This window comes from Saccopteryx bilineata, chromosome 2, assembly GCF_036850765.1.
Source record: "Saccopteryx bilineata isolate mSacBil1 chromosome 2, mSacBil1_pri_phased_curated, whole genome shotgun sequence".
In the NCBI taxonomy this organism is placed as follows: Eukaryota; Metazoa; Chordata; class Mammalia; order Chiroptera; family Emballonuridae; genus Saccopteryx; species Saccopteryx bilineata.
The window spans coordinates 151,163,780-151,452,137 of record NC_089491.1 but is presented as its reverse complement, the minus strand read 5'-3'; the positions used below and the strand labels follow the sequence as shown (position 1 = coordinate 151,452,137).

At 41.0% G+C, this 288,358-nt stretch overlaps 2 protein-coding genes, 1 non-coding gene and 1 pseudogene across 11 annotated transcripts; 2 read left to right on the top strand and 2 right to left on the bottom strand.

Moving 5' to 3' along the window:
* Positions 1 to 78,738: 78,738 nt before the first annotated feature.
* PCED1B (PC-esterase domain containing 1B) lies at positions 78,739 to 238,446 on the bottom strand. Of its 9 annotated transcripts, none has more exons than XM_066258187.1 (5): positions 238,322 to 238,446; positions 216,281 to 216,353; positions 214,415 to 214,490; positions 87,261 to 87,334; positions 78,739 to 80,383 (listed from the first exon to the last, which is right to left on the bottom strand). In XM_066258187.1, exon 5 carries the CDS (start codon positions 80,324 to 80,326, stop codon positions 78,959 to 78,961), a length of 1,368 nt encoding a protein of 455 aa, XP_066114284.1. In that variant the 5' UTR covers positions 80,327 to 80,383; positions 87,261 to 87,334; positions 214,415 to 214,490; positions 216,281 to 216,353; positions 238,322 to 238,446; the 3' UTR covers positions 78,739 to 78,958. The 9 variants fall into 9 exon arrangements, 7 of the variants coding, with proteins under 7 accessions (XP_066114284.1, XP_066114286.1, XP_066114285.1 ...); XM_066258189.1 differs by lacking the exon at positions 238,322 to 238,446 and adding an exon at positions 219,867 to 219,983; XM_066258188.1 differs by lacking the exon at positions 87,261 to 87,334.
* Positions 113,551 to 113,657, bottom strand: LOC136327839 (U6 spliceosomal RNA). Its single transcript, XR_010729900.1, has one exon. It is a non-coding gene; the product is annotated as a U6 spliceosomal RNA (small nuclear RNA).
* LOC136323000 (dynein light chain Tctex-type 1 pseudogene) lies at positions 141,574 to 142,269 on the top strand (annotated as a pseudogene).
* Positions 237,639 to 241,559, top strand: AMIGO2 (adhesion molecule with Ig like domain 2). Its single transcript, XM_066258186.1, has 2 exons — positions 237,639 to 238,545; positions 238,926 to 241,559. Exon 2 carries the CDS (start codon positions 238,988 to 238,990, stop codon positions 240,551 to 240,553), a length of 1,566 nt encoding a protein of 521 aa, XP_066114283.1. The 5' UTR covers positions 237,639 to 238,545; positions 238,926 to 238,987; the 3' UTR covers positions 240,554 to 241,559.
* Positions 241,560 to 288,358: the final 46,799 nt, after the last annotated feature.

Sequence of the window (288,358 nt, the reverse complement as noted above, 5' to 3'; positions counted from 1 at the left end):
TTTAATCATAAAATTTCCGTAAAACTTATTTAAATTCTATTCAGGCAAAAATTTGCATTTGTAGCTCTTGCATTTGTGTACTTGTTGAGGACAATCTCATTTGATGCTCCAGCAGTAGTCTGCTTATCACTAACAGCTCCAAGATTTTGGGGAAACTTATCAAGGTGACTGTTCAGGAAATGAATCTTAACGCTCATGTTACATCCAATGTTGCAAAAAGCCAACAGCATCCTTTGAACCAGAAGTTCATAGTTTTCTGCTTTTTTGTTGCCAAGGAAGTTCTTTGTAACTGACACAAAAGACTGCCATGATGCTTTCTCCTCCTTATTCATCTTCCGGGCAAATTCTTCATCACGTATGAAGGTTCAAATTTGAGGTCCATCGAATACACCTGCTTTTATCTTCTCGAAAGACAAGGCAGAAAAAGCAGAAATAATATGTTGAAAGCATTCACTTTCTCTATTCAAAGCCTGAACAAACTGCTTCATTAAGCCAAGTTTGATGGGAAGTGGGGGGAAATGATCCTGTCTCTAACTACAGGTTCATTCACAATATTTTGTATCCCTAGTCCCAGAGCTTCACATTTCGGCCACTCCTTCTGTGTCCAGTGCTTCTCCCGAGCTCGACTGTCCTACAAACATAGAAAGCAAGGATACTTCGTGAAACCTCTCTGTTGTCCTAGCAGGAAATTTACCATTTTAAGATCCACACAAATGATCCAGTTATGCTCCTCATACTTCAGAAAGTCGAGGACAATTTTTATGCCATTCTTACTAAGTCATTCAATTTGGGTTGGCTAAACTGCTGAGGGGTTAATGACTGCTTGGCATCAGAAGAAGACCCTTCAGATTCTACAACCATTTCCTCATGCATCTTATCAAAATACACCTGATCACCACGTTCACTTTCTTCATCCTTAGAAGAAATAAAACCATTGAAAACTGGAACCAGCAGTGTCTTCAGAGTGTGGGAAAAGTCGTATTGTTGAAGGAATATTAGGATATGTGATCATATGCCGTTTTTTCTTGCCGATGCCCTTTGTATGAATCAGAGAGAAATAACAGTCACTGCTGTGGTCCTTAGGTTTATGACAAACCATGGGAATACCAAAAGGCATTCATTTGCATTTTTCTTTTGTCTAGTCACAAAGCATTTCCTCACAATAATGACACACAACATGAGGAGCCCAATTCTTGTCTTGATCACCTGTTTTCAAGGGGAACTTGAAAATAGGCAATATATGCATGTGTCACAGATGATGAAATATTGCGCCTTTGATGTTGAAGTGTGTAACAGCCACATATATAACAGAAGGTGTCAGGACTATTCTTACATTTACACCTACTTGAAGAAGCCATGATTCAATCTTAAAACAAAATAAGAGGGTGTTTTTATCAGATAATAATTTTTTACATTTAAAAACAACTACAGCCTCACCAGGCAGTGGTGCAGTGGATAGTGTTGGACTGGAATGCGGAGGACCCAAGTTCAAGACCCTGAGGTTGCCAGTTTGAGCGCAGGCTCATCTGGTTTGAGCAAAGCTCACCAGCTTGGACCCAAGGTCACTGGCTTGAGCAAGGGGTTACTTGGTTCACTGTAGCCCCACGGTCAAGGCACATATGAGAAAGCAATTAACAAACAACTAAGGTGTCACAACGAAAAACTAATGATTGATGCTTCTCATCTCTCCGTTCCTGTCTGTCCGTCCCTGTCTATCCCTCTCTCTGACTCTCTCTCTGTCTCTGTAAAAACAAAACAAAACAAAAAACTACAATTATGTAAAAGTGATGTTTGTAAAACATTAATTGCCTTGTGGTTATGTTCAATCCAAGAGTCGTTGCCCTTTAACTCTAATTTAAGAACCAATGCATGCCATTAACTGTAACAAAAAGAAATTAAAATTGCATAAAAACTAGAACATGCATCAAAAAACTGATTTCAGATTTGGAATCAGCAATGCAGATAAATATAGAAACTGTTCTAAAACCTTATGCAACATAAAATGAAAAAAAAATTGTTCCCCAGTGTAATATGAAAAATACAATACATCATTTCTTGGAGTCTCAGCTAACAATTTCCTTATCCTGTCATGGCAGTTTAGATGTTGGTCTCACCTTTAGGTAAAGAGAAGAGATAGCATTAAAAATTTTTAAATGATTTTGAACTCAGTCATTTTAGCCTGACCTGTGGTGGCACAGTAGATAAAGCATCACCCTGGAATGCTGAGGTCACAGGTTCAAAACCCTGGGCTTGCCTGGTCAAGGCTCATATGAGTGTTGATGCTTCCGGCTCCTCCCCCTCTTCTCTCTCTCTCTCTCTCTCCTCTTTAAAATTAATTTAAAAGATGTTAAAAAATTGGTCATTTTTGTGTGTGTGTGTGATAACAGTAGTACTGTGTAGTAAATGCCACTACATAGCAGTTAACTTTAACCAAGCTGTACCTCAGACAAGATATCATGCTAAGCACTAACTACATATACATTATCTCATTTAATCCCTCAAATAGCCTAATGATGAAAGTATAATTTTAAAGATGAGGAAACCGAAGCCAAAAGAGGTTATATAACTTACCCAAAGTTAAAAGACTGAAACCCAGGTTAGTCTGATAGCAAGGTGACTGACTTGAAGTTCTCCGACTTACAAACAAGACAGGTTCTGTAGGTTTGAAATGTTTAAGTATATGTATGCACAGAAAGATAAAAATAAATGTTATGTTAAGACAATCTGAGATGCATTTAATAGTTAAATACATACACTGCTCTAACTTACATACAAATTCAACTCAGGTGAGAGTGGGCACGATGTGGTGCATAGAGGCTGTTATACTGAGTGGGACACTTGAAACCATGTCAACACAATATATCAAAATTAAAAATTAAGAAATAGAAACAAACAAAAAAACAAATTCAACTTAAGAACAAACCAGAATCTATCTCATTCGTAACCTGAGGACTGCCTGTATATGCAGCGGTTCTCAAAGTGTGGTCCCTGGACAAAAAGCCCCAGCACAACCTGGGAACATGTTAGAAATGCAAATTCCCAATCCTCATCTCTGACCTGCTGAATCAAACACTTAGGGTGGGATCCAGTAATCTGTGTTTAACATGTCCTCTCCTGGTGATTCCAATGTCATTGGCATTTGAGAACCACTGCACTATGCTCAACTTCATTTAAAAGAAATGCTGAACATTGACTAGACATTGGTTGCTCAATTAACTAAATGCAGTAACAGGAGAGAGCTACCTAATCCAGCGTGGGGCTCACAATAAACATTAGTTATAATTGTTCGTTTCTACTGTATTAACATCAGCCATTTATTTATTTTTGAGTTTAAATGATTAGAAACTGTGCGTGAACTGCCATCAGAGTTGGAAATTCTCTTTTCTAAATGGGAGAAGCCCTGAAACAGTCTATTTAGAGAAGAAAACAAAGGCAAATAGGAATAAATGCTACTTACTGGCCAACCAAAGCCTTGAGAGATTGTTTTACGCTGAAAACTAATTCCATAATCTTTATTTGTCAAAATACCGATTACTTAATCTAATTTCAGGGTAGCCAGAAATTTACTTATTTGACAACATTCCTCTGAGCGAGACTAAGAGATAATTCTAGTGGTGGTGTGGTCTGAGCAGTGAATGTGATGGTGACAGAGAGTAACTGGTCACCAAAGAGACTTAACAAGTTTCTGTTCTTACTTTCTATTTTTAAATCAAATTTATTGGAGTGACATTGGTTAATAAAATTATATATATTTATAAACATATAAAATAAGTATCATTTTCATAAAAATTCTGTAATCCATCATCTGTATATTGAATTGTGTGCAATATACCTTTTAAATAATAAAATAATGGATCCTATCATCTTTTTGTTTTGTTTTGTTTTGTTTACAGAGACAGAGAGTCAGAGAGAGGAATAGACAGGGACAGACAGACAGGAACGGAGAGATGAGAAGCATCAATCATTAGTTTTTCATTGTGTGTTGCAACACCTTAGCTGTTCATTGATTGCTTTCTCATATATGCCTTGACCACGGGCCTTCAGCAGACCGAGTAACCCCTTGCTCGAGCCAGTGACCTTGGGCTCAAGCCAGTGAACTTTTGCTCCAACCAGATGAGCCTGTGCTCAAGTTGGAGACCTCAGGGTCTCGAACCTGGGTCTTTCGCATCCCAGTCCGACGTTTTATCCACTGCGCCACCGCCTGGTCAGGCTCCTATCATCTTTTTAATGAGATATTTTAATGGATGCTACCAATGACAATTGAGTAAGATATTTTAGTGATATTTTTATAATGCGTGAAATGTCTCTCTTGCTGCATCTTCTAGCCTCTTCTCTATCTTAGTTCTTACAAAACTGCACATTTACGTGGCTCACTATGCCAGGTGTAATGGAAAGGTGCCACACAAAAAAGAAAAAAATCTTCACTGTCAATGAAAACTTATTGACACGAAAAACAAAACAGAAACTTTTTTTTTTTTGGTAAGCTGTGCTAGGAATCAGTTCATAATAATTGTTCCCTCTAAAGAATTAAACAAAGTGAAATCTAAAATTTATTTAAGAGGATGTGCTCAATGCTGTGAACCCATCAAAAGAAAAATATAGCACCAGTACTTTGTGCAAAAATACGTCCAGAGCACAAATTCCTGAAAATGCCCAACGCCCCGCCTGGTAGCCTGGAATTTACAAGGAGCAAGAAAGGCTCTGTTGTGGGAAGAGCCTTAGACCTGGGAGCAGGCTGCTGCCCTGAGCCCACTCAGAAGCACAGTGCTTTCCTCCATGTGTTTGAAGTCCCTGGGGTGCCTAACAGTGCCACCTGAGCGGGACACCCCAAACCTGGATGGGTCCCTGTGAGATTGATTCCAATTTCCATCCCTCAGGACACTCTTTGACCTTGACCCTGTGTGGGAGTCACCACTTGCCCCATGGAGCTCTGGGACTCATGTCCAGGGGTCATGGTTCCTGCTTATGACCTGGCCTGCTTCCAGGTGGGGTTGTGAGCTGATCATTTCTGCTGGCCCCCAAGGTGCAGTGTTTTTTTCATCATATTGTGCCTCCCAACAGGTGCTGACACTCTGATTTGAGGTGATTTGTCACATCGGACACAGGAGGTGTTCAGGACTCTGAGATACCAGGACAGACCCTATCCTGCTTCAGACTTGAGCTCATGCAGCATCAGCTCTTGTCTGTCCCTATTCCAACCACGGCCTCCCTGGTTCACAACCCCCAAGGGCAGCAGGGTGACTCTCCACTGCTGGCACCCAGGGTTACCCCCACCCTTCCACAGGTTCCTCACCCCTCCCTAAGTCAGAAGTCCTCTGAGGTGGACAAGCCTATCCCCTCCAGGGGCTTTCCAGACCATTGCTTTCTTGGAACTAGACTCTTTCAGAAGAGCGTTTAACTGCCCTGGGGTGTGAGTGGTGAGCTATTAGAGAAACCTCTCTCTACCCTGTGAACAGGAGACATTGACAGAATGTCTTCTAGGGCAGAATTCTCGCATAAAGAATAATCTGGGTGATTTCATCAATACCAATTACTTGACATAGACTTAGCCCACCAACCACACTCTTGCTTATCCCTCTTTCCATACTGTTTCTCTCCCCCCACTACTCTGTTCAGCTGTGATTTACAGAAATCACAGATTTCTGCCTGCCATGTTCTCTAAACATGAATACTGGTCTTCACCTTGCAGTCCTAACCAAGCCAAAGCTCAATGCTTATGTGATGGCATAAGCCCAGGACTTGATGTCAGAAGTCCAATGGCTATAGCTGGCCCTGCCAGTTACCAGTTCTGTGACTTTGGGCAAATCACTGTGTAAAGCCAGAAGCCAAGGCCACTATCACAGCAGCCCAGCCCATGCAGGTTTGCATTGCATAAGAACAGTCGGTAAAGAAACAACGGAGCCAAAAACTGGTGGGCCACCATCTTTAATTCTAGCTTGCACCCGGCGGGCAAGTAAAAAATACACACTGGGCTCCAAAGCCCACTCACATTCAGTGCTCACAAAGCTACTGACTTATCTGAGTTTTTTAGAATCAAAGGTTTCTAGCTCACCAGACTTATTCACCTCTGTTCCCCATCTCCTTCCTTCTCCAGCGTCAAACTGCACAAACTGGCCTCTCAATCAACACTCCGCCATCTTGGCTGCTTCCCTTCGCCTCTTCCACGTGGCCTTTCTCTGCTCTCTGCTCTCTAATGCTAATCTCAGGAACCAAGAGCGCAAGCTCCTGTTCTGCCCCCACTTTATAGTGTAGCTTCACAACCTTTAATCCAATATACAAAATAGGGAAGTCTCTAATACAAAGTCACTTATCTGAGGCATAATTGGACTGTACCACCCCACATCAAAAAGGGTGGGAAAGGCTTAATCCCAAAACCAAGCCCCAGGATACAAGGATTCTCAACACACATTAATATCACTTGGGCGACTGCCTCACGTGGGCAGCACCATCTTTAACAAAGTGAGATAATACATTTTATCTGCCCAACACACTGCATGCCTCAGAATGTCTATTTGTTTATAAATGGAGGTAATGATGCTTTATTACTTAATTCATGGGTGTTTTGAGGGAAAAAATGAAGTACTTTCTAAGTGCTTTATGTATGTTCTCATGATAGTCTTCTGAAAAAACAACAACAAACTATTACTCTTGCCACTTACAGTGGAGAAGTTTGGGCATAGAGAGATTAAATAATTTACCAAAGATTAACACATTTATTTAGTGTGACAGCTGGAATTTAAACCCTGGAAGTCTGTTTCCAGAATCTGTTCCCTTAACAATCACATTATACTGTTTATCTAATAACAAAAAGCTCTAACTCTTGTATAAGGCTCACTACGTGCCAGATATTGTTCTAAAGATCCAATCAACTCATTTAATCCTCAGGATAGCCCTTTGAAATGTCTATAAGGCAGGTACTGCTATTATCAGTAATAAAGTGATATGCAAAGACTTTCACATAAGGCAAGGTGGGATAGATGTACCTTTCCCTCGTCCTCCCACTAAGACAACTGAAAACCCTGCGCAGTGTTTATAAAACAAACACAGGTGGAGAGAAGGCAGACATACATTGAGCTAAAGAAACTGGTGAGCCAAAAAAGCTCCAAAACAGCTTGCTGTTTCTAGCGAAAGGAGCAGCCCAGAAAGACAGAAACCTCTTAGACAATAACTGCTCTACTCCAGCCAAACACTAGAGAAAATCTGTGACTCCTCGCCCACCCAGTAAGGCTGAATGGGAAGCATAAATTTTCATCCTTGAGGCTTTAACAAGGAGTCCAAACCTCTCTGCCAGAGTGGTTTCAGAAGAGACTTCCTAGGGAGCCAGGACTTTGATCGCATGCAGATAATGAGGCCTCCTCCTGCAGTGCCGGAGGTGACCAGCGGGAGCTGGGACTTCTGTCTATACCTGGCAATAATAAGGCTCCCTCCCTACCCCCACTGGGATGATAGCAGAGGCCTAATGGAGAATCAGAACTTTCACTGCTGTCCAGCAGCAGTGAGGTGCCCCCACATCCCTACCATGATGTCAGTGGAGGCCATCTGAGGAGCAGTAGTGAGGTGCCCTGCGCTTCCCAGCCAGGGAGTGTCCGTGGCCGCCCAGTGGGGAGCCCAGCTCTCCCCCACAGCCAGCAGTAAAGAGGAGCCCATGCTCTGGGTATCAATAAAAGCCAAGTGGGAAACCTGAACTTCTAGCCTCACCTGGCAGTAGGAGGTGGTCTTTTTCCCCTGGTGAAGTGGTGTCAGAAGAAGCCTGGGGAAAAAATGAAGGTTTAAATAAAATTCAGAGTCCTGTAACATAATACCCCAAATGTCCAGGATTCAAAAAAAAAAAAAATTCTCTCATTGTAACAAGGACATGGAAGATCTCAAACTAAATGAAAAGACAGTCAATAGACACGAACACCAAGATGACAGATGTTGGCATTATCTGACAAAGAATTTTAAAACTGTCACCATAAACATGTTTCTGTTGCTTATTTCACTCATCATGATGCCCTCCAGGGAGGCCCTTCTTTGGAAGGAGACTAAAAAGGAAATTAGGTCCATGTGAGCTCACTTTTGTCTTATTTTTTCTTCTAATATACAGGTATTGAAGAAATGTACTTACATTGACAACTTTCTGAAATATGGCGTCTAAAGTGTTTCTTGAATGTAATGATCACAATTTCTCTAAATCCATTAACTAACTCTCATAATAACTTCCAGTGTTATAGAGGCAGTGATTTAAAAACACTTCAATGTTAGTCATCTCCTTTTTCTTTCTTATCAACAATTCACTTCACACAATTTTACATTCCTATTTTCCCCAAGACTCTTTCCCTGATTTTAGCTACATTGTTGTACCCCTGAGATGTGCAATCCTCTCATCATATTGTTTATCCTCCCCCACTCTTTTTTGTTTTTTACCACTACTCAAATAGATGAATTAGAAAGAACTCTGTATTTTAAGAACCCCAGCTATCATAAACGTCTCCTGTTTTCCGTTCTGGCTTTATGTCAGTGTTCCACATCTTTTCCCAACTGTAATCTTGCTCTGTCTTCTGTTTTCTGCTTTATTTCCACCGTGGGGTTTTGCCGATACCTTTTTTCTGTCACCACACTAGAAATCTATTATTATTTATTAGTATTTTTATATCTTGCCCTTGAGAAAAAGAAAAGATAAATAGATTTCAACATCATAGTGCACTTTTTTCTTTCTTCTAAATCGCCTTAGAACTAGATGTTCCCTGTCAAGTGCCTTATAGGCAGTGGTAAGATTCAAATAATTCAACTGGTTCTCTGCCCTGATGACCGGTTTAAGTATAAAAAAATGATATACCAAAAGGTAGCTTATTATTCCATGCATTTAATAATTAAATAAGAACAATAAGAGGTACACAAAACTAGCTTATGTTATAAAAAAGTTTTAAAATATTAATAAAAAATATTACGTAATACCTGACAAAAAACAATAAAACTGTTATTTAAGATATTTCCATATTGCTTCTTGATTGGCATCCGCACTTGCAATTTTTTTCACCTATGGACGGAATGAACATTATTACTATGGATGCTTAGTAGACGCTGTTGTGCAGATGAACTTTAAAAATGAGTAAGAAATGGGCCTGACCTGTGGTGGCCTTGACCTAGAACACTGAGGTCTCTGGTTCAAAACCGTGGGCTTGCCCGGTCAAGGCACTTATGGGAGTTGATGCTTCCTGCTCCTCCTCCCTTATATCTCCCTTCTCTCTCTCTCTCTCCTCTCTCAAATGAAAAAAAAGGAGTAAGGAATGTAAATTTGTGATTTTTATTTTTTGTATTTTTCTGAAGCTGGAAACAGGAGAGACAGTCAGACAGAATCCCGCATGCACCTGACCGGGATCCACCCGGCACGCCCATCAGGGGGTGACGCTCTGCCCACCAGGGGGCGATGCTCTGCCCCTCTGGGGCATGGCTCTGTTGCGACCAGAGCCACACTAGCGCCTGGGGCAGAGGCCAAGGAGCCATCCCCAGCACCCAGGCCATCTTTGCTCCAATGGAGCCTTGGCTGCGGGAGGGGAAGAGAGAGACAGAGAGGAAGGAGAGGGGGAGGGGTGGAGAAGCAGATGGGTGCTTCTCCAGTGTGCCCTGGCTGGGAATCGAACCCAGGACTTCTGCACGCCAGGCTGACACTCTACCACTGAGCCAACCGGCCAGGGCTAAATTTGTGATTTTTATATTGGGCTGCTGCCCAGGCACCCACCTTAGAGAGAACTCTGATTACAAGTGCCATTTTAACAACTGTTCACCAAACTCAACAAAAAAATTAGTTATCGGTTCTGCCGAACCAGCGCCAACTGGCTGAATCTTACCATTGCTTATAGAACAGAAATCTCAAAATAAAAAAATAATTTTTTTTAATGAAATGAAGGATGCTGGCATAATTATATACAACCTTATTCTCAAGTACTCAGGGAGAGGCTTCCGGACAGGAATAAAATGTAAAAATAGCTGGGATTAACATGAGGTTGTGTATTGTGCAGTGGCTGTGTCTTAAGACTCTTGCATGTGATCCCGCCACCCAGCTGGTGATCCCCCCCACCCCAGCCAGTGCCCATCACCAGCGCGGGGCGTGTGGCCCATGTGGCTGCAGGGTGAGTGTTCCCATCCTTCCTGTTCCCCACGAGGCAGCCCTGGCACAAGCAGTCTTGGGTAACCATCCTACTTCAGGCTTCGAGGGCTTTGAGTTATTTATTCATGAGATCTGAATTTATTTTCCCACAGCTGGCTGCAGAAGCTGGCAGCAAATCCCACTCAAATCAGCCTAAATATAAAGAACTCATTTTAAGACCCAGAGAGTTTCTGGAATACTAGGGAAGTGGGACCTCCTGTGATAGGAATTGGGAAGGAGAAAGGTGGACTTTAAGGCGCTCTTTCTGGGTCCTGTCTCTCCTCTTTCTCTGTCTCCCCCTCCCCCACTCTAGCCATGTGGCCCCTCCTGTGCCTGTGTGTGGTTGCTCTTGCCCCCCACCCCACCCCATCTCATTCTCATTCTCTTTCTCTATGGGCTTGTGGCTCTGAATGTCCAACACCCCCAACATTTCATCGCCTTTCTGCCCATCTTCCTCCTCCCACTGACTCTTTCTACCCTAATTTCAAAATTCCAGAGGAAAAATATTTGGTTCTGATGCTGTCTCCTAGAGCCATGCCATAGATGGCTGGAAAGGGAGAACTCTTCCCTGCATTGAATCAGTGACTTTTGTGGTTTGACTTCTCAGTAACCCAGGCGGGGGGCACTGGGCAAGATAAGATTGTCTGAAAAAAGTCAGTTAAAAGAAATTACAACCCTGGGTGGTTAGCTCAGTGGTAGAGCATCAGCTGGGTATGTGAATGTCCTGGGTTTGATTCTGGTCATGGCACACAAGAGAAGTGCCCATCTGCTTCTCCACCCTTCCCCCTTTCCCTTCTCTCTCTCTTCCTCTCCTGCAGTCATGGCTCAATTGGAAGTAGTTGGTCCAGGCATGAGGATGGCTCCATGGCCTCAGCCTCAGGCACTAAGAAGACCTCGGTTGCTGAACAATGGAGCAAGCCCCAGATGGGCAGAGCATCGCCCCCTACTGGGCTTTCCCGGGTTGATCCCAGTCAGGGTGCATGCGAGAGTCTGTCTCTCTGCCTTCCCTCCTCTCACTGAATAATAAAAAACAAACAAAAATATTAGCGCTCTCTCTAAGGAAATTTTTCTTTTATCCTGGCAACACTTTTCAAAAAATCACTTCTGTACAATTCAGCCTGAGCTAGATAAGAACCATTTCCCCCCTTGGCATTAGAGTCTGTGGGAACTGTTATGTAATAGCAAGAATTATGCTATTTGGTAGGTTGGGATGCTAGAAACAGCAATGGATTGATGGTTGAGAATCCAACAGTTACTCCTGGATCTCAACATGATCACAACTCACACTGTGACTTTGAACAAATAAAACCATTTTCTTGGCCTTTTTTTTTAATTTGTAAAATGAAGGAGCTGATGTGACTCAGTAGTTCTAATATTTTTAGAGTATGAAAACTTATTAAAATTTTACAAAGTTATGGATGCCACAGAATAATGGTGTCAGTTGTGTGGCCCACTGGGAAAAAAATAAAATAAATTAAAAAAGAAACTTCTAAGCATATATGGGTCTCAGGATTTGCAGTAACTCCAGGATCTCTGTAAGTCCAAATGCCAAGGCTGGAACACTGTTCTAGATGAGTTTGCTATCCTTTCTGGCTCTGATATTCTGGGATTCAAACCAGGGAAATTTGTGGTCCTTAGGAAACATGAATTTATTTGTGAGGAAAGCTATCATGAACTATTACCAGGTCCAAGAGCAGCACTAGAAGTTTTTAATAGAGATGAATTAAGTTGGATTTCAGGGTCCAAGAATCTGAACTAGAAAGAAGAAGGGAGGGCAGGGCAGTTGGGTGACACGATGGGCAGCAGGGTTATATAATGTGGCTTGTATCAGAAAGAGGGTCTGAGGCCATGATCATAACAGGAGGAAGCAGAGAAGTCAATCTCAATTCCCAGGAAAGTTGGATCAACTCTTTTGGTCTTAAATAAATATATTAAATATATTGTACCATAATATTTTAAATATAAAATAATATAATAATATGTCATATTGAATAATACTTGCATATAAAAGCCAGAATAGTGCACGACACACGTAGTAAGTTAATTATCCCCTCTCGTCTTCAATCATAATAACAGCTGAAGTGTTACTTAAAGCCTTCTAGTTAAACTTCTCTAAAGAGCAGTACCAAATGAGTTGACATCAAGAAGTTACTGGCTATGTCTTAGGGTAATTTCTATGATATGTGTGCAAGAGCTATGCTCACAGAAAAATACATTCTTAGAGCTGGTCCCAATACTGTCTCTCTTATTTTTTCAATACTTTGCATGCTTAATATAAAAAATAAGACTGATTCTCAAAGACATTCTGCCTTACAGCACTCTTGTTTAAGTTTTAAGGAGATCTGAACTTGACAGTTTACATTTCCCAAGGTTAAAAACATATTTGGGTATTAGGCTGAGGAAATTAGGTCAAATTCTACCCAAAGATTCATCTAACTGCCGTGAGAAGCAAGACAGGCAAACAGGGGAAATTATTAAGAGTTTTTAAGGTTATTACTATTTTAATTCCCATATTCTAACAAATATTCCTTTAGAAAACTAGAAGCTCCCTCTATTCTTCCAGTAAACAACTGTTAGAAGCTCTAGGAAAAACATAAAACTTATTAGGAATTGCTGGTCTGAACACAATCACACTAAGTGTTTTGAGAAGCTCAGAGAGTGTAAGAAAAATCGACCTTTCACATTCTCGTTGAGGTTGTCCTTGTGTACTGATGGAGAATTTATATTTCTTTATTTTATAAATCAAATTACATCACTTGGTTCTTCCATGAAAAATGTTCATATATTCACTCATGTATTGTGAATGATGTAGCCTGTTTTCAGTTTTCATAACCCATCTATAGACAAGCATGTTTGAATCTAAACCTTAACAATTTTTTTTTATTTTTTTTTTATTTTATTTATTCATTTTAGAGAGGAGAGAGAGACAGAGAGAGAGAAGGGGGAGGAGCTGGAAGCATCAACTCCCATATGTGCCTTGACCAGGCAAGCCCAGGGTTTTGAACCAGTGACCTCAGCATTTCCAGGTCGACACTTTATCCACTGTGCCACCACAGGTCAGGCTAAACCTTAACAATTTTGAATTGATGACATAGCCGATGGAATTTGAAAGCAGAGTCAGGAGGAAGAAGTAGGGGCAATGTAGGGGTGCTAATTTCCTCCTCTAGCACAAGTAAGGGTCAAGACCAAGACTATTTTAAGCAGATTTATAGAGGCTAAAGAGTTCTGATTTGAAAGATATTTCTATACTTTTATCTTGTAAATAATCACCCAAAGTAACAAAAAGAATAAGAAACAGACTCCAACTTTGCTGACACTTGGTAAGAAACATTTACAATAAACCATAGTATAGAAAGATGGATAGCAGTGTTTGAGTTATTTTACTTAACACCATATTCTCATAACTTTTATTATAGTATATATATATATATATTTTTTAATTTTAGTATATTGTTATAATGTTCTATTTTATTAGAAATTGTTGCTAATTTCTTTCTTTCTTTCTTTTCTTTTTTTGTATTTTTCTGATGAGAGAAGCAGGGAGGTACACTCCCACATACAGCCAACCAGGATCCATCCGGCATGCCCACCAGGGGGTGATGCTCTATTGCAACTGGAGCCATTCTAGCGCCTGAGATGGAGGCCATGGAGCTATCTTCAGTGCCCAGGCCAACTTTGTTCCAGTAGAGACTTGGCTGTGGGAAAGGAAGAGAGAGATAGAGAGAAAGTAGAGGGGGGAGGGGGGAGAAGCAGATGGGTGCTTCTTTTGTGTGCCCTGGCTGAGAATCAAACCTGGGACTTCTACACTCTGGGCTGACATTTTATTGCTGAGCCAACTGGCCAGGGCTTGTTGCTGATTTCTTACTGTGCCTAATTTATAAATTATACTTTATTATATGTATGTATAGGATAAAACAGTATATATAGGGTTCTGTATTATCCATGGTTTCAGGCATCCACTAGGGGTCTTGAAATGTATCTCCCATGGGAAAGGGGGTCTGCTGTATTGTTATAAGATTCTATCAAAACAGTCTCTTCATCCCTTAGCCCATTTCCAGCTTAGATACTATGACAGACTTAGTGTATATTGGCCTGGGTCTGCCTCCCTTTGCTGGGAGAGTTCTTTCTTCAGATGTCCTCTGTACTGGGAAGTGGTGAGTGTGGATTTCCTCACCCCAGGCCAGCTGACCTCAGTCACCAGCATCTCTGCAGAGACGGGCTCCAACTTGCTCTTGCCAAGTCAACCTATAAACACTATCACACTGTCAGAAGAATTCTCTCTGCCAATCTCAAACCATTGACCCATTCACACAGCATTACTATCAAGTAGTGGTGAGGCAACAAGAATCTGCTTGCATGATGGAAAACACATGAGTGGGTAGGCACTGCGCCTGGGAACTAATTAAGGATACAGGCTTTAATTTACAACACAAATCAAATCCCCTTCCTTACTTAATTCTGTCTCTGCTCTCCTTAATTTCCCTTGCATTTTCCATGTGATGGTCTTACAGTACTTCCTACCCCACGGCCCTATCATGCTCCTATTTCTACTTCCTTCCATGATCTCTTCATTATTCCATGTTTTTTTAGGTGTTTCTGTGTCTTATAGCCTAGAAAAACCAATAACTGTTCAAATGGTCACTTCTTATAGCATTTAGCTTTTGCTGTATAATGAATTACCCCAAAACTTAGTGGCGTAAAATAACAACCATTTTTAGCTCCTGATTTTATAGCTCAGCAATTTGGAATGGGTTCATTCTGGCCAAGTTGGCTAAGATCAACTGGCTGGAGGGTCTCAGCTGAGATGGCTCATCCTTACATCACGTGGTTCTCATTTTCCAAAAGGCTCTCCTAGGCATGCTCACGAGGTGACTGCATGGTCCCAAGAGCACAATGTAAGAAGCTATAGCACCTCCTGAGGCCCAGATTTGGAACTCACACATGGCCACCACCGTCATATTGTTTTAATTAAAGTAAGTCTCAAGACCATCCCAGATTCAGGGGCCCTATCTCTAAGCAGAAGTACCTGTATAGTATTATGGTCATTTTTACAGTGTCCCATATTTCAATGGAAAAAATACTGGAAGTAGGAGAAGAGAGAATAGAAAACTTTTACTTTTCATTTATACCATTGTTTTGTTTGAATTTTTAAAATTACACATACATCCAACTTACTTTTGTCATAACAATAATGATAATAATATTAAAATATGACTCCAAATAGTTCTTGCATTACTTTAGTTACAGACCAGGATAAGAACCCATTGACATTTCAAAGGACCCATGATTTTATGTCAAAACACCTACTTCAGCACATGTCTTTAGACCTCCACAAATCAGAAGGCCAGGTAATAGCGGTTGCATAAAATCCCCAGCCCAGCCTGACCAGGCGGTGGTGCAGTGGATAGAGCGTCGGACTGGGATGTGGAAGACCCAGGTTTGAGACCCCAGGGCCGCCAGCTTGGGCGCAGGCTTATCTGGTTTGAGCAAAAAGCTCACCAGCTTGGACCCAAGGTCGCTGGCTCGAGCAAGGGATTACTCGGTCTGCTGTAGCCCCCCGGTCAAGGCACATATAAGAAAGCAATCAATGAACAACTAAGGTGTCACAACAAAAAACTAATGATTGATGCTTCTCATCTCTCTCCATTCCTGTCTGTCTGTCCCTATCTGTCCCTCTCTCTGACTCTCTCTGTCTCTGTATAAATAAATAAATAAATAAAGCGGAAACCTATATAATTAAAAAAAAAATCCCCAGCCCAGAGCTTAGCACTTAATAAATCCTTAATAAATGTTTGTTGAATCTGAATCTGAATGAGAAAATAGATGTATAAATTGGGGGAAATAACCCTGGAATCTGTCCTGCAATCTGTTTATAATCCGCTTTCATCATGACAAGTTGGACTTTAATGGGCAAGAAAAGAGATTTGATTTAACTTGCAGTAGCATGTCTGTGCTGTAAGCCACAGCAGCTGGGAGTTACAGCCTGAGACAGAATCATGAGGGTCCTTAACCTCTAGTCCTTAACCTCAAGTCATCAGTCTAATTAAGAAATTTGTATCTTTACAAATGCCAAGTTGTAAAGATACAAAAGAAAAGCTATTTTTAAATAATTTCCCTACTTTAGCATTTGCCACACAAATTAGCAAAATGTAGAAAGTGACCTCTGCATTTTGTTTAATAGATCCCCATATTCACTTTAGTCTGGTGCTCTTATCAGTCTTCCTGTTTCTCTAGATTAAAAATTGATAAGTAGGACCTGGCTAGTTGGCTCAGTGGAAGAGCGTTGGCCTGGCGTGCAGGAGTCCCAGGTTCGATTCCCGGCCAGGGTACAAAGGAGAAGCACCCATCTGCTTCTCCACCCCTCCCCCTCTCCTTCCTCTCTGTCTCTCTCTTCCCCTCCCGCAGGCGAGGCTCCACTGGAGCACAAGTTGGCCCGGGTACTGAGGATGGCTCTGTGGCCTCTGCCTCAGGCGCTAGAATGGCTCTGGTTGCAGCAGAGCGGCGCCCCAGATGGGCAGAGCATCGCCCCCTGGTGAGCATGCTGGGTGGATCCCGGTCGGGCAGTCTTTCTGACTGCCTCCCTGTTTCCAGCTTCAGAAAAATACAAAAAAAAAAAAATTGATAAATAGCCAGACTAGGCAGTGGCGCAGTAGATAGAACATTGGCCTGGGTGCTGAGGACTCAGGTTTGAAACCCAAGGTCACCAGCTTGAGCAAGGGATCATCTGGCTTGAGCATGGGATCATAGACATGACCCTGTGGTTGCCAGCTTGAGCCCAAAGGTCTCTGGCTTAAAGCCCAAGGTCACTAGCTTGAACAAAGGGTCACTGGCTCAGCTGAAACCCCTCAGTCAAAGCACATATTAGAAAAGCAATCAATGAACAACTAAGGTGCTACAACTATGAGCTGATACTTCTCATCTATCCCTTACTATCTGTCCCTCTTTCTCACTTAAAAGAAGAAATATTGAGCTTGACCAGGCGGTGGCGCAGTGGATAGAGCATTGGACTGGGATGTAGAGGACCCAGGTTCAAGACCCCGAGGTTGCCAGCTTGAGCGCGGGCTCATCTGGTGTGAGCAAAGCTCACCAGCTTGGACCCAAGGTCGCTGGCTTGAGCAAGAGGTTACTCCATCTGCTGAAGGCCCGCGGTCAAAGCACATATGAGAAAGCAATCAATGAATAACTAAAGTATCACAATGAAAAACTGATAATTGATGCTTCTCATTCTCTCAGTTCCTGCCTGTCCCTACTTATCCCTCTCTCTGACTCTCGCTCTGTCTCTGTAAATATATATATATAGATAAACAAAAACAATAAGAACAAATTAGAGAAATTCTTGCTGATGTTTTTCTTGACTGATTTTTATTCTAAAATATATTTCCCTAAGTTCTACTTATTAAACAATTGCAAGAATAGGCTGGCTATTTATTTAATGACCATCATGACCCTTCCCAGGAAGGTCAAAGAGTAGCCTGTTATTTGGATGACTAATTCAACTGGATAAAGGAAATTGCTTTCATCATTTTTACTTTGCTCTTCCTAATTGGATTGAATGTCAACTTTCCACACAATGTTTTCCTACACATACTCATGTTCCTAGCTGCAACCAGATTAGATCAATCTGCATTTGTCTCCATTGTTCTCTGGGACTACATAAACTTCAGATACATATTTATTCTGTGGCTTTTATTTCCATGTTAATTAAAATGCAAGTTCCTGGAATTTCCGTTCTAAGAATGATAATCCTCTTTCATTCAGCATGATGGAAACAGCTGCTTGTTGTTTACTTTATGAAAGACAGCCTATTGAAGAAAAGACTAGCAGTCGAACATTCATTTCTGAGCTAGGAGGTCTATGAAAGAGGTGCTATCATTATGGCATGGAAAGGATAAAGGAAGTCAAACAGCATGGTGTTTCTGAGATACTCAGTGTCTGGGATAATTTTCTTTGAGATTAGAGAGTGAGTGCAGCCCAATAGATAACTCGTTTGTTATCTGAAGACTTAATATCATCCAAAAGTACCAGATGCTTTTGAATCTGTATCAGTTTGGGGATAAGTTTGGCTGTATATAACAGAAAACCCAGATAACAGTGGCTTTTAAAATGTGCCTCTGATTTGCTTTTCACCTGTCTGAGGTCACAGAGCATGACTCTTCCGGGTCTCATAAAATTCAAGTCCTTCTCTCTTGCCATAATCAGATCCCTAACTCTTTGCTGCCAACCAGAGTTTTATGGGATTTGCTTTTATATATTTATTTATTTTATCTGGAATTATGGTCAAGGCAGCATCCTTCTCCAAGGACCATAGTCCTTTCTTTGCTTTAAACTCTTCCTGCATAGTTTGCTGTCTTTGAATCTGATTCATGCGCACACTTAAATTATCACTCCCAGTCAGCCTTTGAGCTTGTTCTTTAATGCACTTCTTACCCATAAAGGTTTCAGAAAGTCAGTTTCACCTCCTCCTCCTGAGAGGTGTGGAATTCTTGCCACAAACTACGAAGTTCCAAAAGTGGCACAGCTAGAAGATAGACCTGTTTCAATGAGCTACCATTGGTATTACTGAGACAAAAAATCTTGGGCCGTTGACCAAAATCTTACTTTTTATTCAGCCATTTTAGCATCATATTGATGAGGTACAGGGTTAGAAATACAAACAAATTATTTAGAAATGAGGAGGTAAACTTATTGGGCAAGAAATTAAAGGCTTGAGGGTAGTTGTTTCTGGCAACAGAAGGGGCATAGGCAGGACCTCTCTTTTCCATCAAAGCCTTGTACTGGCATTTTTATCTTAAACCACAGTGATAAAAATTAATTGAAATATCTATGAGATTGAAGAACACCCAAAGAGGTTTACTATTTTTCTAAATTAACACTTCTGAAGATTACATATATTTTTCTATCAACTATTTCATAAGTTCCTACTAAGTACCAGCCAGTTCTTTAAGGTGTTGAATACAGTGAGCACAACAGAAAAAGTTCTGCTCTCAAGAAAGTTATAAAGGGGAGCCTGGCCAGTGGTGGCGCAGTGGATAGAGTATCAACCTGGGACACTAAGGTTCCAGGTTCAAAATCCCAAGGTTGTTGGCTTTTGCATGTACTCAACCAGCTTGAACACAGGCTCATCAGCTTGAGTGCAGGGTTGCTGGCTTAAGCTCAAAGGTCATTGGCTTGAGCAAAGGGTACCTGGCTCCGCTGGAGCCTTTTGGTCAAGGCAAGTATGAGAAGCAACCAATGAAAAACTAAAAAGTGACGCAACAACAAGTTGATGCTTCTCATCTCTCTCCCTTTCTGTCTGTCTGTCTCTCTTGCTAAAAAATAAGAAGAAGAAGGTTATAAAGGGAGATGACAATGAACAAATATATAACATATGAAATACAGTATGTCCGTGAAGTCATGGAGCACTTTTGACCGATCACAGGAAAGCAACAAAAGACGATAAAAATGTGAAATCTGCACCAAATAAAAAGAAAACCCTCCCAGTTTCTGTAGGATGATGTGGCAGCATGTGCGCATGTGCAGATGATGACGTAACACCATGTATAAGAGGAGCAGCCCACGGCATGCCAGCCGAGATGTGGTCGGTACAGAGGAAAGTTCAGTGTGTTCTGTGGCTTTCTAAATTCGAATCCGTGACCAAAGTGCAACGTGAATATCGGCGCGCTTATAACGAAGCGCCACCACATAGGAATAACATTACTCGATGGGATAAGCAGTTGAAGGAAACCGGCAGTTTGGTGGAGAAACCCCATTTTGGTAGGCCATCAGTCAATGACGAGTCTGTAGAGGCTATACGGGATAGCTACCTAAGGAGCCCTAAAAAATCTGTGCGTGAGCCTACATCGAACTGCACTGAATAGGTATGAAACTGGGAGAGTTTTCCTTTTATTTGGTGCAGATTTCACATTTCTATTGTCTTTTGATGCTTTCCTATGACCGGTCAAAAGTGCACCATGACTTTACGGACACACTGTATATAAGTGTAAAATAATATATTAAATATATGGTTATATATTAATAAAATAGAGAAATAATACTGCTTGTTATATAAAACAGAAAAAATATACAATAAATCAGGTAAGTACTATGAAGCAAATCAAGTAAGGTCATGGGCACTGGTATACCTAGTGTGTTTGACACCCAGAGAAGATAATATTTTATGTGGCAAAATTATTATATGAAAACTTATATTTAATAATTGAAATGAAACATGTAGCAGATAGATTCTAAGGGGAACCCCTTCTAGTGTTCATGCCTTGTATAATCTCTTCCCTTTGAAAGTGGGCGGGCCTATGGCTTGCTTCTCACCAACAGACTAAGGCAAGGTAATGGAATGTGATAATGTTGTATAAGATTGTGACCCATCTTGCTTGGAGACTCTCTCGTTGGCTTTAAGGAAGCAAGGGCCATGTTGGGAAGGCCCAATGATAAGGAGCTGAGGGCAGCCCCTGGTCAACATCCAACAAGAGACAGAGGCCCTCTTTCCAACCTCCCATGAGGAGCTGAGTCCCACCAACGACAACCAGGTGAGCAGGGCCTTCTCCCAGACTAACCTCCGCTGAGTTCTTGATGTGGCCTCAGGAGGCCCTGAAGCAGAGAGCCATGCCCAGCCATGCCCTCAGTCCTGACTTACAGACCCTGTAAGATAATAAACGTGTGTTCTTTTAGGCCACTAAGTTTGTGATACTGTTGTTATGCAGCATAGATAATTAATATAAAACACATGTTAATAATGTCCAGAAAAGCAAAGTAGACAGTGAAGTTTTTGTTTCATTGAACTTCACATTTATAATCATGCCAATAAATAAATTAGTTAAAAATAATGAACAATAAATAAGTAAAAGATAAAAAATAAATTAAAAACAAATATATTGATGTATTTTTTAAAATTTTTATTTATTTATTCATTTTTAGAGAGGAGAGAGAGACAGAGAGAGAGAAGGGGGGAGGAGCTGGAAGCATCAACTCCCATATGTACCTTGACCAGGCAAGCCCAGGGTTTCGAACCGGTGACCTCAGCATTTCCAGGTCGACGCTTTATCCACTGCGCCACCACAGGTCAGGCTATTGATGTATTTTTTAGAAATAAAGGAAATATTGGTCTGTCACATAGACGAATAAAATATAGTTTTTGTTTTTAAGCCTAACTTTTGTAAATTTGTTAATGACTTTGTCAAAGTAGATATTTCTTGCATATTCATGTTCAATAGAATATACAGTAGCTTCCCCTTATTCATTGGGGGTATATTCCAAGGCCCCCAGATAATGCCTGAACCTGAGAATTGTACTGAACCCTATATAGACTATGTTCTTTTCCTATACATACATATTTAGTTTATAAATTAGGCACAGAAAGAGATTAACAACAACTAACAATAAAATAGAACAATTATTACAATAAACTATAATAAAAGTTATGGGAATGCTGTGTCATTAAGTAAAATAAGGGTTACCTGAACACAAACACTGGGGCACCACGACAGTGGATCTGATAATGGAGAAGGTTACTAAGCGGCTAGGGCTAGTGGGCGGGGAGCGACTACAGTGTGGATATGCTGGAGAAAGGGAAGATTCACACCCAGAGTGGGATGGAGAGGGATGGCATGAATCTTGATCAGATTACTCAGAATAGCATGTGATTTAAAACTTATACATTGTTTATTTCTGGTATTTTCCATTTAATTTTTTGGACCACGGTTGACCATGGGTAACTGGAATCTCAGCCTATGAAACCATAGGAAGCAAACCTGTGGATAAAGGGAAGCTGCTGTAGCTGCATTTGTTGATTTAGTGCTGGCCACAGTTGATCCTCACATAGGAATATGTCTATATCATGGGGGTTGGGATTCCAGTTACACCCAAAGCAAGCTCGAATGACTCGGAACCATTACAAATTTACTTACAAGCAAACGGATAGCCCTGTCTACTCATGTCAGGTGCTGGCTGTATAGCTTAGAGTTCTCTAAGTTAACTTCCAAATAGAACATCACATTTCTATTAAGAGGTGAGTAATAAAATGTGCTAATTTAAAGTGTACATAAAGATTTTTATAACTCACAAATAATCTCAGAAATCATTTAGAACTTGGACTAACCAAACTTTGTTTTTTTTCCCCCCTCAGGAAGGTATTCCATCACCAATGGTGTTTAGAATTCCTGGTACATAGTGATACTAAAATGTAGATTGAGTTTTAGTCTGTTTTTTTATTGTTGGCCTATGCCCAGTGTACCATCCTCGGTGCACTGTGGTCAAGGTGTTAGGGAGTAATGAGGACCACTGTTACACGGGGATGCCAGGGACTTTGGTCTCTGGAGGTAACATTTGAGCAGACACCAGAAGGAAGAGAGAATGAGCTGTGCCACTCTGGGGAGAAGGGTTCCAGGTTCTGAGCCCTGAATGTGGCTGGTATACTCAAGCAATAACAAGAAACCGAGTGACTAAAGCAGAGAGAGGTTTGTAAGAGCTGAGATTCGAGCATTCTGGGGTGGAGGAAGGAACACGGGAATGTCTGAGGCATGTAATACACAATCCGTCACACTGGATGAAATTTCACTGGATTTCCAGTTGGAAAACCTCATTTGAATCAAATATTTCCCACTTATTATAACTCAGTTTCTCAGCATAGAAAATTAAGATAATAAAACTTATCTCACAGGACTACTGAGCTTATTATGCTAAGTAAGATAATATTTGTGAAAGTATTCTGTAATAAACTGTAATTTTTCTATAATCCATAAAGCACTGTAATTAGGACCACCCTTGTTGCTAGTAAGGGAAGGTGATGTAAGTACTCAAGAACCAGGAACATGGTGACATTGTAGGCTGAGTGCAGTGGCTCCTGCCACCCTCTTCCCTAACTGCTCCACTCCATTGGTTTCCAGGGACTTCTGCAGTCTCTTCTTCAGCAGGGGGCCTGGTTGGGTGAACACAGTCAGGCAAGCAGCTTCTCATCAGCATGACAGGAGGTGTATAACCACCCACCGTGATAGCATTTAACCAAGCTAAACAGTGTAAGATAACTTTCATTTGCAAGTCTGATGAGCAAAATTACAAGGTTCAGTTCTAATAGAGGGGGGAACTGAAGCTCAAGATCATTATTTCCACATCCAAGATTAGCAGCTGGAAAATATAGTACATCTGTAAAATGAAAGTGTCAAAGACACCCCTGTTTTGGATGACACCAGCATCCGCACAAAAGAGGAATCACTTCAGAGAGTAGAAACAAAGAGTAGAAATCCTGCTCCTCGAGAATGTCAGGTCAAATGGACACATCTGAGTGTTTGCCACATATACCAGACCAGGCTACCATGATATCATTTGTTGAAACTACTGATAAAAGTCAGTGGGACCTGACCAGGTGGTGGCGCAGTGGATAGGGCGTCGGACTGGGATGCTGAGGACCCAGGTTCGAGACCCCGAGGTCGCCAGCTTGAGTGTGGGCTCATCTGAGCAAAAGCCCACCAGCTTGGACCTAAGGTCTCTGGCTCGAGCAAGGGGTTACTCCGTCTGCTGAAAGCCCGCAGTCAACGCACATATGAGAAAGCAACCAATGCACAACTAATGTGTTGCAATGCGCAACGAAAAACTAATGATTGATGCTTCTCATCTCTCTGTTCCTGTCTGTCTGTCCCTGTCTATCCCTCTCTCTGACTCTCTCTCTGTCTCTGTAAAAAAAAAAAAAAAAAGTCAGGCTCTGGCCGGTTGGTTCAGTGATAGAGCGTCGGCCTGGCGTGCAGAAGTCTTGGGTTTGATTCCCGGCCAGGGCACACAGGAAAAGCGCCCATCTATTTCACCCCTCCCCCTCTCCTTCCTCTCTGTCTCTCTCTTCCCCTCCCGCAGCCGAGGCTCCACTGGAGCAAAGATGGTCCGGGCGCTGGGGATGGCTCCTCGGCCTCTACCCCAGGCGCTAAAGTGGCTCTGGTCGCAACAGAGCGATGCCCCGGAGGGGCAGAGCATCGCCCCCTGGTGGGCAGAGTGTCGCCCCTGGTGGGCGTGCCGGGTGGATCCCGGTCGGACGCATGCAGGAGTCTGTCTGACTGTCTCTCCCCGTTTCCGGCTTCAGAAAAATACAGAAAAAAAAAAAAAAAGTCAGTGGGAAATATCTACCGACCCAAAGAAAAACATGAGCTGTCTTTCCATTCTTTTTCTCTTGCATGGGTCAGAAGAAAGTGTTCTTTGCCTGAAAAATACTTCCATATAGAAATCAAGTAGGGGAGATGGATGAGGATGGAAGGACTACATGTAAGAAGTTGTTTCAGGAAAAATTGAAAAACATCCCTAAATTTCCATAGGCGATTTATTTCTGCATCATAGTCATTTATTTATTTGGGGTCTTGGCTTCCAGCAGACCTGGGTGTCAAACCTTGTGAGACCTAGCAAGCCACTGAACATTTTTAAGTTTCTACTTTCTCATTTAGGAAGAAGAAATAACAAGAGAGTCTAATAGGTAGGACTGTGGTGAAAATTAAATGGGAAAATGTATGCAATGCATGTATGTACTTGGTAGTGTTCAATAAATGTGGCCATTTGCATTATTACTGCGGGGAAATCATTAAAGTAGGTTTATCAGAGGGGAAGAAGCATAGGAATAAAACAGTCAACTTTAAGAATTATATCTAACATATATCTGCTTTAATGCTTAGCTTATGTGAACTGTTTAAAAAGACCAAAAAGGATGATTTTCAATATAGAACATTTCAAACTATGCTTGGTTTAAGATGTCTTAATATATTAAGATGCAGGATAATGTGAATCACTGTTTAAGAAAAACATGCATCATAAAGTTTAAATGATAGCATCAATATTTTTAAGCAAATACTTCTTTTTACATCACCAAAGTTATTCTCAATATGGTAGAGTTTTATTTTTTTTGGGGGGGGAACAATAAGTAAATTAAGAGTTTATACTACATAAGTAAAAATTTTAAATTACTCAATAAATTAAAATTATAAAAAAGAACTGTAAAAAAATTTCTAAATTCCTAAAACAAAACCTTTAAACATCAAAGCTTTGAAAATATATTTTTAAATCTATTTTATTATTATATTTATCATTTATTATAATGTATACAAACATATATATACATGAAAATATATAACATTTTAGATTGCTATATTGTACAATTGGCCTTATTCTTGGTAGTATTTTGTTGACTGCATCATTGATCCGAACATCAATTACTGCGCGATGCTGAAATGGGAATTACTCTCAGGAGCCAATAGAGCTCATAACATAGAAACTCACCTATCCAAACGGCCTTACACTAAAGAATTTTTCAAAAAGTCTAATTAGAATTACTTTTTAATATTTTAGAGGAGGAAACAGTTTTCTGTGACCTTGTTCAGTCCTTGGCTAGGCCTGAAAAATTAAAGTGACAAAGCCAGATTAACAGGAGGAAAACACGCATTTGTTTAATCTGAGTTTTACGTGACATGGGAGCCTTTGTGAGTACGTGAAGACTCAAAGAAAAGGTTCAGCCTGAGTGTTTTAAACTATGTTTAATGAAGAGTAGAACGTCATGGAAAATAAGTGTGGGACAGAAGGGTCGGCGCCCAGAGTAGTAAGCTGGGGACAGTTGGCAAGACCTGTTCACTCAGATTCCCTCCATCTTCAGGGATGAGAATGCTGCTCCCCCCCCCCCAAGCACAGGAAGGGCACCTCTCACCAGAGGACCTTACAACCTGCTTCAGGGGCTAAAGGGGTGGTCAGAGAGCCCTTCTGGAACCTGTCGTTTCTCAAATTCCTTCAGCTTAAAATAGCAATATGCCAAGGACCTATATTTTGGGGTAGTATGTCCTGGACCCCATCTACATCCTTATCTTCTGGCCACAAGGGGAGAAATGGAGATTTGGACGGCCCCTCTGTGTTCCTCAAGGTCAGTCATACTTCCACGCCAGTTTCTATGACCCAGAACCACAAGATGGTGTGTGACTTCCTGAGCACCCCAATCCTCAAAGCTGAGCTTCCTCCCGCCCAGTTATCCAGAGTGGCCTTTTCCTACACAAAGGATTCATTAACAGGGAGCAGCTGGGGCTGGGGGAGTATTCTAACTCTCTTTCTAAGTCTTTGCTTGTTAGAATCTAGCTGAGGTAGTAGAACTCTGAACTCTTAATCATGGGCTAGTACATCATGGTTTCCATGACCATTAACAACCACTACCATTAGCAAAGATAGAAAGTCACCAGTCCAGCCTGACCTGTGGTGGCATAGTGGATAGAGTGTCGACCTGGAATGCTGCAGTTGCCAGTTCGAAACCCTGGGCTTGCCTGGTCAAGGCACATATAGGAGTTGATGCTTCCTGCTCCTCCCCCCTTCTCTCTCTTTCTTTCTCTACTCCTCTTTCCTCTCTAAAATAAATAAAGTCTTTAAAAATTTAAAAAAAAAAAAGAAAAAGAAAGTCACCAGTCCAAGTGGCCTATGGCTTTTTAATGACAGCAACATAACAGACATTCAATGTGTCTTAGTTGAATTTAAGGGTGATCTTTTTTTTCTTTTTTTTTTTAAGAAAAAGAGAATACAGGGCTCTGGCTGGTTGGTTCAGTGATACAGCGTTGACCGGCGTGTGGAAGTACTGGATTCGATTCCCGGCCAGGGCACACAAGAGAAGCACTCATCTGCTTCTTCCCCCTTCCCCCTCTCCTTTCTCTCTGCCTCTCTCTTCCCCTCCCACAGCCAAGGCTCCATTGGAGCAAAAGTTGGCCCAGGTGCTGAATATGGATGGCTCCATGGCCTCCACCTCAGGCACTAGAATGGCTCCAATTGCAGTGGAGCAACACCCCAGAAGGGCCGAGCATTGCCCCTTGGTGGGCATGCCAGGTGGATCCCGATCAGGCGCATGCAGGAGTCTGTCTGTCTGCCTCCTCCTACTTCTCACTTCAGAAAAATACAAAGAAAAAAAAAGAAGAAGAGAATATGCACAATAGCATGCAAATTTATGTAGCACTTATTTAAACCTATTTTTTTTTCTTTTCTTTTTTTACAGAGACAGAGAGAGTCAGAGAGAGGGATAGACAGACAGGAATGGAGAGATGAAAAGCATCAATCATTAGTTTTTCGTTGCGCATTGCAACACCTTAGCTGTTCATTGATTGCTTTCTCATATGTGCCTTTGTCGGGAGCCAATCAACGACTGCTGGCTGACAAGGTCACAGCAGAGAAGACCCACAACTGCTGGCTGACAAGGTCACAGCAGAAGAAGATCAAAACTGCTGGTTGACAAAGTCACAGCAGAGAAGACCAATGGCTGCAGGTAACAAAGTCACCGCAGTGAAGACCAATGGCTGTGGGTTGACAAAGTCACCGCAAAGGAAAGGCACAACGATACTTCCCCCTTTGACCTTTTTGAATTAATCTGGCCTTATATCCTCCCTTTTTCTGGGTGTGTGCTATTATTTATGGCACAGGGATAATAGTACCGTGCTTTCCCTGTAGATTCGTAGTAATTTCTTTGGAAATGAGACAGAGGGTGTGAGTTCCACAGAAAAGCCTGTAAGCCCCTTGAACTGGGCTCATAAACATAAGAGGTTGGCTATGATATCCCTCGTAAAGGGTTAAGTTTGTAGGAGAATTTCTTCTTATTAATCATGTTAGAAAGAATAGATTGTGACTTATGAATAGGTAGGAAACAGTAACTATACACAGAGCACCTTTCAGCCTTCACTTAATTCATCACTTTCCCTCCCTAGCCTTTTCACGTGGTAGAATAGAAAAACTTTCCTTTCTTCTTGCATACCTGACCTACAGGTGGTGGAACACTCTGAGAAGAATAAAGTTAGAACTTAACTAGTGTATAAATATAGTAAATAAATAAAATTTGACTAGACAATAGAATCTTAGGTAAGGTGTAGTGGAGTGGCCCGTTGCATGGCCTTGGATGGGAGCACAGCCGTCAAGTAAAGAATGTTTTGTTAAGAGACTTGTTTTGTAACTGAAGGCAGTTGCTGGGCTTTTCTCAGTAAAACATTCTCATGAGATTTTTGTATTTTCCAAGAATAAGGAGAGGAATGTGGTGGGATCCATAGCAGCAATAGCAATTAATGCCTTCTGATATTATGTTGCTACTAAGCTATCTTGCAGGTGCACTCTATGTATCTTTAAGCAAAAGTTACTCTTGATGTTATGCCAATTTCTCAGTAAAACAAGCTTTTTGTAGTCTTGTGAAAAAATTAGGACACTGCATGAACTCAAGGCCATTTGCCTGAGCAAGCGGTGGTCCTTTGCTAGTCCTTGATGATTTCGTCTGATAATCTCTCTCTCTGCGCCCTTGACTCACAACAACAGTAAAGTAGAGTTATTAATTAGTACTAATCTTTTAGAAGTTTGTACCAATATTGTTATTGCTATTGTATAACTGTACTTTGAATAACTTACCACCTGATTTATAGCTTATAGATATGAATTAACTGTTATCTGGAAACATGTAACCATAGTGAAACAAAATACCATGTGATTGTAACTTAGTGTGTGTGCATAAAAAGAAAGCTAGACCAGCATTTGGCAGAGATGCCTGGCAGTAAATGCTAACGAGAGAATAGAGAGAAAGAAAAGAATTCGGCTCTCTCACTCGATTCATGCCGACGCCGTCTCTTCCTGTGGGACCCCTGGATTCCCCCCCCGGGGCTGGACCCCAGCATGCCTTGACCGCAGGCCTTCAGCAGACCGAGTAACCCCTTGCTTGAGCCAGCGACCGTGGGCTCAAGCTGGTGAGCTTTTTGCTCAAACCAGATGAGCCCGCGCTCAAGCTGGCGACCTCAGGGTCTCGAACCTGGGTCCTCCGCATCCCAGTCTGATGCTCTATCCACTGCACCACCGCCTGGTCAGGCTATGTAGCACTTATTATGTGTTGAGCAGTTTTCTGAGTGCTTTACAGATGTTAACTAACTTAGCCCTCACAACCTGTGAGGTCTGCATGCATTGTCATTCCCATTTTACAGATGTTTAGTTATGATTATTTTATAAGGAGAAATTTGTAGTTTGCTCTAGATCACCCAAGTTATGAGATAAAATTCAAACTAGGCAGGATGTATGCTTTTATCACTAAGCTATACCAAGTCCATTTTTATGTGTTAAAACTAATATATATACACAGGAAATATATGGAAGGTTGCATATGCCTAATGCACACAATAGTTCTATTAGGATAGTGTATTTCCAACATTCTCTCTTATCTATTTTTTTATTAAATACATTTTCTAATTTTGTACTTTTTAATTGAAATGTTTTATTCTGGTCTGAATAAGATGAAATAAGAATAAACCAATCTCATGTATCCACTAAATGCAGGTATACAATCTGGACAGAATGCACGATGCGGCTAGTTGAGGACTGAAAAGCAAACAGTGACAAGAGGATTAGGAAAGAGGACCAGGATTCAAAGTCCCAACAAACAGGCAGTCAGGTTGCTATTGTAAGTCTGGTTTCTCCTTGAACTCAAGCAAGCCTGAACCTGGAAGGGCAAACATAGAGAGAACTCTAGAAGCCATCTCGCTCTGCTTTGGAGAGCAAGCAAAAAGATTTCTTTTTTCTTTTTACTTTTTAAGTGAGGAGAGGAGATAGTGAGACAGATTCCCACATGAGTCCCAACTGGGATCCACCTGGCAACTCCCATCTGTGGTCAATGCTTGGACCAACCAAGCTATCCTCAGCACCTGAGGCTGATGCTTGGACCAACTGAGCCACGACTGCAAGAGGAGAAGAGAGAGAGAAGGAGGAGAGGGGAAAAGAAGCAGATGGTTACTTCTCATGTGCGCCTTGACCAGGGATCAAATCGGGGACATCCACACACAGGGCCAACACTCTATCCATTGAGCCAACCAGCCAGGGCGGCATGGGGATTTCTGATTCTCAGAGAGACTAAAGAAAGTCTTTGGGTTATTTTCTTTTTTCTTCATTTTTTGTTCTCCAATGCCCCATCAATCCTGCAGCAGCAATGGAGACAGGGACCTATAACTCTGAGGAGGAGGAAACTTTTTCTTCAATTAAAGAAGCTGAGATCTCAAGAAGGGGAGAACAAACCCCTGTTGTTGCTTTCTCTCCTTTAACTCCCCTTCCATCTGCACCAATGCAGATGCCCTCATTGGAAGTGCACGGAAGAACAGAGTAACAAAAGCCCCAGTTTTCTGGCTAAGGACTGAAAGGGGGAGCCCAGGGCACTTAAAGGTACCAAGGAGAAAGTGTGAAGAGAGAAGTTTGGGAATACAACCCAATACAATTTCTTTATGAATGGCTAGGCTTACCTCTGAACATGGATTTAATCCTTAACACTGTACCTAAGGGATAGGCCTCCAACCAGATCCCAGACTGGCCACCACATGGGGCAGCCACAGGACATATTGAATAGCACAGCAAAGGCTTTGAAAGGAGCCTTGATGGTGTAACCACAACCAACAGAACTTGCAGCCTTAATCATTTGGGTCCATTATCTGCCAAAACAAAAATATCAACATTACCCATAGGATTTAGAAAAGACCTAGAGTCTCATAGCATAACATTCAAAACATTCAGTATGCAATCCAAACTTACTCAGCATGGGAAGAGTCAGGAAAACTTCAACTCACATGAAAATGTTCAGTATGCAATCCAGACTTACTCAGCATGGGAAGAGTCAGGAAATTTCATCTCACATGGGGAAAAAAAAAATCATAAATAGACGCCAAAACTGAGATGGCCCAGATGTTAAAATTATCTGACAAATGGAACGTGCTTAATCCTATCTTTTCAATAATTACATTTTAAATTTTCTTCCTTTGACTTCTTTCAGGACAAACTGAACATCATTTGACCTCTTTTAATGACTCAGGCACATTAATACAGGGATTATTAAAGCAAATAAGTTATATTGGGATTATTTTGTCCTTAATTGAGATTATTGCTACTGCTATTACTTTCTTGGGTATCACATTTGTTTATTAGCTTCTAACTACTCTACTTCACCTCTTCTCTAGCTTCTAATCTGATAAATAATAAACTATTAAGTCAGAAGGCTTAATTTTAGACTAATTTCCAATCTGCGGTTTGAGGATTCCATTGGAAAAGTGGTGTTCCTGGCAGCAGCTTCTTGTTGAGACACTCTCCTGCTTGCTCTAAACAGTTGAGGTTATCAAAAGCATGCCCTCAGGATAAGGGATGCTCTTGCATGACTCCATTTTATTAAAAAGTCACCAGTATGGCCTGACCAGGCAATGACACAGTGGATAGAGCATCAACCTGGGACATGAGGACCCAGGTTCAAAACCCCGAGGTCGCTGGTTTGAGCATGGGGTCACTGTCTTGAGTGTGGAATCATAGACATGACTCTATGGTTGTTAGCTTGAGTCCAAGGTTGCTGGCTTGACCAAGGGGTCATTGGCTCAGTTGGAGTCCCCTGGTCAAGGCACATATGAGAAAGCAATCAGTGAACAACTAAAGTGCCACAGCTACTAGTAAATGCTTCTCATATCTCTCTTTTCTTGTCTGTCTCTGTTTCTTTCTTTCTTTCTTTTTTTTTTTTTCTGAAGCTGGAAACAGGGAGAGACAGTCAGACAGACTCCCGCATGCGCCCGACCGGGATCCACCCGGCACGCCCACCATGGGGCGATGCTCTGCCCATCCTGGGCGTCGCCATGTTGCGACCAGAGCCACTCTAGCGCCTGAGGCAGAGGCCACAGAGCCATCCCCAGCGCCCGGGCCATCTTTGCTCCAATGGAGCCTCGGCTGCGGGAGGGGAAGAGAGAGACAGAGAGGAAAGTGCGGCGGAGGGGTGGAGAAGCAAATGGGCGCTTCTCCTGTGTGCCCTGGCCGGGAATCGAACCCGGGTCCTCCGCACGCTAGGCCGACGCTCTACCGCTGAGCCAACCGGCCAGGGCTCTGTTTCTTTCTTGCTTGCTAAAAAAAAAAAAAAGTCACCAGTATGAAAGTTAGGAGACATGGATCCCCAGTTCTATTCACTTGCAATACCTGTCACTTCTTCCCTTTGGGTCTCATCTATAAAAGGCTAGGAGTAAGACAACATTAATATTGTCCATTTCAATACATACATCACAGGTTTCTAAGTTTTTTCACATGCATTATTTTATTTGTTCCTTCTAATAACTTTTAAAAGTGATCAGGACAAGGACTATAATTCTCGTTTTACAGATAGGAAAACTGAAGCCCAGGAGACTTGGACTGTACAGAATAACAGAGGTTTCTAGAGGTTGAGCATGAGCTAGAACCTTGGTCTAGTATTTTCCAGTTCACTAATCTTTCTTCTACTTCACACTTTCTTTATGTGCAGGTGCCTTAACCTCCCCTTACTATATCTAGTTCATAGACCTCCCATAGGTAGATTTTGTCAGGCCTGCAGGGGGATATAGAGAACACTGCCCCCGACCTCCCACCAGCTCCATAAATTGGGGTACTCAGATTCTCAGTATAGAACCTCTCCTAAGAGAAAACTAGTTCCTTATTCCCAGGGCCTAGGTTTTTGAGGGTGCATGTAAGGAATTTAGGGCCAATTGCAAAGTTAGAGGACACTGTCCCCAAGATTGTCCTCACTTCTGACACTAACTGCAAGTTCAAGGTGGTCCTAAAGCCACCCTCTGGGTTGGCATTACCTAGAAAGACTCAGAACTCACTGAAAGCTGGAATATTCATAATTATAATTTATTATAGGGAAATGATACAGATTAAGATCAGTGTTGGGCAGATAAAATATATTATGCTCACTTTGTTAAAGATGGTGCTGCCCACATGGAATCCCGTCGCCCAGGTGATATTAATGTGTGTTGGGGGCAGGCTGTGGGCAGGCAGGATTCTTGTAGCCTGGGGCTTGGTTTTAGGACTAAGCCTTTCCCACCCTTTTTGATGTGGGGTGGTGCAATCCCATCATGCCCCAGATAAGTGACTTTGTATTAGAGACTTCCCTATTTTGTAATTTGGATTAAAGGTTTTGATTTCTACACTATAAAATGGAGGCAGAATGGGAGCTTGCTCTCTCGGTTCCTGAGATTAACATTAGAGAGCAGAGCAGAGAAAGGCCACATGGAGGAGGCCAGGAGAAGCAGCCAAGATGGCGGAGTGCTGAGGGAGAAGCCAATTTGTGCAGAGTTTGTGCAGAGAGAAGGAAGGAGATGAGGAACAGAGGTGAGTAAGTCTGGTGAGCTAGAAACCTTTGATTCTAAGAAACTCGGATAAGTCAGTACCTTTTGTGAGTGCTGAATGAGTGGGTTTTGGAGCCCAGTGTGTGTTTTTACTTGCCCGCCGGGTGCAAGCTAGGATTAAAGATGATGGCCCATCAGCTTTTGGCTCCATTGTTTCTTTAATGACTGTCCGAATCCAATGCGAACCTGCATGGGCCAAGTGGCTGTGATGGTGGCCTTGGCTACTGGCTTTACAGTAGGACAAAGTTCAGGAGTGTTCCAAATGCACAGCTTCTGTTGTCTTCTTTCTGGGGAGTCAGGACATCACTGTGTGACAATATGCACAAAGCATTGCCAACCAGGGAAGCCCACCCAAGCCTGGGTGTTTAGTTTGTACTGAGGCTCCACTACATACACATGATTGATTGTTCAGTTGCCCACGTGGTTGATTTAGTCTCCAGACCACCAAAGCCCTGGCCCTGAGTCACATCGCAGGTCTTTTTTGTGTGGCCAGGCCCCAGCTTAAATCACATTGTTAAAAGAAAGGTACTAGGAGGGATTACCTCCCAGAAGTTGAGGACAAAGGTCAGAGCAGTTTGACAGAGATTAAATAATCACTGTACTGTGCAGCTGACATTTCTTTGTTTCTGGTGTCCTTAGGAAGAGAACTCAAGAGCTTCAGCTCAGGAGATCGAACTATTTGAAGCGAATTCGCTTTGGCTCTGCCTGAGACTCCGCTCTTTGCTCTTCAGTTCTCCAAGGGAAAATGAATTCACCCCATGGTGGGGAACAGCCCTTCACCAACACAAACAGAAGACTCCAGGAGGCCTCAGCTCACTAATCAGCAACCTGAATCACACTGAGGAAATTGCCCTTAATGTGTCTTTCAAATTTTATATAGACCCAAATGTTTCATTTAAATGTAAAACAAAGATAACAGAGTATATCCTAGTGAAATGCACCTCTCTTCCAATCACACTGCTCCTCCCCTGGCACTCAGAACTCAAACCCTGCTGAGAAACTACCCTTCAGCACCTTTCCATCCGGTAAAACTCTCATCAGAGAAAGTCAACTGTGTGTGAAATGTTTCTTCAGTGCATTTCAGACACAAGGTTACTCAGTCAATGACCAAGCACCTATGTCACCACAAGCTGTAGCTCACCCTGAGAACACAGAGGTGAGTCAGCAGTGCCTCCCGCCCCCTGGGATCTGAGAGTCCAGAAAGACAAGGAAACACACACACAAATAACCCGAGGGTGGAGAAAGACATGGCACCACACAGAAAACGAGGAGCTTCTGCCTCAGAGCCTGGGACAGATGTCTGTCCTTCCCGAGGCTGAGCAGCCATTCTCTGTGACCTTGCCCAGAACATCTGGAATCGGGCCTTTGTTTGGGAAATCCTCGCTGAAAAGCCCAATAAGGACCGCTTCTAGTCATTGGAGTGCATTTCCACTAGGAGCCAGGTTTTCTTGCCATCTGTTTCCTCTGGGCCTCTGGGTGTCTCAATGCCTGTGGCAGAGAACTTGGCAGAAATGCCCACAGGACTAGGGATCGAAGGAAGCCGGGGAACTTTTGCACCTGTATTGCAGCTGTAACCTGGGGGAGTCACGAGAGATTGGCAAGAGATGAAGGAGTTTGTGTTTCTGGGAAAACAAGACGACAGGACTGAAGCGTTGAGCAGTAGCAAAGATGCTTCCTTCTCTTCTGGGTTCATGAACGACAGAATTAAGTTCAAGGCTAGAGTGAAGTGTTCTATTTATTAAATTCTTCAGTGGAATTTGCATATTAAATTATTTAAGAAAAATAAACAGCCAAGACTTGGCTTTATTTTTCTAGTAATTTTTTTTCTTTATTTTTCTTTATTTTTATATTTCTATAAAATGTGGTCAGGGTGAGAGTGTGGGATGAGGCTAGGAAGAGCTACAGCTAGTGTTAAAAACAAGAGACCCAGAAACATTGTCTCAGTCCATATGCAAATTGTGGGAAGGCACTGAGCTGTTACCTCAGTTTTCCCATCTGTGAAAAGCAGCCTATAGCCAGGACCCTCACCTACCTCTACCCACACACATTAACCATGCAAACGCCACAGCAACTTTCCAAAGCCATAATTTCCATTTGGGTGCGTCTTTGCTCTTAAATGGCTGACAGTGTGTTTCCTTCCCACGGCCTCAGTCTAGCTTGCAAGGCTTAGCCCACCCACATGCTCAGCCACCAAAATTGGCTTTATCCTATCACCCAACCTCATTTCTCTACAGCCCTCAGTGTTACATCTTCTCATCCAAGCCATTCCTTTAGCAAAGACCAGTAGAAACAGCCCTGCACAGGCCGTGTTGAGCACTCCCAGCAGTAAGAACACACCCCATGGGGAGCTTTGGGTATCCCAGTATCTGGTGCCAGAAGGACTTTCAGGACTTCAGTTTGTGTTTGTCGATTTGGGGGGACATTGAGGAAGCAGGGCTGCTCTGGGACTGGATGCTGCCAGGAGGCCGGGTAATTCTATGGTTGGCATGGTAAAAATTGTTAAGTGTGGCCCTGGCCGGTTGGCTCAGTGGTAGAGCGTCGGCCTGGCGTGCAGAAGTCCCAGGTTCGATTCCCGGCCAGGGCACACAGGAGAAGCGCCCATCTGCTTCTCCACCCCTCCCCCTCTCCTTCCTCTGTCTTTCTCTTCCCCTCCCGCAGCCAAGGCTCCATTGGAGCAAGGATGGCCCGGGCGTTGGGGATGGCTCCTCGGCCTCTGCCCCAGGCGCTAGTGTGGCTCTGGTCGCAACAGAGCGACACCCCGGAGGGGCAAAGCATCGCCCCCTGGTGGGCAGAGCGTCGCACCCTGGTGGGCGTGCCGGGTGGATCCCAGTCAGGGCGCATGTGGGAGTCTGTATGACTGTCTCTCCCCATTTCCGGCTTCAGAAAAATACAAAAAAAAAAAAAAGAAAAAAAATTGTTAAGTATTGGAAGGACAGAGGGAGGGAGACTAAAGCTGTAATTGGTAAAAACAGCTGTCACTCATTTGACCTGGGAGAAATGTTTGTTAGCACATAGCTTGGACAAGGTTCATGCGTTTGTGTTCAGACCATGATCGTGGAATGGTCTGGTTTTTCTCTTGTCTGAGGTTGGTGTTCTATGAAATTGTTTCCCTTCCACAAAGGACACCAAAGCCGAGCTGTCCGTGCCGGGCCAGCTTTTCCATTCTCGATCTGGGGGGTCTCCCTACTCTCTTTTGACCAAGTCAGTTCATGCCCAACATCCAAGCTGGGACTAGGGGGAGGCAAGTGAGGCAAGAGGTGCCTAACATGGAAGGAGGCACTCCCTCTCAGGAGGCAGCCATGCCCTGTGTGACCCTGCAGGGAGGGGTTCCTTAAATTTCCTGCCCAGTTCCCCTAGATTATGTCACCTTTGTCCTGCTCTATCTAATCCTGTGCCCAACTTCTCTCATCCTAAATCCTACCCACACCAGATATAGACACACCGACACCAGTGGCAGGGTTCAGGACATGCTACCCCAAAATGTGGCACCGTGGCATATTAAATATTCTAAGTTGAAGGGGTATGAAAAAAGGGCAGAACCAGGACCTTCCCTCCCTGAACCAGGTCATAAAACCCTCCTGTGGGACCTGGTGAGATGTACTCCCCGCCCCCGAAGAAAGGAGCATCCTTACCTCAGAAGATGGAGTCACCAGAAAGAATCCGAACTAATAGGCCATGCCGAGTGCCTCCCAGTTCACACACTTACCCCACACTCTCTGCAGACCGACCAGTGTCCCTCACCACCGGCCCTCTGCATCAGCCCAGCATAAACATACTCGCGTCTGTTTCTTTGGGTCTTCATTCCCTTATAGAGTTCACATGTCACGTGAAGCTTACACTAAATAAATATGTATGCTTTTCTCCTGTTACTCTGTCTTTGTAAATTTAATTTCCAGACCCAGTCAGGGACTCTAAGAGGACTGAGAAAAACCTTTTCCGCCCCTACATCAGAGTTATCTTTAGCTTTCTCAGGCATCTCTGAGGTTAATGCATTCATGACTGTCTCCCCAGAGTGGAGCACCTAATAGTTTGCTAATTGCTTCCTATGGGTTTGTTTGGTTTCTCCAATTGCACGGTAGATCTTAGCCTGACTGGTTCTTCCTCATCACTCATGTCTCAGCTTAAATATGCCCCTGCGAAAGCACTTCCTGGCCTACCCTAACTGAAATACATCCATGCTCAGTCACTCTCTGTCTCTAGCTTTTCTTCATCATTGGTTACTATCTAAAATGATTTGCATATATTTTTATGTTACTTTCTGTCTTCACCAGCCACCTGAATATTAACTAGTTCTATAAAGGCAGGTGTTGTGCCTGTCCTGTTCATCCCCATATCTCCGGGGCCTTGTCACATATATGTTTTCAACAGTCAACATGCCTTAGTTGCAAACCCGTGCATGAGACATGGTAAGTGCCGTGAATATGGGTTGGAGGACAAGGGAGATGTCAGAATAGAACAACAGAATCCTTGCCTTCGTTTGGTTTACAATCCAAGTTGAGTCCGTGCTTGAACGATTTTGGATTAAGCAAATAGGTGTTACAGACTCAAAGCACGTGTTCTTATATAAATACTGCTAATTGATGCCCTGATTGCCAACCATTTAAAAAGTCTCAAGATCCTATTTCAAGTTACTACTTACTATTAGTAATTGAAGTACACTTTAGAAAAGAGGATTTCTAAATTCAGGATTTTCTTTTCTAAGTTTTCCAAATTCATGAAGTTTTAAGTTGTAAGTTGGTGAGAATTCTATGCAGTTAAATTCCAGATTCAACTCTCTCTTGAAGAGTGTAGATGCTGAGGCTGGAATGGAAATGATAATAACTGTCAGGGGAGGGAAGGCTGTCATAAAATTTTCATTTGTGTGTCGAGGACCTTCCTTTCCTATTTACTGTCTGTGTGACTTTGTATTGTTGTTTGCAGTGAGGAAACTCCCGTTTTCATCAGTGGACCCTGTCCCCTACGCTTGTTCAGTTCAGCTGCTGTTTACTAGGCAAATGTGCACAAAGTCACAGAACCAAATGGGGCAGCAGCTGAGCTGCTGGGATACGGGGCTCTATCCCCTGTGTGCCTTTTTACACTTTGGCCAAATGATTCCTCTGGCCTTTGAATGATCTGCTTACTTGTTTGGCCTTTGTTGGCATTCAGGACCCGAGTGGAAATTGATTGCAGGTATCTCTGCAATGTGAAAAATCTCACCCATCTACTTCAGTTTAAATGGTTCTAGATTGCCAAGTACTGAACATGGCTGTATGGCTGTTCATTTATACAAAACAATAAAATGGAGCTGTCTCTATAGAAACACGTCTGAAAGGTTACCCAGAGTGGCCTCTGGGGAAGAGGCAGGATTTGGAAAACAGAATCAAAGGCAGACTTTGGTTTTATCTGTACTGTTTGAAAGGTTCTCAGTGAGAATGCATTTGGATGTTATTTCTATATTAAAATAATTTTGAAAAGTAAGTTTAATTGAAAGATAAAATATATAATGAATGCCATGTTCTCAGGTTTTATATCAAGGTTGGAAGTAAGAGAAAAGTCTCAGCTCTCAATGAAATTGGACATGCTTTCACAATCAGAAGAAACTGTTTCTGAAGATCTTTAGTGATTCCCTTGTAGGAAGCTGTCTGCCCAGAGCAGATGTTTTATTGATGACTCCTGGTCTACAGCTCATTCCCCCAAGCCCTCTCAATTCCTTTTTGAAAGCCTCTCTGTCTCTTCCTAGTTCTGTCTTCCACCAACTCCATACAGCTACCATCTTGTGCCGCTGCCATTCTGTGACCTTTCCCTACTGCTGTTGACTCGAGATTGATGGGAGATCAATTTTCATTATTGTCAGTCACTGCCAACATATCATCTGCCTGCCAAGTCCCTAGCTGCTCCTAGGATTGAGGTATACTGATAGTCTCCTGGGGTGATTATGTTGTAAAGTACCTGTACCCCAGATATTAAAAAGTACTATACCTCACTTCTGCAGGTTTATGTAGAGACACCAAGTCCAGATGAGTTTTGAAGGGTTTTATTAAAGAGGAGATTTATTAAATATGCTGGCCATATATGGCTAACACAGGGCATTTGCAGACCCAAATCATGTGTGCCAAATACCTCTCAGGGGCTGGTTATATACCCTTGATCACACAGGGGATGGGAGGGAGCATGACATCATGGCACAAGCTTACAAAATTTGTTTAGGGGATACACAGAAACATTAAGACTTTCAAGGGAACATAATCAAAAATATTTACATTCTTTCAGGGTTCATCTTCCCTCCTTTGCCTAGAGGTATGTTACTCTCAGGATTCCAGGAAGGGGGGAGGAACTTCAATCAATGTAGGGTGGTATGTAAATTCTGTCTCCCATTGAAAGAGAAGTTTCTCAGTTAACCTTTATTTTAGTTTTAAAACTAAATGACCCATTGTCCTTGCAAGCCAGAAACTTCTACACTCTTCTCCCTCCCCTCCCCAAAGGCAGGACGGGACAGGAATGTGGGTGAAGCACAAAGTGCATTCCTAGCAGCTGTGGCTGATGCAATGCTGTGAGAATACTCCAGCTTTCGGAATCCTCCTGGGCACACCCAGGAAGGGAGCTTGCCCGCTATACAGAAATGACTCAGTGCTAGCCAGGCAGCCTTCTGATCTTTTTTGGCCATTTGCCCTACACTAACGTCCTATTGGCTGAACCCGTTTATATAAGCTAGCTTACTTACTGAATAAAGTGGATCTGCGTCACTGAACCTGGTCTCCAGAGTCGGGTCTCTGCGTCTCTGTCGTTCTCACCCCTGGTGGGCCTTGTCCACACAGGAAAGCCTGACCTTTCCTCCTAGAATACCAATATTAATTTTGCAGCTTTTTGGTACCTTACTACAACTAGATGTGGTTGGATCCCTAACTCAAGGGCAGTTTAAACCTGGAGGCTGGATCATAGCTCATGAGATACTCTGGCAGGAACAGTGTTGGGCAGATAAAATATATTATGCTCACTTTGTTAAAGATGGTGCTGCCCACATGGAAGCCCATCATCCAGGTGATATTAATGTGTGTTAGGGGCGGGTTGTGGGCAGGCAGATCCTTGTAGCCTGAGGCTTGGTTTTAGGACTAAGCCTTTCCCACCCTTTTTGATGTGGGGTGGTGCAATCTCATCATGCCTCAGATAAGTGACTTTTTATTAGAGACTTCCTTATTTGTATATTGGATTAAGGGTTTTTGGTTTTCTGCACTATAAAGTGGGGCAGGCCAGGACCTTGCACGCTTAGTTTCTGAGATTATCATTAGAGGAGAGAGCAGAGAAAGGCCACGTGGAAGAGGCCTGGAGAAGCAGCCAAGATAGTGGAGTGCTAAGTGAGAAGCCAGTTTGTGCAGGGAGAAGGAAGGAGATGGGGAACAGAGGTGAATAAGTCTGGTGAGCTAGAAACCTTTGATTCTAGGAAACTCGGACAAGTCAGTACCTTTGTGAGCACTGAATGAGTGGATTTTGGAGCCCAGTGTGTGTTTTTACTTGCCCACTGGGTGCAAGCTAGGATTAAAGATGATGGCCCATCAGTTTTTGGCTCTGTTGTTTCTTTACCGACTGTCCGAATCCAATGTGAACCTGCATGGGCCAGGCTGCTGTGATGGTAGTCCTGCCTACTGGCTTTACAAACAGCCTTTCCAAACAAGGATAAGTTAGCCTCAGCCATCTGGTTTCCAGAGTTAGAAGTAAGAAACACTGAGAGACTGAGTCAGTTTGCAGTGAAACTTATTGAAAATAGGTAAAAGAAAGAGGCCTTGAAGTAAGTAGGGCCATGAAGAGCCAGGACCAGGTTGAAGTTGGGAGAAAGTAGAATCAATAAGCATTCAGGTGTAATAGGAAAATATTGTGGGCCCTGGCCGGTTGACTCAGTGGATAGTGTCAGCCCAGTGTATGAACATCCCGGATTTGATTTCCCATCAGGCACACAGGAGAAGCGACTCTCTCCTTCTCTACCCCTCCCTCCCCCTTCTCTCGTTTTTCCACTCCTGCAGCCAGTGGCTCAATTAGTTCCTTCATCACCCGGGACACTGATGATAACTTGGTTGGTCCTAGTTTCAGCCTCAGGTACTAAAAATAGCTCAGTTGATTTGAGTATCAACCCCAGATAGGGTTGCTGGGTGGATCCTGGTTGGGGCTGTTAAATTTGGGGAGGTGTGCTGTGGCTGCCAGAGTGTAACTATTGAAGGAGCAGGAACAGGGAGGTGCTGATAGGGCCCCTGTGAGGCTGAGAACTAAGAAGATCAGCACAAAGGAGGACAAATATCCTGCATTCTATTGGTCAGAAACCCTTATCAGAAGTTTATGTTTGAAATTCGCCACTAAGCTAAACCCTGCCCCTGTTGCTATGCTACGTGCGACCTCCCTAGCAAATAGCTAACTGCCACATCTGCTTCTGTATAATGCTTATTCACTTAGGATATATAAGGACCTAGTTGTAAGCGCCAGGCGCGACTCTCGTTTGCAGCTCCTTGTGGGTACGGTGTCTCCGGACATCTTGGGAGTTCGCCCCTGCGCAGGTTAAACTTGGCCAATAAAGTACGATCTAAGATCCTGAAAGTCTCCAACGTTTGTTCTCGTACCTGGTGGATGCAACAGGGCGCATGTGGGAGTCTGTCTTACTATCTTCCCTCCTCTCACTTAAAAAAATAAAAAAGAAAAGAAAAAGAAAATATTCCAAGTAAAAGGTAGGAAAGCCACTTGAGAATGAAAGAGAATCAGAGCTGCCCAGCAAAGCAAACCTGCAGAAAGGGAATGGTTCATGTTAACGGTGGGTAGTCATCCAAAAAACCAAAAAATGCCACCATCTGAGCTCCCAGAACAGTCTTGGTATTCTGATGACTTTCGCATTTCAGTTTCCTTGAGCCTGGCTTTGATACCATTCTCCCCTTCCTGAAGTCTGATTGTTCTGCTTTTCCTGGGTTTTCTGAGACTTGATATGAGGCTGACATCACTGTTTCTTCATTACTAAAAGAATATATATATAGCACATCTTCATTGCTTGTGGGGACCTGAGTCTTACTCTTCAAGTTGAGAGAGCTGACTCAGACCGTCAGCTCGCCCTGTAGGTGTGCCTTATCACAGAAGACAGGATGGATACAATGGAACAGAGTGAAAACGGCCTTTCTGAGCAGACTGGTGGGGGAGGCTGCAAGCTGACAGGGTCCTTGAAGTTTAGATTTGTGGGGGACAGAGGTGTGGGGGACTGGCAGTAAGCTGACAGGGTCCTTGCCGCCCATCCCCCCACCTCACTTGCTTGATTAAGTTGCTAAAGGCTAAGCTCTTCCCCACAACCTCTGATTGGTTGATTATGTTGCTAGAGGCCATTTACATGCCCTTCCTCTCACCCTTTGTTTGTTCTGCTGTTGATTTTAGTTATGCATGGTTGGGGATTTCTGTTTATGCCGTAAGAGAATTCCTTTTTATGCCTCAGATATGTGACTTTGTATCATAGACTTTCTTATTTGCATACGGCTCTGCACTATATAATAAAGCAAATGGGAGGGGTGCTCTGCTCTGGCTCGCCATCAGCTTGCAGAGGCCTTCTGATCCCATATTTCTTTCTTTTTTGTGTGTGTGTGGCAGAAATAGAGAGCGTCAGAGAGAGGGACAGATAGGGAAAGACACTCAGGAATGGAGAGAGATGAGAAACATCAATTCTTCGTTGCAGCTCCTCAGTTGTTCATTGATTGCTTTCTCATCTGTGCCTTGACTGTGGGGCTACAGCAGACCAAGTGACCCCTTGCTTAAGCCAGCAACCTTGGGCTCAAGCTGGTGAGCCTTGCTCAAACCAGATGAACCTGCGCTCAAGCTGGCGACCTCAGGGTCTCGAACCTGGGTCCTCCACATCCCAGTCCAATGCTCTATCCACTTCGCCACCGCCTGGTCAGGCCCAATCCTATATTTCTTTACTCTGAGTTTATCTCTTCATTCTGCACCATTCTCACTCAGGACCTGGACAATTACTAGCCTTACTGTCCACGGCAGACTGGTCTGAGCTGCGGTCCAGGATCCGCCAAGTGTGAGCGGTGAGACTTTGGGCAAGTTATTTTACTTTTAAGACTTGTCCTTTATACTTTGAAATGCCTCTGGCTTAGATTGCTGTGAGACCCCAGAGTGTTTTATGTGAGCAGCTGAGTGTGCCTGACACAGACAGCACTCAACCCAAGTCCATGCTCTTCCTTCTTCTCTTTGAATACTTCCTGTCTTTCACAACAAAGCCCACCCCACCTGTTGCCCTTCAGTAGCAGTGGCTATGGTTAAAATTGCTCTCTGCCTTCCAGGGTTCTGTTTAACTGTTTTGTGCTCACATACTTAAAGAGTAAAAGTCAATCTAGCCAAAGTTATAAACACAGGTTTTGGGTCAGAGTTTAGGCCCATTTCATTTGATAGCTACTGAGAGTTCATTAGAAAAAAATGGTAAGAAGTTCCCTATAATGCTATCAATTGTGCAGAGCGTGGGGAGTGGAAGTCACTTTTCTTCTACCTAAACCCAACCAGCCTGTCATCGACAAATATTCATCAAGCTTCTATTATATACTGTCAAGATAGGAGGAGTACAACACTACTTGTGATGAAATTGTGGTACAAAGCAATTGAATCACAGTTAAGTGTATTTCGAGTTACACTTATTTAGGATTTGCAAGTGTATGTTGATATTTGAACAACATAATGAACATTGTATTACTTAGTTCTCTGAACTAGAATTTTAACTAAGACTAACTAAGATTTAATCTAAAAGTGTCTCCTGCATAGTGCCATTGTGTCTTGTTTCTAGACAGGGCTTATTAAACATTTATGGACAAGTGATTCAGTAGCTATTCCAGATGCTGCAGGAATTATCATCTGTCAATCTTGCTGAGCTAAACTGGAGTATTACTATGTAGAAAAATATATGGCGGTATTGTAATTGTGATGGTACCAAATTACCATAAAAATAATAAATTCAAGAGGTATCTAAACATATATTCTGAGAAGCTAATCTGCCTGTTTTCCCGGCATGGATCTCTTTTTCCTGTAAGCCTGCAGACTATAATTTTTGAAAAGGGATCTGTATAAGTCTTTCTGGAGCTGTTCACAATAAATTATTTTTCTATAACTCAGAGAAGTGGCTCTCTGGGCCTTGCTAAACTCCTTCTCTCAAAACAAAACAAACAGAGCGAAAACATAGACCAGAAAACTGAGCATCTTCCATAATCTAACCAGGCAATGTGAAATATGGGCATTCACAGGCACTGTCAATTAGTTTTCAGGCATAAAAGACAAGTGCAAGTATAGCTATTCCAACAACCTGAAGATCTACTTTGGAAAAATTCAAACCGCAGCATCAACAATTCTCTAAGGACAATGAAATGGAAAAAAATATTTTATAACAAATCCATGAGAAAACTTGATAATTCACTCTTCCTACTACTCACAAATGTTCCTGAAAAAAAGTATATGTTAAGTAAGTCAGTATAAATTCCAACTTGAGTAAGGAGGCATATATGTTCTGCAGGAAGGTCATTATGACTGTCAGTTAAGTAATGGAAAGTCAGACAAGATAGAGATCACTCTAGAACCTAAAATGATGTTTGCTTTCTCTGAGAGCACTTGTCATCTGCCATGTCGTATAAACGTATGTTCTGTGTCTTTGTCTAGGGAGTTGGGCAAGAACGTGTTTAAATCAGCCAAAATGTTGTTAATTAAAAAAATGAAATGAGGAATGACTTTTCACATTGAAACCCTACATTTGAGAAGTTTCCCAGAAAAGATCAACCCAAAATAGCTTGTCTAGGTGGCACCAAAATGCTAGTACTCAGGGGGAGACAATACCTGATCAAGAAAGGGTCAATTTAAACTAGGGGAGTAAAAGATATGGCATAAAACTACCATCTCCTGACTCGACATTTACTTGCTAGGTAAGTACCAACAGACAAGATAATAGATGGAAAAGAACAACTTAAGGGGTGGGGGGGAGAATAAAAGTTACCAAAATTGTTCAATAAAGAGACTGTCTAGAACAGGAGTTGGGAACCTATGGCTCGCGAGCCATATGTGGCTCTTTTGATGGCTGCATCTGGCTCGCAGACAAATCTTTAATAAAAGAATAATAACGTTAAAAATATAAAACATTCTCATGTATTATAATCCATTCATTTCCTATCGCTCATGTTCATGGTTGGGGGTAGCTGGAGCCAATCACAGCTGTCCTCTGGAACAACATCAAATTTTTATTGGATAATACGAAACGTACACGGGTTGTTGTATGGCTCTCATGGAATTACATTTTAAAATATGTGGGGTTCATGGCTCTCTCAGCCAAAAAGGTTCCTGACCCCTAGTCTAGAATATGGCCTTTCAGATTTGTACCTTGAATTGGTGTCACTATAATGCTATGAAATTCAGTTATTTCTTGGGATTAAGTGACTTGGGATAGAAACAAAGACACTTTTCTTTGATTTCATTTCATTTTAAGATGTATTTTCTTTCTATCATCATTGTTATCAGCATCATCATCATCATCATCACCATTATCAAACATTTAAGAAATAACTATGTGTTTCATCAGAGGATGAGCCAGAATGTCACCTGCTAACATAGTAAGGCTATTACCCTGTTCCCCAATTCTTATTGTTCTTTCTTTTTCTCTAAGGAAAGACCCATCTGTTCCCTTTGGCAGTCTCCCATGTACTGTTTCAGGTGTGAAATGCTCCATGTGACTCTCTCCTGCCTAAAACAATTCAGTCTTACTTACACTCTAGCCCTACTTTTCTCAGCTTTTCTAGGATAGCACTCAACAGACATCCATAGAACTGAAATCCAACACTCAGATTCTTCTCTCATTAGGGACATTTTCCTTCCAGAATCCTCAATCTTCCTTTTCTGTGTCTCAGGCAATGCTAATGCCATTGGTCCAATCAAGAATCTATACAATGTTTATTCTTCCTAACCATAAGCACGATATATGCTTTCACTTGTTTGTATCTTCCCTGATTTCTTTTATCAATGTTTTATAATTTTCTGAGTACAAGTCTTTAATCTCCCTGGTTAAATTTATTCCTAGGTACTTTATTTTTTTGGTTGCAATGGTGGAGGGGATTGCTTCCTTAATTTCTTTTCCTGATAGTTCATTGTTAGTGTATAAATATGCCTCTGATTTCTGTGTATTAATTTTATATCCTGCCACCTTGCTGAATTCATTTATCAGGTCCAGTAGTTTTTTGTGGTTTTTTTTTAACAGAGACAGAGAGTCAGAGAGAGGGATAGACAGGGACAGACAGACAGGAACGGAGAGATGAGAAGCATCAATCATTAGTTTTTCATTGTGTGTTGCAACACCTTAGCTGTTCATTGATTGCTTTCTCATATATGCCTTGACCACGGGCCTTCAGCAGATGGAGTAACCCCTTGCTCGAGCCAGTGACCTTGGGCTCAAGCCAGTGAACTTTTGCTCCAACCAGATGAGCCTGTGCTCAAGTTGGAGACCTCAGGGTCTCGAACCTGGGTCTTCCACATCCCATTCCGAAACTCTATCCACTGCGCCACCGCCTGGTCAGGCCAGTCGTTTTTTGACTGAGACTTTAGGGTTTTCTATATACAACATCATATCATCTGCAAATAATGATAGTTTTACTTCTTCTTTTCCAATTCGGATGCCTTTTATATTTTCTTCTTGTCTGACTGCGGTGGCTAGGACTTCCAGAACTATGTTCAATGAGAGTGGTGAAAGAGGGTACCCCTACCTTGTTCCTGATCTTAAGGGAATTGCTTTTAATTTTTGTCTACTGAGTATGATGTTAGCTGTGGGTCTGTCATAGATGGCCTTAATCATGTTGAGGTATGTTCTCTGTATTCTCACTTTGCTGAGAGTTTTGGTCATGAATGGGTGCTGGATTTTATCAAATGCTTTTTCTGCATCTATTGATATTATCATGTGGTTTTCTCCTTCCTTTTGTTTATGTGATGAATCACATTTATTGATTTGCGAATATTGTACCAGCCTTGCCTCCCAAGAATAAATCCCACTTGATCATGGTGTATGATTTTTTTCATATATTGCTGGATCCGGTTTGCTAATATTTTGTTGAGGATTTTAGCATCTAGATTCATCAGGGATATTGGCCTATAATTTTCTTTCTTTGTGTTGTCTTTGCCTGGTTTTTGAATCAGAATTATGCTCGCCTCATAAAAGGAGCTTGAAAGCCTTCCTCTTGAATTTTTTGAAATAGCTTGAGAAGAATAGGAGTTATCAATAGTTCTTCTTTGAATATTTGGTAGAATTAACTTGTGAAGCCATCAGGCCCAGGACTTTTCTTTTTTGGGAGTTTTTTGATAACTGTTTCCATCTCATTTGCTGTAATCAGTCTGTTTAGGTTTTCTGATTCTTCCAGATTAATTTTTGGAAGATTATATGTTTCAAGGAATTTGTCCATTTCATCTAGGTTGTCTAGTTTTTTGGCATACAGTTATAAAATGTCTATATTACCCAAAGCAATTTATAAATTCAATGCAATACTGATTAAAATACCAATAACATACTTCAAAGATATAGAACACATATTCCAAAAATTTATATGGAACCAAAAGAGAACACAAATAGCCTCAGAAATCTTGAAAAGAAAGAATAAAGTGGGAGGTATCACACTTCCGGATATCAAGTTATACTACAGGGCTATTGTACTCAAAACAGGTTGGAACTGGCATAAGAACAGGCATATAGATCAATGAAACAGAACTGAGAACCCAGAAATAAACCCACACCTTTATGGACAACTGATATTTGACAAAGGAGGTAAGAGAATACAATGGAGTAGAGACAGCCTCTTTAACAAATGGTGTTGGGAAACTTGGACAGCTACCTGCAAAAAAATGAAACTAGACCACCAACTTACACCATTCACAAAAATAACCTCAAAATGGATAAAAGACTTAAATGTAAGCCGTAAAACCATAAGCATCTTAGAAGAAAACATAGGGAATAAACTCTCTGACATCTCTCACAGCAACATATTTGCCGATTTATCTCCACGGGCAAGTGAAATAAAGGACAGGACAAACAAATGCGACTACATCAAACTAAAAAGCTTTTGCACAGCTAAAGACAATAAGAACAGAATAAAAAGACAAACTACATAATGGGAGAATATATTTGACAATACATCTGATAAGGGATTAATAACAAAAATTTATAAAGAACTTGTAAAACTCAATACCAGGAAGACAAACAATCCAATCAAAAAATGGGCAAAGAGATGAATAGACACTTCTCCAAAGAGGACATACAGATGGCCAATAGGCATATGAAAAAATGCTCAACATCACTAATCATTAGAGAAATGCAAATTAAAACCACAATGAGATATCACCTCACACCAATCAGAATGGCATTCATCAACGAAACAACACAGAATAAGTGCTGGCGAGGATGTGGAGAAAAGGTAACCCTCCTGCACTGCTGGTGGGAATGCAGACTGGTGCAGCCACTGTGGAAAACAGTATGGAGATTCCTCAAAAAATTAAAAATCAAACTGCCTTTTGACCCAGCTATCTCACTTTTAGGAATATACCCCAAGAACACCATAGCACTGTTTGAAAAGAAGAAATGCACCCCCATGTTTATGGCAGCATTGTTCACAATAGCAAAGATCTGGAAACAGCCTAAGTGTCCGTCAGTGGACGAGTGGATTAAAAAGCTTTGGTACATATGCACTTATGGAATACTACTCAGCCATAAGAAATGATGACATTGGATCATTTACAACAGGGGTCTCAAACTCAACTCAGCATGTGGGCCGCAGAGCAAGATCACAGCCGTTCGGCGGGCCGCACTAGGTCTACAAAAGGCAACTGTTACGCAACACTTTTCTCACTGCAGTTGGAAACAAAAAAAAATCAATACAACAAGCACAATCGTACACGCAGTTTACTCAGTGTCACAAAACGACCAGAAACTATAGTTCGCATCACAACTGCTGTTAACTAAGCTAATATCTAGCTAGGATGCTAGAGATATGAAAAATACAAGTAGGCCCCTAGGCTTACTTAATTTTATCCAAAATATTTTGAACTTCGTGGATTAGTCTGCGGGCTGCACAAAATTGTTCGGCGGGCCGCGAGTTTGAGACCCCTGATTTACAACAACATGGATGGACCTTGATAACATTATACTGAGTGAAATAGTAAATCAGAAAAAACTAAGAACTATATGATTCCATACATAGGTGGGACATAAAATGAGACCCGGAGACATGGACAAGAATGTGGTGGTTACAGGGTGGGGGAGAGGACAGGGAGGGGGTTGGGGAAGGGGAGGGGCACAAAGAAAAGCAGTTAGAAGGTGACGGAAGACAATTGGACTTTGGGTGATGGGAATGCAGTATAATCAAATGTCAAAATAACCTGGAGATGTTTTCTCTGAACATATGTACCCTGGTTTATCAATGTCACCCCATTAAAATTAAATATATATATATATATATATATATAAAGAATCTATACAACGAAACTTACAGATATTTTCCAGACAGGTCTCCAGAGTTTTCTTTGAAGTCCCCTTGTTTCCTTAGAATTCTTTTGTCTTATGTTCCCTCAAGTAACCTTAAATAACCGAGCAGTGTGTGTGCCTGTTTATTGTGCTGTCTCTATGGCGCTCACCTCTCTTTTCTCCTTGCAGCTTCTTCTGCGCTCAAACGAGTCTCTCCCTGCAGTCATTGTTCTTGGACAGGTACACTGCTGGGCTTGATGAAAAGCTCTGTGAAAGTCATCCCTTATTTTTATTCAATGAGATTAATCTGATTAATTACAATGCTGTCAGTTTTTGAAATAGCACCTCAAGGAGACAGCAGAATGAGATAAATAAATTTACGGGGGTTAAGAGTTGCAAAGCATATTCACAATACTAATTATTATCTCCTGGAAACTGAAGTTCCCAACGTCATTCTTTGCTCCAACTTGCTGGATTTCCCCCACATCAGTACAGAACATGCCCTTTCCTCTATATAGTGTTCTCAGTGATACCTCTGTTTATTTCTCTATGCCTAAGTGGTTATTAATTAACTAATTAGTTCAATGATTTTTTAATGTATTTATTCAAAACTTGCTCCCAAACCCCACTGCTTGTTCTGAAAGGAATTTAAGGTAGATTGTCATCATTCTTGTGAAAAAAACAAAAGATAGTCTTGTTCTTCAACATTTCTTCACAAAGCCCTTTGTCCCCAAGCTGGGTTTCTGCTCCTTATCTCGCTCAGCTGAGATGACAGTCTAGTTTTGGGAGATGGCCCCACCTTCTCTCCTAGGGTCGGTTTGAAGTAACTGCCTAGAACAGGAGGAACAAGCCCTCCTTCCCCTCTAGGGCTTCAGTCTGGAAAGAAATGGTTTATAAGTACAGCCATGTGTTGCTTCATGACGGACATACATTCTTAGAAATTCACCGTGAGGTGATTTGTGGTTGTGCGAACATCACAGTGCAGTTACACAAACTTAGATGGTATACCTACTATGCATCTAGGTTGTATGGTATAGCCTAGTGCTCGCAGGACAAGCCTGTATAGCATGTAACTGTACAAAACATGAGGTTAAATCAAGCACAAGAGAAGATGATGCAATCAAGAAACTTGGTGGAAAAGGTAAGGGATTAAAAAGTGCAAATTGCGTTTGACCTGGCTGGATAACTCAGCTGGTTAGAACGTCATCCAGATATGGAGAGGTTTTGGGTTCAATCCAAACCTCACAGGGCACATACAGCAGGAACAGATTGATGTTTCTCTCTATCTGTCTCTCTCTCTTCCTCTCTCCCTAAAATCAATAAAAAAAATTTTAAAAAACAAGTACAAATAAATAGTTACAAATAGTCACAGAAACAGAAAGAACATACAGACTGTAGTCAATGATATTGTCATAACTATGTGTGGCATGGGGGAGGTACTGGATTTATGGGGAGATCATTTTTTAAGTTATATAAATGTCTAACTGTACATTTAAAACCAATATATATTGTCAACTGTAATTGAAAAACCAAAACCATTTTTTTTTCTGAAGTGAGAAGTGTGGAGGCAGAGACAGACTCTCACATGTGCCCGACCGGGATCCACCTGGCATGCACACAAGGAGGCGATGCTCTGCCCATCTAGGGTGTTGCTCCGTTGCAACTGGAGCCATTATAGCGCCTGAGGCAGAGGCCATGGAGCCATCCTCAGCGTTCGGGTCAACTTTGCTCCTGTGAAGCCTCGGCTGCGGGAGGGGAAGAGAGAAATAGAGAGGAAGGAGAGGGGGAAGGGTGGAGAAGCAGATGGACACTTCTCCTGTGTGCCCTGGCTAGAAATCAAACCCGGGACTTCCACACCAGGCTGATGCTCTACCACTGAGCCAACTGGCCAGGGCTAAAATCATTTTTTAAAAAGCATTCTGGTTGGTTAGCTCTTTCTGTTACAGCGTTGTTCCCAAACACCAAGGTTTTAATTCAATCCCTGGTCAGGGCACAGATGGGAAGCAACCAATGAATGAATACACAACTAGGTAGGAAAACAAATGAATGCTTATCCCTCTCTCTATCTCTTTCTCCCCCTTCCTCTATCTTTCTAAAATTAATCAATAAAAGTTAAAATAAAAAGAGACTTGGTAGGCCCTGGCCGGTTGGCTCAGCGGTAGAGTGTCGGCCTGGAGTGCGGGGGATCTGGGTTCGATTCCCGGCCAGGGCACATAGGAGAAGCGCCCATTTGCTTCTCCACCCCCCCCCACCTTCCTCTCTGTCTCTCTCTTCCCCTCCCGCAGCCAAGGCTCCATTGGAGCAAAGATGGCCCGGGCGCTGGGGATGGCTCCTTGGCCTCTGCCCCAGGCGCTAGAGTGGCTCTGGTCTCGGCAGAGCGACGCCCCAGAGGGGCAGAGCATCGCCCCCTGGTGGGCAGAGCGTTGCCCCCTGGTGGGCGTGCCGGGTGGATCCCGGTCGGGCGCATGCGGGAGTATGTCTGACTGTCTCTCCCTGTTTCCAGCTTCAGAAAAAAAAAAAAAAAAAAAAAAAAAAAGAGACTCGGTAAACGTGAAATGTATAAGGCTGCTGTCAATGTACACGGCATACTGTTTTACAGCAAACATTTTTTATAAGTAGCAAGAGCACACTCTGAAATAACAATAAAAAACAGTGTAGTAACTACATCAATCAATAACAGTCATTTATTATCAAGCTTATGTGCTGTGCATAACTGTATGTGCCACATTTTTATACAACTGGCAGTTCAGTAGGTTTGTTTACACCTGCATCTCCACAAACATGTTAGTAATGCAATACAATGTCACCAGGTGATAAGAATTTTTCAGCTTCATCATAAACTTGAGAACACCATTGTATATGCGGTGCATTTGACTAAAACATCATTATGTGGCACATGACTGTAACTCCTTTAGCTTAAAGGCCACATATACAAATGTGTGATGGTAAGAGTACTGTCCCGAAACACCAAGGTTGCACCTGGTCAGTGCACATATGGGAAGTGACCAATAAATGTGTGATTAAGTGGAAAAACAAAGGAACGCTTCTCTCTCTCTCACTTCTTCTCTCTGTCTCCCTAACATCAAAAAATAAAATAAAAATTTGATAAGGAAAAAGACATTTCAAGCAGCCTCCCAGTGGTCTTCCCTAGGAACAGATTAAGTGTTCACGTAGTCAACACAAATCCAAATCATGACAAGCTGTATCATGGGCTGGGCTCATGAGAGTTTGTTCACAGACACTAAAACTAACAAATGGAAATTTATCCATACATTTTGCACATATGCTTGTTCGTTTCATGTATGATAATTCTAGAATGCCGGCTCTTACAGAAATATGTGGCTTTTAAAATTTCACTCTTTTTAATCGCTATGGTGATTGAATTGCCTGAGATTTAACTGTACCATACAACTTTCACATCCTTGTCTGCTTTAGAAAAAAGCCTCTGGTTTTTCTATAGAAAGAATTCAAAGAAAGAAAAGAGCTCAGCTGATCAACATGGTCATTTTCCACTTCAGCACGGACATACTCTTTGCCGTATGTCAGGAATTATGGAGAGAGTCTTTATACTGTCTCATTACACTCAGCTGTTGTTTACTTTTTATGAATTGAATGTTGACAATTATAGTTTGAAGCGTTTTTTTTTAAACAGCATATGCTGAACAAGATAAAATATTTAGAACAACTTACTTTGGACTTAGTCATTATGCTACATTCTTTCAGCCCATTTATGACTAAATTAGAACATTTAGTAATGTTTGGTGACAACTCCCACACTTTTTAAGCACCAAGAGAAAAAATATATAATTTATTCAATTGGTTTTCATTTGGAAGGGAAATAACCCCATTTCAAGCATCCCCGTGTTAGAAAAGGCACTGTACATTCCGCACAAAAATACGCAGATGCTCACACATTTGGGAAATTAACATAGATCTTCCACAGGGAAGCTTGCGAAGGCTATTTCATTACATTACAACCATTTCTTTCAACAACTTTTTTTCCCAGGATTACTATCAGTCACGTCTTCTTCCCTCTACAGAAGCCCTGAACTTGGGAGAAAGATGAAGTAATTAAATTATTGTTGGTTTCCAGGGCCACCAGAGAGAGACAAAATGGCATCATTCATTTAATAAACACGTAGGGAATGCCCACTCTATGCCAGGCCTGTGCTGGGCACTGAGATTCTGAGATGAACTAAATGTGGTCCCTTCTTCAAAGACCTCCTGCTTAAAGACAAAGACAAAGAACATGCACAATTACAACTCTGTAGGACAGAGGGGCACCGAGGGGGCCCTAATGAGCCAGGATGGGGAGAGGGTGGCAGCTGAGAAATATTCCCAAGAGCAGGCAATGTTTGAGTGCGTAAGAGGGGCAGAAGAGCTTCATGCAGGGATGCCCCCACTGACCCAGGGGGAGGAGAAGGTGCCCCTGATAGCTATTAGTTCACTGGGGAGCTGAGGGAGAGGGGATTTAAACTGAAAAGTTAGGTGCAGAGCAAACAGTGCTGGGCTTTGCACATGAACTTTTAGCCCGAAGGCAGTGGCAAGCACGTGAAGGATTCTGCATATTCTCTGGCATACCACCCAGGAGCTGGACAGAGGGCAGTCTGTGCTGTATGAACCTGAGCCACGACTGTGGCAAACGGGTGCAGAGGACAGGACAGACTTGAGTGAGTTTTCAGCGTGGGTCAGTATGTTTGAGTGTAGAAAAACTTGTTTTTAGAAAGCTTAGGAAGAAAAAGATGGAGGAAAGACAACAATGCTTCATCCCTTTTCCATGCTGCCATGGCTGGGCTCCAGCCCTACAAAGGAGGGACAGACACTCCTTGAACACTAGATGATCACCTTGCACTTCATGTGAGCAGACCTGGTGCTAAGTACTCTCCGTTCGTTAAAGGGGATGAGGACCAGTGGTGGGATTCAGCCGGTTCACACCAGTTCAGCAGAACCAACACCTAATTTTTTGTTGTGTTTGGCGAACCGGTTGTTAAAATGACACTTGTAATCAGGGTTCTCTCTAAGGTGGGCGCCTGAGGCAGCTACCCAATGTGGAAATCACAAATTTACATTGTAGAAGAAAAAGGGGCCACATGCTGAACCTGACAGGCTCAGGGAAAGGCTGCACGGTGTCCTACAGACTCTGGGGCCCAAAGTAAACACACAGGGATGGTCTGAAATGGAAACTTTTCTTATTATTGATTTTAATTTATTATGTTTACATAGATTCAAGTGTCCCATCGAACACATCCCTCCCACCCCTGTGTTCCCCTCAACATCCTCCTTACTCCCTCCCGCAAAGCCCTCCCCCCTTCCGTCCAGGATTTGCTTTCCTGCTCTCTATAACACTGTGTTATGTATATATAATTTCACCAATCTTTTTCCCTTCTCTGATCCCATCCTCTCATCCCCTTTCCCTCTGTCTGCTTTCCCTCTGGTCCCTTTGATTCCGCCTCTGCCTCTATTTCGTTTCTCAGTTCTCATTGTTCCTTGGATTCCTCAAATGAGTGAGGTCATATGATATTTTTCTGTCTCTGCCTGGCTTATTCCACTTAGCATAATAGTTTCCAGGTCCATCCATGTTGTCGCAAAAGGTAAAATTTCCTTCTTTTTCATGGCTGCGTAGTATTCCTTTGTGTATATGTACCACAGCTTTTTAATCCACTCATCCACTGACAGACATTTGGGCTGTTTCCAGATCTTGGCTATTGTAAACAATGCTGCAATAAACATGGAGTTGAATTTCTTTTTTTGAATCAGTGATTTGGTATTCTTAGGATATATACCTAAAAGTGGGATGGCTTGTGCACAGCTAAAGACAATATGAACAGAATAAAAAGACAAACCACACAATGGGAGAACATATTTGACAATATGTCTGATAAGGGGTTAATAACCAAAATTTATAAAGAACTTGTAAAACTCAACACCAGGAAGATAAATAATCTAATCAAAAATGGGCAAGAGAAATGAATAGATACTTCTTGTTGTAGTAATATAATGTTATAGTAATTAAATACAGTGGTACCTTGAGATACGAGTTTAATTCATTCTGTAACCTAGCTCATAAGTCAGTCAACTCGTATATCAAACAAATTTCTCCCATTTAAAATAACTGAAATAGATTTAATCTGCTCCAGCCCTGTGAAACATTCTCAAACCATCCTAAATTATGAAAAAAGACGTTTTTAATTAAGAAACACATATGTATACTTTACCAATGCATAACAAAATATATGAAATAAAAGAAAAAGGTGTTATTTAGTACTGTATTCTTACCTTGGAGACAGACGAGCGCAGCTAATGGAGGTGAATGGCGGAAGAGGAGGGAGGGAGGAAGGGATGCAGGCACTGCAGACACGTAAACTAAAACTGCACTTTCTTAACACTAAATGTAAACTAAAATTGCATTTTCTTTACTTTAAACAAAACTAAAACTGCACTTTCTTTACTTAAAATGAAACCACAAAAACTTAGTTGTAAAAAAAATGCACTTTCTTAACTTTAAACTTAACCTAAGCTTAACATTACGTATTTTTCATTTAATCACCACCTGTTTTTGCCTTTTTTGGCTGCACTTTTTGCACTTTCACTTGCAGGACTTTTGAATAAAAATCTATCCAAAGAGGTTTACTTTTGCCTGCCTTTTAAAATGTTACAGAAATGTGACAAACAAGTGTCATTAAAAAGTGCTGAAGCGCCTGACCAGGCGGTGGCGCAGTGGATAGAGCGTTAGACTGGGATGCAGAGGAACCAGGTTTGAGACCCCGGGGTCACCAGCTTGAGCATGGGCTCATCTGGTTTGAGCAAAAGCCCACCAGCTTGAACCCAATGTCACTGGCTCCAGCAAGAGGTTACTTGGTCTGCTGAAGGCCCGCGGTCAAGGCACATATGAGAAAGCAATCAATGAACAACTAAGGTGTTGCAAAACGCACAATGAAAAACTAATGATTGATGCTTCTCATCTCTCTCCGTTCCTGTCTGTCTGTCCCTGTCTATCCCTCTCTCTGACTCACTCTCTGTCTCTGTAAAACAACAACAACAACAACAATAAAAAGTGCTGAAGCAAGGCCAGTTGAAACGTTTTCTGGGTGTTTTTATTCAATGCAACTTGAAAGCTTCTCCCACATTGCCAGCATGTTTTTAATTTCACTTGTAGAAATCTCTTCCTCCAACTCTACCTCCTCCTCACTACTAATCTCTTGTGGAAGCTCCATATGTTCCATCACCTGTAGCTCCTGCAACTCCTCAGTTGAGAGTTCCTCCTCATGTTCCTCGATGAGCTCGTTTACATCACCCTCATCTACCTCCGCATCCATTGACTTTCCAAAGAACACAATCTCCTCCAACACTTCTACCTCAGTCTCGGTCTCTGGTTCGAATCCTTTGAAGTCCCTGTCTGCAACAATATCAGGCCATAACTTTTTCCATGCCAAGTTCAAGGTTCTTGTAACCTCTTGCCATGCCAAGTCAATAATGTATAAACATATCACAATGTTGTAGTGATCTTTCCAAAACTCTTGAAGGGTTAGATTTGTATTCTCAGTCATCTCAAAGCGGTGGCAGGATAAGTACTTTGTGTAAAGCTTTTGAAAGTTGGAAATGACCTGCTAATCCATAAGTTCCAAGATTGAAGTTGTGTTGGGTGGGAGGTAGAGGACTTTCACAAATTTGAACTCATTGAGAATGTCATCTTCAAGACCAGGTGGATGGGCTGGAGCATTTTCAAGAATTAGTAATGCTTTCATCAGGAGTTTATTTTCTTGAAGATATTTCTTCACTGCAGGACCAAAGACAAAATTTACCCATTCAATAAAAAACTGCTGCATAACCCATGCCCTAGCATTGGTGCGCCACATAATCTGAAGTTTTTCTTTAAGAATATTGTGAGTCTTAAAGGCTCGAGGATTTTCGGAATGATACACTAGCAGTGGGTTTACTTTATAGTCACCGATAGCATTTGCACACAGTGCAAGGGTCAGACGGTCCTTCATGGGTTTATGGCCTGGCAGTTTCTTCTCCTCTGTGGTGATTAAAGTCCTCTGGGGCATTTTTTTTCCAAAACAATCCTGTTTCATCATAGTTGAACACTTGTTGGAGGATGTAGCCTTCCTTTGCGATAAGCGCAGCAAAACGTGTGATGTACTCCACAGCTGCCTTAACATCAGCACTCACAGCTTCACCATGCCTCACCACTGAGTGGATGCCCGATCTCTTCTTGAAATTTTCAAACTAGCCGTGACTTGCCTTAAATGTATCTTCTGCTGCCTCTTTAGAGGTTGATGGTTCTTTCTTCTTCAAGTCACCGTAAATAATACGTGCCTTTTCAAATATTACAGTCTCCATCACTGTATCTCCTGTCAGCTCTTTCTCTTTCACCCACACCAGCAGAAGCTTCTCCATTTCTTCATGGATATTTGTCCTTAATTGGGACAGAATTGTAGTTCCTTTCACTGGATTTGCACTTTTGATGGCAGCCTTTTGTTTAAGGATGGTACAAATTGTAGATGTATTGCAGTCGTACAGCCTTGCCAGTTCAATCACTCGTATACCACACTCATGGTTTTCTTTTTTTTCTTTCTTTTTTATTTAGTCATGGTTGTCTATTATTTTTTGCTTTACTTCTATCGACATCATTCTCTTCTTCTTCTCACCACTGGCCTTTACACTCACTTTCTTCGGCCCCATGATAGCACACAAAAAAAGTTAGTAAAAAATGCGAAAATGATGCAAGAATGAGTACAGGTGCAGAGATTCAACTTGATTCTGTGGGTAACATGTGAGAAAGAACGAGATGCTGGTGCTGTGCTGCCAATACTAGACCCGTGCACCAACGCGCCAACTAGCGAGATATGAATCACAGCTCATATCTCGGAATTTTGTTCGGATCTTAAACAAAAATACGGACCGAGTTGCAACTCATATCTTAAAAATTCATATGTTGGTCTGCTCGTATCTCAAGGTACCACTGTATATAGAAATATAAAAAAAATCAAAGATATATAAAAATTATTAAAATATAATATTAAAAATAATTAAGGAAATTAAATAAAATTATGCCATCTGGAGAGGAATTAATATAGTGTGTGCAGATGTGATAAACAGACTCTGACTTTCAAGCAGGGCCCAGTTAGTGTGTGTGTGAAGTTATACATAGATAAGAAGTAGCTTGGTGTCATAACTTTGTAAGTTAATGTAAATAAGAACATCTTAAAAAGTGGTTTGATGTCAACATTTCAGTAGATTAACATAAAAGGGGTTCCCTTTGAGGAACTCCCAAAAAGGTGATTTGAAGTGATAATCCTGTAAATTGACACCTGTTTGAAGGCATTGGCCAGAAAAGTTACTAACGCTGAGGGGCCCCTGCTGCAGTGGTCGCCCAGACTCCAATGTTCACGTGGACTGTCTCCCCACCGCTCTGACCAAAGATAGCCAAGAGGAGCACACCAACAAGGCCCCCTTAAGCTGTACCCAGGCACGTCAAAAGGATTTGTGAGTAATAAATTGCCTGTGTGATTATTGCAACTAACTCTGTGTTGGTATCCGTGCTTTTCCTCTAGTGTTGGCACTTATCGGTAGCATCCTCATAGCAGCCTCAAGAGTAGTCTCAAAGAGGCTGCCAGCCCTGTGATAATCAGGAGTGACCACTGCACGAGGAAGTTGAATCAGGGATGCCTGATTGACGTAGAGCTTGGGCTCTACTGGGACACTTCTCCAAAAAGGACATACAGATGGCCAATAGGCAGATGAAAAAATATTCAACATTACTAATCATTAGAGAAATGCAAATTAAAACCACAATGAGATACCACCTCACACCAGTCAGAATGGTGCTCATTAACAAAACAATACTGAATAAGTGCAGGCGAGCATGTGGAGAAAAAGGAACCCTCCTGCACTGCTGGTGGGAATGCAGACTGGCGCAGCCACGTAGAAAACAGTATGGAGATTCCTTAAAAAATTAAAAATGGAACTGAAATTGAAACTTCTTAACAAACCGGTTCATGGTGGGTAGTCATGTCCTTGGGAGTTACTCTTTATTTGAATAAGGTCAATGTTTGCTTTGAAGCTTGTCTGTTGCCTTTTGTATCTACAAAAATGTACCTGATAACATGCCTTTGAAATGTAGGGGTAATTTTTTTCCCCTGCCCCTTCAGGCAGGGCAGGCTTGCCACCAGAGAAGGAACCAACAAACACTTTCATTGTTGTTGTTATCATGTTAATTAACCTGTCTACTGCCTCCCTATGTAAGAGAGGTTTGTGTATACATCTTCACTTTTATCCAATTCCAGAGATTTCCCCTTTGCTTTCTCCCCCCTCTCTAATCTATCACCAGTCAGTTTCATGTAACACTCTTATGTCTTTCCCTTTGATTCTAATATATAAAATAAATGGTGAAACTGCTATTTTTCAGAGCATTTTTGCAATCTGTTGAGAATTTGCTTCCTGGCAATTGTCAACAGTTTGGCTCAAATAAACTCATAATAAATTCTTACAGGTTTGGAAGTATTTTTTCCATTGATGACATTCTTTACTCTTTTTTTAATGTTCATCTGTGCAACAATGTATTCTAAGTGCCCATAGTAATGTTCATTCCGTCCATAGGTGAAAAAATTTGACAGAACAATGCTTGTAATATTTATTAATTTCATAAAACTCATTATACCTTTGATGAAATACTACATTTTAATTCCCTCACATTTGTAACTTCAGTGAACAAACATATAACGTAAAGAGAAAAAGTGCCGGCCCTGGCCGGTTGGCTCAGTGATAGAGTGTTGACCTGGCGTGCGGAGGTCCCAGGTTCAATTCCCGGCCAGGGCAAACAGGAGAGGCGCCCATCTGCTTCTCTACCCCTCCCCCTCTCCTTCCTCTCTGTCTCTCTCTTCCCCTCCCGCAGCAGAGGCTCCATTGGAGCAAAGATAGCCCGGGCGCTGGGGATGGCTCCTTGGCCTCTGCCCCAGGCGCTAGAGTGGCTCTGGTTGTAACAGAGCGACGTCCAGGAGGGGCAGAGTGGACGTGCCGGGTGGATCCCGGTCGGGCACATGCAGGAGTCTGTCTGTCTCTCCCGTTTCCAGCTTCGGGAAAATACAAAAAATAAAAATAAAAAATAAAAAAAGTGTATTATAAAAAAAAAAAAGAGAGAGAGAGAAAAAGTGGCAAACAACCAGGGTGACAAACTGTCAGTGGAAATATCTTAAATGCCAGTTTTTATTGCTTTTTGTCAGATATTACTTAATATTTTTTCATTAATATTTTAAAACTCTTAAAACATAATCTAGTTTTCCGGTTCAATACCCTGCACTTGCCTGGTCTAAGGCACATATGGGAGTTGATGCTTCCTGCTCCTCCCCCCTTTCTCTCTCTCTCTCTCTCTCTCTCTCTCTTTCTCACTTTCTCTCTCTCCTCTCAAAATGAATAAATTAAAAAAAAAACATAATCTAGTTTTGTATACCGCTTTTATTGTTCTTATATAAGTACTAAATGCATGAAATAATAAACTACCTTTCAGTAGATTGGGTTTTTTTATACTTAAAATAGTATTAGGGCAGAGAACTGGTTGTTAAATTATTTGAATCCCACCACTGTGAACAGCTATGTAAACTTATACTCCAGTAGCTGATAGAACATTTTAATTTAAATATTTTAAAATTGGCTAAGCACATAAATAAAGGCCATTTGAACAGCTCCAAGCTCAAATCCAGATGGATTTTGTTATCTTATTTGTTCGTCCTGCCATATCAGATCCCCCCCCCCTTCCTGTTGCACAGCTATCCATTATTTGTTTCTGTTATTTACACAGTATAAATTTGGGGCTTTCATTTGAGATGCTAGGTACTTTAAAAAGAAGGTATTTTGTTCTTTCAATATCCTAATTCATCATCTGTAAAGACAACAGACAAAATAGTCTTTAAGAGACAGATGCAAAGGAATGATTTATTGATCAAACCATAAACAAGTTGGAAAATGAAATGCATTTGATAAATCAGTTTTTTTAAATCTTTTCCAGACTTTTTATCCTCCTATACAAGAGACATGTCAGTAGTAGAGAAAAATGGTGTATGCACAGGTAGGACCAACAGAGACCATAGTTTTTAAGGTAGTGGTTCCAAATATTTTCAATACTGAGATCCTCATGGGCCCTGTGTTTTGAAAAACTGAAAACACCAAACTGCATTTATTAATATTTAATTTATTCCTCATTTCTTTTTGTATTTTTCTGAAGCGATAAATGGAGGGCAGCAGAGATACAGAATCCTGCATGCGCCCGACTGGGATCCACCCAGCATGCCCACTAGGGGGTGATGCTCTGCCCATCTGGGGCATTGCTCTGTTGCAACCAGAACCATTTTAGCGCCTGAGGCGGAGGGCATGGAGTCATCCTCAGCGCCCAGGCCCACTTTGCTCCAATAGAGCCTTGACTGTGGGAGGAGAAGAGAGAGACAGAGAGAAAGGAGAAGGGGAGGGGTGGAGAAGCAGATGGGCGCTTCTCCTGCGTGCCCTGGCCGGGAATAGAACCTGGAACTTCCACATGCTGGGCTGATGCTCTACCACTGAGCCAACTGGCCAGGGCCAATTTATTCCCCATTTTAAAAATAAAAGTCATCTATACCTGCTAACCAGAACATCTAATATGAGACATCCAGTCTCATCTGATATGATACAACCTGGGCTACCACACTGTATCGTTAGAATTCCAACAAAAAGCAAGAAAATATCTGAGCTGGCACCATCTTTCATCTGAAAACACATGTGTTTTCTCTCTGGCATAAAGAATGGGAATGACAATCTTGATATTCAGGGCCCTTTATTTTTTGGTTCCACCTACGATAGGCAGAATGTTCCCTAGAACCTATAAATATGCGAGGTTTCATGACAAAGGAGAATTAAGGCTGCAGATGGCATTATGGTAGTTAATCATTTGACTCTGAGGTGGGGAGATTATTCTGGATCATCCAGTTGAGCCCAATATAATCACAGGCCCTTAGATGTGGAAGCAGGAGGCAGAAGAGTCAGTGTCAGAGTGATGTGATGCGATGTGATAATGTGATGTGATGTGATGTGATGTGATGATGTGTGTGCTGTGATGTGACATGACGTGATGTAACGATGTGTGTGATGTGATGACGTGATGTAATGATGTGTGTGATGTGATGAGATGATGTGTGTGATGTGATGATGTGTGTGATGTGACAATGTGTGTGATGTGATGTGATGTGACATGACATGATGTAACGATGTGTGTGATGTGATGACATGATGTAATGATGTGTGTGATGTGATGCTGTAATGTGATGATGTGTGTGATGTGATGATGTGTGATGTGATGATGTGTGTGATGTGACGATGTGTGTGATGTGATGATGTGATGTGATGATGTGATGTAAAAGACTCAACCAGTCATTGCTGGCTTTCAAGCTAGATGGGCCCAGGAGCCAAGGAATGTGGGAATATGAGCAGTTTTTGGCTAGAAAAGACTAGAAAATGGATTCTCTTTTAAAGCCTCCAGAGAAGAACGCAGCCCTTCAGACACCTTGATTTTGACCAGTGAGACCAATGTCAGATTTCTTGCCTCAAGAGTTATAAGATAATATATTTGTTTGTGTTATCTCAAACTACCAGTCTGTGGCAATTTGTTACAGCCACCAAGAAAACTACAACATAATTACTTTCTGCAAATTATTGACCTCTTCACCCCTTATGAGCCCTGTGTCTAGCAACAGTGACTTTCCAGCGTGCCTGGGCATGCTCTTCTACCCACTTCTGGATCCTTGTTTATGCTTCCTCACTGACATCATGCTACCTCACGTCAGCAGAGGCAAAGCCTGTCCATCTGTCCTCTGCTTTCTTTGCCAGAGGCTCCATTACTCCTGCTCTGTCAGATCATGCAATCTGTCTCTCCTTTGAACTCCTGCAGTGCTGAAGCTCCTGGAGCTTGCTGCATTTTCTCCTGGAACAGTATTTTTGTGCACATGTCATATCTTCTCTACTAGATTTTAAGCTCTTTGTGTTTAAAATGCTAGCATTTGATTAATCTCTAAATCTTCTACAATGCCTAGCCCAATATATTTATTTTCAATAAACTTAACATGTAATCATAGTCCTTTATAGATGCATATATGGGGCGGGGTAGGCTTACAGTTATAAGTACACAGAAGTTTATTTTTGTATTATTTATTAATTATTATATTACTTTTTATACAAACAACTGCTTTTGCCCCACCTTTTATATGTATATACAAATGAATCACAGAACCACCAAATGCCCTCTTAAGAATACAAGAACAAAGAAAACTAAGGGTTTTTACCAACTGCCAGAAGATAAACATCTCAGGCACATCTATTTTTTTAGGAACAGCCAGAGCACTTGCCCCTTCACAAAATGGAGACTGAAGAATGAATACCGGGAGTTTATGCCTTGATTGAGGAGACGCATATTAGAAATGGGTAGCTGTACCTGAGACCCCTCTGTGTTCGCACACAGCATCTAAACTTAGAAGGAATGTGAGGTCCATGAGCAAACGGTAGGGAGCTCTTGGGCCAACAGTCTAATTTTTCATTTTATTTGGGATCCAGCCACCAGAAAAAAAAATGCAAAACTTTTTTTTCATGGAGATATTGATTGATATCTTCCTTTCTAGAAAGAAACTAAGAATGAAATTAAATAAACCACAACATCAAATGGCTGGTGGCACACTTGGCTTGTACATGTGCAAGACAAGGCCATTCCTGAAGAAAACAAAAAGAAATGTTTGTCTCCAAAATCAGCAGGTATCTTTGTGGCACAGTATTTTCCAGTTCTATGAAAATGGAAAATTGTTATTGTTTGCCTGTTATAGCAATTATTTTAACTTTGTTTTAGCTTTTGTCTTGCTAAAATAAACATTAGTAACCCTGGCCAGGTAGCTCATTTGATTATAGCATCATCCTGAAACACCAAGTTTGTGAATTCAATCCCCAGTACGGGCATCATATACAAGAATCAACCAGTGAATGCATAAATAAGGGGAACAACAAATTGATGTTTCTCTCTCTCTCTCTCTCTTTCTCTTTCTTCCTCTCTCTCTAAAATCAATCAATCAATAAAAATTTTAAAATAAACATTAGAATCAGGAATACGCATTCCCCCAAAGACTATTCTAATCCTGGTATATTTTCAGTTCTTTTCCTCTGAGTCAAGAAATGATAGATCACAGATACATTTTTAATTGGTTGTATTTTCTTTTTTTGGATATGTACTACTTGCCAGCCATTAAGCTAAATGCTTTAGAGATATTCTGCCATTTAAAACTCATAATCCTACGAGGTAGACATAACTATTTTCATTTCAAAGTTGAGGTAGCTGGGCCATAAAAAGTTTAAGTTCTTACTGTAGGTCTCCACTAGTGTAATAGACTCAATTTACCTGAGGTGTTTGTATCCTAAGCCCATGTTCTTTTTTTTTTTTTTTTTTAAATTTATTCATTTTTAGAGAGAGACAGAGAGGAGAGAGAGAGAAAGAGAGAAGGAGGGAGGAGCTAGAAGCATCAACTCCCATGTGTGCCTTGACCAGGCAAGCCCAGGGTTTTGAACCGGTGACCTCAGCATTTCCAGGTCGACGCTTTATCCACTGCACCACCACAGGTCACTAAGCCCATGTTCTTGACCTCAATGCCATGTGGACTACTTACCAGACAGAGGGGGCAGCTACATTTCTTTTGTACAGAGCACCTTCTAACCTTAGTTATTATGATTATAAGGAAACTCTAGAGAAGGTCTTTCAACTTTTTTTTTATAATAGCCTATAATAAAAAGCATATATATATATATATTTTTGTATTTTTCTGAAGCTGGAAACGGGGAGAGACAGTCAGACAGACTTCCGTATGCGCCCTACCGGGATCCACCCGGCACGCCCACCAGGGGCGACGCTCTGCCCCTCCGGGGCATCGCTCTGCCACGACCAGAGCCACTCTAGCGCCTGGGGCAGAGGCCAAGGAGCCATCCCCAGCGCCCGGGCCGTCTTTTGCTCCAATGGAGCCTCGGCTGCGGGAGGGGAAGATAGAGACAGAGAGGAGGGGGGGGCGGTGGAGAAGCAAATGGGCGCTTCTCCTGTGTGCCCTGGCCGGGAATTGAACTCGAGTCCCCCGCACGCCAGGCCGACACTCTACCGCTGAGCCAACCGGCCAGGGCCAAGCATGTTTAGCATCTAATCACAGAACACACATATCCAACCCATACACACACACACACACCGTGAAATAATATCATTACTTGATGTATATATACCCTGATGTCTCTTATTTTATGTCATTAAAAAATTTTTTTTGTCTGACCTGTGGTGCACAGTGGATAGCGCATCGACTTGGAATCTGAGGTTGCTCATTCGAAACCCTGGCTTACCTGGTTAAGGCACAAACGAGAAGCAATAAATGAACTAAAGTGAAGCAGCAGCTATGGTCTCACTCCCTCTCTCTCTCTCCAAAATCAATAAATAAAGTCTTTAAAGAAATTATTTTTCCATTGATGAAGGGAGAGAGAGAAGAATCAAATGTTGTTCTACTGAGTTGTGCACGCATTGATTGCTTCTCGTACATGCCCTGACTGGGATGCAACCTGCAACCTCAGTGCGCTGGGAGGACACTTTATTCACTGAGCCAAGAATTCTGGTCAGCAAGAGCTAGAATTGTCACAATTCACTAATGGGTCATTACCTTTATTCTGAAAAACACAGCACGAGTGCATAGCTATTCTATCTTACACAAATACCTGTTTGAAGAGAGCTCTGCCAGTAAGTTTAATTTCTGAGTCTTCAGTTTTCTCATCTGTAAAATGAGAAAGTTGGGCCCAATTAGTGATTCTTTTTTTTGTGTGTGTGTGTATTTTTCTGAAGTTGGAAACGGGGAGGCAGTCAGACAGACTCCTGCATGCGCCCCACCGGGATTCACCCAGCACGCCCACCAGGGGGCGATGCTCTGCCCATCTGGGGCATCACTATGTTGCAACCAGAGCCATTCTAGCGCCTGAGGCAGAGGCCATAGAGCCATCCTCAGTGCCTGGGCCAACTTTGCTCCAATGGAGCCTTGGCTGCAGGAAGGGAAGAGAGAGACAGAGAGGAAGGAGAGGGGGAGGGGTGGAGAAGCAGATGGGCGCTTTTCCTGCGTGCCCTGGCCGGAAATCGAACCCGGGACTCCTTCAGGCCAATGCTCTACCACTGAGCCAACCAGCCAGGGCCCAATTAGTAATTCTTAATCCTGGCTGCACATTAGACATATATAGAAAAATTTTATATCAACATCTATTTTAAAATAAAAAAGGTCCAGGCTTTTGTTCCAGAATTTCTGATTTAGTTGTTTTTGAGTAAGGCTGTGTGCTTGTGTTTAAAAACAAATAAACAAAAAAACAAACAAACATAAAACCCCTCCACAGGTTACTACTACAATATGCCACAAGTTAGAATTTATCAAACTCAATGATTGCTCAATTTTTTCCAGCTAAAAATTCTAGGTTATTCTGATATGATGAACAGGTTATATTAAATATATATATGTATATATATACTTTATTATATATATTTACATATATACAAATATTATATAATATATATATATATTTATTTTTTTGCAAGGAGAAAAGGACATTAACCTTGAGCAATATCCTTTTCTCATCCTCGTTACACATGGAATTGGCCCACCTCAGCAATCCTGATTGTGTGCATCCTGGGTCAGGCTGCGCACTCTGCATTTTTAACAAATACCTTCTTAGGTGATTCTGATGGAAGTGGTCTCAGAAACACTGCACATCAGCTCACAACTGTTTAGAGTTCCCACAGTACTCAGTGCTTGGCACTGGGCCTGGGGCCGCTGCTCTGAAAGATCTGCTCAAGGGCCGCGCTGCCAGCCTGCCCCGACATGTCGCTGCCTCGAGCTAGCCCCACGGCTTCGTGCCCACTTCCCTTTGTTCTTTAATCCCTTTTCTTTTCTTTTTTTTTTTTTAAATTAAATCATGCAGGTTTTTTTTTTTTAGATTTTATTTATTCATTTTAGACAGAAGAGACAGAGACAGAGAGACAGAGGGAGAGAAAGGGGGAGGAGCAGAAAGCATCAACTCCCATATGTGCCTTGACCAGGCAAGCCCGGGGTTTTGAACCAGTGACTTCAGCATTCCAGGTAGATGCTTTACCCATTGCACCACCGCAGGTCAGGCTCTTTGACCCCTTTCTAACTTAGTCCAAACCTTCACATTCTCCTTTTACTCCTACTCCAACCATAATAATGGGCTTAAATATTAAAATCACAAACTGTGTTACTAATACCCTGATTATATGGTGGTAATTAAAACAATAGAATTTTGGAACACACCTTTTTTTAATTTAAGTTTATTTAATAAATACTTTTATAATGCTATGTGCCAATCACAATTGTAAGGGATTTATAAATATTAACTCAGTTTATGTCCATCTATGGTAATCCTATGTGGTAGGTGCTGTCATCCTCCTATTTTATGGATTAAGATCCCAATCTGGCCCTGCTCAGTTGGCTCAGTGTTAGAGCCTTGGCCTGGTGTGTGGATGTCCCAGGTTCAATTCCCTGTCGGGGCACAAAGGTGAAGTGACCATCTGCTTCTCCACCCCTCCCCCTTCTCTTTCTCTCTTCCTCTCCTGCAGCCATGGCTCAATTGGCTTGAGCAAGTTGGCCCGGGCGCTGAGGATGGCTCCATGGCCTCCGCCTCAGGTGCTAAAAAATGGCTCCAGTTGCAACTGAGCAGCAGCCCTAGATGTGTAGAACATCGCTCCCTAGTGGGCTTGCTGAGTGGATCCCGGTTGAGGTATGTGCAGGAGTCTGTGTCTATGCCTCCCCTCCTCTCACTAAAATAAAAAGATCCCAAATCCCACTGTATTTTATAGTACTGATTTTACTTAATGTTTTGAAGAACATTATTTTTTTAAATAAAACAAATAATGATACTGACCAGCAGTGGCACTTGGATTACGCAAGGACCTGGGATGCTGAGGTTCCAGGCTCAAAACCCCAAGGTTGCCAGCTTGAGAGTGGAATCACCGGCTTGAGTGCAGGATCATCAACATGACCCCATGGTCACTGGCCATGAAAATTTAATATACTGCCTAATAAACATTTTTGTTAATATATTATTTATGAATAAACTAATCAGAAACTAGTACATTATTTGTCAATTGACATGCATACATAAACACCTTCACTTTGATGCACACTACTTATTTATTGTAACTGATTAGCATACACTCCCAAAATGAAGATGACTTTATACCCAGAGAAGGATTTTCCACTTTTAATGTCCATTTATTAGCTGCTTTTTGGGTTAGTTTTCTAGAGTCTTACCCAATCCTTGGACTTTTCCTTCTTCCCATCTGCAAAACCAAGACCATTTGTCCTCTATCTGCAGGTTCATCAGCTGGTCTACATCCTGTTGCCTGTCTGGCGCTGAGATTATTAGGGCTCTTGAGTTGTTTCTACCTAAAACCATATCTCAGGTGATCAGTGTCACATCGTTTTTCTTATGCCTGGGTCCTTGTTAGTAGAGCTCAAGGTGATTGAGAGGAGGGGTCTGAGAATAAATGTCAGTTGTACCCACTGTTGTATCTCATGGTGGGCAGGCTTTTCTGTAAGAAACATCTCAGAATAACCAAATAGCTCTCATAGATGAAAAATAAAATCTCTTCTTTACAAAATAATTGTCAGCTAAGAAATGTACAAGGAATGGTAAAATTAGATAATTCACCAATTTTCCACCCTTACTGAAATCACTGTTTCAAGAAAGCATCATCAATGGGTGCTAAAACCAGTAAGTGAAAGATTGATGCAGAACTGGAATATTGTTGACCTGGTATTAATGCATCAAGCACATAACATAGGTTACAAGTGGGAAAACATAACTTAAAATGCAGGCTTCTAGCCATCACCTTTTACTTGGCGATCGATCTTAGAAGAATATTAGGAAACCAGCTTACATACCTACTGTTGTGGCACAATGCCTTGCCTATGACATATTCTACCAAAAATGTTTAACTTGCTGCTATCCAAACCGTTGAATCTACTATTTGCTTCATGAGGATAAAGTAAAAGTTAAATGGCATCATGACAAAATCATTAGACAAATTCACAAAGTGGAACATTATGTAATAGAAATCTTTTCAATGAGTCAATGTCATGAGGAAAAAAGAAGGGTGTTTGGATTCTCTTCTAGATTAAAATAGATTCAGACATAATAACCAAAGCAATGTGTAATATTTTAGTGGATCCCGACTTGAATAGCTATAAAGCACATTTTTGGGACTGCCTGTCTTAGTTTGGGTTGCTATAACAAAGTACCATAAACTGAGTAGCTTATAAACAATAGAAATTTATTTCTCACGGTCCTGAAAGCTGGACATTGAGAGTGGGGTATTACTGTTGGTGGGAATGTAAAGTAGTACAACCATTATGGAGGAAAGTATGGTGGTTCCTCAAAAAACTGCAAATAGAACTACCTTATGACCCAGCAATCCCTCTACTGGGTATATACCCCAAAACCTCAGAATCATTGATACGTAAAGACACATGTAGCCCTATGTTCATTGCAGCACTGTTCACAGTGGCCAAGACATGGAAACAACCAAAAAGCCCTTCAATAGAAGACTGGATAAAGAAGATGTGGCACATATACACTATGGAATACTACTCAGCCATAAGAAATGATGACATCAGATCATTTACAGCAAAATGGTGGGATCTTGATAACATCATACGGAGTGAAATAAGTAAATCAGAAAAAAACAAGAACTACATGATTCCATACATTGGTGGAATATAAAAACGAGACTAAGAGACATGGACAAGAGAGTGGTGGTTACCAAGGGTGGGGGGAGGGAGGACGCAGGAGGGAGGGAGGGAGAGAGTTAGGGGGAGGGGGAGGGGCACAGAGAAAACTAGACAGAGGGTGACGAAGGACAATCTGACTCTGGGTGAGGGGTATGCAACATAATTTAATGACAAGATAACCTAGACATGTTTTCTTTGAATATATGTACCCTGAAATATTAATGTCATCCCATTAACATTAATAAAAATTTATTAAAAAAAAAAAAAAAAAGAGAGTGGGGTATTAACATGGATTCTGATGAGGACACTCTTTTTTTTTTTCAATGAAAGGAGGGGAGACAGTAAGGCAGATTCTCGCATGTGCCCGACCCACCTAGCAACCCTATCTGAGACCAATGTTCGAGTACAGAGCTATTTTTATCACCTGAGGCTAATTGCTCCAACAGAACGATCCTTAGCATCCAGGGCCATGCTTGAAACAATTGAGCCACTGTCTACAGGAGGGAAAGAGGGAGAGAAGGGGGAGAAGGAAATGGAGAGAAGCAGTTGGCCACCTCTCCTGTGTGCCTTGACTGGGAATTGAACATGGGATGTCCATACACATGGCTGATGCTCTATCCCTGTGATGGTGAACCTTTTTACAAAAACCACCCACTTTTGCAGTGCTGGTCAACCTGGTCCCTCCCGCTCACTAGTGGGCATTCCAGCTTTCATGGTGGGCCAATCGTGGCACTGTTTGGTTGCTCCACTATCCCCTACTATGAAAGCTGGAACACCTGCTAGTGGGTGGGAAGGACCAGGTTGAATAGCACTGCAAAAGTGGGCAGTTTTTATAAGGTTCGCCATCATGGCTCTATCCACTGAACCACCAGCCAGGGCTGGACCCTCTTTTTCTAGTTTATTGTAGGCTCATGTAGTAGAGAGCAGAGAAAAGCAAGCTCTCGTGACTCTTATAATGGCTCTGATCCCATTCATGAGGACTCCACCTTCATGACCTCATCTAATCCTAATTATTCCCCCATAGCCCTACCTCCTAATGCCATCACATTATGGAGTAGGGTTTCAACATATGAATTTTTGGGGTGGGGGTATGGGATACAAACATTCAGTCCATATGAGAGTCAAATGACATCAGCAAGTTATTATTATTTTGTTAGATGTGATACTTGTGCTTATGTACAAAAATCTCATTTTCTACATACAAAATATTTAGGGATGAAATATTATGAATTTATTCAGAAAAAAGATAAAGAAAATATAGCAAAATATTAAAGATGGTTATAAATTTAGATTATGGCTACATGAGTAGAGTTTCATGATTTTTTTTTCTATTTTTGTTTCTTTGGTGGTTTTCAAAGTGTGACACTTACTAGAAATGCAACTTCTTGGGCCCCTCACTCTGCACCTACTGAATCAGAAACCCCTGGAGAAAGCATTCATATTGTTTTAACAAGCCCACCACAATAATCTGATGAACGCTAGATAAAGTTTGAGAACCACTGCCTTAGGACATGGTGCAGTTAGGGAAGAGTAGATGGTAGGAAAAAAAAATCAGTCTGGCAGTGTGATGTAATTACTGAGGTGAAATATAACCTCAAAAATGAGTCATACTCTGTAGACACTGGAGATACGAAGCCAAGTTCAGTAAGCCAGGTGCCAGCTGGGTCTGAGATGCAGCATCGAGCATGACAGAGGGCACCAGTCCAGAGCCCAAGCTGGCTGTCACAGACCACATGGCCTGGCTGTGTCTCCTCTTCAATGGAGGCATCTGGCTCTGCCACAGCAGTTCCTGCTAGTGCTCTTATTCTTCGAAGACAGGCACTTTGATGGAGATTTATTCCTGCTCCTAACAAGCCCATGAAGTGTTGACAGAGAGTGCTATGTTGATGACTATCTGCTCAGTTTCAGAATGCTGTTTATTCTCTACTTCCCATTACCATGCTCGTCTGGGATGTATCCTTTGCCAGGTATTACACCACTGGGATGAAACAACTCTGCTCCACACCATGCTCTGCTGCTGGACTGGACCTGGCCTGATACTTATTATCAAGCTGGGCCCTTCCTATGTCTCCCCCATCTCAGAGGGAGAGGACAATCATTACAGGTCCATTTCATTCCATTTCAGTTAACAAGTCATTCTCATTCTCAGACTTGTCCCAGGATTACCTGGTGATTTTTACATCATATCTGAGCATAGATTATTATAATGTTCTGTTTTTGTTTTTGTTTTTTTTACAGAGACAGAGTCAGAGAGAGGGATAGACAAGGACAGACAGACAGGAACGGAGAGAGATGAGAAGCATCAATCATCAGTTTTTCGTTGCGACTGTTTAGTTGTTCATTGATTGCTTTCTCATATATGCCTTGACTGCGGGCCTTCAGCGGACTGAGTAACCCCTTGCTCGAGTCAGCGACCTTGGATCCAAGCTGGTGAGCTTTGCTCAAACCAGATGAGCCCGTGCTCAAGCTGGCGACCTTGGGGTCTCGAACCTGGGTCCTCTGCATCCCAGTCCGATGCTCTATCCACTGCGCCACCACCTGGTCAGGCTATAATGCTGTTTTTAAAAAGCTTCATATATAAAATGTCACTAACAAATCCTTTCTCTTCATTTACCCTAACTGTTTTATCTGGCATTCTCTAGAACAATACATATTTCCTAAATCTTGTTTTTAGGTCTGACCAGGTGGTGGCACAATGGATAGAGTATCGGACTGGGCCATGGAGGATCCAGGTTCAAAACCTCGAGGTCGCCAGTTTGAGCACGGGCTCATCTGGTTTGAGCAAGGCTCACCAGCTTGAGCCCAAGGTTACTTGCTTGAGCAAGGAGTTGCTGTAGTCCCCTGGTCAAGGCCACATATGAGAAAGTGTTAGATTCAGGGAGTACTGGGGCTGCCAAAGAGTGTAACTATTGAAGGAACAGTAATTGCTGATATGGCTCCTGTGAGGCTGGGAACAAAGAAGGTCAGAGACCCTTATCAGAAGTTTAGGTTTGAAATTCGCCACTAAGCTAAAACTGGCCCCTGTTGCTATGCTACATGCAACCTCCCTGGCCAATAGCTAAACTGCCACATCTGCTTCTGTACTATGCTTGCTCACTTAGGATATATAAGGGCCTGGCTGTAAGCTCCAGGTGCGGCTTCCGTTTGCAGCTCCTTGTGGGCACAGTGTCTCCGGACATCTTGGGAGTTCGCCCCTGCGCAGGTTAAACTGGCCAATAAAGTAACATCTTAACTCCTGAAAGTTTCCAACATTTGTTCTCATACCCAGTGGATGCTACAAAAGCAATTAATGAACAACTAAGGTGCCGCAACAAAGAATTGCTGCTTCTCATCTCTCCTTCCTGTCTGTCTGTCCCTATCTGTCCCTCTCGCTGTCTCTATCTCTGTCATACACACACAAAAAAGATTAATGGGTAAAAGTCTCATGAAAAAATATATCTATTAATTAAGCATGCAGTGATAGAGGCCTTTCTTAAAGTTGTGGGAATGGTAACATTATTTCCAGAGTATAGATACAAACACACAATAGTTTAAAACAATAGTAAGTCCTTTCTCTAACATGAGTCTTAATGATCTGAATTTTCAAAACAACTCACCTTTGCGGAATTCATGAACATAAAGCTGTCAGAGACGGAGCTGCTGCTGTGTACAACTCGAGAACGTAATGTGAACATCACCTCCGGAGTCATGCAGTGCTAAGGCCCAGGAAGCAAGAGCACAGTGGCTGACCAGGGGGAGGGGCCTGGTCCTGTCCCCATGGCCAGATACAAGATTCCATGTTTCCAAGTGCTGAGCTTTGTTTGTACTCATGAAAAAATATAGTGGCAGCTTTAAAGTTTCAGCCTTCGGTTTAACATAGTTTACCTTATTACAGAATATTGTGAGACACATACACTGCTTGGATACTGTCAACGTAATCACTAATTTTACCTTTGTTTTTTTCTTTTCCAGAAAACTTGAGACAAAAGTCAAGCATAAAATGCTTTGGGTGCTATCCTTTCTTGAAGCTGGAGACTAGGCTGTGTGAACCCTGCGTTTTAAGTGTTAATAGTAGAGCAATAACTTCTCTCATACATGTTAAATGATTTGGGCTCTTTTTAGCAATCACTTCATTGTATTGCTAGGTTTCTTGATTTAAAGAGCTAGGTGACAATAGCAAAAATGGGCAAAAGAAGAAAGCTCTTAGGTGAGAGATAAAGGCCAGAATATGTATAAAATTAAATGCAAGCCTCCACTGAACTGTTATCAGCCTCTCACACTCAGTGGGCTGGGAAGGTCCACTGAGCATTAGCTACCCAGATGACTTAGGTAAAGTTATGGGAGAATTCTGTAGACATTTTCTTAAGAAAAATAATCAAATACAGCTCGATGTTAATACAAAGTGCCTTCTTCCTTCAGTACATAATGCAAATTAATTATGTTCTTGAACATCTTCTTTGCTAGATATTGCACTAGTAGCCACTGGAATTCAACAGTGACTCATAGACCTTACATTCTAGTTGGAGAAAATAACTGGCAAATATCTACTGAAGCCTCGGCTGAGTGGAGTGGGCAATACAACAAAGGCTGTAAAGAATACTGCTAGATTGTAACAGTACTTTTAAATGATCATGGAAGGCCTCTAAGAGGTAACTTGGGAGGTGTGGATGGAAGGATAAAGTTACATATCCACAGAATTGGTGGGTAGGGAGTAGAACATTTCAGGCAAGGGAACAGCAAGTACAAAAGTCCAAGTTATAAAAGAGCTTGGCATATTTTCTGAACAGAAAGAACTTCTGTATGGTTGAAAGCATAGAGAGCAGTGAAGGGAGTTCCAGAAGATTATGGTTGCAAAACAATGTGAATGGACTCAATACCACTGAACTGTGCACTATAAAAGAATGGTTAAGATGCTAAATTTTAGCCTGACCAGGTGGTGGTGCAGTGGATAGAGCGTCGGACTGGGATGCAGAAGACCCAGTTTCGAGACCCCGAGGTCGCCAGCTTGAGTGTGGGCTCATCTGGCTTGAGCAAAGCTCACCAGCTTGAGCCCAAGGTTGCTGGCTCAAGCAAGGGGTTATTCTGTCTGCTGAAGGCCCGTGGTCACGGCACATATGAGAAAGCCATCAATGAACAACTAAGGTGTCGCAATGCGCAACGAAATACTAATAATTGATGCTTCTCATCTCTCCTTTCCTGTCTGTCTGTCCCTGTCTATCCCTCTCTCTCTGTTTCTAAAAAAAAAAAAAAAAAAGATGCTAAATTTTAGCCTGACCCGGCAGTGGTGCCGTGGATAGTGTTGGACTGGGATGCGGAGGACCTAGGTTCAAAACCCCGAGGTTGCCAGCTTGAGCATAGGTTGCTGGATCGAAGTCAAGGTTGCTGGCTTGAGCAAGCAAGGGGTCAGTAGCTCTGCTATAGCCCCCCCCCCCCCATCAAGGCACAAATGAAAACACAATCAATGAACAACTAAGGAGCTGCAATGAAGAATTGATGCTTCTCATCTCTCCCTTCCTGTCTGTCTGTCCCTATCTGTCCCTCTCTCTGTCTGTTAAAAAAAATGTTAAATTTTATGTTACGTGTGTTTTACTACTATTTAAAAGAGAAAGAGATAACATTGCCGAGGCAGACAGAAGCTTGATCATGTGGGACAGAGTAGGACATAGTAAGGGCTGTACTCTGGGATCATGGATTTTGGGCTTTTGAGCTCCAGAACTGTAAGAGAATAAACATGTGTCATTTTAAGCCACCAAGTTTGTGGTATTTGTTATAGTAGCCATAGGAAATTAACACACCTGGGAAAGAAAAGATGGTCTGAGTCTACCTGCACAACTATCCATGTGAGAAACAGGACTGTTAAGAGATTGGTGCAATTTAATCCATAATAGTGTAGATGCATCATTGAGTCATTGTCTGGTCCTCAAACCTGTACATGTAAGAACTCCTTCTCTGTGGTTCATCAGGTGTGATCAGATAGAGGAGGAATAATACATACTAACTTAGCTCATGAGAGCTATAAACCACACCACCAGTTTATTGGCTTATTCATGGAATGCATAAGCTTACTCCGATTAACAGCTACACACAGCTTTGTCCTGCTTGGGAAATGTAAGGCCAGACTGAAGGCATCTACTTCATCTTGAAGGCTGAAGTTATCAAATTGCACAGCCCATTGCGATTAGAACATTTAGATTGGCCATAGAGGTCCATCCCTTTTGAAACTATTGTTGGGACATTCTGGCAAATTCTGACATGTGGCCACTACCTTTCTAAAGTCCTTGAAGGTCATCATAATGCTGGTTAGGTAATATTCCTTCAGATGTGGTACAATGATTAATGTCAATAATAGTATCTCCTCAGAGATTTGGGTTGTATTCTCACCAGGAACATTCATGCACCACCTCACATCATTCATTCAGATTCAGTCAAGAAACATTCAGTACTTACTAAGTGCTAGACATTGCACTAGGATTTGAGACACAAAGGTAAGAGAATGGCCCCTTTTCCAGGAATCTTATGATTAAAAGCTACTATAGATTAAAAGCTGCTGTGTATTTCTTCTGTAACTAGCTGATCTCATTGATTTGTGATTTCATAAACTTCCTTTTTGCAAGACATTTCCTGACTCTTGTCAAATTTATGACTAGTCCAGTTGAGGATCTATATACCAGTTGAGTCAATTCAATAATAATATTCAATAATAATATTAAAAAAGCCATTTGTGCAATACAATTTTTTTAACTTTTTTTTTTTTTTTTTTTTTTAGAGACAGAGTCAGAGAGAGGGATAGATAGGGACAGACAGACAGAAACAGAGCGAGATGAGAAGCATCAATCATTAGTTTTTTTACTGCGACACCTTAGTTGTTCATTGATTGCTTTCTCATATGTGCCTTGACCATGTGGCTACAGCAGACCAAGTAACCTCTTGATCAAGCCAGCGACCTTGAGTCCAAGCTGGTGAGCTTTTGCTCAAACCAGATAAGCCCGCACTCAAGCTGGCAACCTCAGGGTCTCGAACTTGGGTCCTCTGCATCCTAGTCCGATGCTCTATCCACTGTGCCACTGCCTGGTCAAGCTATGCAATACCATAATATTTTAGAGTCTACTTTTTTTTTAATTTTTATTTATTCATTTTAGAAAGGAGAGAGAGGGAGAGAGAGACACAGAGAGAGAGAGGAGAGAGAGACAGGGAGGAGGAGCTGGAAGCATCAACTTCCATATGTACCTTGACCAGGCAAGCCCAGGGTTTCGAACCGGTGACCTCAGCATTTCCAGGTCGACGCTTTATCCACTGTGCCACCACAGGTCAGGCAATACCATAATATTTTGACTAGCTTATCTAAGTACTAAAATTTCACTAGTCTAGTGTGAGAAAGGGCCTAGCATTTAACTCTTCCTGGTGTTAGCATTCCTACAAAACAGAGATCTGGCCATGGCCATTTGTTAGTTGTACACTGGGTGGTCCCTTCCAGCTTACAGGTTTATTTAATGGTGACTCCCGTCGTCACTGAGAGCAACAAATTTTTTCTAATTATATCAAGTTCAAAATTCAAGACCATCCAAGAAATCATCAAGCCACAAGCATGCCATCCACTTGATTTTACACACACAGGTCATCGCACATGAACCACTAAACTGATTATGGAGCTACAGGGATTTTCTGCCTTGGTTTCCATAGAAGGATGCAATGGATGTACATTCCAGAGAACGTTTGGTAAACATTCTTTCTTGGTTTGATATTGCTGTGGTACAAAGAAGTTCTGTGGTTTGAACATTAACATAAACTAGAAACTAGTATAAACTAGGAAAGACCAGTAGAGGAGTGATTTTCTGTGTGGCCTAGAACAAGACTACTCACCTTTCCTGGCCTCAGTTTCCTTGTTTGTTAATGGTAGTTAAATTTTATGTCTTTAGTTTCCCAGTTCTAAAATACAACAATTCTTTAAGAATCTCTGGAAAATACGATCACAAAAAGTTAAAAGGTTTTTTTGTTTATCCAATCCATTTCATGAAATAATTCTAACCTTTAGAATTATTTCAGACAAACGCACTTTGAGTAGTTTATCAAGTAGATGCCCTAGCTATTAATCATTCCGCAGGTATCATTCTTGTTCTTTCAATGCTAATTGTTTAATGGAAGGGAGAGGCACCATTAAAAACCCCCACATACTTTTGTAAAACAACGTTTTAATTTCAATTTTCTGTTTACAAAAAGACAAAGAGAATAGGGAGTGAGGTGGCAGGAAAAACACTTGGTCGCCCCCAGAGTGTGGAGGAAGTGGCCACAGCCAACGAGATTGGGTCAGACTACTCTTCCCTGCGGTTACTGGCAACAGCAAACAGAAAGAAACCCAAGTGTGGACCAACGCTTTTGTTAACAGGGTCAGTCTGTTTAGGCAGTCAGCTGATCTCTTAAGTCCACCGCCATGAGGAAGAAAAAGGCTCAAGTCAGTCTAATGAGGCTGTGGCTCTGGGTGGGCTTGGGCCTGTTTCCTGCGAGATTTGGGGGGCTGTCTCCAGGGTACATAGCGGCGCCTACGTAGATTTGGAGTAAAACCCCTATGAACCACAGGGGCCGGCTGCTGATAATAGGGTGTGGGGAAAGGGGGCCTTGGTGGCTGGGGATCATATATAAAGTCAGTTTCCAAGTCAAATCCTGTCTGGGCAGGTGAGGGGACATCTGAATGGAAGTAGTTGAAGAACTGACCAGACTGGAAAGGTTGGTCTGAGGAAAAATCTTGAGGACACAACAAGAACTGGGGGGGCATCTCTGAGTAACAGGGAATGGGCAGAGACTGTGGGGGCAGGAGTGGGGGCAGGGTTAGGCAGGGAGCTGGGAGCTGGAGCAGGGGTCCATGCCCGGGAGGAGGTAACGGTGGGAATGATGGGAGCGACACGGTCCGGGGTCGGTGGGGAGCTGGGAATGGAAGCAAGGATCCGTGCCTAGCAGGAGGTAAGGCCCCTTGATTTCTGCTGGTCTGAGGCTGTCTCTCAACTCCTTGGCCGGGTCTGCCCCTTGCAGGGCCACGTTTGATCCACTGGCTCACCGACTGGCGTTGCGGCAACTCCACACCCCAGGCGTCGGCCACGTGGGCCAGCAGCAACTGGGAGAGGTGCCGGTGTGCGCGTCCATTCCAATGTACCCCGTCACCATGCCGGTGCTCCACCGCATGGCGGAAGTGAAAATGCAGGTCCAACACATCGAGATTGTGCTTTTGCGCCTCAAAAGAACTGTAGAAGTTGGCTTCAATCACCGGTTTTTGCAGGGCCATGGACAGTTGCTCTGGTGGGAGAAAGGGCGCAGTAATCTTCTTGCCCACGGGCATGGCCGTGTTCCACACCAGGAGGCATGACTCTGGCAGCACCTGGCCCAGGTGCCTGAACAGGTTCTCCAGGTTCTTCCGGTAGCTACTAAAGGAGTCATCCCTATACCTGGAGATGTCCCAGAGGCAGGAGTTCATGATGACCACGTCCGGGGTGTGCTTGTGGGACTGCAGCTCTTCCAGGACAGCCTGGACATACCTGCTGTACACGCGCGTGAGGAAGTAGAAGCGCACAAGATGGTGGCCGGTGCAGAACTCGCGGACCTCACGGTAGTTGGTGCCATTGTGCATGCCATCCCTCAGACCTCCATCCACCAGCTTGTCCTGTTCGAAGCTCAGCTCCCCCTTGATCCTGAGCTGCTCGTAAGTGAGCAGGCAGTCCTTCTGCAGCAGGAGTACCAGGTCCTTGTACACAGATCTCTGGACGGAGTCTCCCAGGATGACAACGAATTTGTTGTGGAGCAGCTGCCGCACTTCGGAGGATAGCAGTTGGGTCATGATGACCAGTCAGGTGGCCCAGCTCCTTCCTTTACACACAGGAGGGTCTGCAGATAGCTAGGACAGAAGGAGAGAGCAATTGGGAGTAACCCACCCTGGGCAGGCCCTCTGTGTGGGTAAGACTCAGGGCTAGGGATGAAGTTTGGCCTGAAAAACCCGCAGGGGGGAACTCCACCGCCTTAAGGCTGGGAGTGGGCTGAGGGAATAAGAATGGAGGCTGGAGCCAGAAGCCCTGCTTGGCCTGGCCTCAGCTCTGGCTGGGACTTGACCTCTGAACCGCTAAGGCTGCTGCTGGAGGCCCAGGTTCCACCTAGCCAGGAGGGGCCAACCTGGCCCCACCCTCCGCCTGCTGGAGGTGCAAACCCCCACTGGGAAGGCAGCCCAGATGGCTGACAACTGGAGACTGGTTAAACAAACTTTGGGGCTGCTGAGTAATGAGGAATGTGAGTAAGCAAGAAAGTGGAGAATGTGTGTGATATGTAAAGTTGAGAAAATTACAAGACCATGTGTGCCTCATACACTGAAACTATATGAAACAGATATGCATAGATAACACTGAAAGAAAATATACAAAACAGAGTTTTAATAGTAAGGTTATGGGTGAATTGCTAATATACTTTATATAATCTTATATTACTTTTAATAACAAAAGAATCCAGTGGAAGGCAATAGAAAGTAACAATTCATGTGCCAATAGGTCTTGTATGAAAGAAATAACATTAGAAATAATTCACATGTGTTTCCGCTGTAATACCCTTTGCTTTGCCATTTTAAGATAACAATATGCCCACATCAAATAGGCTACTTTGGCATAAGGATGATTTTGAGCCAAAAATAACTAAGAATCAACAGAACACAGAAAGAACTCTCTATATTCTCCCTATCTGCCTAAAAGCAGTGTACACAATACTGCTTAGGTGCCCAGCAGGGTACCCTTTCCCCAACTGGACAGAAGAGTCCAGGAAGAAGGCAGGGAGTTGTCAACACTAAGATAAGTTGGCATGCAAAGACCTGACTAAAATAGTCCAGGTTTTCCATCAGTTTGCCCACAATGTATCATCCCCTGAAGTGCAAACCCTGTCTCCTTTGTTAAAATGGTATATAAACCCCTGAATCTGCTTCCTTCTTTTCTGTGAACTCGAGTACACAGAAATATTAATAAAAATTGTGTGCCCTTTCTCCTGCTAACCTGTCGTTTGCTTTAATTACAGGACCGGAAGCAGGAGTACCAGGTCCTTGCAAATGGACCTCTGGATGGATCTCCCAGGAGGACAAATTTGTCATTCAGAAACTGAACCCGAGAGGTAGAGGAAAAGCATACTGAATAAAATGTTAAAAGTTGTGAAACTCATCTTCAAACTTCAGATGAAGTTTATTTCAAGCTGCCCTTTACAACCACATCTACTAATGAATAAAAGGTAGAAACACACTTCAGTAACTACTAACAGATCTCAGATGGGGAGAAAGATGTTATTCACTGCTTGTACCTACACAGAAGTTGTTAAAATTCACAGTGACTTGATACTTGTAGGCGTTTATGCATTAGTAAACATTTTAATAGGTGTGGTGGACAGCTTATTAAATGACACATTCAGTTTTTAAAAGCTATGGGTACAAGTACAAAAATAAACACATGAAAATGGGTAGAATATAAAAGTTGCCCTAAGACAACAGTTGAAAATATTGGCTTAATTTCTTCCAAAGACTCTCCATGCAGCTCTGGCCAGGCAGCTCAGCTGGTTACAGCACTGTTCCAATTCACCAAGGTTGTGGGTTCAATCCCCAGCACAGGGCACGTATACGAAGCAACCAATGAACATACACCTATGTGGAACAAATTAATGTTTCTCTCTTTTTCCCTCCCCCTCTCCCTTCCTCTCACTAAAATCAATCAATAAATAAAAAGCTTAAAAATAAGACCTAGCTTATTGCAACAAAATAAAACTTAAAGCAAACTCCAAATCTTTTTGGGGCTTAGGCATGTTCATTTGTTTGCAATCATTTATTCATTCAACTCATGTATTAAACTTCTACTAAATGCACCATATGGGGGATATAAAACTGAGTAAAACTTAGTGTTGTCCTTCACAAGTTGATTAGAAATGTTCACTGATAATTATAACACAAAGTGGAGAATGCTAAGTGCCATGAAAACAATGAACAGATGCTGTAGACTGTAGGGGTCTATGTGAACTATATTTCTTTACTTCAGACTCATGTCTCCAAAGTGCTAAGTGCAGGGGACATCTATTCCCAGTGTGTTTCCAAGATTCCCATGCCACCCAGCTCTGTGTGTCCCCTTTGTGCTTGGCTCTCTGGTCATAGTCTGTGCCTAGTACCCTAGAGCATTGAACATCAACCCCTGCCATTTGAGTTCTCTCCCCGAGGTTGGCAGATCTAATAACCTAGTGCTGCCTCCTTTAGTGCTATTTTGCTTATATGGTCTGATGGATTCTTTCTCTGGATGTGAAGTGCCTTAGACTTGGACTCACAAATGTGAGTCAAATGGAGGCACTTAAGTATACTGTGAAGAGCATTGTTTTTGAAGCCACACTCTCTGGGTTTCAATCCCAACTCTTCTATTTGTTAGCTCTTTGTTCTTGGGCAAGTTATTTAGCCTTTGTCTGCCTTAATTTTCCTCATCTGTAAAATGGGACTTTTAGTACCCACTTCATAGATTTGATGTGAGGATTAAATGTAGTGTTTAGAACAATGCCTGACAAGTAGTAAGCATGGAGAAGAGATACTACTATTATTACTGAGTAAGTTTCAGAAAACCAGGTAAACCATCTGTAAAAGGGGGTTACAGTATTTCTGCTGTTTGTCTCAAAGGGTTCTGTAAAGTCCAAATGAGATCATGCAAGCAAAAGATTTTGAATTAAACAAACTTAATGTTTATTGAACTAGATGCTAGGTGCTTTACAAATGTTATCCTATTTATATGATAATTCCTATTATTCACCTTGCATAGGGAAGGGCATTGGTGTGATGAAGCTAAGACTTAAAACCAGTGATTCCCAAATCTGTCTCTATAGGAGACCTCTTTTAGACCAGAACCCTCTGAGGGCCAGTCTGAATCCTAAAACTTGGCTTATGTCACAGAGATGAGATAAGAGAAGGAAGGATCCTTTGCTGTGCCTCTATGCCTAGGCAGGCAATCAATCATTCTGCCTGCTCAGGAGAAGTGGTATTTGGCTGTGTGGGGGGTGGGGTGGGGAGTGAGAGTGTGTGTAAATAAGAGTGTATGTTTTTCTCAATCCTTACCATGATCTCAAGCAAGAGACATGCAAAACCTAAAAGCCTTGAATTTTAGAATAACCAAAACAAAATTCTACAGACTCCTGAGCTGCCCTGCCCTGTATCCTGACCAGCGAACTTAACCTACCCAGATGCTATTCTAAGGTCTGGGACTTAAAAAATCAGGCAAAAATGTCCACCTAAGAATTTGTTGTTCTTCTGCTGTGGAACATGCTGATAGGACTGTAGAAAAGAAGAAAAAATGACTGCAAAAAACCATTCCAGTTAGAAGTCGAAACTGAAAGTAAATTCATGAAATTCTTGATGAAGGGCACCACAGCTGTGACAGGACTAACAAATCATATACCCTCAAGACTACTATTGTGGGAAAGAATCCTTTAGCTAAGATGTCAAACATTAAAAACAAAACCACCACCCCCCAATAAAGGAGGGGGAACTACTGCGGGGGGTGGGGTGGGAGAATAATATGGAGAGCTAAATCTTTCATATTAAAAAATTGGTCAAATACTTTCATTTTCAAAGTTCATGTTATTTATAAAACTGAAACAAAAATGATCAGTGGTCTTTTTAACCTAGGCTTTTACCTTGCTTTAAATTTGCTAAACTCACTTATTAGTTTTGGTAGCTATTTTATAGATAGATTGCTTCATTCATTCATTCAATAGGGATCACTGAGAACCCAATACTGGGCTAGCTGGAAGGAGTAGGTATAAACATGCAGTCTCTTCTCTCAAGAGAAGGGGTATGGAGATAGACATGTAAAGAAAAAGGAAAGAAGGTAGCAGTTAGCATTGACGTATGTAAAAAAAGCACCTAAGCCTGTGGGAAAGGTCAAGGGGGAGAGAAGGTATATGGACGATCATTGCAATCTGTGATTCCAATATCAAATCAGTTTTTAAAGAGTCCCCAAGTCACAATTATATGAAATGTCATGTTTTTCTGTTTTCAAAGTAAAATTTGACTTTGGGCTAAAACTTTGACAGAAATATACATTAATAATGGCTGCTACTATAATAAATTACTTTCAAGTATCTTGCTTAGGTTTCTGTTTGGGGATATAATTTTTTAATAGCTTCATAAGCCATGACTTTTAAATAATTGACTATTGCTTTATAACCATCACAAACCAAACACATAACATTAATTTTCCATTAATTAATGTGTTGTAGAAATTAGGCTAATTTTCCTTTTCTTATTGATTTTAGTTACAGGAAGAGTGACACATTTCATAAGACAGTAGCTCCAGAGACTGCAGAGAAATCTTAAATTACAGGAGTAATCACTAACAATTAAGATATTATTTCAATCGATTAGTTGTAGAAAGTACTTGTAACTAGTTGAGAAGTTTCTTGCATATGACTAACCATCTTAATGCGACATTAGACTGGGTATATAATTCATTTCTTTCAAACTGCATTTTTGGTGATCAAATCAATGCTTTGAACTTTCTAAGATCCCCTTAAGTTTTACAGGATAGTATAAATAAGAAAAGAATTAGTTTTCATAAACTTAACTCTACAACTTAGCTATGATTTGGCATTTGCTTAGTTTTCCAAGTGGAATTTAAATTTGTCAGCAATTAAATTGCATGTCATATAAAGTTAACAACAACAAAAAAACTAAAAAATAAAATAAAGCAGCCTTGGCCAGGTAGCTCAGCTGGCTAGACCAACGTTCCCATATGCCAAGGTTGTGGGTTTGATCCCCAGTCAGGGCAAATACAAGAATCAACCAATGAACACATAACTAAATGGAACAAAAAATCAGTTATCTCTCTAAAGTCAATAAAATTGTTTAAAAAGGAAACAATTCAAACTTCTCTTTGGGAAAGCTTAATGAATGGCCTGTGAATTGGGGATCGACTTGGGACAAACAAGTCAGTTAACATCCATTCCTTTATATAACCTAATAGTGGGGAAAATAATTCAGGCCTACTATTTTAAAAAGTGGTTTTAGGGGCAAATTTTTAAAACTACATAAAAGCGCTGTGAGATAATAAGTTAAATAATGCAAAAGAAAAATTATTTCCAAAAAGCCATCGGAAAGACCAATTCCAATCCCTTACCCTCAATAACCTCACCTTTAGCATAGGTCTCAGTTCTACAGCCCATTAAGTAATTCAGTAAAAACTTAAGAGGACACTTGTGTCTATCTGGGGTTGTGACAGTTGTCATTCTGCAAATCTGCCTCATACCTCCAACAACTTTCATGGTTCCTTATCCCAACCCTAAGCTAGCCAACTCTACCCTACATTGGGCCCACAGTCTAACTTGGCTGTTCAGTTAGTCCTTAAACACATCTAAAATCTCAGACAAAAGTTACATAAATGGAAAATGGAACCTGCAATAGTGATCTTCAAATTGGGCTCAGTGTAACCACAAGTCTGTTTTGTGGAAGCAGGAATTACTGTGGACATACTCAATTAGTGTCCCTACCATCTCCACCAGACCAGTCCGAAATTTGTGACTCTTTTAATAAAAAAATTAACAGGAGGCCCTGGCCGGTTGGCTCAGTGGTAGAGCATCGGCCTGGTGTGTGGGGGACTCGGGTTCAATTCCCGGCCAGGGCACATAGGAGAAGCGCCCATTTGCTTCTCCACCCCCCCCTTCCTCTCTGTCTCTCTCTTCCCCTCCCGCAGCCAAGGCTCCATTGGAGCAGAGATGGCCCGGGCGCTGGGGATGGCTCCTTGGCCTCTGCCCCAGGCGCTAGAGTGGCTCTGGCTGTGGCAGAGCAACGCCCTGGAGGGGCACAGCATCGCCCCTGGTGGACGTGCCGGGTGGATCCCGGTCGGGCGCATGCGAGAGTCTGTCTGACTGTCTCTCCGTTTCCAGCTTCAGAAAAATACAAAAAAAAAAAAAAAAAAATCAACAGGAGACTTTCATACACTGAGGGGTCTACAAATTACCAAGTTTAAAAATCCTTAAGGCATATATTTTTTCCCCACAGTGATAGCCTAATATAGAAATTTCCTATGGACAACAGAAAGAAATGCAGGAGGTATTCTTTATGAATGAGGCAGTGTTCATAATACATGGTATGCAAGTAACTTCTATAAAAACAAAAGATAAGCTATGGAGCTTTACAGTCAGATGGCCTCATTTAAAAGAAAACAATTTTAACAAAGATTTCTTAAAAGTCAGAAATCAAATCAGTTAACGTAAACAACATGATTATTGGCCATGTATTGGTTATGACAAACGTCCACATTACGATCTCAAACCATTAATTAAACTACATTTGCTAACCTTCCTATTACCATATTAGTCTAACATGAAAGATATAGGAAGGCAGTGGTCTAGCTTTCACTTCCGGAGACACTTAAGTCACACGTGAACTCTGGCCTGACCAGCTGTGTGTTCGTGAGTTGGCTGCCCAACATTCTGAGCCAGTGTTCTTGGCAACAAACAGGGGTTCTATCACCGACCTCACGGAATAATAGTGAAGATAAAAAAAGATGACATCAGTGTCTGTGAGGGGTCTAGTAATAGGGCTTGCCTTGCACTAGGTGCCTCCAAACTTCTGTCATTGCAACGGCTCCCCGCTGGGACTCGGCAGAAAACCCGTCCAGGGACAGCAAGCACCTCGCTTTGTTGCCTCCCTCCAACCTTCCAACCCGCAGGCCCACTTCTCCTTTCTCCTTCCTCCCCCCCTCCCCCCCCTCCCCCCCAGAGTGTACCTCTCAGACACGCAGGGATCCTCCGCTCAGGTGGCCCGGCCCCGCAGCCTTCCGCAAGTTGCTCCAGGATGTGCCTGGAGAGGGGATAATTATGCATTCCACTCTTTCCTCAGTCTCCTCAGGCTGGCTCCTACCGTAAGCATTCAACACATTCTAGTTTCTTTCTTCGGAAAGAAAAGAAACTTCTTGGACTCCACCTCCAGGACAGTTCCTATCTTTTCCTCCCCTTCAAGGTCACTTCTTAGAAAGAATTTGTTTGCACTGGCTGTGTCCTCACCTCCCACTCACTTTTTTGTTGTTGTTTTAACTTTAATTTGACTTCCAACTCCATCAAACCGAAGAAATGTGTGTCAGTAAATCACCAATGATTCCTTGTTGCTTCTTTCAATGGTCATTTCTGGGTCCTGGTGGAATCCGTAGCCTTTCTTTCTGTTGCTTGGCAACTGAGCTACTTTAGTGCCCCAGACCAGGCCATGGAGCCATCCTCAGCACCAGGGGCCAACTTGCTCCAACTTAGCCATGGCTGCAGGAGGGGAAGAGAGAGAGTAAGAGGGAGAGAGTGAGGGAGAGAGAGAAAGAGAGAGCAAGAGAGAGAGAAAAGGAGGAGGAGGAGGAAGAGGAAGAGGAGGAGGAGGAGGAGGAGGGGGAGGAGGGGGAGGAGGTCAAGGAGGGGGAGGTCGTTTCTCCTGAGTGCCCTGACTGGGAATGGAACTAGGGACATCCACGCGCCCGCTGGGCCAAACAGACCAGGGACAGTAGCATTTACAGCTCTGGAGACTGGAACACCGGCGACCACTCCCCTCTGAAAAAATGCTAGAGCGTCTGACATCCTCTTCTCTCACCTTCCCCCATTGCCTCTGTGAGTTTCTCTTTCTCCAACAAATCCCCAAATGTTAGTCTTCCTCAAAGCCCGCTAATCGACTTCTTTTTTCTCTGCTTCAATGTTCTTCCCCCCGGGTAAACTTACCCACTACAGCACCCGTCAATAAGGTGATCACAAGTCTCGATTTACTCCAAACTGTCTGGGTTTACCCAAGTTTTCCCAGCCTAATTAATAGCTCTTCCCCTCCTCCCACCCAAATCCCATTTTGGATGCAAACAAATTATACAGCTCCCTTATCAATTACCATTTGTATGTAGATGACTCTGAATTGAGGCCATAAAGCTCAGGGGCCGAGAGGGTGGCCCCTGGAGTCAGACCCCAGGGTTTACACCCCGCTTCACCCTTCACAACCTGAGACCCTGAGCAGGTTAAGTGATCTCTGAGCGTTTAAGATTCCTCATCGTCTCGGCGCTTAAGATTCCTCATCACCCAAATGGGAACTATGCGAGGGATTTCTCCAGAAGTGAGGGTTATGTGGACTTATCTAAAGTCATTAGCGGAGGTCTGCCACATTTTTAAGTGCTCAAGAAATTTAGCTAGCCCAAATTTGTCTCCTGAGTTCCAGAAAGATTCAGGTTAAGTACAAGAAAGTTCCAAGGGGGTGGGGAGGAGGGAGGGCAAGGAGTAATTTAGTCTGTTTGGGCCTCTTATCACTTCTAAATTCTCTAGACGCCCATTTATCTTTCCAACCAACTGTGGCTGAATTCCTAAAATAATTCTCTTGTGACCTTTGAACGCTCTTCCTAAAGGTAAATAGTGATCCTGGCTGGGATGATGGCAACATTTTCTTGCTGTGCATTTTTGGAGTGCTGCTGTATAATTTATGCTTGAAACATTGGCATAAGTACGAGGAATTAAATTCTGCTTCTGAACTGCTTGGATCAAGTCATTTTTATTTTTCATGACTGTGGCTATTTCCACCATTCCAAAGACATAAAAATGATACTAAATGACACCTGGATATAGAACAGTTCAACCATTCCTTGGTAATAAAAAATAAGATATAATTCTTGAAAAAATACTTTAGGGAGGAGGATGGCATAATAATGTATTTTGGGAAGCTGAGTGTAACAAACAATTTCACCTTTGCTTTAGATTTTATCATTAACTTTTTTACTTTCTATAAATTACTCTTAACCCTTAAGAAAGTGCTTTAGTGTGATTGAAATACTGTGTAAAATGGTATTTTAATTTTATATGTGTTTTCAAATTTCACATTTTCATTTTCATTTGATATGCTAGCATAAATCCAACAGTTTGCATTTAGACTTTGTTTTTTAACCAGGGCTACGATCCTTCCTTCTGTGCATCTCCCAGAGCCTGGGGGTGAATTATGGAGCTTGTGTGTACTCAGAGGGCTTTTTCTCACCTCTATATGTTTGCTCTGTAACTCAGCATTGAATGTTTCCTTACCCCTTCTTCTACCAAAATTCTGCTTGTCCTTTAAGACCCAGTTTAAAACTGTCTAGTTCTGTCTGCGAGCCTTCCCTATTTTCCCAGAGAGAAAAATCTCTCGGTCAGAGCACATGGTTCCGTTTTGTACTATAATTAAATGCCCATTAGCCTTTCTACCCCAGTCCATCCTCGTCCTGGATGGCCAAAGGGCTTTCACTCATCCTTGTACCCCTCACAGCCCAGTGTTTTATACATAATAGTTAGCATTCATTGAGCATTGAATCTGTGCCAGGCCTATTTTGTTCTCACAAAGTAATGAGGTAGGAACTATTATTATCTTCATTTTGTGGATGAGTACACTGAGGCTTGGAGAAGTTATGCTAGTTTATGGCTGTTCGCTAGTAAAAGGCAGAACTGTGAATCGTTTTATTAATGTTTATTTTTTAAATTAAATTTATTGGGTGACTCTGGTCAGTAGGGTCATATAGGTTTCAGGTGTGCATTTCTATGATCCATGATCTGTGTATTGCATTGCGTGACCATCACCCAAAGTCAAATCATCTTCTGTCCTGATATATATATTTGGCCCCCTCTAATCTTCACTGTTAGGTAAGCTTAAGTTTTTGTTTTGTTCCTTTAGGAGGAAATATAGCACCAGAACCTGAGCTTTTAACCTCAGCTTATATTTGTTGAAATCTTGAAAAGAAAAAAAGTCTTATCTAAAAAAATACATATCTGCATGTAGTTTTCCTTTTTATTCTCTGTTGAAAAACAAAATAAAGCAAAGCACAGCTTTTAAATTTTTCCATGGGAAGAGAGTGCAGATATGAAGTCAATTTAGGTCAATTTTTATCATTCTGATAACTAATTCCTATTAATGTTTCAATGGAAAAATCAGTTACTGAATAAAAGCTATATTTTTATACTTATGCTGACTACTCTAGATTCTAATCAGTAGTTAAATAAAAAGTTCCCATGGTTGGAAAGGAAGGATGATGTGGAGCTAATAACAACTAAGTTACTTTCAGCTGATGAACAGGTTGGATTCTGACAATTCGTGTCCAGGAATGGCCACAAAAGCCCATCTAACCAGTGAATGTTAGGCTGAGTCAGCAGGCTGGGGTTTCTGCCGCCTCCACAGCTCACTGAACCTCTCTTTTCATCCTTTAAATGAGAGACGACCCGCATGCTCCTCTAAAGAGATTACACAAAAGGGCTTTTAAAATAAATGTTGTTTTACTGTTGTTACTATTAACAGTGTAGTATCTGAGTACTAAGTGCAGCAGTGTTTCCATGGGGAAATAACATTTTTGAGAGTTTTTTTTTTTTAATTCATTTTAGAGAGAGAGGAAAGGAGAGAGGAAGAGAGAAACACTGATCTGTTTCTGTATGTGCCCTGACCAGGGAGCTAAGTACCAACCTTTGCATATCAGGATGATGCTCAGTCTAACTAACCGAGCTATCAGGTCAGGGCTAACATCTTTTTAGTTTAAACTTGGGATTTTAAGAGCCAGTCTGTGTCTGCCTTGCTCCCTACCTGTACTGTATTTTAGAAGAATCTGGAAGACTAGTTTCCCACTGCTCTGTGTTGGCAGCGGGACTGAGGATGTCCCCCGGTTTCAAGCCCCAGGACTGGGAACAGGAAGAGGACAAGGCCCAGGTGAGGAAGCTGACAGAACAGGAGTCTAGGCTTGGGGACATGATGCAAAAACTAACTTCTGACACTAGGCTTGTTCCCTAGCCCTGTTTCCCTTGCCTCAGCTCTACCTACGTTTGAATCTGTGAGCGTCTTCCTCCTACTGCCATGCCCCGCACAGCTCTCCACTTCTTCTCAATCCTTTGGGAACAAAACTTAGTCAGCAGCTCAGTGCTATCTCAGGGTGAATTGTGAAAATCAATGGCAATGCTCCACCTCAGCATTTCTGGAGGATGGAATTTACTAGTTAAGGGAACTTTCTAGTAAAGGAAGTATTTACTTATTACTTTGTAACGATGATTTAACTTATTTAGTAGCATTATGGAGTACCCACTCGAACAGTATGTTACATGTGTTACCTGCTTACTTATTTATTCCTTTTAAGAACCCTGAGATTGGTACTTTCCCCTCCCTCCATTTTACCCATTCAAAAATGAAGTTTGGCAGGTTGAGTCATCTGCCCAAGGTCATCTATTTGATAAAAAGCAGAGCTGGGCGTCACTGATGCCAAGCCTTTGTGGTCAACCACAGCTTACAAGATCGCATATATAACAGATGCTTCATATCCTCCTTTGTTCACAACCTACTGTTTCCTTTCGCTGTACGTTTTTAGAGACTTAGTAGTTTATCAGAACTTCTCATTATGAAATACAGTTGTCTCTTTCAGGCTGTTCAGTTAAGTGGAGGCGGGATGGAGTGGGCAGGGATGGTGATTCCTTCCTACAGAAAGTGCCCAAGCAGTGAGAATGCCAAGAAGGGCTGATCAGAGATGCAGAATCAATGCTTAAAATAAAATGTGAAAACTGGAAAGTACTTACTCATTAAAGTAACTGGTGATTTTAAAATGTACCTCCCAGTTGATTCTGGATCTCTTTCCTAAAGACTCCTTTCTCAGCTTGTAGATCAGTCACAGGTTGGAGAGAGAGCCCAGAGCCTGGGCTGCAAGGCAGATAAGCTCACTTCTGGGTGCTGCTAGATTTGTGAGCCAACCTGTGGGGAGAGGGTGCCATTTCCGGTGGCATCTGGGGCAAATGACACGAGTCAGCATTTATTTTCTTGCATTGGGAAGTGGAAGACTAATGACTGAAGCTTTAAGACACTAGCCAGTATGAAAACACAAAGTGGTTAGTAAGTCCAAGATATAGCATCTTCCTGGAGCTTGACTCGGAGCTTGTTTTCATTTCACATTTCTCAGTACTTTGGGTATAGCTCTATTGACTGTTTTATTTTCACAATTTAGACTCTCTGCTCTTATTACCTGAGCTTGTGTGGTTTGTTCACAGCTGAAAAGAACTATGAGTGAGGAAGAAAGGAAAGATGGTGAGGGGAGAGAAAGGGGAAGTGAGAAAAGAGAAATGCAGAAATGATAAGAGGAAGATTGTCCCTTTTCTAATTAATTTGTAGTAGCAATAACCCTGTACTTTTCTGGGGTGCTCCTCCCAACACCCTGTGGGTAGAATAGCTTAATTCACAGCTTGAGAAAACTATATAGGTCTAAGCTGCCAGTCTTAGGTAAACACAGAAAGTGGCAGGCCAGACAATTTTCTGATTCCTCCTGTTCTTTTGAAACCAACAGGGAACTGGAGGGGGTGGGAGGTACAGGAAGTTGTGTTCTGATTGATTAGATATAGATAAGCTTGGAAGGATGTGATTTAGAGGAGGGAGAGGAATATCATCACCTCTGTTACAAATACCAAGATGAAAGAGGGGTAAATTAATCAAAACAAAATAAATGAAGAAATAAAGCTTCAAAGAAGTTTTCTCCAGTGAACCTTCTATAGCTGTTTTAAACACTTTAGAATACAGCATTTCTCCATTACATTAAATGGTGTAAAATAACAAACAAACAAGAGTAACAGATCCCAAAACAGTCCTGAAATGCATGCCCTATGTGCTTATTTATTTTATTTTTTTTAATGCTATGCTATTTAGGGGAACTGGCCTATAAAGCAACATGGTTGTCTTTTCTTGGAAAAGGTCATTTTATTTTACTTCATTGCTTACTCAGTGTGTGGCTTAAAAATTAATTTCACACATTACACATTGCTTTTATCCTCTCATTTGTAGCCATAAATTGTTATTTTGCATTTTTTTGGTGAATTTTAATACAATCATTATTGTGTCTCAAGGCAGAGCTTCATCTAGAGCCCAAATGGTAATCTGAGTTTGAAATTTAGATCCATCTGTTACATAACTTTGAAAATGTGCCGTTATTTGATCAGGCATGTCTGTGAGTTGCACATCTTTCCAGTTCTTTAGATTCCAGCAAGTCTGTATATTGTGAGAATAAAAGAACAATCCAGAGAAAGGTAACAAAAATTTGCATAATCAGCACAAGACCAGAGAACAGAGGAGCTGTAATAATGCAAATGATAATCTTGGTTATACTCATTAACTTTAAAATAAAGTTGCTGAAGACCAAGCAACAGATTTTCTACTGATTTCCTTACTTCCAAGACCTTCCGATACACAGAGACAGTAACGACTGTTCGCCCAGCCCCGTGTCCCATTCCACAGCTCAGTGTGCTGGCTTGCTTTCTTACCCAGCAAACCTGGCTTTTTCCTAAAGGATAATGAAAACTTTTGTAAGTGTAACGTTTTACCCATAGAATGTGCTGTCTCACAACAGATTCCCCCTTCATAAAGTAAGACGAACTCTAATTATTCACTTTATTTTGCAGATGGTGAAACTGGGGCTCTGAGAAAGCTTGAATGACTTGTCACATTAATGACGCAGTGTGGGGACCCGGAGCCCTGCTGACTGCAGTGTGTCATCTCCGATGTCCTCTGTTTGGGAGGCCAGACCTGGCGCACTGCCATTATCGTCATCCTTAAAATATTTTGCTTATTTTTTTAAAGATTTTATTTATTGATTTTACAGAGGGTGGGGGTGAGGAACAAGAAGTAGTTTCTTCACTCTCGGTTCACTGTTTGCTTGTCATAAGTGCCTTGACCAAGCAAGCCCAGAATTTGAACCAATGACCTCAGCGTTCCAGGTTCGTGTTCTATCCAATGTGCCACCACCTGCCATGTAATCTTGGTTATTTTTAGAAGGCATTTAAGGCATGTGGCACAAAACTTCCAAAGGTACAAGGGATATGAGTGAGAAGAAAGTCCATTTCCCTTGCTTGCTCCTTAACCCCTCATTTTCTTTCTAGAAGCAATGCTAGCTTGACCTGTGGTGGCGCAGTGGATAATGTGTTGACTTGAAATGCTGGGGTTGCCAGTTTGAAACCCTGGGTTGGCTGGTCAAGGCACATATGAAAAGCAACTACTATGAGTTGATGCTTCCTGCTCCTCTCCCTCCTTTCTCTCTCTCTCTGCTCCCATTCCTTCTCTAATATCACTAAATAAAATCTTTAAAAAAAGAAAAAAAGAAGCAATACTGTCATCAGCTTCTCATCTATTTCATCAGAAATATATAAATACTCTATATAGATATCCTAAATCTCTCTGAAATATGTTATTCTCTCTTCCTTTCTAAGAGTGATATTAGCTGAGAAATGAAAAGTGGTCTGATTCTGGGTATATTTTGAAGGTAGAAATGATAGGATTTGCCCGGGGAGAGGAGGTGGGATGTGAGGGAAGGAAGAGAGACAAGGCTAGCTCCCTGGTTTTTGGCCTGAGCAACAGGAAGGATGAAGTTGCCATTTACTTAGACAGACAAAAGTTGGGAGAAACAGGTTAGAGGAGCGGAGGTCAAGTGTTAGGTTTTGGGCTTATTAGGTGTGAGATGGCGTGGACACATGTAAATTGAGATGTTGAGTAGGGATTTGGATAGACAAGTCTGGAGTTGAGGGGAGAGGCTGGAGAGATCAGTTTTGGTTTGGTTAGTCACCAAGAGAGAAGGTGAAACTCTAGTAGAAAGCAGATGTGAGAATTGAGCCCTGGGCACTCCAGGTGTACCGTATTTCCTCATGTATAAGACGCACTGTTTCCAAAAAATTGGGGGTCTAAAAACTGGGTGTGTCTTATACAGTGATTGTAAATTTTTTTTACTTGCATTTCCTGCTTTTTCGCATGGATGAGCATTTGTATGAATTTTATGATGAATAAAACTTGAGTTCAATAACTTTATTGAACTTTTTTTTTTTTTTCAAATTTCAGGCCCCAAAATTAAGGTGCATCTTATATATGGGAGCATCTTATACCTGGGGATATATGGTAAGTGGTCAGGAAGGTGAGAAGGGACCTGTAGAGGAGACTGAGAAGGAAGAGTCTACGAAGCAGGAAGAAAATGAATGTGAAGTTCTGAAAGCTGAGAGGAGAAAGAGTTTCAGGGAAGGTCGCACAGGAGGGACTGTGTGTCAGAGGTGGTTAAGACAGGGGGAGGTTTGATCATGGGCACCTGGGAGACATTGGTGGTCTTGATAGAGTGGAGGGGACAAAGGCTGGTTAGAGTGGTTAAGAGAGAATGGGAGAACTGGAGACAGTACTGCCCTCCATGAGTTTTACTCTGAAGAGAAGCAGAGAATGAGAAGTTACCTAGAGGGGAAAGTAGGGTTAAGAGTTTTATGTCTTTTACAATGGGACACATAATAGCACGTTTGTGTGCTTATTAGAATGATTTAGTAAATAGGAAAAAACAGATGATGCAGGAGCAATAGGGAGGAACTGCTGGAGCAATGTCCTTGAGTTGGCGAAAGGGGTGGGAGCTAGTGCTCAAGTGGTGGGGCTCGCCTGGGATAGGAGCTTGGACAGTTCAAGCAGAGAAAGCATGGGGAAGATTGAGTACAGAGCATAATGCTGGTGTATGGGTAGTTGTGGAGGTGCCAGCTTGTGGGGGGTTTCCTGATTGTGCTTTGTTGTTGAAGTAGGCAAATAGGTCAAGGTCACCAGCTGAGAGTGAACCTGGGGAAGGTGGTGTTAGGGCAGGGGTCGGGAACCTTTTTGGCTGAGAGAGCCATGAACACCACATATTTTAAAATGTAATTCCATGAGAGCCATGCAACGACCCGTGTACATTATGCATTATCCAATAAAAATTTGGTGTTGTTCCGGAGGACAGCTGTGATTGGCTTCAGCCACCTGCAACCATGAACATGAGCAGTAGGAAATGAATGGCTTGTAATACATGAGAATGTTTTATATTTTTAACGTTATTATTTTTTTTATTAAAGATTTGTCTGCGAGCCAGATGCAGCCATCAAAAGAGCCACATCTGGCTCGTGAGCCATAGGTTCCTGACCCCTGTGTTAGAGGTTTGAGAAACAAGAAGATATGAATAGCTGACTAAGCCATGGGAGAGGCTGAAACTATTGAGCAGCATGGAGACCTGCTTAAAGCTGGGAGCCCTTGTTTTGTTTTATTTTTTTGCTCCCATTTTAGAATCGTTTTTATTTTTCAATTCCAGTTGACATATATTATTATATTAGTTTCAGGTGTATACCTCAGTGATTACACATTTATATAACTAAGTGATTATCCCAATAAATTTTGCACCCATCTGACACCGTACATGGTTATTAGAATATGGTTGACTATATTTCCCATGCTGTACTTTACCTCTCATAATTATTCTGTAAAAACCAATTTGTACTTCTTAATCCCTTCACTTTTTCCTCCCATTCCCTCAACACCCCTGCCACCTGGCCACCATAAAAATGTTCTCTGTATTGCCCTGGCCAGATAGCTCAGTTGGTTAGAGCAATGGTCCCCAACCCCCGGGCTGCAGACCGGTACCAGTCCGTGGGCCATTTGGTACTGGTCCGCAGAGAAAGAATAAATAACTTACATTATTTCCATTTTATTTATATTTAAGTCTGAACGATGTTTTATTTTTAAAAAGTGACCAGATTCCCTCTGTTACATCCGTCTAAGACTCACTCTTGATGCTTGCCTCAGTCACGTGATACATTTATCCGTCCCACCCTAAAGGCCGGTCTGTGAAAATATTTTCTGACATTAAATCAATCTGTGGCCCAAAAAGGTTGGGGACCACTGGGTTAGAGCACCCTCCCGGTAACCAATGAATGCATGGATGGGTGAAACAACAAATTGATGTTTCTTTCTCTTACAAAATAAAAAATAAATATTCTTGGATCTATGGGTCTGTTTCTCTTCTGCTCCTTGTTATGTTGTTGTTGTGGTTGTTTAGATTCAGTTGTTGATAGATGTGTATTTATTGCCATTTTTATTGTTCATATTTTTAATATTTTTTTAATTAAAGAAGATCCTTTAACATTTCATATAATACTGGTTTGGTGGTGATGAATAGTTAGTTTTATCTTAACTGGGGAGCTATTTATCTGTCTTTTGATCTTAAATGATAGCTTTGTTAGGTAGAGTATTCTTTTTTTTTTTTTTTTTTAAAGATTTTATTTATTCATTGTAGAGAGGGGAGAGAGAGAGAGAGAAGGGGAGAGGAGCAGAAAGCATCAACTCCCATATGTGCCTTGACCAGGCAGGCCCAGGGTTTTTATTTTTTTATTTTATTTATTCATTTTTTTTATTAGAGAGAGAGAGAGAGAGAACAGGGGGAGGAGCTGGAAGCTTCAACTCCCATATGTGCCTTGACCAGGCAAGCCCAGGGTTTTGAACCGGCGACCTCAGTATTCCAGGTCGACACTTTATCCACTGCGCCACCACAGGTCAGGCAGGCCCAGGGTTTTGAACCGGCAACCTCAGCGTTTTCCAGTTTGACACTTCATCCACTGCACCACCACAGGTCAGGCTAGGTAGAGTATTCTTAATTGAAGGTCCTTGCTTTTCATCACTTTGAATATATCTTGTCAATCTCTTCTGGCCTGTAAAGCTTCTGTTGAGAAATCAGCTGACAGTCTTATGGGAAGGGAGCCCCTATTTGAACTGAGGGTGCTCAGCATGAATACCTGGTTTTCTCTAATCTGTTTCAGCCACATGGGTACAAGTCCAGAGTAGCCAAATGTTATATGTAGTCAGGATTAGGGTTTTACTTTTGGTTTCTACTAAAGTATATTAATATGCTACTACAAATTTATAATTTATTTTAAGCCACAATTTATTTAAAGCCAAGTTCATAAAAGCCAAATATTTTAATTAGACAGTAAAAAATATTCTAAACAAGGGCAAAAATAATGCTCCTTTAACATTAACAACCCTTTAATAGTTCCAGCCACAGATCAATTTAAACTTATCTTTTAAAGAGTCATTATCATTTTATGCACATTTTCTATTTCAAGGAACACTTCTTTTTCTTCTTGGAACAGAATGCTTCAAGTGGGCCAGAAATCAGACTGCTAAATATTTACATATAAATGAACTTAGTTCAGCCAGCTAGTGTGTATTTTTGGTCTGTGTCTGGGCATCTTAAGAAAAAGGACCAGACCCTGGCAGGTGGCTCAGTTGGTTAAGAGTGTCTTCCCAAAACAACTAGGTTGTGGGTGTGATCCCCACTTAGGGCACACACGGGAAGCAACCAGAAAAAGCACGACTGAGTGGAGCAGCAAAGGCTTCCCTTCCCCCTTCCCTCTCTCACCCTTCCTATCTCTCTCTCTCTGTCTAAAAATCAATAAAAATTAAGCCTTGGTGAGATAGTTGGTTAGAGCATTGTCCCGCAGTGTGGAGGTTGCTGGTTCAACTCCCCAGTCAAGGCACATACAGCTTGATGTTCCTGTCCCTCTCTCTCTCTCCCTGCCTCTCTCTCTCTCTCAAAAAACAAAAACAAAAACAAAAACAAAAAAAAGAAAGAAAGAAAAGAAAAGGACCAAATTTGGGAAATCACAAAACAATATGTACTTTATTTGCTTGCCTGACTTGAAACAGTTTACATATTTTTGATCATTTCTCTTCAAAGTATTTTCACTTAACACTCTTAAACACATGAATAATTTGTTTCTATTGGAGCACAAGGACTTCTCTGAGAGCATATTAAAAATTTTGAGACTCAGGATTAAAACTTCTCATGAGTTCAATTTAGTAACATAACTAAATTCTGTACCAAGTCAGTACATTCAAGCTTTCGTGCTATTGAGCAGCAAGGCTAGAGATGTTGGGATTTGGGATGTTATGGGTTGGGAAAAGCCAAGTTGGTTTCACCAGGATGAATGGAATTTGAGAAGTATATTTATAAAACACCCCATTCTGTGAGATTTCTTAAACTTTTCTACAAACGTTTGGAATTCTTGTGTTTTACACAAGTTTTATATTCTCTAGTTTAGTTTAGGGTTCAGAGCATGGACTTTGCAGGCACAAAAATTGAGTTCAGCGTCCCAAGTTTGTAACCTACAAGCTTTTTCACCAAAAAAGTTACTTAATACTCTCTGACCCAGGTCCAGCTGGGGACACTGAATATGCAGTGATAATGCATGGTGATGGACAGAGACTTGGCTTGGGGGCTGAACATACAATACAGTGTACAGATACACTGTAAAACTGGGCACCTGAAACCTGTGTGATTTTGTTAACCAGTGTCACCCCCAATAAATTCAATAAAAAGGAAAAAAAAGGTACTAAGTAGACTGAGGCATTTAATAAATGCTCAGTGGTAGAGCCTTTATTCTAGGAATTATTATACATATATCCATGTTTTAATAGTATCAAATAATTACTAAATTATATTATTAATTTAGTAATATAAATATATACTTTAAATGGCTACCACCGAGTAAAATGTAAACCCCGAAAGGCACCCTGTTGGATAGGCCTAACTCCATGGACTGGTGAGCTCCTGTCCTTGCAGAAACAGGTTTTAAAAGTGGGAGAGGTGACAGAGATCATACTTAGGCCATCTTGAGGCTCAGGGAGGTCAAGCAGTCACCCAATCACACAGCCAGGCTGAAAGTAGAGCTTGGATTAAAAACTGGCCTTCTGACTCTTGGTCCCATAGTCCCAGAGCCACAGGTCATAAATTTCAGGGAAAAAATAAATAAAACGAAAGGTTATATATAAGTCTTTTCACAAAAAATAATTTAATACCCTAGGAGAATTTGGCCTTGAATTATTTAGCAATGTCCCTCACCTCTAAATAATATTAAATTTTATTAGAAGATTGCAAACCACTGGCATAGTTTTCTGATTCCAGTTCTCTTATTACCATCTTACCCATTTTTAAGTGTATGTTCAGTAGTATTAAGTATATTCACATTGTTGTGAAACAGATCTCTAGAATCTTTCATCTTGCAGATCTGAGACTCTAAATCTATTAAACAACACCTCTTCCTTTGTCCCTCTTCCTAGCACTTGGTAATTACCAATCTATTTTGTTTCTGACTGTGACTACTTTAGATTCCTCATAGAAGAAAACCCTAATGTATTTGTCTTTTTGTGACTGGCCTATTTCACTTACTATAATGTTCTCAAGGTTCATCCATGTGTAGTAAGTGACAGAATTTCCTTCTTTTTAAGGGATAATATTCTTCTGGCCAGTTCTCTAAAGTCCACCTGATTACCACATCTATGAGAGCATAGCTTTGTCAGGCCAGCCTGACCTGTGGTGGCGCAGTGGGATGAAGCGTCGACCTGGAACACTGAGGTTGCCGGTTCGAAGCCTTGGGCTTGCCCGGTCGAGGCACATATGGGAGTTGATGCTTCCTGCTCCTCCCTCCCCTTCTCTCTCTCTCTCTCCTCTCTCTCTAAAAAAAAAATTAATAAATAAAAAAAATAAAAAAAAACAAAAAAAAAAAAAACCCAGGCCAATAGGTCTCAAATACCCCTATGTTTTATGTTACCAGTTAGTTGACTTAGTTGTTTATTAGTTACAACAAAATTTCCTTTCTTTAATCCATATTAGCATAAACTATGCAAATAAAAAGCTTCATTGTAAACCATAAATATGCCAGAAGCATCATCTCTCTCCTAATCAGAGAAGCTGGCAAAGAATCTTCTTTTACCTTTCACATTCATGATCTACATTTTAAAAATTTCTATTTAAAATGCCTTATATTTTTCTTCTCAACTTGTCATATTTGAAAGTGCTACCCACAACACTATCAGTTTTTAAAATCTGGATTTTTTTTAAAAAAAATCCATGCTTGTAAGCAGTATTATAAATTAATTCTAACAGTGGCAACATTACTTTTTGCTAAAACCAAAACCAAAATGCTCACCCTTCATATATTTGCGTGATGGGATTATGGATGCAATCGTTTTCTTTATTTTTGAAGCTATCTGTAACTCAGTGATACTATTTTTATAAAAAATAAGTTCCCAAATTTTAAATAATATTAATTACTAAATTCCTGAAATGGTGTTGCTTTGTCCAGAGTGGTGAAAATTGTTTAAAGTCTTTGACAAGCCTGACCAGGCGGTGGCGCAGTGGATAGAGCGTTGGACTGGGATGCGGAAGACCCAGGTTCGAGACCCCGAGGTCTCCAGCTTGAGCACGGGCTTATCTGGTTTGAGCAAAAAGCTCACCAGCTTGAGCCCAATGTTGCTGGCTCCAGCAAGGGGTTACTCGGTCTGCTGAAGGCCCGCGGTCAAGGCACAAAAAAAAAAAAAAAAGTTTTTTTTAAAGTCTTTGACGAGTGCTACTTTTCCTTCCTTCGTTCATTAGATAAAGTCTGAGTGCCTCCACAGGCCAGGCTCAGAGTTGGTACCCAGGACGTGAGGCCAAAGAGACAGTTTGTGTTCAGGAGCTTATGGTCTGTAAGGCAAAAACACAGAAGCAGGTGATTGTAATTCCGTGTGGGAAATGCAATGATGGGCTATGTTAGAGTATCACTTCTATTTCTGAAAAGGGATTTTTAAAATTTTACTGAAAACAGCACTTTATTTTTAAGATTTTATTTATTTATTTTAGACAGAGGGGGGAGAGAGAAGTGGGGAGGAGCAGGAAGCATCAACTTCCATATGTGCCTTGACCAGGTTAGCCCAGGGTATCAAACCAGCAACCTCAGCGTTCCAGGTTGATGCTTTATCCACTGCACCACCAAAGGTCAGGCAAAAACAGCACTTTAAAAAGTGGCTTCTTTTCTGAACTGAGCCAAACTACATCATTTATTTGAAAAATCTATTGTATATCACTATCAATTCTTCTGGTAAAATACCAGTCTTTTATATTTTTCCAAATTATTTATAAAACTTACTGGTTACTTTCTTTTTGCCTTCCTTTCTCCTTTAGGACACTCTTTTCCTTACTTAATATATTTTGTTGTTGAATCTTTGAAATACATTTAAACAAATGAAGGAGGAGAATTATGAATTACTGTTACTTCTCTAACTCTGATGTTTACTGGTTTGATCAAGCAATGACTATAAATCTTTGAACCACATGCTAGTAGTCTATTTTCTTAGTCTTGATTTCTAAGTGTTGTGTAACTGTGGACTCAGTCACCTTATATATTGGTATCAGAAGAAAGACTGTTTATTTTCCATATATGCATTTATTATTAGTGAAGCATGGTAGTTAAGTCATAGAGTAGTTTTAAAATACACGATAAAAATAACTAAGCATAAAGAAATATCTCTTTGCTGCTAACTGAATAAACTCTGTGACTATGCTGGCATTGAACTGAAAATAAATCCTAAACTAATTATCTATTCCTCGTTTCTCCTTTCAGTAAGTGAAGTCAGTATTCACCTAGTTGCTCCACGACACATTGCAAGATCATCTGGAATTCCTCCTTGGCCTTCATCCACCAGAAGCAGGTTAGATCTATTCCCTAAACACTCTGCAGAGTCCACTTCTTTTCCTACAGCCTGTACCTCAGTGCAGATCTGAAATCCTGCTATGGCCTCCGAATTCATCTGCCCACATGTCTTCCTCTTCCTCCACCCCAATCCCTAACCTGCAATCTTTGCTCTTTCTAAAATGCAGATCATCTAATTTCACTTCCCTTTCACAGGATGAATTTAACTTGTTAAATCATGTCAAAATCTTTCTGAAAATACCAAACCTCCCGCCTTTTCTTAATCAGACACATTAGCCAAATACACAGCACTACCTCAGTGAGGCCTGAAGATCCTATGTTAACAAGGCATCAGGGTTCCCTTGGGGTCACAACAGTAAATAACAAACACCCAGTATACTCTTCTGAGTGCCTGTGCATCAACTCTTTTTACAAAATCGGCAACAATAATTATTGTCATCATGTATTGGGAGTCTACTTTATAGTCCAGACACCATATATCCATTAGTGGTTATCTTTTTTTCTTTCTTTTTTTTTTTTTTTTTTTTTTTTTTGTATTTTTCTGAAGCTGGAAACGGGGAGAGACAGACAGACTCCCGCATGCGCCGGACCGGGATCCACCTGGCACGCCCACCAGGGGCGGCGCTCTGCCCACCAGGGGGCGATGCTCTGCCCCTCCGGGGTGTTGCTCTGCCGCGACCAGAGCCACTCTAGCGCCTGGGGCAGAGGCCAAGGAGCCATCCCCAGCGCCTGGGCCATCTTTGCTCCAATGGAGCCTCCGCTGCGGGAGGGGAAGAGAGAGACAGAGAGGAAGGGGGAGGGGGGTAGAGAAGCAAATGGGCGCTTCTCCTATGTGCCCTGGCCAGGAATCAAACCAGGTCCCCCGCATGCCAGGCCGACGCTCTACCGCTGAGCCAACCGGCCAGGGCCTCCATTAGTGGTTATCTTAAACCATCATGCAGGGTAGGTATTCCTGTCTCTGTGTGGAATATGAAACAGGGAACCGGCTTCTTCCCAGTGGTAGTCATCTCACTAGGGGGCGTTCCAGCCTTCATGGTGGGCAGTAGCAGAGCAACCAAAGTATAAATAAAAAGATAGATTTAACTATAGTAAGTTGTTTTATAAAGATTTATTCTGCCAAACTTAGCGAACATCTGACATAAAGTACTTGGTAATTATCATTATATGCTTTAACTCTGCTTTATACATTTTATAAAGTAAAGTTACCTCCCTACTTTATAAATCACCATTACTGTGGAACCGGTGGGTGGTTAGAAAATTTTACTACTAACAGAGATACAAAAGTGGGCAGTAGGTATAAAAAAAATTGACTACCCCTGTTCTAGAGGGTCAGGTTTTGCCCCAGGCCAGTCAGCTAGGAAGCAGCAAGGTCCAGATCGAGCCCATGGGGGTCAGCCTGCCCTGCTCTCTGCCCATCCCTGGCACCGGCCACCGCACTGCCTCCTTGACAGCTACCACTCCCTTGCTTATGGTGATGCCATGTAGAGAACAGTGATGTAAACAGAAACTAAAACCCTGTGGCAAAGTCATGCAGGTGCTTTGCTATTGCATGTAGAGAAACAAAGGCTGACACAGAGTTGAAAGCACCAGTCCGTCACTTAACATGTCACTGCTTTGGTTTCAGGCATGTGTCTGGTGACAGTAGGCTCAAAAGTCCTTGGCATTTGGTGGAGTCACAGAATCGAGACCCTGGGAAAATTCTTTATACCTCATTTTCTTAAAATTTTATTTTGATTGTTTATACTCCTCAGAAAAAAACCCCAACACAATGGGGTACATTACTTAGAGAGCTTTGTTAGCCCACTGTCTGAAGGAGAAACTGTCTTTGCAGAGCTTGGTTAACCACAGACTTCAATTTAAGAAGGAAGTAGGCAAAGAAAAATCTGCAAACCCTGCCTGTCATACACTTAGTTTGTTCAAGAAAAGTAGAGAAAGAGCTTATTACTTCTTTAAGTGGAAAACCTCCAAATGAAAAAAGAAGAATGTTTTTGTCTGGCTAATATTGTTATCTCTCAGTGATGGCTTAAGAATAGGAGATGTATTGTTGATGGCTATGGGCTCGGACCCCGGTCACAAGCCTCATGCAAGTTTGTTACCTTGCGGTAGTGCCAAATGATGAGGAATGCATACTTACATGTTTATGCAAGGATGATTTTCTTATTGTCATGCCCGTTTACTGCTTAGTCCAGAGGAGGAAGGAAGAGAAGTCAGTGGCTATGCCCCACAGTCACCCCAGCCAAGAGGAGAAAAAGGCAGTTGTGAGCTCCCCATGGCCTCTTGCCAATCTGCTGGGTCATTCTGACCCTATCAGGAAGAGACAGCACTTCCGTCAGCGGGCTGGGGTGGGGGTAGCAGCCTCAGCAGGACCTCCGAGGGCATGCCCCTGTGGCCTCCCGCTGCTCTGTAGAGGTGGTTCAGAGCTTCCTCTTTCAGGAGCTAATTACGTATATAGCCTGCCAGTTCCTCACTTCATCTCCACCAATCCAACATGCTTATTCAAATCAACACCGATATTATACCAATCATTTATTTTACACATCTGGGACAAACACTTAAACTAATTTAGCCCTCTGTCACCTTCAGGCACTTTGGTTCTTTGACCCCAGGGTACCACCTCGGACCTGAAAAGATTTTTCCCTCAAGGCCCTCAGCTGGAAACCACCGTGCATAACCTCATCTACGCTTGCTCTGAAAGAAGTTTAGTAAATGTTTGCTAATATCCCATTCAAAAGCCCCTTCCAACATTTTACTCAAATGCAATATGTTGGCTCCAGCTCCAGTTTTTCTGGATAATCTGTCCAAGTTCCTTGCCATTCAGTCACCCGTCTACTTATTGGGGGGGGGGGAGCTGACACTAGCTAAGCCATCTGGTCACCTCGGGGTGTTGGCATTTGGGGGTGCACAGTGGAAGGTGGAGATAAAGCAGTACCCATGACCACACTAAGATCTGGTTCCTCACTTTCCTTTCCAACATATAGGGTCCTTAAAAACTGTAGGACTTTAAAAGTAAATTATAGTGAAGAAAATGGAAATGGACTTCTGCCTTGTCTCCAGTAGGCTGAAGGAATTACCAAGGAGAGGAGAGAGAACAAACCCTAGAGCTCAGGCCAAGTATTGAAAATATTATGGTTAACATCTATTGAGTGTGGTCTTATTTCTTTTTCTTTATCCTCCTCACTTCCCCTCCCTCTCTTCCTTTCCTTCTTTTTCATTAAAAAAACAAAAATTGTTGACTAAATTAGTTGATGATTATAGCATAATCTACACATGACCTCAACTACAAGGAAGATAAAATGATTAGGTAAGAAGCTGAACTAAGATAGGCAGATAGATTCTTTTATAATGAGAAAAAAAATCACTGAATATATATCCTTTATTGCTACATTAGAAGGAAATGTTAGGGCTCATCTATAAAAATCAGTTTATTTGCAGACAATGAGGCAGTCAAATGAGGAGAACCAGTTAGAGTCACAAGAGCCTTTACTTTTTAGGCATATGACCTGCCTCTCACAGTCTGTAGAAAGGAGTGGATTAAGCAAACTAAGGCCCTGGCCCAATAGCTCAGTTGGTTAGTGTCGTCCCAACATGTGAAGGTTGTGGGTTAAATCTCACATCGGAGCACATACAAGAATCAACCAATGAATGCATAATAAATGGAACAATAAAGCGGTCTCTCTCCCTTCCTCTTTTTTTCTAAAATAAATAAAATATTTTATTTTAAAAAACTAGGCAGCAAGCCAGCACTGGGGATAAATCCAGAGCATAATACACATTCCAAGAACACCCAGCTGTGTGAGAACCAGATTCGGAATCACCAAACTCCAATGGCTGTAGAGGTGAGATATTAAATATAAGAATAAACAAGCAGTTTGACCAGGCAGTGGTGCAGTAGATAGAGCGTAGGACTGGGATGCGGAGGACCCAGGTTCGAGACCTCGAGGTCGCCAGCTTGAGCGCGGGCTCATCTGGTTTGAGCAAGGCTCATCAGCTTGAGCCCAAGGTTGCTGGCTTGAGCAAGGGGTCACTCAGTTTGCTGTACCCCCCTGGTCAAGGCACATATGAAAAATCAATCAATGAGAAACTAAGGTGCCGCAATGAAGAATTGATGCTTCTCATCTCTCTCCCTTCCTGTTTGTCCTTATCTGTCCCTCTCTGTCCCCCCCCCAAAAGAATAAACAAGCAGCATCTGTTCTTCGTTAAGTATACTCATTTTGCATATTAAACATGTAGAAACAATCTTTGTTTCCTCCAAGAATTATACTGTATATTTTTTCTTGAAAAATTTTTTTTCTTGAAATTTTTAAAGCTCTGTAATAAGATGTAATAAATCTCTTGCTTTACCACTTCTCCTGGGAAGAGAGAAACACCCCTCTACACCCATAAGAAAAAAAAACAAGTAAAAGTATGATGATAAATGAAAATTAATACTAAGCCTCAGTGTTGGAGCAACAGGAAATAGAGGAGACTGTAGCAAACTGGAGAACACGTGCCATTTAAGTGAGCAGTTGCCACTCTGTTTTAGCAAATTACTTCATGAGGAAATATGGCTTCAGTATTGCCAACTACTCCAATTTTTCAGAAAGAAAATGCTGTAAATATAGATTTTCATGAGTATACCCTGTTTTTTAAACATTGGCTCAAAAAACTCTACATCTTTTGCAGTTCCTGTTTTGTTTTTTGTAACTTCTGTCTAGACAGTGAGGCAGTCAAAGTCAAGCGAACAGGGAATCAGAGACCACACAGAATCTGATCAAATTGGGGCACGGAAGACAGGTAAGCAGAACTGCAGCAGGGCCAGGCAGAGAGAATTACGAAACTGTCCTTGTCTCAAGAACGCCTTCCCTTCTAACTATAACAGAAACCAGTTTCCCAGGCAACGTCCAGTCCGTCACAGCCTGAAAACGTGCTTCTGCACTACAGTATCAATTCAGAATATGCAAATGTGGGCACAATTTCTCATAATCTTACGAATCCAAGAATGGTGCTATTGGGTAGCAATCCCCTGTCGTGGCAAATTTTAACCCTCTGTGAAGTACAGAGTTCTTAATGAATTTCCTGCATTCTCAAAGCCTTAATGCTTCATAAGTATCTTTTAGTTGTTTTGATTTGTGGTGCTCAGAGTGAATATAGATAACTGGATATAATAACACCAATATACTGATATTGTAGTTGATATGATGGCTTTTAATATTTCTTCACAGTTGGATAGAGCTCAATGGCCTGATTTCAGATTGATGCTCAGGTTTACTCAAAGATTAACTTAAAAATACTTGTTTCCTTTGTTAATGAATAATAATAAAATCCTGTTAAAGCAGTATTAATACTCATATTATTTAGAACTTTAAAAAGTCTTCCAACTAACTTCAAACAAATCTTTATTTTGTTTTTAAGAACAGTAGAGAAATAGAATTTAAACAAACAACTGTGCCTTTTAATCCACATCTCATGTACCCTTTACTGTTTGTGTATCATTATTATTTTTTCTGCTCACTCTCACTCTCTAACAAGCTAAAACTATGATGGATTAGAGTTATTGTTCTGATGTAACAGAAATGCTGTAGGCACATTATGTCTTGATATCAAAAAGGCATTTGGCAACTCCTGTGATTACAGCCTTATATGATGGAGAAATAGTATGTGTGGGCTAGATGACTCCACATGTCAGTGCATTCATAGTCATCTACATTCAATATTCTACATGTTATTCAGCCTTGATACAGCAAATAGTTATTTGATACCTACAATATATTACACTGCTCTGGCTCTACGAGCTGGGAGTGATATGGATTATTTATATATTTATTTGTTTATTTTTAGTAGAGGGTACTGAAAAACAAATACAGTTTGTTTTTGTTTTGTTTTGTGACAGAGACTGAGACAGACAGGAAGAGGTACAGATAGGGACAGACAGACAGGAAGGGAGAGAGATGAGAAGCATCAATTCTTCATTGTGGCACCTTAGTTGTTCATTGATTGCTCTCTCATACGTGCCTTGACCCAGGGGCTATAGTAGACTGAGTGACCCCTTGCTCAAGCCAGCAACCTTGGGCTCAAGCTGGTGAGCTTTGCTTAAACCAGATGATCCTGTGCTCAAGCTGGTGACCTCGTGGTTTGGAACCTGGGTCCTCCGTGTCCCAGCCTGACGCTTATCCACTGATCAGGCACCACCACCTGATCAGGCACAAATACAAGTTTTAAAGCAGGTACTTACACACACACACACACACACACACGCACACATTTTTATATATATACATATATGTATATGTATGTATATGTATATATGTGTGTGTGTGTGTATATATATATATATATATATATATAATTTTAAAAAGATAAATCTAACCTGAGTGTAGAATAGATCTAATCCTCACCAACAGTGGATATTTTGTAATTAAAAATAATTTTAAAATGTCATAGGTGAAATATGAAGAGAAGGGGGTTGGGGGAAGGTGGAGGAGGGACAGATGGTGATGAAGGGAGACTTGACTTGGGGTGATGAATGCACAATGCAATATACAGATGATGTATTGTAGAACTGTGCACCTGAAACTTGTATAATTTTATTAACCATGTCACCCCCAATAAATTTAATAACAATTTTTAAAAAATTAGTTGTGGTACATCCACACAATGGAATAATATTCAGTGACAAAATAAGCTATCAAGTCATGAAAAGACATGGATAAATCTCAAATGCATATTACTAAGTGAAAGAAACCATTCAGAAAACGTTACATGCCCTGGCCAGTTGGCTCAGCAGTAGGTCATTGGCCCAGAATGTGGAAGTCCTGGGTTTGATTCCCGGTCAGGACATACTGGAGAAGCGACCATCTGCTTCTCCACCACCCCTTCCCCTTCTCTCTCTCTCTCTACCCCGCTTCCTGCAACCATGGCTCATTTGAGCAAGTTGGCCCTGGGCACTGAGGATTGCTCCATAGGCTCGCCTGAGATGCCAAAAATAGTTTAGTTGCTGAACAACAGAGAAATAGCCCCAGATGGTCAGAGCATCGTCCCCTAGTGCACTTGCCAGATGGATCCCAATTGGGGCACATGCCAGAGTCTGTCAGCCTCCCCACCTCTCACTTAATAAAAAAAAAAGAAAAGAAAAAGAAAAGGTTGCGTACTGTATGATTCCAACAAGGTACTGTATATGACATTGTAGAAAAGGCAAACTATAGAGACAATAAAAAGATTAGTGGTTGCCAAGGTTTCTAGCAGAGGGAAGGATGAATAGGTGCAGCACAGAGGATTTTTAGGGCAGTAAAATTATTCTTTATAATACTGTAATGTATAGATACATAATATAGTGATACAAGATGATACAGGACACCATGAAATACCATGGATACAAATATACATTTTCCCAAACCCATAAAATTTACAACACAGAGTGAGCCATAATGTAAAGACATCAATTAAAATAATATATCAATATTGGTTCATCAATTGTAACAAAAGTACCCACACTAATGCAAAATTTAATAATAGGGCAATCTTTGGGTTTGGGGAGTACATATGGGAACTCTGTACATTCTGCTCTAATTTTTTTATAAATCTAAAACTGCTCTAAAAAGCAGTCTATTAATATGTAATGTATTCACCTATTAAATGACATCTTGGTTACTACCACATTTTGGAAATAAAGATAGAGCATTCAAATGCAGGTTTTTGTGTGATCATAATTTTCAATTCATTCAGGTATACCAAAGAGGGTGATTACTGGATTGTATGGTAAGACTAAATTTAACTTTGTAAGAAACTGCCAAATTGTCTTCCGAAGTGGCTGTATCATTTTGCATTCCCAAAAGAAAAAATGAGAGTTCCTGTTGCTCTACATCCTTGTCAGCATTTGGTGTTGTCATTGTTTTGGATTTTGGCCATTCTAAAAAGTTTGTCTTTGTTGTTTAGTTAGCAATTCTCTAGCAACATATGATGTTGAGCATGTTTTCATATGCTTATTTGTCATCAATACCTTCTTTAGTAAGGCATCTGTTTAGATTTTTTTAATTGGGTTTATTTTCTTATTGTTGAGTTTTCAGAGTTCTTTGTACATTTTGGATATAAGTTCTTAATCAGATATGTGGCTTGTAAATATTTTCTCCTAATTTATGTCCTGTCTCTTCATTCTTTTAAGAAAGTCTTTTACTGAAGTCCCACGTATCGATTTTCTTCCATGGACTGTGCCTTTGGTGTTGACTCTAAAAACTCATTGCCAAACACAAGGTCACCTAAATTTTCTCCTATTTTATCTTCTAAGAGTTTTATAGCTTTGCATTTTACACTTAGGACTCTTATCTGTTTTTGAATTAATTTTTTAAAAAGATTTTATTTATTGAATATTAGAGAGGAGGGAGAGAGAAAGAAAGAAAGGGGGAAGGAGCGGAAAGCGTTAACTCTAGTTGCTTGTATGAGCCTTGACCAGGCAGCCTGGGGCTTTGAACCAGTGACCTCAGCATTCCAGGTCACCATTTCATCCTCTGTGCCACAACAGTTAATCTTTGTAAAAGGTGTATAGTCTGAGTTAATTGTTTTTCTCTTTCTTCCTTTTTTTTTTTTTTTTTTGCATGTGGATGTCTAGTTGTTCCAGCACCATTTGTTAAAAAGACTATCCTTTTGCCATTGAATTGCCTTTGCTCCCTAATCTAAGATCAGTTGGTTATATTTTGTGGGTCTATTTCTGGGCTCTTTATTTTGTGCTATTGATCAGTTTGCCTACTTTTTCACTAATCCCACATCACTATAGGTTATAGAAGAATTGAAGTCAGATAGTCTCAGTCTTCCAAATTTGTTCTTCTTCAATATTATATTTGCTATTCTGAGTCTTCTGCCTCTCCATACAACCTTTAGAATCCATTTGTCAATAGCCAAAAAATAATTTGCTAGAATTTTTAAAATTGTAAAGAACTGATATTTTGACAAGATTGAGCTTTTTCATCCATAAGCATAGAATAGCTCTCCATTTGTGCAGATCTTTTTTTAAATTTTTTTTTAATTTATTAATTGATTTTAGAGAGAGAGGAAGAGAAAGAGAGAGACAGGAACATTGATCTGCTCCTGTATGTGCTCTGACCAGGGATTGAACCGGCTACCTTTGTACATCAGGACGATGCTCTGACCAACTGAGCCACCTGGCCAGGGCTATGCAGATCTTTTTTATTTCTTTCATCAGAGTTTTATAGTTTTCATCACAGATCTTATACATATTTCTTTAGATTTATACTTAAGTTTTTCTTTTTGATGCTAATGTAAATGGTGTTGTGCTTTAAATTTCAAATTCCAATTGTTCTTTGCTGGTATATAAGAAAGTAACTACTCTGATATATTAACCTGTATCATACAATGAATAAGTACAATTAATTACTTATTAGTTCTAGGGTTTTTGTTGATTTTTTAGGATTTTCTACACAATCATGTTTGTGAGCAAAGACAGCTTTATTTATTTCTTCCCAATCTGTATACTTTTTATTTTGTTTTTAAAAATCTTATTGCATAAATTAGAACTTCTAGTACAATAATAAAAAAAAGTGGCAAGAGAGGACAGACTTGCATTGCTCCCAATTTAGAGGAGAAAGCACCTAGTTTCTATTAAGTATGATGGGCAATGTAGGTATTTTGTAGATATTCTTTATCAAGTTGAGGAGTTTCCCTTCTATTCCCAGTTTGCTGGGATTCCTTTTTTAAAAAATCATAAATAGGTATTGGGTTTTTTCAAATGCATTTTCTACATTTATTGATATGACCACATCCTTTTTTTTCACTAGCCAGTTAATGAAATGAATTACATTAATTGATTTTTAAATGTTGAACCAGCCTCATATACCTGGAATAAATCCCACTTCACAATGGCATATACATCTTTTTATACATTGTTGGATTTGATTTGCTCATATTTTGTTGAGGATATTTGTATCTATGTTCATGAGAGACATTAGTCTGCAGCTTCCCTCTCTTTAATGTTTTTGTCTGGTTTTGCTGCTAGAGGAATGCTGGAATCAGAGAATGAGTTTGGAAGTATTCCTTCAGTTTCTATTACTGGAAAAGATTGTACAGAACTGGTATCACTTCTTCTTTAATGTCTGCTAGGATTCACCAGTGAACCAGTCTGGGTATGGTTCTTTCTGTTTTTGAAGATTATTAATTACTGATTCAATTTCTTTCTTTTTTGTGTGTGTGATAGAGAGAGGCAGAGAGAGGGACAGATAGGGACAGACAGACAGGAAGGGAGAGAGATGAGAAGCATCAATTCTTCATTGTAGCACCTTAGTTGTTCATTGATTGCTCTCTCATACGTGCCTTGACCCAGGGGTTACAGTAGACTGAGTGACCCCTTGCTTAAGCCAGCAACCTTGGACTCAAGCTGGTGAACCTTGCTCAAACCAGATAAGTCCACACCCAAGGCGGTGACCTTGGAGTTTTGAAGCTGGGTCGTCCATGTCCCAGTCTGACACCCTATCCACTGCGCCACCACCTGGTCAGGCTCAATTTCTTTAACAGATAATGACTTATTCAGATTGTCCATTTCTCCTTGTTATGAGTTTTTTATAGATTGTGTCTTTCAAAGAAATAGTCCATTTTATCTAAGTTATCATATTTGTGGTCACAGAGTTGTTCATAATATCCCCCCCTTTTCTTGATGTTTATGGAATCAGTAGTGATGGTCCTTCTTTTATTCCTAATATTAGTAATTTGTGTCTTCTCTCTTTTTTTTTTTTTCCTCTTACATAGTAGTTTAATAAAAATATTCACAAAAATATGGAACGCTTCACGAATTTGCATGTCATCCTTGCGCAGGGGCCATGCTAATCTTCTCTGTATCGTTCCAATTTTAGTATATGTGCTGCCGAAGCGAGCACGTCTTCTCTTTTTTGTATATTATTACATTTTAATACACAAGTTTTATTACAAAGGAAGATATGTTTTTATATATTTAGTTTTCTTTTTTTATAAACTGCTAATTTCTGTACTTTGCTTGCTTTTTTATTTTTATCAAAGGCTTATTATATATAAATATGTTGACCTTTGCCCTATTATACACACTGCAAATGTTTTATTCCAGCTTATTGCTTTCCTTTTAATCTTGTGTACATATTTTTTTCATACATAAGCTTAGGTAAGTCTTTCAGTATTTTTAAAAATTGTTTCTTCCTTTGCTGTTATGCTAAATAATACCTAACTTTTACTGATTACTCACTGTCAGGCAGTATATATGAAGTGATTTACATATAGTATTTAAGTTAAACATCAAACAATCCATGTGGTACTATTATTACCCTACTATTATTTCTCATACATAGAATGTATGAGAAAACTAAGGCACAAATAGGTGAGGATCCTGTCTCAATAAAGCTAGGAATTTTAATGCCAGAGACTTAGCCCCTAAACTGTACTGTCTCCTAGCAATGTACTCCCACTTGAAGATGGTATGATTTATACATATTTTTTATGGTTTTTATATTCTTAAAAGGGACATTTTTAAACCCATTTTGAAAATGGCAAAATTTTCTAATTTCAAAACAAACATAGAGAAATATGTCATAGCCCTTGCAAATTTAAAAGAACTCATTTATTTTGTAATTGGAAATGATGTTACTTAGACTGATCTTGTAGAAAACCAAACTGGTAAAATATTGGAAGGTATGGAAAGAATAGAGACAAAGAAAACTCAGCAATTTTTTAAAAACACAATTATTACCTACAGCGAAAAAGGCCAATGGTAAGAATAAATATCACAGGTCCTTCAGCATTCAGTTGTAAATATTATTTGCATAGACACAATAAAGCCAAAAATGAATGTTTACCTTGACACGCACACAAAAGTGAATGGAAGGTGAGGAGGTAGAGAATTGAACAACTGGAAACAGACAACTCTGATGAACTTGGGTATGATTTTCATAGATCTTCCTAATGTCTCAACGTCTGATATTAAACCGTACTGGGACTGCTATGAGCAATCTCCTTGTTTCCGGTTCTCACTGCAACATGCTACAGAAACTAGATCTTCTATAACCTAATTCTCACCACTCCTCTACCCACTATCCTGTAGTTTTCTGGGAGTTGCTAGTGAAGAAGACAATAAAAAGAGGAAGGAGGGTAGGTAGAGGGGAAAGAAATAAACTTGCAGCCATCAATTATTAGATAGCATCAACTTGTAAACATAACGTACATGGAAAGAGACTGTTTCATTTCCTCCTGAGCCTCATGTCCTCCCTTGAGACATAGCTCCAACTTTTAGAACTAGTCCTAAGGACTCATTCCAAAAGACTAAAACAGGTTTCTTTTTCTCTCATACAAGAACACATTTCTTCATTTAGTGAGTGAAATATATAATGCTAATAAATAATTCACAATACTCAAAATGAAGACAATAACTTTTGATAGAATTACAAAACAGTGTCCTTTTTTTGAAGAGAACAATTTCATTTATTACGTAATGTTGCCACATCGTACCTTTCTCTGCCTCATTAAAATCCTGGCCATATATTGCTGCTTTCGCATCTAAGGAACATCCGTTCTTCAAATAGCACATGGAACTCCTACCAGCGTGACCTTTCTGCTTGGCAGGTCATGTGAGAATATGAACTACAGTACTTTGTTCCACAATTCCCAGAAGAGCAGGAGACTTTAATATTTGGAGAAGCATCACTGTTGACACAGTCTGAGCAATCTGCCAAAAATGACTGACTTCTTTTGCCCTGAAGAAGTTTCTCTTGTGTTTGCAAGAGTTAGATATTAAAGGGACATTTATGGGTCTACACCAGCTCCAGTACTGGTAAAGAGACCCACCCTTGAGACAAGGCAGGCATTGGGGAGACATCATTTCAGGAGCGTGGGGGGAAGTGATCTGCAGGGTGCAGACAGCAAAGGACAAGCAGCCAGTACTGGAAGGAGCTCTTAACACAACATGACCTAGTATCCCTACAGGGGACAGAGCACAGCAAAGGGCACCAAAAGCATGTGATATTTATTAAGTGTCAAGGTTGGTGGGCAGGAAACCAGGAATGCAGCTTGGTGAGGGCAGGAGCAAGGCAAAGGCCCCAGCCTTTGGAGAAACGGAGCAATGAAGTGGGTTAAAAATAACAACGCAGGAAAACAAATGCAGTTATCAAAATTGGGTCTGAAATGGCAGACTCTGAAATAATCTGGTGAAATGCACTCAGCAAACCAGGTTAGAATCTTGGAGACTGTCTGGTTGCCTCATCTGACCTATAGGGCTAGAGCAGTATGCTGATCCTCATACGGGAATTTATATCACAAGGTGAAAATGCAATTCTGACTTCCCAGTGAACCAGATTTAAGCTAATCAGGGCTGAATGCATGTCTTTGTCTCTAAGGGAGATGATAAGAAATGCTTGTTATTTAGAAAGGTCTTCCATAATTTTTAGTCTATTTGTTTTGGAGGTCAGCGAAAAGGCCAAAATTCCAGATATTTTACCTTGTCTGTTGTAGCAATCCAGGTGAGTGAAGATGAGGTAAACTGAATTATGGTGGTGCTTGAGGGTATGAGGACAAGGTGACAGACTGAACAATGACTGGAATGGAGTAGGGGCAGCAGGCAAGAGCCACAGCAGGGAAATACTGCAGAGAATAGTTCCTTGGTGTTAAAAGATAAACTGAGGCACATTAAAATGTTTAAGAGCAAAATTCAATTTGAATGGGGCAGCGCCCAACTGGAAGTGGTTAGGAGTGCTCTACCATCAGGGACTCCAGGAGAGACTCTTTACAGAAAGAAGAGAAGCAGAGCAAGGACATTGGTGATTGGCTATGGCTTAAAGGCCAGTCAGCTGTTTGTGACTGTTTGTCCTTAGCATTTTGATTTCACAACCTTGAGACTGTCATATGCTTAGATTTTGGTTTGATAAGTTGGGTACCACTGCATTAAAGCCACTTCAGTCTACTGGCCTCCTTGTTTAGTTAACTCAACACTGGCTTCTAGATTGGTTTGGACAACTAAATGGACAGTGATGCCAGCATAGAGGAGAGACAGTCTGATCAAACCTGACTCCAGTTTTTACTTCCTGTGTGAACTTGAGTGAGTTCCATAACCTCTCTTAGCCTTTGTCTGTAAAAGCAAGACTAGTTCTACTTACAAAGTTGTTGTGAGGACTAAATGAGAATTTATACCACTAACTTAGCACATGTATTGAGTGTCTACTAATTACCAAGCCATGAATTCAAAGTGCTTTTTGTATGCTAGAAGAGACATGTAAAACATTTAACGTACTACTGAGACAGGCTACTAAAAAGCCAGGAAAATTCCTTGACAAGCAGAATGTGGGAAACTGAGACAGATAGTTAAACAGATGGGCAAGTAATTAACAGCCAGTTAATAGATCGCCAGATCTTATCTTTCCTAACTAAGGACAATTAGGACCAAATGGTTTACACCGCTCCTCCCTAACCAGACAGTGAGTAGCTTAAATCAGTGGTCCCCAACCTTTTTTGGACCATGGACCAGTTTAATGTTAGAAAATATTTTCACGGACCAGCCTTTAGGGTGGGAAGGATAAATGCACAAAATAAAATTATGCGACTGGCGTAAAAACTGTGGTATTTTTAAATATAATTGTCGAACTTACGATATTTATTGGGCTAAGTTAAAGGAGGAACAAGCATGTCCTCATTATTCAGGCTGTATTTAAATTTGTTATTCTGACAATGTTTCATGTCTGACATCAACATGTAATATGATAGGTTCAGGCTTGCTACCAATCATCAACCTATGACAATAAAAATAAACATAAATCCACTGTGTACTCGTATGCAACTTTATTAGAAGCGTCCTCTTAACATCACACCAATAACATAACATCCTCTCTGCCTCCAAACACTTTCCAGTCGCTATGGTAACATTTAAACATGCCTTAAAAATAAGATACAACACAAAAACAAATATAAAGTGCATGAAAAATACAACTCACCATTGTTATGAATATTGTAAGTTAAGGGTTATTTATTATAATGTTTATATAGAATGAGAGATAGTAGCCTATCTCTCAACAACCATAACGCTAAATCAGTGGGAGCCCTGAGCTTGTTTCTCTGCAACGAGAGGGTCCCATCTAGGGGTAATGGGAGACAGTGACACCCGAAGTGTGTTGCTTATGTCCAGTCTAGTCCGTAATTTTGTTTTGCTTACTGTCACTGCAGAAAATCCCACTTCATACAAATAGGATGTCGGACATGGCAACAGGGTTTTTAGTGCTTTTGTGGTGCTCGGGGTATTCTGCCATGACTTTAATCCAGAACACCAGCAGAGTTGTAGTCTCGAACATATTTTTAAGGCCGCCGTCATTTGTGATCTCCAGTAGTTGATCCTATTCTTGCATAGACATGCTGTATTCACCTGGTTTGTTGACAAATGGATGGTGGATCCATTCCTTGGCAATTCGTGGGTCTTTTGTGGTTGAGAAGTAGTGTTCAAACTCTTTTAAAAGCAAATACAGATGATTGTGCACCAGCTGGGACAATGAAGGCGTGGGCTCAGTCTCTTCCAAAACTCCCGCGAATGTTTGAAACATGTCAAATATACTCCTGTTCACGCGTCGTCCCCACAAATCCAGTTTGGCTTTAAATGCAGCTACTTTATCTGCCAACTTGAAGACAGTTGTCATTTTCCCCTGAAGAGACCAACTGAGTTCATTGAGGAGGTTAAATATGTCGCACAAATAAGAAAGTTTTGCAACCCATTTCTCGTCACTGAAATGTGCTGCTAGCGGTGACTTTTTTTCTGAGAGAAATCTCTGCAGCAGCTCTCGTAATTCAAACACTCTGGTCACGGACCTCCCTCGGGATAACCATCTTATTTCTGTGTATAAGAGAAGGTGTCTGTGCTCTGCGTTCATTTCCTCACAAAGCTGCTTGAACAGGCGTGAGTGAAGGCGTGTGCTTTGATGTGGTTAATAACTTTAACGGCATCATTCAATATGCTGTTAAGTTCTGGTGGTATATTTAGTCTAGCCAGCATTTCCCTGTAAATGACACAATGAGTAGACTCGCATTCAGGTGCAACCTCCTTAATCTAAGTAGTTAAACCAGACATCCTTCCGGTCATGGCAGCAGCTCCATCTGTGCATATGCTGACACAAAAAGACCATTTCAGTTTTCCTGATATATAGTCATCTAGCGATTTAAATAGTTCTGCAGCTGTGGTTTTGGTTGGCAATGATAGTGCACATAGCATATCCTCATGCACATCCTCTTGATAAAGATAACGCACGTAAACAAGTAGCATTGCCTTGTTGTCAATATCTGTAGATTCGTCAACCTGGAGAGCGTACTACGATGATTTATTAATCCTTTTCAACAATTGTGATTAAATGTCCTCTGCTATTTCCTCAATGCACCGTGTGATGGTGGTAGCTGAAAGAAGCATCTGTGCTATCTTTTTAACCGCAGCCTCTCCTAGAAGTTCACGACAAATGTCTTTAGTGGCTGGAAGGATCAATTCTTCATCAATGGTAAATGGCTTCTTAGCCTTAGCAATATGATTAGCCACAGAGTATGATGCTCTCAGTGCACTTGCATTTATTGATGTAGTGGCCACCAGTAATTGTTTCTGTCCTTCTTGTTCATGCATTTTTCTTTCGAAATACTCAGAAGGCTTGTCTTTTAAAGTAGGGTGCTTGGTCTCCAAGTGGCGAAGCAGTTTTTTTTTTTTTTTGTATTTTTCTGAAGCTGGAAACGGGGAGAGACAGTCTGACAGACTCCTGCATGCACCTGACCGGGATCCACCCGGCACGCCCACCAGGGGGCAACGCTCTGCCCACCAGGGGGCGATGCTCTGCCCCTCCGGGGCGTGGCTATGTCACGACCAGAGCCACTCTAGAGCCTGAGGCAGAGGTTACAGAGCCATCCCCAGCGCCCGGGCCATCTTTGCTCCAATGGAGCCTCGGCTGCAGGAGGGGAAGAGAGAGACAGAGAGGAAGGAGAGGGGGAGGGGTGGAGAAGCAGATGGGCGCATCTCCTGTGTGCCCTGGCCGGGAATCGAACCCGGGACTTCTGCACGCCAGGCCGATGCTCTACCACTGAGCCAACTGGCCAGGGCCGCGAAGCAGTTTTGAAGGCCTCATTGCCTCATTACTTAGCCGGTCGCCAGATATTATGCAGAGCGGCCTTGGTGCACGAGAATCACCAGTTGCGATAAATCCATACTTCAAGTAGGACTCCTGGTATTGTCTGTTAAATGAAGCCTTCTTTTTCTTCGAGGTCGTAGGTTCTTCTTCTGTCTCCTCACTGGCCCTTTTCCACTTAACAAAAAAACTTTCAATGGAATTTTATTTTTCACTCATTTTGCTAGTTTATGGGTTTAATTTTAGCGGCAATGTATCACGTGACCGGGACAAGCATCAAGAGTGAGTCTTAGATGGATGTAACAGAGGGAATCTGGTCATTTAAAAAAAATAAAACATCGTTCAGACTTAAATATAAATAAAACAGAAATATAAGTTATTTATTCTTTCTCTGTGGACCGGTACCAAATGACCCACGGACCAGTACTGGTCCGCGGCCCAGGGGTTGGGGACCACTGGCTTAAATCACCCTAGTCTGGAAAGAGATAGCAGAGACCCAGGTAGTGCCATTAGTGCCAGCCAAACCCCGGGACAAATGAAGTCAGGAGAAAAAATAACAACAACAACAAAAAACAATTCAAGCTAGACAAATCCTGGGTAAAAATTAAACTGACCAGAGAATGATCCCAAACTGCCCTATATGCTCATTTTGATCATTAGCATATCAATGGACACATCTGGAAAGCTGTTGACTATTCTGTTGAGACCCTCCCCTAAGACTTTCCCTAAAACTCCCACCTTTAGAAAACAAAAACAAGACAAAGAATGCCAGCGCATGCTCTCCCCTGAGCATGCCTGTGTGCTACCTTCTTCTTTCCTCAGACATGTATCTTTGCTTTCCTTTTCCTAAGCTCTAAAGCAGGGATCGGGAAACTTTTTGGCTGAGAGAGCCATGAATGCCACATATTTTAAAATGTAATTCCATGAGAGCCATACAACAACCCGTGTATGTTACGCATTTTCCAATAAAAATTTGATGTTGTCCCGGAGGACAGCTGTGATTGGCTGCAGCCACTGCAACCATGAACATGAGCGGTAGGAAATGAATGGATTGTAATACATGAGAATGTTTATATATATATATATATATATATATATATATATATTTTTTTTTTTTTTTTTTTTTTTTTTTTTTTTTTTTTTTTCATTTTTCTGAAGCTGGAAACAGGGAGAGACAGTCTGACAGACTCCCGCATGCGCCCGACCGGGATCCACCCGGCACGCCCACCAGGGGCGTCGCTCTGCCTACCAGGGGGCGATGCTCTGCCCATCCTGGGCGTCGCCATGTTGCGACCAGAGCCACTCTAGCGCCTGGGGCAGAGGCCAAGGAGCCATCCCCAGCGCCCGGGCCATTTTTGCTCCATGGAGCCTTGGCTGAGGGAGGGGAAGAGAGAGACAGAGAGGAAAGCGCGGCAGAGGGGTGGAGAAGCAAATGGGCGCTTTCCTGTGTGCCCTGGCCGGGAATCGAACCCGGGTCCTCCGCACGCTAGGCCGAGAGAATGTTTTATATTTTTAACGTTTTATTTTTTTTATTAAAGATTTGTCTGTGAGCCAGATGCAGCCATCAAAAGAGCCACATCTGGCTCGTGAGGCTCACGACCCCTGCTGGTTCCCAACCCATGCTCTAAAGGGTCCCATGAGATTTGCAACCAGCAAAGCAGTGGGCAGCGGCAGCTCATCTTGAGCTAACCCTCTGAACCTGTCTCCAAGGGCCCTGCTTTTGCCTCTGTAACTTGTTTCCTTAGTCCATTGTTGCCCAGCATGGTTCACTTCTGCCTCTGTGACTTTCTTCCCAGAAGGGCCAAGGCAGCTCCGCCTTGGCTCACTCCTGCTGCTGTGACCTTGCCTCCTCTGTCTTAAGCCCTTCCTTGGTTTTACTGCCTCCAGCTTTAGTAAATGTACTTTCAAAATCACCTAGACTTTTGTCTTGAAAGCTTTCCTGCATGAAGTCAAGAACCCACACATTTCTGACCACGTTGGCCTGGTCCCTTTCCAGAGACACTGCAATGGAAGAAGTGCTAAAATATCAGCGTGAGTGAAGTATCAGAGGAGCCCAGAATCATGCACTCTGCCTGAAGATGTGGGGAGAGAAGAATGAGCATTTGAGCTAAGCTTAAAAAAATGTTTCCACCAAAACGATCTCAATCCCTGTGATCTCAGATAAACAGGGATCCATCTCCTCATTTGAGGATCATGATAGTACCCATTTCAAGGAATGGCTGTGAGGGTTAAGTGGCATAATGCATGAGAAATGCTTAGCACAGAGCCTAGTACCCAGCAAGTATTCCACCAATGTTGGCTATCTTTATTAACATTATTACAATGGAAAATTCTGGGAGTCAATGAGTTCTGATGGATTCAATGATACTTCAAGGTTATAGCTAATAAGTAGCAGAGCCTAGACTAGGATCTAGGCTGCCAATTTTATGCTCAAATAAAAGTAGAGCTCTAGACTCATCCAATCCAACTTTTTTCACTGAGGATTCAAAAGAGAGTGTTGAATTTGTATAACACAGAGACTCCAGCAACTTTCCCGAGAGGAAAGTTCTGAAATCATTTTTTTAAGTGAGAGGAGAAGAGATAGAGACAGACTCCCACAGGCGCCCCGACCGGGATCCACCCAGCGACCTGTCTAGGGCCGATGCTCGGGCCAGCTGAGCTATCCTTAGTGCTCGGGGCTGACAGTCAAACAAACTGAGCCACTGGATGTGGGAGAGAAAGAGAGAGAGAAGGGGGAGAGGGAGAAGAAGAGAAGCTGATCATGGCTCCTCATGTGTACCCTAACTGGGGATTGAACCCAGGGACATCCGCATGCCAGGCTGACACTCTATCCACTGAGCCAACTGGCCAGGGCCTGAATGAAATCATTTAATGTTTGAATGAGCTCATGTCTAAAATGATTACCTACTCTGACAGGTAATCTGCCATATGTAAATAGAAATTCACTTTTGCTTACTAGACATAACTGGGTGCTTTTTGTTCAAAGCCACATATTTCTCCTTTTCAGTCCTCCAAAAACCCTATTCTCTGTAGCCTATTTGATTTTCATATCAAAGGAAAATGAATGCAAAAACAATATATTCTACTTGTAATCAACATTTACTTATTATAATTATGTTTAAAAACTTTCTGCTGGCATTATGGAAAAGCGGCAAAGAATCTAAATCATAGCCCCAATATTGAGATAGTTTTCATTTTCTTTAAGTAAGCCAAATATACATGCTAATGAGGATGAATAGAGAGAAAACAATGATCTCTTTGGCAAGTGCTGTGCTAGATGCTCCAGGCAGTACCTGGATGATTCTGAGTCACCTTCAGAATAATGGTAACCAATGTGTATTGGCAAACAGAAGGGCAGGCAGTGGTTCTCATTAGATTCAGCTGGTACTAAAAGAACAACAACAACAACCACAAAACAAACCCTGCACCCACCTAGGCTCCACCCCCAGAGATTCTGCTACTTCAGCTCCCCTGAGGCAGGGAGCCCAAGTATCCACACCTTATGAAAGCTCCCAGGTGATTCTAACATGCCACCTAGGCTGAGAACCTCCGCTTTAGGGCAAAGGCTGTATGACAAGTATTTCCAAGTCTGTGTGAATGCTGTAAGCTTGTGGTGGAAATTCATTTTTCCCCATGGTAGTGGAAACATGGCTTCTTTCAGTTTACCTAAGACAGAGCAAAGTGCATGGCACTGGGCTGTGAATATGCTAATATTTGCATGAGGAAGATCAAGGTGAGGATTTGGGGGTGGTGATCCTCGGAGATGCAGTAGGATTGCTGGAGGTGACACTGGGGTATGAAATTAGGAAGACACCTGGGGATTTAAAGCAAAAGTTGTGTCTCTGTGGATGGATTTACTTACATTTATGGCACTGTGAAGCTGTCAGAAAATAAAAGGGTAAAAAGAGTCTGCAAACAGCTCAGGGCTTTGAAGGCAGCTAGATGCTCTTGGTAAATATTGCTTATATTCAGTCTCAGCTTCCTCATTTGTAAAATGAGCATACTCTTAACAGCTACTTTACATGTTTGTGGTGAAGATGAAGAGGGATAATAGGCAGAAAGCACAGAGAGCTGTGCCTGTCACGTGGTAATAAGCACGAGTTAATATTACTGTTGTTTGAAAAGAATACAGCTCTGTGCAAACAAATCATGTATCCTGGATTTGGGATTTGGGTGGCTGCATGCTAAAAAAGATTTCCCTTGGAAACCGGTATAGACATCAGGATCTATGTTTCTGGTACAAAGGGAGTTGGGAGATATAACTTCACCCTAAGCCTGCAGGGAGCTGGGAGGAAGAAGGGCCTGGAAGAGGAAGCCCTAGTGTGGGTGCGGGGCTGCAGTCTGGGGCCCAGCAGGGGGACGTGGGTCAGAACAGCTGATGGGCATGAGATCTGCACCTCCTCTGGAGACCGGGACTGAGACACCGGGCCCACCCTGGGGCAGGGCTTCCGCTGTGCCCTTTTATGAACCAACCCACACCTTAGAAAAGGACAGGCTAAGAGAGCTAGCTTGAAAGCTCATTGAACTCGACTAGTGTGAGTTCGTGTACCTCTGCTTTTTGGACGATATTAATTCCAACTCAGGATTACATGAACTAGTGCATGTGAAAGAATCTCCTAAATAACAAAATACTGTGTGAATAAAGTCTTACCCTTGTTTTCCTGTGTGGGGTTTATACCTTGAGATTTCCTCAAATGATACTGAACTAATTTGTGCACTTCAAGCAGGTTTCTGAGTACATGCTTTTGAAGTGGATATGTGGGTTTGTGGGGAGGCGGCTCAAAGGGAATTAACGGCGTGCTAGGCGCGGCTGGAGGAACCCTCCTGAGGAGCCACTGCGCCACTTCACCCGCAGGTGTTGTAAAGTACCGAAAGCTGCAGAATTAATATTAATATTTTAAGAGGCTTGAAGAACATTTTATTAATTTGGGTTAAGGTGTGCAGAGAAATTTTGTGAATAATCTCTGTACTGTGTGATTGGCATAACCAGGATGGCCCTTGGCATTGTATTGTAAATGCAAAGGGGAGGAAAACATGGATTCCCTGACATTCCACCACACCTGTGGGAAAAGGGGTGAATGGCTAGCCAGGTACAGGGAGAGAAAAGCCAAAATAAACCTTTTCTTACAGTAATGGAGCCATTTGCGGGTATTTGTCCCCACGGAAACTACCTCTCCTATGTGAATGCGTGTGGTTAATGTGTGTGACTCTGGACAGAGAGAGATGGTGGATAAACATTAGAGAATATAGGAATGCCTTTTAATATGTAAAGAGACATCTTTCTACCATTGTGTTGACTTGTAAATTTTGTTTTCTCCAAAATGATGTATGGCTTGCAAATTGAACATGGTCCTATCATGTTAAAGGACATATGACTATAACCAATAGTGGTAAAGGGCACCTAATTACAATTTTTGCTTCTGTACTTCTCACTTGCAAAACTATAAAAACTAGGTAGAACAAAGGGCCGGCGCGCTCTCCCTCAGATTTCTGTTAGAGTTGCCGCCACTTGGCCAAGCTAGACAATAAAGATTTGGTGTGGAGTCCACGGATTTTGTTCGCATCTTCAATGTTTTGAGTCCCTCTGGATAAGGCTTAACACACCCAAGAGGTCTCTTCTGTGGATCTCAGGCCTGGAGCAGCAGAAAGTTATGCTGAGGGCCTGTCAAACATCTTGAGAGCCTTCTGTTTGGAAACTTTAAGGATGCTCATTTTGTCATAGGGCTAGTTGAAGTGAAAATGCCAAGCTGGAGAAAAACAAAATATAGGATTCAAGAGCTTTGCTCATAGTTTGGGCTTATTCGCTGTCTACTGAAATGAAAACAAATGTGCGATGGTGGTGAGGCCCGAAACTTAGGTGGTCCAGCAGCTGGGTCCCTGGAGTTCGGGTTTGCTGTCCCCGGCAGCAGAGAGCCACTCCGTAGCCTGCAGTGGTGTTTGAGGGCCTGTAAACTATGGACATTGAAGAAATAAATGTGTCCCAGGTACCCATCCATTAAATGAACTTTAAAGAAGAATATGTTCATCATGAGAATAAAGGTCACTGAACAATTTATTTAAGCAAGATCATGGGCTATTCCTTTCTGAACAGGACTGTGTAGGGGAGGAAAACTCTCCCTTTCTTCTCTTCTAGGTTGACAGGTTCTAATAACTAAATCCACATACAACAGATGAACTAAAGAAAATTAATTTCCTAAATAAAGGAGTCCGTAGACATACAAAACTCAAAGAAGTGACCAAAATAGGCTGCTTTTATGACCTTTAGACAAAGAAACTACATTTGTGAAGAATTGACAAGAAAAAGAGGTTTAGGCCCTGAACAGTAAACTACTGAGAGGTAACGAGGTCTGTTTATACAGCCTTCTTGGCCCTAAATTTCCTGTCTGTGGTGATAAGGATGCTTCCTACCCTCGTGGTATGGGGTGGGCACCTTTCACGTGGGAGATTCATTTCCGGACTTCAGGAGGACAGAGGAGGGTCAGAGTATCCTCGCACTGGCTGCTGCTTAAATACCTTTAATTCAGAATAATCACTGTGACAGAGGCATATTTTGGGGTGGCATATTCTGCTTTCAACTGCACAATCTTGTTGGGCAGGTTGTTTGTGGTGCGGGAGTGAACAACAGACTTGGTCCTGAAACCAGTCTGCTCTCTGCTCCCCAAGCCGTGCTCCCCGCGTGGGCGGCCCGGGCCCGGGAGGGGTGCCTCTTTCTAGTTTCACACAAGGGCACCGCATGGAGTAGTGGCGGCCCATCTCTGAAGGTCTGAAGACGCAATGCATGCTCTTCTGCTTAGATAACTTTTCAATGTCACATCCAGACTCCGGGGTAGGAAACCAATGGTGTGAGCAATAAAGGGGCGGGTGGGAGATGCAGACAAAAGTGATCAAAATATAAGGCAAAAGAAATGGAAAACCCCCCCAAAACAAAACCAAACAGCAAATTGAGGCCAATCAGGAGGAATGGTAGGAGGTGCCATGATAGGGGAAGGTTTCCCCTCTGCATTTCTGGCATTGTGAGCAAACCAGAGAGAAAGTTCACAGTGACCTACTAAACAGCAGCAATCAAAACAGGGCAAAAGGCAATGCGGAGGCATTTTGCAGTAAGAAACAACATGAGTCTGGCACTTAAACCCAGCAGTTGTATATAACCAGGGCTGGGAAAAAAGGCCATTTTTACTAGCAACAAGTTGGCACTTCCATTCAAACTCCCTCCTCTGCCCACTCCCGCACCACCAGGGAACTGGATGGCCGTGTGTGTGTGTGTGTGTGTGTGTGTGTGTGTGTGTGTGTGTGTTTCACATGTCAGTCTGGATGATGAGAGTTTCCATTATTATGTTCATATTTTCAAGGCTCTGCCATGCTTACCCCAACTGCTAACTTTTCTTTTCACGACCAGAAAAGAAAGTCCTTGGCTCTGAGAAGCAGTTTGTTTTTGACACTACATAAGAAATGGCTCAAATTCCTTTCAATTTCTAAGGAAAACAATTTTCATATTAGAAATAGAGATCACAACACCTAAGCCTAGAATTTAGTAAAAATAAATCAGATTAGTTCAAAGGGTTTTTGCCTTATGGTTCCTCATACATCCTACACTTTTCCACAGACCAGGAAGACCTGTGGCCAGTATCCTTCTTGGATTCTTGTCCCTGTAAGACTTTGTGTGGAGACATCACTGACTGACCCCTATGAGTTCCAGCTCAGGGATTTATAACACCATCTGTTTCCCTTGGATTTCCTTTACTAATTTATTTGTCCAACATTTAATAGACCCCCAACTCGGTTAGATGCTGAGAACACAGATACCTAAGGCATGGCTACTGTCTCCAAAGTCCGTACGTAGTAAGGGGAGATAGATATGTAATTTAGTTAATGCTATAAAATGTTGTGGTGCTATGATGAATGTATGTGGGAGGAGCAGAAGGGACAGCAGGAGGGAGAGGTGCTGCCAGCCAGGGGAAAACTGTGGGAATAAAGCAGCCATGGGTCAGAGAGTTTGGTGCGGTCAGGGGGATACAGGTAGATCAGTTGGCCCATTAAAACATTGTACTTTGAGCAGGTGGGATAAAGGAATGGTCCCGGTAGAAGAGATGGAAGATGGGATCTGGCTGACACACAGAAAAACTCCAGTGGAACTGTAACTTTAATCCATAAAGCCACATATAGACATTACAAGACTTGGCCTCCATACAATGAGTCTACAGTTCCCAGATATGCCCTCCATGAAGCCACTTTAATGTTTTAAGAAGAATTCCAGGATGTGTAGAGTTGGGAGTTGCCTGGGAGATGGAATGCTCCATCACCTCAGGTCCTTGGATCTGAATTCATGAGCATGTTTATGTGCTCCATCTTAGCTGTGCAAAAATATATTTAACAACATTACATGTTGGACAAATAAATTAGTAAAGGAAATTTCAAGGGAAACAGATGGTGTTATAAAACCCTCAGCTGGAATTCACAGGGATCAGTGATGTCCCACACTAAGTCTTACAGGGACAAGAATCCAAGAAGGGTACTGGCCACAGGTCTTCCTGGTCTGTGGAAAAGTGTGGGGTACACTGGGAACCATAAGGCAAAAATCCTTGGAATTTTAACAACATTGATACATTTACTGTTCAGTGCTGGGTTTAACTGTTCAAGCCTGTCACTGAGTAAAGATTAAAAATGCATGTCGTACTGTATGTTGTTGTCCACAGTTAAAACGACATCCCTGTTTCTTTCTTTCTCTCATTCTCTCTTTTTTGAAATCAGGTTGATAATTAATTCCCTTGGAGTAGTGATGGGGAATTTTCATCAGTACCAGATTATTTCACTTGCTTTTTCTCTTTCCTAAGATTTCCAGTATCCTGACATTTTATTTTCTTTAAAGTTACCATCCTGCTCTGGGTTTTAGATGAGACCTCATGGTGTCTCCCTGGGAACAGTACTCTCGGGTACCCGTACTTTTCTAAGTTCTTCCCTTGGAACCATCTGCTTGGATCCTTCCCCTAAATTTCTGAGTGCTTCTGGAGAACATGCAGGTGTGTTGTGAGATAAAGCTTAAACACTGCTAAATAGGGCGGCATTTCTAAAGTACCACTTGCAGAGCAGCAAGACAGTCCATCTCTATGACAGTCACTTCCATTTACTGCCTCCCCAAGGCCACTTCTCCTTCTTCCAGAGCATTCCATTGGTGAGGACAGAGCTCTAGATCACAGGGACAGTAGTCCCTAGACCTGATCCAAGGATAAATCAGAATAGGTCTAAACTAGTCATGGAAATCCTCATCCCCTTGGCCACTGATTGTTCTAAGTTGGGCATCTGACCCAGTTCTGGCCAATGGGACATAAAGGGCAATCTGGACACCCTGAAAGACAAGGCTTTGTGATGAAGAGGCCTGTGGTAGTTTCCTAGGGCTTCCATAACAAAGTACCACAAATTGGGTGGCCTAAAACAACAGACATGTATTCCTTACTCCCCCTAAAGGCTCGAAGGAAGAACCTTCCTTGCCTTTTCCTCATCACTGATGATGACCAACAATCCCTGATGTTTCTTGGCTTGCAACATCTTTCCTCCAGTTCTGTCTCTGTCTTCACATGGCCATCTTCCCTCGGTGTTCCCTGTGTCTTCAATGGTGTTCTTCATTGAACACCAGTTCTTGGATTAGCACCCCCTCAATTCAGTATGACCTCATCTGAACAAATTCCATCTGCAAAGACCTCAATTTCCTCTTTCTTTCTTTCTTTCTTTCTTTCTTTCTTTCTTTCTTTCTTTCTTTCTTTCTTTTCTTTTCTTTTCTTTCTTTTCTTTCTTTCTTTCTTTCTTTCTTTCTTTCTTTCTTTCTTTCTTTTTCTTCCTCCCTCCCTCCCTCCCTCCCTCCCTCCCTCCCTCCCTCCCTTCCTTCCTTCCTTCCTTCCTTCCTTCCTTCCTTCCTTCCTTTTTTGTTTTTTACTCAGTCTAGAGGACGGAAGGCAGAGGCAGACTCCCGCATGTGCCCTGGCTAGGATCCACCCAGCAAACCTACTAGGGGGTGATGCTCTGCCCACCTGGAGTATTGCTCTGTTGCTCAGCAACCAAGCTCTTCTTAGCACCTGAGGCAGAGGCCATGGAACCATCCTCAGCACCCAGGGCCAACTTGCTCCAATTAAGCCATGGCTGCAGGAGGAAGGAGAGAGAGAGAGAGAGAGAGAAGTGAGAAGGAGAGGGGTGGAGAAGCAGATGGGCGCCTCTCCTGTATGTCCTGACCAGAAATCAAACCCAGGAAATCCACACGCCAGGCTGACATTCTACCACTGAGCAAATTGCTCAGGGCCCTCTTTTTTCAAACAGGGTCACATTCATAGGTGCCTGGGTTAGGATTTCATCATAAATCTTTTTGGGGGACAAGTCAACCCACAACAAGGCCTTTTGCCCATTTCCCTTTATCTTCTTGGAAATACAGCAGCCATCTTGTGACAATGAGGCTACAAGCAGGAGGAGAAAAGTCTAGACTCTAAAGATAGTGGAAAGGAAAGCTAGAAAAAACTGCCATGGTTTCTATCACCTGTTCTCAGAAACATCCTAATGAATCCTCCTAGTTCAGGACAAAATTAGAAAAATAAGTGAGGTATGAAAGTTTTTATAGATCTAGTTTCATTAAATGTAAAGGGCTATTTTTTATTCCAAAGTTACGTCATTCTCACTTTGGTTAGTAAAATATTCTTTCTTTTATGAAATGATGGTGATTTGTTTTCCCAGGTCTTTGCTTGGCAAATGATGGGAAAAAGCAAGAAAGGAAGAAAAGAAGAAGAGAGGGGAGGGAGAGAAGGAGGGAGGGAGAGAAGAAGAAAGGAAAGAAAGGAAGGGAAGAAGAAAGGAAAATATTTTAAAAGTCAGTCTTCCGTTTTCAATTTTTTTTTTAAGCTTGTGAAATCTAAAGGTCTGTGATGTGAAGAGTGCGGGCTGAACCTGCCCGGAAGGCCCAGACTGGTGCTGAGCTCCGGAACCTCTGGCACTGGCTCGTGAGAGCAGAGGGTTAAGTTTCCAGGAAGCGAGTTGACATCATCTTGGAAGCTTGAAATCCGACATGGTGGGAGTATTTACACCATGGAAACCTGCAAATCCCCCCTACCCCCCAGCTGGTGTTTTCCAGAGTGCTGCTGCCCCGATCTTGCCTCCTGCAAGCATCCGGGGGATAATCATGCAAGGGCCACCCACACTGACAGAAACACACAGGAGAGTCAGGTGGACTTCATGAATGAATTTAAATTTTTACAGTGAACACTATTCTTTCTCATTGCTTGCTCAATTATCTGATGGCCCATTTCCTCACTAAAATATCAGCTGTGCCTCAGCAGGGACTACATCTGCCCTGTACTCACACTCTCCCTATCAGCACAGAGTGGGCACAGGGCACTGGTCTTCCTAGGAGTCATGGTCAGAGATTCCATAGTCATCAGAATGTCTGGGGGAGCAAAAGTTGTCATAAGTCTAGGACAGTCACCAATGAGGGAAGTCTATAGACAATGAATCCCTGTCCTCACCTATGCACATTCTCAGATGGCGGAGTGAGAACATGAAAGTAACCAAAGTATGATGTAATTTCACATAGTGAAAATAACCTAGGTGTGAGTTTTTGGGGTTTTTTCTTTTTACAGAGACAGAGAGAGAATCAGAGAGAGGGATAGATAGGGACAAACAGGAACGGAGGGAGATGAGAAGAATCAATCATTAGTTTTTCGTTGCAACACCTTAGTTGTTCATTGATTGCTTTCTCACATGTGCCTTGACTGCGGGCCTTCAGCAGACTGAGTAACCCCTTGCTTGAGCCAACGACCTTGGGTCCAAGCTGGTGAGCTTTTGCTCAAACCAGATGAGTCCGCACTCAAGCTGGCGACCTCGGGGTCTTGAACCTGGGTCTTCGGCATCCCAGTTCGATGCTCTATCCACTGCACCTCTGCCTGGTCAGGCTAGGTGTGAGTTTTAAGCCATTGTGGTGGGCTCAGTAAAACACTAGTTCAGTAGATGGTTTATAGGTATTTAAAAAATGGTTTAGTACCCAATACATTTGGGAAATGATGGTTAAAACAAGTTAAATCGATATTTATTTATTTATTTATTTATTTATTATTATTTAGTGAGAGAGAGAGCAGAGAAGAGAGACAGAGAGAGGAACAGACAGGGATTAGACAGACAGGAAGGGAGAGAGATGAGAAGCATCAATTCTTTGTTGTAGCACCTTAATTGTTCATTGAGGTACCTTAATTGTTCATTGATTGCTTTCTCATAAGTGCCTTGATAGCAGGGATGGGGGTAGGGGGGGACACAACTATAGCCTGAGCCAGTGACCCCTTGGGCTCAAGCCAGAGACCCTTTTGAGCTCAAGCCAGCAACCATGGGGTCATGTCTATGATCCCACACTCAAGCCAGCAACCCCGAACTCAAGCTGGTGAGCCCACACTCAAGCCAGAGACCTTGGAATTTTGAACCTGGGACCTCTGCATTCTAGTCCGACACTCTATCCATTCATTGCACCATCACCTGGTCAGGCAAATCTATTTCTCAGAGCCATTAATGTGATGCTAACATGCTTGTGAATCATTACTCTGACCACAGAATCCATTTTTGAGTGCATCAGCTATAATTAGTGTTCCACAGAGCACAGTTTATGTGTCAAATGACAAATGTAAAATAATTTGGTAATGATTTTGATGTCCTTTAGTCAAGGGGGAAAAGGACACATCACAATCTCTGGAGTGATGAGTACTGAAAGCTTGTTCCTTTACATGTCCTCATGTTTTTGCTTTCTTACAGACAGCTGGATGTTTCTGCTCTTAAGGCAAATGGTGCATCACTGAGAGCTGGGGTTCTGGAGCCACCTGGGGTTCAAGTCCCAGCTCTTCCGTTTACTAGCTGTGTGGTCTTGTGAAAGTTACCTAAACCTCAGTTTTCCTCAACTGTGCAATGGGAACAATAGCAATAACATCTGCCTCCTGAGTAACTGAAAGGCTTAAAAAAGATGTGACATACAGAACACTCAATGTGAAGTATTATCGTGTTAGCTCTCAGTACTGTAGGTCTACTGATTACAGTAACCCCTGCCTTGCACCTTTGCTTTCTTCTGAGTCTGTTCTCTTTCTTGCCCTATGATTCCAAGAAATAACTTCAATTCCTGCAGCAGCTCCTCACTGGGAGGATCTCCCAGGTTTTCAGCCGCTTTAGCTGCTCTTTTCTGAACTCTATTCAAGTTTCACTGGCTCTCTTCAGTTTCAGGATTTCTAACTGAGCTCCGTCCTTTGAAAAATGCCTGCTTAGAGAATCAGAACTATTTGTGACTTTAAAATTATATCAAACTGTTCTTTGAAAAGGTTTGTGAAGCCTTCAGCCTTTCTGCTACCAGTGGGAGTGAACTATTATTAGCACCCAGTTCTGCACTGATCTTGGATTCAGTTCTGATTCTGAAGGGAGAAAATTACAGGACGTTTCTTGTGACAGGACTAGGATTGCAGAAGGGCTGTAATGGTTGGTAATGATGTTCTGTCCTCTGTTCAGCACTGACAAAAGTTGTTTTATTTTATTTTTCAGTAGAGGAGATAAATTGGACTGAGGAGGTAAAAAAAAAAAAGTCTTAGATATGAAAGAATTTAGAGATCCAACATTTTTTTCTACCATATAAGGTTTTTCTTTCTCATTGTACTCACTCACGAGAAAAACAGTGGAAAATAACTTCAATAGCCAGAACACAATTCCTTGGAATTGTGACTTAAATAGATTAAAAATATATATACTTCAGGGGAAAACATCAAGTAACTTAGAGCTAGCTAACCTCAGTGATTAATTAAAAACCAGCCACTAGGGCAGGGGTTGGGAACCTATGGTTTGCGAGCCAGATGTGGCTCTTTTGATGGCTGCATCTGGCTCGCAGACAAATCTTAAAAAAAAAAAAAGTTAAAAATATAAAACATTCTCATGTATTACAATCCATTCATTTCCTACCACTCATGTTCATGATTGCAGGTGGCTGGAGCCAATCACAGCTGTCCTCTAGGACAACACCAAATTTTTATTTGACAATGTGTAACGTACATGGGCTGTTGTATGCATTTAATGGAATTACATTTTAAAATATGTAGTGTTCATGGCTCTCTCAGACAAAAAGCTTCCCGACCCCTGCACTAGGCTATGTCTTTGTATAAGTCAGCCCAACCTCTTATTCCTTTTTTATATAACATTGTACTGGAATTTAATCTCCATGGAAGAAGAGATTTTTGTCTGTTCTCTGTTATGCCCTCAGCCTCTAGAAGAGTATGGCATGCAGCAGACAGTCAATCAATACTTATCAAATTGACTGATGGGTGAGCGAAAACTGGAGAAATGGATTGTAATGGTTCAGCATTATGAAGCAGAGGCATTGGAAGGTCTCATGACCAACATAACATCAGTCATGTCAGAATGGAGCTTTACCTCTTAACGCAAAGCAGTTAACTTGTAAAGTATTTAGAAAGATGCTGACAAAGTGCTGACTTTAAAAAACATAATCAGAACTATTATTTCACCAGAAAGGTCCACCAACTGCAATTAACTGAGGCTTTCTTTTAAAGAATAAAAGTGTAGGCACTGAGATTATGAATTACTATCATCAGTACAAATTGTGTATTTAATAATAAAACTCTATGAAAATCTCTCCCTCAGCTAGCATTCCCAGCTCTCTTGATGAGCTTGATGGTCCTGTGATTCATCTTTGGAAAGAGGCTTCCCCCTATTAAACTGCATATTAATTTTCTTGCATTTCATTGAGACTAGCATTGGCACAGAAGGTCCCATATGAGCCTCTCAGAGATGGAGAAGATCAGAATTAGAGAAGGGAAGATGGAGATTAGTTGTTAGGATCTAAATTGTGGTTGCATCTGTACAGTAGGTAATTGGGTACTCCATAAAGCAAATTATATCAATATTTCCATTTGTCATTTGCATCATCTAGGTAAAAAATTTTTTCCCATTAATCCTTTTTTATAATTATAGTAACTGCAAAATGTAAATGATAGGCAATTACCTTGGGAGCATTTGTAAACAATGGTAATTAATTTTTATATCCTTCAGCATGAAGACTCAGTCTTACATTAATTCTTGATACTGATACATTTAAGGCAACTTATTCATTTTTTTTTTTTTTGAGATGGTCACAAGAGCCATGAGATATTCAACGGTTGCCATTCTGTTATTTGAAAGTATAAACTTAATGTCATGTGACCTCAGGAGCCCATAGAATTTCCTGTGGCAGAATGCACCTTATCAAATACACTGTTCACAAAATTAGGGGATATTCTATAGCATTTTGAAATATCCCCTATTTTTTGTGAGCAGTATAAAAACTCAGCACCCCAAACTTTTCCTGTTTATTTTGGAGACTCCCCAAAGTATCAGGAGCCGATCCATCCTTGCTGCCTGACACAGTCAGAGCAGGGACGAAGCATCTGCACAGCTCATGTTCTTCGGGTCGGATCTGGGTATTTCCTCTGATAATATTCCCCCTGCTGGGATTTTGTGCCCTAATCATAGGGACAGGCCCACGGTAGGATTCCAACAATACTGTACTTTCCCAGGCTACTTGAGACCCTGAGGTCAACCAGTCTGTGAATAGGTCTCTTCAGAATCACTCTGAAAAGAACCACATGGATATCCCTCAGAGCACTCAATCCCCCTGCATTCCCTTTAAGAAAATTTACCAGCAACTCCAAAAACAAGAGCTAGAGACAATGATCAAGGCAACTGTACTTCCTGCTATCAAAGTTGTTCCCCTCAGGAGTTCCCTGAAGAAATCCTGGCTAAAGAATATAATCCCTTTGCCTAAACCCATAGACATGGGAGGCTGGCTATGGTATCCCCCTATAAGAATAAATGGGCGATGGTGGTACCCCCAAAGAGAGCCAGATCTATGGGTAAGCCCCCCCACTCCTGAGCCTTTGCCATATACAGGAGCATATATAGTTGGAGAAAGAATGGTTATCTATAGGGGAAGGCATACCCAATGGCGAGACATACCTTCCTTTATGGAGAGACTACCTAAGTCAAGACAACCTTGGTGCCTACTGACCAAAGAGGCAAGAAATGCCATACAAAGGCAACCAAGACCATATTATGAGAAAATAGGTTGTGACCTATGCATTACAGACTATGAATAGGTGACAGAGGTTAGCCACAAAAGCACCTTTTAGCCTTTACTTAACCTTTACTTAACCCTCTTAGCCTTTCCATACTATATAAGAATAGAAAACTTTCCATTCCTCTTACAAACCTGACCTTTATGTAATGGAAAGCTCTGAGAAAAATAAAGAAAGAGCTTAACTAGTAGAAGAAAATAATAGACAAACATAATTTTACTAGACAATAGGCCATTAGGTAAAGTAGAGTTAATAATTAATAGTGACCTTTAAGAAGCTAGGGCCCTGGCTGGTTGGCTCAGTGGTAGAGCATCGGCCTGGCGTGCAGGAGTCCCAGGTTTGATTCCCGGCCAGGGCACACAGGAGAAGCGCCCATCTGCTTCTCCACCCTTCCCCCTCTCCTTCCTCTCTGTCTCTCTCTTCCCCTCCCACAGCTAAGGCTCCATTGGAGCAAAGTTGGCCCGGGCACTGAGGATGGCTCCATGGCCTTTGCCTTAGGTGCTAGAATGGCTCTGGATGCAACAGAGCAATGCCCCAGATGGGCAGAGCATCACCCCCTGGTGGGCGTGCTGGGTGGATCCCAGTTGGGTGCAAGCAGGAGTCTGTCTGACTGCCTCCCTGTTTCCAACTTCAGAAAAATACAAAAAAAAAGAAGCCTGTGTAAGGCTGATGCCAATATTGTTGTTGCTCAAGGTATTGTGTAACTATACTTAGAATGGCTTACCACCTGATTTATAGCTTAAAGAAATATATTAACCTCTTCCTGGAATATTCATTCATATTAAAGCAAAAATAAATATTAATCAATATATTTTGCATATCATGTGATTATAACTTAGTGTATAAAATAAAGCTAAACTAGTTGTTGGCAGAGATGCCTGGCAACTGATTCAAAGAAGTGGCTCTCTCGTGTCCTTTCTCACTGATGCAGTCCATTCCTCAGGACACCCCTGGACCTGCTGGAGTGGGTCTTGGCACCAAAGAGATGCTCACGTTTGCCCACAGACCTGTCTGTCAGGCACAGTTACGTTACATGCCCACCTTCAGCTGGCTACACTTCTTCATGTCTTTGCCTGTGTGCCATTTGATTTACCTCCCACTGCTGACCACCACTGTGTGCAATGAGAGTGTCAGTGTTCACCCAAGGGTGCCATGACCTTGGGTGTGGTGCTGCATTTTATGCATAAGAGGAGAGAATGACCTCTCTCTAACTCCCTGTTGTATGTACTTGATCATGTGGCCCTGCAGCAAATCTGACCACATCCAGAGTCTTTTTTTTTTATTCATTTTAGAGAGGAGAGGGAGAGACAGAGAGGGAGAGAGAGAGGAGAGACAGAGAGAGAGAGAGAGAAGGGGGAGGAGCTGGAAGCATCAACTCCCATATGTGCCTTGACCAGGCAAGCCCAGGGTTTTGAACTGGCGACCTCAGCATTTCCAGGTCGACGCTTTATCCACTGCGCCACCACAGGTCAGGCCATCCAGAGTCTTTTAAATAATTCTTTTAATTGAGAGCAGGGGAGGCAGAGAGACGGACTCCCGCATACCCTGCTTGGGGATCCACTGGGCAAGCCCCTTATGGGGCGATGCTCTGCCCATCTTGGGCATTGCTCTGTTACTTGGCAACCAAGTTATTTTCAGCACTTGATGCAATGTGGAGCCTGGAGCCAGCTTGCTGGAATCAATAGAGCTATGACTGTGGGAGGAGGTTGGGGGAAAGAAAGAGAGAGTAAAAGAGAAGCATGTGGGGTGGAGAAGCAGATTGTCACTTCTCCTGTGTGCCCTGACGGGGAATAGAACCTGGGACATCCACACACTTAACTGATGCTATACCACTGAGCCAACTGGCCAGGGCTCAGAGTCATTTTTATCCTTCCTGTTTCTGGGCTTTACCCTTACTCAGAATCTTACACATTCTACCATGAAAATAATTGTCAGTACCTGGCACGCACTCCATGACCAGAGTCCAGTTGCCTGCCCCTCCCCAAACCCCCATGCTGGGCTAAGGCAACAGCTGGGGCAAACACACCACAGTCCTCATCTTTCTTCTCTCCTTTGGCTCTCTCTCCTGCCAAACTCAGTCACAAATCAGAAGGGTCCGTGGACATCACTCGGCACATTTGGGTTTAGCGCGAGGGTGATGAGCGTACAGGGAGGTGATGATGTGAAACGGCGCATGAGCAGTCAGTCAGTCAAATGTTTCCTACAGAGGGAAATCTCTTTCTCCTGTTTCTGCAGTGATGGAACAAGACTTATTAACCACCTTGGGATCCATCCACAATATCATTTTCTTCAGTGCATTGTTCAGGTGGGTGCTGCCCACTGTCCCTTCCAGTGCTTGAGGTTAGTCATTGCTGTGTTGAACACAAAGGGCCTTTGTGGAAATTCTTTTTGGAGTCCACAGCTGATACTGCCTCTCAGACTGGCAGCCAGAGGGTGGTCCTTTCATTTGTTTTCTTTTTGTCAATTCTTTCTTTACTCAGTATCAACTGTATCTTTTTGCTGTTCCCATTGGGGATAGCCCTGACTTCTCTTCCTGATGTTTTTCTGATTTTAGCTGGTCTGAAACCCAGACATTTTTTTAAAGGAAAAGTACTGAGCAATAATATTGTTTAGCGAGCCAGTGGCTAGACACACCAATATTAAAAAGAACAAGCAGAGAGGTTTCTTAATTCCAAAATGGAATTTTTATATATTAGACATGTCTATGACCCAACATTTAAAAATCATTATAATAGTCTAGATAATGACCAAATGAAATTAATTATAAGGTTTGGCACCTTTGGAAAAAAGCCTTGAACTAATTTAATTCATGGATATGAAGATACTGTGCAAGTTAATATTGATTCACCAACTCAAATAATCTGAGAGCCCAATAGTAAATAAATACTTTTACATTGAACTTGGTTTTGCTGCTCAGATATTATAGGCACTTGGCCACTTTGCTTCTAGAATAATGTAATGTTAACAAAAGAGAGAAGAATCAAATTAAATATCTAAGATCAGAGCCAGTACCATATGTTAACCATAAATATTCTCCTCAACTAGCAATTCAATTTTTCCAATTTGTGATTCACTTTCCTCTACTTAACATCAAAAATGCAGAATTGGAAGAATTTGAACAGGGTTTTAAAAGGGATATTTTAAAATAAACATAAGTGTTATACTATAGTACCTGCATATATAAAATTATTCAATTTTATACACAAGGTATATAAAAAGGTAGATAGCTATAAGTTTTGTAAGTAACAATAGGTATCATTTATTTAGGCTTACTATATACCAGATACCTTTTCAGAACTTTATATACATTATCTCCTTTAATCTACGCAGTAGATAGTTTTACTTCCCAAATTACAGATGAAAAAACTTAACCCTATGCTATGAGACAGAAAGTACAGGAAGCCACTTAAAATTTTTTAAAAAGGACATTAGTATATATAAATTATTGCTTTATAATATTATATAAAGTATAAGAGTATACAATTTATTTTTCTAACCTCTCATTAAATTGTCACATTCATTCAAATTAGCTAAGCATCTAAAAAAGTAAATGCTGAAAAAGATTAGAAGCTAAGAGTTCGGGAGTCTGGTGTATACTGAGACCAGAGGGTGGGCTATGCCAGTGAGCGACCAACAGAGAACGCAAAGGAGGCAGAAGTCTGCGCGAGCCAGAAATCAATGCAAGAGAGTACAGAGGTGCCCTGACCAGGTAGGTCGGTTGATTAGAGCATCATCCCAAAGTGCAGAGGTTGCTGGTTCAATTCCTGGTGAGGGCACATACATACAGGAAAAGATTGATGTTCTTGTCTCTCTCTCTCTCTTCCTCTTTCACTAAAATCAATAAGTAAAAGTTAAAACAAAAAGAAAAAAGAAAGAGAGAGAGAGGCAGGAGGGCAGAAGGATGCTGCTGCAGGAGAGTCATACACGAGATCAGGGATGAGAGAGGGGTTGCAGGAAATGAGAAGGCATCAGGAGGCGCCAGAGCAGAGCATGTACCAGAGAAGCTAGACTGTGGCTGTTCCTGTGTATGCATCGACACTTTCTAAGAGTTCCCCTGTCAGTAGCCAGTCCCAGCAGAATCAGTCTAAGCTCCTGGCCCTCAAGTGGAAACTAGGCTGAGGCAGAAGAAGGATCCACAATGTCTGTGTACAAGAAAATCCTACCTAAAGGCTGCATTTAAAAGATACCAGGTAGATAAGTGCTAATCCCATAGGGCATTCAGGGCATTTTGCTTCTTGAACTCCCTGAAGCTTCTACTAGCTTTCTCACAAGGGCAAAACTCAGCTCTCAGAGATGGTTCAATCTGACCCACAAAGAAAACATTTTCCAGGCTACATTGTAAATTACAGGGCCCCCTCTCACTGGTTGAACTTAGTGAGACACAAATTATTCACAGCCAAGTATTATATAAACCATGGATTAACCTTTATCTGTTTCCTACTTCTTTTTTTTTTAATTATTTATTTATTTATTCATTTTTTAGAGAGGAGAGGGAGAGACAGAGGGAGAGAGAGAAGAGACAGAGAGAGAGAAGGGGGGAGGAGCTGGAAGCATCAACTCCCATATGTGCCTTGACCAGGCAAGCCCAGGGTTTCGAACCGGCAACCTCAGCATTTCCAGGTCGACGCTTTATCCACTGCGCCACCACAGGTCAGGCTATCTGTTTCCTTCTTACAGGACGTACTTTAATTGCTGATTCTCCCCTTAGAATGTACTGGAAACTGCATGTTTCATTCTACACGTAGCTTGACCAGTGGGGAGTACAGTAAATGCTACTTCCTTAAACTGCCCCCTAAGCTTTTATTATCATTTAGATTTCATTAGCATTGTAAACTGCCACATCCCACTCAAATGGAGCTGGTGGCCAAGGAAAACTGCTAGATCTTTCCCACTTGAAGGGCAGCTACCGAGCCAAATAACCATCCTGTATTTATGAAAATCCAGTTAAAAACAACTTTTACCCGGGTCTTTGCCTGGATTCCTATTAATTTCTTTGTGGCTTTAGTGGCCCGACAATTCAAATTGCTAGGTCGAGGCTGAATTCCAGTCTGCTGGTCATGTCATCGACACCAACAGTGCCAGCTCCCCAGGCTCTGTGATAGCTGCAGGTATGATAAATCGCCTTCTTTGTCTTCAGTGAATTAAATGATTTTCAACTGAAGTCAACAAATATTTATTCAGCACAGATTCTGAGCCACTCTTCTGAATGTGAGGATGAATGAGAGGTATTGAGGATGTTTGGATGAACTAGATATAACTAGTCCCCAAGGAGCTCATGACACATGGCAGACACAGGCTGAATGTGGCTAAGTATAATATGTACATTTTGAGTCAAGTTCTATGAAAACATAGAGCATTCGGCAACTTACTGAATTACTTCAGTAGTTTTAGTTTCTTATGTATGTAATCTTCTACAAATCTCTCTATTTTCAAATTTCTAATTGGTTGGTATGTATCAGTTCATCCTAAAGCTAGGTCTGCCTAGAGCAACTGGACCAAGGGGTTGGCTGAGGATTTTGTATCACGTATGCTGATCACAGCAGAATATGTGAATTGGATTTTATTAAGAATGTTGATGGGGCGACGCGTCGGAGGGAAGATGGAAGACTTTCAGGGTTCCGAAGAGATGACTTTTGTTGTTGATGAAGTGAGCAACATTGTAAAAGAGGCCGTGGAAAATGTCATCGGAGGCAGCGCCTACCAGCACAGCAAAGTCAACCAGTGGACCAACAATGTAGTGGAACAAACTCTGAGCCAACTCAGCAAGCTGGGAAAACCATTTAAATACATTGTGACCTGTGTAATTATGCAGAAGAACGGAGCAGGATTGCACTCGGCGAGTTCTTGCTTCTGGGACAGCTCTACTGACGGGAGCTGCACCATGTGGTGGGAGAACAAGACCATGTACTGCATCATCACCACCTTCGGGCTGTCCATCTGACCTCGTCATCGCCCGCGCTCTTCTCCTCTGGCCCCCTCTCCTCCATCTGCTAACCACCAGCCATGAATTCAGTGAGCACCTTCCCCAGTCTTTGATTTTGTAGCACTCTCAAAATGGAGAGAAAACACCAAACGACCGCACTGTTCTGCAGTCGGCACACCTCGTCAGAGGAGTCGTTCACCATAGGCAGTAGAAGCCTGGGCCGCCACTTGTCTTAACTCGATTTCTGCTCAAAGGTGCTAAAAGCTCAAATCTGCTAGTGTGAAAGTTTCTCTACTCTCTCAAATGATTCAATCACACCAAGTTTTCACACTTTGTACTTTTAAAAGTTAGAATAAATTATTCCAATTAAAAAAAAAAAAAAAAAGAATGTTGATGGACAGGACCAATACATTAGAAATACCTAACTATCTCATTATGTCATCTCTTCAAGTGATTTTAAGGCAGTAACAATGTGAAAGATAGTTCACAAGAGGGTCAGCTAACATATGCTGACTCTTCCAGAATGCAAAGATAATAAGGAAGCAACAGGGAACAAAGGGACTCCTTCTGCAAGATGACAGTAATAATGGTGAGGTAGCTTACTAACTGCTTTACAGTATTGATAAAAATTCTGCTGTGACACACCTCTAGATTTCTACAGCTTGTAGCCAGCAACAACACATGACCACACAATTTTTGGTAGCTGAAGCTAAAAAAAATTATTTGGGTGGTTGGCTAATTGCTCCTTTACCTTGCCTTCCAGATAGAAGATGGAACAAGAATGGAAACAGGAAACCTTTCTGCCCTTGGTTTTTTACCAGGCTGCCAGATTTACACTGGCCTTTTCACATACTAATCTGAGTCTTAGCAAAAATAAGAGATTACCTCCTCAAGTGTCGGGGCTTTTGGTATTTTGCACCGAAAATAATGATTCAAACCTGAATATGACTGAAAGGAGGAGGGAGTTCTTTCATAGCCTCCAGCCCCACTCAGAGTCTTCTTTTCTCCTTTGACAACCTCTTCACTGGGGAGCCTGATAGGGCTGCCACCACCCCTGGTCTTTAGGCAGATACCCTGACTATGCCTTCCCCAGGCTCAGACCTTTCCTTAAGCCTGCACTGTGTATAAGGTGGGAGTTCCCTCAGCCAGGAGGGACACCAGGGCCTATTGCCCAAAGAGTTTCAATTAACTATTTATTTTGCTTTTGATTTCCTTCCCCTCACTGTTTCCTTTCTAAATCTTTCAAATGTTTTGTTACTTAAATGTAAAGCTCAAAATTCAATTCTTAGCCAATACAAGTATAGAATAAAATTCCTGAAAGATATAATAAAGATAAAATAAACTGTTTAATAGAGAGCCAATAGAACAAATAGAGCTAGGAAATAAAAAAATGGTGCCAGAACAGTTAAATATACTTATCCAAAAAAACAAAACAAAACAAAAAAACTCAGATATATTTTAAACAGTATATAAAAAGAACTTAAAAAACATTTGTGACCTTGGGTTAATAGAAGATTTCTTAGAGACTCAAAAAGTCTGAAGAACCTCTGAGAGAGCTCTGTGACAACATAAAGAGAAATAACATCCTCATCATAGGGGTTCCTGAAGAAGAAGAGAAAGAACAAGGGATAGAGACTTTGTTCGATCAAATCATAGCTGAAAATTTCCCTAAACTGATGCAAGGAAGGGTCTCACAAGTTCAGGAAGCACAGAGAACTCCATTAAAGAGAAACCCAAAGAGACCTACACCAAGACACATCATAATTAAAATACTAGAGCTAAGCAATAAAGATAAAATATAAAAAGCTGCTAGAGAAAAGAAGGCTATCACCTACAAAGGAGCCCCCATAAGGATGACTTCTGACTTCTGACTTCTCAACAGAAACATTTGAGGCCAGAAGGGAATGGCAAAAAATATTCAAAGTAATGCAGAACAAGAACCTACAACCAAGACTACTTTATCCAGCAAGGCTATCATTTAAAATTGAAGGAGAAATAAAAAGCTTCCCAAACAAACAAAAAAAAACTCAAGGAATTCATTACAACCAAACCAATGCTGCAGGAAATGTTAAGGAGACTGTTGTAAACAAATTAAAGTGGGAAAAGAATATAGCAAAAAAGGAATACAGCTTTAAAGAATAAAATGGCAATAAACAACTACATATCAATAATAACCTTAAATGTAAATGGATTAAATGATCCAATCAAAAGACATAGGGTAGCTGCTTGGATAAGAAAACAGGACCCATACATATGCTGTCTATAAGAGACACACCTTAAAACAAAAGATGCATATAGACTAAAGATAAAAGGATGGAAAAAATATTTCATGAAAATGGAAATGAAAAAAGCTGGGGTAGCAATACTTATATCAGACAAAATGGACTTTAAAACAAAGACTATAGCAAGAGATAAAGAAGGTCACTACATAATGATAAATGGAGCAATCCAATAGGAAGATATAACCATCATAAATATCAACACATCTAATATAGGAGCACCTAAATATATAAAGTAGACTTTGATGGATATAAAGGGCGAGATCAATAGCAATACTATAATAGTAGGAGATTTCAATACCCCACTAACATCACTAGATAGATCCTCAAGAAAGAAAATTAACAAAGAAACAGCAGACTTAAAGGACACACTAGATCAACTCGATTAAATAGATATCTTTAGAACCTTTCACCCTAAGGCAGCAGAATATACATTCTTTTTAAGTGCTCATGGTACATTCTCTAGGATAGACCACATGTTAGGACACAAGAGCAGTCTCAACAAACTTAAGAAGATTGAAATCATATCAAGCATTTTCTCTGATCACAATGGCATAAAACTAGAACTCAACCACAACAGAAAAACTGAAAAATACTCAAACACATGGAAACTAAATAGCATGTTATTAAATAATGAATGGGTTAACAATTAGATCAAAGAAGAAATAAAAAAAATTCCTAGAAACAAATGATAATGAGCAAACAACAACTTAAAATTTATGGGACACAGCAAAAGCAGTCCTGAGAGGGAAGTTCATAGCACTACAGGTGTTCCTTAAGAAGCTTGAAAAAGCTCAAATAAACAACCTAACCCTTCATCTAAAAGAACTAGAAAAAGAACAGCAAGTAAGGCCCAGAGGTAGTAGAAGGAAGGAAATAATAAAGACCAAAGCAGAAATAAATGACATAGAAGCTAAAGAAACAATATGGAGGATCAATGAAACCAAGAGCTGGTTCTTTGAAAGAGTAAACAAGATCAGCAAACCTTTAACAAGACTCACCAAGAAAATAAGAGAGAGGACTCAAATAAAATTAGAAATGAGAGTGGAGAAATAACAACTGACACAACAGAAGTACAAAATATTGTAAGAAAATACTATGAAGAACTATATGCCAAAAAATTAAACAACCTAGGTGAAATGGAAAAATTCCTTGAAACATATAATCTTCCAAAAATCAATCTGGAAGAATCAGAAAACTTAAACAGACTGATTACAATAAAAGAGATTGAAACAGTTATCAAAAGTCTCCCAAAAAACAAAACCCCTGGGCCCGATGGCTTCACTGGTGAATTCTACCAAATATTCAAAGAAGAACTAACTCCTATCCTTCTCAAGCTATTTCAAAAAAATTCAAGAGGAAAGAACACTTCCAAGTTCCTTTTATGAGGCAAGCATAATTCTGATTCCAAAATCAGGCAAAGACAATACAAAGAAAGAAAATTATAGGCCAATATCCCTGATGAATTTAGATGCTAAAATACTCAACAAAATATTAGCAAACCAGATCCAGCAATACATGAAAAAAATCATACATCATGATCAAGTGGGATTTATTTTGGGGAAGCAAGGATGGTACAACATTCGTAAACCAATTAATGTGATTCACCACATGAACAAAAGGAAGGACAAAAACTATTTGATAATTTCAATAGATGCAGAAAAAGCATTTGATAAAATCCAGCATCGATTTATGATCAAAACTCTTAGCAAAGTGGGAATACAGGGAACATACCTCAACATGATAAATGTTGTAAGTTGGTGTCAAACCCACAGTCAACATTATAATTAATGGACAAAAATTAAAAGCAGTTCCCCTAAAATCAGGAACAAGGCAGGGATGCCCCCTTTCACCACTCTTATTCAACATAGTCCTGGAAGTCCTAGCTACAGCAATCAGACAAGAAGAAGAAATAAAAGGCATCCAAATAGGAAAAGAAGAAGTAAAACTATCATTATTTGCAGATGATATGATATTGTATATAGAAAACCCTAAAGTCTCAGTCAAAAAACTACTGGACCTGAGTGAATTCAGCAAGGTAGCAGGATATAAAATTAATACACAGAAATCAGAGGCATTTTTATACACTAACAATGAACTGTCAGAAAGAGAAATTAAGGAAACAATCCCCTTCACTATTGCAACAAAAAGAATAAAGTACCTAGGAGTAAATTTAACCAAGGAGGTTAAAGACTTGTACTCAGAAAATTATAAAACATTGATAAAAGCAATCAAGGAAAACACAAACAAGTGGAAGCATATACCGTGCTCATGGTTAGGAAGAATAAACACCATTAAAATGGCTATATCTCCCAAAGAAATTTATAAATTCAATGCAATACCAATTAAAATACCAATAACATACTTTGAAGATATAGAACACATATTCCAAAAATTTATATGGAACCAAAAAAAGAACACGAATAGCCTCAGCAATCTTCAAAAAAAAGAATAAAGTGGGAGATATCACACTTCCTGATATCAAGTTATACTACAAGACCATTGTACTCAAAACAGGTTGGAACTGGCATAAGAACAGGCATATAGATCAATGGAACAGAACAGAGAACCGAGAAATAAACCCACATCTTTATGGACAATTGTTACTTGAGAAAGGAGGTAAGAGCATACAGTGGAATAAAGACAGTCTCTTTAACAAATGGTGTTGGGAAAACTGGACAGCTACCAGCAAAAAAATGAAACTAGACCCCCAACTTACACTATGCACAAAAATAAACTCAAAATGGGTAAAGGACTTAAATGTAAAGTGTGAAACCATAAGCATCCTAGAAGAAAACTTAGGCAGTAAGCTCGCCGACATCTATAGCAGCAATATCTTTGCTGCATTATCTCCATAGGAAAATGAAATAGAAGACAGGATAAACAAATGGGACTATATCAAAGTAAAAAGCTTTTGCACAGCTAAAGACAATATGAACAGAATAAAAAGACAAACCACACAATGGGAGAACATATTTGACAATACATCTGATAAGGGATTAATAACCAAAATTTATAAAGAACTTGTAAAGCTCAACACCAGAAAGACAAACAATCTAATCAAAAAATGGGCACAAGAAATGAATAGACACTTCTCCAAAGAGGACATACAGATGGCCAATAGACAAATGAAAAAATGTTCAACGTCACTAATCATTAGAGAAATGCAAATTAAAACCACAATGAGATACCACCTCACACCAGTCAGAATGGCACTCATTGACAAAACAACACATGATAGGTGCTGGCAAGGATGTGGAGAAAGGGGAACCCTCCTGCACTGCTGGTGGGAATGCAGACTGGTGCAGCCACTGTGGAAAACAGTATGGAGATTCCTCAAAAAATTAGAAATGGAACTGCCCTTTGACCCAGCCATTGCACTTATAGGAATATATATCCCAAGGACACCATATCACCAACTGAAAAAAAGAGAAATGCACCCTCATGTTTATGGCAACATTGTTCACAATAGCAAAGATCTGGAAACAGCCCAAGTGTCCGTCAGTGGAAGAGTGGATTAAAAGCTGTGGTATATATATACAATGGAATACTATGGGGCTATGAAAAAGAAGGAAATATTACTTTTTGCAACAATATGGAGGGACCTGGAAACTATTATGTTGAGTGAAATAAGCCAGGCAGAGAAAGGAAAATATCATATGACATCATTCATTTGAGGAATCCAAGGAATAATGTGAACTGAGGAACGGAATTGAGACAAAGGAAGGATCAAAGGGACCAGAGGAAGAGGACAGAGGGAAAGGGGATGATAGGATGGGATAAACCTGAGGGAAGGGGGGAGGGCGCTGTAGGGAGGGGAGCAAGAGAGATGTTGAGGGGAATAGGGGGAGGGGGGAGGCATTTGGGGTGACCCTAGAATCTATGTAAATACAATTAATTAAATTTAAAAAAAATTTAAAAATAATTTATAAAATCAACACCAAAGATTGGCAAAGGACCTGAATAGACACTTCTTCAAAGAGGACATACAGATAGCCAATAGATATATGAGAAGTTGTCACTAATCATCAGAGAAACAAAAATTAAAATCACAATGAGATATCACCTCATGCTTGTCAGAATGACTATTATCAATAAATCAACAAACAAGTGATGTCAAGGATGTGGAGAAAAGGGAACCCTCATGCACTCTTGGTGGGAATGCAGACTGGTGCAGCCACTGTAGAAAGCAGTATGGAGTTAACTCTAAAAATTAAAAAGGAAACTGCTTTATGACCTAACAATTCCACTTCTGGGATTATATCTAAAGAAACCTGAAATACTAATTTGAAAAATATATGCACCCCTACATTTATTGCAGTGTTATTTACAACAGACAAGATTTGGAAGCAACCCAAGTATTCATCAGTAGATGAGTAGATAAAAAAGCTGATGTACATTTACACAGTGGAATACTACTTGTCCATCAAAAAGAAGGAAATCTCACTCTTTGTGTTAGCATGGATGGACATAGGGAGCATTATGCTAAGTGAAATAAGCCATTCAGAGAAAGACAAGTACATGATTTCACTCATATGCAGTATCTAATGAACAACAACAACAAAAACCAAGCAGAATAGCAAAGGACTCAGAGGTAGAGAACAGACTGACAACTGTCAGATGGAAATGCGGTTGCAGGGCTGGATGAATGGGGTAAAAAAATTAAGCAAAAAAAGGGGAGAGAGAGAGAGAGAGAGAGTAGACTGATAGACACAAACAACAGTATGTTTGCCAGAGGGAAAGGGAGAGTTGGAGGAGGAATGACGGGGTACCAGGGGATAAATAGTGATGTCCACCTGAGACCTATATAATCTTATTAATGTCACCTCAATAAATTCAATAAATAAATAAATAAATAAATAAATAAAACAAAAAAAACCTTTTATGACCTTGGGTTAATTGAAGATTTCTTAGTTAGATATGACACAAAAGCACAAACCATAAAACAAAAAATGATAAACTGGACTTTATCACAATTAAAATCTTCCTCTCAATTAAAGTCACTAAAAATAAAATAAAGACTAGTTACAGAGGAAATATTTGCAGAACACATATCTAATCAAGGACTTGTGGCTAGAGTATATAAAGAATTTTTAAAATTCAGCAATAAGGAAACAAACAACCTTAGGAAAAATATGGACAAAAGATTTGAACATGATCAAAGTAGATATATAGATGCCAAATAATCACAGGAAAATATGTTCAACATTGGTATTAACTAGAGAAATGCAAATTAAAACCAAAAATGAGATATTACCTATTATGGCTAAAATAAAATGAAACTGACAATACCACATGCTAGGGAGGTTGCAAAACAGCGGAAACTCATACACTCTGGATGGAAATGTAAAATGGTATAGCACTTTGAAAAACAGTTTGGCAGTTTCATATATATAAGTTAAACATATACTTAGCTTATAATTCAACATTACCTTTTCTAGGTATTTACCATGGATAAATGAAAATCATATTTATACAAAAATTTGTACCTCACCCAGGTGTCCTTAGGGCAGGCGTCAGGAAACTTTTTGGCTGAGAGAGCCATGAATGCCACATATTTTAAAATGTAATTCCATGAGAGCCATACAACGACCCGTTACGTTATGCATTATCCAATAAAAATTTGGTGTTGTCCTGGAGGACAGCTGTGATTGGCTCCAGCTACCTGCAACCATGTACATGAGCAGTAGGAAATGAATGGATTGTAATACATGAGAATGTTTTATATTTTAGCATTATTATTTTTTTATTAAAGATTTGTCTGCGAGCCAGATGCAGCCATCAAAAGAGCCACATCTGGCTCGCTAGCCATAGGTTCCCGACCCCTGCCTTAGGAGTAAATAAATAAACAACTATAGTATATCCATACAATGGAATATGACACAGTAATGAAAAAGAATAAACTACTGATATAAGCAATGACTGGGATGAACTTCAAACATATTATGCTAAGTGAAAGAAGCCAGACTCAAAATGATATATATAATAGATGAGTCTATTTATATGAAATTTTGGAAAGCGCAAAACTATGGTCACAGAGAACAGATTAGTGATTGATAGGGCTGACGTATAGGGAAGGGAACTGATCAAAAAGAGCACTGGGGAACTTTCTGGGCTGTCAGAAATACTTGTATCTTTATTGAACTGGTAGTTATATGGGGGTATACATATGTTAAAATTCATTTATTTGTAATTTGCACATTAAGACTTGTGCATTTTACTGAAGGTAAATTGTCTCTCAATTAATGCACTTAAAAGATGAAGGGGGTCTTGGCTGATTGGCTCAGCGGTAGAGCAATTCCCAGCCAGGCACACAGGAGAAGTGCCCATCTGCTTCTTCACCCTTCTCCCTCTCCTTTCTCTCTATCTCTCTCTTCCCTTCCTTTAGCCAAGGATCCATTGGAGCAAAGTTGGCCCAGGCACTGAGGATGGCTCCATGGTCTCTGCCTCAGATACTAGAATGGCTCCAGTTGCAATGGAGCAACAGCCCAGGTGGGCAAAGCATCGCCCCTAGTGGGCATGCTAGGTGGATCCTGGTCGGGCGCTTGCAGGAATCTGTCTCTCTGCCTCCTGGCTTCTTATTTCAGAAAAAAAAAAAAAGATAAAGGTAAAGCAAAAAGATTTTCAGATAAATGAAAACAGAATTCATTGCCAGAACTCTACTAAAGATAAGCTACTGGATGAGGATTTGCATCTTCAAGAAAAAAGAGTGCTGAAACCAGTACATATGAAGCTAAATATAATACACATGCATATGTTTCCTCAGTTTTCCCTTTACCTTCAGTGGGAGCAGGTAGAATACAAAATAACTACACTATAGAGGAGGGTGCTGATAGGGAAGGCATGTTCAAGAAATAAGGAGAAAGTCACTGAATCCATTAGGGATTATTAGCTCCTGAAAACTTAATTCTAGCTTGGTACCAACTGTAGAGGAAATTCAACCTATGTCTTCCTGACCAAGCAAAATTTGAGCCAGTTATTCCCAAACATCACATATTGAGCATTTGGTGTTCATGACTTGCTGTTAACAGATATTAAATAAAAATGTTAGGTGATTATAACTTCAATTTCTAATTTTAGTCTTTTCAGAATTATTTTACAAAAGGCAGAATTAGTAAACTGAGACCTAATAAAGGTAGGAAATGACAAAATCACGGACCAAGATATCACACTGAGGTCAGTTTGATTTCAAATTCTGCTTTACTACCAACACTGCACTACGTTTAATTTTGACTGTGTTTTCTTATATGTAAAATGAAAATGATAATAGTTTATCTCACAAGGTTATAAGGATTAAATGAGAAAATGTCTGCAAAGTGCCTGGCATATAATAAACATTCAATAAATAGGAGTGTGTACATAGAAAAATATGATCTCTAGTTAACACATCTTATAGCCAGCCAAGACGTCAGTGAAGAGGAGGCTATGGAATCCCTTCTTTTATGGATAGATCACTGCATTGTTCCATGACCACAGGTGCCATCTCTATCTAGCCAGCTTTGCAACCAACCATGCCTTCAGGTAATCATGGACTTCCAAAAGGAGCAACAGAAATGTTCTTCTTTTAACCCATTAAACTGCATAATGAAAGAGGGAATGCACTTGCGATAGTCATCAGGCTGTCTCTAGGAGCTCTGCATTAGCACTGGTTACCTCTGAGGCTTACCCCAGCCACATTTTTGAACCAAAACTTGCTCTAACGCAAAGGTTGTCTGAGAGTACCTTGGATTAAATTTAGATAAAAGATTTAATGGAATTCCCCTAACATTTATTGACCTTGTATTTTGTCTAGACATCATGCTAGACATTTCCACATATGTACTTCTTTTAATTTGTTTCAATAATAATACTTTTTAAGGCCCTGGCTGGTTGGCTCAGTGGTAGAGTATCGGCCTGGTGTACAGGAGTCCCGGGTTCGATTCCCGGCCAGGGCACACAGGAGAAGCACCCATCTGCTTCTCCACCCCTCCCCCTCTCCTTCCTCTCTGTCTCTCTCTTCCCCTCCCACAGCCAAGGCTCCACTAGAGCAAAGTTGGCCCAGGCACTGAGGATGGCTCCATGGCCTCTGCCTCAGGCACTAGAATGGCTCTGGTTGCAGCAGAGCAATGGCCCAGATGGGCGGAGCATTGCCCCTTGGTGGGCATGCCGGGTAAATCCCGGTGGGGCCCATGTGGGAGTCTGTCTGGCTGCCTCCCCTTTTCCAACTTCAGAAAAATACCAAAAAAAAAAAAATGCAAAGAATGGATGAAAGTAGTGAAAAGGTACAAAGTGCCTGTTCCAAGATAAATATGTGCTGGGGATGCAATGTACACCGTGATGACTATAGTTAACACTATTGTATTTATATATGGAAGTTGTGATGAAAATAAATCCTAAGAGTTCTCATTCAAGAAAAAAACCATATTTTGCCTGACCAGGCAGTGGCACAGTGGATAGAGCATCAACCTGGGAAGCAGAGGACCCAGGTTTGAAACCCTGAGGTCATGGGCTCACCGGCTTGAGCGTGGGGTCACTGGCTTGAGCATGGGATCATGGACATGACCTCATGGTCACTGGCTTGAAGCTCAAGTTTGCTGGCTTGAGCCCAAAGTTGCAAGGGGTCACTGGTTCAGCTGGAGCTCTCCCCCTGTCTGTCTGTCTGTCTCTCTCGCTATGAGATGATGAATGTGAATTAGTTATTATACAATCATTTCATTATACTATATGCAAGTCAAATCATCATGCTATTCATCTTAAATTTACATGGTGCTATGTGTCAATTATATCTCAACAAAATTGGGAAAAATTCAAAAGAAATCTTTAATGTTCTTATTCTTCACTCTCTTAGTTCCTTTTCCTTCCTTTACTGTCCTGTCCTCCCCATGGCCTTTTTCAACAACTTGTCTCCTCAAAAACTGCCTACACAATGCACAAGTACAGTCTGGTATCTTCCTAGCCTTGTCTGTGTCAAACTGATATTCTCCTGCCACTTTCCCAGGAACACCTGGGTTTCCTCTGGGCCTCAAAGACAGTTCCTGCCCTCCACAATCACCAGGAAAGAGGGAAGGTGGTTCCAAGAGCCAGTGCTTCTCTGTCACCAGCATGACCTCCTACTGAGCGCTCTGGAAGAAGGCATCACTAACCTCACTTTACAGCAGGGTCTGAGAATTGAGACAATTTTCACAAGTGATGCAACAACAAGTTGATGCTTTTCATCTCTCTTCCTTCCTGTCTGCTTTCTCATAAAAAACAAAACAACATCAACAAAAAAACAAGAACTCTCCAAAACACAAACAAACAAAGGTTTTGTGGGGGCATAACTCAAATAGTCAACTTTTTTCCACCAACTTTAATTACTGATAGAAAAATCAAAGAGTCACAAAAGCCTATATACACAGACACTTGAGAAAGTAAATATAGAGTGGAATTTTTTAGCCTCACGAATCCTTTCATTGTAGAAAATTATTGAATCAACTGGCAATAAATAAATGATCTCTGTTCTCTCTGGAGTTATAAAAGATTATGCGTCAAATTAGTTATCAGAATGTTTTCCCAAAACACATACACTCTTTGGAAATATGTATGTGGAAATATGAGAAGGTTCATAAAGCTGACAAAAATGAAAAACAATTCTAGAGAAATTGTCCATCACTCATTCATTATTGGTTGTAAAATTGTTTTATCTTTGCAATCACAAGAAGCACTACATGGGATAATAAGTTGTAAGGATATGAAATAAATGTTTTAATAAATCAGATAGTCCCCTGTTGAGGTTGGTTCTGTGCTGTATGTACAAAGTCCAACAAGAAAAAAAGCCATCTTATTACAGATCGTATTTGGGCTTAGATAATGCCAGGAGATCTGGATGAAAATTAAAGAAAACAGTTCTAATTAAGAGTTTGCAAACCCATAAACAAATATTTAGTGTCTGTAATAATGTAGGCATTCAGGAAATAAATATTAAGTGGAGTTTTCAAAATGTGTGTTTTGGCCACACGTAACTAAAATATCAAAGATATTGAGCAACATTTACATTTCAATCAGTTGGATCACCCCCATACAAGCATCTTTTAAAAGAAATGACAAAAGAAGCTTCTAATATTCAGTTACAAAGAAGACATATTGTCAATATCATCCTTTCTCACTGTTACAAAGGAGCATGGAATTGCATTCTCCCAGCACCAAATCTCCCCTCTAAGGAACAGCGGAGACTAAAGAAAGAAGCAAGACAGTGACAGAGAAAAAAAAAAGAAAGAAAGAAAGAAAGAAAGAAAGAAAGAAAGAAAGAAAGAAAGAAAGAAAGAAGAAAGAAAGAAAGAAAGAAAGAAAGAAAGAAAGAAAGAAAGAAAGAAAGAAAGAAATCCTTTTGAAGACCCAGCAGATTTGGAGCCCTTATCACAGAAGAAACATCCTGAGCCCCAAATCAAAGCTTATTTAATCTCATTTTGCACAAGACTTAAATAATTTTGTTTATTTGGTTTCTATGCCAACAGGTTAGAAGGTTTTTACACAATGACAATTTCCAGGGTAAAATTTTAAAGCAACCATGCTTTAAGAAATACTAGATCTGGGCCCTGGCCGGTTGGCTCAGCGGTAGAGCGTCGGCCTGGCGTGTGGGGGACCCGGGTTCGATTCCCAGCCAGGGCACACAGGAGAAGCGCCCATCTGCTTCTCCACCCCTCCCCCTCTCCTTCCTCTCTGTCTCTCTCTTCCCCTCTCGCAGCCAAGGCTCCATTGGAGCAAAGATGGCCCGGGCGCTGGGGATGGCTCCTTGGCCTCTGCCCCAGGAGCTAGAGTGGCTCTGGTCATGGCAGAGCGACGCCCCGGAGGGGCAGAGCATCGCCCCCTGGTGGGCAGAGTGTCGCCCCTGGTGGGCGTGCTGGGTGGATCCCGGTCGGGCACATGCGGGAGTCTGTCTGACTGTCTCTCCTCGTTTCCAGCTTCAGAAAAATACAAAAAAAAGAAGAAAAAAAGAAAAAAAAAAGAAATACTAGATCTGGCTCAGTGGTAGAGTGTTGGCCCAGCATGTGGCTGTCTCAGGTTCGATTTCTGGTCAGGGCACACAGGATAAGCGCCCATTTGTTTCTCCACCAGTCCCCCTCTTTCCTTCCTTCCTCTCCTGCAGCCATGGCTCGATTGGAGCGAGTTGGCCCCAGGGGCTGAGGATGGCTCCATGGCCTCCATCTCAGGCACTAGGAAGAGCTCAGTTGTTGAGCAATGGAGCAATGCCCCAGATCAGTAGTCAGCAAACCGTGGCTCGTGAGCCACATGCAGCTCTTTGGCCCCTTGAGTGTGGCTCTTCCACAAAATACCACATGTGGGTGCTACCACGATAAGGAATGTACCTACCTATGTAGTTTAAGTTGAAAAAAATTTGGCTCTCAAAAGAAAGGTCAATCATTGTACTGTTGATATTTGGCTCTGTTAACTAATGAGTTTGCTGACCACTGCCCCAGAGCATTGCCCCCTACTGGGCTTGACAGGTGAATCCCAGTCAGGGTGCATGCTATAATCTGTCTCTGCCTCTTCTCCTCTCACTGAATTAAAAAAAGAAAAAAAGAAAAGAAAGACTAGATTCCACTTTGAAACCTGTTTACTTTTATCCTCAGACCTATTTCAGGACTTCCTCTCTCCCCAGTTGACTCTTTTGTGTGTTTACAGATCTATCTTCTCTTTCAGGGTAGGTACTTCCTTTGTGCAATTAATATTTGTATTCCTCTTTCCTTCAAAATCTTTCCAAAAACCTTGCACACTGTAGGCATACAATAAATGCTCATTAAACATAATAAATTAGAAGAGTTAGTGCCTTGCTGGAAGCAGCTTGAAGTTATATATGGTGGATTACAGTGGAAGAAAGAAACTAAAATGGAAGGACCAATTCATGAGACAGCTGAGCTATTTAGGAGCATTCAGTGTAGGGACAGGAAGCTACACATACCTCCTGAGCCCCGGGAACTGCAAGGAGGGTCAGAGGGATGTGGTTCGGGATGACTACACTGAGTCATCTGTTTCAATGAGGAGCTGTGTGATCAGTTTACAGAGGGAGGTGGGGTGGGGAAAGGAGATACCATTTTTCACCTATCAAATTGGTAAAGATGCTCTCTTTTTTAAAATTAATTAATGCATTTATTCATTTTAGAGAAGAGAGACAGAGAGAGAGAGAGAAAGAAAAGGGGGCGAGGAGCAGGAAGCATCAACTCCCACACATGCCTTGACCAGGCAAACCCAGAGTTTTGAACCGGTGACCTCTGCGTTCCAGGTCGATGCTTGATCCACTGTGCCACCCGAGGTCAGGCTGAAGATGCTCTCTTAAAAAAGAAAAATCCAGCCTGACCAGGAAGTGGCACAGTGAGCATCGTACTGGGACAAGGAGGACCCAGGTTCAAAACCCTGAGGTCGCTAGCTTGAACATGGGCTCACCAGCTTGAGCACAGGGTCTCTGGCTTGAATGTACGATCACAGACATGACCCCATGGTTGCTGACTGGAGCCCAAAGGTTGCTGGTTTGAAGCCCAAGGTTGCTGGCTTGAGCCCAAGGTCACTGGCTTGAGCCCACGGTCGTTGGTTTAAGCAAGGGGTCACTGGCTCTGCTGTAGTCCCCACTGGCCAAGGCACATATGAGAAAGCTATCAATGAACAACTAAGGTGCCGCAACGAAGAATTGATGCTTCTCATCTTTCTCCTTTCCTGTCCGTCTGTCCCTATCTGTCCCTCTCTCTGACTCTGTCAAAAAAAAAGAAAGAAAAATCCAGTGCTGATAAGGGTATAGTAAAATGGATATATTATAAACAGTTGACTGTTGGGAACAGTCCTAGAAAATAGTTTTAAGAACAATACAAGACGTTTGCAAAGATATACAACACAAAGATGTTTATGTGTTCACTGCAGTATTAACACTCACTATAAAAAATTGCCCATGCACAGAGAAATATTGTCCAACAAATATTTTTAAAAGTTAAATTAGAATAGTTCAATATAATGTAAATGTATTTATGCCTAAAAGGAGGATGCAAGTGTGCGTGAAAGGAGATGCACTAACATAGTTACAATGGATGGTAGCATCATTGGTGGTTTTTATTTTGTTCCTTATAATTCTGTGTTTTCCAAATTTTTGTCAACCATTACAAATTAATTTTATGTATATAATCAGAAACAAGAAAGCATTTTTGGCCTGACTTGTGGTGGCGCAGTGGATAAAGCGTCGACCTGGAAATGCTGAGGTCGCTGGTTCGAAACCCTGGGCTTGCCTGGTCAAGGCACATATGGGAGTTGATGCTTCCAGCTCCTCCCCCCTGTCTCTTTCTTCTCTCTCTCTCTCTCTCTCTCTCTCCTCTCTAAAATGAATAAATAAAATAAAAAAATTTTTTTAATTAATAAAAAAAGGAAAAAAAAGAAAGCATTTTTTCTCTCTGTGTTCTGGGTAAGCTTTAGTTATACACAAAATTCATTTATGTAGAGGAACCCATTCCTTAACCATACTGTGTTAACTGTTAGGAAATGCCCGCCAAGTGCCTGATGTTTGCTAGATTTTGAGTATTCAAAATATACTGCTCACAAAAATTAGGGGATATTTTATAGCTTCATATTCATTTTGAAATACCCCCTAATTTTTGTGAGCAGTATACAAGACATGGTCCCTGTCCTCATGGAGCTTAGACTTTATCAGAAGACAAGTTTTTACTCAAAGGCATATTGAACTTTCTCTGGTACAAAGCATTTTACTGATATTATCTCTTTTAATCCTCACAATAATTCTATAAAGATGTTATTATTATGCTCCTTTCACAGAGCAAGAAACTGAGGATTAGAGAGGTCAAGTGATTTGTCCAAGATCAATATATTATGTAATGAAGGAGAACTTCAAATCCAAGCAGACCAGCTCCTGACTTTCTTCATCAAGACTGTCGCATACACTATAATCAAGAGGATATGTGCTAAGAGTGTTATTGGAGCACTTAGGACATGTTTCTGACCCACAGTGAGTGGAGGAAAGGATTGGGAAGGCTTTCCGGAGGAGGTGCCATCTTCACAGTGTAAAACAGTAGTAAATAGTGGTTGGGTCTAAGACAGGTGCTACAGGATATTCCATGCAGATGCCACGTGTGCCTGTGCTCAGAGGCCCAAGAGATCTCAGGACACTCAGCACATGCACGTAGTACCTTACAGCTGGAACAAGGGTGTGATGGGATGTGATGACCCAGGCAGCAAGGCTGGGACCTCATTTCAAAGGGATATATTTGTCACATCCAATACAATTGCATGAAATGAAAATTTTTCTTTCAGTTTTGCACTGCTGGGTAAGAAAAAGGGTTAAGCAGGCTTTAAAAATTCTATTCCTGTTTGACTGATTACTGCCATGGCAACGCAGCAGCAGCCAACACTTGTCAAGGCCTCTTCTTGGGATTCAATAATAAAAAATGATAAAACATTACCTCAAGGCGTTTTTTGCCATCAGTCGAAATTCTGTTCTTGGTTATGGCGAAGACTTCTTCAAATCAACTCCGCCTCCCAGAATGGGGTCCATTTTAAATAATGTACTACAAATACTGCATGCATATGCTTGAAGAGTTTGCAGTCTTTTATATTCCAGGCCCTTGAAAAGGCCTCAAAACCCTATCAACACAGAGTTGCGAAAGGCCTTTCTCCTTCCTAAGCAGAAAGCTCGACAGAAGGCAAACAATGACGCTGCACTTCCCAGCGGCACAAAGCATTAGCCCATTATGTCTGTAATGATTTCTGTGCAGGTGAATAGCCACCCCCTCACCCCTCCTTTCGCTTTTAACTCTAGCTGAAAGAGAGGCGCTGAGTCTCCCAGTCACTGCCGTTTGACAGCTGTGTGATGGGTGGGAGCTTGTTTCCAAAACAATCTACAAATATTTAGATTTGGTATCATTCTCAAAGCCACTCTTAACTCAGGCAGCTTCTTCAAAGAGATAATGCCTAGACTAACTGAAAGCTTCTCAGCCTGGAGACTGGGTAGCGTTCAAACCTCGTTCCCACTCTTGGCAGCTTCCCCTTCATCCCTTATCCAACCTCTGGGAGCATAGTCTCCCACTTTGCAAAATGGGATTCGGACTCCATCTTCTCTTCACAGTCTAGCCGAAAGGACTGGAGATAATGACTGTAGATGCAGCAGGTACAGACTATGTAGTCAACATGGGGAGCTATTATTATTTATTCAGCGTCACAACTCAAATGATAAGTCAGAGAACAAAACATTGCGAAATGGCCCAGGCAAAACGTTTGCAACCCCCGATTTGTGTCTCGTATTCCATCAATTCCTAGACACACTGTTTTTTTTGCATCTTCACATCTCTGAAATTGGGACGTATCTTATAATACATAGTGTGTCATAGTTCAGTTGGCAATGATTTTACTTTCTTTGTAAATCATAAAAATAATGGAGCCTCTCTCAGTGGAGGAAATCCTAGCTTAGATGAAACGGGGTAGTCCCTCTCAGCATACAGAGCATTTTACTTTGGTTACGGGCCAACAGATAAAGGAGCCAAGCTGTCCTCTTACTCAGCATGTTTCTGACAGAAAATATAAGACCCGTGGCAATTGCACAGCTCATCTTCCTGAGCTATCGCAACCTGGCAACACATCTGTCCCTAGGAGACAACCACGATCATCCGTCTACTCGGTCTCCTATGTGATCCATACCATCTGGTGCCAACTGTCTCTAGCTCCTCAACTATCCTTGCCCCACTCCATGGGCTGCTGCTAAAAACTAAATGAAACAAAAGGAATTAGTCGGAGATTTTCAAAGCTGTTTCTGAAGTGAAACCAGGTAAGACTGTAATGAAAGTACTAGTTTTCTGGGCTTGCAGAAATATGTTGCTCACAGCAGCAGGGCTTACTGTTGGGGGGGGAAGTAGGAAGATGCAAACATGCATACTCACACACACGCACGCACACACACACACACACACACATTTCTATCTACCTATCTATCTATCATCATGATTCACATTGATATCTCTGATTTTAATCCAACACCTGACTGGGTTCATTGCAGTCTCTTCCTTTCCTCATCTGTAACTTCTTTCTTCTTAATTCTAGTCTCAGAGTGGTTAACCTGCACTTCTGTGAAAGAACAAATTTACCAATTCAAACAAAATATTTCTGTATAGTTCTTTTTTTATTTTTAGCCAACAGTGCAATATTTAATTTTATATATCAACTTGACTGGGCCATGGAGTGCTCAGATATTTGCTAACCATTGTTTCTATGTATGTCTGTGAGGGTGTTTCTGGATGAGATTCATATTTGAATTAGTAGACTGAATAGAGCAGATAGCCCTTCCCAGTGTGGAGGTCAAATGCAACCTGCTGAAGGCATGAATAGAACCAAGGCTCAGTGAGAAAGAGTTCTTCCTCTCTGCCTGATTGTCTTTGAGCTGGTACATTGGTTTTCTCCTTCCTTTGGCCTTAGATTCAGACTAGAACTTATACCATCTGTTCTCCTGGTTCTTAGGCATTTGGGCTCAGTCTGGAACTGTGCCAAAGACTTTCCTGAGTCTCCAGCTTGTCCACTACAGATTCTGGGACTTCTCAGCCTCTACAGTGTGTGAGCCAATTTCTTATAATAAATTATATATACATATACATATACATATACATATATAGAGAGAGATACTACTCACAAAAATTAGAGGAGTAGTATAGATAGATAATAATAGATAGATAAATAGAAAGAAAAGAAAGAAATAGACTTGGTATATATATATCTATATTTACATTTATATCTATTTTATTGATCCTATTTCTCTGGAGAAACAAGTATGTAGTCAAATACTGTTTTCCAAAATTACTTAGGTTAGTGCTTTTCTTCTGCATTCACTCTATTTTAGTCATGTTGTTCATTTGTAATTGTCCCTTTGCTACCATTTACCTTCCTTTTAAAAATTTAGATTGTATCTGCACAAAACCCTCCAAGACTTTCCATCTTACTCTAAGTCATATGAGAAGTCCTCCAAAGTCCAAGCCCTATACGATCTGGCCTCCTCTTGCCTCTCTGACTTCACAACCTTTCTTTGCAAACCCTTGCTCACCCAGCCCAGTCACACCGACCTCCTTGATGTTCCTTTCACATCCCATAAATGTTCCCACTTTAGTGCCTCTGCCCTTGTTCTTTCCCAGATGTCAGCATTAGTGAGGCCCTCACTTCCTCCAGGCTCCTGTTCAAGAAGTGCTTTGTGTACTTATTTCTTCGTTTGTCTTAGTTACAAGGATGCAAGTTCCATGAGGGCTTTGTTCTTTTCACTGCCATACTCCCTGACCTAGACTAGTACCTGGAATTTAGTAAGAATGTTTATATATCTGTTATTGACTGTTTGTTGAATTAACCTGCCTCATATTTAAGAAAATATCATCCATGTTTTAGATGTCAATGATAAGTGTCAGTCTGCTAAAAAATTGCCAGCATAAGTGTGGTGGGCTGTTAGACAGACACAAGCAGAGCAAGGACCAAAGACCAGGTACAGCAACAGACAAAACTGGGAAACTGGGAAAACAAGGACCTTGACTCCAGGGTAACCTTACCTCCACTAACATATTGCTGGTCATGCAGTTTAGACACCCTGACCTTTCATATTGCTGGTCATGTGGTTTGGACCCTGACCCGACTTTCCCTCCCGTGGCATGTTGCTAGTCATGCAAGTTAGACCCTCTTAGAGCGGGAATGAACAGGGAGGTCAGAGAATAGCCCTTAAGCATTAAGACCCCAGGACAAAGAAGTCCTGACCCACATCAAATACATCTGGGCCTCAGTTGTGTTTCAGCTCCAGGCCCTGAAAAGCAGCCAAGCCAGACAAGAAATGCCATGGCTGACATCAGGACCAGCTGCACTGATTAACGATCCCCCTACCCTAGCGCCAACTCATCAGTGGAGACCATGACCCTGAAAGGACACACCTGGAAAGCTGATAAATGTTTTATTGAGATCCTCCCTTGGAACCTCCCCCCAAATCCAAGCCCTTGAAAGCCCTTAGGGCTCTGGCCAGATAGCTTGGTTGGGTAGAGAACCATCCTAATACAGAAAGGTTGTAGGTTTGATCACCGGTCAGGGCACATTACTGGGACAGATCTACGTTTCTGTCTCTCTCTCTCTCTCTCTCTCTCTCTTCCTTCTTCTCTTTCTAAAATCAATTTTTTAAAAAGCCCTTAGGATGGGGGACTCAGCATAGTTCTCTTGGAAGAGCATACCTGTGCCTTCCCATCCTACTCTTCCCCCCCTCCAAGGAACATTACCTTTCCCTTTCTCTCTCCTAAACTCTGAGGGCCTTTCATTTGCCTCTCTAACTTGTTTCCTGAGCCCATTTCTTCTACAGCTCACTTCTGCCTCTGTGACTTTCTACATAGACTTTCTTTTATATTTTGAGTCCTGGCTCTGAATTCTTTCTTAGCCAGAACTCAGAACTGAGGTTTGGCTGAGCACTCATCAACAAAACAACACAGAATAAGTGCTGGCGAGGGTGTGGAGAAAAGGGAACCCTCCTGCACTGCTAGTGGGAATGCAGAATGGTGCAGCCACTGTGGGAAACAGTATGGAGATTCCTCAAAAAATTGAAAATCGAACTGCCTTTTGACCCAGCTATCCCACTTTTAGGAATATACCCCAAGAACACCATAGCACTGTTTCAAAAGGAGAAATGCACCCCCATGTTTATGGCAGCATTGTTCACAATAGCAAAGATCTGGAAACAGCCCAAGAGTCTGTCAGTGGACGAGTGGATTAAAAAGCAGTGGTACATATATATAATGGAATACTATGGGGCCATGAAAAAGAAGGAAATCTTACCTTTTGTGACAACATGGATGGACCTGGAAACTATCATGCTAAATGAAATAAGCCAGGCTGAGAAAGAAAAATATCATATGACCTTACTCATTTGAGGAATCCAATGACAATATGAACTGAGGAACGGAATTGAGACAGAGGAAGGATCAAAGAGACCAGAGGAAAAGAGGACAGAGGGAAAGGGGATGATAGGATGGAATAAACCTGAAGGGAAGGGAGGAGGGCGCTATGAGGAGCTGGGCAAGGAAGATGTTGAGGGAATAAAGGGGAGGAGAATGAATTCGGGGCAACACAAGAATCTATGTAAACACAATAAATTAAAGTCAATAAAAATAAAAGAACTGAGTGTGGGCTAAACCAAAGTCAGGTCTGACTTCACCTGTCTAACTTCTGGTGTTGTCTCACCACCAACAGAAGGACTAACAATCTGTATTTTGCTTCGAATGCATATAACAATAATTGTGCAAGTTGAGTATGTGATTCAGTCTTATTCATTAGAATGTTTGTCTTCAATATACTCCTCCACATCTCTTCTAATTGCTGCTTTTTTCTCCTAAATTCTCCACAATGAACATGTATTATTTTTATAATCAGGAAAAAATCAAAAGCCATGCAAACAAGCTTATACGTTAAAGTATAAGTCTTTGTCACAGAATTATTGTTGGTAGTTTCCTCACTTCTCATTCTCCTGAGAAATCTTTTATGTTGACAGGCTCCATGTTGGGCAGATAAGATATATTATGCTCACTTTGTTAAAGATGGCGCTGCCCACGTGGAAGCCTGTTGCCCAGGTGATTGTTTGGGATGGGCATGATTATGTTAATATGTGTTGGGGGAGGGCTTTCGCACCAAAAAATTTTAAAAGGAAGAGAGATCTCGCTGTTCTAGGAGAAGAGTGATTATGTTGTAGGAGGAGCCCATGCTGTAGGAGAGCAGAGAAAGGCCACGTGGAGGAGGCCAGGAGAAGCAGCCAAGATGGTGGAGTGCTGAAAGAGAAGCCAGTTAGTGCAGAGTTTGTGCAGGGAGAAGGAAGGAGATGGGGAACAAAGAAGAATGAGGCTGGTGAGGTAGACACCTTTTTTTTTTTTCTTTTCATTTTTGCAAAGCTAGAAATGGGGAGGCAGTCAGACAGACTCCTGCATGCGCCCGACCGGGATCCACCCGGCATGCCCACCAGGGGGTGATGTTCTGCCCCTCTGGAGCGTCACTCTGTTGCATCCAGAACCATTCTAGTGCCTGAGGCAGAGGCCACAGAGCCATCCCCAGCACCCGGGCCATCTTTGCTCCAATAGAGCCTCGGCTGCGGGAGGGGAAGAGAGAGACAGAGAGGAAGGAGAAGGGGAGGGGTGGAGAAGCAGATGGGTACTTCTCCTGTGTGCCCTGGCCGGGAATCGAACCCGGGACTTCTGCACGCCAGGCCAACGCTCTACCGCTGAGCCAACCGGCCAGGGCAGTAGACACCTTTGATTCTAGGAAACTTGGATAAGTCAGTAGCTTTATGAGCACTGAATGAGTGGGTTTTGGAGCCCAGTGTGTGTTTTTACTTGCCCACCAGGTGCAAGCTAGGATTAAAGATAATGGCCCACCAGTTCGTGGCTCTGTTATTTCATTACTGTAAGAATGAGATGGCACTCGATCACCAGGTGTGCAGGCTTTATTAGAGGAAAAAGACCTGCTGGGGCACTCCTCCAGGAGAAGTGCACTGGGTTACAGACTAGGGGCGAGTTATATAGAGCCTGAGGGGATACTGAGGCAAAAGTCCTGGTATGTCCGGAATGCTCCTCCTTGGGGGGCTTCGAGCATGTGGGTGTTGAATCAAAAGTCCTGGTATGTCCGGAGCCCCTCCTTGGGGCTGCTTGTCAGCTTTTTGGAATTCCTCTGTCTCAGGGGCAATAGTCCAGTAAGGGTGAGGTCTGACAGATAAGCGGAACATCAAGAGGGCAGTTTGGAATACACATATCTATCAATTACCGTCCATCTGAATCTGATGCAAACCTGCACTGGCCAGGCGGCTGTGATGGTGGCCATGGCTACTGGCTTTACACTCCAGAATCAACTTTTAAAGCCTCTGTCTTAAAAAATGATCATGAAACACTTTTACACCCGAAGATAAACCATCTACTATTGTGTAAACTAGCTTATAAAAAGACAGCTCTCCCAAATCATTTAAGGGGGAGAGGCAGAATAAGGAAGTAACAGAAAGCAGAAAGTGAGAGGTAACTATTGTGCTAGCTGTCAGGGAACTTGACAAAGGGAGAGAGAATTGTGAAAAAAACAATTGAGCTCTAATGTGGGTGAGCAAGTCAATGTCTCTTTCTGCGTTTAAGCACAATAAAGCTGGTGGGGGTTGAAATAGCTCCGGAAGGGAAACACAAGATTTAAGTGATATGTTTTGTCAGTTCTAGGTTAGAGTGTTTGAAAACCAGAAACAAAATAGTAAATTACAAAAGCAATTGAGAGATTTCTAAACTGAAAAGTAATAGCTAGAAAGTTGTTTCCACCAGTTGAGAATACAGATTTATTTCTATTTATTAAAAAGATTGGGAAAAGTTGTTAAGATTAATAGAATTTTGCCCTGGAGTATTACCAAACCTGAAGGCCTGTCGACAATAAAAAATGAACTGGATGAGGGGAAGAAAAAAAGAATAGAAAGTCCTACTTTGATGAAATCTCACGGGATAAGGGAAAGACTTTCAAGGGTGACAAATGTTGAAAACAGTTATAGTACCACTGGTAACAAAGATATGTCAGAAATTTAAGGGATTCCAGTCAGCACGTTCCAGAATGTGGCCCTGGGGTAGCCACATCTGAATTAATGATGGATACACTGGTGAAATAAAAGGAGTTTCCTTCCTAGAGAGCTTTCTTTGTGGAGGATACTTGGACAAAAGGTGGGAAAATACAGCTTATAGGAGCATCAAACATGGCTCTTTAAGCATGTTATATTTATTTATTTCTGCTAAAAATCACTGAGCTCCAAGAAACTAAGGCAACAAAGGACCTCTGGAATCCTGTATGAAGACTTGAGATTTCAGAAGCTGCGGAGAATCACCTCTGATGTGTTATTTTCTACCTGTGAATTTGCTGTATTAGAGACCTTTGGTTGCCTACCCAATACATAATAATTCCCTACTTCCTCTGTAGGTCAAATAAGTTTGCAAATATGATATATATGTTTGCTCGCTTATAGTTTGCATTGGATGTGGGGGACAGGCTGTAAGCAGGCAGGGTCCTTATAGCCTAAGGCTTAGTTTTAAGACTAAGCTTTCCTCCACACCCTTGACTTGTTGCATGATAGGGGGTGGTACACTCTCATTAGGAATCCCATTATGCCTTAGGTAAGTGACTTTATATCAGAGACTTCCTTGTTAGTATATTGGATTAAAGGTTTTGATTTCTACACTATAAAATGGGGCAGAGGAGCCCATACTAGAGGAGAGCAGAGAAAGGCTATGTGGAGGATAGGAGAAGCAGCCAAGATGGTAGAGTGCTGAAGGAAAGCCAGTTTGTGCAGAGAGAAGGAGATGGGGAACAGAGATGAATAAAGCTGGGGAGGTAGAAACCTTTGATTCATAAGAAACTCAGATAAGTCAGTGCTTTTGGGAGCCCTGAAAGGAAAGGAAAGTGTTTTCCCACTGTGTGTATTTCTTGCCCACTGGGTGCAAGCTAGGATTAAAGCTAAGGGCCCAACAGTTCTTGGTTCCGTTGTTTCATTACTGTCTGTTTGAATCAAACACGAATCTGCATGGGCCAGTCAGCTGTGATGGTGGCGTGGCTACTGGCTTTACATCCTCTCTTTTAAAGGGCCCTGAATTTGTTCTAGTATTTACACTTTTCCATGAAACCATGGGCTATAGGGAATGTTGGTCTCATTCCCAGTCCCAGGTGTTGAAGTTTAATTTACTAACCAAATAGAAAAAAATTCATTCTTTGCCAGTGATTGGCTTAGGAAGAAGCCATCAGAACATGAAGGAAGGCTGGTAGCGGAAGGTTTCTTAGCATTTTGAAAGAGATACAAGGAAAAGTCCCATTTTTTATGTCTGTATAATGGAGTGTAATGATGTGATGCTTGGACCTGCTGCAACCATTTTTAACCTTGAGGAAAGCTAACCAACGTGCTCAGGATGGAAGAGTTCTTAAGTTCTTGATGGTATTGTCAGGGTGCTTAAATGAACAACCCTGGGATTGTACAACATGGGGGCTTCCTGTTATGTATGATAATAAATTCATTAACTGTTTCAGCCATTCTGAGTTGAGTGTTCTGTTATCTGAGTCCTACTTATTTCGTTTTCTTATTCTTGAAATGAAATTTTAATGTGCTAACTATAAAGTTCTTACTTCAGAGTATATTGAGCAATAGTAAAGCCTCCCTCTCTTTCACTTGGTGGGAGGTCTCCCAAAAGGGGAGAGTGTGACACTCCCAGAATGCTAATGGTCCCAAAGTAGAGACCTGGGGCTCCTATCATAGCTAGAATCAAAGGCAGACTTTCCAGGTCCTAAGTAACCCACCACAATAGCTGCAAATGCCCATTAGCTCAGAGCAGTGGTCGACAAACTCATTAGTCAACAAAGCCAAATATCAACAGTACATGATTAAAATTTCTTTTGAGAGCCAAATTTTTTAAACTTAAACTATATAGGTAGGTACATCCCTTATGAGGTAGTGCCCTGTAAAGCCAGTAGCCAAGGCCACCATCACAGCAGCCTGGCCCATGCAGGTTCGCATTGGATTCGGACAGTCGGTAAAAAAACAATGGAGCCAAAAACTGATGGGCCATCATCTTTAATCCTAGCTTGCACCCGGCGGGCAAGTAAAAACACACACTAGGCTCCAAAACCCACTCACATTCAATGCTCACAAAGCTACTGACTTATCCAAGTTCCCTAGAATCAAAGGTTTCTAGTTCACCAGACTTATTGACCTCTGTTTCCCATCTCCTTCCTTCTCCCTGCACAAACTCTGCACAAACTGGCTTCTCCCTCAGCACTCCGCCATCTTGGCTGCTTCTCCTGGCCTCCTCCACATGGCCTGTCTCTGCTCTGCTCTCTAATGCTAATTTCTGGAACGGAGAGCACAAGCTTCCGTTCTGCCCCATTTTATAGTGTAGAAATCAAAACCTTTAATCCAATATACAAAATAGGGAAGTCTCTAATACAAAGTCACTTTTCTGGGGCATAATGGGATTCCATCACAACCACATCAAAAAGGGTGGGAAAGGCTTAGTCCTAAAACCAAGCCCCAGGCTACAAGCATCTTGCCTGCCCACAGCCTGCCCCCAACACACATTAATATCACCTGGGCGACGGACTTCCATGTGGGCAGCGCCATCTTTAACAAAGTGAGCATAATATATTTTATCTGCCCAACACGCCCACACGTGGTATTTTGTGGAAGAGCCACACTCAAAGGGCCAAAGAGCCGCATGTGGCTCGCAGAAGATGGATATTTGGATCAAATTTAGAAATCAGTCTTTAGGCTAACATCTGCGCTAGGTCTGTCTCTGTGTTACCTCTTGCTGTACTCTGATGTCTTCAGGATGCCCAGACACTAAACTTCTGCCATGCAGTAAAGCATTTGCTCAGCAGACCAGAAGTGCTCAAACTTTACGCACTCTAAAGAAAGAACTGGCCTTAACTGGTTCCTAGGAGCCCTTGAAATATCTTTCCTGATACTAATGTCTTTGTGTAATTGATACCGTGGGGACATGTCAGATAATTTACACTAACAATGTGGTTTATGGTGAATACATGTTTTGTTTGCTTGGGGCCCTAGGCCACCCACTGTATCAGTTTGACCTCTGGAATTCTGGAGACTGAGTAGTTAAGGTTAGTCACTTGGGTGTTGCATGCCAGTGTGACAAATAAGTCTGGACACCAAGGCTCGGGGGAGCTCCCTGGTTGGCAGTAATACTTTGTATGAGTTGTCACACATTGTGCTGGGAGAATTAGCTCTGCCTCTACCGGGGAGAGGACAACTGGGAGCATGTGCCCGATGCCTCTTTGCCTTTACTGATTTAAGCCTATGTCCTTTCACTGTAAGAAACCATCACCATGTGTGTGTGTGTGTGTGTGTGCGCGTGTGTGTGTATAACAGCTTTCCTGAGTTCTGTGAGTCCTTCCAGTGAATCACTGTGTGATAAGGTGCCAAAGAACTGTAAAACTTAGTATTGGCAACGCTATTTTAAAGAGGAAAAGTCAGGCTTCTTGCCCACTCCGTTTTGTGGAAAACGGAGGGAGAAGAATGCAGAAGCTTCCTGGCTTACAAGGACAAATGGGTCATCTAGTCATAATTTAACTATAGTTCTCTGGAAGGACTGAAGCCACTATTGCTGGACAACAAAGAAGATAAAGGTTATCTGAAAACTTCCTTTCCCTTTCAATAAGAGACAATGTTTGCATATCCTACATTGATTTTAACTCTTCCACCCCTCCTGGGGTCCTGAGAAAGGGTTGGGAGGTAGACACTAAAATATTTGTGAATGTCTTTGATATGTAAAACGACATCACTTTTGTGTTACCTTGTAAGTTTTAATATGTAGTAATGTTTTTTATAGGTCCTATAGACAAATGTTGTAAGCTTGTTTATGATTGATTATTGTGTCGTGCTCCCCCTCATTTTCCCCCAACCTATATGTGATCAAGTCTATATAACTAGCTGCAGGGTATTTTTGGGACACACGATTTGGTTAGCTATACCTCGTGTAAGTCATATGCAGCCAGTTTATTAATAAATCTCCTCCTAAAATTCTTCTATATCCTGCCTTGGTGTCTCTACGTAACCCGCAGAATTAAGGTACACTACTTTACAACAACTGAACCTGAGTGTGATCCAGGGGTTCCCCAGTGCTGCCACTACACAGAAACCTAAAACTTTTATTCTTTCTATAGTCACATATCAACTCAATATTATACTGGGTCAACCAGCCTACTGGAAAGAGCACTGGGACTTGGAAGATCTGAATTTACTTTGTGGTTCGATGACATGATAGTGGTGGGGAACTGGGGAAGTCAAGATCTTCTCTATGTTGTAAGGTATCAAAAGTTACATAATTAATATTAATATTTTAGAAAGATTAAATTACATTCTATTAATTTGGGCTAGGCACAGAGAAAGATTTTGTAGGTGGAATTTCTATGCTTGTGTGATTAGCATAAAACCAAGATGGCATTGTGTTGTAAATGCAAAGGGGAAGGAGATTTGGATTCTCTGACTTTCCCCACACCTGTGGGGAAATGGGTGAATAGCTAACCAGGTGCAGGCAAAGAAAGATTAAATTAAACCTTTTCTTATATTAATGGACCATTTACAGGCATTTTTCCCCATGAAAACTACCTCTCCCCTCCTGAAAGCATGTAGTTAATGTATGTATCTCTGGACAAAGGAATAGCAAATGAACACTAGAAAATATAGGAATGTCTTTTAATATGTAAAGTGACATTTTTACCATTGTGTTGCCTTGTAAGTTTTTTTTTTTTTTTTTGATTTTCTGAAGCTGGAAACGGGGAGAGACAGTCAGACAGACTCCCGCATGCGCCCGACTGGGATCCACCCGGCAGGCCCACCAGGGGCGACGCTCTGCCCACCAGGGGGTGATGCTCTGCCCCTCCGGGGTGTCACTCTGTCAGAGCCACTCTAGCGCCTGGGGCAGAGGCCAAGGAGCCATCCCCAGGGCCCGGGCCATCTTTGCTCCAATGGAGCCTTGGCTGTGGGAGGGGAAGAGAGAGACAGAGAGGAAGGAGGGGGTGGGGGTGGAGAAGCAAATGGGTGCTTCTCCTGTGTGCCCTGGCCGGGAATCGAACCCGGGTCCCCCCGCACGCCAGGCCAACGCTCTACCGCTGAGCCAACCAGCCAGGGCCGCCTTGTAAGTTTTAATGTGAAGATATGTCTTTTTATGAATCCTATAGACAGATGTTATAAACTTGCTAATAAATTGTGTCCCATCCCCCCCTCGCTTCATCCTTTTCCCAAACCTGTATAGATGAAAACAAAAGTTATAAGCTTATGCCGTGATGTCAGGCTTTTTCCCTACCCATGTATAATTAAGAGTATATAACCAGCCCCTAGAATATTATAGACGCACACGATTTGGGACTGCCCTGTGTAAGCTATATGTGGCTGGCATATTTAATAAATTTCCTCCTTTAATAAAACTCTTCAAAACTTATCTGGACTGGGTGTTTCTATGTGAACTTGATGAAATGAAGTACAGTGCCTTTCAGAATCTGGGGTGCAGTACTTTATAATATCTAACCCGTCCTCTTTTGCCAAATGGAATAGTATCTGCTGTCTATGACAATGGGTTATGTGATGCACATCAGACAATGTGAAAACACTTTGAAAACTGTATGCATTTACTAGGTATTTATTGGTCAAATAAGTTTGTAAATATGATGTATATGTTTGCTTGCTTTTAGTTTGCATTGGGTGTGGGAGACAGGCTGTAAACTGGCAAAGTCCTTATAGCCTAAGGCTTAGTTTTAAGACTAAGCTTTTCCCACCCTTTTAATACTAAGATCTTTTCAACACCCTTCTAATACTAAGATCTTCTCAAAACTTAAGCTTTCCCCACACCCTTGACTGTTGCATGATAGGGGGTGATGCATTCTTATGAGGAATCCCATTTATGCCTCAGATAAGTGACTTTGTATCAGAGACTTCCTTATTTGTATATTGGCTTAAACGCTTTACTTTTCTACATTATAAAATAAGGCAGAATGGGGGCTCTCTCCCTCAGTTCCTGCCATCAGCATTGCAGAGGAGAGGCAACCAAGATGGCGGAATGCTGAAGGAAAAGCCAGTTTGTACAGAGTTTGTGCAGAGAGAAGGAGATGGGGAACAGAGGTGAATAAGGCTTGTGAGGTAGAAACCTTGGATTCTAAGAAACTCAGATAAGTCAGTGGCTTTGGAAGCCCTGAATGGAAAGGGAAGTGTTTTCCCACTGTGTGTATTTCTTGCCTACCGGGTGCGAGCTAGGATGAAAGCTAATGGCCCACCAGTTCTTGGCTCCATTGTTTCATTACCATCTGTCTGAATCAAATGCAAACCTGCACAGGTCAGGCGGCTGTGATGGTGGCCGCTACTACTGGCTTTACAGTATTACTTTTAAAACTTGACGCAAAGGTGGATTTTTTTTGGTATTTTTCTGAAGTGAGAAGCAGGGAGTCAGAGAGACAGACTCCTGCATGCGCCCGACCGGGATCCACCCGGCATGCCCACCAGGGTCAATGCTCTACTCATCTGGGGAGTTGCACTATTGCAACCAGAGCCATTCTAGCACTTGAGATGGAGGCCATGCAGCCATCCTCAGTGCCCAGGCCAACTTTGCTCCAATGGAGCCTTGGCTGCTGGAGGGGAAGACAGAGACAGAGAGGAAGGAGAGTGGGAAGGGTGGAGAAGCAGATGGGCGCTTCTCCTGTGTGCCCTGGCTGGGAATCGAACCCGGGACTTACACACGCTGGGCCAATGCTCTACCACTGATCCAACCGGCCAGGGCCCAAAAGTGGAATATTAACTACTAATGCTGAGTGCTAAATTTGTGCCAGTTACTTTACGTGTACTGGCTCATTTAATTTCCACTCTCTCATCAGCCTCATGCTGTATCTTATGCAAAAACTTTGTGAGGAGAAAATTAAATAACCTTTCCAAGGCTCTGTAACCAATAAAGAACAGTATCAGGAACTCAAGCCATAGTCTTGATTGCAGCGCCAAGCAATCAACCATTTTACAATGCAATTCCATCCTTTTAAGTACTTCCAGCGAACTCAGGCTCTTAAGTATAAAACACCTTCCAGATGTGTGTAGTCTGTCATCTGAAAGTACCAAGTTGTCTCAGAGGCTATCTCTAGATCAAGCCCCAGTTAGGAAGTACACCAGTTTTACCTAAGAAGATTTTGTTTTGTTTTATTTAGGGTCAGGATATGCAGCAAGTAAACATATCGTGGCACTCTTAGGGACACACCAGTCATTAACATATAGGAGGAAGGGGATACACTGCCCTTGATCTGTCTCCCTGCTTATCCATTGTATTTTGGGCATATTTTCCTTTCTGCATATAACCCTCACAGTCATCTCTTATGTCATCTGTCAACTATGTGAAGCATTTTTCACAATCTTCTGAGATAACTGACATCTCAGTTGTGTTTTCTATCTGGGTCAAGATGGAGACTGTATATCACTTCATTTCACTGATTAAATAAAGAGAGAGGTTTTGGGTACAGACGGTAATGCGTATGACAGAGTGGAAAGTGACTGTTGCCCTTGACAATTTGATACACAATTTTTGGCAACCCAATATGCCAAGGGCATGAGAGTCTCATTAATTAGGTCAGGAAAACTCAGGCTTTCAACTTCATGATTTTATCAGAATTATAAACAAGTGAATCTCAAGACTCTATACTTATTTAAAATGTAGCATGGCTTTGATATGGAAACTGTGCTTTGTTGCATTATGTATTGACAATGTTGTAAGGTTCTGGATTTCAAAGGTCATGATGATGTAGCAGAAGCAAAACAGTGTTCTTTCTCAGAAAACATAAATGCACTATTCTGTATATATCAGTATATTTTTAATCTTTCCATTGATGTGAATGAGAGAAAGGAAGAGAGAGAGAGAGAGAAAAGGGGAGAGAGAAAGGGGGGGGGCAGAGAGAAAGAGAGAGAGAGAGAAAGAAAAAGAGAGAGAGAGAGGAATCAATTCATTATTGGCTGCTTCTCACAGGTGCCCTGACTGGGGCTGAATCCGCAACCTCGGTGCACCGGGATGACATTTTATCCACTGAGCCACCCTGCCAGGGCCCTCAGTGCATTATTTTACATCTGGATTATTTCAATAAGTAAAATTCTTTATTAGTATGCACTAATATATGCAAGGTGGTCTTTTAGTCCTGTTAGCTAGTTCAGAAGGAAACAATTAGAAGTGAAAATTTTTTTTCTTTTCAAAACAGGTTTCCAAACACCCTGGCAGGAAGGATTTGCACCAGCTTTTGTTGTAACGAGAGTTGTAACTTTAATACACATGCATATCACCACACACACATGCACACATGCATATCACCACACACACACACACACACACACGCACACATGCACACATGCATATGCACCATCTGAGGGCATTTGCCATCCCAAATATGCTCTTTGTTTGGGATAGTGATTATGTTAAGCTGATTATTTTAAAGAAACTATAGGGGTTCAGTATGAGTCTCCCCAGAATGTGCCCCTATGGCATGCAGATTTCGAGCTAAATACAATTAAAGCCCAACAAATTCAAGAACTTTTAGACCTCCCCCTTACCTGCATAAAGGAATTCAGATGGAAAAACCAGTCCCAGGAAGGGAGTTTCATCTTAGCATAATATGAAACAACTGTGGCAGACAGGAAGGAACCTGGCGGAGTCTGGCTGTTAAACTCCCCTCTGTGTCCCATTGTCTCTGGGTGGCCTAGAAAGAATTTGTTTCCCAAGTATTTGCTTTTTCATCTACCTGTAAATTGCCTTTCTCCCCTTTGAAATCCAATACTACCTCCCTTTCTCCTTTATATGCTCAGGCGGGCATATAAACCTCAACTGTCTTCCCATGGAACTCATATTCTTTAAGAACTGCCATATGTATATATGTAATTAAATTTTGTTATTTTCTCCTGTTAATCTGTCTCACATCAGTTTAATGATTAGACCAGCACAAAAACTAAGAGCAAAAAGAGGGGAAATTTCTGTCCCCTATTCCACATATACTCTCCACCCCACACCAAATGGTATGTACAAGCAACACATCATACACACATACACATACTGCACACAGCAAGTCACACTCACTACACACACTATACCACCGATACATTCTCCTTTCCACCAAGCACAGATAAATATACTACATACACGCACCACACCATAGCACGTACATGATTACACACAAACACATATATATACCTCACATCAAGCACACACATATACACACATCACACCATACACCACACAAACACAAGATTTCACCACACATGCACCACACACAATGTACTAAATGCATATTCCCTCTTACACCAAGCACACATACACTCCCCCTTTCTCACTCCCCACAAACATGATCTGGCCCCTGACTACCTCCCAAACTAATTTCCAGTCCTCTTTCTCTGTTTGCTACTTCAGCTACACACTCTTCGTTGTCATTTCTTGAACATGCCACACACACTCCTGTCTTCACATCTGTAGTTCCCCATGCTGAACTTTTCTTTCCTTGGATGTGCACATGGTTTACTCTGCTTTCTCGGCAGGGCAGCAGGCAGATTGCTCACCGTCTGTGTTATCTGCCTGTCTCCATTGCTCTCCAGACTGGCCTGAGTTGTCTGTACTCTAAATCCCAACCACAAGATGTGAATGGTCCTTAGAAATCATCTAATCAAATCTAATGCTCTTATTTTGCTGACAACAAAATGGGAACCTCAAAAGGAGAAGTAATGTGTCCAAGGTTACCAAAATCATCCACTTACCCATTCAGAAATATTTAGCCAGCTCCTTTGTGACAGACAGTGATCTAGATACTAGGTATCAGAAGGGTACAAAAAAGGCAAGGAAACATATTCTATTCAGGGAGATAGGTACTAAACAAATAAATATATACTACTAGCCATAAGACATGATGATATAGTAACATTTACGACAACATGGATGGACCTTGAGAACATTATATGAGTGAAATAAGTAAATCTGATAAAGCTAAGAATGATATGATTTCACACATAGATGGGTTATAAAACTGTGACTCATGGACAAAGATAAAAGTGAATTGGTTACAAGGGAGAAGGAGGTGTGGGGGAGGGAGAGTGGAAGGGTATAAAGAGGGACAAATATAAGGTGACAGATAATAATTTGACTTTGGGTGATGGGTATACAATACAATCAACAATTCAAATGCTATAGAAATGTTTACATGAAATCAATGTACTCTTATTGATCAATGTCACCAAGTTAAAGTTAATTTTCTAAATAAAATATCACAAATACATTGTTTAATGTTAAATAGTGATTAATGCTTTAAAAAAATCAAGGAAAAAAAAGAAGTAAGAAAGAGCCAGGAATAATTGAGAAACATTATCCGAAGAGCACATGGAGATATATAGTCTGGTGGAAAATATCTTCATGTTGGCCTGACCTGTGGTGGCGCAGTGGATAGTGCGTCGACCTGGAAATGCTGAGGTGGCCAGTTCGAAGCCCTGGGCTTGCCTGGTCAGGGCACATATGGGAGTTGATGCTTCTAGCTCCTCCCCCTTCTCTCTCTCTCTGTCTCTCCCTCTCCTCTCTAAAATGAATAAATAAAAAAAAAAAAAAAAAAAAAAAAAGAAAATATCTTCATGTTAAAACATCTGTCCATTCAAGGTGGCAAGCTAACTTGTGAATACAGAAGGTTTAGCAAGAAGTTTCTTTGGATTTGAAAAGGAAGCACAGCTTCTGAATTGTGGCCAAAGCAAGGAGAGTATAAAAGACCTTAGATGGTATAAAGACTTTCCCTGCAGCGACAATTGCAGTTAAGATAAATGGTGGAATCTGGACTGAATCCATTCAAAACACTGTGCTTAATGAGCCATCTTAGATATTCTTCTTAATATCAGTTACTGGTAGTGGCTAGAGATAACCTGAAATCTAGGAACACACAGAATCTTCTGAGAAAATAACCAACAGTCTAATAGTGGAAGCCAGGCTACAGAAATTCGGAAAGTCAAAGGTGGTCATGCACAAGGCAAGGCCGAAATCAGACTATTCACCCAGGCGTGTCCCCATCTATACTTACTCTAAGATAAAAGTTTGCTGGTGCCATTGGGAGATGAGATCCAGCAATTTAAAAGCTAAGAAAGAGAGACGAAATCTGAAAAAAAGAGACTAAGAAGCAATGACTCTTGAGGAAATAAGCTACCAGGAGCTCAGAGACTCATTTTATCTCCTCCTGCTTGGGGTGGAAACATCGGAGAGTGTGGGCGTATGCACGTGCTGTGTGTGTGTGTGTGTGTGTAAGAGATGAGAGAATAGACATACTTTGGGACTAGTCCCTACTTTTTAATGATATGTCCTATCTGTCATGTCTGGTACATTTAACTCAACTTTTTATCTTTTTAAGAAAATTCTCTTAGGAAAGGCAGCAGGTTTTCATGCTCTGTAGCCTCCAGAACAAGGGCCACTAAGGTCATTGGGACTGCTTGCTGGCAATCTCAACAAAATAGGCCACTAGACTAAAAAAATAAGGCCCTCTTCTTTGACAAGGTTAAGTGTTTCTGAATCAAGTTTTAAATATCTTAATGTGGCCCAGACCTCTCAGCTTCAATATAGACATCTCTGGGTACAATGTAGATTTTGGGACTATACAATCCTTATAATTTTAAGCATTAAAAATATTATATTTTTGAAAGATAAAAAACTTTCCCTAAATGATTTGAGATTGGAATAGGAAATTTTTAGAAAAACTTCTTATATAGAAATCTATCTGAGCCCTGGCCGGTTCTCAGCTAGAGGATTGTCAGCGTTGTCCCAGTAGGTCAAGGCTGTGGGGTTGATCCCCGGGCAGGACACGGACAAGAATCAACTAATGAATGCATAAATAATTGGGACAACTAATTAATGTTCCTCTCTCTCTCCTTTCTTCTCTCTCTCTCAAATCAAAAAATAAAAATATTAAAAAAGAAATCTAATATTATCCTTGTAGGTCTCACTTTATATAACTTAAATATTTTACTTCCTCTAACATATAAATTACTTTTGTAAAGAACTGCTTTGGATTTGTTGATGATTCCAATTCTAATCATTCCTATATTTAAGACATATACTGACCATAATAAAACAAGAAGCTAAAATGTGCACATTTAAACAAAATATGTCATCGTTCAAATATGAATGAAATAAATTGAAATTAAGGCTAGGTTTATAACTGCTTCATGGGAAATTTTTATATTAGGTTTGGTACACAGTATCACAATCTTTCACAAATTAGACAACAACCAGGAAGCCAATGAGACTGCTGAATATAATAGATAGATATATTACTTTCCAATAATTAAAGTAATTGAGAGCAGTATATGGTTTGCAAAATGCTTTACCATGAGTTCTTTTAATTCACAAAACAACCTATTCGCTAGGTAGAAATGCTATTATTTTCTTTTTTTTTTTTTGTATTTTTCCAAAGCTGGAAACGGGGAGAGACAGTCAGACTCCCACATGCGCCCGACCGGGATCCACCCGGCACGCCCACCAGGGAGCGACGCTCTGCCCACCAGGGGGCGACACTCTGCCCCTCCGGGGCGTTGCTCTGCCGGGACCAGAGCCACTCTAGCGCCTGGGGCAGAGGCCAAGGAGCCATCCCCAGCGCGCCCGGGCCATCTTTGCTCCAATGGAGCCTCACTGCGGGAGGGGAAGCGAGAGACAGAAGGAAGGAGAGGGGGAGGGGTGGAGAAGCAGATGGGCGCTTCTCCTGTGTGCCCTGGCCGGGAATCGAACCTGGGACCCCTTGCACTCCAGGCCGACGCTCTACCACTGAGCCAACCGGCCAGGGCCTATTTTCATTTTATAAATGAGAAAACTGAGACACAGAGAACCTGAGAGAGTTACCCATGGATTATATGGCTGACAGCGACAGAGACGAGTCTAGAATCCAAGTCTGTCAACCCTAATCATGATGACCTTTTTGTGACATGCTTCTTTTGCTGTATTACCCCTCATTTTCTAGTACAAGTTGGTATATTTTTAACGTAAAGAGTTGCTTAATACTATTTTGTAGTGATGCTGAAATGCTCAAAATGGAACTAAAAATTTGTCAGCAGCATCACAGTTTGGAAGATTCAGGCTTCTGAAAGAGACTGAAAAGCTGTATGATAAAGTAGAGCATAGGAAATGCTGTCAATAATATTGTAACAACCGTGCATGGTGCCAGTTGGGTACTAGAAATATCAGGGGGAATACTTTGGAAAGTATGTGATTGTCTAACCACTATGTTGTACACCTGAAATTAATACAAAAGAATACTGAATGTAAATTGTAATTAAAAAAATTTAAAATTAAAATTATATAAATAAATAAATAATTGCAAAAAAGAAAGAAAGAAAGGCTACATGCAAGAGTCAGTTCATTGAAGTTCTTGTGCACGCATCACGCATGAATATTTGGTTGCTTTTCCAAATTTCCCTTGGGTACATCATTCAGCCATACTTATCCTTTAAAGTAAGTATTAGTTTGGCTTTTGTCACCTCCTCTATCTCATTTTAAAATTGAATCAGGCCGATATTTTTATAAGAGGACTTAATAATTCCACCTGCTATGATAAAGGAAGATGATTTTTTTTTTACCATTAGAAACTTTTGACAGACTGACAAGCTAATTTTCTTGATTTACAAAAAGCTCATTCAAATAAATTGAAAGGTGAACACACCAATAGACAAATATACTATTGTGAACCTTATAACACAAAAATACAAATGGCTAATAAACATATGAAAGATGCTTATGATAAAAGAAGTGAATAGCAAAGCAATGAAACACCTATCAACTTGGAAAAAAATGCTGAATGGTACTCACTCCTGGGGAAGGTATGAGAGAAAAAAAGCTCTTATATCCTGTTGGTGAAAATATAAATTTGAATACTCTTCTGGAGGGCAATTTGTCACTATCTACAAAAATTTTAATTGTACATATTCTTTAAAGGAGCAATTAAATTGCACGGATCTTACTGTATGGATATATTGACAGAAGTTCACTTAGATCTATAGACCTCAAACTTCATTAATTATTTGTAATAGAAAAATCATAAATAACCAACTTCTATCAGTAGGAAATTGGAAAAATAAAAGCAAGATAAATCCATAATGCAAATACCGACTGGTGCCTAAAAGAAAATGTAAATCTGTATATGGAACAATTTTATATGTTTGGTAATAAATAAAATTCTAGGAGGTGATATATAGTACTATCCCTATTCTATAGATCAAAAAGAAGTAAGATAAATTTAAAGATACACATGGACATATGTATATGCATATATGTATACATGTATTCTTTCATATCATGGCTGAATCACAAGACATTTTAAATAGAAGTTTTCTGTGAGCGGAAAGATTGGATGGAATGGAATCAACGTAGGAGGGGAGAGATGGCTTGTAATTTCCATTTTGTATGGTTCTTGCCTTGTTTTAATTTTCTATTTTCTAACCAGATACTTGAATATTTTCTGTTTGGTTTAAGTGTTAATAGGAGATGTCTTCTGTACTGTTTACTGACTTGAAAAAGAAAAGGAAGTTTTAAAAGGAGGAAGGAAGGGGTTCCATGTGATGAAGAAAACAAAACACATCAACTGCCCTATCTACAAAGTAGACTCACAATATCGCCTGTTCCAATCTAATAAAGGCCTTGCATTTTCTAAACTTCCTCCTTATTATTCAGTGTGGAACAAAATGTTCATAACATTATGGAGTATATTCTTGAGTATCTGAAGATGCTCTCACATCTGGACTGATCTGTCACATCACAAAGTAGTCAGGGATCTTGGCCACTGGAAAACGTATTTTAAAAGTCACCACTAGGATTTCTTTTCTCCCTGCCCTGACAAGTAAGATAACTACTCTTATGCTTGTTCTTTTATATTGATCATCAAGGAGTTGTGATGTACTTTATATGCAACAAGATTTTATTAGTGCATACTCTGAGGCATAGCAAAGAATCCTTCCTTGACCAAATTCTAGCTGGGCTGCTATGAGCCTTCCCCTTGACCAGACCTCAGCTGTGGCCTATAATCAGCAGCCTCTCAGCACAATAATTTCACCTGTCCCTCCCCTGCTTGAACAAACACGGCCATAGTTTCTAATAGCTCAAGGCTGTACTCTTAGTATGAGTCCAGCCCCTCTGAAAGTACCTGCCTGAAAAAGGACAACGCTTCCAAAAGAATTGCTTATTTGTTCCAGGCCAAAACCTGGTGATGAGTGGATAGGCCCCTTCAAACAGATATTTCAGGAAATTTACAATTACAAATCCTTTCTCTACCTTTGAGATGTAATTCTACCACACAAAGTTTTTCAAAGACCCGAGAGTCTGTGAAAGTCTCTTGTCAAAGACATGGAGATGCCTGTCTCTCTTCTGGATAAGCACCAGTTAATAAACTCGGATCTTCTAGCCACGTGGGCCAGCACCACCTAATTCCCATTAGTCTCTTCCCATTGCACACCTCAGCCTTAGAAAAGTATCTTGCTTTTTGTTTTGTCATGCTGAACCCTCTTCCTTATTGCAATAGATTATTACTGAATAACATCTATCCTCACCATTTTAACTAATGCCTGTTTTTGTTTATCTTTAACAACAGGTCTCAGTAAATTATCAGACTGTTCAGCCCAAACCTAGAACTCCCATAATTATTCTTCCAAATCTCACTGGCATGATGTACTCCTCTCCTTGCACCAGTCTGCTCCCATAATTAAACCTAAGTCATTATTATTGAACTGAAAAGCACATAACTACTGTTGGTTCAATCACTTGCTCATTTTGTTTCTGTTTTTCCAGGGCCCCATATAAGAGATGCCACATCAGGGCATCCATCAAATGAAATCCTTTTAGGACAGGGATGGAGTCGTTTTTCACCTCTTAGCACAATTCCTACTCCAGAAATCCTGGACCTTGAGGTGCTTTAATATGTGTTTGCTGATGTCATGTTGCCTTATTTAGTTTAGTTTCTCAAGGATTGAATTCCAAAACTGGTTGCGTGGATTTAAAAACATGTGAAAATAGTCAGCAAAGAATATTTGTGTTTCAGTGATTTAAATTAATTTTGTCATTATATGGAACAACATATATAGAAAATATTTTTTAGATCTCCTTTATAAGAAAGAGGGCGAATTATTTTTTACACTGTGTTTTTAAGATTTAAATATGAAAAATTTTATACATACATAAAAGTACAATAGCATATTGAGCTGTGGTCTACCCACCAGTGTTACAGGATTACCAAATTGTCATATTTCTTTCATTTTATCCCCCTGAAATTACTACATTTCTCCCCTGAATACTACTACATTTCTTTCTCTTTTTTTGTGACAGAGACAGAGAGACAGAGAAAGGGACAGAGAAGGATAGACAGGAAGGGAGAGAGATGAGAAGCATTAATTTTTCTTTGTGGCAACTTAGCTGTTCACTGATTGCTTTCTCATATCTGCCTTGACCAGGGGCTACAGCAGACCGAGTGACCCCTTGCTCAAGCCAGAGACCTTGGACTTCAAGCCAGCAACCATGGGGTCATGTCTATAATCCCTTGCTCAAGCCAATGTCCCTGTGCTCAAGCTGGTGAGCCCACGCCCAAGCTGGGTGAGCCTGTGCTCAAGCTGGTGACCTCAGGATTTTGAACCTGGGTCCTCTGCATCCAAGTCAAACGCTCTATCCACTGTGCCACCTCCTGGTCAGGCCACTACTTCATTTCTAATGATAATTGTTAAAAGAATTTCTAATTGAAATTGCACAGATGTTGATTGGGCACCAGCCGGGTGTTGGTTCTCCTTTGGTAGCAATGGTGCTATTGAACTTTAAGAGGATGTTGCTCACCAGACTCAGGGTCGTGATTTGAAATTATTCCAGCAACAGGGGTGCATGTGGGATGAGTGATGTGTGGTATGCTCTCTGGACACACTGCTAACTCACGGCGCTTTCTCTGAGGTAGCTGGGTAGGGTTAAGAGTTTAGTTAAGCCCATCGACTTACAAGACTTACAAACAGTTCAAGGCTAAACTGACTTCACTGTCAGACTTCACTGTTACTTGCCTCTTAGCCTAAGACTTTACATAAATAAACCATCACTCTAATAATATGAATAAAACTAGTTGAATACTTTTCTGCTTATACCAGAGATACACTAAGATTCTGAGAAGAGGAAAAAGAAGGTTGTTGTCTTGCATTGGTTATAAAGGGCATTTGGGAGACATTCTAAGGAGAAGGCTCTGGGCATATATTTATATTTTTGCTCAGCCTAGAGAGTGGAGAATGTACAAGAGAGTGTCAGATAATTTTATTTGCCATGTCAACATGTAACAGTGGCTTGGTATAATTATTGGATGATTCATCTTTTTAAGTAAGTGACAGATATTGGGATGTCCCAACTCATAGAATAAGGACATGGCTTTTCAATTATAAAAGTAATTCATATTTATAAATACCATTAAGATGTCTTCAATTTTTAAAAAGTTCTTGGCAGATGACCATTCCATGCTAAAGACTGAGCATAACAAATATGATTGTTATAACAAAATATAATGCATGCGTTGATCTAGAATATAAGTTGTGTGTGTGACTGCTATCATGTGTCCCAATTCACCATAGTTAACTTACAATGTAACTAGCAATTAATAGAAATTTTTACTCTAATGTAGCAGTTCGTATTGGTACACATAATTAAACAAGACAGCTGTAATAATATGTTATTATAACCCTTTCAATTTGTAATCTGTTCATTGGTATCAACATTTTTATCCTACTCATCAAATATATTGACAGTCATAATTTAAAAATTTCCTACGATAACACCCAAGACATAAAAACAATTGAGATCAAGAATATAATGTTGTTAAATTATCTTATTCTATTTTCCTGTTTACCCTTCCCAGAAGCTTTTTACAGAAAACTTGGGTAAAAATGATCAAGTTTCCTGTAAAAAGTGACATCTTTGTTTCATTTATATCTGATTAACACTCATTAGTATTTAAAAATGAAAGTCTCACTACTTAAAAATATTATCCCAACAAAAGTTTTTATACTTTCATAGCTCACGGGCTCTCAGTTCACTATTTGTGAAGAGTGGAATCTTATCTTCTTTTTTTTTTTATTTATTTTTTTTTTAATTTTTTTTTTATTTATTCATTTTAGAAAGGAGAGGGAGGGGGGGAGAGAGAGAGAGGAGAGAGAGAATGGGGGGGAGGAGCAGGAAGCATCAACTCCCATATGTGCCTTGACCAGGCAAGCCCAGGGTTTCGAACCGGCGACCACAGCATTTCCAGGTTGACGCTTTATCCACTGCGCCACCATAGGTCAGGCGGAATCTTATCTTCAAGTAAAATTTTATTTAAAAATACAATATGTAAAAGTCAACAATATAAAATAGTTCTGGTGAAAAGGGCACAGGAAGCTTAGAGTCCTACCTGCTGAGATTCTCCTTAGGGAGACTTTCTGCCATGCATAGTCTGAAACCATCATAAGAAACGTCCATCATAGAAAATGTATTCTTTACTCAACACCAAGCAACTCCAACCAATGTACACTCTACTGTTGAAGATGGTGGGAATGGACAGGCCCTGTTCCATGCCTGTGAGGTACACTGTCCCCTGCTGAGATTCTTCAGAGTTCTTGCCAGACACATGGTCCCTTCTTTATCCTTTGAACCTTGTGATTCTGCCACGTTAGCCACAGCTGATTAAACTAGGGTTGGACAAGTGATCTATCTACAGGCTTCCTAGTGACATTTAGGTAACCTGGCATGAGAATTCTGCCTAAGGAGACACTCCATTCTGGAAGGTCACTCTTTAACCTAGCACTCTCTGTGGGGATTTAAAACATGAGGTATACAGAGAGGGATGTAGAAAGGAGATATATAAAACAAAGGCAGGAGACAGAAGCTTTGAGGCAAAGAGAATTAGAGTCAGTTGTTATGGCAGGAGGAGCTAGAGAAAAGGGGAGGGCAGCTGAGTCCTGCTGATGGCAGAACTCGGAGGAAGGCAGCAGCGGGTGCCTGCTTCAGAGCTTCCTTGCCAGACCACTGGGACCACGCACATGCCACGAAGGACATTCACAGACAGCTCCTGCATTTCTCACTTTGCCATATATAAAGTCTCTATTCTGTAAGGTTACCTAAGCATTCTCTGCTGACTTCAATTTTGAAAAGCCTAATGTCGGAAGCTGATCAACAACTGCTGGTTGACACAGTCACAGCAAAGGAGATCAACTACTGCTGGTTGACACAGTCACAGAAAGAAGAGGCACAATGATACTTCATCCTTTAACTTTTTGAATGAATTTGGTTTTTTATCCCCCCTTTTCTGGGTGTGTGTGTGCTATCATTTATGGCACAGGGGTAATAGCACCGTGCTTTCCCTGCAGATTCATAGTAATTTCTTTGGAAATGAGACAGAGGGTGTGAGTTCCACAGAAAAGCCTATAAAGCCCCTCTACCTGGGCTCATAGACATAGGAGGCTGGCTATGCTATCTCCCAAAAAGGATTAAGTCTGTAGGAAAATCCTCTCCTATAAATCATGTTAGAAAAAATTAGATTGTGAATTATGAATAGGTAGGAAACAGTAACTATACACAAAAGCACCTTTCAGCCTTCACTTAATCCATTACTTTACCTCCCTAGCCTTTTCATGTGGTAGAGCAGAGAAACTTTCCTTTTTTCTTGCATACCTGACCTGCAAGTGGTGGAACACGCTGAGAAAACTAAAGTTAGAACTTAACTAATATATGAATATAATAGACAAATAAAATTTGACTAGACAATAGGACATTGGGTCAGGTAGAGTTATTAATCAGTACTGACCTTTTAGAAGCTTGCGCCAATATTGTTATTGCTGCTCAAATTATTGTATAACTGTACTTAGAATGAGTTACCACCCGATTTATAGCTTATAGAAATGTACTAACCGTTACCTAGAAATATGTAACCATAGTGAAACAAAAACAATTATTAATCAATGTATTCTGCATACCATGTGTGGGTGTATAAAAATAAAGCTATACTAGTCATTGGCGGAGATGCCTGGCAGTGAATGCTAAAGAATTCGGCTCTCTCACTCGTTTCGTGCCAATGCCATCTCTTCCTGTGGGACCCCTGGATTCCCCCCGGGGCTGGACCCCGGCAGCCTAACTAACCCCATTGTGTAATTCTCCTACTTTACCAAACATATTATTCCACTCAGGAGATAATCACGTGAAACCAGGTTTAGCCACTAGATTTGTCTATATCTCAAGACCAAAAACATCAAATGCATGGCATGTACTCCTGCAGTTCCCATACCTGTACCCCAGCAGACATCAGTAAATAGACATGAACTTTTATGTTACTGCAGAGACAGGAATCAATTTCAGAAAGTTTGTCAAACGGCTCACTGAGCAGTTTATTAATCCACACTGTTGATGCAAAAGTTGAAATTTATTTACCATTTCACTTTAGCATTTTGAATGGCATCATGTTTTCTTGTTTAGCACTATATGTGGGTAGGTCCATGTTTTCAGGATTTCCCATGGTGTCTGAAGGCTTCCTGCTAAGGCACATCAGGATTGCCTCTATGGGAGGGAGAGTGAAGCCTGGAGTGAGGCTGAGCAATTGGAATCCAGATTAAAGGGAAATACCTCCACTTTTATCTCCTATATGTATTGAAGTTCTTGGTAAAATTTTATTTGAAGAATGGTCTCTCCAACTAAAAAAAAATTGAAATCACTGAACTGTTATTTTATCAGCCTTTGGGGTCATAGTGTTTGCAGCACTGAATTATTTCACAGATGGATATGACTTAAACTGTCAACTAGCATAACCAATCATTTAAACTTCTCATTTCAAGATCTAAATCGGCAGAACAGCATTTACAAGTACTGTTTTTTAATTAATGGAGTATGCTTTCATACCTGAATGACACCAAGATCTTTCATATGGCATTCACAACATCGTTCTAAGCATTTAATGGCACATAAAAAGGTATCAAATGCAAAAAAACGTACATCCACTCTCTCAATAATTGATAGACCTAACAGACAGAAAATAAGTACAGTTGACCCTTGAACAATGTGGGGATTAGAAGCACTGAGCACTGTGTGGTTGAAAAACTGTGTATAAATTTTGACTCCCCCAAAACTTAAGTTGTCCTTCAGTATTTGCTTGGGATTGGTTCCAGCAACCTTGATGGATTCATGGATACCTAAGTCCCCTATAAAATTCATGGATACCTAAGTCCCCTATAAAAAATGGCATAGATCAATGCACAGAGTTCAATCTCTGTATCTGCAGACTCCAAACTGCTGGTCAAAAACAATATATATATTTATTGGAAAAAAATTTGTGTATAAATGGACCTGGGCAGTTCAAACTTGTATTGGTCAAGAGTCCGCTGTATATAGAAAACTTAAACAACACTATCAACCAATTTGATCTAATTATGAATTACAGAACACTTTACCCAACAAAGTATAAACATTCTTTTTTGGGTACACATGGAACATATACCAAAATAGACAATATTCTGAGCCATAAGACATGTTTAAATAAATTTAAAAGGATTTATGTCACACAAACAATAATCTCTTACTACAACCTAAAAAAAAAGTTTTAACAAATAAACTTCTGCCTGACCAGGTGGTGGCGCAGTGGATAGAACGTTGGACTGGGATGCTGAAGACCCAGGGTTGAGACCTCGAGGTCGCCAGCTTGAGCATGAGCCCATCTGGTTTGAGCAAAGCTCACCAGCTTAGACCCAAGGTCACTGGCTCGTGCAAAGGGTTAGTCAGTCTGCTGTAGCCCCACGGTCAAGGCATATATGAGAAAGCCATCAATGAACAACTAAGGTGTTGCAAGGAAAAACTGATGATTGATGCTTCTCATCTCTCTTTGTTCCTGTCTGTCTGTCCCTATCTATCCCTCTCTCTGACTCTCTCTCTGTCTCTGTAAAACAAACAAACAAACAAACAAAAAACAACTTACAGCTAACATCATATCTAATAATGAAAGACTGACTGTTTTTCTTATAAGATTAAAAACAAGGCAAAGATGGATGTCCACTCTCACTGCTTCTATTCAACACTATATTGGATGTACAAACAATACAATAAGAAAAAAATATATAAAAGTTGTTTTTGGAAAAAATTGAAAGGGACAAAATAAAACTGCCTTTATCTGCAGATGTAAAAAAATCTTATATAATCTATTAGAAAAGTACTAGAACTAATAAGTGAGTTTGACAAAGTTGTAGAATACATGACCAAAGTGTCAACAGCATTTCTATATAGTAGCTGTAAACAATTAGAAATTAAACTTAAAGCTGAGATTTTATTTATAATAGTATCAAAAGTATCAGCTACTTAAGGATAAATTTGATTAAAAATGTGTAAGATATATACACGGAAAACTACAAAACACTGCTGAGAAAAATTAAAGACCTAAATAGATGAAGAAATATACTGTGTCTATAGCTCAGAAAACTCTATGTTAGTAAGATGTCAATTATCTTCATATTTATCTATAGATTCAACACAATCTGAATCAAAATTTGAGCAGACTTTATTTTTTTGACTAAAAAGACAAGCCAAAGGCTGGGGGGAAATAGTTTCAAATCATCTAGCTGATAAAGGATCTGTGTCCAGAATATATAACAAACTCCCAAAATCCAATAACAAGAAAAAAAACACAATGCAATTAAAAAGGGGGTAGGGGAGATTTAGACATGCATATCATCAAAAATTATAGACATATGGCAAATAAGGACATAAAACATTGTTCAACATCTTTAGTAAAAAGCAAATTAAAATTACACTGAAATATTACAATATCCTATCAGAATATCCTGATGGACTTATTGTAGAACTTTGGTGCATTGTTTTGCTGATTGTAAGAAACCATATTTTAACCATAGATCAAAGAGGACCTTTAAAGGGAAGTGTTTTTGCAATCTCTGTTTTCCATAGATAATTGGTGTCATAAAAAGTCAAGCATATGGAGGCTGTTTATGCGCCATTTAGAAGGGACATTCTAAAGCTCAAATAATGCTGTTATATCTCTAGTACTCAGAAACATGAAAACACTTTTTTTTTTAAAAAGTATTTTTTCCAGTCTTTATTTTTTAGAGAGGAAAGAGAGAAGGGGGAGGAGCAGGAAGCATCAACTCCCATATGTGCCCTGACCAGGGAAGCCCACGGTTTTGAACCGGCGACCTCAGTGCTCCAGGTCGATGCTATATCCACTGCGCCACCCACAGGCCAGGTGGAAACACTTTTTTATCTAATAAAAGTTGTAGGAAAGTCTTTTCAACCACTAATTATAATGGACTATGGATCTCCTTAATGTGATTGCTATCAAAGGTTTTGCAGAAAATTAGCCCCATATTTAGTCAAATAATCTAAGCATGACAGAACTGTGTAATTATCCTAGAAAGTAGGATTTTTCAATCAACAAATGTTAAATTCTTTATTCTATTCTAATAACTTTATTTTTGGCTTTCTGCTTACCATACTATGGTATGCTTCCCTTAAAACTCAGATGTTCCCCACTCTGAGAAAATAATCAAATGAAAATGGGCATATGGTATTTGTTTTTGATTTAGGAGGTTATAATCTCTGGAAGGTCAGTGACTAATTTTTTGTGACTTCTCAAAAATGGACAGGATGTTGTAGAGCTCTTAATAAATCTTTAATCATTGAACATGTTTTTGACAAGATTTGCACCATACCGCCAAGTTCTACAAGTGGGAGTGAGATAAACTTGTAAATCACTTCTCATCCAGGCACCAAGAATTGTACCTGTCTCCAAGTTTTCATTTTCCAGATCTGAGGGACTTCACTACAGCCTACAGAGAAGCTGCTCAATGCCTTGGGGAAATGTTCATTTCCTAAATAAAAATGGTAGTGGTTGAGAGCAGAGGTTGGAAGAAGGGAGGCTCCATCAGTCTAGCTTTCATACTATATATCTTGACTGAAAGATTAAGCAGCTGCAAAATGTTTAGTGACTTTCTGTTAATGAGAACATAAAGGAAGCATTTGCTTTTCACACTTAACAAAATACAGTTTGAGAACTTTTGAAAGTCACACCTTGATAAAGTGAAATACCAAGTTCTGGATCTAAGTGTGTGTGACTAGTTTTCCACCCCTCTTCAGGGAAACATCAGCTCAAATTACAAGTAAAGCAAATTGTCCATGGTGTAAATACTGAAATCAGTGGCAACGCTGGCATGGTGCTTAAAAAAAAGGTCAGAGTGAATCACTAGATTGCATATTTTTCTCCAATAGAATAGGCATTAGGCCAAGTAATGAATAAATGCCTAATTAAAAATAATGAGAATAATTTAAAGTGATGACTATATACAAAATGGATCCAATCTATTATTCCAATAAAAGGTTTTTTTGTTTTTTTTTTAACTTTTTTAAATTTTTTTTTTTAAATTTTATTTATTCATTTTTAGAGAGGAGAGAGAGAGACAGAGGAGAGAGAGACAGAGATAGAGAAGGGGGGAGGAGCTAGAAGCATCAACTCCCATATGTGCCTTGACCAGGCAAGCCCAGGGTTTCGAACCGGCAACCTCAGCATTTCCAGGTCGACACTTTATCCACTGCGCCACCACAGGTCAGGCTCAATAAAAGTTTTAATAACTTTATAAGGACTGAACTTAATTACACCCATTTTACAGATGAAGAAAGGAAAATTGAGAACATCATTTTACAGCTTATTTTAACAGAGCCAGGGCAGTAGCCTAAGGCCACGGTTGTCTTAACCACTTCTCTACTGCCCCCTATCAGCTGGCTAGTCAACTTAACATCTTAAAAATTATCTTTGGATGTTTAAATCAAAGAATTGACTTAGCCTGACCAGGCGGTGGCGCAGTGGATAGAGCATCCGACTGAAATGCGGAGGACCCAGGTTCGAGACCCCGAGGTCGCCAGCTTGAGCATGGGCTCATCTGGTTTGAGCAAAGCTCACCAGCATCTACCCCAGGTCACTGGCTTGAGCAAGGGGTTACTCAGTCTGCTGAAGGCCCACGGTCAAGCCATATATGAGAAAGCAATCAATGAACAACTAAGGTCTCGCAACGAAAAACTGATGATTGATGCTTCTCATCTCTCTCTCTGTTCCTGTCTGTCTGTCCCTGTCTATCCCTTTCTCTGACTCTCTCTCTGTCCCTGTAAAAAAAAAATTATTGACTTATTACAACATATATTAGAACATGTTAAACATGCATTCTTGTTCTTGAATGTTGAACAAAATGACAAAGCTTTCTTAAAAAAAAAAAGCTCCAATATTTTTACTTAAAAAAGAATAAATTTACTGTGGGCTTCATTTTACTTAAAATTTTTATAATATCTGGAAGAGTCAGTGGTTTTTAAAGCAGGTTCTATCTCACAGGACAGCAAGTACCCAATAATAATATAACTTTGCAGCCATGAAAAGAACCTTGGGGAACCATGGTGGAGCCCTTGCCTTTTGACAAAGCTTCATCTATAAACTTTTCCCCACAATGTACCACCATGATGATTTCCATCCTAGTGTTTAAAAAAATTAGGTTTTTTTTCACAGCTTTTACTGAGATATAATTCATATAACATACAATTTAACTAAACTGTACAATTTAGGTTTTACTATTCATGATATGTGAAACTATCACCACAATTTTAGAATATTTTCATTGCTTAAGAAGGAAACCTTGTGCCTGACCAGGCGGTGGTACAGTGGATAGAGTGTCAGACTGGGATGTGGAAGGACCCAGGTTTGAGACCCCAAGGTCGCCAGCTTGAGCACAGGCTCATCTATCTGGTTTGAGCAAGGCTCACCAGCTTAGACCCAAGGTCGCTGGCTCGAGCAAAGGGTTACTCAGTCTGCTGAAGGCCCATGGTCAAGGCACATATGAGAAAGCAATCAATGAACAACTAAGGTGTCGCAACGAAAAACTGATGATTGATGCTTCTCATCTCTCTCTGTTCCTGTCTGTCCCTATCTATCCCTCTCTCTGACTCTCTCTCTGTCTCTGTAAAAAAAAAAAAAAAAAGGAAACCTTGTACCCTTTAAGATTCTCCCCTTCCCTGACTCCATTTTTCAATCCCTAAGCCACTACTAATTTACTTTCTGTTGTTACAGAGCTGCCTATTCTGGATACTTCATATAAATGTGACTGGCTTCCTTGACTTAGCATAATTATTTATATCTTTTTATTTAAAAAATTTTTCCAAAGTGAGAAGCAGGGGGCAGAAGACAGATAGACTCTCGCATGCGCCTGACCAGGATCCGTCTGGCATGCCCACCAGGGGGTGATGCTCTGCCTATCTGGGCTGTTGCTCCACTACAACCAGAGCCATTCTAATGCCTGAGATGGAGGCCATGGAACCATCCTCAGAGCCCGGGCCAACTTTGCTCCAATGGAGTCTTGGCTGTGGGAGGGGACTAGAGAGATAGAGAGAAAGGAGAGGGGGAAGGGTGCAGGAGCCGATGGTTGCTTCTCCTGTGTGCCCTGACCGGGAATTGAACCTAGGATTTCCACACATTGGGCCGATGTTCTACCACTGAGCCAACCGGCCAGGGCCTGACTTAGCATAATTTTTCAAGGTTCATCCATATTGTAGCATGTATGAATACTTCATTCCTTTTTGTGGCCACATAATATTCCACTGAATAAATGTACCTCCTTTTGTTTATCCATTCATTAGTCGATGGACATTTGGGTTGTTTGCACCTTTTAGCTATTATGAATAATGCTGCTGTAAACATTCATATGCAAGCTATTGTGTGGACATACATTTTAATTTTCTCAGGTATATACCTGGGAGAATTACTGGGCCACATGTTAACTTTAAGTTTAAATGTATGAGGAACTAAAGTATTGACCTAGAATGCTGAGGTTGCCAGTTCAAAACACTGGGCTTGCCTGGTCAAGGCACATATGGGAGTTGATGTTTCCTGCCTCCCCCATTCTTTCTCTTTCTTCTCTATAAAATGAATAAATAAAATCTAAAAAAAAAATCAAACGTTTAAGGAACTGCCAGATTGCTCTCCAAAGTGGCTGTACCACTTTTGCTGACTGGCACCAAATTTCTGATGGACAGGTGGCTGAAACCACTGCTTTATCAGATATATGATTTGCAAATCTTTCATTCTGTGGGTTGTCTTTTTACTTGCTTGATGGTGTCTTTTTTAGTTTTAATAAAGGTCAATTTGTATATATTTTTTCTTATTGCTTGTGCTTTGGGTACTATATCAAAGGATCCACTGTTAAATATGAAAATATGAAATGTAACCCTATGTTTTATTTTAAGAATTTTATAGTTTTAGGTTTTAGTTGAGCTCTTTGACCTGTTTGGAGTTTATTTTTATATATGGTATTAAGTAAGGGCCCAACTTGATGTGGACTCTTCTTTTTCATGGGGCTCTTTAGTTGTCCCAGTACCGTTTGTTAGAAGGATTATTCTTTCTCCTGGAATGGTCTTGGTTGCCTTGTCAAAAATAAGTTGACCACAGATACATTGCTTTGTATCTAGACTCTTAAGTTCTATTCCATTGATCTTTATGTCTATCCTAATGCCAGTGCCAGTACTGTTGTTTTGTAAAGAATAAGATTTTACAAACATTCATAGTTGACATAGTCTAGGACCAAAAACTCCAATATTTTCAATAAATAACTAAGTAGCATTTAGATTGGCAAATAATTTGGCTCAAATGAGCCAACTACCTATTAAAATTTTATACTATATCAGTAGTAAACTGTTACAAAGTTGTCTATTTATTATATTTAGGATAAAATTTATATGACAAAAGTAAGTAAAATTTTCTTATCTGATTATGCTTTTGAAAATAAAATTCTCAAAATAAAGTAAATTATATAGTTTTTAACCTGGAAAAAAAAACTTAGACATTATCTAGGCCAATCTATTTATTTTAGGTCTTGTTTTTACAGATTATAAAAAACAGATCTTGACATTTTTCACAATAAAAATGCCATCCTTTTCCATACTGTGACCTAAAAAAGTATATCCTCCATTATATTTATTTGCATACTAAAATTAAATTAGACACTTTGACAGACTGTGTACCTTTCTAAAGGAAACAAACAATTATTGATGTGTAGAGAGTTTATCAACATCTTTTTTGTAGTCAAGAGCCATTACATAGAAGATGGTTCAACAAATATTTAGATGATAGAATTCTGTACTTGCTTTCTGGAAACTCAGTACTATGTTTACTCACCTAAACTCTTATTAGTGAAGGTAATTTTAAAATAGAAACACATTGAATAAGTAATTGTCATATTATGAAACAAAACAGTAAAGAAACTAATAGAGATCATGAAGTGATTGATTCAAGAATATTGTCTTCTTCTGTACACCTTGTATATGTAAATTTTTCAGTAGTCTATTTAATATAGATTTCTAGTGTATTAACTTAAGGGTATATGTTTTTGCTAATGTTGGACAAAAGCTCAAGTGCTCTGCTATGAACTAAATTCCCAAAACTCTTATGTTGAAACACTCCAATGTGACTATATTTGGAGATGGGGTCTGTGAGAAGAAACACCAGAGCTCTCATTTTGCCATGTGAGGACACAGCAAGAAGGCAGCCATCAGCAAGCCAGGAAAAGATTCTTCCCTAGAAACTGAATCAGCCAGCAACAAGATAATGTAGTTTCCAGAACCATGAGAAATAGATTTCTGTTGTTTAAAGCCATCTAGTCTATGGTATTTTGTTATAGCGGCCTAAGCTGACTATTAATGTTCTTAGATGCAAAACAACAATGAGAATAGCAAAAAATAACAAAGCAAAACAACAACAAATGCAAAACAAAACAACTCCCAAAACAAAATAATGCATATAATTTTTCTGAATCAGAACACAGCACGGTTCACACTGCTGTATACAATTGTCTTTCATTGCAGTTACACATAAAAGGATTATCTGATGTAAGAGGTATAAATCAGAAAGGGTGCCTTCAATCTGCTGTTGATATCCATCACATCACTCAGAAAATAAATGGTTTCACAATGGATAAATAGATATAAAACTTGTCTCTAAATTCGTCTCTAAGACGAATAAGGAGATACCACATTTCTTAACATCAATGAAACATTATTTTCTAACCGAAATATTTCTAGAAGAAGGAGAGCTAGAGGAAAAGAAGAGGAAGAGAAGAAGGTGGAGACCAAGAAGAAAAAGGGAGAAAATAAATAACGTTTTTCTTTCTTTCTTTTTTTTTTTAGGCATCAGATGGCTGTGCCTTTGAATAAGTTTAAAAGTATGTTATGGTATTTAAATACCAATACAAGAAAGCTGACTCAATAATATGAGTGCTATGTATAGACTTAGGCTAAGAGCTTAAATATTCCATGTGAGTTCATGTGTGGTTGAAATAAAAGAGCTCCAAGAATATTGAATATTTTCAAGGAAATTTAATCAACCCTAGAAAAAGAATTTTAATCTTAAAAAAAGGAAGCTATTTCTGGAACTACAACAATGTACTTAGACTAACATAATCCAAAGAAAAGTTTTAATCACAAAACTCTGGAAGCTAAAAAACCATTGAAAAATTATTTAAAATATTAAAGATTTAAATATTCCCAGTAAAGATGTGTCAAAGGAGGTACAAGACTGCAGACCAGTTAAATGAGGTCATCCTATGTACCTTACTTAATTGCTTAACTCATTCACCTATTAATCCATTCATTTATCAATTGTTCTAGAAAACTCTTGGTCAAATTCCCCTTTATGGGCCTGGCTCCCCTAACACATATGACCCAATGAGTGATTACATTTCTTCATGTGAGACACAAGTGGGATTAACAAATGGGACCACTGTAATTGCATTAGATTCACTAACACATTTCCAGAAGACATTAACAATTACTGCAACATACAGAATTTGTAATGCCTTACTCATTTTACTCATTGAACCTATTTCCAATGAGGTAAAAAGAATTCTGCCCAAAAGGAGGTAAATCATTATTAACAACGCCTTCCTTTTTCACTTTTTTAGTGAGAGAGAGGGACATACAGGGATAGACAGATAGGAAGGGAGAGAGATGAGAAGCATCAATTCTTTGTTGCAGTACCTTAGTTATTCATTGACTGCTTTCTCATATGTGCACTGACTGGGGGTCTCCAGCAGAGTCAGTGACCCCCTTGCTCAAGCCAGCAATCTTGGGACTCAAGCCAGTGACCTTTGGGCTCAAGCCAGCAACCATGGGGTCATGTCTAGGATCCCATACTCAAGCCAGCAACCCCATGCTCAAGCCGGTGAGTCTGTGCACTAGCTGGTGACCTTGGGGTTTTGAACCTGGGTCCTTAGTGTCCCAGGGCAATGCTTGATCTGCTGTACCTGGTCAGGTACAACACCTTCCTTTTTAAAATTTTTTTAAATTTATTTATTATTTTTTAGAGAGGAGAGAGAGTAAGAGAGAGAGAGAGAAGGAGGGAGGAGCAGGAAGCATCAACTCCCATATGTGCCTTGACCAGGCAAGCCCAGGGTTTCGAACCGGTGACCTCAGCGTTCCAGGTCGATGCTTTACCCACTGCGCCACCACAGGTCAGGCAACACCTTCCTTTTAAAAAGCAGTTTGTAGTTGTACCTTGTGAGTTGTACCTATGGCTTTAAGACAAACCGTTTTGTGTTTCCCCCTGTAAAGAGCAAAATGGAAGGTCCAGATAGTGGCAGACACTGCAGGAGGAGCAGGGGGTGAGGGGGGAAGAAACCATACTGGCAGAGGCCAGATGGAGCGCAGATACCAAAGGAAGGTGATTTAATATTGATTTTGGCAGAGAATAAAGAAGCAAAGAGGCTTTTAACTGCTCTCTGATTCCTGTGTGCCTGAAATTTCCTCCATCGTTATTATAAAGATTCCAAATTAGGAGTAATCCAGAGAACGCTGTCGCCCTTGGTTTTGGCAAAGTCCTATTTCGTGTACGTGCTACCAAAGTAAGTGCAGCCAAGTCCTAATAGCATCCTCCCTTTATTCATTTAAACAAACATTTACTGATAACTTATGGTAACATGCTTTGAACATTACGTTATATTCAGACCACAGTGAATTAGACTAGAATTAACTTAATTTGTTCTTTTTCCTGTCTGAAAAAGATATTAACTTTGAAATAATTCAAACAAAAGTTAGAGTCTTAATCTGTACATAGTCTAAGTTCCTGTATCTTCCCACCTGTATCTCCAGACTATGTTGTTAAACCTTGCCTAATGGATAGCAAGAAACATGAGAGTAGAATCTCCTTTTAAAAATCCCAAAACCTGCTGTGTCTTGGAGTAAGATGATCTTAATGCTTGGTGCTCGCATCATCTAATTCTTGAAAGCTTACACTGAGGCCTGTCCCTTGGTGGCAGTCCCTGGTAGCAGGAGTCTCCTCTGCTGCTCTAGCTGGAGGCGTGGTGGCAGCAACAGTAAGGCTTCCGGGAAAGGAACATCTACTTTTTTCTTGGGAAAGCCTAACATGTCAAGCGATAGCAGAGGTAGCCGGGAGGGAGCCTCTGCCAACTTAGGGCAACCTAATTTTGAACTAGAATGTGTGTATGTGCTACGAGCCAGACACAGATCTATTCTCAGGGATAATGTTCTCTGTCTCTTGCCTGGTTCGCTAATGCGACAAACTAGGCTGTGGAGAAGGCTGTATTACCAGCTTTGAAGGGCCAGATTGTATTTAGCTCAAAAGCCTCTGCCTAGATCTCAAACATCTCTGCTTTGAAAGTATAAGCTGCACTGAGTTTGAATCTAAGTTCCATCCCTCACTACCTATCAGGTCCTCGGTTTCCTATTTGTCAATATGAAGATAAAATAGTAAAAAATAAGCCTCTAGTATAATGGTGCATAGTGGACACGCAAAAAGGTGTGCTGAGTCTGAATTTTGATCACTGCTTTCTCTACATAAGTGTGCCTCTCTGTTTAGTATTATTTTTCTATCTCTTCCTATCCCCAGAAAACCTTAGTAAACTAACCAGAGTCCCAAACTTAGTGTTTCCCTTCTAACTAAAATCACAGGAAGAAGAAAGAATTATGCACATGTGAAAGGCTTCACTAGTATGCTTCTCTAAATAATGTAAGTGACTCTCAAAACCACATTTTTTCTAAAATAATCACATTTGGCTACCCTTTTTGCACACATATTTCTCTGCATACATGTCCCACAAACTGGACGGGAGTTCAGATCTGATAAGAGTTGACTGAAGCCTTCTGAGCTCTTTTTTTTTTTTTGTAAATGATGAGATTGGGATCAATTATAGGACATGAAGCAGGAAATGTGACTAGCAGGAAATAGTGGAGTAAAAAGCATAAACACTGAGCAATCACACCTGAACAAGCTTCTATGTCCTCATTTCTAAATGGGGGGTAAAAATGCTTAATGGTTATAAGGATTGAACTAGATAACATACGTAAGCTGCCCAACATAATGCCTGATACATAGTAAATGTTCAAGAAGAGTTCGTTATTTCTATTACTCATCTATGAATTCTAAGTTCAGAGATCTGCCCATCTTGAATCCTCACAGCTTACTCTTACAACACAAACACTCTGACTTGTGTAATAGTAATGAAATATAAACCCTTTCCCTACTCACTTAGTATGAGGACTCCATCTGATCTATCTTAGTACATTCTAGAGACCTAAATTGGCACCCAGCATTCACTTATGGGATAAATAAGACATCCTTTTTAATTAAGAAGAGACTGCGTGTGATATTAAAGAAAGCTAGTTCTTAGCCAGTTTTTGGTAATAAACTATAAAGACAAACTTACCAAGAGTGGGGGAATATTAGTTAAGAGAAAGGGAAAATCTTGAGATGCAAGGTCAAGATGGTGGAACAAAGTAGATCTGGAACTCACCTCCTCCCACAAACACATCAAAATCTCAACTAAATATAGAAAAACCACTGCTGAGAACCACCTAAAACCTAGCTGAACAGAACTCCTATATATAGAGCAATATACAAAAAGCTATGTTGAGGGTAGGAGGGGCAGAGACATGATCTGGTCAGGCATAGCAATTCACAAATGGGAGAAATAACACAGCTTCGGAGGTCCCCCTGAGGAATGAGGAGTCCCAGCCCCACACCAGCCTCCCCCACACCCAGCACAGGTCACCTGTGTTAGAAAAAGGAGTCTCTATAACTTCTGGCTTTGAAAATCAACAGAGATCATGTCTGAAAGAGACAAAGGCCTTTGGGAGACCAAGATTCTGCTCTTAAAGGGCTCATGCACAAACTCACTTGCTCCAAGCTCCAGCGCAGAGGCAGCAGTTCAAGAAATACCTGGGCCCACTGGGAGGAATTAAATTGACTAATATTAGGGGGAGGGCTAGAGGGGCAGGGATGGGTGGGAACTCTCTCTGGGGAGGGAAGTGCTGGCAGGTGCCATTGTTCCTTTGTTTCATTAGCGGTGCTCTCCTTCCACTTGGCTGACCTGGAGCAGGCAGGTGCCAAATCTGTCATTCTCCATTAACCTCATGAACACTGTTCACCCCACCCCAGCATTCCCAAGCTCCTGCCCTGCCCAACCTGTTAGGCCAGCTAGAGTCTTCCTCAGGTATGCTCCAGACCCTCCGCACAAGCAGCACTGGCCTCAGGTCATATCATAGCAACTACCAAGCAGCCACAAGTCCAGCACTAACAGTGGCCAGCCTAGGTCAGCACCAGAGCCCCACCCAAGTGGCTCCATAACTGACACACCCAACAGGCAGCGGGGGCTGGCACTGGAGCCCCTTCAAAGCAATTCCCACTTTGTGGGGTCATCGTTGGGCACCAGATTAACCACAATAGCTTTGGATGGCCTTCACAGCCAGTCACCTTAGGGTGAACCCCACATACCAGCACAACTGCAGCCACTGAAGCCCAACTATAACAGGATGGCACACATAACCCACACGGGGACATCCCTGGAGCACCTGGTTCTTGTGACCAGGGGGGATTGTGCCACTAAACTCCACAGGAAAACTTCTTTATCAGGTTACTTCTTCAAGACTGGAAGATGTATATATTCAGTGGGATACTTGAATCCATGTAAAACACAATAAATTAAAATTAATAATAATAATAAAAAAGATTGGAAGATGTAGTAGATCTACATAACACATAGAAATAGCCAAATAAGAAGACAAAGGAATATGTTCCTAACAAAAGAATAAGACAAAACCCAGAGAAAGAACTAAACAAAACAGATGAACAGTTTAAAAAGTTTCAAAGAATGGTTATAAAAATGCTTAACAGGCCCTGGCCGGTTGGCTCAGCGGTAGAGCGTCGGCCTGGCGCGCGGGGGACCCGGGTTCGATTTCCGACCAGGGCACATAGGAGAAGCGCCCATCTGCTTCTCCACACCCCCTCCTTCCTCTCTGTCTCTCTCTTCCCCTCCCGCAGCCAAGGCTCCATTGGAGCAAAGATGTCCCGGGCGCTGGGGATGGCTCCTTGGCCTCTGCCCCAGGCGCTAGAGTGGCTCTGGTCGCAGCAGAGCGACGCCCTGGAGGGGCAGAGCATCGCCCCTGGTGGGCGTGCCGGGTGGATCCCGGTCGGGCGCATGCGAGAGTCTGTCTGTTTCTCCCCGTTTCCAGCTTCAGAAAAATACAAAAAAAAAAAAATGCTTAACAAACTCAAGAGTAGATAAACTCAGTGAGAAATTCAACAGATAGAGAAAACATAAAAAAATAAGCAATCAGAACTAAAAAATACAATAACTGAAATGAGAAATACTAGAGAGAATTAACAATAATTAGATGATGTAGATTGTAGAAGAATGGGTCATCAATCCAGAAGATAAAATAGTGAGAATTACCTAATTGGAACAGCAAAAAGATAAGAATTAAAATGAAAATAGTTTAAGGAATCCTTGGGACAATCAAGCATACCAACATTTGCATCATAAGTGTCTCAGAAGAAGAGAGAGAGAAAGGGACAGAAAACCTACTTGAAAAAATAATGGGTTAAAAATTTCCCTATCCTGGAAAAGAAAGCCTCTTCAATAAATGGTGCTGGGAAAACTGGAAAGCCACATGCAAAAGAATGAAACTGGACTACAGTCTGTCCCCCTGTACTAAAATTAACTCAAAATGGATCAAAGATCTAAACATAAGACCTGAAACAATTAAGTACATAGAAGAAGATATAGGTACTCAACTCATGGACCTGGGTTTTAAAGAGCATTTTATGAATTTGACTCCACAGGCAAGAGAAGTGAAGGCAAAAATTAATGAATGGGACTACATCAGACTAAGAAGTTTTTGCTCAGCAAGAGAAACTGACAACAAAATAAACAGACAGCCAAGTAAATGGGAAATGATATTTTCAAACAACAGCTCAGATAAGGGCCTAATATCCAAAATATACAAAGAACTCATAAAACTCAACAACAAACAAACAAACAATCCAATAAAAAAATGGGAAGAGGATATGAACAGACACTTCTCCCAGGAAGAAATACAAATGGCCAACAGATATATGAAAAGATGCTCATCTTCTTTAGCTATTAGAGAAATGCAAATCAAAACTGCAATGAGATACCACCTCACACCTGTTCGATTAGCTATTATTAGCAAGTCAGGTAATAGCAAATGTTGGAGAGGCTGTGGAGAAAAAGGAACCCTCATACACTGTTGGTGGGAATGTAAAGTAGTACAACCATTATGGAAGAAAGTATGGTGGTTCCTCAAAAAACTGAAAATACAACCACCTTATGACCCAGCAATCCCTCTACTGGGTATATACCCCAAAAACTCAGAAACATTGATACGTAAAAACACATGCAGCCCCATGTTTATTGCAGCATTGTTCACAGTGGCCAGGACATGGAAACAACCAAAAAGCCCTTCAATAGATGACTGGATAAAGAAGATGTGGCACATATACACTATGGAATACTACTCAGCCATAAGAAATGATGACATCGGATCATTTACAGCAAAATGGTGGGATCTTGATAACATGATACGAAGCGAAATAAGTAAATCAGAAAAAACCAGGAACTGCATTATTCCATACGTAGGTGGGACATAAAAGTGAAACTAAGAGACATTGATAAGAGTGTGGTGGTTACGGGGGGAGGGAAGAAAGGGAGAGGGAAAGGGGGAAGGGGAGGTGCACAAAGAAAACTAGATAGAAGGTGAGAGAGGACAATCTGACTTTGGGTGATGGGTATGCAACATAATTGAACGACAAGATAACCTGGACTTGTTATCTTTGAATATATGTATCCTGATTTATTGATGTCGCCCCATTAAAAAAATAAAATTATTTAAAAACAAAACAAAACAAAAAACTTCCCTATCCTGGTTAGGAAACAAATGTCCAATCCAGAAAGCACAGGGAGGCCCAAACAAGCTGAACCCAAAAAAGCCCACAACAAGACATATCATAATTAAAATGCCAAAGGTTAAAGACAAAGAGAGAATCTTAAAAGCAGCAGGAGAAAAGTATCTAGTATGTACAAGTGATCCCCCATAAGACTACCAGCTGAGTTAGCAGCAGAAACTCTGCAGGCCAGAGGGAACAACTGGATCTATTCAAAGTGATGGAAGGAAACCTATAATCAAGATTACTCAACAAAGTTATCATTCAGAATTTTAAGACAGATAGAGAATTTCCCAGACCAGCAAAAGCCAAAGTAATTTATTACCACCAAACAACACTACAAGAAATGTTAAAAGGTCTTTTTTCAGCAGAAAAGAAAAAGCTAAAACTAAAAATAAGAAAATAAAAGAAAGAAAAAAACCTCAATGGTAAAGGCAAACATTTACTAAAAATAGTGGGTCAACCAACTAATCAATTATAAAGCTACTATGACAGTTAAAAAACAAAATTAATAAGATGATGTGTAACTACAATAAATAATTAAAGGTTATACACACATACACACATGCAAACACACACACACTTCTTGCTATTCATCTAAAGAAATTGAAAACAATAATTTGAAAAGATATATGTGCCATGTTCATTGCAGCATTATTTATAATAGATAATATATGGAAGTAACCTAAGTATCCATTGAGAAATGAATAAAGAAGATGCAGTACACACACACACACACACACACAAATATTATTTAGCCACATAAAGGAGTGAAATCTTACCATTTGAGACAACTTAGATAGACCTAGAGGGTTTTATGCTAAATGAAATATGAAGTACAGAAATAGACAAATACTATATAACTTCACATGTGGAATTTAGAAAACAAAACAGAAACAAACTCATAGATACAGAGAACAAACTGATGGTTGCCAGAGGGGAGGGGCAAAATAGGTGAAAGGAATTAAGAAGTACAAAGTATCAGTTATAAAATAAGTCACAGCCTTGCCTGTGTTGGTGCAGTTGATAGAGTATCGATCTGGAACACTAAGGTTGCAGGTCCAGAACCCTGGGCTTGCCTGGTCAAGGCACCTAGGACAAGCCAAGTTATGAACAACTAAAGTGAAGCAACTATGAGTTGATACTTCTTGGTGTACCACCTCCTGCCTCTGTAAATATCAATAAATGAAATCTTCAAAATAAAATAGAACAAGTTACAGGGATGTAAAGTACATGATAAGAAATACATTCAGTACAGTCAAGCCTGACTGGTGGTGGTGCAGTGGATAGAGTGCTGACCTGGGATGCTAAGGTCCAGGTTCAAAAACCCAAGATCTCCAGCTTGAGCATGGGCTCATCCAGCTTGAGTGCAGGCTCAACAGTTTGAGCGCAGGGTCACCAGCTTGAGCATGGAATCACATGATCCCATGGTTGCTGGCTTGATCTCCAGGGTCACTGGCTTTAGTAAGGGGTCACTGGCTCAGCTTGAGCACCCCCATCAAGGCACATATTAAAAGCCATCAATGAACAACTCAAGTGCCACAACTACGAGTTGCTGCTTCTTCTCTCTCTCTTTTTATCACTCTCTCTTTCTCTCTAGCTCATTAAAAAAATCACACATCAATAATATTGTAATAACTATGTATGATGTCAGATGTTTATTAGACTTCTCATAGCAATCACTGCATAAAATACATATCTAATCACTACGTTGAACACCTGAAACTAATATAATATGGTATGTCAACTATAATTTTAAAATATTTTTTAAAAAAAGAAGGAAGGGAAAAAAAGAAATTTTTATTTGGTTTTGCACCCAGCAAGGTAGGATGTGCCAGGGGCAGATCAAAGTCTATCTCCTTTTTTTTTTTTTTTTTTTTTTTTTTTTGTATTTTTCTGAAGCTGGAAACGGGAGAGAGAGTCAGACAGACTCCCGCATGCGCCGACCGGGATCCACCCGGCACGCCCCCCAGGGGCGAAGCTCTGCCCACCAGGGAGCGATGCTCTGCCCCTCCGGGGCGTTGCTCTGCCGCGACCAGAGCTACTCTAGCGCCTGGGGCAGAGGCCAAGGAGCCATCCCCAGTGCCCGGGCCATCTTTGCTCCAATGGAGCCTTGGCTGCGGGAGGGGAAGAGAGAGACAGAGAGGAAGGTGGGGGGGGGGGGTGGAGAAGCAAATGGGCGCTTCTCCTATGTGCCCTGGCTGGGAATCGAACCCGGGTCCCCCGCACGCCAGGCCGATGCTCTACCGCTGAGCCAACCAGCCAGGGCCTATCTCTTGTACAACCAAGAAAATTCACTGCTTAATATTAAGACTCTTTACTGTAGAAATGGAACTTTAGTCTCCTAGTTGAAGAAGAAGCACTTGAGTATCTCAATACTCCCTGAAGTCCAGGGGAGAATTAGGGATTCTTAAAGGGCACAAGAAAGACAAGCATTATGTCTGTTATGAAAATTTATAAATAATGTGACTTTACAAGCTTTTATTAAAGGATTACAACATTGGAAGGCATTATGGTAAAAATAATGTACCTTGGAGGTGGCTTTCTTATGAAGAAAACATATTTGTATTTGCTAAATTTCAATACATAGATTTTGATAAAAATCACAAACAACCCTTTAGCTGAAATCTCTGTTTTGTCAAAAAGTAACAGTAAAGGATCTAGTGAGTGGAAATGGTCACCTCATTTCCTGCACTAACATCATGGACGATGAAGGGATACATTTTCCTCATGACACAAACCTAATAATGTATAGTGAAATTTGCCTAGAGACTCTTATTGAAATAGCATGTACTTAAAACCATTTTTTATAGCACAGCTTTTAAATAATCAAGACTCTGTATTTGAAAAGCCTTAGGAAATAAGGCTATATTTTGGAGGACTTAACCCCCGAAGCAAGTGTGGCAGAAGTGTCTCTTGAATAACGGAGCCAGTATTGAAGAATTCTCGGTTTATGCTGTGCTTGGTGCAGTGTTGGCCATATAATAAGTGTTAAATAAAATAACAGCAACATGTGACATGGAGAGCTCGAATCTCTCATTCTTCCTGCTAAACCCACATACCAGATGGTGACACACACCCGTAATCAAGTGCAGAGCTGTGCGGGCCGGGGGGCTGGCGCGGTAGCTGAGTCAGGTGGCTGCCTGCTCTCCCTCTTGTGGAAGGGCGTCACAACCTCCATATGCAGTTACTGGGAGCGCTGCTGGTGCTTTTGAGCTATGGAGCCTTGGATGTGTCCAGACGATTCATAAATGATGCACATTTCCCTCAAGTATGTGCAAAATGACTTCTTATCAGCTCCTTTAACACTCAGATAAATGACTTTCTAATAAGATCTGTAAATAAACTGGGACACCTCAGGTAGAACACAATTGGTTGTTTATGAGCCACTTGAAAGTATTAGCTCTCTCTCTCTCTCTCTTTTTAAATAAACAATTTTACCTTGAGGATTTTATGCTGAGCAAAAGAGGTCAACCACAAAAGGACAAATACCAGATCATTCCACTTATATGAAGTCTCTAGAACAATCAAATTCATAGAGACAGAATGTAGAATGGTGGTTGTCAGAGGCTAGGGAAGGAGGGATGGGGAGTTATTGTTTCATGGGCACAGTTTGCATTTTGCAAGATGAAAAGAGTTCTGTGGGTGGATGGTGGGGATGGTAGTCGCACAATAATGTGAGTGTTAATGCCACTAACACTGTACACCTCAAAATGGTTAAGATGGTAAACTTTACGTTATGTATATTTTACCAAAATTTAAAAGTATACATAATAAACATATACCTAAAAATCTAATGAGCATTTATTTCTTCTGAGGGTCAGCAAAAATCATGGAGCTCCTCCTCCTTTTGTAAAATGAGAGCAGATGCATCTTGAAGGGTTGTGAAAGTGGTCTTCCTCTGTCTCGTAGGGTGTTGGTTGTCCCTACAGCATGAGCTCTTCCGGGCCTGGGTTTTCATCTCTGTGTCCTTATGACTTAAAATCTGAGGTTCGCAGTGTCCCTGGGCTTTTATTATTAAGATATCCTGAATGTTAACTATACTTTTCAGATTTACAGAAAATTAATTTTTTTTAAAAAAGAGACTGCTTCCAAAGTAACTGAATTCAGTGGGAGGAGAAATGTATTTCTCTTTGAAATGTGAACTTATATAAGTCAAACTTCAAAGAACAGCACACATTCTTTCATGCTGCTTTTGAACTGAAGAGCTCCAGCCTTTGGCGCTCTAACCTCACGTTTCCCTGCATCTGTAGCCTGTGACATCAAGCTTCACGTTCGACCAAGCTCTGCTAAGTGTCGGTTGGTAACTGACTTAGCAAGGAAAGAGGGCCTAATCAATAATAACCTGAAAGATAACAGTAGTTTGATCTGAAGCCTAAGCTCATGTTTTGGTGATCAAAGCAGCTTCTTCTGGAGCCTCAGCCCCTATCACTGATTATGCTGCAAAATGGTTCCTCAGAAGGCTTCTGAAACATTTCTCACTTGAAGTTCAAGGTAAGACTGCTTCTTCTACATTTATGGTCTCTATCATGAAATAAGGAAGGGTGTCATGGAATATTCCTTTGTGGGTCTTAAAAGTTTTGTCCTCACAGTAATATTTTTTTAAAATGTTTATTTATTGATTTTAGAGAGAGAAGAAAGGAGGAGAGACAGGAACATCAGTTTTTTCCTGTATGTACTCTGACCGAGACGGAACCAGCAACCTCTGTGCTTCGGGATGATGCTCTAATCAACTGAGCTATCCAGCCAGGGCTTCCCAGTAATAGTCTAAGTTCCTTGGGCAGCAGAGATATCATATTTTGTTAGTTATTTGGGGCTGGCCCCTGTGCTAAACCCATTGTCCTTGCCGACCACAAATTGTTATTGAACACTCACTCCCTGGGTGAAATATACCTGTAAGTCAAACTAATTGGTTGACTGAATGACTACTGATTACATAAAATTTTTTTTTGAAGTAGGTCTTATTTTAACATCTGTACTTTCCTCTTCATTAACAACCCTGTCTGCAAAACTCACATTATACTGTGATAAGGTACCAAAGAATTGCAAAAATTAATATTTTAGCAGGAAGAGTCGGGTTTCTTGTCCTCTCCTTTCTGTAGAGAGTGCGGGGAGAGGAATGTGAAGGTTTCCTGGCTTGCAGAGACATACTGGGTAGGAAACCCCCTTTTACTAGGAAGCTTAAAGGGCATTTTATAATTTGGGCTAAGCATACAGACAGATTTTGTAAATATAATTTTTATACTTGTGTGTGATTTGCACCAGCTCAGGATGAGCGACAGCATTGTGTTGTAAATAGAGAGATTTTGTGCTGAATTTTGAGTGGAAGTAGAGAGGAAACTTGGATTCCCTCCCCCCCACCCCCCACCCCCGCACCTGTAAGGAGGAGGATAAATACCTAGCCAGGTGCAGGGGAAGGGAAGAAAGATTAAGCAGCCCCTGTCCTCTCCTTTCTTTCTTTCTTTAATGGGCCATTCACAAACGCTATCCCCTGGCCAGGTAGGCTCCCCCTCCCATCCTGAAGGCATTTAGTTGATGTATACACCTCTAGACCAGGGGGAGTCAACCTTTGTATACCTACCACCCATTTTTGTATCTCTGTTAGTAGTAAAATTTTCTAACCGTGCACCGGTTCCACAGTAATGGTGATTTATAAAGTAGGGAAGTAACTTTACTTTATAAAATTTATAAAGCAGAGTATCAGCAAGTTAAAGCATATAACAATAATTACTTACCAAGTACTTTATGTCGGATGTTCGCTGAATTTGGCAGAATAAATCTTTATAAAACAACTTACTATAGTTAAATCTATCTTTTTATTTATACTTTGGTTGCTCTGCTACCACCCACCATGAAAACTGGAATGCCCTCTAGTGGGCGGTAGGGACCGGTTGACTACCACTGGTCTAGACAAAGGGATGGCAGATGAACACTGAAAGATTTAGGAATGTCATTTAATATGTAAAACAACATTTTTTGCTATTGTGTTACCTTATAAGTTTTAATATGTAGGAATATTTCTTTTTTTTTTTTTAAATGTATTTTTTTAGTTTGCTCACTTTTTTTTTTTAGATTTTTTTTTATTTATTCATTTTTATTAGAGAGAGAGAGGAGAGAGAGAGAGGGAGAGATAGAGAGAGAACAGGAAGCATCAACTCCCATATGTGCCTTGACCAGGTGAGCCCAGGGTTTTGAACCGGCAACCTCAGCATTCCAGGTCGACGCTTTATCCACTGCGCCACCACAGGTCAGGCGGAATATTTCTTATAAATCTTATAGACAAATGTTATAAGCTTGCTAATGATTGTGTTATCATCCCCTTCTCCTCCTTTTCCCATCAATTTGTGTGTGATCAAAGGTATATAACTTGCTTCAGGGCTATAGTCAGTGTGCACGATTTGGGTCAGATATACTCCTTGCTTGTCATGTGCAGCCGGCTTATTAATAAATCCCCTCCTTTTAATAAAACTCCTTAAAAATTCATTGGACTTGATGTCTCTATGTAAACCTGGTGGAACAGTACTATACAGCAATACACTCTAAACCCAATGTTTTTGTTTTTAATTTCAAAGTGGGGACAGAAGAAGTGATGTTGGTTGTCCTCTAGATTAGTGATTTATATGACTAACTGACCATTTATTTATCTCCCTTTGTTCATCTACTTAAAATGAAATTTTCTTTTTAGTTTTGTAAAATAAACATAAATAAAATTTATCGTTTTATCCCCCCCTTCTTTTTTTTAAGCAAGAGAGAGAGAGAGACAGGAAGAGAGAGAGATAAAAAATATCAACTCGTAGTTGCAGCACTTTAGTTGTTCATTACATGTCTTGATTCGGGAGCTTAGGCTGAGCCAGTGACCATTTGCTCAAACCAGCAACCTTGGGCTTCAAGCCAACAACCTTTGGATTCAAGCCAGAGACCATAGGATCATGTCAATGATCCCATGCTCAAGCTGGTAACCCCACACTCAAACCAGTGAGCTTGAACTCAAGCCAGTGACCTTGAGGTTTTGAACCTGGGACCTTAGCATCCTAGGTCAATGTGCTATCCACTACACCACCACCAGTCAAGCTTATCACTTATTTATTTTAATATGGAAAAAATATAGTCTTGAGAAAATACTCAGATATTTGTGAGCTTTCCATCCTAACCATTTTTAAGTGTACAGTTGAGAGGTATTAAATATATTGTCCCAGTAGAGCTTGAGCTCTACATCAATCAGTCATCTTTGATTCGATTTCCCTGTGCAGTGGTCACTCCTGCTTAACAGCAGGGCTGGCAGCCTCTTTGAGACTGCTCTTGAGGTGGGTTTGAGGAATCTAGTTATTGGTACCCAGACCAATTGCCACTGGAGGAAAGACACAACCGACACACAAGTTAGTTACAAGAATCACACAGGCAGTTTATTACTCACAAATCCTTACGGCGTGCCTGGGTACAGCTTAAGGGGGCCCCTTCAGCATGCTTCCCCTGGCTGTCCTTGTTCAGAGCAGCTCCACATTCAGTGTTGGAGTCTGGGCGACTACAGGGCAGTGGGACCCCTTGGCTTTAGTATCTTTTTCTGGCATATGCCTTCTAACAGGTGTTAATCTACAGAGTTGGCACATCAAACCACTTTTTATCTATATTTATATAACTGCACACACACACTAACGGGGCCCTGCGTGAAAGGCTTAGTCTGCCTATCATATCTGTATATACTAGATTAGTTCCCACCCAGAGGGCGTACGTATCCTTATTTACTTACCTTAATGGCTTTTAATATTATATCCTAACTTATTTCTATATATCTTCTATATTTTTCTATATATTTAATTACTATGACATTTTTTTTAAATTTTTTTTCTTTTTTTTTTTTACAGAGACAGAGAGAGAGTCAGAGTGATGGATAGACAGGGACAGACAGACAGGAACGGAGAGATGAGAAGCATCAATCATTAGTTTTTTGTTGCGCATTGCGACACCTTAGTTGTTCATTGATTGCTTTCTCATACGTGCCTTGACCGCGGGTCTTCAGCAGACCAAGTAACCCCTTGCTGGAACCAGCGACCTCGGGTCCAAGCTGGTGAGTTTTGCTCAAACCAAATGAGCCCGTGCTCAAGCTGGCGACCTCGGGGTCTCGAACCTGGGTCCTCAGCATCCCAGTCCGATGCTCTATCCACTGCGCCACCGCCTGGTCAGGCCTATGACATTATATTATTGTAACATATATATATAATTGTGCAACCATCCCTAACCTTCATCCACAGAACTCTTTTTATCTTGTAAAACTGAAACTCTTTACTCATTAAACAATTACTCTTTACCCCAGGCCCCCTGCCACAAATCCCTGGCAACCACAATTCCATGTGGTAGTATATGTTGGAATGTCTTCCTTTTTAAGGCTGAATAATATTTCATTGTATATAAACCGCACATTTTGCTTATCCATTCATCTGTTGGTGGACACCTGGGTTGCTTCTATGTTTTAGCTCTTGTGAATCATGCTGCTATAAACATGAGTGTATGTTCATTTACTTTTCATTTCAGCAGAAGCCCACAGTAATGTTTCATTTAGAGACATGAACAGCATAGGAGAAATGGGAAAAGCAAGAGGACTCATGAGTGACCTCCGCCACTAACAAACATCTAACAAGCCATCTATTTTGGCCAGTTTTAAACATCTAACAAGCCATCTATTTTGGCCTTAAGTGGAAAAATAAAGTTGAATCTCCATTTCACTAGATTAAAAATCACTGAAGGGTTTGATACACTGCCCAAATCTCAATATGTTTTAGAGTCATAATGATGCTTGCTCCAGGAATATTAGAGATCCCCAGGCTTGTGGCTGCCATTCTTAGTTGCATATCAAGTCATCTGCAGCTCCAAAAAATGCTGAAGCACACATCCCGTTGCCGTCCTAGAGAGCCTGATCTATCCAGCCTGTGTGGGCACTGTGTTTTCTTTTTTAATTTTTTAGGTAGTTTTAATGTGCAGCCAAGATTAAAATCTCTTATATAGCTTAACCCTCCTCTCTTCATTCTCATTTAGAGAGAGAAAAAGGAAATGATTTGCTGAAAGTGCCACAGATAATGGTAAAAAATTGGAAACAAAGATTTTAAAATCCCAAATGAATACTCTAAACTTCCTGAAACCTCATTTATTTATTTATTTATTTATTATTAATTCTGAAACTTCTTTTTACAGTATTTTGCCTCTAATTCTGTTCTTTGGAAAGTGCAAAAGTAAAGTATTATCACATAGGCAATTTTTATTTGAACTTGACTGATTTAAATTGAGATCAAAGGCATGCTGGGAAGTGTATTTTAGTTTTCATTTCAACATCTGAATCATGATTAAACCAAATTTGAAAGAATTCCACCTGTAATCAGAATCTGCCAAAGGAAGACAGTCTGTGTGAGCCCTGGGATGGTAAACACTTCTAAAATTAAATAGAGTAATCAGAGGCATAAAATTTAAAGAAGAGAAGGAAACTGAAATGAAGTAATAGGACTGATTCTAAAGATGATTTCATTTCATTGTACAAGTCAAGTAATGTTAACCAAAAAGGATATGCAAATGGAAAATATTAACATGTGAAAATATCCTTAGTCCCTTCCACTGACAGACGCAGCATGGAGACTCCTTTGCCTTATGACATCGGGCACAGGCATTCACCAGTCCGAACTCTGGGAATCTTTCATGGATATGAATCAGTAATGAAGAATATCAAGGCTGACATCACCCTCCTCCTCCCACTGACTCAAAACAAAGAATTCGAGTACGTGGTTTAAGGAAATTTTGTTTTGAGGAGATTAAGCAAGAAAATCAGAACTTCAAGGGATTCATTTGAAGATACACCCCTGTAGCCGGGCCACATGTAATATTCACAACATTAAGTACTTGTTTTCTGTATTAATGCGGGCTCATCTGACAGAAACAAAATCAAATTCATTTGAGCTGGAAATAGTTTCAAGTGTTCTATATCTGAACCAGAGCTACTAGAGCAGGGGTCCCCAAACTTTTTACACAGGGGGCCAGTTCACTGTCCCTCAGACCATTGGAGGGCCGGACTATAAAAAAAACTATGAACAAATTCCTATGCACACTGCACATATCTTACTTTAAAGTAAAAAAACAAAAACGGGAACAAATACAATATTTAAAATAAAGAAGAAGTAAATTTAAATGAACAAACTGACCAATATTTCAATGGGAACTATGCTCCTCTCACTGACCACCAATGAAAGAGGTACCCTTCCAGAAGTGCAGCGGGGGCCGGATAAATGGCCTAAGGGGGCCGCATGTGGCTCACGGGCCGTAGTTTGGGGACCCCTGTACTAGAGGATAGTTTGAGGGGAGAGAGGGAAGGGTGTGGACAGCAGTAGCCCGGAGTCACATCCCTCCACTTCATGACCAACAAGAAGGAAACCTTCCTCGGAGCTCCTAGGAGCACTTAGAAAAATCCTGGAGAAGGATTCAGACTGTCCTCTTTTAATTCAGGTGAGCATCTCTGGTAACTGGAAGGGGCTTTGTTACAATAAGAAAAAGGAAGACGTGCCTGGCAGAAAATGAAAAATATTAGTATACACTTTAATATAGTACAACTGTGAGTTTCTATTCATTAAACCTGCAGCTCCCCTTGACCAGGTGCTCCCTGTGCCTGAGCCCGGGCCAGCTCACTGAGACAGTGGGAGAAGGTCAGCAGCAGTTACCTAGGGGGTTCATGGGGCACCCCCTTCCCAGATTTCATTATTGTTTGTCTGCTTAACTGGAATGTAAACTCCATGAGGGCAGGGACTACAAGTGTTTTTATTCACCAAGATTTCCTCAGCATCTAGAACATTCTTGGCATAATTTGCATCCAAACATTTTGGGAGTGATTAAATGAAAAATCAACTCAGCCTTGTTCCTAGATTCAATACAGGGGTAGGCAGAAGTAAGTTTACAGTTGTCAGTGTGTGAAACAGTTTATTCTCGTATTATTTATTAATTATTGTATTAGTTATTGTATAACAACTTCAAACCTACTTTTGCATAACCCTGTATAAGTCAGTACCAGCTGATTTCAAAGTTAAAGAATAAGTTAAGAAAGATTGACAGAAAGAAAAAGGAACTGAGATGAATGCAAGAAAAAGTTTCAAAGTTCTAGCTAATTCTGAAAATTTAAAAGTTGACATAGAAAAAAATTGACATTTATAATATGTGAAGGACAGCTCTAAACTTAAGAAACTTACTACCTATCACTCTATCTTTTTGACTCAATTTTGAATTGGAAATACCATAAAGCCAGACATCCAGATAGATGCCCTCTTTGGCCTGTGTTTTAAAGAGGCGACTCTGGGTGGCTCCTGGATGGGGCAGGGCACTAGGAAGACCAATTCATGATTCGGATCTTGGAATGTTTAGCCCCACCCTCCGTTCTCTGGGGAGGGGAGAGGGCCTGGATATAGAGTGAACAACTGAATAATTATTCTGCTTATGTTAGAAAGCCTCTATCAAGTCTGGAAGTACAGGGTGAGGGCGGGGGTGGAGCGCTGCCACGCAGGTGAACATGCGGAGATGTGGAGTGTGCGGAGTTGGGGGGCCTGGAAGCTCTGCCCGCTCCCTGTGCTTTGCCCTCTGCCTCACTTCCCTTTGGCTGTCCCTGAGTTGTATCCTTTTATGATAAACCAATAATCTGACAAGTAAAATGTTTTTTTGATTTCTATGAGCTGCTTTATCAAATTTAACAAACCCAAGGAGGAGGTAGTTGCCACCTGCAGTCTACAGTCAGTGGGTCTGAAGCCCAGTGACAACAGGGCCTGTTGGCAACTGGAATGCTGGCGGGAGGCTGTTTTACAAGACTGAGCCATTAACAGTGGGATCTGATGCTATCTCCAGGAGCTGTTGAATTGTAAAATGCCCAGCAGGTGTTGGAGAATTGGTTGGTAGTATGGAGAACCCTGTCCCATGTCACAATTGCTTCTAGAATCATCTTAGAATCCCTCTGAGAATGGAGAAGAGACTCATAAAGAGGGGGCATGCAGCAAGTGGCCCCTGTGAATCCCTGGTAGGGGCTCTGTGCCTCTCCTCGGAGGCCTAGGATGACAGTCCACACAGACACAGGTGAGTTTCAGAGCCAGTGGTTTGCTGATGCCTTGTGAATTCGCCTGACCTTGGGCCCCAGTTGAGCAGGCTGGCCAGAGTACTTTTCCATACGCACCGCACCCACTTTCCTTCCCTTTATGCGTCGCCCCGCCCGAACCACGGCTTAAGTTTATCTTAAACACAAGGATTACCTCGCCATTAATTATTTAATTCCATAAATAGGAAACAAAATGCAATAAGGAGAAATGTGAGGACTGTGTCCAATAAAACAGTTCCTGATTTTAGAAAGAGAAAATGGAAAGCACCAACTCTTCTAAGTCAGCAATAGCGTGGTCTTTGGGGGTTCTTGGGGCAAAGCAGAAAGAGCTTTGTAGTTACCTTGTAGCAATGGGTCTGGCACACACGGCTGGGAGGCTGTGGGTGGGCTGTTCACACTTTTGTCCTCTTTCTTCTTCTGTAAAAGAATGACAGGACATTTAAGTTCTCTTCCAAAATTGCTTTTCCACCTTTCATATAAGTTTTTCAAGTACATATGATAAAACTTGCTAACTGCATCATTATTAGTATATTTTTCTACACTTTATGGGAAGATATAGAAAGTACTTTCCAATACTGATGAGAAAATAAAAGCACCCTGGACAGTCCCTTCGCAGTAGGTGACAGCTCAGGGGTGTCCCGGGAGACCCCAGCGCTTTGTCACTCTTCCAATGAAGCATGCTCCATTCTCTTTCCCCTGTGACATCTTTTCTTTCTGGAGCAGTTTTTTTACTTTTTTTTTTATTCACTTTTTTTAGAGAGGAGAGGGAGAGACAGATAGAGAGGAGAGACAGAGAGAGAGCGGAGAGACAGAGAGAGAGAAGGGGGGGAGGAGCTGGAAGCATCAACTCCCATATGTGCCTTGACCAGGCAAGCCCAGGGTTTTGAACCAGCGACCTCAGCATTTCCAGGTCGACGCTTTATCCACTGCACCACCACAGGTCAGGCCTCGGGAGCAGTTTTAAAGCTGATTCTCACTAGAACCTTTTTTAAAGGGGCAAATATTTTCCCCACAAAAATTCAGTCAGGATTTACTAAATGACAGTTTTGAGTAAAGCATTGACAAATTTTAAAATTCAGTTCTGAGCAATGGTTTCCACTTCCTTTGCATATAATTAACATGTGTGTGGCCATATGTTCCTGGGTCTCCCTTACTTCAGGCTCTAGGCCCCTCTTATCAAGTCTATCCCACCAACTCCACATGCACAACACTGCATACTCTTCCCATAAAATACTGTCTCCACTCTCCAGTGTGTGTACTGACTGCAAGATAAAAAATCTAAGGCCTTAACCCAACCCTATCTCAGCAGCCCAGCTACCACAACCGCTTCCACAGTCTGTGGCCCAGCCTCAGGAAGATTCCCTGTTCTAGGCTCATCCCAGACCCTTCCCACTGTGCTCATTCTCCTCACTGATTTGGAACATCTTCCTCCCTTCTTTCTGGCTATCTGAATGCATCGGTCTTTCAAAACTCAGCCCAAACGCCCTCCCTCTGGAGAGCTTTCCTGACCTCTGTCTGCATCTCGCAGGGTGCTGTCCTACTGTGTATAGCCCACTGACTAGCACAGTGAAGGGCATGAACATGTTAGACTTGGAGGTCTTCCCTCAGGGGGCTGGGACTGCCTTATAGGGCTGAGTCCACTTTTGGCCAGAATAAGTTTTGTTCCCTTTAAAACAGGTGACACAGAAGTCACAGTACAAAGGTGGCCTCCTGACTACTGACTAGTTGCAATAGAACAAGACTGCGAGATGTGGGGTAAGCGGCTTCCAGAGGAAGGGCAGAGGCCCCTCCCTCACCAGGTGTGCTCTTCTGAGTGCTGTCTGTGTCTCTCTGCTGCCTCCGCCCTCCAAGAAATCTTTTTATAAAGTCATTTTAATTCCCTGAGGCCCAGAGGTATGGCTACCTGGGTTTTTGCCTCCAGGGCCTAACAGAACTTAACTTGAATCCCTACCTCAGTGGGCCAAAGTGCCCTACAGAGTGAGTCAAGTTCATGCGAACAATTCTCCAAGTTGGTTATTATTATTTCCATTTTACAAAGAAGAAAAGCTTTTATGTCATAAGGCTGGCTTCCTTTCCCCAAGTCACACAGCCAGTGAGTGGCAAAGATGAGCCCAATAACTCTTTCCATTTTCATGTTGTTTGGTTAATCTACGGGAAGAGCCTTAGCCGAGCCTTCTTTACCACGAGACCAGAGGAGGGACACTCACATGCGTGGGAAGCAGTCATCAACACTTCTGTTTTCTCACATGGCGCCTCTGGGATCTTAGGTCTGCTCATTATCTGAAATATAAAAATGGCAAAAGTTAAATTATTCATTTTCCACCACCCTAATGAGGGGATTAACTGCCATGTGAAACAAAAGGAAACAGTCTGACCTTCAGGCTGTCAGGAAGTGATAATTAACTAATACCTCAAGTCAGTTTAAATGGACAAATGCAAGTGTTTTACTGATCTTGACACAGATGGGCTCTCAGGATCCCCAGTTGAAGTCACAAAATGGAGCAATGACAATGAGAAAGTAAATGTGCTAAAAGTAATCACGTCTTCTTAATTATGTTCATAGGGGCTCTTGCAGAGTTTCCAAAACTCTTTGGACTTCCCTGACCTCAGAGTTTTAAGTGTGGGTGGAGGGAGGGCTGCACTGGCAGGGAGGGTGGCGGGAGTGGGGGCTGAGGGGGGGACTGTGGGTGGGGGTGTGTGGAGGGGGTGGAGGGGGGAGGTTGTAGAGGGGGGAAGGAGTCAATTCAGTCTCTGAGGAGCATCAGGAGAGTCAAGACTAACTTGGAGACTTGTTAATCACAGCTTCAAGACTAACTGGTGGGTTTTTCATTAATTGGCTGGTTGGTTTGACCACACGTTACTGTGGGAAAGATTCGCAGAACCATTCCGCTGTTTGGCATGTAAACACAGCCTTCTAATCTAGAGCTTTGCTATTAAAAATGGTCATAAATAGCTGCGAATTACTACTGTTGTGCAACTCGTGACTTCACCGTGGCTTCTGGCAGAGCAGATGGGAGCTGTGTTCCAGGCAGTGCCGCTGCCACAGTTTTTCCTCAGCACTTAATGAGTGCAGTGTGGTAGGTGCCACACAGATGACAAAGTGGCATCCTCCTTGCCCTGCTCTGTTCCACAGTAACACATTCTTCAAAAAGCCATTGAGCCTTGAAAGCCTCTCACACACACTGTATGATATATAAATATATAACTTCCCAAAATATGGCAAAATGAGTCTCTATTAATAACCCAGGGTCCTGGGGATTCAGACAGTCCACTTCATCTGCCAAAAGTTCAGAATGTTTGCTGGGCACTTTGATTTTTTTTTTTAACTCTGTTCATGATTTGCTTCGGTACATTTCTTATTTAGATATTCTGCCCAGTATGTGTCAAACTTGATCTGTGACCTTACTAGGACACACCAGAGCATACAGGACAGGAATGGAAGGCCTTTAAAGCTATTGGGTCTTTAAAAATGATGCTTGCCAAATAGTTTCCATTCCTCTTGATCACAACAGCCGTCACCTTTGCCATATATGCAGAGATTGCTAAAAAGAAAGTGAAGAAACTCCCTAAGTTACTTACATTGATAATAATGTTGCATTATTAACTATTTGTTGAACATTTATTATTGCTGGACACCATGCTTCTATGTGCCATTGCTGAGCCTCGCATCAACCCTACAAAATAGGTGTTCCTACTTCACAAACCAAGGCATGCCAGTGCCTCTTGGGGCTGGAATTCAAACCTATGACTCTTTAGCTGGAGCCATACAAAACTGCTGGTAGGCAGTCACGTCTTTCCAATAATGGCAACTTTATGGTTTGTCCAACTACTACAACACACTGGCCCTGAAAGGAACCCTAGAATCCCCTATGACATCACAAAGGCCACTTGTAGACTGGCAGTGTGCAGACTGGAAAATTGTCAATGCAGTTCTGGGCAGAGTGGTGGAGGGAAAAGGTAAAATAATCTAGTTTCTATGCACCATTCACTATTATTATTATTACAAGACATGATGAAAACACCCACAAAAAAAGGTAAAACACATCACAAATGTTTTAATTTACTTATATCACTTGATATATTGTATCTGAAAATCTCCATTTGTAACCATGCTCACCAGACTTTTTCCGAGCATTGAAATTGTTTCAAATGTTTCAAAGATAATGATGTTGAAATATGATTTGGGTAGACTACATGTTTTAATGAGCAGGTAGTCTATGAGTCTATAATATGGATACATTAGAAAGAAAATTTGGTAAGAACAATTTAGTTTCTTTGGAATTATCTGGGGGTCAATAGTGTAGTGGTTTTAGATAGAAGCTACTAACTATGACAAATTATTTCTGAGTTCTTTTCTTAGAAATAATGCATAATAAATCCAAACCTTTTAAATTTACAGTTTTTTCCACTGACATAATTAGAATGGGAAATATTAAGGCAGCTTATAATAATTATCACAGTTAATACACTGCTCACAAAAATTAGGGGATATTTTATCGCTTCATATTCATTTTGAAATATCTCCTAATTTTTGTGAGCAGTATATATGATGACTACTGAACATTAACATTAGATGACTACTGAACATTTAACATTAGATTGTTAAATGCATAATAATGAGGAAGATTTAATGTCACAAGTCTGAGTCAAAAGATAAATAAAAAGAACAGGGTCAATGCGTTTTAGAATGAGAAGAATCTCATTTTATTAGAGGGGAAACTGAGGTACAAGAAAGCCAAATAAACAACAGAAGGTATTCGAGTAACTGGTGACTAGCACTCAGTTCTCTTGACTCCCAGGCCAGTGTTTTCCCTGCTAAAATCATTGTTTGGTTCCAAGTAATTTTGTTCCTTTCTACTCCAATTTTTTTTTCCTTTGGAGCCATCTGGAACATATAATAAAAGATGTGCCCCACAAATTAATATATTAAAATAAACTCATTCTCCTAGGTGGTTATATTTAAGAAGGGATAACTAGATTCTTCAGAATTATTGGAACAAGATGATCAAATAATAAGCAAAGTCAACTCCTATGGATTTATCACCAGAATCCAAAGTGTAATTGGCCTTTTCTTAAACCAGAAAAAAAACTTATTTCTATCCTATCCTTTCTGGACTCTGTTTATCTCCTGTGTGGAAGGCATCACACTGCAGATACTGGAGGATTGTATGTGACTGTTTCTAACTCAATATTGTGAACAGGAATCTGAACCAATAGAAAGTTAATGATAGCTTTATTATATTATCTGTAAACCAAACAACACAACCAAAGGAGAAAAGTACGCCAAATGAAAAATTTCTAAATCTTTTTAGTAAAATGATAAACACATATAAGAAAAAGGAAAACAACTATATTGATTGATGGATGAATGAATGATTCGTCTGGTTTCTACATTAACAATGACTCATTCTGTAAAAAAAAATATTTAGAAAATAAATGATACTATTGTACTAGGAAAGACAAATATATAATAAGCTAGAGAACCATATATGCTCAAAAATTTTTTTCTTTTATTTCCACATATAATTTTTGAGGGTTCTGTATATTACTCTTGCCTTCAATGACACAGAAAAGAGAAATAAAATGTTAATGGTAGCCTCTCAGAAAAAGCAGTCCTTTACACACGGAAATAATTTTTCTAAAACAGTATTTATGAATAGTCCTGTATTTGAGAATTTATATTAATATTCCCTCATGGCCTTAGATCAAATCTGTGAGAATGACCCCTTTTCTAAGGGAAGAGTTAAATATTGCACAGTAAGCCCTTTGGAGCCAGTGGGTTTGTATACTTACACCAGCATTGAAGTAAAAGTGCTATATGCCTGCTGTGTCTTCATCAGAAAGTCAGTTTTATGACTGGCATGTAATAGGTGTGACCTTGTGAACTTGCGGCCGATGTTGCGAGTGCCTGGATAGAATGAGAGGTTGTGTTGCTGGCTCAGAAAATTGCTTTCAAAATCCCTTTCAATTGCTTATACTGGCTCTTTAATTGTGACTTTCTGAATGTGGGTGGGCATCACTAAGTCTTCTTTTCCAGGGCTAAGTAAAGGCTAATAATACTGCTTTTCTCTTTTCTTCTTGTTCTTCAAACAATCCTAGCAGAGCTCACAGAAATCCAAGGATAAATGGAAGTCCAAAAGGAATGGTAAAGGGAAAAGCAGGGTTTCTGAAAAGGTGATATCTGAATATCAGGCCCCGACATTCTCAAAATATTCATGGGAGGTAGAGAAAGAATATTTGTTCAAATTACATATAAGACACATATCCATTGAAATAAATGATATAGTTAGCAGACACTGCACAGGTGCTAAGTAATGGTGGTGGAAACATAAGCCCCATTTTCAAGGCACTTATAATTTGATAGAAGAGTTGATATGGTGTGTGTGTGGAGTACAGGGGACAGGGAAAGGCTCATCTCTAATGATAAGTAGCCCTTTTAGGCAGAATAAGTGGTCAGCCACTGAAACCATAGAAGGTACTCTGGGAAGGCTCCTCCTAAAATATATTCCAACTGATGCTAAAAATGGCCTCATGAATTGTTATTTCTTAGTATCTAATGTTGCCTTCCCACTGCAGTGCTTTTCTTAAATGTTTCTGGGAAAGTCAGCAAACCAAGCTCTTGCTAGTGTGGAAGGTTTTCAGGTCATTTTCTGCCCTCTCAGGAGAGAGAAGGGCCGCTCCTCTCCGAGGCGCTGCCTGCCTGTGGGGACAGACACTTGTTAGGGGATTGTTGGTTGCTATGGGTCAAATCTCGCTGGAATTAGCTCAAATTAAAAAGAGGAATTAACTCTGAGGATAAAGCCAGCAATGTTACAGACGTCCAACAGCAGGAAACAAAGTCCAGATGGACTTCATAGCATCCAGAAATAGAAAGTCAGAAACCCAAGTTGGTTGGACACTGATTCTTTTTTTTCTTTCTTTCTTTTCTTTCTTTTCTTTCTTTCTTTCTTTCTTTCTTTCTTTCTTTCTTTTCTTTTCTTTTCTTTCTCTCTCTCTTTCTCTTTCTTTCTTTCCCTCCCTTCCTCCCTCCCTCCCTCCTTCCTTCCTTCCTTCCTTCCTTCCATCCTTCCTTCCTTCCTTCCTTCCCTTCTTTCTTTCTTTTTTATTTTTATTTTTTATTCTTTCTCTTTTGACTCTTCTTGTCTTTTAAAGCATGTCCAATTTCTTTTCTCTACAGACTTGGCTTTCTCAGATTATTTATAACTTTGTTCTCAAGTAACTATCGTTATACTTGACTTTGGCATGCCCGGTGCCAACCTCAGCCCCTCCTGGACGTGAGCTTCCAGCGGTAGTCCATGACCGCTGAATGTACAATAGTTTCTGTAATTTGGCTCGAATTGTTGAGAGAGTCTGACGGTGGTCCATGAGTCTGCTCCTGGTCTGCCCAGAACAGGGTGACGAAGACATGGGGTGGGGTCAGGGCCACTGAAGCCTGCTGTTTATAGCAGAGATTGTGCGCAGCAGGAATTCTTGGAGAGAAGTGGAGAGAGGGCACAAATGTCTCAAAGCAGGTTAATTGCAATCCCAAACCACACAGACTTTCTCCTCACGGTGTGACGGTGGGCAAGCCTTCCTTGTGGAGGAGCAGGAGCTCGTCTGCTGGGGCATCATGGAAGCAGCAGTTTACTTTAGCAGTTTGTTAAATTTGTAGTAGGGAGTGAAGAAGATTGGAGAACCAGAAACCAAATTTTTATCCATGCTCCAAACTACCCTACTTTGCTTTGTGCCAGGTCTTTGGGTAAACTGAGGAGCGAGAGCTAGATATTGAGGTACTTTTTATTTAATTAATTAGCCCTCGTAAACACCTACTCTGCCCTACGCCACATAAGTAGAGGAGTCTTGCATACACCAAAAATTACATTGTTAATGGCTCTATACGGTCTGTGTTTGTTGGCTTTCCCCTGAATGCAATCTAGATTTCACCAGTGCAAAGTTCCTAAAATAATCTTGGAATTAATTGTTCCTAAAAATTTCTATGAGCAGAGTATTAATAAATTTAGATACATAAACAGTCATCATTCCTGGCTCTGAAAACTAAGTTTAGTTCAGTGCCTGGAAAGAAAAACTAAGCAGAAAGACTAAAATTAACATTATATTATCAGTCTCACTTTCCTTTCCCTACTTATGCATGGCTTTAACATGAGCTTCCAATCATGATGAAACTTACTATGTTTGCTACAGTCAGCTGTTTATGTATGTTTTGATTTTTAAAAATCTAGTGATAAGGTGCTATAAGAAGCAGGAAGAAGGTTGTCATTTAAGAAGTTGAAATTAAACTATGTATTTTGAGGGATGTTTTTCCCACAGGCACATTTACCTTTATAAACATGAGTTATTTTATTTTATTTTTTATTTTTTATTTTTTTGTATTTTTCTGAAGCTGGAAATGGGGAGGCAGTCAGACAGACCCCACATGCGCCCGACCGGGATCCACCCGGCATGCCCACCAGGGGGCGATGCTCTGCCCATTTGGGGCATCGCTCTGTTGCAACCAGAGCCAGTCTAGCGCCTGAGGCAGAGGCCACAGAGCCATCCCCAGCGCCCGGGCCATCCTTGCTCCAATGGAGCCTCGGCTGCGGGAGGGGAAGAGAGAGACAGAGAGAAAAGAGAGGGGGAGGGGTGGAGAAGCAGATGGGCGCTTCTCCTGTGTGCCCTGGCCGGGAATCGAACCCGGGACTTCCACACGCCAGGCCGACGCTCTACCACTGAGCCAACCGGCCAGGGCCACATGAGTTATTTTAAGTATTTTTAGTTAATACAGATAATCAGAGGATTAAAGTAGGCACAAGGGACTTGAGTTCACTGTATGTTGTGTAAACGTTGGCAAACCTCTTTCCTCCCTTTATCCCTACTTCTTTGTCTTTTTTGGCTTATCCATAAAAGGGAATCAACTAAGGGCTGACTATTAATGCTCTTTGAAAACAGCAAAACACCATTCAGTAAGTGTTCGAATTTGACAGAGTAAATTCAGTACTTTATTGAAAACTTGGTATTATTGCCTGACCTCAAAACTGAAGTTGTTTAACACAAACTTACAACCTATTTCTGGTGACTACTTAATCAAAATTTGATCTAAAATATATTTAAACTAGCACACTTTACTTACATAGTGGCTGTGTTGCAAGTTTATTTCCTAAGAAAATGCAGAGAGGACAAAAAACCCCACTGGAAATGGATATTTATAAATTATTATTGACTGTACAAAACAATAATTGTAATGTCCTCTGTAGTATAAAAGCTATGTAGAACTACCAGGCAGAGGAAGAAGAACACAAAAATCATGACTTAAATAGTAAAAAAGGTTTCAGGGTCAAAGAATATCAGAGGAGCGGTAAAAATAATAATTTGCATAATTCTGTAATAAGTCAAGGATATACAATGTAATCTCTAGGATTACCTCTATCAGAATAAGAAACATAATTAGCAAATTATTAAATAAAAACATTATATAATAAAAATTATAATAATCTAAAAGAGGCAAAAAGAGAAAAAAAGTAACACAGAAAAAAGGAATATAGCTTGACCACACAGTGGCACAGTGGAAAGAGTGTCACATTGGGATGCAGAGGACACAGGTTCAAGGCCCCAAGGTCACTGGCTTGAGCATGGGCTCATCTGGCTTGAGCGTGAAGTCACTGGCTTGAGTGTAGGATCACAGACATGATCCTCATGGTCGCTGGTTGAGCCCTAAGGTCACTGCTTTGAAGACCAAGGTTGCTGGCTTGAGCCTAAGGTTGCTGGGTTGAGCAAGGGGTCACTCACTCTGCTGCAGCCCCCGGTCAAGGTACATATGAGAAAACAATCGATGAACAACTAAGGTGCCACAATGCTCCCTTCCTGCCTGTCTGTCCTTATCTATCCATCTCTCTTTCTCTCTCTCTATGTCTCTGTCTCCCTAGCTAAAAAAAAAAAAAAAAAAAAAAAGAATATAAAAGAGAGGAGCCTAAAAAAACCTGAAAATAAGATGGTAGCCAGAAACTCAACTATGTAATTATATTAAATACAGTGAACTAAAAGACTATGATTGTCAGACTAGATGAAAACAAACCCAACCATATGCTTTAACTATAATGATAAAGAAATACTTAATGTAAAAGGGAAGACAAAACCATGCAAACACTAACAACAACAAAAAAGCTGGTGTAACCCTACCAAGATCAATCAGGCAACATAAACTTTAAGGCAAGAAATATTACTAGAGATAAAGAGAGAAAGTTCATAATTATAAATGTGACAATCTAATAATAAGATATTATAATCCTACATCTCTATGCATCCAACAGCATTGTTTCAAAATAAACTAAACAAAAAAATGGACAGAAATAAAGGAAAAATGTACAAGTCAACAATCACTATGGGAGTCAGTAACATCTTTCTCAATAGCTGGTAGAACAAGTAATAAAAAAGAAAAGGATATATAAGATATAAACAGCACAATTAATAGATCTGTTCTAATTGCCATGCATACAAAATTATACCTGCTAATGTCCAACTCACATTGATTTCGTGGAGTATTGAAATCAATATTTTATAATACAAAGAGAGTCTCCACAGTTTCAAAATATTAAAATTTTTCAGAATATCTTTTCTAATCACCCTGGAAGTAAGCTAGAGATCAATAACAAAATAGAAAAAACTCAACTGCCTAAAAATTAAACAATACACTCTAAATAATCCATAGAGTAAAGGAAAAAGAACAAAACAAAGTGGAACATATTTTAAATTGAATAATTAAAAAATATATTTAATCACTTCTGGGCTTTTTGACTAAGATCAAGTATAAAAAATACATTTCAAAGCTTGTGGGAAAATACTAAAATAATACTTAAAAGAAATATGTAGCCATAAGTGCATATATTAAAAAGAAAAAAATCTAAAGATCAATAACATGTTGATCTCAAGAAGGTAGAAAAAGAGCAGTAAACTTAAAGAAATAAGCAATAGATAAAAACTAAAATCGAGGAAATAAAGACTGAACATATAATAGAGAAAATCAGTAAGTCCAAAAATTGTGTCTCTGAAAGATTCACAATATTGATAAAATCCTAACAAGAATGATAAAAACATACAAAAACCACAAATTAGCAACAACAATGAAAAGGAGGATATCACTCTAGATTGCACAATAAAAGTATTCTAAAAATAATGTTATACAGATAAATGTGCGATTTGGATGAAATAGACAAGTTCTCCGAAAAACACAAATTACCAGAGCTGACAGAAGAAGAAAGATAATATTAATAATTCTGTATGTATTAAAAATTTGAATCTATTATTTAAAAATCTCTCCTCAAAGAAAAGCTCAGGCCCAGAGAACTTCTCAATGAATTCTTTTAAACACTTAAGAATAAATAACACCTGTCTTGTATAATTCTTTAAGAGATAGAAATCAAAGCAGAGCTTTCCAGACATTTTTATATTTTATTGTATTCTTTATTTTTATTTATTGATTTTAGAGTGAGAGAAAGAAAGAGAGAGAAGGGAACATCAATTTGTTGTTCCACTTATTCATGCATTCATTGGTTGATTCTTATAACGTGCCCTGACCAGGGATTGAACCCTCAACCTTGGTGTATTGAGGTGATGCTCTGGGCTACTCGGCCAGGGCTCTAGACGTTTTAAAAAATAAAAGCTGCATAAACTTGCTTTTAATAATCTGACAAGCATTCTGAGGAAGAAAATTGAAAACCCACCTTTTTCATAAATCTTATTAAAAAGTGTTAACAAAATATGAGAAATCAGACCTAGTGACACAGTGAACGGAGTGCAGTTTAATCTAAATGTGCAAGTGTGGTTTAACATTCAAAGTCATAAACTCTGTTCATCACATGTACAGAAAGAGTAAATTCACATGACCATCTTAAATGTAGAAAAAGTATTGGATTAATTCAACATTCATTTGTCGTGAAAACTTTTGATTAATTTTTTTTCTTCTTTTCCAAGTGAGAGGAGGGGAGATAGAGAGACAGACTCCTGCATTTGCCCCAACTGGGATCCACCTGGCTGCCCCTGGTTGGGGCTAATGTTCTGTCCACCTGGGGCCATGCTCACAATCAAGTTATTTTTAACGCCTGAGGTGGAAGAAGTCCACGTAGCCATCCTCAGCGCCCAGGAACCATGAGCTTGAATCAGTTGAGCCATGGCTGCAGGAGGGGAAGAGAGAAAGAGAGACAGAGAAGGGGCAGGGAGAGGGGTGGAGAGGCACATGGTCACTTCTTCTCTGTGCCCTGACCAGGAATCAAACCCGGGACTTTCACACACTGTGCAGACACTCTACCACTGAGCCAACTGGCCAGGGCTTGTGATGAAAACTTTTAGCCAACTTAAAATAGAACTTATCAACATTAAAATTACTAAATAAACTGATTTATTTAGTCACACAGTGGAATACTATAGAGCAGTGCGGATAATCTCTAACTTCATGCAAAAATATAGATGGATTTCTCAAGCATAAAGTAAGCAACAGAATCCAGACATAAAGAGTATATATTGATTTATATAAAGTATAAATATAGGCAGACTAATCCATGCTATTAGAAGTCCAAAGTGTGGTTACCACAGGAAAGTTAGTGACTGGAGGGGTACACGGGACCTTTGCAGTGCTGGTATGTGTCCTGTTCCTTGACTTGGGTGAGACGTTGCCATCGTTCTGCTAACCCTCTTCTGTGTATGTTACACGATTTTTGTCTCATGACTGTATTTGGTGGAATATTTTTTCATCAGAATGGTTAAACAGAACTCAATTTTTGCATATATAATTATTCTGTTTACTTTCAATATGCATATTTATCATTATGCTTTAGTCTACAAAATGCTTACTTCTCAGGACTGGCTTTTCTCACCAGGTGGGTTTGCAGCTTTCTTGTATCTCTTTCTAATAAGAGCTCTGTGTTCTCTGTCCCTCTGCATGATCACCTTTCTACCTTATTTATGATCTGCCTTTATGTTTCCTGTTACTGTACTGATAATAGAAGAAGGAGGGGTTGTCTTTAATAGAAAGAGTAATTTTCTGAGGGACAGTGAGTTTCAGAGGCTGGGTGTAGGGATTGGGCAAAAAAGAAAAAAAGGAGAAAAAAACTTATGAACACAAAGGACAACAGAGTCTGGCCCTGGCTGGTTGGCTCAGTGGTAGAGTGTTGGCCTGGTGTGTGGAAGTCCCGGGTTCGATTTCCGACCAGGGCACACTGGAGAAGAGCCTATCTGCTTCTCCACCCTTTCCCCTCTCCTTCCTCTTTATCTCTTTCTTCCTCACCCGCAGCATTCCATTGGAGCAAAGTTGGCCCGGGTGCTGAGGATGGCTTCATGGCCTCTGCCTCAGGCTCTAGAATGGCTCCAGCAGCAACGGAGCAATGCCGCAGATGGGCAGAGCACTGCCCCCTGGTAGGCATGCTGGGTGGATCCCAGTTGGGCACATGCAGGAGTCTGACTGCCTCACCACTTCTAACTTCAGAAACACACACACACACACACACACACACACACACACACACACACACACAGGACAACAGTGTGGTGACTGCCAGGGGGAGGAGGGAGGGATGGAGGGAGGTGGAGGAGGGATTAGTGGGGATAAATAGTGTTGGATGGAGACTTGATTTGGGGTGGTGAACACATAATACAGTGTACAGATGATGTGTTGTAGCATTGTGTACCTGAAGCCTGTATAATTTTGTTAACCAGTGTTACCTCACTAAATTCAATAACAAGGAAAATAAAGAGAAAGAATAATTTTCTGATTGGGGCAGAATCATGATGCCACTGTATTTCTGTGTAACTTAAGATTTCACTGAATAACTGCTTGGTATCTATTGCCCAGGGATGACAGTGCCATATCCAACCAACCTTATTGTGGTCTTATTGGCAGACATACCTCTTTTGTGGTCATGGATCTGCCATGCTATGAGCTTGATGCCACTAAATATTAAACAATCCAAACTATGTACTCTTCCTTAGTATTTCCCACTTACTAAACATCTGTGATTGTAAACTTGGCTTCCCAAAGCTTTCTGATAGGCAGAGAATGTGATTAGATTGATATCAAACTCTGATCCACTTGATTTTTGCTTTAAATTGTTAAGTAGGTATTCTTTTTTATTTATATCATAAATCATTCTACATGCATCATGATAACTCTGGAACATCATAATATCAAGTTTCTGGACCTGCCATCTAGGCTACACTGAAGTTATCAAGATAACCCCATCTGGAAGCCCACCCACTTAGCTTTACCCCATACAGACCCTACAGAAACAAACAAACAAACAAACAAACAAATTTTGATAACCACTGGGTCAATGCATATTCTACTTGTGAAAATAGAACTAAGATTCTCAATGCCTTCCCAGCGAAGGGAATTTAGAAAAGAGGAATTTAGATGTCCAAGAGTTTTAATAAACATAATTGAGTCAATGAAAAATTCTATTTTGAAATAATGTGGACAACTGCCACACCAGCATGTTTTCTTTCCATCACCCTGCTGTCTCTGTAAAGTATGAAATGCCAACGAGCAGACTCATCCTCTAGCAACTTGTTTAGATCTGTACCTGACCTCTTCTTCACAACAGCTTTCATGGAAATCTTCCTTGGTTTCCTACCATGCGTTTTTGTCACAATTCAAGAGGCAAGTAACAGCACGTCAAAACTACTTTCTGGAAAGAGTACTTATTATTATTGTTGTTGTTGTTACTTATTTTGCCTTTCTCTATAGTTCAAATCTCCTTTGGGTACTCCTCGGTGTATACTGGGATTGCCAATCATCAGTTCTAATTAAAGGTCTCCACACAGGATGTCTCCCACAACATGCTGGCTTAAAGGTAAGGTTTTGAGAAACGTGGGCACGCAGACTGGTGTCTCACCTCAGCCTGTCGCAGCTGAGAGAGCACCACAAAGAGAAGGCAGGTTGAGTGAGCCACAGAGGATCTGCTGTACTGTGGTACAACCAGGTTTGGGAGAGCCACATAATTAGTGCAAACATTATTGCGGGAGACACTTCTCCGGCTCTGTTTATTTTGTACATAAACCGAGCTTCAGTTATATTAGGTTCAACAAACATTTGTTAAACATCTGTGCTGTGTCAGATTATGTCCAAGGCACAAGGCAATAAAGATGAATAACACATGATGGGGACTCAATGTCGTACTCTTCTATGGCTTTAGAGTTCCCAAAGCCCTTTCCACACATGTCATCTCTGTTAACACTGTGAAATCAAACAGTGCTTATAATGGTACTACATTTCCATTTTACAAATAGGGAAGCTGGTATTCTGAAAGAGCAGGTCTCTTACGCAAAATTATACATATAGTTAATAAAAGTTCTGGCACTAGAACACAAAGATGTGACTCTTTATTCAATGCTCTGATTTTTTAAATTTTTTTTTTAAAATATTTTTCTGAAGCTGGAAACGGGGAGAGACAGTCAGACAGACTCCTGCATGCGCCCAACCGGGATCCACCCGGCACGCCCACCAGGGGCGACGCTCTGCCCACCAGGGGGCGATGCTATGCCCCTCCGAGGCGTCGCTTTGCCGCGACCAGAGCCACTCTAGCGCCTGGGGTAGAGGCCAAGGAGCCATCCCCAGTGCCCGGGCCATCTTTGCTCCAATGGAGCCTTGGCTGCAGGAGGGGAAGAGAGAGACAGAGAGGAAGGAGGGGGGGGTGGAGAAGCAAATGGGCGCTTCTCCTATGTGCCCTGGCCGGGAATCGAACCCGGGTCCCCCGCACGCCAGGCCGACGCTCTACCGCTGAGCCAACCGGCCAGGGCCTGATAATTTTTTTTTTTTTTTACGTACCTTGCCTTTTGGCATAGAATTAGAGGATGTTTCAGAACCTTTGTATGTGCCAGGAAAGGAATACTAATTTCTTTTCTTACAGTTCTTCATTGTGAATGCCATGGATAAAACGACCCGCTGGGTTCACATTATCATTACTTAGTTCTGATATTTATTTTCACCCCTGACTCTTCAAATTGTTTCTCCCTAGATATATTTTTATTTGTACACAATTCATTTTGTTCAGTCAGATAGTTGTTCAACAAAAATGAGTGAGACCTAAAATTCTGCTTGTATTGGAATTTTTGAATACCCAAAGTACATGTTTTCTGTTGCAAATATTTTGGTTCTTGGTTATATCCAATTTGAAATTGAATTATATACTGTCTTATAGCCTATAATTATTTCAAATAAGACCACAAATTCCTGGAGGAGAGCAACCGCATCATGGCTCTTGGGAGTGCGGCCAGGACTAACAACATATGCTGAATGGAATTTCAATGCCGACTGACCCTTCTACTCCCTAATGGGAAGCATTAGAGTTAATTGTTCAGCATGAGATCAGAGGGAGACAGACTTGGGTGAGAGATCTGGTTCTACCACTAATCTTGGGCAAGTTATAGAAACCAGCTAAGCCCCACTGCCCTCATTAGAATATGGGGATGTTAATGGCCACCTCTTCGAATTAACTGAGAAGCCTGGTATATAGTGAGGATGCAATAAGTGTTGGGTCTTATTGCCAAGTTCACTTTCTTGGATCTTTCCAGAGGTCCTTTTATCTTCCCCTATATAAATGTGATGTTTCTTTTCACTATCAGAAACTGAAAGAAAGGTCAGCATTCCAGAGCAAATTACACATGGAACATCTACTACAGAGGGCCTTGTATTTGCTGAAATTCATCGAATAAGTATTTGCAATGGTGCTGGCACATAACAGAGTTTATTATTTTCTCTTTATTTTGTGTTAATGTTGGTTGGCAATTAATGATGATTTCAAATCAAATATTTCTTTGAATAATCAGATACCTTTACAAAGTATGATAAATTAATTACTGCTACAGGAAAGCATATATATATAATGTGTGTGTGTGTGTGCGTGCGCACAGAGAGAGATATATATATTGATAGAGAGAGAGAGACAGTTTGTTGTTCCACTTATTCATGCATTCATTGGTTGATTCTTGTATGTGTCCTGACTGGGGATTAAACCCACAACTTTGGCTCTAGCCAACTTAGCTCTTACCAACTGAGCTACCCAGCCGGGGCCTAGGAAAGCATATTTTTTAAAGGAAAAGAATAGGAGTCTGAATGCTGCATATAGTTCTCTATGCTGATTTGTTAAATATTATCTGTATTTATCACAGAAAATTAGCCTCAGTTTTAACAGATATAATAGCATTTAGGAATTCAATTAGATGATCCCTTCAGCTAATAATGAGCAAACTAAAAATCAGAGCACCTACTATTTATAACTAAAATCGCACAAAGTAACTATAATGCCAGATGCAAGGCTTTGACACATTGACATTGACTTTTATAAAGCAAAATTTCCTTTGCTTGTTTCATTCCGAAGGCTGAGAATTTCGGAGTATTAAAAAAAGGTCTGCCTATTTTTCTTATTACATAATTACGACAGAGAAAATCATCTCTTGGCAAATTTCTCAGGTTCCTCACTGCAAAGGATTTATTCTTTGAGCAGAAATATAATTTACCAGTAAGATAAATGGCATTCTGTGATTCTTTATAATTTTTCTGTTTCTTCCAATTTTTCTACAATGAGTACACAGGATTTTTAGGATTAGAAAAAAAAAAACTTTCAGTTGTTATTTTTATTTTTGTTTCTCACTGAAAAACAAATGGTGGTATGGGGCAGGAGCCACGCTTCCTTCACAAAGGCTAGTCTGAGACTGTGTTGTCAGAATGTGCAGAGGCTGGGAAGTGATCCCAACCAAGGATGTTGAGTCCCAAGCCTGGGAATGTGGACAACTGGCCTACAAAAAATGTGTAAGTGACTATACGTGCCTCATTCTAATAAGACTTTTGTGGCTAGTATAGCATTATGTGTCGCTATAATTCTCACACTGAAGAATAGTGCACAGCACATAGTAGATGCTCAATAAATATTTGCCAAATAAATGACTATTGCTAAGAAGGAACAGCAATCATTGTACCTCAAATCAGGTGAAATCAGCCATTCCCAGCCAAAGAAGTCAGAAGAGGGCTTTGTTCTCTGAAGCTACAGCTGCTGAACATTAAGTAGGAATCACAATAGAGCAGAAACATTGATGCATGTGACTTGGTCATAGGTAATTTTCAACAGGTGTAAGTTCTCATTATGCTTTTTCTTACCACAAAAGTATTGTAGGAAATAGAAAATACAGATAAGGAAAGAAAAAAAAATTAAAACCACTGTTTTGACATAGGTATGTACTCTTTCAGATGATCTTCTAGGCATACACATAAATATTTTCTTCTACAAAAATTGAAATAGTACCTTTTTGTAACTTTTATCTATGTCACCAGGTATTTCTCTGACATATTATTTTTAATGACACCAGGTGGATGTACACTGATTTATTCACCCACATCCCTGTTGCACATTAAAGGTGTCCTTTTTTTTTTCTGTTAGAAATAACGCTGCAGTGAGCATGTACTACCCCATCACAAGAAAACATTTAATAGATTAAAGTGATATCTCAACTATAGAGAACTTGCCCCAAGCTACTTTTCCTGAAGCAGCAGCGGGACTGACACCATTCCCCTGGGAGAAGGAGGAGGAAGTATCTGCCCAGTGCAGCCATAACTGACCCAGATGAGGACCCAGACCCGGCCTGCTCTAACGGCCAGTTCCTGTGTTCTAACACTTTGTCTTTCTGGGGTCTGGGCAGCAGCAGACACATTGTTATCAGAAAATCAGATTAATTTTTTGAAGTTGAAAGGAATTTAAGAAATCATTAATTGTTATATCCTTAATTGTTTCTTGGGGCTTACAGAGATACTAGTCTTTTCCCAAAGACTAGAACTTAGATCTCCTCAGCTCATAAACTGCTAGATTTCTGTAACCACATGAGAGTTTAATAGTTTTATAATTGAATACTTTAGGTAAATGGGACTTTGGGCCAAGAATGACAATGATAGTGGGCAGATGCCTTATATCCTAAGCTCAAGTGTAGCTAAACCAACTATGCAGAATTTCAAAGACATGATCCCAACTGGTTCTACAACCTTTAGCCTAAGAACCCCAGCCAAACCTTGAAAACATTATGCTAAGCCAAAGAAGCCAGACACAAAGGCCACATATTGTATGATTCCATTTATATGAAATGTCCAGAATAGGCAAATCCATAGTGACAGAAAGTAGGTTAGTGGTTGCCAGGGGCAGAGAAGAGGGGAGATCGGGAGTGACTGCTTTAATGAGCACAGGGCTTCTTTTGAGGGTGATGCAATTATTCTGGAATTACACAGTGGTGATGGCTGCACAATACTGTGAGTATATTAAAATCACTGAAGAGTATACTTTAAAGTGATCAAATGGTGAGTTTTATCTCAACTAATTTTTTTTTAAAAAAGAACCTATCAATGAAGTTCTTAGGGTCTTGCATGCCCTCCCAACCCCTTCTGCCCCCCTTACTCCATCCCCTTCATTTCTAATCTAGGAAGCTTCCAGAGAATGAAGCCACAAGTCACCATACACCCCCTGGAATTCAGAGGGGCTGGAGCTCGGGTCTCCAGACAGTGAGAAATATAGTACTGGGGGAGAGGCAGTTCTGCCACCAATCTTGGACAATTTAATAAATCAACTGCAGCAGACCAAGGGAGAAGGGGCTGTTGCAGGAGCGGAGTGGGCAAAGATATACATTTCCTGTGAGCCAGGGCTGCTGTCATATTGTAAAAGCCTTTCCAAGAAGGCCACCTCCAGGGTAAGGACACCAGAGCTAGAGACGCCAGTGAGCACTGTCTCTGAAGAATGCCAATGTGCCTGCAGGTTAAAAAAGAGGCTACAGTCGATATCTGCTGCTGTCCCAACTACACCTGATTACAGGATGTATGCTATAATCACAGGAGGATATGGCATAGGAAAGCCCTTCATAGGATATTCTGTGCTATCAAAGTGTTCATTATTAGTAAAAATGACTCCAAATTATCAAGCTAGTGTTTTAACAATTTTTCATCTCTTACCACGAACTTCTTAATCGTTTTTTTTTTGTTTGTATTTTTCTGAAGTGAGAAGCGGAGAGGCAGAGAGACAGACTCCTGCATGCACCCGACTGGGATCCACCTGGCAAGCCCCCTAGAGGGCGATGCCCTGCTCATCTGGGGTTTTGCTCCATTGCAACTGGAGCCATTCTAGTGCCTGAGGTGGAGGCCATGGAGCCATCCTCAGTGCCCAGGCCAACTTTGCTCCAATGGAGCCTTGGCTGCAGGAGGGGAAGAGAGAGATAGAGAGGAAGGAGAGGGGGAAGGATGGAGAAGCAGATGGGTGCTTCTCCTGTGTGCCCTGGCTGGGAATCTACCCCAGGACTTCCACACACTGGGCCAACGCTCTAGCACTGAACCAACCGGCCAGGGCCTTAACTTTTTAACCACAAACTGAGAAATTTTGGAAACTGCAGGGCCAGAAAAACACCAGAGATTTCATCTACTTACACTCCTGCTCCCAAGTAGGTGTTACCCCAACTCAACCAGACATTCCCATGACCACACCCACCAGCACATTAGGTTCAGATGCATGCCGAATGTCAATCCACTATTCGTTGAAGTCATTATTGAATGGTCAAAAATACAAACACAGTAGACTGTGCCATGTAGGAAAGGCCAGAGGAATATCTGTCTGTCCTATTTTAAGCTGAGAAGGCAATTCAACCATCTGTCTTGGCAATTCATTCCAGACTGGAATCACCCTGTCAGAAATATCTTCTATTTAATCTAAATCCTTCGAATGGAGCCTCAAGCTAAGTTAGTCTCATTCCATTACCATCTGGGTTATAGAATTATACAATGTCACCGGGTTACGGCAAGCAGTAAATGAAATAACGCATGTAAAACTGAGCTCAGTCTCTGGCACATCATTATGACCCAAAGCATATTTACTACTACCGTCGTTACACACTAGGACTCTTTCAGTCATAAGTGACTTAAACACATTCAAAACCATTTAAGCCAAAATCAAAAACAAAAAATTAAAAAAAAATAAAAAAAGGAGAGAGTGGAAAATGTAATTAAAAAGGAAGCATAACGTGCAGCGGCCTTCAGGCACTACTGGATCCAAGTCTCATAATATTTGCAACGTTCCTCTTTCCCTCTCTTCCCCTCTATCTTTCACATAAGCTTTTTCTTTTTAAATTTTTAATTGATCGATTTTAGAGTAAGAGAGAGAAAGGGAGAAAGAGAGAAGCATTCATTTGTTGTTCCACTTAATTGTATATTCATTGGTTGCTTCCTGTATGTGCCCTGATCGGGCATCGAACTGGCAATCCTGGTGTTTCAGAATGACACTTTCACCAACTGAGCTAACCCACTAGGGCTCACACAAGCTTTTAAAGTACAGAAAGCAGAATGGCAACCAGCAGACTCAGGTGAGGTAAGCCTAGAATAGTTTCTCCATTTATGAGTTCATTCATCAAAAATTTTGTGTGCCAAAGCAAGTGTCAAGCAGGGTTCTAGGAGCTAAGAAAAGAGCAGTGATTAAAACAATATTTCTGGACTGACCAGGCAGTGGTGCAGTGGATAGAGCATTGGATTGGAACACAAAGGACCCAGGTTCAAATCCCTAGGGTTGCCGGCTTGAGCAAGGGCTCACCAGCTTGAGCATGGGGTCACCGGCTTGAGCGTGGGATCATAGATATGACCCCATGGTCGCTGGCTTGAGCCCAATGTCACTGGTTTAAGCCCAAGGTCACTGTCCTGAGCAAGGGGTTACTCACTGTGCTATAGCCCCTTGGTCAAGGAACATATGTGAAAGCAATCAATGAACAACTAAGGAGACTAAGGAGCCACCACGAAGAATTGATGCTTCTCATCTCTTTCCCTTCCTGCCTGTCTGTCCCTCTCTGTGTCTGACACACACGTGCGCGCGCGTGCGCACACACACACACACACACACACACACATGATATTTCTGCCTTTGTAGGACTTTTAGTTGAAAGAGTGGAGTGGACCAGGTAGAAGAAGGTGAAGGGATGCTATAAACACAAAAAGTTATCTTCTACAAAATAAGTTCACATCTTATACCTTTATTAAGGTTAACTTTTATTTTTCTTTTTTCCAGGCTAAGTGAACCCACTCCTTTCACAACTCTTTTTCTCTTGACAAATCCTCAAAATCAGGTATTCAAATAGAGAAATGAATTTGTCTGTAGATTTTGAGTGCACTTAGTTTATTTATGCTGTGTAATCTTTGCATAATGTTTCTGTGATGTGCCTGCAGCTATAATAACATAACCTTCTGTTTTCATTTGAAAGTTGCTTATTCTTTTTAGACTATTTTTGTATTAAATACAGGTCTTTTTCCCACCTTCTTGGTTTCCTTTGAATAGGATGATAGTTACTTAGTACCACACTGCAAAAACCTGGTCATTTATTAGTCATTTCAAAATTATTCCTCTGAGTAACTTTAATTCTATTTCTGTGTTAACATTCTACTGTAAAAATAAAGGCTTAGAGACCAAGTTTTCTGAGAACCCCAGGAAGTGTTGCCTGCCTTTAGAAAAATCTCGATGTCTGGCTCTTCCCTGGGAGTTCCCAGTAAGGAATGCTTTCATGAAGCATTTCACGCTGTAATTTTTAGGGCAAAATTCAACTTTCCATGAAACTGAAACTCATTTGAATCAAGCTGCTCTCATCTGAAAAAATCTTGCTTTACCAGTGTTATTCCCGATATTACACAAACAGGCTAAATTAACAATGCACGTAATTTTCTTTAAAAGATGGCACTAGAGATATGTGCTACCACGTGAATGCATTCATGGATAATGTAGAGACCAACTCTCATTAAATTCAGACTGCTCAAGTGTTTGTGTGTGTGTGTGTGGGGGGGTGCTGGTTGTCTTGTCATCATTTTTATTCTTTAAGTAATTTTACAAGTTATACACCCTGCTCCCAATTGTTTTCTTAATTGCTCCTCTTTTCAGTCTTCCTGTCTCTTCTGCTTTGGTTAGTATCTCTTGTCAGGGCAGTAATTTATTTTTTAATCCGGATAAAATAGATAAATGGGCCGTTTGGCTCAATCAAATCCCATCATTAAAACTCACTCAAACAAAAATGGATTTTTAAAATCTCGTCAGCCCCACGCCCTCCATCTCATATCTGTCCACCCCACCCCGGTTTTTTGTTTGTTTTTTTGAAGCTTTCCTTGCCTGTTGGACTAAAGCACGCTTAAACGCGGTGCCCCTGTCCCCCTGCGTCTCAGGGAGGCCTGGAGAATCTCCGAGCAGCCACTCCTGGGATCAGTCCCTGTCCGAGCGAGCCGGATATTTTAAAAAGCTTAATACCCTTATCTTCACATTCCAGCCGAAAGGTCAGCTCCAGCCCCCCCCCCCCCCCCCCCAGTGCTCCTCCTTCGGGAATTGGGCACCATCCCTGATACCGCCTCCCGAGTTAGGAAAGGGAAAGAACTTTTCCAGGGAGGTTCGTAATGTCCCCGCAGCGCCTTCCCGGCTCAAGTAGAGATCCCTATCGCACTACAGGGAACTGGCTCGATTTCCCCCGCCACCACCTCCCCAAATGTGGGCGGAGACGGAAGGCTGTTTCAGTGTTTATTTTGTAAACCTTCAAAACCAACTGCCCTTAGGCCGTGGAAGCCCGCTTGGCCCTCACCCAAGGAAAGATTTAAGAGATTGGGGATGGCAGGGGACCCCAGCGGCCGCGACTCAGTGGGGTCATCAAGGGCGCGACCTCTCCCTCTTCGGCTGTGTCCCCCCCTTAATCTTCCAACACCCTACCCCCACGAGTTCTAGACTAGGCAAACAGGACGCAATTGGCGGGACTGGGTGAGAGCGCCCTTACCGGGGACGCCAGCCCCACCCGCGCGCCCGCTCTCCGCGGTCCGGGAAGAGCCGGAGGAGGAAGGCGGGCGGCCGCGGGACCGCGGGGTGGGCGTCAGCCGTTGCTCCGATTGGCTGCGCGGTCGCCCCTTCCCGCGCCGCGTGCTCACCGCCAAGAGCTCAGCCTGCTCCAGCCCCCAACCCCCAGCCTCGGAGCTGGTTCCCGCAGAAGGGAGGGCGCGCAGGGGCGGGACTCGGCTCCCCGCCCCGCATCCGACCCCAGGACGCGGGGATAAAACCAGGCGGTTGCGGCGCGCGGGATCCCCTGGTCCCGCAGCCTACCGAGCGCGGAGAGGCGGGGCCGGGGCGCTCCAGCTGCCCGCGCCCCCGCCCCTCGGAGCGGGCTCGGGGAGCTGGGCTCCAGGCGCGCGGGAACAAGACGGCCAGAGCGCCGAGACGGTGCCTTTAGCGGCGCAATGAAGAGAGCCCGGGAGAACTCACCGGCTCCGGCGGAGACGTTTCCTGCGCCCGGGGCTGCTGCTGCCAGCGCGGCTCCTTAAAACTCCTAAAGTTGAGAGCCAGCGAGAGGCTGCCGCCCGCCGGGAGCTAGAGGGAAAGGAACTCGGAAGATGCGAGAGTGACAAACAGACAGAAAGACGCACAGACCTTCAGAAGACACCACCGTCGGCAGCCTGTCCCCAGAGTCCTTGAGGCTTCTCAGCTTTGTGAGTTTTGTTCTGGATGGGCGGCTTGCTAAGCATTTCCGTTTAATTGTTTATAGCATGCGTTTGTGTATTTTTGCGTCTGTTGGAGGGAATTTAAAAAAAAGCAGGATGCACCTTAAATAAATATTGAATTTCTGATGTTGAGATGGTTGTATTGATGGATTGTGGTTGTAAATATCTGTAAGCAGGAGTAACCCAGGAAATTTTGCATTTAACAGTAAAAAGGCAACGTAGGGCTCCCCAGAGTAAAATAAAATCTCTATTTCCAAAGTTACTAGAAAGAAAGCTAGGTGTCACTCTTAAGGGTTAATTGGTGGTAGTTAATTTTGTTTTTTATTCATTATTACTATTTTTACTTCTCTTTAAATATTGTTTACCAGATTCACTGGTGGGAGGCTGAGCGGTGGCAAAGACGCCTGGAATAGACGGAGAGGCGACCATAATGTCTTTGCGTTTACACACACTGCCCATCCTGCCTGGAGTTGTCAGACCTGGCTGCAGGGAACTGATGTGTTTGTTGGTGATCACGGTGACTGTGAGCCCTGGTGCCTCCGGGGTGTGCCCCACCGCTTGCATCTGTGCCACTGACATCGTGAGTTGTACCAATAAAAACCTGTCCAAGGTGCCTGGGAACCTTTTCAGACTGATTAAGAGACTGGATCTGAGTTATAACAGAATTGGGCTTCTGGATTCTGAGTGGATTCCAGTATCGTTTGGAAAGCTGAACACCCTAATTATTCGTCATAACAACATCACCAGCATTTCCATGGGCAGTTTTTCCACAACTCCAAATTTGAAGTGTCTTGACTTATCCTCCAATAAGCTGAAGACTGTGAAAAGCGCAGTGTTCCAAGAGTTGAAGATTCTGGAAGTGCTCCTGCTTTACAACAATCACATTTCCTATCTCGATCCTTCAGCGTTTGGAGGGCTCTTCCAATTGCAGAAACTCTACTTAAGTGGAAACTTTCTCACGCAGTTTCCCATGGATTTGTATGTAGGAAGGTTCAAGCTAGCAGAACTGATGTTTCTAGATATTTCTTATAACCGGATCCCCTTCCTGCCAATACACCATATAAATTTAGTGCCAGGAAAGCAGCTGAGTGGCATCTACCTTCATGGAAACCCATTTGTCTGTGACTGTTCCCTTTACTCATTGCTGATCTTTTGGTATCGCAGACACTTTAGCTCAGTGATGGATTTTAAGAACGATTATACCTGTCGCTTGTGGTCTGACTCTAGGCACTCTCATCAGGTGCTTCTGCTCCAGGATAGCTTTATGAATTGCTCTGACAGCATCATCAATGGCTCCTTCCATGCACTTGGCTTTATTCATGAGGCTCAAGTTGGGGAAAGGCTGATTGTTCACTGTGACAGCAAGACTGGTAGTTCAAATACTGATTTCATGTGGGTGGGTCCAGATAACAGACGGCTAGAGCCGGGCAAAGATGAGGAAAACTTTCGTGTGTTTCACAATGGAAGCCTGGTTATAGAAAGCCCTCGTTTTGAGGATGCTGGCGTATATTACTGTATTGCAATGAACAGGCAACGCCTGTTAAATGAAACTGTGGATGTCACAATAAACGTGAGCAATTTCACTGTAAACAGATCCCATGCCCATGAGGCGTTTAATACAGCTTTTACTACTCTTGCAGCCTGTGTGGCCAGTATTGTTTTGGTACTTTTGTACCTCTATCTGACACCATGTCCCTGCAGGTGTAAAGCCAAGAGACAGAAAAGTATGCTGAACCAGTGCAATGCCCATTCATCTATTCTCAGTCCTGGCCTGGCTAGTGATGTTCCAGCTGATGAACGGAAGGCAGGTGCTGGTAAAAGAGTGGTGTTTTTGGAACCCCTGAAGGACACTGCAGCAGGGCAGAATGGGAAAGTCCGGCTCTTTCCCAGTGAGACAGTGATAGCTGAGGGCATCTTAAAGTCCACCAGGGTGAAATCTGACTCAGATTCAGTCAATTCAGTGTTTTCAGACACACCCTTTGTGGCGTCCACTTAATTTTGTGCCTGTATTTGTATGATGTAATAATTTAATCTATCTTTAACTTTGTGTGTGGTCTGCAAAATAAACAGGGCTGAAGTGACTTTGGTTTTTGAAACACAATCAAATGGTCTTGTTAGATGGTTGATAGGAAACATAGTAAAGCACTTTGGTTCTTCAGTGTGCCAGAGAGAAAGATGGGATTTTCCAAAGTTTATCTAGATAACGATATCTCAGTCTTTCAGCAACACGGATCATTTCAAAGCTGGCCTAGAGCTGATTTGACTGACAGCATCCTTTTTTGCAGGATTCTTTATTTTCTCTAATTTTATTTATTGATTGATTTTAAAGAGAGAGGATAGAAAAGAGATAGAGAAACATTGATTTGCTCCACTTATTTATGTATTCATTGGTTGATTCTCGTATGCCTGACCAAGGATTGAACCTGCAACCTTGGCATATTGGGACAATCCTCTAACCAACCACGCTACATAGCCAGGGCATATTCAGGATTCATGAAAGAAAAAGTAAACTTTGCGTATTAGTGCTCTTTACAAAGAGACTTTACTAACATCTTAGGACTAAAGTTGAGTTATTTTCAAGAAAAGTATTAGTGTCCTATTTCATTTGGAAGAACCAAACAGCCATTATTTATAAAGCACAAAGGTAGATTCGGGAATGATTCAACTAAATTCATCATTTTAGAGACCAGAGTAAACAGACTTCACTGATTAAAATTTACTGGATACTGCCACATCCCATATGATGTTAGATAAGTAGTGCAATAAAGGTACATTTGACCGTCTTCTTCCCATTCTGTAAATTTCCTATTGTACAAAAGATTTTATTGACAGTTTAAAGTCATCATTACTTGTTGCCATAAATATGTAGGTGTCATTACCAAAGTGTCTGAGTAACTTCTTAAACCTTTGTTCTAGTAGGCTAATATTTGTTTATATGCTTTTGTGTGTGTAAATCTTAAATTATATGAACTATTAAAGAGATCATTGTATTGTGCTTTGGACATTTGAATTAATGTAAGTATATGTATTCTGTGACTTGATGTTCTGTTTTATTTGGCTATTTAAAAACATAAATCTAAGATGTTTTATGAGATCATATTGTTTTACTTTGTGTAAAGCGTCCACAATAGCAAATATCTCTAAGAGTTCTTAGAGTTAACAGTATAGAGTTGTTTTTTGTTGTTGTTGTTGTTTTAAGGGAGAAAAAGCTCTAAGGTGTTCCACAGCAATTTATACCTTCTATATCACATTTCACTCTGATACTGTTAGGCACTTCAGGCAGGCTTGGAAGACATGTGAGCTTGGATTTTGCAGCACATGAGAGCCCAGGAGACTTCCTTCTGATCTCCATCATCTGCTATGAAGTAACAGAGTACCCACTCTGAACCTAAGCTTCCTAAATTATAAAATGAAAGTTTCAGAGTAGGTGATGTTTAAGGTTCCTTCTCACTCTGGAAATGATAACCTGGTGCTCTTAGCTCCCTCACAGACTTGTATGGGCTCTCTGAAACTGTACCACATACTGATAGAATACAAGAATGAGATTAGGATAGACTGGCATAGCACTGCAGAGCTCGAAGGGACATTTTGGGTCACTGCCCACTTTTGTCCCTTTCTCAGGGACAAATGAAGCCCAGAGGGGGTTGTGGGTTATCTAATGCCACACAGTGAATTAGGAGAGCTTGGGTTTAAGCTCTCTCCTGATGAAGATAAGAGAATCCAAGATTGGTTATTTTTAACAGTGGACATATAGAAGGAGCCAAAGAATAAGACAAAAGAGGGGTCAAAAAATGGCAAATGAGATTCAGAGATGTGTTATCACTGGTGCTAAGAAACGAGAATTTTTAAAAGAAGTGGACAACAGTGACAAATGCTGCAGAGAAGTAGATGAGGAGGGAAGACTGACTTTGGCAATGGTGGTTTGGGGAGACTGGTGGACGCTTGGTGCCAAGCCAGCTCCCAGTAGCAGACACTGGTCAGCAGAGGGTTACGGAGCAAGAGGCCAGGATATGCGCCTTAGAGCAGAATGCAGAGCCACTGCTCAGTAGTGTTGAACATTCCTTATTGCGTGGTGTTAAAAAATGAGTGCCCCTGCCCCTTAAACACAGACCTTACCTGTTAGGTAAGATCCTTCAGACCTAAGGATGTTACAGGCAAATATTTTATTCCAGTTACTGCCATTTAAGTCATTAGGAAGAATTCTGTGATTTGTGTAATCTTTAAAATCACTCCTTTCAGAAAGATGTTACTGAACTTCAGGAATTTTTCTAAAAAATCCTCAGGCTTAGAGATGCTGTGATTTGCTCAGTTTCACACAGCTGATCTGGACACAAGTAAAAATTCTTGAGATCTCTTCAACAAGAGGAGACCTCCGGCCAGGGGTCATGATGACCCCGTCTTGGGGTGTGCACAGAGCAGGGCCCACGTGCTGGCAGGGAAGTTGCAGAAAGATCTCTAAATGGAACCTTTTCTGGACTGGATCTCCGAAATCCTCAAACTCTCGGTCTTAGGAAATGCCAGTTGCATTTTGCAGGGGAACACGGACGGTGCTCAGTGGGGCGTCTGCAGGATCTGGTCTTGGCTGGTCCTGATAATCTGTGGGTCAAGGACAGGCTGAACTAACCAGCTTCTAAACAAAAAAGAAAAACAGAACTCCTGAATACTGAAAAGAAAGCTGCATTTTGAATAAAAGCAGGAAGGCATAAACCTTCCTAGGCTTTTTCAGTGATGAAAAAGCATAAAACAATGTTATGTGGAATTTTTTCTTAGGTGTTTCTTTTTTCTACCTTCTGGTCGGAGTCTGATCACATGTATTTAGAACACAGGAACAGAATGAATGTGCGCTGTGTATATTTGTCCCACGCAAAACTTTTATATAATAATTTTCATTCCAAATAATAATCTGGATTTATGTTATGATGTTATTCTTTTAAACTGCTTTTTGTCTTTTTTATTTTACAGTTGTGAGAGGTGAAGACACTTTGGAGAGACTAAAGCAAAGATCATAGACAAGAAGTTTTCCTGGGCTCAGAGTATTTTTTTTACTATAATTAGAAGATACTGGTTTATAATATACTCTACAATTTATCATGAGTTAAATTTGTTAAATATACTTTTAAGATTTATAATCTGAAAGAATAGCCTAAAACATTTTCTTATTTATACTGTAGTTAACTTCTGCATTAATCATCACTGTTTGGCTTAGGAAGATTTAAATATATTTATTTTTAGCTTTAATTGCTTTAATTATTTACACAGTAAAAATGGTTTCTATTTTTCTAAATAAACACTTTTCTAAAATGTTAATCTGAAGGAATGTAGGTGAAACTTACAAGGGTGGAAACATAAGAGACGGAAAACACACTGTCAGTCCAGATTCTAAAGAGCCGTCTGAGTCAGATCACCGTTGAAACAAGATGTAGCCTAAACATCCTTCAATATCATGGCTTTTCCATAACTACTGCTTGGTTTTAGTGTCATCTGGTTTACTGTCACATTTTAGTGTCATCTGGTTTACCAAATGACCTAGCAATAGGTCTGAACCCTGGCTTATCAACAGAATCACAGGAGAAAGTTAGATGAGCAAGGGCTTCTAGTATTTATCCTTCACACACCTCCTAACCGGAGATCTGGTTCGGGCAGTCTGGGGTCAGGCCTGCCCAACATATTTTATTTTATTTGGCCTGCCTACCATACATGTGTAGGTAGAAAATTAAATATATAATTAAAGATTTTTTTTAAGCATTTTAATTTTATTTATTTATTTATTTTGTAACAGAGACAGAGAGAGGGGCAGACAGGAAGGGAGAGAGATGAGAAGCATCAGTTCTTTGTTGAGGCATCTTAGTTGTTTGTTGATTGCTTTCTCATATGTGCTTTGACCAGGGGGCTCCAGCAGACTGAGAGACCCTTTGCTCAAACCAACCTGCACTCAAGCTGGTGACCTTGGGGTCTTGAACCTGGGTCCTCCGCATCCCAGTTTGACGCTCTATTCACTGTGTCACTGCCTGGTCGGACTAAAATTAAAGATTTCATATATTGGTTTTGGAGAGAATAGAGAGAGACAGAAGAAGGAGGGAGGAACAGGAAGTATCAACTTGTAGTAGTTGCTTGTCATATGTGCCTTGACCAGGCCAGCCCAGGGTTTCGAACTGGCGACCTCAGCATTCCAGGTTGACATCTCATCCATTGCACCACCACAGGTCAGGCTATATTTTTTAAATTTTCATGTAATTCTGATTCTCCCTATTTTGATGAAATACATGCTAAAATATAACCATAGCAAATTTATGTTTTGGCTATGTAAAAATACATTATTATTACTTGCTACTGGGTTTATTAATTAAAAAAAAGAATCTTAGCTCTCTCTTTTAAAAAAATTCTAATATGTTGAGAAAATGAAAAAGGTTGATTTTCTGATGCTAAATGAAAAGTAAGTTTTTTAAAACTGATTTTATAGAGAGATGAAGGGGGACAGAGTGAGGGAAACATAAATTTGTTGTTCCATTTATTTATGTATTAATTGGTTGATTTTTGTATGTGCCTGTAAAGCCAGTAGCCACGGCCACCATCATGGCCACCATCATAGCCACCTGGCCCATGCAGGTTTGCATTTGATTTGGACAGACGGTAATGAAACAACGGAGCCAAGAACTGGTGGGCCATTAGCTTTTATCCTAACTTGCACCCGGCGGGCAAGAAATACACACAGTGGGAAAACACTTCCCTTTCCATTCAGGGATTCCAAAACCACTGACTTATCCAAGTTTCTTAGAATCAAAGGTTTCTAGCTCACCAGCCTTATTTACCTCTGTTCCCCATCTCCTTCTCTCTGCACAAACTGGCTTCTCCTTCAGCACTCCGCCATCTTGGCTGCTTCTCCTCTCCTCCATGTGGCCTTTCTGTGTTCTCCTTTCTCTGTTCTCCCCTCTAATGCTAATCTCAGGAACTGAGAGAGATCAAGCTCCCAGTCTGCCTCACTTTATAGTGTAGAAATCAAAACCTTTAATCCAATAGACAAACAAGGAAGTCTGATACAAAGTCACTTAGGGTGGAAAAGGCTTAGTCTTAAAACTAAGCCTTAGTGTATAACCACTCTGCCTGCTTACAGCCTGTCCCCCACACCCAATGCAAATTGTAAGTGAGCAAATCTATATATCATATTTACAAACTTATTTGACCAACAGTGCCCTAACCGGGGATCAGATCAGCAACCTTAGCATATCAGGCTGGTCTAACCAACTGAGCTACCTGGCCAGGGCCAAGAGTAAATTGTTGGCTATAAGTTATGATTTATATTTTTCTAAATTATGAAATATGGAATAACTATTTTGAGATTACTAAATCTGTGATTCTTTCATTCTTTTGTATTTTCTTGAAGTTAGAAGCAGAGAGGCAGTCAGACTCCCGCATGTACCCAACCAGGATCCACCCAGCGTGCCCACCAGGGGGTGATGCTCTACCTATCTGGGGTGCTGCCCCATTGAGGCCGGAGCCATTCCAGTGCCTGAGGCGGAGGCCATGGAGCCGTCCTCAGCGCCGGGGCCAACTTTGCTCCAATGGAGACTTGGCTGTGGGAGGGAAAGAGAGAGAGACAGAGGAAGGAGAAGGGGAAGGGTGGAGAAGCAGATGGGCACCTCTCCTGTGTGCCCGGACCGGGAATCGAACCCTGGACTTCCACATGCCGGGCTGATGTTCTACCACTGAGCCAACCGGCCAGGGCCAATTCTTTAAACTTTTTTTGGTTTGAAAGCAGCTCAAACAGCTTTGGAGTTCTCCGATTTGATTAGATCACAGTAAAGGGAGGGCATGATACAAGGATGTTTGAGTGTAGATTTTATCTACCAAGAACCAAGGTTCTTTGTTCTTTTGTTTGTTTGTCAATGAAAATAATATTTTTAGAGAGAGTGCTAAGATTCTTTTCCTACTTCTCTCTGTAATGTGCAAGTAAGTGTGGAAAGGTGATGACTAGTTTGCCCTTGCAAATATTATCGGACGGTGATATATAAATGCTAGAACTAAGAACTCTTATAATAACCTGAATAATTGAGAGGACTGCTTATGGGGATCACTGTTGCTTGTGGGTAGACTCCAGGGAGGGCAGTATTTACAGTGAGGAGCGGAGTCAACAGAGTACAGAAAAAAAGACCCTCTGCAAATTGTAATGTGATATATATGACATTTATATTGGCTTTAATTTATTAAGTACCTACTAAGTGCCAAGCATACCGTGAGAAGTGGTGTTTATTATTATTTCTCATGACAGCAGCCCTGAAAGATAGGAAATACTACCCCCAGTTACAGATAGGAAAGCTCAACAGGGATAAAGCATTTTCTAAGGTGACTCAGTTAAGTTGTTTTGATTCTGATAATTATTTTAAAAATAACTCTCACAGTACTCTTACAGGTGTTCATCAGGAGCATGACTTTGTAAAGCATGGGTCAGTCATAAATAAACATTCTATAAATGTCAGAGTAGGAATAAAATGAATTAATACAGCAAATCTGGGAGAAGAGGAATGGAAGATCTGGGGATCAGAAGTCATTCAAGCATAGAAGGTGGGAATCCCCCTTTGTTAAATGCAATGCATTACAAGTAGCGAAACTGGAAATCCTGATAACTAGGTTCAATGGACAAGGCCTCCTCCAGTCTACTGGCTCTTCTTGGTCTGTTTGCCCTTTACACATGAAATTGCTTAATCTGCAAAATAAATGTTTGCTTTCTCATTATAAGCTACATATTCAAGATACTTAAATGAATAAGTGATTAAATTTAATATATATATATATATATTTTTTAATTAAAAATGACCTGATGTACAGGGTAAGTATTGGAGGGGGTATCTAAGAATTTGTTCTAAGTTTCTAGAAGAGTGGTAAGGACAATTCAGACCCTATGGAGGATTTTTTTTATAAGGTAGCCTCACTAGCTTACCTGATTAAAGTTTTCTATTAGATAACATGTCAGTAGAATATCAAATATCATACACGGGGAGTTGTGTAGTATCTGTAGGATCTTAGAGTCAAGTATTATGCATAGGATCAAGGGTCAAACCCTTGGCAATGAACAGCCAGTGGTAACCAAGAGAAGATTATCAAGCTTTGCTAAGATACTGCAGATGCCGTAGATGATGTATAATAACTACTCTCTTTAAAGGAGAGCACAGCACAACTGGGAGAGGAAATAAATGAACCTAAAACAATTCAAGGGTAAGAACTGATTTATCTACTAGTGACTATAATGGCAAATAGGAAGTGAGATGAGGAAGATAATTGGCAGAGACCTTGCTCTAAGCAACTGAACTAATGGTACGGGCTTGACTGCTAGATAACTGTCCCATAGATCCCCTGAATGCTACAGTAGCCGGGAACCTTTCCTTGGGAAAGCTGATATCGCAGGGAGGTGCGATCTAGTTAATAGTACTCTGATATGAATGCCAGGGAAACTGTTTAAAATTCTACAGCTGATCTGTTATCACTTGCAATCAAATCTAGAGGACAAATAGGCCTTAAAGTTTTACAGTGATTGTCTGTCTATTGCTACAGCCACAAACCTCATCTTCATCACAGGCTGAATGAAGCCTTCTAAATGTATCCTAGACATGTCATAAGGAATGAGAATCATAACAAAAATAACACTTTTTATTTATTTATTTATTTTAATTTAATTTATTTATTTATTCATTTTAGAGAGGAGAGGGAGAGACAGAGAGAGAGAGAGAGGAGAGACAGAGAGAGAGAGAAGGGGGGAGGAGCTGGAAGCATCAACTCCCATATGTGCCTTGACCAGGCAAGCCCAGAGTTTCGAACCGGCGACCTCAGCATTTCCAGGTCGACGCTTTATCCACTGCGCCACCACAGGTCAGGCAAAATAACACTTTTTTAAATGTAAGCTTCATGCTCAGGGCTTTATGTATTTTGTGTTATTCCATTGAGGAAATTGTTATTTTTACGTCCATTTTACAGATGGGAGAACTGAGGCTTAGCAATTTGCTCAAAGAACATGTAGCAAAGGAGTCAGGATTTGAATCCAGTTTTGTCTGGATATATCAGAACCCAGTTTCTTAATGTCTGTTCAACAATACACAAACTGTAATGCTTTTCAGCTCCCTAAGAGGGCTTTGCTCATCATGCTTCCTTTGTCCTCCTGCCTTATTGTATCTGGCTTTAGGCTACTTTTCCTTCAGTGGTCTGGCTCTACTTTCAAGATTCTGCTCCATACTCTAGTCCAGTGGTAGTCAACCTGGTCCCTACCGCCCACTAGGGGGCATTCCAGCTTTCATGGTGGGCGGTAGCAGCGCAACCAAAGTATAAATAAAAAGATAGATTTAACTATAGTAAATTGTTTTATAAAGATTTATTCTGCCAAACTTAGCGAAAATCCGACATAAAGTACTTGGTAAGTAATTATTATATGCTTTAACTTGCTGTAACTCTGCTTTATAAATTTTATAAAGTAAAGCTACTTCCTTACTTTATAAATCACCATTACTGTGGAACCAATGGGCAGTTAGAAAATTTTACTACTAACAGAGATAAAATAGTGGGCGGTAGGTATATAAAGGTTGACTACCCCTGCGCTAGTCCTATACAAATTCCCCTCTAACACGGGCAGCTCACTGCTTTTGCCTGTAACCAATCAATGCTGGCTTTCGTTGTTCTCCCTCTCTTTACATTCCCTATGTTTGTGACCAGATCCTCAGCTACCACACTATGTCTTCTGTCTCTTGATCCAGCACTTAGTACGTAGCAAGCTTTCCCGTTATATTCATTCACTTTTTTCAACACAGTATTTAATACCTAATTATGTGCTGACCTCTGAGTTTGACTTGGAGACCAAAGACCATCAAGCTACTCTCGGGCTTTGAAGAGAGGCAGACACAGAGTTTTATTGTGAAGTAAGTGTGCTGATCTAAAATTGCCCCAAGACAGGGAGGTCAGGAAAAGGTTCCTGGAAGAACGAAGGCCTGAGCGGAGGCTTCCTGGAGGTCTCTATGTTCAGGGAGGTCTAGTTTGTTTTCCACAGTGGGACATGCAGACACGATGAAAGGTGAGACAGCAGATGTACCCTGGCTCCATGGGGATCTAACTAAAGTGGCTGTAGGAAACAAGAGTGCCGGTGCCTGTGGAACTGCTTTCTAATGGGCCCCTTCAGTAGCTCGATCCCTAGACCCTGTGGATGGGATCCAGTGTGAACCTTCTTATTTCACATTCCACTCTGAACTGAAAACAGAGCTGTAAGGTAGTCCTATTTCAGAGCTCTTCAAGGAGGAAACAGACTAAATGGACTCATGCAAATGCTTGTAGCATCTTTTATAGGTTAAAAACAGTTAGAAATATTAGCCTCTCAAGTAACAATGTGGGCTTAATACCGTAATGATGAAATAATCCGACTTAATTCAGTGATCACTCTATAGACCAAGAAATGTCTTAGAGCTACTGTTTATCCAAGCCTTGCTGTAATTAAATTTATATTGCTAGCCTAGATATCGATTTGACTAAGTCAGTTTTATAAAAGTGAATGATTTGAGTGGGAAGAGACAGAAAGTTGCGATTTTCAAGGGAAAAATTAAAACAAAACAAAACATTAGACTGACCTGCAGAATTAAATTACAATATTTTGGGCTGCTTAGCAAGCATTTGCTTATATTCTTGCCCCAATTCTGCTTGGGTAAATACTTCACAGCATTCATGCTTGAGTGAATTTTTCTTGAAGTCTAGACTTAGAGTTATTGCATTTTTTTTTTTAAACCAATATATTTTAACTGTATCCCTTTTTCCAAAATAAAGCACCTTGCCCGAAGAGGAAACATAATGAAAGGGCTGTGATGTGAATGCCTAAAAGAAGTTGTTTGTTATTTTTATTATTTTTTCAGTTTTTAATATTCATACTTAATCACAGCCTTAGGGAAGCCTTCAGCTCTCAATCTGACCTACTACTTCAAATCCATGGAGAACACAGAAAATATCTTCCCCAAGCAACAATTTATAACAACTTTGGCTTTTCTCTAAAACCCAGAGGAAATGTAGTTCTTGATCCCAGGCCAAGTTTGTCAGGAACTGTTTGTGTTAATAAATCTTATCCATATAAGGCTTCAGTTGAAAATTCATAGCATTAATTATAACATAAAATTTGTAATAAGTACCTTAAAAAGGACCTCAGTTAGTGATACAGTATGTCATGATTTGAATGACAAATGTTAATTACATTTTTCTCATTTTATCGGTCAACTTTAACCATCGTAGGAACTTGGCAGGGCTTTTGAAAATGCAATCATAGGCCCTGGCCGGTTGGCTCAGTGGTAGAGCGTCGGCCTGGCGTGCAGAGGTCCCAGGTTCGATTCCCGGCCAGGGCACACAGGAGAGGCGCCCATCTGCCTCTCCACCCCTCCCCTTCTCCTTCCTCTCTGTCTCTCTCTTCCCCTCCCACAGCAAGGCTCCATTGGAGCAAAGATGGCCCGGGCACTGGGGATGGCTCCTTGGCCTCTGCCTCAGGTGCTAGAGTGGCTCTGGTTGCGGCAGAGCGACGCCCCGGAGGGGCAAAGCATCGCCCCCTGGTGGGCGTGCCGGGTGGATCCCAGTCGGGCGCATGCGGGAGTCTGTCTGTCCCCATTTCCAGCTTCAGAAAAATACAAAAAAAAAAAAGAAAAAGAAAATGCAATCATATGCACCACCTTACAGAGTCCGAGATTTTTCTAAAGAACTGGACCCAGGCATTGCTCTTTAAGGACTTTGTACCCATGAGGATGACATGGCCGACTAACTCCCCTGCTAGGTGCCTTTCGGAGTACTTTCTAGCTCTGTTTGAAGAGCCGTGCACTTGAGGAGCTGAGAAACTCATCTACATCCCATACATCTCTTGAATTTAGGGGCAGTTTCCAGGAACCTCTTCCCACAGGGTCTGAAGTTTTAGAGGAGATGGAAGCAGAGGCATTTATGGGAAGATTTTTTTTCTGGCTACATCTTCATCTCCTCTACTTATTTCTGGAAAATCCTTGAGTCACATGTTTATTACTTCATAGCAAGCCACCTTACCTTAAAGATACTCAGCGAAAGAAATTTGCCCTCTGGCCCATAATCTCTCTCTTCAGAGCATTACTGACCCCACCCCCCACCCCCCACCCCGAAAGCGCCAGGTGCCAAGCACTTTACTACCTATGGGCATTTCTATGCAACGTGTTTACATTTGATTTAGAAGTGCCTCTGCACTGTTGCACAAATGTGGTTCTTCCCATGGTCTTTTTCATCTCAGTCCAATGGCAAATCTATCTTTCTAACTACTCATGCCCAAAACCTTGGTGTCACACCCTATATCCGACCTGTGGGAAAATTTCCTTGGCTCTCGCTTCAGAATAAATCTGGAGTCTGATCATGCCATCCCCATCCAAGCCGCCAGCATCCCTCGCCAGGTTACTGCAGCGGCCTCGCTGGCCTACCTGCTTCCACCTCGGCCCGCCTAGGTCTGTTCTTAAAAGTGCCACCACCATGACCCAGTTCAGAAGCCAGCTCATGTCATTCCTGTGCTCAGAACCTTCAGACTCGCTCGCCCCGACTGCTCTCTGGAGGCGCACATGGAGATTTCAAAAACATCCCCGGGTCCCACCCCAAGTCCACCTTCCCTACCCCCTTTCCTGTGTTATTTGCCTCCATTGTATTCCTCACCATCCAATACCGGATATATTTGACTTACTATGGAAATTCCACAAGGGCAGGAATGTTCATCAGTTTTATTTGCTGTTGTGTTCTCCGTGCTGAGAACAGAAGGCTGGCCCAGCAAACAAACATTCATCCAGTGAAAGAAAAACGCTCAGGAAGGAGCTGGAGGACTGCCCACCGTAGGCACGGAGGTGAGGAAAGGACGCAGCATGGTTTCCATGTGGCACGTTTACTGCATTGTCCCACTGTTTGCGACGCTGTTCTTTACCCCTCAGAAGAGTATGAGAAGTGATCGGCCATTTTCAGTGATGAATAATCGGTCTAAATACATGTCAGTGCTCATTTCTCATTCATTTCCCCCTGTTTAAGGCCTCCTGTTTGGTATTTATGAGAAGATATCATGCTGAGTACTCGAGATGCAGGAAGCGATGCGTGTCTCAGCATCTGCTGACAGAGTACTGCCCAATTAGCATATGTCAAGGGCCCAAAAGGAATCAGACTGGGCTTAAAAGGTATCAGACACAAATTTAATAAGCTGCGTCCTACCTTTGGAGCAGGTGTCTTTGGACTGCTTTAGTGGATCAACAGTAGAGATGCTGTGTTTACACAGTGACGCCCAAGTGCAGTCAGTGATGACCTCTGTGGAGGTCATGTGTGCTGATCGGCCAGTTGTTCTCATCAATACATGGAAACTCCAGCAACTTCTGAATTAGTGCCTTGTATGAGGGAAAAATCACATCACCACACAGAAAACCAGGCAGAAGAAACCTGAAGGGAGTAGGATGCATACACAAGGGTTGTCCGCTCAGACTGTTCCCTGCTCCAGGTGAGAGTCAAGTATGTGACAGTGCATGTGAGGTGCTTTGTGAACGTGAAGTGTAAAATGATGGTTATCAAAAATGGCAGCCAGGCCAGGTTCAGTGGCTCACGGCGGGTCACACCCACTGAGTGGCTCTCTCACCTCCATCATTGTTTTCCAGAACAGCTAGTGCTCCTCTCCTCCACCTCGACCCCTGTTTCTATTCCACTGAGAGTCCATGTAAACCCAAGAGGACAGGGGTCAGCATACTACTTTCTGCAGCCCTCTTACTGTATTATGCTCTATATATTGTGAAATCATTTTTTCAGCTCTGTACCACTGTTATCTCATGGACCTAATTTCTGGATAATAACAATAACATTGATGAATAAGAAGTGACAATAATAAACACTTACCATGTGCCAGCCACTGTTGTAAGGGCTCTCCATGCGCTAAATAAACCTCACAACAGCTTCTGAGTTAGGCGTTACTGGGAAAGCTGCTTGACCTACGGGCAGACTGAAGCACCGAGACTTGGAAATGTGCCCAGCGTCACCCAGCTGGTCAACGGCAGAGCCAGTATTCATACACATTACTTCATTTTGTCCAGATCAAAACTCACTGACATAACTACTGTTGCTCCATTTAACAGGAGAAAATGGAAAGAAATCAATAGCTCACCCAATGCCATGGGGCTATTAAGTAGGATCTTAAGATCAGAACCCAAGTTTGTCTGCTTTCAAAGTCCTTGGCTGTTCTTTAATTGGCTTCTTGGGTACAGTCTACATTTTTTGATTCATTATTAATATCTAAATTTGTTATTAGCATAACTTTTGCTGGAAGTAGGCATCCATATATCACTAGATGTTAGATAAAGATCTTATAACTATTAGCTTCATTAAAAAATATTCAATCATCAAAATCTGAGCAGCAACATATTAAAGTTGCAAGGAGTGACTGCTGTGGGCCCTGGCGACTGTGGTCTGTGTGTTTGGCACAGTGCCAGGGTGTGACTTACGTAACTGCAAAGAAGTATGCCATCCTTGTGAGGCAAGCATCAAGAGACCTATTTGCAGATGGGAAAAACTGCCTGAGGTTACGTAACGTAATTCACAGGTAGCCCACATGGGAGGTGATCCCATATCCCTTGATCCAAAGCCTGTGCTTGGCCTATCATTCTCTGTCTCCCAGTGGTCAGTGCCAAGGCCACGGGCTCCTGGGCATCTAAACAATTTAGCCACATCATCCCCCCCCCCCCCTTGTGATAGAAGAATTAAGAATATTCTCTGTTGCACTGGGGACCTTTCAGGAATGAGCTCCAGGGCCAAATCCCTGAGCTTGTCTGACTCAGTCTACATAGACAGCGGACTGGCTCTCTGGTCTCAGCCATCCATCTCAAGAACAGGGCTTCTGTTAGCCCTGGGAAGACCCTTTAAGGTTGAAGATATTCATCATAACCTAACTTTTCTGTTGGGAAACAATTTTGAGAGCATAGCCTGCACAAACCAGGGCTAGCAGCATCGTGGTACCTGTGCCAAGAAGTAGACACCGGAGCTGTTTAGCCCATGTTCTCTTCTTTATGTTTAAGGGTGTGGTAAGAGACCATAGTTTTCACTCCATAAGACGTGCCTGACCATAAGACACACCTAGGGTTTTAAAACGTTTTTAAAAAAATATTCTGATATGTTAAAATATTTAATAAAATACCGTATTTTTCGCTCCATAAGATGCACTGGCACTTTCCCCTCCACTTTGGGGGGGGTGGTGGTAAAAAGTGTGTCTTATGAAGTGAAAAATACGGTAATTTATTATTTTCAGTGTTCACATTCAGTTCACCTTCTGGCAACTTCCAGAAAGTATTTACTGACAGCTGGATAAGAGTAACGGAATGTGTCCAAGAAAAATACCTCTGAAAACAGGAGCGGCATTATGGTTCTGAGAGCAATCACGGAATTTGTGTGTTGTCCGTACATATTACTCATGTTTACAGTCGGAGGTTTGGTTTATGTTCTCATGGAAAAGGCCCAGGAAATTTGGCACTAAGTATTTAAGTCAGTTCTTTTTCATTTTTTTCTCTTTCTTTCTCATGTATCCTTTTTTTTCCCTTTCTTTCTCTTTCTCCATATTTCTGTCTCAATTTTCCTTTTCCCCCCTATTTTATTAAATCACCCTCCATTTTATAATAGTTTTATTTCTGGCTGAGTACTACTCTCCCAAATGATGATACTCTTTAGAATCTCATAGTTTGGAGTCTGCTAATACATGTCATTAGTAGTCTGAAAACACATTGTGTTTTATCATTCACCTCAACTTCTGACATTAATTATTGCTGTCACCAGTCTTTCTTAAAACAGTACCAATTACCTTCTTTTGTTTTTTGTTTTTTTTGTGTGTGTGGCAGAGACAGAGTCAGAGAGAGGGACAGACAGGGACAGACAGACAGGAAGGGAGAGAGATGAGAAACATCAATTCTTCATTGTGGCTTCTTAGTTGTTCATTGATTGCTTTCTCATATGTGCCTTGTCCAGGGGGCTACAGCAGACCGAGTGACCTCTTGCTCAAGCCAGCAACTTTGGGCTCAAGCTGGTGAGCTTTGCTCAAACAAGATGATCGGGTGCTCAAGCTGGCGACCTTGGGGTCTCGAACCTGGGTCCTCCACATCCCAGTTCGATACACTATCCACTGTGCCACCACCTGTTCAGACCAGATTACCTTTTTAAAAAAATTAATTTGAAAGAGAGAGAGAGAGAGAGAGACTGATTTGTTGTTCCATTCATTTATGCATTCACTGGTTGATTCTTGTATGTGCTCTGACCGGGGATTGAACCTGCAACCTTGGTATATCAGACAATGAAATACATTTAATGGTGCAACTTTTCTGAACTGCATTCAAAATTCTCTTTTCATTGATTCCAGGTCATTTTTCCAGAGTTCACAAGCACAATTCTTCTATCTAAACAATGCATTCCAATCTGGTCTATTCAGGGACCTTAAAGAGGCAGTCAAATGTTTTCCTTAGCATTTTCCACTGATTGGTAGTTTATTGATCCTAAAAGACCTAGCAAAACTCCCATTTCTATGAAGCCATCTTTGACCGCATTAATTTCTTCATATACTAAAGCAGCATTTTCTGAACCAGTTCTGATTTAAGCCCTCTTTAAAAGATCCTTTTGAAGCAGGGAAGGGATATTAATTAATTTGCATCTGAAGAAGACCCTTCTGGTAGTGATGTTGATGTGAGGTAGGTGTGGAGAAGGCAGGAATGGAAGTAGGGAAACCAGAGGCCTTCACAGTGGTCCAGTAGCAAAAGTAGAACAGGTTTTGAAGAGATGAAAGAGGCACAATTTTTAGGACTTCATTGATTGAAATTAGACAAATTATTTCAGCTTACATAAGGGTAATAATAGAAATATGCACAAAACATTGTAGGAGAATGGAGGAGTGGTGGTGCTGAGTGTCCAGGCACGTTTTTCTAAGGATATAATACTGCAAGACAAGCCCTCAAGAATGGGTGTGTAAGGTGAAATGGACTTGGAGGAGGGGCATTCTGAACCAGTCGAAGGGAGTAACATGGAAAGAGGCTGAGAGACTAGAGACACTGTGGTACATCCAGTGAACGGGAAATAGTTTGGTTTTGGAGGACGGGTAGAGGTGGGAACTCTACAGAGGGGAAGCCGGAAAGTAGGTGAAAGTCAAAACATGGAGGGTCCTGTGTGCCACCCAAGTCATTTCAGTCTTATTCTGGGAGCTGTGAGAACAGTCTTAATGGTTTTAGCAGCTGGAGTGATATGAACAGATTTGTAATCGAGAGGTAGCAGATATGTCACCTCGAAAATTCTACTTTGGCATAAGGATTACTACAGTGATACCTTGACATACGAACAGACCAATATACAAATTTTTTAAAGATACAAGCTGCGACTCGGTCTGTATTTTTGTTTGAGATCTGAGCGAAATTCCGAGATATGGGTCGTGATTCGGGAAGCTGCTGCTAGTTGGCGCATTGGTGCATGGGTCGAGTATCGGCAGTTTAATATACAAGTTGACTGATTTACGAGCTCGGTTATAGAACGAATTAAATTCGTATCAAAGTACCCACTGTATTTTGAGTGGAAGGCAATTGAGAAGAAGCAGATATGAGAAAAGCTCTCTGCCCTCCACATTGGCCTGAAAGCAGGACATAAGTCCCCTAATCCCCCTTCTACCTGAACAGACAGAAGTAAATCACCAGAGACAACTCTGGATCCTTATTAGCCCAGAGACAGCACCAGAGGAGTCCACATAACAGCCTTGACTAACTGGCCTTTATCTCCCATTAGTTACCCCTTCCCACAGTTTACTGTCCTGGTAACTCAAAGTCTTTTTCTTTTACCTTGTTACTTCTCTAAAATTGTATTGCTCTTTTGTTAAGATGCTATAGTAGCCCACATTCTAACTATCCTTTTTAGTTACCTATCACTTAGTACTCCTGTGTGTGTATGCTACACAGGTTAATATACTTTTGTTGTTTTTCTCTTGTTAATCTGTCTTTTGTTACTCTAATTTGCTGGGCCCTGTGCTGGCATGCCAGCCCATGCTGGGGAGGACCCCTGACCCAATTTAGCTTATAGCTACAGCTAAAGTAGTCTCACGAGCCTCTCAAATCTAATCTTGCTAGTAGAGGCAGGATGTGTTTCTTGTGCGTCAACCCTGCAGATATTGCAGGAAGGCGTTTATTATCTTAGAACAGTGTGTGCTTTTGCAAAGATATTGTACAAACGTGCTGAAGTATCTGTAACCTTGTGGTCCTTGCCTATACATACCTCTCCCCCCAGCTCATCGCTGTTCGTTGCTTCCCCGGGCAGTGGACCACTGACCAGTGGAATAAAAGCTTTCCAAATTCCTAATCAATTTGGGCTCTGGTTCCATTCCTTATGGGTTAACCATAACAGGCCCCAGACAATGAACCTAAGATAGGTAAAGGGAAAACACGTTTTCTTTCCCTACATACTTTAGAAAGAGCATTCAGACTGCAGTGAGGAGAGAGCAGCAGACTAGCTAGGGCACGGTGAGAGTAATCTGAGGAAGAGATGATGAAGGGCAGAACTGAGATATGGAAGTGGAGAAGGAGAAGGAGATACAGTTGGGAGATGTTAAAATGCTGGGATTGACAAGACTGCTGCCTGATTGGATGGAGGAAAGGAGGAGATAAAGACTTTCTGATTTACAGTTTAGGTGACTCAGTAAATGGTGGTGCTGTTCTCCAAGATGGGGAAGATGTTTGAAGGAGAAGGAAATGCGTTTCATTTTGTTGCAGCGGTGACCCCCACAGAGAATAAGACACTCAGACAACTAAATTGGTGAAGGAAGGAGAATTTATTTGTTGGCAGAGCACGAGGGGCTAGTAGCATCAAAACATGAGCTCCCCGAATTAGATTTTTTCACAGGTTATATACCTTTACAGTGTCTAAGCAATGGGTGTGTGATGCCTTTGTTTAAGGTTTCCCAGGACTCAAGGAGGGGGGGGAGTTTTGGTGGGGTCAGCAAAGGGGAAGGGGTTTCCAGATCACTGGTTGTAGCTACATACAGATCCTGCTTTTCTTGCTTTGCATTGCAAGCGGCTCTAAGCAACCATTTAGAGAACTATGGGATGTAGTTAATTTATAACTGGCTGATTCAGTTATCCCTGCTGGCTCCTTTCCCTTTTATTCTTCTGGTTCCTCCCCTCTCAAGGGAGAAGGGAGGCTTGCTCCCTCCTTAATTTTGGACATGCTGAGCTTGAGTACTCTGTAGGGCATCGAAGAAGAAACGTCTAGGACAAAGATGGATGAAGATGCCTGGAGCTCAGGAGAAAGAACTGAGCTAGAGAGTTAGCTCTTGGTGGTTAGTCAGCATTTATTTAGTCATTCAAGTCATGGGAGTAGATAAAACAAATCAGAAAGTGTATAGCAAGAGGAGAGGATAGAATAGTGGAGACAGCAATCTTTAGGTAGGAAGAAAGGAGCTAGAAAAGGAGTCAAAGAGAGAAAAGTCAGTGCAGAGCAGGATGATGGAATAAATCACGGAAGCCAAACGAGGAAGAGGAGGTGGCGTTTAGCAGGGCCAAATGCATTAGCTCAAGGGAGAGAAAGCCTGCAACTGTTCACTGGATTTAGAAACAGGTGACCTTGACACAATTAATTAAGTGTAGGAGGAGAACATATGGCTGTGGGTTGAGAAATGCATGAGAAATAAGGAAGTATAGCCATTTCTTTCAAGAAGTTTGGGTGTGAGTGAAGGGTAACAAAAGAGCCTGAGCTATGCACAAGGAATTCAGAACCGAGAGAGAGCTGTTAAAATTCCAAAGGTTTGGCCATAACCTTCCGAAGTGCAGGGCGGGGGTGGAAAAGCCAGAAGAAGCGAGAAGGAAGATCTAGATGAGTGAAGGCATAAATAATAAAGCAAAGGCATGAGATGAAAGGAAAGAAAGGAGGGAGGGAGTGGGGAAGGGAAGGAGTCCATGTGCATTTGGGATAGGGAGACAGGAGACATTTCTTGCATTTTGAAAAGAGGGAAGAAGTGGGTGTGGACACAGGTTTTGAAGAGCTGGGTAAGTAGGAAGTTGGGGAAATCTTTGCCTGAAGATCTCAAGTTCTTGGTAAATAGAAAAGGAGGTTGTTTGATGAGAATGAGGAGATGTGATAAATTGGGGAAGAGTCTAAAGAAAGTGGAGAAGATTTAAAATAGTTGTGGGAGTCAGGGAGGAATAACTTTTCCTCTTGGGTCTTGTGAATTAAATTGACAAAAGATACATTTTTAGATTAGCTAGAAAAAAAACAGTGGTTTGTTGAAAAATGCAACTCAAGGAGACGATTAGAATTTGGGGATTCTATACCTTCTTAATAGAAAAAGGGGCAAGGGAGAAGGGTAGGTACTTAGGGGAAGACAAATGACTTTTAGGAAAGAGAAATCAACCCCCTAGGAGAATAGATAGAAGACATATTGTATTTTTGTGACATTGTCTGTTTAGGTAATCTCTTATCCTGGTGTTGTTTATTTTATTTATTTTATCTTTATTGATTATTTCCCTGGTTTCCTCTTCTCTTCGATGATAGGAGTCAAATCTGTCCTCAGGAAGAGGATTTAAGACAATTGTGTTTTTTTGTTCTGTTTTGTTTTTTTGAGAGGCTTTTTTTTTTAATTTAAAACTTTTGTTTTGAATATTTTTAAAATTTTAAATTTATTTTCAATTGAGAGCTCTTTTTGGGAAAAAATCCCCCAAAACACAAAATGCCCTTGTTGCATCTGTTGATTCTCAAATGCCTTCAGCTCAAAATGATTTTTCTGCCACAGTGGCACATTCTGAACCCCTTCTTGGGAAATAAGAGAAAGAGATGACAGGACTAGGTAAATGTAATATAGAGAAATAGAAAGGGTTTTCAACTTGAAAACATGTCTACACATGTGTGATTTTCCCCTAGCAGTACCCAGCAGGGTCGGCACAAGAACAGAGAGCATGGGCCCTAGAGTTGATCCATGTTTACGTTTTCTAAACTCATGTGATCGAAGGACAAATGGTCCAGGGAATCAGGGTATTAGTTAGCTCAAGAGTGAACTTATGGTCACTGAGAGTAAGATGGTGTCATTACTGAATGTTTGTGCCACCTTAAAACTTGTATTTGAAGCCCTATCCCCCAGTGTGGCTGTATTTGGAGATGGGCCCTCTAAGGAAGCAGTTCAGGTTTAATGGGGTCCTAAGGGCAGGGCCCTGATCTGGTAGGATTGGTGTCCTTATGGGAACAGACACGAGAGAGCACTCTTCTCTACACACACACACACACACACACACACACACACACGCACGCACTGAGGAGAGGCCTTGTGAGGACATAGTGAGGAGGTGACTGTCCACAAGCCAGAAAGAGAGCTCTCATCAGAAACTGAATCAGCCAAAACCTTGATATTTGACGTCTAGCCTTCAGAACGATGAGAAATAAATTCCTGTTGTCTACCACCCACTCTATGGTATTATGTTACAGCAGCCCGAGCTGACTAATACAAATGGTAGGGAAGGAAGTGAAGGCAGGAAGGGTATTAGAAAAGTGGGTAAGAGATCTTGAGGGGGTTGAAGAACAAGTGTCTGACCTGTAGAGAAGGGCGATTATGGTAGGGAGTGGTTGTTGGAATTTGCTATTGTTGAGGAATAGAAGCTCTAGGGAATACTAAACTCTAGGATTGTCAATTAATGGCAATATAGGAAATTGGCGCCATGTAGGTTAATGGGGTTAGAACTGTGAGACTAAGGCTTTGAAGGGTCACTCACATAGACAAAGAAGTTACCTAGAATGATGGCCGGCCTGAGATGAAAAGGTTGTCTGAGTCAGGAAAAGCAATGCTTGCTGCTGTAACAAGGACCCCCAAACTTCAGTGGCTTACCAAAATAAATACTTATTTCTGTCATGCCACAGTCCAGTTTGGGTCAGGCAGCTGTCCTGCCCTCGAAGCAGAGATTCAGAAATAGGAACTTCTACGTGTGGCTCTCCCATCTGGGGTCATTCATTTTGAGCTGGTATAACTAACCCTGATACAAAAACAGAAAAGAGAGTACCAAAAAAAAAAAAAAAAAAAAAAAAAGACACCAGTATCTCACTTATGAATATATGAACATTTAAGCAAAATGCCAGCAGTAATAATAAAAAGAAAATACAGCATGACATGACCCCAGAGAGTTTATTTTAGATGTGAAAGAGAGGTTATATCCATGGATCCGGCTGAGCTGGATAGCATGGAAACATTCACTTTGCTCAGCCTTCTGCAGCTCATCCAAACGTTTGTATGTCATAAAGTCAGAAATATTGGTCCTTCACTTCAGCAATCAACAAAGAAATAAATTTGTGAACACACTCTGTCAATTGAAATGCACTCTGTAGGAGTGAGGAATTTCTGAGTACATAGGGCCTCATGCTGGGTATTGTTCAGGACAAGAAGTTTAAGACATGATTTATTTTCTCCTGAATCTTACTGTCTGGTTGAGGGAGATAAATTATGAAGACGCACACAGCATCAAGTGGTAAAGCCCTAATAGAGTGACAGACCATCTTGAGAGGGAGAGAAGATAATTTCCAGGCATTGTCTGCTGCAGAGAAACCAAACCATTTCAAATTTCTTTCTTCCACAGGAAGATTGCCTTTCTCAGCCCCTACTACTCCTAGGAAGAATCAAGTAAGGGCTCTGGCCCCTAGAACCTGGGCAGAAGTGAGGTATGCCACCATTGATCGTGGCCCTTAGCTATCAAACTGGTTCCCATTTTCTCTCCTCCCTGTGTGTGCAAGGAATAATCAAATGTCAATAGTACACACCCAGCCAAACTTTTCTAATCTATTTTCTTAATCCATTTATTAATTTAAAAATATTATGTATCTATTATATGCCAGGCATGGTGTCCTCATGACACATTCTAGTTAATTTGTGAGCTCTAAGGATTTTTTTCATTTTATTTGATTATTTCAAAAACCACCTCTTGGATTTATTGATTGATCTGATTTTCTGTTTTCTAACTCAATATATGTCTCTTTAGCCTTATTCTTCCTTTCCTTAAGTTTGTTTTGTTGCTGTTTATTAAATTACATACATAGGCTCATTTTCATCTTCTCTTGTTTAATAAAGAACATATTTAAGAGTACAATGAAATCATATCATGCATACATTTAAAGTTTGTTAGTTGAAAAGCCTTGAATGGATATTCCTCAGGGCTACCAGTCCTAGGACTCACGTAGTAGATGCAGTTAAGTCAGAAAACTGCAGGAATTCTGAAACCAGAGGGAAAGAACACATGAATGATTTAAAAGTGTTCTCAACCATTGACAAAAACACGAAATGCATTATTTGTTTTAAAAAAAATCAGTATGATCAGTATACTTTATGGGTAATTAAGTTATTTTCAAGATATGTTTTTTACTATGTGTGATTTTTCACTTTCTGAGCTGATTTTAGAGCCAATTCTCTTGTTACTTATTTGCTTATAGGTATTTGCATTTCTCATGTATTTTCAGATATTACATTCTGGTTATCATTAGTCCCAGGCATCCCCAAACTACGGCCCCCTAAGGCCATTTATCCGGCCCCACCGCACTTCCAGAAGGGGCACCTCTTTCATTGGTGGTCAGTGAGAGGAGCACTGTATGTGGCGGCCCTCCAACGGTCTGAGGGATAGTGAACCCTCAATGAACCCCTGTGTAAAAAGTTTGGGAACCCCAACCCCTGGTAACCCTTTGAGAAGTGAGTTTTTTTCATGCTCGCTGACCCCTGGAAGTGATTTTTTTTTTCCAAAAAAATGAAATTAGTTCCAGTTACAGTTTTATTAACTTAAAAATCATGTTTGTTTGATAACCAATTAATGCAAACAAGAAGAATGTACATTTGCCTTTTTTAAATGTTGCCTTATGCATTTTTAAAATAAATCTATTGTACTCTGGATGGTCAGGAGGCACAAGGACATACATGAATGTTTGTACTACTCAAAGGGCTAAATATTATCTACCATGGTTTTGATTTCTTTGAATTAACAAGTTAATATGAAATGTCACTTCACCTAATACCTTGTTTCAAAAATATCCCATGTTCTAGGAAGTATTAATTACTCCTTGGTTTCTGTAAAGCTAGTATCTATGGCCACCATCACAGCCACCTGGCCAGTGCAGGTTCGCATTTGATTCAGACAGACGGTAATGAAACAATGGAGCCAAAAACTGGTGGGCCATTAGCTTTAATCCTAGCTTGCACCCAGTGGGCAAGAAATACACACAGTGGAAAAACACTTCCCTTTCTATTCAGGACTCCCAAAGCCACTGACTCATCTGAGTTTTCCTAGGTTCAAAGGTTTGTACCTCACCAGTCTTATTTACCTCTGTTTCCCATCTCCTCCCTGCACAAACTCTGCACAAACTGGCTTCTCCTTCAGCACTCTGCCATCTTGGCTGCTGCTTCTCTCCTCCACGTGGCCTTTCTCTGCTCTCTCCTCTAATGCTAATCTCAGGAACCAAGAGAGAGCAAGCTCCCGGTCTGCCCCATTTTATAGTGTAAAAATCAAAACCTTTAATCCAATATACAAACAAGAAAGTCTCTGATACAAAGTCACTTATCTGAGGCATAATGGGATTCCTCATAAGAGTGAACCACCCCCTATCATGCAATCAGTCAAGGGTGTGGGGAAAAGCTTAGTCTTAAAACTAAGCCTTAGGCTATAATAAATTTGCCAGCTTATAGCCTGTCTCCCACACCCAAAGCGAGCAAACATATATGTCATATTTAAAAACTTATTTGACCAACAGTTTCTAAAGTACATAATGGATTATATACACACACATACACACACACAAAATGTTACAAATGGTCACACTCTACTGGTCTGCTCTATGCATGCTAGAATGTGAGTCACTGATATGCATCTCTATCTACTCATACTGCTTATGTAAAAGTGCAGCAGAAAGCATCACTACTAGAATGCTACTAAAACCCCCAATCCCACCCATGCTTTGGACCCACACAATCCTCATTCCTCTCTCAAACAAAGCGATTTGGCCAAAAAAGGATTAGAAACAAGACAGATTTGCTTATGATGAGGCTTACCTAAAAGCCAAAGAGCAGAGGCCACTGGGAGATCTGGGTGGTACTTGGCACATGATGGGTACTTAGTACGTTTTTGGTGAATTACCAAACAAGCAAATTCTGATTTCAAATTATGTGCTTTTCCTGCCTCCTGCCCTTACAGTGTTGTTGTGAGTCTCAAATGCAAAATATGTAAAAGAGCTTTGCAAACCAGCCATGCTAGGTATTTTTATCACACTGTAGAGCAGGGGTCCCCAAACTTTTTACACAGGGGGCCAGTTCACTGTCCCTCAGACCATTGGAGGGCTGGACTATAAAAAGAAACTATGAACAAATCCCTATGCACACTGCACATATCTTATTTTAAAGTAAAAAAAAAACAAAACGAGAACAAATACAATATTTAAAATAAAGAACAAGTAAATTTAAATCAACAAACTGACCAGTATTTCAATGGAAACTATGGGCCTGCTTTTGGCTAATGAGATGGTCAATGTCCGGTTCCATATTTGTCACTGCTAGTCGTAACAAGTGATATGACGCGCTTCCGGAGCCGTGATGCGTGCATCCTGCGACACCGGAAGTAGTACTGTATGTGAGCAATGCTGCGTTTGCGGTGCCACCACATACAGTACTCTCACTGACCACCAATGAAAGAGGTGCTCCTTCTGGAAGTGCAGTGGGGGCCGGATAAATGGCCTCAGGGGGCTGCATGCGGCCTGTGGGCTGTAGAGAGTATGGGAGATGGTCCCATATTCTGTGTGATTCTAAGGCATAATGATCAATGGAGCCATGAGAGGGCAGCAGCCCCACTGGACTGCTCTGAAAGTCACTTGGGTACCTTTCTGATTGGAAAGGAAAGGCACTTACTTGCTGGATCTCTTGATTCTTCCAAAACTCATTAAAAGGATTTTGTTCTCAGTATTCTGCAAGATTCCTCAGGTTTAGCCTTGCCTCTACTTATATAAGGTGGCTGAAAAACGAGAAAGGAAGAGGTCAGACTTGGTAGCATCTGGGTCTCACCCCTCTCTCTACACCCTACCCGCTACAGTTGGGGTTGCAGAAAATGTTTATTTCTTCATCCCTTCAGGCTAATCAACTTTTGAGAAAGCTATCAGAAGATCAACAGTCTACTGTAATAGAATTATTGATTGATGCCTTTCTTTCCTTTAACATTTTAGGACTAATTATCTCCTGTACACAATCTCATAAAAATTACTAACACTTATTCAGCAATTACTCTGTAGCAGGACCTGTTCTTGATGCTTTATGTGAGGTAGCTATGGTGATCATCTCCACTTTATACATGAGGAGATTAAAGCACAGGAAGGTTAGGTAATTTGTCCAAGGTTGCCCAGCCAGAGCCAAGTTAGGAAGCTCTATGGTTTGGCTCCAGAATGTGTACTCTTAACCACTGAACTACATTGCTCTTCAACAACGAAAGCTTTGTCCAAATCTCATTATTGAGGCGAAGTTACTGGGACACTTTGGCACCTAACTGTACATGGCTTCATACTGAAGGTATGAGTTATTTTCAGATCACCAAAAGGCTTCCAAGTAATTGGCATTGTGTATGTAGCAAAGTCTGATTTGCAACACAGGCACACTAACAACTTAGGCACCATAACTGCAACTAGTAGAGGCATAGCTTTCCACAAAGCTGAAATTGTGTGGCTTGAATTTACTATAAAGAAATTACGACAGCTTTCAGAATAGATGATCATAAATAGTAGAACTTGAAAAGGGACCTTCAAGATGGCCTCACTCAAGCCCTGAGAAGCTCTGTGACTTGTCTGAGGCTCCAATAATAGCATTAGAATGTGAATCGAAGGACTTGAAATTCCCAGTCTGAAGTACAGACATCTTGTTAACAAAGCTTCTCTTCTTTTACAACAGATTTCTCACTCTTCTCGGCCCTCTTCCAGGGTCTTTAATATAATATAGAAGTAATTGTGATAGGTCTTTTGATGTGAACTTAGCAAAATGAATAAAAGAACTTCCTGAGGTCCCAACTCAACTTTACTAGACTGTGTGCCTTCCCTTAGTTCCTTCTGTTAGTGAGCAAATTAAAGTTTTATATATGTGTCGAGAATAGCAAAGGGTCAGAGATTTTCCAAACCTGTAAGCTAACCAGTTCATCTGCCACAGTCTCATGGGTGATGGTAGATTACAAGTCTCCTGGGTCAGGGACAAAGGACAGTTTATTATTAACAGAAAAAGTAGTAGCCAGAATATTAGCATTTGTGCACCAGTTCCTTAAGTCCCACCTCCAAAGGGTGACATGAAAAGGCCAGATGATACCTGCACGTGCAACAGGCTGTGTTACAGGAGAGAAACTGACCTGGACTTTCTGGAATGGACGGTAAGCCCACCTGTTCTCTGCTCCCAAGACAGACATAGTTATTGCACTGGAGAGCAGACAAGCCTGTTCTTTGCTCCTGGGGGGAACACCTTCTTTATCTGTCAAGGCTTTTCTCTATATGAATGCCCTTGAAAAGATAGTCTGTAACAAAAGACCATCAGTGTCTCTGTTTGCCAGATGTGCAGTTTTTGAGAGATTAGCCGGTGTAAGATCCATGGAGAATTGCTACCCAACAGCACGAACCCATGAAAACTGGCCTTATTCAAGTCACTGAATGGTAGGCTATATGTAATGTGTCCTAGGTAATTGAATTACTTGATAATCAGGCATAAGTTTCATATTGTTTAATAAAGCCAGGGGTCCCCAAACTACTGCCCGCAGGCCACATGCGGCCCCCTGAGGCCATTTATCTGGCCCCTACCGCACTTCTGGAAGGGGCACCTCTTTCATTGGTGGTCAGTGGGAGGAGCAGAGTTCCCATTGAAATACTGATCAGTTTGTTGATTTAAATTTACTTGTTCTTTATTTTAAATATTGTATTTGTTCCCATTTTGTTTTTTTACTTTAAAACAAGATATGTGCAGTGTGCATAGGGATTTGTTCATAGTTTTTTTTATAGTCCAGCCCTCCAATGGTCTGAGAGACAGTGAACTGGCCCCCTGTTTAAAAAGTTTGGGGGCCCCTGAATAAAGCCTTAGAGCAAGAAAACTGATTCTTTACCCACTCCAGCAAAAATAATTCAATACTAATGAAAGCATTGATAATTTTTTTAAATTATAGAAATACAGCCTGACCTGTGGTGGCGCAGTGGATAAAGCGTCGACCTGGAAATGCTGAGGTCGCTGGTTCGAAACCCTGGGCTTGCCTGGTCAAGGCACATATGGGAGTTGATGCTTCCAGCTCCTCCCCCCTTCTCTCTCTCTGTCTCTCCTCTCTCTCTGTCTCTCCCTCTCCTGTCTAAAATGAATAAATAAAAAATAAATAAAAATAAAAATAAAATTTAAAAAAAATACATAAATTATAGAAATACATTTTTTTCTAAGTATTTCCTTCTTTCAAAGAAAGAAAGAATGCTTTACTTAACACATGGATGCACATAAAATATTTTCTCATTTGGGAAGTGAAACAGAGGAGGAAGGGCCAATGACAACCCACTTTCTCAGCTGCAGCATGGGCAGCATGCATTTGCACGCCCTGTACAGCACTGCAGGGGTGTTGCTGTACTGGTATATGTAAATAATGCCCCTTTTATGATCCTTGTTTATGGTGATAAAATTATTTTGCATGATAAAATATACCATCATAAGCTGAAAAGTTTATACATTCTATGTAATTGGTTCCAATTTATGACTTGAATTTTTGCCTTCATGCAACAATTTCTTATCTTTTTCCTGGTTATAAATAATACCAGCTGCCATTTATTATGCACCTAATATTTAAGGACTTGGCATGTTTTATCTCATTTGAATTTTAATTCAGGTATATGATGGAACAGACAGACACACACACGGCTAGCGGTGGAAGAGCCAGGACTCAGATCTGCCTGCCTGGAAAGTAGGTATACTTCTACTACATTATTCTGCCTTGTTGTTTCCTGGGCCACCTTTGGCCTGGGGTTTGAATTGCCAAGATCTTGAAGCATTATCCTTCGTGTTGCTAAGTCGGTTGCCTCGGTCCTCTTCCCAGGGGCCCGCTGGCATTTTCAGCAGCGCTTGCTTCTCCCGGCTCAGGAACATCACAGACTCTGAGAGGTGGACGGGATCCCAAGTGTCTCCATTTGGTGACATCCCCAATGGTGTCCCATCTGTTTTTTGCCTTAGTGCTTCCTTTGTCGGAAGCTCTTGTAATTAGGAATTTTTAAAAAATGTTGCGCTGTCTGCCACTTTGTAATTTGCACGTTATTCTACATCTGCTCTTAAATCTACTTCCTCTTCCAGGAAGATCGCTGGCGGAATCCAAGAAGAGTGTCTCTAGGAAAGCAGGCTGAGCAAGAGACAGTAATCTAGGAGGGATGCATAGTTCTATCAATATATTATTCGATATTAAGATATAGCCAATCCTAAGCACTGATTAAGGTGAAATCATGCCAATAGATCTCTTTAAAATCATTAGCCCCTGGAAGGATTTGGGGATGACTTGAGTGAAATGCTTATTGGTGCTAATCCATTTTCTGTTATGCATCTAACAAAGTTATTAAAGTTGATAGTTTTGAAGAATAGAAAAGAAAGGCTCTTAACATGAATAATTATTGGCAAAACTTACTTTCTCTAAAACAAAGAGACTTTTAGCAGAACTTACTTTTTCTGAAAAGACTCCCTATTCTTGGCCTGTGGCTAGTTTCCCAGACTGTGGCTTTGGGCTAGCTTTGCAAAGTTGCAGGTGTTCTCAGAATGCTTCTCCCTGAATTAACCCTATAGATAAATATTGTAAGAAGGCTTGTTTTACTGCTATGCTTCCTCTCCTCCCCATTCCTCAGTCAGTATGTAATTTTCCCTTTAAAAGTTAGCCCCAAACTGTGTTCCCCACAGCGTTGATTTGAACGACTTAGGCCTCTGTGCAGTCACACAGCCGGTTAATTAAAGACTCCTTAATTTCTAAATTTGGCTAATTGATTGTGTGTGTGGCAAGACGTTTGTTTCTCACTGTTCTGATACAACAGTTTCAGCAAAAACCCAGGACTGAATAAATGTTGAGGAAGCCATTTTTAAATGTCTTGTGGAGACTTTATCATTCTTATTTACATTTATACATAAACTGTCTCACAGGCTTGATAGATGAAGTGTTTGTCCTCTCCAGAAGCCACCCACCATCTATATCTGGTAATGGTCTCTCACCTGTGGCCTTTAGATTCGGATCCATCTATTTTTCCCAACTGAGAGCTTTCTAAAACAATACTACCTCTAATATACTTTGTTACCTCTGAACAAAGTGCAAAGAAATTCAGAAGCCTCACTGAGGAAAGCTATTTTTTCATACTATTTTCAATTCATGGTTGGGAAACCAGGTATACGGAAGGCCAACTTACAGATTTTTGACTGCAGAGGTCGACAGTACCTCACCTCTGGTGTAGTCCAAAGATCAACTATATTTTAGAATTATATCGAGGTTTTGGGTGGTTGTTTTTTTTGGCAAGAATGCTGGATTGTATAGTGTTCCTTAAAAAGACAGTTCATCTGGAACCTGAGAATGTGACCCTTTCAGAAATTTATAGAAGTTATTAGTTAAGGACCTCAGATAAAATCATCCTGGATTCAGATTTGCCCTGAATGCAATGACTGTTGTCCTTACAAGAAGAGGAGAGGACACAGGGAGACACAGAGAGAAGATATGATGTCAGAGGCAGGGATTAGAGATGTGTCTATAAGCAAAGGAATGCCAATGGTTTCCAGCAATCTCTAGAAGGTAGGGAAGAGGCATAGAATGGTTTTTCCCTCGGATCCTCCAGAAGGAACCAACCCTGCCAAACCTATGAGAGAATAAATTTAAATAAATTATTTAAAACCACTGAGTTGGTAGTAACTGAGTTGGTAGGGTTAATGGCAGTCCTAGGAAACTAACACAGCATTACAGGGCAGGCAAAAGTAGGTTTACAGTTGTATGTAAAATGCAGAGTTTATTCTTGTATCATTATTTATTAATTATTGTATTATTTTTCCACATGAACAATTGCAAACCTACTCTTGCCCCACCCTGTATAACAACAATTTAAAACTGAAAAAGCCTAAGGGTTATCAGTATACTAATCAAACAAGATGCATTGAGAAAAGTAAAAAGATTGGCCAGAAGATGTTAGTAGATCTGAAAATATGCAGCTGCTAGTATTGCCTTAATGGAAAACATTATTCTTCTTCAATAGCCTGTGAAGACAAAGGGACTGCTTGGCTTGTTCTTTCTGTTATGCTCCATATCACTGATCACAGCATAGGGAATGAGGTATCTTCCCCAAGGATGCTCTCCTGTTCTCAGATGAAGCTCTGTGTCCTAGCAAGGGACCAGCACATATTGATCACAATAAATACTAAAGAGCTAGGGTGACCACATATCCAGATTTGCCTAGAACAGTACTTGTTTGAAACCGTCTCTTATCATAATTATTAATAGTGTCCTCTTTCATGTTCAGAAGTGTCTCATTTGGATGAAAAGCTACAGTCATACTGTTGATAGATGCTAACTGTATATATGAAGTCCATGATTTTGAAAATCCTGTGATGAGTCTGTATGACAAAATGAAAGAGCTCATTATTCCCTGTCTTTATTAGTTTTTACTGTAAAATTTATATATGGAATTAATACATCCAGAGTAATCCTGTTAAAGTGAATCAGAGGATGTCTATTTTGCTGCTCAAAATCCTTCCATGCCTTCCTGTATTACTCAGAATGATGGCCAAGGTCCTTACAGTCCTTACAATGACCTCCACGCCATGATCTGATCCATCTCCTCCCTGATCCCACTGCCCGGTTGAGCCCAACTGCCCTCTTTGTTGACACTCAAATGCACACATGTCTCTGAGCCAGGGGGTTTGCACTTGTTGCTGATAAACACATGTCAAATTTGTGGAATTGAAATATAGTTTAATAGAGTAATAGTACTTTGATCTTATAGACAGAAACACATCTATAAAGCAGCAAGAAGATAGAAAATTAATGACCTAAGTTTAAAACTCAATTAGCTAGAACAAAACCGCCAATAATCCCAAAGTCTCATTTGGGATTAACACAGAAATGCCCAAACCTGTGGAGAATTTTAGTAAGAGCATACTTGAGCTAAACTGATGACGTCTGCCAGGGAGCAAAATCTCCAAAGCTCTGGAGAATAAGAGTTTGCAATTTCTTTTACTGCAAAAAGGCCCATAAAGAAAGCAAGGCAGGGATTGGATTACAGTATAGTTTAAGATTATGTGCTTTCTTGAGGTGGTCTGCATTAGAAGGAGGGGTCTGAAAAGAGGCATTTCAAAGGTGTGTTAACCTAGATATACAGAAACAATGGACAGGGCTTGCTTAAAGCAAAGATAAGCTTTTTAATAAACAAATTATAGGCTTGGGGTGTATATACCTACCATGACCTGCCCAGTTGGGAATTTATGATTTATTACAGCACTCTTTTTTTTTTGTTCACACAGTAAGAATAAAGGAAATAATAAATTAATAAATTAAAAAAATCTATGAGATGATTGACACAAAAGTGGTTATTTGAAAAGACTAAAAACGGCCCTGGCCGGTTGGCTCAGCGGTAGAGCGTCGGTCTGGCGTGCGGGGGGACCCGGGATCGATTCCCGGCCAGGACACATAGGAGAAGCGCCCATTTGCTTCTCCACCCCCCCTCCTTCCTCTCTGTCTCTCTCTTCCCCTCCAGCAGCCAAGGCTCCATTGGAGCAAAGATGGCCCCGGCGCTGGGGATGGCTCCTTGGCCTCTGCCCCAGGCGCTAGAGTGGCTCTGGTCGCTGCAGAGCATCGCTCCCTGGTGGGCAGAGCATCGCCCCCTGGTGGGCAGAGCATAGCCCCTGGTGGGCATGCCAGGTGGATCCCGGTCGGGCGCATGCGGGAGTCTATCTGACTGTCTCTCCCCGTTTCCAGCTTCAGAAAAATACAAAAAAAAAAAGAAAAAAAAAGAAAAGAAAAGACAAGGTATAAGTAAACAATACAGTATTAGGCCTGAAGAAGAGAATGCACTATTCAGGATTTTTAAATTACAGAAGAATACTATATTTTTAAGAAAAATATAAATAACCAACACATGACTTAGGAAATATACTTTTTGCCCTGGCCTTGTAGCTTAGTTGGTTAGAGCATTGCCCCGATATGCCAAGATTGTGGATTTAACCCTAGTCAAGGCACATATAAGAATCAACCAATGAATGCAGAAATAAGTAAATCAACAAATCGATGTTTTTCTTTCTCTCTCACTCTCGCTCTTTCTTTTCCTTCCCCCCCTCACTCAAATCAATTAAATAAATAAAATACATTTTTTAAAAAATATTTTATTTATTTATGTATTTATTTATTTATTTTACAGAGGAGAGAGAGAGAAGGGGAAGGAGCAGGAAGCATCAACTCCCATATGTGCCTTGTCCAAGCAAGCCCAGAGTTTCGAACTGGTGACCTCAGAGTTCCAGGTCGACGCTTTATCCACTGCGCCACCACAGGTCAGGCCAAAATACATTTTTTAAATGCAAAAATACTATAGCCATTAATGATGGATTTGTAGTCAAACTTTTTTCCCCAAAAGACATCAGGTCCAGAAGATTTTATAAGTGAATTGTATCAAACCTTAAAAGAGCAGATAATCTCTATTTTATATAAACTGTTATAGAAAAAGAGGTAAATTAATTTATTTTATACATTTAGTATATTCTTGACAATAACATAAAATTAATTCAAGATAAAAATTGTAGCCAGACGGTGGTGCAGTGGACAGAGTGTAGACCTCGGACAGTGAGGCACCATGTTCAAAACCCCAAGGTTGCCGACTTGAGTGTGGGCTCACCAGCTTGAGCGCAGAGTTGCCGGTTTGAGCATAGGATCGTAGACATGACCCCATGGTCACTGACTTGAGCCCAGAGGTCACTGGCTTGAAGCCCAGGGTTGCTGGCTTGAGCAAGGTGTCACTGGCTCAGCTGGAACCTCTCGGTCAAAGCACATTTGAGAAAGCAATCAAGGAACAACTAAAGTGCCAGAACTATGAGTTGGTGATTCTCATCTCTCTCCCTTCCTGTCTGTCTGTCTGTCTGTCTCTAGCTCTCTCTTGCACGTGAGCTTAAAAAAAAAAAAGATAAAAATTGTAGGCCAACTATACTTGTAAACAAAATAGGAATTCTGCAGAAAGTAACCTCACAGGGTGATCTTATCATAAATACCTAACTGGGTGGGTCATGGTAGGTAGCTACACCCTAGATATATAACTTATTTTGGGGTGAAGGGGCATATAACTTCTTTAAATATTTATCTTTGTCTTAAACAAGCCCTGTACATTGTTTTTGTGCATCAAAGTTAACACATTTTTTTTTAAAGCTTTTCCATTGATTTGAGAGAGATAAAAAGAGAGAAAGGGAGGAGGAGTGGGGAGGGAGAGAGAGAGAATAAGAGAGAGAGAAGCATCAACTCGTTGTTCTACTTAGTTGTTCCATTTAGTTGTGCACTCATTGATTGCTTCTTGTATGTGCCCTGACCTGAGAACTGAACCTGTAACCTTGACGTCCTCCTAGGACAATGCTCTATCCACTGAGCCATCCGGTCAGGACAAGGTTAACACCCTTTTGAAATAAACCATAATCACCCTCAAAAGAGCACATAATAACTATCCTGTAATCTAATATCTGCCTTGCGATTGCATAAAGAAGCTGCAAAAGGAGATCTTGCTTCCAGGCATATCCTATTTGACTCAAATAAATTTTTATAAATATTTTCTACAGGTTTGGACCTTCTTATGTCAAAATACTTAGGGACATTTTATAAAAATATTTGTTTTCTTTCATAAAAATATTTGTAAATCAAATCTATCAATATACAAAAACAAAAATATTAAATGTTCAACATTAGAAGCCTATTAATATAATTTATATAAACACTATAAAGAGAAAAACTATATACTAATCTTAATAGATGTAAGAAAAAAGCATTAGATGAAATTTAATGCTTATTTTTGTTTTTTAAAAAATTTTTAAACTTACTAATTTTAGAGAGAAAGGAAAGGAGAGAGAGAGAAAGAGAGAGAAACATTGATTTGTTGTCCCACTTATTCATGCATTTATTGGTTGATTCTTGTATGTGCCCTGATTGGGTATTGATCCCACAACTTTGGTGTATCAGAATGATGGACTAACCAATTGAATTACCCAGCCAGGGCTCAATGCTCATTTTTGAGTTTTAAGAAAACCTTAACATTTTCTAACAAATATTAAGGACAAGTTCTACCAAATACTTAATAAAAGATCATTGCAATTTTACAAAAATTCTTTTAGATTCCAGAAAAAGAAGAAATATTCCCCCAATTCATTTTATGTTAGCATAATCTTCATACCAAAACCAGATAAGGAGAGTCAAAGGTGGCAGAACATGTTACCCATAATATACCACTATAGTTTAAGGATTGTTTTAAGCTAAAGATACTTGAAAAACATCAGAGGCAAGAAGGACACTCTGGCTTTCTTTTTTCTTCCTAAAAGAAAGAGATAAAAAGTCCACATGAAAGCTGTCCTTCCTGTACCAAGAGGGATAGACCGTCTTTCGTCAGAGATGGAGAGTTAAGGTGGCGAAGAATCTGTACAAACAGACCATTTTAAAAACAAAACAAAAAAACTATTAGTTTCCTTTAGTCTCCCCATATATATATTTGTTACTTTTCTACAATGGCTACTTTTTATTTATCCTAATATAAATACTTAGGCCAGGAACTGGCTGGGTAACTCAGTTGGGGCATTGTCCCCATATGCCAGATTGTCTCCATACGCAGTTTGGATCCCCAGTCAGGGCACATAGAAGAATCAACCAATGAACGCATAAATAAGTGGAACAAATCAATGTTTCTCTCTCTCTCTCTAACATCAATCAATCAATAAAAATTAATAAAGAGAAAAGACAGTAAACACTTAGACCTACTAGTACTCCTTTGGGTCAAAATCTGTATGCTTTTTTTCTGTTAATCTCTCTTATGTCAATTTAATTTTTAGGCCCAGCCAGAGACTCTAAGAGGGTAGAGGTAAAGTCTGTCTCTCTTATAATAATATTAAATAAAAAATTTACAGTCTAATCTCATTCATTAGCATAGGTATAAAAATTCTAAATAAAATCATAAAAAAATAAATTTCATAATTGTATAAAAAGGTAAATAATAAATGACCAGGTTGAATTCATTCTAGGAATACAAAGCTGATTTACTCAATCCCGATGTAGTAAAGATTTTAACCTTGTCCCCAAAGATGTCTGGCCTTTGTTTTGGCTTCTGGGAGGTAATCACTACATCTTTGAAATGCCGTGCCTGATGGGAATGTCTTTATTCATCTGAGAGCTTTGGATCACTGGATAGTCTAACAATATAATTAGGATGGAGGCTGGCTATACCACAAAGACCAACGATGTGATTCAGGTGGAGATTTTGGGTCATGCTTGGAAGGACTGGAGACTGGAGACTGAAATCAGCCATATGGGCAATCACTCATGCCTAAGTAATGGAGCCCTAGTAAGAACTCTGGACAGCAGGTTCTGGTGAGGGTCAGTGGTTAAGTACTTTGTTACTTTGTGCATCTTGTCACATATTGAAACTGGGAAGGTGATACATCCATGACTCCATGGGTAAGGACAACACAAACTCTGTTTGTATCTCCTGGACTCTGCCCTATGTGCTTCTCCTTGACTGATTTTAATCTGCCCTAAAATCATCTAATCAAGCAAATGATTTTAATTCTCCTAAAATCCCAATGACACAAACTGATTAAAATTTTCTGTGGAGCCTGATTAGGTGGTTGTGCAGTGGGTAGAGCAGGGGTCAGGAACCTTTTTGGCTGAGAGAGCCACGAACGCCACATATTTAAAAATGTAATCCCGTGAGAGCCATACAACGACCCGTGTACATTATGCATTATCCAATAAAAATTTGGTGTTGTCCGGAGGACAGCTGTGATTGGCTCCAGCCACCCACAACCATGAACAAGAGTGGTAGGAAATGAATGGATTGTAATACATGAGAATGTTTTATATTTTTAATGTTATTTTTTTTTTATTAAAGATTTGTCTGCGAGCCAGATGCAGCCATCAAAAGAGCAACATCTGGCTCGCGAGACATAGGTTCCCGACCCCGGGATAGAGTGTTGGACTGGATGAGGAGGACCCAGATTTGAAACCCCAAGGTTGCCAGCTTGACTGTGGGCTCATCTGGTTTGAGCAAGACTCACCAGCTTGAGCCCAAGGTCGTTGGCTTGAGCAAGGTGTCAGTTAGTCTGCTGTAACCTGCTCCCCCCCCCTCCCAGGTCAAGGCACATATGAGAAAGCAATCAATGAGAAATTAAGGTGTTGCAATGAAGAACTGATATTTCTCATCTCTCTCCCTTCCAGTCTGTCTGTTTCTGTCTGTCCCCCCCCACACACACACACAAACACACACACAAATTATGTGGAGTAGCAAAGAACCAAAAATAACCAAGACACTTCTGAATTAGATGAGGTCTTGTATAATCAAATATCAAGGTTTATTATAAAGCTGTAGTAATTAAAACATTATGTTATGACCCAAGGCTTGATCAATGGAACAGACTAAAGAGCCCAGTAATAACAGACCTACATACTGATACTGTAGACAACAATCAATGCTAGGGAGAGAAGATCCAAGAAGGAAGAGGGAGGAAAAACGGCAAAATGTTTGAAAGAATTATGGGTCTCTGTATACATTTGACCAAGGCCAAAACTAATTTTCTTAGTTTTTTATTTTATTTTTACATTTTATTCATTTTTATTAGAGAGAGAGTTGAGAGAGAGAGAGAGAGAAAGAGAGAGAGAAGGGAAAGACATAGAGAGAAGGGGGGAGGAGCAGGAGCATCAACTCCCGTATGTACCTTGACCAGGCAAGCCCAGGGTTTCAAACCAGCGACCTCAGCACTCCAGGTCGACGCTTTCTCCACTGCACCACCACAGGTCAGGCCCCTTTTCTTAGTTTTTAAGGAATGGGGGACATCAAGTATGACCCAAGTAACACTTCAGTTTTCACACTAAGAAAGAGGATCAGTTACATAATTTGTGAGGCCCTTTGCAACATGAAACTGCAGAGCTTCTTGTTCAAAAATTATTAATAATTTTAAGACAGCAGAACATTAAAACCAATGTGAAGCTCTTCTAAGATTGAGGTCCAGCATGACTGCATATGTCATATGCCTATAAAGGCAACCTGACCAAGAAATAATCCTACATGTCTCTCTGCAGTGCGGAATCTGAATAATGGACTATTGTGAATCATGTATACTGTACATTGCTATAAATTTTGTGGGTGTGTACTGATGTGAAAAAAAGGGCTATTTTATGTCAGTGTTTTCATTCACAACTATACACAATATCCTCTGAAATTAGGGAAAAGAATGATCTATATTTTCTCCAGTTATGTTAACTTAAACTCACTTGTAACTCAATACCTCATTTAAAGTTTCCACTCAAAGTCTGTGATAGGGGCATAGCCCAGTTCTGAGCACTTAGAAGGGTACTTCAAATTTTCTTTCATTACCTTAATAAATTTTCTAGTGTTTGGCATTTTCCTGTGACATTCATTTTCAAACTTGAAAAATTAATAAGCATTTCTCCAAGGCAACATTTATTTTAGGTTGCTTTATTTTTTACTGTCAAATAAAATGAATAAATCAGTGTCCAAAGTTATGGAGATTGTGATATATTAATGTGAATAATTGGTAATGCATAAAAATTGATTTTCTAGAATGGAGTACAGTTGAACCATACTCAAAATTGGTCTTTAAAAACTAAAAAAAAAAAAAAAAGTCTGGTCTACTTCAAAGAAGATGTTTTGAAATATATAAATGTATAGAAACTTCTACTATACAGTGTATCTGTAAAGTCATGGTGCACTTTTGACCGGTCACAGGAAGGTAACAAAAGATGATAGAAATGTGAAATCTGCACCAAATAAAAGGAAAACCCTCCCAGTTTCTGTAGGATGATGTGGCATGTGCAGATGATGACGTAACACCGTGTATACAGCGGAGCAGCCTACGGCCATGCCAGTCGAGATGTGGACGGTACAGAGGAAAGTTCAGTGTGTTCTGTGGCTCGCTAAATTGGAATCCATAACCAAAGTGCAACGTGAATATCAGCGCGTTTATAACGAAGCGCCACCACATAGAAATAACATTACTCGTGGGATAAGCAGTTGAAGGAAACCGGCAGTTTGGTGGAGAAACCCCATTTTGGTAGGCCATTAGTCAGTGACGAGTCTGTAGAGGCTATACGGGATAGCTACCTAAGGAGCCCTAAAAAATCTGTGCATGAGCCCACATCGAACTGCACTGAATAGGTATGAAATTGGGAGTTTTCCTTTTATTTGGTGCAGATTTCACATTTCTATAGTCTTTTGTTGCTTTCCTGTGATTGGTCAAAAGTGCACCATGACTTTACGGACACACTGTATTAGTTTGAATTTCCAAAGACTGACTGGTTGCCTTATTTTTTATTCTAATATGCATAATGCTTCTACTTCAATAATAGACTCTCTATATAAAGTAAGTAATAGTTGGAGTTAAAATATTTCTATGCGGCTGGTAGTTTCTTACACCAAGATAGTGCTTCTGGGGACATCTGGGGCAATTCTATTGCAGAGTAAAATATTCTATAGATTCTTTTACCCCAAATAAAGAATTCAGCTCACTTTCAGAGAAGTGATTAAATGAATGACGAAAATTGTTTTGTTTTACACAGTTACTCTCAAAATGCTGCAGAGGATTTCATCCTTGGTTTCAGGTCAAATCTTTTTGCAAGTTTTTCTTGCTGGAGGTCTTCTAGCTGAAGCCATAGAAGTGTTTTTAAGTAGTTAAAAGAGAGTACAATGCAGTCTGCATGTGCTATTATTAGGTGGCCACTGCTGTAAGTGACTTTATTTGACAACATCATAACCGATTACCCGGGAATGGGAGCCAATAGCTGTCCCTTCAAGAAAAATTCAATTTGCAATTTACATTTTCCACACTTTTTCCCACCAACTAACAAATCAACTGCAGACCTATGTTCAGCCCCAAAAGGTACCTTTAATGAGAAAAGAAACAGGCTTAAAACCCTTTTCAGGATGGTCACACTTAGCCAACAACAGAGAGGAGCTGGGCTCCGTGCCCGAGGGCAGAGTTGGTATATGGGAATAGGAAAAGATTTAATAATAATTCTAAGACTCACAGAAAACTGATAAATTTTCCAAGGACAGGGGCTGGTCCCAAACATCCCAGTTAAAAGTAGTGGAGCTTTATTGACTACTGCCCAAGTTATTTTTGCCTGAGGACAGGCATACCCTGCTTCCTTCCTTCTAATCTCCTCGTTTGCTAATCAGGCATAAGACTTCCATTTTTCTGTGCCTTCTCTTTTGCTTTTTGGGTTTTTTTTTTTTCTGAGAAATTTTAATGTCTTAGAAGAATTTATTGGCCATCTGAATAGCTTCTTTTGTGATTTGCTTTTACTCATTTTTCTGTGGGATTGTTTATTTATTTTATTAATTTATAGATGATATTTACATGTTTGGGATAACCATTTAACTGTTGTTTGGGTTGTAAATATTTCCTTCTACTTTGAGCTTCCCTTTCCACTCTTTTGTTTTGTTTGTTTCTTCTTTACCCTTTTCACTCTTAAAGATGTTCGTTGGTGAATGGAAGTTATTCATTGCAATTTAATAAGTAATTTGTGCTTTTGTAGTTCCTTTATGGTTAGCATTTTTCATGTCCTATTTTAAGAGTTTTTCCTACTCTAAAATTGTAAAGGTATTCTTCTATCATATCTTCTTGAGGTCCTTTTATTTATTTCTTCACATTTATATCTAAAATAATCTGGTATTGATATCTATTTAGGTTGCATGGTAGGAGTCAAGTTTCTTTTATTTCCATATGGATATTTAATTGTCCTAATTTTACTTATTAAAGAGAGGTTCTTCCCCCCCCCCCCCCACTGCCCTGTAATGCCACTTTTCTCATAAATCAAGTGTCCATGTGTGGTTGTCTGTTTTGGTTCTTTCTGTTTCATTGGTTTAATTTTTTCTTTTCAGGCTGTTCTCTCAACTTGGCCCAGTGTCTTAATAACTGTAGTAGCTCATAGTCCTGATAATCAGAAATACACCGTTACTCTTCTTAAAAAATTGTCTTGATTATTCTTGGCCCTTGGATTTTTCTAGCTAAATTTAGAATCAGTTTGTCAAGCTTAATTATAAAAAGAAACAATAAAAGGGGTTTATATTAAATATATTTATCCATCTGGGAATAACTATTCTTTATAATTTTCATTCCTCTATTTCATAAATATGGTATTTCCCATTATTTATATATTATTTTATTTGTATTAGTAATGTTTTATAGTTTTTTTGCATCAAAATCTTGCATATCTATTGAAAGATTTATTCTTTGATACTTGATTTTTTTTAGTTACTGTGAATAGTATCTCTTCATTTGATTTTTTTATTACTAATGTAGAAATTTAAATAGACTTTAAAATATTGTTTCTAGTATAACTTTGCTAAACTCATTAATTCTTTTAACTTGGCTATAGATTGTTTCAATTTTTTACTTACATAATCATATTATCTGTTAATAATGATGTTTCCTTTCTTTATTTCCAATAATTATAAAATTCATCTATTTATTTATTTTCATTCTGCACTGGTTAGGACCTTTTAGGTCTCAAAAAAAAAAACTTTCAACATTTTACCACGAAGTATGACTTTCATCAAAGGTTGCTTTGTAAATATCCTTTATTAGGTTAAGAAATTTCCCTTGTAGTGCAAGTTTGCTAGGGGCATTTTCTTTCCTTTTTTTTCCTTTATTTGGGAGTATTTGTTTTTTAAAATCTGAGTGGATATTGAATTTTACCAAATATATTTACTGCAACTTTTGACATGATACGCAATTTTCCTCTTTCTGTTAATGTAGTGAATTACATTAATATTTTCATATAAGATCAAACTTCAAACTTGCACTGTTGGAGGCCCTGGCTGGTTGGCTCAGTTGTAGAACGTCAGCCCAGCATATGGAAGTCCCGGGTTCAATTCCCGGCCAGGGCACAGAAAAGAATCACCCATCTGCTTCTCCACCCCTCCCCCTCTCCTTCCTCTCTGTCTCTCTCTTCCCCTCCTGCAGCCAAGGCTCCATTGGAGCAAAGTTGGCCCAGGTGCTGAGGATGGCTCCATGGCCTCCGCCTCAGGCACTAGAATGGCTCCGGTTGCTGCAGAGCAGCGCCCCAGATGGGCAGAACATCACCCTCTGTTGGGCATGCTGGCTGGATCCCAGTCGGGCACATGTGGGAGTCTGTCTCTCTGCCTCTTTACTTCTCACTTCAGAAAAATATAAAACTACAAAAAAAATTGCATTGTTGGAATAAACCCAATTTGTTCACAAAATATTTTTTTTATGTTACTAGAGTCTATCTCTAGTGCTAAAATATTTTATATATACTCCATGAACGCAGGCCTTTTATCTGTCTTACTGCTGTGTTCCATGGTATACTTGTTGAATGAATAAATGAATCCCTCAGCATTTTAATACCCTTTACTCTGCCTGTGAATAAAGAGCCCTAGGCCCCTGGTTACCTAGGACAGGGCTATTGCTCCTGGTTGTTCAGGGGTCTCATCTCCTCAGGACTAGGCACTACATTAAGCCTATTTTCTAGAGGGCATCTACCCAAACAACTCAAGGATCATATCTCCTTCTCTTTTGGGTTCTCAAAAAGGCAGCTCTGCCTTCTTACCCATCCCCCAACATAGTTATTTACTGGGACTCCTGACATTCTCTCACCATCATTTAGCAGACCAATGTGTCACTTGCTCACTGGCCTCCAACACAACTCAAACAATTGGCACCAATGTCTAAGGACCAAAGAAAGAACAGGGAGAGAAAGTAGAGAGATTGTGCAGTGACCTCTGTATCACCCTAAGGAGAAAGCCTACAATCCCTCACTCTGGGAGGAAATCTACTCTTGTTCATGGCAGTCACCCTTGAAGTGGCCTCTGAATGAACTAGAAGAGCTGAGGTGTGTGCCTTTCATCAGGAATCACGAAACAAGGGGACTCAAGACCCAAGCATGTTGTCAGAGAACACACAGATACTCACCTGTTTTCCTCCATCATTAAGCATCAGAAATATTTTCAAATGTTAAACAATTCATTTCCAAACAATTTAATTTAATGAGAAAAAAATGCTCATTTTAAAATGATCAATATACTATACCATGAAATAAAACTAATTGGTAACAAAAATGACATGAGTTATATTATAGTTTTTTTCCTGGTGACACTATAAATCTAAATGCAAAAAACTGAATCCATAACCAAAACACTTGACCCTGTATTGGCTTAGAAGGTTGTAGAACTCTTCATGACTCATCTTCTGCCCACTTCTCTTTTCTCCTTGGGCTTTTGCAATCTATTCTCATTCTCTAATAAACCAGGTTTTCCTGACTCTAGATGTATACCAACCCCCCCCCCCAAACACACACACACACACTCTCTCTCTCTCTCTACCTGGAACACTCTCTCTCATCAGTTTCATGGCTAATTTCAACCCCTCAAAGAGCTTCAATGTCCCTTCCTCCTAGAAGCACTCCCTGACAAGCTCTCCACCTCCACATCCCCCAGTAAGAACCAGGACCCTGTAATGTACCTTTAAAGCACTTTGAAATTTTTCTATCATATCATTCATCAATTTCATTTATTTGCTTGACTTCCATAAGAACTGTAAACTCTTAGGGGAGGGACCATGCTATCTTGTTCACAGTTGAATTCCAGGCCCTGAAGTAGTTCCTGGCATATAGCAGGGGTTCAATAAATACTTATTGAATGAATAGACAATTAAAATCTTAAATCATCTTTTCTATTCTTGTTATGCACTGAATTATTAGTATTAATTAACCATACTCCTTTCTAATATGATTTAGATCTGGCTGCAGAGGCCTAGAGTCTATAGCCTGCAGAGCAACTGAGAATGTAATTTTCCCTTGATGAAGACAGGTGATTTACTAAGAGCTCCCCCTTAATGCCCAGCGAGAGGCAGACTGCCTGGGTTTGAATCCCTACTACAGTATTTTCTAGCCATGTGGCCTTGGACTTGTGACTTAATTGCCATGTGTGTTAGTACTCATAAGGTTGTTGTTGAAGAACTAGAGAAACTTACCACAGTGGCTGGCCCATAATGAGAGCCTAATGAATGCCACTCCCTTCTTTGACAGTCAGTTAGGGGATTTTCGGAGTGCCTGGCATCCCCAGAAAGGGTGGAAGAGGATCCTGTTGGGGAGGAAATATTCAGTTCTCCTGTAAAGAGGTAGTGGGAACACCAGAGAAAGTGTCAGTCACCACACCTGGAAATCAAGTTGGAGTTATGAGTTCACTGCAGCCTAAAACAGACCCTGAGCACCAGAGAGAGATAGGGTATTTGGGGAAATACAATGAATTTTCTTTACATTTCCAGTTCAACTATTGAAAGACTGACTACATGTAAAAGGGGGACATTCTCATAAAAGATGAACTTTCTTGTTCATCGTCTTACAGCAAGGGTACTGTTTGAAAGAGCAATAACCACAGGCATACCCGGGGCTCGGCCCAGCCTTTCCCTGCCCAGACTCAGATCGGAGAGCACAGCGGTTCTTGAGTGGGCGAGAGAGGACAATGGAGACTGCGGGATGCATTCGTGGGCTGGCTAGTCTGATTCCTAATCCAAGCTCCCTTCTCATCAGCCACTTTCTGCCTGGGGCTGATACAGCTCTGACAAATGAGATATAAAAGAATAGTTATGTTCTTGGGCCTTTGGGGAAATATTTTGCTTTTCTGATAAAAAAAAAAAAAACCCAGAGAGAGAGAGAGAGAGAGAGCGAGAGAGAATAGGCTAAGTGTGTCTCATTTTGCCCTCTGTCCTCCCCCCTTCTCTATGCTGGGACATGGAGAGATGTGATGTCTGGAAGGTATAGCAGCCATTTTATAACCATGAGAGCAAATCCTACCTTCAAGCTAAGGATGGCAGAGGGAAAGATAGTCAAGTCTGGGTTCCTGATGGCAGCATGGAGCTCCTGCGCCAGCCCCGGGTGCGCACCTCTGCCTGTGGTTGGGTGGCGAGGCAAATAAACTTCTCATTCAGATGAGTGTTGGTGGGGTTTTCTTGCCTTTGCAGGGACTCCTAACTGATAAATACAGCCTGCAGCCCCAAGCTTTAGACCTGATGACCCTCAGTTGCAATACTTACCTCAGCATCTTGTAATCACTAGTTTTCTTTCACTCTTACTAGACCTGAGTTCCTTGAGGGAGGGGACCTGGTCTTATTTATTTATTTTTATTTTATTAAATTTCTTTCCCTATCTGCAGCCTACAGTGGACACTCAGTAGATGTTTGAAAAATGGCTGGATTTCATTGGCTGACTGGGATGACTGAGTCTGCACACCAGGAACTGGTGTTCTGACACGGTTTCCCCAGGTCTCTGGTCCAGCTGAGAGAAGGGTAATGAATGCTTCTATGATGAACCAGGGCCTTGTAGACAGAACTGTGCCCCTGACACCTGTATCATTTTGTTAACTGGTGTCAGCCCAATACTCAATTAGAAAAACAAAGGAAAAGGAGCCAAGGGCAACTCAAAAGAAATGAAGGCTTATTGAGCCGGCAAGTGAACTTGTGTAGTTTCCCTTATTTCTGGATCTATTATGACAAAAAACAAAGTATGCTAAAAAATAGGCTCATCTCAGAAAGAGAATTAATCCTAATGGCAGAAGGAGTGATAGGAGCAACAAAACAGAGAAAAGGGCAAAATAATTTTCTCCCCTTGCTAATGTGACCACTCTCTCCTGAACCAGACTCTGTTTTACCAGGAAAATCTAAGCATTTGTATTTTAAGGGATCTGAAGTCAGGACTGATTAAGAAAGGGCCCCTGCGACCTTATCAGCTTCATCCAGGTACTGCTCAGGCGGCTGCCTCCAGACACAGACGTGCTTGCTAAAGGTTATTTCTCAGAGCTCTGTCTTCCCCATCTGCCTGAGGCTGATTTGATTTCCTTCAGCATCATGAGGCCCCCGGGGCCAGCTTACCCAGAGCCTTTCAGCTGCCCGGCTCTAGGCATAGCTTCCATTTTAAAAGGCTCATATGTAACGATTTTGAGTCTGCTGCGGTCTTTTGGCTCTTGATGATTTTAATCATCTGTCTTGAATACCCACTTTACTCCCTGTAGAAAATTGAACATCTTCCAGTTTTCTCCTGCTTTTCTGGAGGCTCAGTGCCGGCCTCAAGGACACTCTGGCTCTTACTTCCTATCCCTGAGAGTCAGGGGCTTCCCACTCTATTCTTGTGCTAATTTCTCATCTTTGGTTTGACATCAGCACAACCATGGGACTCAGGACGTTCCTTAATTTGTATTTCTGCTGTGAATAAGCTGGCTCATTTATAGCACTAAATTTGACTTCTTCCTTCTAAGTGACGTATGGAATTTCTTTAACACATGTATATTAAGCACTTATCCTATGCCTGGCATTGTCATGCTCCAGACACTTGAATGACTGTAAACCAGTAGCCACTGCCACCATCACAGCTGCCTGGCCCATGCAGGTTTGCATAGGATTCGGAGAGATGGTAATGAAACAATGGAGCCAAAAACTGGTGAGCCATCACCTTTAATCCTAGCTTGCACCCAGCAGGCAAGAAATACACACTGGGCTCCAAACCTACTCGTTTAGCGCTCATAAAACTACTGACTTATCCGAGTTTCTTAGAATCAAAGGTTTCTACCTTACCAGCCTTATTCACCTCTGTTTCCCATCTCCTTCTCTCTGCACAAACTCTGCACAAACTGGCTTCTCCTTCAGCACTCCGCCATCTTGGCTGCTTCTCCTCTCCTCCACGTGGCCTTTCTCTGCTCTCCTCTAGTATGGGCTCTTCCTAGAATGTAATCCCTCCTCTCCGAACAACATGATCTCTCTTCCTTTTAAAACCTTTTGGCGTGAAAGCCCTCTCCCAACACATATTAACATAATCACGCCCATCCCAAGCAAGAAGGGCAACTAATATTACCTGGGTGACGGACTTCCACATGGGCAGCGCCATCTTTAACAAAGTGAGCATAATATATTTTATCTGCTCAACAATGACCCATAAAGTAGGCGATGGGAAAGAAACTGAACAAGAGCCACAGTGCCTGGCCCTGGCGGGCAGCAGACAGGCCGGTGGGAGTGCAATGAGGGGCGGAAGTGACACGGTCAGAGTACTGTGGGAGAGGGGAGCCAGGGACATTTTGGGTCTACTATGCAGGCACATGTTTGTAAAAAGTTCTGGGTAGCATCGTTTCTTGTGCTGATCAACTCAACTGAGTTATAGCCTCATTTAACTTCACCATTTCTTATAAACTATAAAAAATTTAAACTATAATATTTCTGCTTAGCTCTAATAACCAGGTCAAAACTGGAAAACAAACTACTTGTACTTTAGTACCTATAAAAACCACTCACGGTGAAGACAAGTTGGTTATTATGGTATGTATCTGTATGTTCCCAGAAAAAAAAAAGCTACAATACCAGAGGAATAAAATTTGACTTTCTTAAATTGTTAAGTAAACACAGGATCAACCTGAAGCCTTTGTATGAATTTTTTTTCTACTTTTACTCAGGAGTACATGACTAGATTTTTTTCTTCTGCTTCTTACCAGTTTAGATATAACTGTGTGTATTGGTTACTCCCTTTGAAACGAACATCTTCTAGCTTTAATGTGGGCTTTAGTGCCCTCTAGTGGCCTTTTGAATATAAATACTAAAACAACATTCTGCTGAATAAGAGAAATAAAACCCTGAAGATAGTCTCTCTTTAAATTTGCTACATATCAGCTCTTAAAAGCTTTAAAGACAGATACTAGAAAACTTGTGGTAGCTCAAATACATCCTTTCTCATCTTCCAAAATAAAATATGTTGCCATATTTGCATTCCCATAATAATTATATTTGAAAATAATTCCTTGTTTGAGAGTATTTTACAACTTGAAGATATAATATTTGTATATTTAGAATTAGCATGTCCCATTAGTGCAACAACACTATAAGACCTATGTTACCTTTTTAAGTGGCTCATTCAAATGTGAAAATGGTAATGACCCGTGTGAGTTCTTGTAACTAGCAGGACTCCCACTTAACATATAATCTGACAACTTCATGCTACTCTGTCAGCCCCATTTCTGAAGTTTAATGCTTTTTCCAGTTTTAAGTAAGCTGTGTCTCTGAGAGAAGAAGGGTGCAATGTGGCAAAGAGATTGCACCAAACATTTGTCAAAAATAACAAGACAGATTTTATTCGAGCTACTGCAGTAAAGGAGAGAGACTTCAGTACAGAACTGAGTTTACCTCCAGACACAGCAAGGGCTGCTGCTGATTTATAGTCAAAGGGTAGCTGAGGGGAATCAATGGAAAATTAACAGAGACTTGATTAGATATCAAAGGCTGGGGGAAAGTAACACGAGCAGATGTCACAGATGGTGGGATTCTCTTCATAAATGTTTATATTTCTGGCATCCTGGACTAGGGGAAGGCCTACAGTTAAAATGGCTTAGGAGGCCAAGGTGAAGGCATAGTCAAGAAGAGCAGGCAGAAGAGCCTGCTAAAGTTAGATCAAGGGGACAGTCCTTGTTAAAGAAGAAAATATTTGAAGTTAAGAACACTGGAGAGAGTGGGTGAGCGTGGGATTCTGGTTCTGTGGAACCCAGCTCCATTTCTCTTTGTTCAAAGGAAGGTCAG

Bases quoted from the DNA above. Each gene is read 5' to 3' on its own strand.
- AMIGO2 (XM_066258186.1), top strand. From the start codon at position 238,988: ATGTCTTTGCGTTTACACACACTGCCCATCCTGCCTGGAGTTGTCAGA.
- PCED1B (XM_066258187.1), bottom strand. From the start codon at position 80,326: ATGACCCAACTGCTATCCTCCGAAGTGCGGCAGCTGCTCCACAACAAA.